Below are 276368 nucleotides of genomic sequence, written 5' to 3' on the forward strand. Positions count from 1 at the left end.
ATCACTTACCCAAAAACCAGCAATGTGTGTGAGCCCTAGAGGGCTCTGTCCAGCTGGGAAAACACTAACTTTTATTGTACATACAATGCAGAATAGAGGACCAAAGGAAAGGTATTGGAGGAAGGTACTTGCAGAAATGATGACAGGCTTTCTAGGCAAGAAAGGAGCATTTGTGAAGGGGGAAAAGGGCATAGGAGAGATTTTCCCAGGCCCTCCCAAGTCGTTCATCGCTCCTGTGATCTGAGTTATATATAAGATATCGTGGAGTAGCACAGAGGCCTCATGGGCAGGTTGCTGGTGGAGGCTGGAGCAAAGTGTTCCTGCAAATCTGGTCTCAGATGTTCAAGCTGGGTCTTGTTAATGAGATCCAAGAATTAACAGCTTGGAAGTGCTTAGGAAGTCAGTGTTTCTTCCAAGAATGTGATCACTGACGCTGAGCACAGAACCTGCAGTTTAGAGCTGGAGTAGACTTCAGTGCAAAATAAATCTCCTGCCAATCAGCTGAATATCATGAGACCTCACTGGGAAGGGGAAACCTTTGCTCATCTGTTGCAGGTAGGGTGATGTGCTTGGGGCTATTCCTTAACCGTCAGGACAAAGCCACACATGGTGAGCTCTCCCTTTTTTCCCATGCAATCCCGTTGTTGGGCAGGTCTTTTTTGAGACAATACCAACCAAGAAGAGTTGTGTGTGCATAGGCAGTCCTGGCTTGGACCTCTTGGACCATGGGGACCGTGCCCCTTCAGAAGTCAGTCATGCAGGGAAATAGGGCATCCACTATCTTTGGCCTGTGGGAGCCAAATCCAGTTAAGAAAAGGAAAGCCTCCTTAGCCTCAAGGAACTTCCTTAAAAGCAAAGGAAGAGAGTGTAGTTCAAAGGCAGAGGGATACCATGGGGTGAGCAGGATTGCAAAAGCCTGGAGGAGCACAGGGAAGGAGACCTGAAGCTCCCAGATCTTGCCCTGCCCTGCAACAGCAGCAGCCAGCAGCTCGCTGCTAGTGGCCACTGACCAAATCAAAGGGAGACAGCTGGTCCCTGCGATAAGTCTGGAGACCGTATTCACAAAGATCCCCTGTTAGTGAGCACCATTTGCTGCCCAGTCATACTCTAAGACAGTAAACTTGATTTCCTGCATGAAAGGCCTTCACACCGTGAGATGAAGGGCAGAGCAGTACAGCAAGGCCAGAAATCCCAGTGAGGAGCTTGCAATGGCTCTAAAGGTCCAAACAATCATTTCCAAGTCGTGGCAGCATCGCAGGCTATGTAAGAACTCTGCTTAAAGCTTTTGTGCTCCACTCTCACTGCTGTTCATTAGCTCATTTCACAACCAGAAGTCATCAGCTTTCCTCCCTCCGTCTCAGGTTTTGATATTAACAGCATTTATGAGGATTGGATTAGAATTATGTGCAATTATTAGTGAGAAAACCAGAGACCCCAAAACAGAAAAAAAGCCCAAAAAGAAAGAAGAAGAAGAAGAAAAGTGGTGTTATGCATAGGAAGGTGAGCTCCTTGTTCCCACTGGAGGGCCCCCAGGATTTGCAGGACTGCTGCTTGGCCTTGGGGTGCTTCCTCCAGGAGCAGGTCACACTTTGCCAAGATTAGTGAGTGGACCTGGGAGAGTTGGTAAGTTTGGTTGTGTTTGGATCCTGCTGCTTTCATCCAGCTGCTGAACCAGCCGGAAAAAAATACAAGATGGTCACATTGCCTTAGGTGCTTTTTCTATCGATGCAGCAGGAGTGACCCTGCATATTAGTGAGGAGAGTGAGAGACAAACACCAGAAGCAAGCTCTGTGTCAGGATGAGACTTGTGCAGCTGAAACGCGTTACGTCCCTCGAGAAAATGATGCCAATCATAAAGGGACCGCAGGACGGCAGCATCTGGAAGCTTAGATGGAGCTGCAGCTCTAAGATACACTAGAAGAAGCGTTATTCTCTCTCTTTTTTTTCAGTTTTCCTCATGCCGGAACAGCACCTGAAACAGCAAAACCACAGCCCTGGGACAGAAGCAGAAAGCTCTCCGATAGTGCTCCGAGGAGGCTTTTTAAACACGGGCGAGCTGTGGCGTCTGTCCGTAAGGAGAAGGGATTCTGCCCCACGGCACAGAGACGCTCCGAGGCGTTTCTGCGGGTCCTTTCCTAGGGCATGTCCCTTCCCGTTGAAGGGACACGCATCAGAACTACAACTCCCGGCGTGCCCCGCGGCCCGCCCCGCTCAGCGTTACAGCTCCCGCCTCGTCCCGCTCAGAACTACAACTCCCGGCGTGCCCCGCTCCCGGAACGCGCGCCCTCCCGCAGGGGCCCACGGGAGCTGCAGTCCGAGCCCAGGGGCTGTTTGCAAACGCGGCGGGTCCCGCTGGCTGCGGGAGGAGGGGAGCGCGGGCGGCGTCTCTGCCGGGGAGCGGAGCCGGCGGCCCGGCCCGGGCCCGGAGCAGGAAGCGGCCCCTCCTCCTGCCACGACGGGCGGAAGCGCCGCTGCCCGCACCGGATGTGGCGGCCGCGACGCCGGAAGCCGCCTCGGAAGCCGCCCCGCCGCTCCCGTGATGCCTCGCGGCGGCGCCCGTTCGAGCCGCGTCGGGCGGGAGGCGGCGGCTCCGCGCTCCGGTCTCGGCGGCTTCTCCCCGGCCCTGGATCGCCGCGAAGGGGCGAAGCGCCGGCGGAGCGAGCCGGGGGCGGCGTGCCCTTCGGTGCGGGTGTCGTTCCCGGGCGCCGTGAGCCGTGAGAGCGGCTGCCGCTTCGCCGTCGAGCTCCTCAAGCACGTCCTGTACCAGCGGCAGCAGCTCCCGCTGCCCTACGAGCGGCTCGGCTGCTTCTGCCGTCGGGTGAGGGGCCGGGAGGGAGCCCCGGGCCGGTTCTGCCCCGGCCGCGCGTGTCTGGGCGCGGCAGCCGCTCCTCGAGCCGAGCGCTCGCTGGGGCCGCGTCCCCCGGTGCCCCCGCAGCGGCGTTTGGGAGCCGAGCTCCGGGTTAAGGGCCGGGAGGCCTCAGCCGCTTCCTGGGGATCTCTCGTCGCCCCCTTCGTGCTCAAAGCCTGTTACTGCTTTGTTTGTTACTCAAGCGGCTCGAAGACGAGAGCACAGTTAACGTTCTGTGGCTTTGGAGTGGCGGCCGATCTTTAAAAGATGGGGCTCGTAATTCCCGTGGGAATTCATTAGTGATGTGGTTCAGATTCACACTGAGTAGTGACAGAGCGGCCTTTTCTGGGTTCCTCTTGGGTCTCCTGATTCTGTATGTGGGTACCGATGTCTCTTACAAAGGAGCCCTCTGAGTGTTCCTTGATTTCCAGGGATGGATGGGCCGTGCTTTCTGCAGAGCGCGTTGGGACTAATGCCTCCTAATGAGGAAATGTGCTACTCCTCGTTTATTTTGCCTTCCAGGATGAAGATGCGAGTAAGAAGCCACCCTTCCTAGACCCGACAAGCAAGAAATGCCAGCAGCTGCTGACGGACCTAGAGGGACTGTTCCAGCACATGGAAGTGATGTTTAGTTTGACACGTGTTCCTCGGGTTCTTTTTCTACTTGGAGGCAATGTTATGAGCCCCAAGGAGCTCTATGAGCTCAACTTGGAGAGTATCTGTGAGGGCAGTGCTGAGGAGAGCCTAGAAACCGCATCCTGCGTTCGCAAGCTTTTTCACTCCCTCTTTGTTGCGGATGTCTTCAGTGAACTCGAGGATCTCCCTGTCGTGGGCACTGTTGTCATGCTCCTGGGGCACCGCGGCTGTGGTGTTGACTGGTTCCGGCCCAAGCTCAACTATAAAGTGCCGACGCGAGGGAGGAAACTGACCGTGAACTTGTCCTGTGATGGAGGCATCGACGTGAGCGCCTTGGCTCATCAGCACATGGCTTCTGCTTGGGAGGATTATGTCTGGTTTCAAGCACCGGTGACCCTCAAAGGCTTTCGAGAATGTCCTGTGCTCTGTGGAACTCTAGTGGGACACTGAATGAACTTTGGTGGTGCTTTAAGGGACAGCGACTTTCTCAAATGTAACCGCATATTCTTGTCCGTTTGGATCTCTTCTCCAGGGCATCTCCTGTCTTCCTACAGCTCGACCCTGTTCCTCTGTCCTCACCTCTGGAATTGTTGATGAAAGCCAATACCCGTTAAGGCACAGCCGCACGCACACGCGCCCCCAGAGTGTATCTATAGGGACCCGAGTTGTGGCACAGGAGATGAATTACTGTGTGGGGAATAAAAGTTTCCTGTTGCATGCTCAGTGAATTGGCAAATACTGGAGACAGTCCTCTCTCTCCCGACTTTTAATGTGTCCGTATGTGAATACATTTGGCTTTTGCCATCAAGGCCATCACCGCTCTTATCTGTTCTGCTTCTGTAAAAGGAGAACTTCCCCTGCAGGCTGATCAGGCCTGAGTACTCAAGAGTTTGCCCATCTCTCTGAGAAAATTAACTTCCCTGTAAATCCTTTCAGTTACTTAATAATCCAAAGAGCGGGATTGCTCAGTGACGAGGAGGTCTCGTACTTAGCACCACCTGGTGCTGGTGAGAAGAGGCTGAGCAGCCCTGTGGGAATCGCATCTTCCTATTTTTTTAACTAAGCTTTAGTCCAAGAGCCCTGACAATCAGTTAGACACACAGTTACAATTAAAAGTAAGCAGTTTCTGCTCTAACCCTCTTCAGAGGAAGCTGGGACACCTGCCGCAATATCCCAGTTTATGTTTGCTTAAAACAACAACAACAAAGTCAGTTTCATGTTTACTTTCACCTCTTAGAAGTGTTAAGCTCTAAATGTTTCTGAAAGGTGAAGAAAAGGGGAGGGGAGTGTGATCAAATTCCACATCAGCTTTCCCTGTCACATTGCCCTTCCAAGTCAGAATGTCCCTGGAAGCAGAACACGAGCCTTTCCTTCTGGCCTGGTGTCTGGTACAAGTGGGAGTTGGAGGGAGCAGAGCACAGTGTGTCAGGACTAGGCAGTTGCTGGAGGTCTCGTCAGTCGTCTGGGTGCGTCTGCAGCTTAATGAGCTTAACGGCTCCAATAACTGTCCTGTTTGAAGAGAAACTCGAGCCTCCTGGTAGCGAGGTCCTGGCTGACTGGGGAAGTTCCACTGGACTGGAGGCTGACTGATGCTGTGCACGTCTACAAGAAGGGTCGGAGGGAGGATCCAGGGAACCACAGGCCTGTCAGTGTGACCTCAGTGCTGGGTAAAGTCATGGAACAGGTGATCTTGAGTGCTCTCATGAAGCACATGTAAAAGAACCGGGTGATCAGGCCCAGTCAACAGAGGTTCACGAAAGGCAGGTCTTGCCAAAGTAACCTGATTGCCTTGTGTGACAAGGTGACCCGCCTACTGGACGAGGGAAAGGCTGTGGGCGTAGTCTTCTTGGACTTCAGTAGAGCCTTTGACACAGTTTCTCACAGCATTCTGCTTTGGAAACTGTCAGCCTCTGGCCTGGACAGGCGCACACTCTCCTGGGTGGAAAAGTGGTTGGATGGCCGGGCCCAGAGTGTGGAGCTAAATGGAGTTAACTCCAGCTGGAGGGCAGTGACAAGTGGTGTCCCCAGGGCTCAGTGCTGGGTCCAGTCCTGTTCAATGTCTTTATCAATGACCTGGATGAAGGCATCGAGTGCACCCTTAGCAAGTTTGCGGATGACACTAAGCTGGGTGGGAGTGTGGATCTGCTGGAGGGTAGGGAGGCTCTGCAAAGGGATCTGAACAGGCTGGACCGCTGGGCTGAGACCACTGCATGAGGTTTAACGAGGCCAAATGCCGGGTCCTGCACTTGGGGCACAACAACCCTGTGCAGTGCTACAGACTAGGAGAAGTCTGTCTAGATAGTTCCCAGGAGGAGAGGGACCTGGGGGTGTTGGTTGACAGGGACTGAACATGAGCCAGCAGTGTGCCCAGGTGGCCAAGAAGGCCAATGGCATCTTGGCTTGTATCAGAAACGGCGTGACCAGCAGGTCCAGGGAGGTTATTCTCCCGCTGTACTCGGCACTGGTGAGACCGCTCCTTGAATCCTGTGTTCAGTTCTGGGCCCCTCACCACAAGAAGGATGTTGAGGCTCTGGAGCGAGTCCAGAGAAGAGCAACAAAGCTGGTGAATGGGCTGGAGAACAAGTCCAGCGGCTGAGAGAGCTGGGGTTGTTTAGCCTGGAGAAGAGGAGGCTGAGGGGAGACCCCATTGCTCTCTATAACTACCTGAAAGGAGGTTGTAGAGAGGAGGGAGCTGGCCTCTTCTCCCAAGTGGCAGGGGACAGGACAAGAGGAAATGGCCTCAAGCTCCGCCAGGGGAGGTTCAGGCTGGACATGAGAAAATTTTTTTTCACAGAAAGGGCCATTGGGCACTGGAACAGGCTGCCCAGGGAGGTGGTTGATTCACCTTCCCTGGAGGTGTTTAAGGGACAGGTGGATGAGGTGCTGAGGGTCATGGATTAGTATTTGATAGGAATGGTTGGACTTGATGATCCTGTGGGTCTTTTCCAACCTAGTGATTCTGTGGGGTTGTTTGCAGCTTCTGGCTATCAAGAACTGCAGGGTGGGGTGGTGGAAATCCTTTGAAAGGAGAGTAAATGTTGAAGTAACCCTCTGTGCTTGGTGCCTATTTTAACTTTGGCATTTTGGAATGAAATGGGACTATAGAACTAGGAGGAAAGGTAGTTGATATTTTTGAGTTTGGAGAACACTAGGGGTGCTGTCTCTGCCCTCTTATCCATTAACAGCTGTTTTGTGCAGTAACTGCTAAAGCTTCTCTGGAGGAGAAACTGCTAGAATGCGGAAGGCTGCTGTGCGTGCAGCTGCCCACTTGAATGTGTAATTGCAGGTCTCATGAATTAAATGTGACCTGAATGTAGCATGAGGGCAGGAGATGAAAACCCTTTCCACTTCCACCCAAGGTGCTTGTAATGCATATTTCAGGATGCTAACACTCATGTATTTAAAGAAGGTTTTGAGCAGAAGCCTTGGTTCTGAGGAACCCAGTTCCTTTCTACTCGCTTCCCCGACTGAATACAACGTGGCTGTGGTGAACTGTTTACATATTCTGTTATAGTTGAACTATGAATGCAGCAATGAGGTAGTGCTGGGAATGAAAGACAAGATGCTTTTTTGTGTTGTTGTTATGAAGAGTTTTTGAGGTTAACAAGTTTAGAACTATAAGTTATCCAAATAAAATATTGGCTTCTGTGTGTGATGACCTTTTTTTTAATTTAATCCCTCAATATAAAGGCTCTGCAGGTGGCAGAGGAACTCACTTCCATTCCATGTGTGTATTTAAACTGCATGTTCACAGCTGACAAACAAAACACTGCATGTTTCTGACAAAGTGCATGATGTCTTGTGTCAGAAGCTCTGGTTCCTCAAAGGTGGCAAAATGCCCTCCATGTGGCATGTAAGAGTAAGTCACGATGTTCTTGAAGGTCTCCTTTGCCCAGGCACGTGGTGGATGCACTGGCTCCTCAGGGAAGCCGCAATCCCTGTGGGAACGTACACTCCAGCCCTAGAAGACTCAACTGCACCTTTGTTATGCAGTTAACTGCATCTTTGGACGTAGTGCTGTGGAGAGTCTATAGGAACCTTCTGACTTTGGTGGCTGCCACAGTCACCTGGAGAAGTTTCACCACAGCATTGGACATGGTTCTTGTCCCCGTCTCTTGCATTCAGTCACCAGAACTCATTGCTTCTCAAACACAGTTGGTACTTGTGCAACTATATTTCTATATAGGATAAGCAGTTAATATAGTCTGTTCATAGTGATCTAGAGAAGGTTCATTACCTGCAGTGTCTGCTTTGGTGGCTTGGGTATGTGAGTAACCAGACTCTTGCAGGTCATATATATTTTGCATGAAAAGGTATGTATGTTGAGCATCTTCATTTGCGAGGCCTCCAGGCCATGGTACATAAGCCCCAAGCATCACAGAAATAATCCTTCTCAAACCTTGTCTACAAACATACAGGTTCTGAAGACCTTGAGCAGATCACCTGTGGCCACAGTGCTCCGAGAAATGAGAAACACAACTGCAACGGGGAGCAGTGAGCCGCTCAGCCTGCACTCTAACTGCCTTAAGAGCTTTCCAATTCTCTGAGCTAAGCAGGGATGTGGTGCCCACCTTTCATTAAATACGAAAGAATGAGCTGTTGTGCCATCTTCTTCACAAGGTAATGTGTTTCTTTTCCAATCAGTCTCATCTCTGCATTTTAGATAGGAAAGTCCTACACTTGATGGTACTGAACGGTACCTTGGGCTGAACCCCTTTTGGGGTCTATGGTTCAATGTGGTTGTGGCAGAGCAGTAATGGTGAGAAGCCTCTGCTGGTCTAGCACTTGTGTTATGGGTGAAGACTGAGACTGGGAGTTGAGATTCAACAAACACTGGGCCTGTTGTGCGTGCTGCAAATGTTTTTGCAGTTCAGCTTTTGGGGTTGCTATATGTAAATATACATTTCAGAATGAGATACTCAATAGCTGGGCAGGTTGCTAGGTGACCCTTCTTGACCAGGGGTGGTTGGACCAGGAGACGTCCAATGAGTTGAGAAGGCCTTCCCTTTCTTTGTGATGCGGTCACCGCGTAACCCGTGGTGAGAGGAGCGAGTGGTGGGTGCGATGCCACACCAGTGCGGTGACTAGAAGAGACTGGTTGGCTGCTGCTTGCTCTGTCGCAAGGCTGTGAGTTGGTTGTGTACGAGGACACTGAGGACCTGTGTCTGCTGCCCAGGTACTCCAAGCAATGTAGAAAAGAGCATCATGTGTAGAAATGAGGAACTTTTTGGAACTTTTGCTAGCTTAGCCCTGTTAGATGGGGAGGGTACTTCTGGAGGGAAAGGGCAGTTGTGTGAGAGGAGACCTGTCGGAGGTGGCTCCGGTGTCAAATTGTGGTCTGTGGTGCTTTTGTTTATTTTTGTCATGTAAAGGGAAGTCAAATCTTTGGTCTGCATGGATGCAGGAGCTTAGATGTTGGGGATTGAGAAGATACGGAGCTGAAATTGTTTCTTCTTCTCCTCTTCTGGTGTCGCCTTGTGCTTCTCAGACAGCTTGTGGAGCATCCACGCAAACCCTGGAAGCCTGATGGCAAAATTCTGAGACAGACCGTCTCTGTTAGGCTAGCAACTTCTTAGACTAGAGCTTAGGGTTTGGATTAAACATTGGGGGTTTGCCTGAGATGTCAGTGGGAGGTTCTTCTGCCCAAGTAGCAAAGAAATGACCCAGTGGCACTCCCTCAGTCACCTGCTCACTTGCTCACTAAATGCTCTTTCATAGAAACATAGAATCATTGGGGTTGGAAGGGAACTTAAAGATCGCCCAGTTCCAAGCTTCTTGCCGTGGGCGGGGACACTTTCCACTCTGCAGAGATGTGATAAGGAGAGAAAGGAAGGAACTCGAATGATGAGGATGAGGATTTAACCATAGAAAACCCCAGCAGTTTCAAGTGCTGTGTTCTTTTTACAGCATAAGGGTGTGGAAAACTGCTTTCTAAGTGATGAGCTATGAAAATCCGTATTGCTTCTCATGTGAAATTATCTGTGGTACATTTTTTCTGGAAGGAGTTGAGGATGAAGGTCGTTAAGAACTTAGCATGCCTTAACAGTCAAAAGAAAGGTGCCAAAAGGGAGCACAACTGAAGTGATGCCTGATAGCTACTCAAAGACAATTGACAGTAAAGAATAAATTATGAAACCAAGGGAAAGGAGAAATAGGAACTCATACCTGGTCCTGTGAAACTTTTCAAAAGATGATTTTTCTCAGATCCCACCTTACTAACCTCGATAAGCAGACTTGAACAGAGCGTCTTGATTTTTCCCTGATCTTTATCTTGTCAATACCTCCGTTTCACTTCTTGTTGTTGTGGGTTTCACAGGCAGCAGCAAAGCAAAGGATTCTCCCTTTGCTCTGCTGTGAGATCCTAAAGTGTCCTGAGAGCCATCTTTGTAAGGAAATGAGCTACACACAAGGTAGAGGAGGTTTTTCACAGCGCACTGATGAAACTTGTGTCAATCTCAAAAATGTTTATGGCTGACATGTGTCTCTTCCTAATTTTTCTTTATTTAGAGTGAAGAATGCGAGACCTAACAGCACAGGTGATGAGCAGCCTGTTGCAGTTCCCAGAGGGGACTCTTCAGGCACTTGGGAAAGATGAGATCGCCCAAGGTTCTGTGCTGTGCGGGAAGTTTTCTGGCGGTGAGCATTTTCCTTTAACTTTGGTCTTGGTATAAAGCAATTATTGCCTGGAGGTTACCTGAAGCACTGGTTCATAGGATCGGGTGTGTCAAGTGGCTGCTGTTAAGATGCATCAGGTTGAGAGAGAAGGAAAAGGATGTTTTAACCATTAAAAATGCTAGTCTTAAAGGTTAGTCAAGTGAAAGCTTGAAATGAGAACAACCTGCACCTATCCCGTGCTAGGAAAAGAATTTACTTAAAGATGCGGAGTCAGTCAGCCCTCCTTCGATTTTAGTTACATCAAAGGCAGTTTTCAAAAGAGTAACAGCGTTGTTTTGGGCCATAGTTACTCAGAGCTCAAGCTCTGTGACCATCATAACATCAGGTGCAGAAATAGTTCTTGTACAATGTTAGAGAGGCAACGCCCAATGCTTTTTCTTGTGAGTCTGAATAAAAACGGAAGGAAGAGGATAACACAGTGAAGCGCTGCAGCCATTTTCCCAGAGTATTGAATAGGATGTAGATGGGTACCCAGTGAGAGTTGCTGAAAGGGGCTGAGCAGATTAGGAGGTGGACTTCCGAGGTGATCTGAAAGTAGAGCTGGGTGCCTATCTGCATGTCTAGGCTTCTGTCAAGAGCTGGTAAAGTCTGTTTACGTGACTGTAAAGGCAGTAATTGAGTCAATATTTGCTTTGAGCTTAAAGTTGTCGAGTGCAATGAAATGTGTCTAAAACCAGGAACGTGCAGGAACGATAAGTACAAATGCAAAACACTAAGTCTGCCCATTTGAAGAGGTATTACTGGAGCATTTTGGTGGGTGATGTGAAATAGCGGACCAGAATTAGGTTAGTCTGTCTTCCTCTCTTAGGACCTTTAATTGAAGGAAAGGAGCAGGGACCGTGTTTTCAGTCTTTACTTGGAAACTTGCTTCAGGCAGCTTTGTTTTCTCTTCCAGGGAGAAATGATCTAGCGTGGCTGGGACGTGGCCCTCACCTGGAGACAGTGAACGTGGTGACAGGACAGCGGTTCTCTGCGTACCGTTTTGGAGGAGTGCACGAACAGCCTCTCACTATTCGAGTGGTGAAGGAGTTTTTGTGGGCGAATAGAACTGGACTGCTGGTTGCATTGGAAGAAGCTGAGAGAAGCGTTCTGTGCCTGTACGACCTCGAAACATCAGGAGTGGTTAAAGCAGTTGTTCTTCCCGGAAAGGTAGGTACATTTTAATGAGAGGAACAAGGCTTTTATTTGTTATGTGCTGCATAACCAAGTTTCAGGAAAAGCTTAGGAGCATCATTTTGCAGGCGTGTTTTTTCTGTATTGCATTCACATATTATCACTTCAGAGTTTCCAGCTGAGTGAGCCTCCATGTAAAATCACGGGCTTAATGATACCATTATCTTTGGAGTTTTCTGGTAGTAAAATGAGTTTTCTGGGATATTTATAGAGCACATAGTTACCTACTGCTCCACTTACACAAAAAGGCATTGAAAAATAACTTTCTTTTGTCCAGAGTGAAAAAGTAAGAAAGCCTACTCTTTGAAGTGTCTGTAGGATACATTTCCTACATGCTTAATTTCTGTCAGAAACACTGTCTTTAAAAGATCTTATAGTCCCCTAGTTCTGCAGAAAATGGCTTAGACACATTCACATTGATCTCAGGCTAGCAAGCAGGTGACTTGAGAGCAGAAGACATTTTGATGTTGACTCTGGATAGGAAGAAAGAGCCTTTAGTGAGTTATCTGAGAGACTGTTGTCCGATTGCCTTTCAGGCTGCAGCTCTTGAATCTCTGCTTGGTGTGTCTTGTGCTTGTGTAGATGGCGTCCATTGGTGTAATGTTCCTATTTTTTTCTGTCTTCTCTAACCCATAACCTCAGAGGATGTGATGTCCCTTTATCTCAATGTAAACAGGAATCAGCGTAAGTGGATAGAACATCAAGATTCACCCGATTTTTATCATCTTGGAACCTGCAAGCGAGAAATGCTTATTTATCCCTCAGTTTTCCATAAGGTGGTAGGGTTGGACTTGCTAGAACACAAGTGGAGTTTTGTTGGTTTGTAATGCTGCAGTGTGATGACGAGTAGTAAGGGTTCGTACCGTGGTAAGTTCTAAAGACAGGAGTTGAGTTGGTGCTCCCCTGTGCTAGTTTCCCTATCACCTTGGTTGTTCTTTGGGTTTTGGAAAGGCAAGCTGCCTGCTGACAGAAGTGTGTAATCCAGAAGTAAATTCTGTTTGATTGAAAAATGCCATAACATTGTTAATATTGATTTTATCATTGCTGTCTCAAGGCTTTAATGAGCCCCTTATCCCGTGTGTGTATAGCCTCTGGGAACAAGTACGATGTGCATTTTGTACAAAGGCTGAGGACAGCCCGTGTTCTTCCATTGTAGAGCTTTAATGCTGGAGTCTGCGTGTGCTTGTATCGCTGCTAGAGCAGTCAGTCTTGTCCTGGGTGCGCTGCAAGACGGGCCAAGGGGTTTGTCTTCACCTTGTCGTAAAGTTGCAGGCAGAGTGCTTGGCATGTTAAAGGGCAGTGTGCCCTTCTTCCTTAGCTGGGGTTAGCTTTTTACCTAACGAGCTGCTACTCTTGTTGCTGTTGTTGTAGCCTGGCTTTTAAAAGCTTTGTTAACTCTCCTAAAAGTGCTAGTGGGCATTTAAAATGTTCCCAAAATGTTGCATTCCCACGGCAATGGTGCATCTGCCAGTACCAGGCAACTTGACCACTGCCTGATTTGACCTACAGCCAGGATCTACCATCACACCTGGCGGGCAAAGAAGGCACAGGCTGCATCACAGTGCTGGTGGGCTGTGAGCAGTGGGAGAATGAAATTTAGTGTTGTCTTTCTTATTCACTAGAATAAAGATTCTTGCACATAACTGATTCTCTCTCTTTTCTTAGAGTTCATTACATAAGTAAGTTAAGTTTGCGGATGACACTAAGCTGGGTGGAAGTGTTGATCTGCGGGAGGGTAGGGAGGCTCTGCAAAGGGATCTGAACAGGCTGGACCACTGGGCTGAGACCAATGACATGAGGTTTAACAGGGCCAAATGCCGGGTCCTGCACTTGGGGCACAACAACCCTGTGCAGTGCTACAGACTAGGAGAAGTCTGTCTAGATAGTTCCCAGGAGGAGAGGGACCTGGGGGTGTTGGTTGACAGGGACTGAACATGAGCCAGCAGTGTGCCCAGGTGGCCAAGAAGGCCAATGGCATCTTGGCTTGTATCAGAAACGGCGTGACCAGCAGGTCCAGGGAAGTTATTCTCCCGCTGTACTCGGCACTGGTGAGACCGCTCCTCGAATCCTGTGTTCAGTTCTGGGCCCCTCACCACAAGAAGGATGTTGAGGCTCTGGAGCGAGTCCAGAGAAGAGCAACAAAGCTGGTGAAGGGGCTGGAGAACAAGTCCAGCAGCTGAGAGAGCTGGGGTTGTTTAGCCTGGAGAAGAGGAGGCTGAGGGGAGACCTTATTGCTCTCTATAACTACCTAAAAGGAGGTTGTGCAGACGAGGGAGCTGGCTTTTTCCCAAGTGACAGGGGACAGGACAAGAGGGAATGGCCTCAAGCTCCACCAGGGGAGGTTCAGGCTGGACATCAGAAAAAAAATGTTTTCACAGAAAGGGTCATTGGGCACTGGAACAGGCTGCCCCGGGAGGTGGTTGATTCACCTTCCCTGGAGGTGTTTAGGGCACGGGTGGACAAGGTGCTGAGGGTCATGGTTTAGTGTTTGATAGGAATGGTTGGACTCGATGATCCGGTGGGTCTCTTCCAACCTGGTTATTCTATGATTCTAAGTAGGAAGGGGAAAGTGGTGAGCTGTGGTAATAGAATGCATGATCTAAGCTGATGTTAACTCAGTTAAAAAACTATAGGAAATCCAGTAAATGAAAGCAATGGCAGATTTTTTTTGGAGAGATTTTTTTTTCTTCATCTTATGGGAAATAATGCTTTGGTTTTAAGTCTCATGATCCTGTATTGACTTTCATGTTTCTGATGTGCTAATTCTGACTTCACTTTTGAATTATTTCTGTTTAGCCAGTCAAACATCTTAAATATTAACTTGTGGTTTTCCTGTAGGTGATTGCTGTGGAGCCCATAAGTAACCATGGGGGACCCCATGTGACTGCTCAACACCTACACCAGAGCCTGCAGTGGCTCTTTGGCATCACAGCGGTTGCTACAGATGTTGGTCATCTCTTTCTGGTTGACCTTTGTTTGGATCGTATATCTTGCAGTCTGAATGAAATACAAGCATTGGGTAAGCTTGCAGTTTTTAAACTTGACTTTGACAGCAGGAAAATGTGTGTCTTTTTGATAAACAATATTTTCCTTCCTCTTTGAAGGCAGCAGTGTGCAGGTATTTGTGACTGCTGATTACAGAGGGCAGTTTGACATCCTACAGTTCTGCGCTGATCTAAAATAGGAATGGCTTAATCCTAAGGGTATAATTGTCCCCCTCCCTCCAAGATTCCAGCGTCACTATGATCCTTACTGTCGAGGTGCAGGAATTTTACCATCCGAGCCAGTGCAGCTGCCTGGTGGGAAGTTGTGTCACAGGTGCCCTGTTCCTCAGGGATGTTCTTCTGCTTCTGTTAATTGACTTGGGGCGAAGTTTAGGCTTGATTTTTAAAATAAATCGGACTTATCCAAAATCATGCATTTAGACGCATGACATCTCTAATTTGTCTATTCAGATTGCAAATGCTCCTGACTGTGAGAGAATTGCCTTCAGGAGTTGAGGTTACTTGAAACAGCTCCGTCATGAGGCCCAAACTGCTGATTTACAGAGTCCAAGGAGAAGTTGTCTGTCTTTAAGGTCTCATCCAACCCAAACCATTCTAGGAAGGTTACACTTTTACCTGATGTTGAAACATAAGTGAGAATACCTGCCCGACCAGGGAGTTCTTTTGTTCTTTGAATGCCTACAAAATGGAAAAGCAAAAACCAAAGGGTTGCTTAAATGATATTTTGCCTGGGACGGTGGAATGAGATTATAGGTGTTGTCACATCAGTGTTTAAAATGCAACCTAAATAGCACAACACGTTCATGTCTGGTTTTGTGTGTGTAGATTTCCACGTTTTCGCTATGTTTCCTGAGGACATTCCGGCAAGAAGACGAATTGCCACCATGGGAGGGAGACATCTTTGCTATCGACTACGAAACCCGTCAGGAACACCGATAACAACACTCTGCTACATAAGCAGAATCAATCAGCTCGTTGTGGGTTTTTCGGATGGATGCCTGTCACTCTGGAATATGAAAACTTTGGAGAGGGAGTAAGTAGAGCTTTAGGCTTGGCCATGCCTGGAGGGGCAGGGCTCTCAATTTTTTGCTGAAGGAAGCATGTTAATGGAAAGAGAACTATTGGAGGGACTGAAATGTTGAGTATAACCTTGGAATGTTTAGAAATCCTCTTCTGAAATAACTGTCAACTCAGAGGTGGATGAGTGGGTCACCTTCTCCCCACTGGACTAAGATTGCTTTCCTTATTGTGCCTGTGGATTAAGCAAATGAAGGAAACATGCTTCTTGGTTTTTTTTCAAGTGATTGGGATATGGCAGAGCTGTTCTTTCTAGGACAGCTTGTTGTATCGGTAGCATTCAGTGGAACCAGGAACTGTGTGTATCTCGATGCAATAGAGTTCAGAAATTAGCTTTCAGAACCAGTCAGTGCAATTTGGCCGTACACCGAAAGGCTGAAATGTGTTAATGATGTGATTTTATTAATAATATTCTTAAAAGTGTCTGGGGTGAAACTAAGGAGACGGGGAAAGTCAATAGCTGATCTGTGCCTGGAAATAACTTGTTTCCTACATTTCAGCCTTGACCAAAAATAGGGGATTGACCCACTCTAAGGCAAAGATACACGTGAATGAAATTTGCCTGGAACACTTGGAGATGAGAATAAGGGATAAGAGAGCTCTAAGCAGTAGGAAAATTAAGAAGTGATTTTAAATCTACCGAAGAGCAACCTCACTTGAAATATTTGACCGGATTCAGATAGGGGTTCACTCCCGCAAATCTGCAGCGACTCCTCGGAAGCTATTGGATGGCTAAATAGAGAGTGAAGGAATAATTAGGTGGCAAGAATAGATTGTGAATGTAGCAGTAAGGTTCAGAAGTCTGGAAGAAATATACATAGTTCAAGTAAAGAAAGAAGAGCCTACTTCTCGTTGGCGCTGGTTTAAGTGTGTTCAGGAGGTATGCTGCCTTCCTCAGGTCAGTGTGGGGGTAGGCTACAACAGTAGGAACATTCTTTTGCCTGGCAGCTGAGGGCAGAGGAGGGCATAAATCCAGGTTATATCATTTGATGGGCAGTAATTTTGTTGCTCCTTGACTGCTGCATAAAGCATAGTGTCTCCCCTGACTCAGTTCTTTGAGATGGAAGAACGACCTTCTTCACTTGGAGGATAAGCGTGTCAGGTGCTCTTTCTCAGAGGATGCTTCTACCCTTCTACAAACAGGGACAAATCACTCACCTTTTTTCTTCTTTTATTCCCACCACCCCTTTTTCTTAAACCTGTAGGCACCACTGTCGGCTTGGAGGAAGAAGGATTCCCGTCTATGCGGTTACTTTACAAGAGCCAGAGAATGATCCTCGCAATTGTTGCTACTTGTGGGCTGTTCAGTCTACACAAGAAAGGTGACTTAAAATGTGTAATAAGCCACTGACATTTTTTTCAATATATTTGTTCACATTCAGTTGATAGATGTATCTTTGTTTTGTTTATTTAGCTCGGCAGGAGATTCTCTCAGCTGCACAAGGTGTTAAGCTTATAATGGGATTTTTACAGGACTTTACAGAAGCAAGGAGGGGCCTACTAGTTCCTACCTTGTGAAAGAAGGCAAAACAACACTGGCTACATTTTTGTGCTTGCATTTGGAAAAGATTTCCTTTGTTTCTTGATGAGTGCTTCATGATTTGCAGTTTTAAAATAGCCTCACTAGTAGTTGAGGCTGCCGATCTAGGACACTGAAGGTGTCAATAGAGCAGCTGCCCCGAAAGGAAAGCGGGGATGGTATTGCTGATTCCCCTGTGCAAGCTTCAGCCGTCTTTGGAGCCTTGATGAGCCTTTTCAGCTCGCCTGGCCGAGAGCCATCACTGTTCACTAGAAAAGTCAACGTTTTCTGCTGGGCTGATGAATCAAATCAGTGTGTGGCAGGATCCAGAGTAAGCAAAAGGGCCTGGAACTTTGGTACAAGGGCAAGGGAGAAAGACCTCTCTCTCTCAGTGTCAGCAAGCTATTTAACCATCTCAACTACCCCTGGAGTGGAATCTTTTGAAGTATGACTTTAAAGCAGTTCTGATTGAGAACTCTTCACTGCGAAGAACTATTCCTAACAATTTTTAGCCCATCCAATATGTGAAAACTTTCTAATGGTGTGGTTGGCATTTGCCCCTGCAGCTGCTAGGGTCAGAGTTTCCTCCTCTACGGTTTAGTGTCTAGAGGTGACCAGTTATCCTCTTTTGGGAAGTGGTGTTTTTCTGTTCAGGAAGAGCATGCTTTTACGAACACTTCAGTCTTGACCTAATACAATTATGATTAGGACTGTAAAGCAGCTTTGTAATCACATTTCATCATTTATACCTCTTTCAGCAAAGGCGATGCTTTGAGTTTACACCTGATGCGGTTAACATTCGGGGATCGAAAACGTTTGGCATGCGGACAAGTCATGTATGAGGTAAGAGGAGCGTGTGTGGGAAAAGCTAAGCGACTCTCAGTGAAGTTGGCAGGGATAATGTTTCCCATCAAAAGTCAGAGCAGACCTGAAAAACCAGAAATCCTTTGCTGAGCCTTCCTGGGCATGGTCTTTGTGCGTACTTTTTCAAAACAAGTTTTAGACTGCAGCACTGTGTGTTCCAACTGGATGCATCTGCAAAGAGCCTGTGAACATTAAATTCCTGAAAAGGAAGCAGCTTTTATGAATACAATGATTCTGGATGTGAACATTGAATTAATGGCATGTAGGAAAAGAAGACAGGGCTTTGAAGGGCTTTGTTTCACCAAACTGCAGACTTGAATGTGCTTCTGTCTCTTTCCTCTTCTTAAAATGGGGTCAGATAAAGGTATCTCTTTATTCTTTTCTGATCTTTGGGTTCATCTTCTTGGTTTTCTCTTGAGCTCTGTCTATTTGCCATCAGAAATAAACTCATGGGAAGTGTATACAATACAATATCCATCTTATATTAGATAGATACGTTCTTTCCTATTGAGGTCAAACCTACGTTTGTATCTCAAAATGACCTTTTCTCTCGTCTTTTCTCCAGGGTTTGGAAGGCTGTAAAGAAAGGTTCAGTTTAGATCTCGCAAGTCAAATTTGTCCCAGGAGAAGGCAAACCAGCAACATTAAATTACTGAGCTGTCAGACCATGGAAGACTTTTATGACTGTGTTGACAAAGAGGGTAACACTAATGAAGGTTTGTTCTGATGTCCGTGTCATCTAAGCAACGAAAGCTGTTCTGTACCCATAGTCGACAGGTCTTAAATATCTGTGTAGGCTGGTTTGTTGTGTTTATTTTAAAAAAAAAAAAAAAGAGTGCTTAAGTTATGTGGGACTACATTCAGGGAAAAAAAGGCACAGAGAAGGCTTATCACTCCACTTCTTGACAGAAATGGAGCGTTGTGTTTCCAATTTATATAACAGAATTAAGCGAGAGTAGAGAGGGATGTTTTAAAAATATCAGGTGTATGGTATTTTCTACTAGTAAGGAACAACGTCTTGTCTTTTACAGTACCATCTCCTTACACCAGCATCTCGATCTTTTGCTGGCAAGTGACTACGTACGGTCAGGAAAAACCATCTACTTACTTGGGGTTGTTTGACATAAATTGCTGGTGTGACGCTGAAATGCCGGATTCCATAAGGTAGAATTTTATTAAGCTGTTTTCACTATCCTCACAAATAATTCATAGAAATGTTGGCTTTTAGCTTATGCACTTGTTTTCTTCAAGGCCAGAAAATTTACCGCTCAACTGCCCTTATTTTGCCCTGTGGACACTGGATAATGCAACCAGCATGGCTTCTCCAGACCTCATTTTGGATGTTCTGGTCCACCAGCCGAGTCTAACGTGGGGAGCGCCGCCTTCTTACCTACCACCTGACCAGATTTTAAATGCAAGCGGCTATAATTTTGGTAGGTATTTCACTGCTTTTAATAGTGATAAGCTTAAATTGAGCTCAGATGCCATTTCTTGGTTCTCTCATTCAATGTTTGTCACTCAAAATGCAAACCAAACCAGAACACCCCGAAGCCCCACAAGCCCAGCCTTGATGATGTTGTACTAACGAGGTATTTAATATTGTGAAAGGTATCTGACTGTCCGCTGGGGTTTGGGGTTTGGTGCTTTTGCACAAACTTGTAAGTGATCTGATGAAGACAATGGGTAGTCAGTTCTGTCTTTCCAGTTACTGCTGTTGGAACAATGTAAACTAATCATGACATAACTCCGAGAGTATGGATTGTTGTCCAACGTTCATTGCTTCTGCAGATGGAGTGTGCTTGCTGAGGTCTGGAGTTGTCCATGTCACTTGCACCGGTTTCCAGAAGGAGGTGAGCTTTTACTCTCTCTTTCTTGAGAATGCCTAAAGAGATGATCCTTGGCTACGTTTTTTCTGATGTGCTGCTTTTGGTGTCCATTTTATGCTCATTTTACGCTCATCCCCCCACATAATTGTGATGCTATCCTGCCAGTGTCCTGCAAATAGTAATGTTTTAGGTCCACTGTTGAGACTGTAAAACTATCATTGTCTCCAGCTGAAGCCCGGCCAGGGACTGACTGTCTAGGGAGAAATAGAGCAGTGCTGGAGGAGCAAGAGCGGAACTCTCGGGAAAGTCCAGGAAAGTCGCTACGTCTTCATCTCCCATCAGTTGGACTACCTGCATAGTCATGAGTTAGGGTTTAGATCCCTGACTAACTTGAAAAAGGGGGGTAGAATGGAGAAAAAGTAAAATTATGTAAATGTTTGAGATGAAATGGATTTCCGATTTGTGGAAGTGTGTTGGGGCAAGTAACAGTTCTGCACGGTGTGGTAGCTAAAACCAAATTTCTTGGCAAGTTGGCCTAGCCCCTACGCTGTTTGTTTTGGAAGCCTGGTGCAGACTCTTCAGATTCCAGTCAGATGTTCTAGTTTCAGCTCCAGCTTGGAAGTAACTTGGGAAATCAAGACTTTTTTTTGTTCCCTTTGCTGAACTGTGTTGATCTCATTCAGAGACTTGTACTGTTGATGGCTCAGATGTTGAAAGTATGGAATGTTCTCATTTAATTTTGTCTGTTCTGCTTAGGAGGAGCAGTTAGAGGCCATGTTGTCTGCGGCTGTCCAGACAGGTTCTCTAGAACTCCTGACTGGATGCATTAAACATTGGACCTCTGAAAGTAAGACTTCTAAGGCTGCTTTTCTGGGTTCTCTTTTTCAGTTTGAACCTGTTGATTCATTTCTGTTTTGTTCTCTTCTTTTAAAGAGCAGCCACGTTCTGCAGCAAATTTAGAGTTTATTCGTGACTGTGCGTGGAAAAAAGTCATCTACACGAAGGATGAATTTGATGGCATATGTGAGTACCAGTGTAGTCATTCCGCAGATGTAAAATCATTCCTTCTGTTTGAGCTTATTCAGTAACCTGCTGGTATGTGATATGGCTCGTGTGTACCTTGAAACGCTGGAATTGCTCTGTAGGCTGATGATTCAATATCTCTTCTCAAAAAGGTGTTCCACTATTTGATGGCTCTTGCAACACCGTTGACCCACAGGTGCTACAATCCCTTCAGCGCTGCCAGTCTGTCCTGAGCAACCTTACCAGGGTGTTAAAGTTTTTCCAAAGAGAACCACAAGAGCTCACTGAGAAAGGTTTGTCTGATAGCATTACTAAATCTTTGGTATTTTTTAGTAAGATTTGGGATGATTGTGGTTGTTGCTTGGGTTCTGATTGTGCAAATGTGAGCTTTGATTGATAATTGTGTTGAAATGGTGTATTGGCAATATTAAACTTTAAGGCAGTGTAAATGAGTGACTTGTAGATTAAGTTACTTAGGTTTCTACATCTCCCTCGGTTATCCATTTTTATTGGTGGATTGAGGGAAAAAATGTCCCTTTGCCACAGAAAAAGTCTCTACTACAAGAAAACCTGATGTCTGAATCATGAATGTATTTAGTAGTTCAGGCTTTGATTTTTTATTTTTACCTTAGCATATCTGATTTTTGAAGGGGTTGGTTTCTGTTTTGCTGGTGATTGTGGTTCTTTTTCTTCACATCGGAGAGTGATACGGAGTGAAAAAATAGCAAAGATGGAGAATTGTGCCATGTTATTTTTATAGTCTCCAGTTAGTATGATGAAGGGACTTTTGTAAAAATGAAAGGAATCGCATACAAAACTAATCTTATGCCTTTTTTTCAGATTTTGCTGACTTGAAAAATAAGGAGGTGTTAGCTAATCAGTTTTCCATGCATGCAGAAAAGGTCATCTGGCTCTGTCAGTCTAGTCTCCTTCCAGAGGGCGTAGGTAAGCATGAACTGTAATGCATTGGTCACAAGGAGGCTACCCAGCAAAAACATCTTTTGGAGAACTGGGTTTTTTTGATAGTGAACTTCAGCTTACGCTGCGTGTTTTGAATGCTACACTGAGTGTAAATTTGAAACAGTACTTGGGACAAGACGGAATTGAGTCTTGTGTCTCACATCTCTGGTAGCAAAGGCAGGAACAGGACTGGCTTCGTTCAGGGTTGGGAGCTTGTCTGTGCTTCTTGGTGCTTAGCTTGTATGATCTTTTATCTTTCTTAGTCAATGTTTTTAGTTTACAAATGTGATATTACTTCTTTAACTTGCTTTTACTTTATTGCCTGTCGATGGGACGATGCATTTGTCTGCCTCTTTCTACAATTCCAACATAGAACACTGTGGGAAAGTCCTCCCTCGCCTTCATAGAAAGCTGGCAGTCAAGAAAGCTAAGCCTTACCACTTACGTTCATCGATCTTTAAAGAAGGTAATATTTGTGGGGTGGAATGTAATGGAAAACTAAGCATCACTTTGATGACACAAGGCTGATCTATTTTCCCCCCTCCTCTTTTACAGTGTCGACACCAAAGCTGTTACCAACAGTAGTAAAAAAGGCCAAAGTCAACATACATTCGAGATCAAGTGTAATCTACAAGATATTATTGAAATTGGAAACACACGTATAGGAAGGAAACAGAAAACCGGTTTGTCACAATTTGCACAAATTTGTCACAAAGCAGCTTTTTAACAAAGATTAGTCTTCAGCTACATGTTTGGAGAAAGAAAAGTCTATTTGAACTGTGTGAAGGTTTTGAGGGAAGGGGCAGCAGAATAAAGATCTGTTTGGGTATTTTTCACGTATAATACGTAACACTTAAGAATCAATACACCATTAGTCATGTTTGGAGAGAGAGTTTTCCTGCTATGATAATCTTATTATTGCAAATAGATGTATTTATATTATGGTAAATATATTTACAGAATATAAGATAGATGAAAGTAAAACTACGATTTCAACCAAGCTGCTGGTGTACAGATTATTTTGACAGACTGGATTGTGTGACCAAATAGGAACCTTTTACACCTTCCAGCCCAGTTTCTGCCTCATTTCTACTTGTTTACTTAAAACCAGGCAGAACTATAAAGAGCCAAAACCTGATAATTTTCCTGCAGGTGGTCTGATCAAGTAAAGTAGAATTCTGATATGGTTGGACTTCAGGGGAATGGAAGCCTGTTAACATTTTCCTTTGAATTCTAGGGCTTCAGAACCACCAGCCATGATACGTCCTCCCCCGGAAATGGAGTTGAGTAACATCTTTGTTAGGGCACAAGCTACAAAATATTTGTTAACATCATAGAATCATCAAATCATAGAATAACCAGGTTGGAAGAGACCCACCAGATCATCGAGTCCAACCATTCCTATCAAACACTAAACCATGCCCCTCAGCACCTTGTTCACTCGTGCCTTAAATACCTCCCGGGAAGGTGACTCAACTACCCTCTTCTTCAGACCTGCTATAATGGTCAGCGACAGAGGCTGGAGAGTTTGTCAGGGTAAGTCTACAGGTCTGGGGCACTTCCACTGCAGATCCAGAAGTGGAAGTGAATGGCTTTTATGTCAACATTTGTATTTGCAGCCGGATGAGTTTCAGTGGAAGCCGCGGTGTATTAGAGAGTGACTTGAAAGTTTGTCTTACTGAGCTTGCTTCTCTAGTAACTCAGATAGAGGCTGGAGGAAATCTGTTGCACTGAGGGGCTGGAATTGTTTTCCCCTGTCCAAATCCCCGCTATCTCTTGTTCCAGAGGAAAGTGGGACTCTGACTGCCTGATGATCGATGGCACAATGCTAGCAAAAACATGTAGTTTAGAATTAAGTCGTAGAGAGAAGCATTGTTTTAATTTTTTGTACTGTGGAACTTTTACGATTTTTTTTTTCTGTGTTCTGTTGCAAGGTCTTTTCTACTATGAGAGAATGGCTTTGCTAAGAAATGTCATAGGTAAAAAGCCCTGTTAGTTTCTTTCTCAAAAATTAAACACAGATTGTAATTTTTAAAGCACTCGTAGCTGTAGCAAATAGCTTCTTACTAGAATGACACACTGAAATCTGCTGCTTAAGAGCAAAGGCATTTCTAACAGTGGCGTAGCAGTAGATGATTTTTGCTGAAATCATCTCTTTTCCGGCACTGCCAACAGGCTTTGCTTTTGTTCTGTTGGTAGTGGAGACACAGAGAATAAGAAGAGAGAAGAGGGAAGTCATTGGGCAGACACTTAATTTTTAAGCTGCTGAAATACTCAGAATTGCTCTTCTGGTTTGTTACCTGACTCAGGAGGGGAGCCTAGAGAGCGAGGGCTTTGAAACCAGTGGTAGCCCAGAGCTGCCTTAGAACATCTATTTAAATATCTGAAGCTAAACTCTTTGGATGCCTTAGAGAAATCAAAGTGTATTTCTATTCTTCTTCAGAATAGAGTTTTGTGGTTAGGACCTGCCTGTCTTCAGGTTTCAACAGCTTAAAACGGCAAGACTAAGACATTAGTATTTTCTGATTCCTACCACTTTTCTATTCTTATTTCATTATTTTTTTCAAAATATAATGGGAAAAACTTGTTGGTCTTCCAGATTTATTAGCCTTAACTGGATATTTGATATCAGACAATTTACTTGCTGCTGGACATCTTTCATTGCTGGCCAAATAAAATAGAAAATGTAGTCAAGTCCTTTGCCACCACCTTTGCTCTCCCTCAGGGCCTTGTAAAGCTTATTCAAGGATTTTGGCTCCTTGATCACCATGACTATGAAGTATGTTACTGTTCAGTTGGAGGTACATTACTATGCAAGGCTGTCCTCTATAAAATGGTTTTCAGAAATTGCTGCTTATCTAATAACAGGTATTAAAACACCATAGGCTTTTTTCATAGTCCTGATGCAGCATCTTCAGCAGTTAGTTATGATTTGAGATTCTGTTTTAATTACTTGGACAGGTAATTGATAAAACTTATTATTTGTAATGTGCTTATAAAAAGTGCTGTTTGTATACAGAGATTTGATTAACCTAGGAAAGAGGGAATTACTCCTTTTAAAACACTCCCTTTGTTCTGTACGGCTAAGTGAATAGGATCTCTGATACATGTCCAGTATCAACTATGTCATTAGTAACTCATGCAAGTTCGTTTAACTGACATTCACCTTTACTTTAATAAACTTTTGAATAGTTGTGTTGCAAGAACGTATGTATTTATCTTAAGTAGCCCGGTCTTCAACCCTTACAGAAATCACTGGCCCACCTCGGTCATCAAGAAACAATGGAAGTAGCACTGTGGCTACAGATGAGAATTATTCAATCACTCGTTTGCCAAGGACAGCATAGGCAAGCCCGCAAATACCTACGGAATGTGAAGCCATCCGTGTCAACGTGTAGCGAAGCGCAGCTTTGCCTCAGTGTGTTGTTGTCTAATAGGTAAAGAAATATCTCCCCCCATTTTGACATTCAAATATTGCATAAAGTGGAGAACGAATACTTTAAATCACAATCCGCTAAACTTCCTTTAAACTTGGAATACAATAATGTTGGGGCGTCATTTTGGTTATGCTATTACTATATGCTTACCTATCAAAAAAAATGAATTACAGGTGCGTGGCGGAGGCTTGGGCTCTTTTGCGGCAACATGCCACCGAGGTAAATAGAGAAGAGCTCTTAAAACACGTTTACGAAAGGTGCCAGGAGATGGGACTCGTGGAAGACTTACTGAAGCTTCCTTTCACCAACACTGAACTAGTGAGTCTAGACAGAAAAAATCTTTATCGTCTCAGTGGAAAGAGAAGAGGCAGATTTGTAACAGGCTTTTGAAATATGTTATTTCTCATAGGAGTGCTTGAAGTCATATTTACGGACCAGGGCTAGAATACCAACCCATGCAATTCTTTCAGTCCGCAACCAGCAGAGTGCCTGCTATTGGCCAGCAGACCAGCGGAATCAATCAATGAAGGTTCATCTTATGGTGAGTGTAAAAGTTCTGTCAAGTGCACAAGGTTCTGCACACTGGTTTGCTCAGTGTAGAGAGGGAGGAGCTCCAAGAAATTCCGTGTTTGAACACTGTGGGAAAGTCCTCCCTTACATTCAAAGAAAGCTGGCGGTGGAGAAGGCCAAGCCATACCACTTGTGTTCATCAGTCTTTAAAGAAGGTAATGTTTGTGGGGTGGAACGTAGTGGAAAACGAACCATCACTTTGATGACACAAGGCTGACATATTTTCTCCCCTCTTCATTTACAGCCCCAACACCAAAGCCATTACCAACTATAGTAAAACAATCCAAAGTAAACGTATGTACCATAGGAAGTGTCATCACTAAGTTATTATCGGCACGAGGAATACATGTATAGGAAGGAAACAGAAAACCGGTTTATCACAATATAGGTAAGCAGCTTTTTAACAAAGATTAGTCTTGAGCTACATGTTTGGAGAAAGAAAAATCCACTGGAACTGTGTGAGTGTTTTGAGGGAAGGGACAGCAGAATAAAGACATGTTTGGCTTTTCTCTTTTATAATACTTAACATTTAAGAATCAATACACCATTAGTCATGTTTGGAGAGAGAGTTTTCCTGCTATGATAATCTTATTATTGCAAATAGATGTATTTACATTATGGTAAGTATATTTACAGAATGTAAGATAGATGAAACGAAAACTATGATTTCCACCAAGCTGTTGGTGGACAGACTATTTTGACAGACTGGATTGTGTGACCAAATAGGAACCTTTTACTATTTCCAGCCCAGTTTCTGCCTCATTTCTCCTTGTTTACTTAAAACTAGGCAGAACTATAAAGAGCCAAAACCTGATAATTTTCCTGGAGATGGTATGGTCAAGTAAAGTAGAATTCTCATGTGGTTGGACTTCAGGGGAATGAAAGCCTGTTAATGTTTTCCTTTGAATTCTAGAGCTCCAGAACCACCAGCCATGAGAAGTCCTACCCCGGATATGGAGTTGTGTAACATCTTTGTTACAACAGATGCTACAAAATATTCATTAAAATCTTCAGTATAGAGTAGAGTTATAGCATTAATAAAAATGTTGTTTCTCCTACGTGTGTGTGTGCCTGTGTCTATGCTTTCTGTGCTTTCCAAGTGTTCCGCAACACTGCCAGTCACGGTCATGCTGACAAACCCTGCTCTTTGTGCTCTCTCTTCTCTCCTTATCGGGAACAGCTCAGGGCAGGCAAGCTAGCAAGGGTGAGGGTCTACACACCTTTCAGACAACAGCACAGAGTCACCAGATCTTCATAATGACCCAGGGCTGGGGGAGTGGTGCTGGCAGCAGAAAGACAGAAGTCTTGCTTAAGCTCTGAGAAACACAAACTCCTCATTTATTTCTCTTAGAGGCATTAAGGCTTTGACAGTAAGATCAGTGCAAAGTACCGGCACCTCTCCCGGACAGGCAGGAGGACTAACTGGTGGTTTCTTCCGCTAAGGCCCCTGTTACCCAAGGCCTGCCTGCCTTTAATACTTGGGGAATGGGGAGAAGTCAGAAGGCTGTGCTTGTGAAGCAGGCGCTTTAGTGGCTAAGCAGTAACTTAGAGGAAAGAGATTAAACAAAATTCTAAAACTAGTACCCAAGAAGTCACTCATTTACCATGACTGTGAATTAAAACTTGGTACTCTGCATGTGTGTGCTCACTATAGGCAAAAGGTATTTTTAAGTCAATTTCTCTTCTGTTTCTCCTGCCAACAATAGCACAGTGAAACTATTTCAGGATTAGGCTTTTACAGCAATTATATCGCAGTCCTCCTGCCTTACAGTAACTTCTAGCTCCTCTTGTTTATTGCCCACATTGCATGCATTGCTGTAGATGAGCTTCACCTGGACTGTTGTTCCTGCTACGCTCCTAAGGGGAACAGTCTTAATTCCTAAGTGACTACTCACTGAATTCTCTAACCCCCCTGCAGTTAGAACAGCACATTTAAGTGCTATTCCTCACTTCCTGTGAGGTGGCAGACCAAGGTCCTTTCCCCCACACCACCCCTCAGAAACAGGAGCGACATTCCCAAGATTTTTTCAGTCTAGCCTGGTCTTGTCCCCCTCCCCTTCACATCTAGTTTAAAGGTCTATTAATGAGCCCTGCTACCTTCCTGGCTAGTATTCTTTTGGCTCTTGGGGACAGGTGGACCCCATCCTTGGATAACAAGCCTGGTGATTTTCCTGTCAACCCACAATCAAAGAACCCAAATGTTTGCTCCTCACACCCGTTTCGGAGCCAGTTATTTCCCAGCACTTCCTATTCGTTCCCTCGTCATGTCCAGTAGCTGGAATGCCAGAGTATTGTCCCAAATTTGTCCCAAAGAAGACAAGATGCTTTTTGGTTGTTATGCAGAGCTTTTGAGTTTAACAAGTTTAGTATTATAACACTTATCCAAATAAAATAATTGCTACTGTATGTGATGACATTGTTTTTATTTAATCCCTCAACCTAAAGGTTCTGCTGGTGGCAGAAGAACTCGCTTCCATTCCATATGTGTATTTAAAGTGCAGGTTCACAGCTGTTCCACCTTTCTGACAAAGTGCATGATGTCTCGTGCCAGAAGCTCTGGTTCCTCAAAGGCAGCAAAATGCCCTCCCCGTGGCATGTAAGAGTAAGTCACAATGTTCTTGAAGGTCTCCTTTGCCCAGGTACGTGGTGTATGTGCTAGCTCCTGAGGAAAAGCTGCAATCCCTGTGGGAACATACACTCCAACCCTAGAAGACACCAGTTAACTACATTTTTTAAAGTGTTGGGGAAAGTCTGTAGAAAGGAGGTTATAGAAAGGAGGTTATAGAGAGGAGGGAGCTGGTCTCTTCTCCCAAGTGACAGGGGATAGGACAAGAGGGAATGGCCTCAAACTCCACCAGGGGAGGTTTTTGGTCATTGGGCACTGGAACAGGCTGCCCAGAGAGGTAGTTGAGTCACCTTCCCTAGAGGTGTTTAAAGGACGGGTGGATGAGGTGCTGAGGGGCATGGTTTAGTGTTTGATAGGAATGGTTGGACTCAATGATCCGGTGGGTCTTTTCCAACCTAGTGATTCTATGATTCTAACGGAGTTTAATGATTCTGCGATTCAATGATTCTATGAAACATTCAGACTTTGGTAATGCCACAATCAGCTGGAGAAGTTTTGCCACAGCAACCCATTTTGTGGTCTGTGCTCTGCTGAAGAGCTGCACTTGTGCAAGGATCTCCTTGGTTCAAGAACGTCACACCCCAAGACCTGTAAAGTAGAGCCAACTTTGCACACAGTTCAGTCTCGAACTGTTGCAGATATTCCAGCTTGCCTTGTTCTCTAGTCTTGTGATAGGTGGCATGGAGGGTTGGCACTGGATGATCTTGAAGGTCCCTTCTCCCCCAAACCCTTCGATGATTCCAGATAAGGTGCCACCCCTCTTGCTGAAAGTCAGAAATGAGCTGCCTCCCGTTCCCTTTAGAATTCATGGTACCAGTGTAAACAAATGACTCTCCCAAGAGGAGAGGTAAACTGGATGAGTCTACAAAGAAAAGGACTCCTATTTGTATGCCTAATCCCTTGGAGAATTCTGCTTAGCAGCATTTTCCTGTGCAGCATCTCTTACAGTCATCTGCCCACCAGCAGCTGTTGGAGGTGCTTGGTTTGGAATACTGCTCTCCCAGCCGCTTCCCTAAGTTCATGCCGAGCACTTGTGGATCTCACTTTATCCCCCAGGAAGCCGTATCCTTCCTAACGGAGTTTAAACTCCTTAGAAATGCTATTGGTTTTCTCTTTTGTTTTCACTGAACGGAGCCACAGGTTACGTTTGCTTTGTGAACAACTACGTAGAGCTGCACTTTGAACACCAACAAGACTGAATAGACTTTGACAAGTCTTCTGCACCTTTTTGGCCACCAGCTACCTTGTGTGAATTACAGCTTCCAGACAAAAGGGACCCTTGAATATATTTCTCTAAAGCAAAGAACTGCTTGGATTTCTTTTTAAACTATTTAAACTATCTTTTGTAATGGGTGTAAATGTTTATAGAGTTCAATGTGGTTCAGTCTCATTTGCAAATCTGCCTTGCACCTACTGCTTCATTACCTGGAATCAGCAGTTAGACCAGGGTCCCTGGAGAAGTTCTCCTTGTAGAAGCGCATTGAGGGCACAATGGAGGATGTCACCCAATAAATCATCACATTGGTCAAAAGCTCATCAAGAGAGTACTTGCTGTTGAGACACAAAGAGAAGGACATTTCCTGGGAAGCTCTTTCTCAATCCACTCCAGGGGGCTCATGGCCTGAAGAACAAATCTTCCTCTTGTTCTCCACGCGTTTTCAAGCAGCAAATGAAATTGGCACCCTCGTGTCCAGAGCAAAACTGCCTGCTGCTTGAAGCAGCCATTTGCATGCGGTCTGCTCTAAGTTTAATTGACTACTTTTCACTGTCATCCTTAAAATTCAGCTTTGACTGCCCTGTCTTTTCCCTGTCTCCTCATTAGTTAGTATTACCCACTATTTTAATGAGTCTTCTTGTGGAAGAGCATCTTTTTTCCTTACCTTTCCAAGCCTCCATCATCTTTCTGCAGAAATGATCTGTCTGTCCACGTAGAGAATTTCTCCAAAACGTATGCAGCAAGCCCCACGGGAGAGTCATTCAGTCCACAGCCTAGCTCAGGAGAGGAAAGGGAGAGCTCTTGCAGTGTCCTAGCACTGCAGTACTTCAGGGGAAGTTCAGCTGTGTGGAATTTCAGGTGGAACTGACAGCACCCCAATCTCAGGTAATTCCTATACAGAAGAAGCTTGGAGGGAAGGAAGTCCTGTTGTCTTCTTGGTCATGCGTGGCAGAAAGAGAAAATTTGGGTGCCAGTGGATTATGCCCTTGGGAAGCACTAACACCATAAACACAGTGGGTACGCCGCATATTGTATCTGTGTTCTTACCTGTGAGACAGGGACAGGAGTGACTTCAGCTTTAGTCCAGCTATGCAGGACTCACAGACGCTCCCATATGGCAGCAGCCCAACTAAAGCCCATTGTGATTTTCTTCCTGTACTGCAATTGCTTTGGACTTTGCTGACATCAGTTTTTATTGGCCAGTTTAATCAAGCGGTTTTGCAGCTCTCTGCAGTGATCGTTAGAGTAAACCAAACCCTGGCTAGCTATCGAGTTTTCACTTAATCATTAACTTCCATCTGCAGAGAAGTTAGGATCATGTTGAAATGTACAGCTGCTAGCACAGATTTTTGTCATACTCTCCCTCCCCTGGAACTTGCTTCCTTATTGCTGTGCTTGGATCCTCACGGTAACTAGTTATTAATCCATTAACTTAATCCTTCTCTTAAGACAGCTTTGTTTCTATGGTCTCCACATCTACACCAGTGCGAGACAGCTCTTCTCTCTTTCCCCAGGATGAATTATTTCAGGAAAGGAATACCCCACAGTCCTCGCTAGCGGGAACTGACGCAAAGAATTCATTCCACTTCTCTGAGATGGCCACAGCTTTCTTCACACTCCTTACTTACTGGCCACACTAACTATGTCAGGCTTCTGGCTTTCAGGTGCTAGGGCTTAGGCCATTTAAAAGGCTTGGGCAAGTGATATTTGTTGTCTCCATCTTTTTCTAAGCTGTTCCTTTTAACTTCCTTCCCCACAGTTCTTGTCTCTTGCGTTTGTTCACCAGAGCCCATTGCTTGTCAAACACCATTGGCCTGTCTTCAACTCTCAGTTTTTACAGACTATAGCAGTTAATATACCATGTTCATAGTGATATAGAGATGGTTCATTACCTGCAGTGTCTGGTTTTGTGGCTTGGATATGTAAGTATCCTGACTCTTGCAGAAGGTTGTAGATACTCTTCTGGATGAAAGGGTACACACGTCGAACATCTTCCCTCGTGAGACCTACAAGCCATGGGATGTAAGCCCCAAGCATCACAGAAATGATTCTTCTCAAACCTAGTCTGCCGATGAAGATGAGGTTCAGATGCAGCCCCTTCACCGATCTAAAGTTAAGTTAATGAAGAGACGGTTACATCAGCAATTTTCTGTCTCCAGGTTTTCTGGAAAATAAGTTTGACCAGAGCTGTGATAGAAATTCACTGAGCAAAATACATAAAGCCCTTCAGGATTGCCATGGTTGACTGAAAGTAATGATGGGAGTTAGAAATGGTAGAGCTGACGCTATCTCCATCCAGCAGTACCACTGGTGCAACGCTATCTTTAGGCACTCAGTTTCTGGATGTGCCGTAGCCCTGATGGGAGTGCTGGCTGTTGCTTTTCAGCCGCTCTGTGCTGTAGGTAACAGGCTGCATCCGGTATTTTCTGAAATGCTTGAGCAGGTCACATGTGACCACAATGCTCTGAGTTCTCTGAAGTACAACTGCGATCAGGAAGATTGAGCTGCTCAGCCTACAATCTACCTGCTTTAAGAGCTTTCCACCTTTATCTGTTCCTTGACCCAAGCTTTGCTGCGGTGCCCACCCTTCATTAAATGCTAAATCATGTGCTGTGATGCCATTTCTAAGGAAGGGGTCGTGCTTCTTTTCCAATCAGTCTCAACTTTGCATTTTGGATAGGTAGGTCCTATATTTCATGGTGCTATTCAGCTGCTGAAAGGTTGAGCTCCTTCATTCTCTCCCTGCTGATGTTAAGTCTCTCTCCTTCCCCATTTAGAATAATGATCTGTCTCAACTGAAAATGCAGCAATGTGTACTTCCACAGCTTGTGAAAGAGAAGCCCAACAGCACTGGAATTCAGGAAGCACGAGAAGTGGGCTGACATCAATGCAAAGCGGATGAATACAAATGCATGCCCAGGGTTGTGGTTGTCCCAGAAGGAAACAAAACGGAACGGGATGAGAGCGAGGGCAAACAGAAGGCCGGCCCAGGACTGCTGGGTCAGAAGGCAAGGTAAGAAGAGGAGGCAGCTTTTCTGCGCTGATGCCTTTTGCTACTCACTGTGGCAGCATCTGGGCCATGTTTGTGGTAATACGTGAGCCCCAGTCTCCTCCCTGTAAGTAGTATTGCTTGAAGCCCAATCTGTTCATCAGCTTATGAAATATCCGCGCAGCGGCTATGCTGTCAAAGCCTGCAGGTAAAGAGAAACACTGGCAGGAGACCTGTTTGTCTTAGCCTTCATAACTTGGCCAAAGACACTGGCCTGGCAGAGGCACATGGCTGTGCCAGTATGTCAAGGCACAGTGGTTTCCTTGACCTAAGCTTGGCTGCAGTGCCCACCTTTCATTAAATGCTAAAACACCACCTAGTTTCTGGATGTTGCATACCCATGCTGGGAGGCCTGGCTCTTGCTTTTATGTCACTCTAGGTAATAGAATGTCTCACTCATGGCAATTGAGCAAACATAAGGTGATGGAATTCAGTGGGAAGTCGAGAGAGCCAAAACCAGACCTGGGCTTCCTGCCGCCGTTGCTTTCAAAATCTCCACAGCCAGCCCCAGAGCCTCAGCCACATGGGTGTTAGTGCAGAGACAAGCATCTGCATTCCAAATCTGCAGTGCCCTGGGGTCCTGGGGGTGACTGAGGTGTTACTACAAAAACCTTGCAATTCCATCAAAGCCTTTTCATCGCTTACCTTTCTGGTGCGGAGCCTCTGAGAAGCCGTAGCCTGGGATGGATGGGCAGATGACCTCAAACACCACATCACCCCCATCCAAGCCATGCCTGGCTGGCTCCGTGAGCAGAGGGATGATCTTGTAGAACTCGTAGAAGGAGCCAGGCCAGCCATGGACCATCAGCAGAGGTTGAACAGCTCGACCGTGAGGGACATAGGAGGGCTTCACGTGGATAAAATGGATATCAATCCCTGCCGCACATCCAAGACAGATAAATTAATGCTCTGGTCCCATCACAGTCTCTGCCCTGGACTCTGAACAGGGAGGGTGGCAAAATTCTAATTAGCATTCATTACAGAAGTTACACAATCAAAACAAGGCAAAGAGATGTCTAGCTGAAAAGGGATGCCTAGTCTATGTCTCATCTTTTTCATACAAACACAGGTATTGATCCTAGCCTCAGACAGTGGGGTCACAGGAGACTGAGCATCCATCTCCTGAGAAACTGGTCTCACAGTATGTAAGTAGGGCTGCACTTAAATGAATAGTGTAATGCAGGTAAGACACAGGTGAAAATACGGCAAAATCACAAACTATGTGCGGGATAAAGAGAGATATGAAAAAGTGCATGCAAGATAGAAGTTTAACCTGCAGACCTTTTATCCAAAGTGTGGCTGATGCCACCTGGTTAAATTGGGTGGTGGTGGTGGAAACTGTAGCCTCAGAGTCTGGGTAAGTTTGCAGTTTTCAAAGGTGGCTTCAAGGCAATAGCAGAAGAAAAATCTCATCATGAGGCAGTACAGATTCAGAGCCAGACGAAGGCCGTCTTGAAGCAGGCCTAACCTTATTGCCACTATCTAACGGCCACCATCCATAGGATGGAGTATATTATTAATATAGCCTCCACTAGCTATATTTCACTCCGAGCTGTTATGTATACAGTTGTCTTAAATATTGTAACCTTTTAAATGCCCCCTTCTCTCCATGCATTTCAGAGCAAGACCTACTCAGGCCACAAATACCCCTCACCTTCAATGGTTGTTTGGAAATGTGGGTATTTGTTCAGGACTTCCACTTGTTTGTGCCAGTCAAACTGGTTCCTCCAGTAGGCCACCACCTTCCGCAGGCAGCTGGAGTTGAAGCCGTAGTGGAAGGCAGCCCCTTCCAGCGGTGGCGTGTAGCGTGCCTGCTCCAGGCGGCGGTGCAGGTCCTGTGGAGGGGAGCCTTTCTTGGGAGGCTGGCCAGCGGCCGACACGTTCCCTACACCAGGGTGGGCAGAGAGGGGCTTTCCTGGCTCTGCCAGCTTTCATACCGCTACCTGGGACACCACGAGCGCTCCTGAAGCAGTGATATACTCTGCATGACCCCCTGAATAGTTTATATGGAGAAGATATTTTTCTGCAGTCTACCAGTTCCTCTAGGGTGCTCAGGAGTACTGGATCCTACTCTTGCCTTGCTGCTAACTCTCTTTAGGGGTTTTGACATTAGGAACTTGCCAGCAATGCTGGCTGGAAGAAGACTAAGATGCTCAGCCTGGGCTGCTGACTGCTGGTTGGCCAGAACATTAAGGCCAGACACATAGAGGTGCTGTGACTCAACCAAGACCCCTTCCCTCTTCACCCCTCCAGCCCTTCCCTCAGTACTGCCCCACTGGTGCCAATGCTGTCATACAACACTCTCACCTGGCTCCACCATCTGCTGTCAAAATCTGCTGCTCAAAGCACCACCTTTTTGCAGGAGCAGCCCCAGGTTGCATGGAAGGTCTCAAGTCTCAGAAAGTCTTTATGGGACATAGCAATGAATCTGAGCTCAAATCCCATTTGGAAAGGGTGGTGAGCCAGAGTATCACTTAATGGTGCTAGGTAGCTGCACTGGCGTATATAAATCCACTGCTACCACCTCCAAGATGTCAACTTAAAGCAGCAAGGTGGGTGATGGACTAGTTCCACCTTGCAGCTTCCTGCTCCTCCCTACATCCCAGCCATCAGTACCTCAATTTCTTTGTCAGATGTTTCAATCTTGAAGGGACGGATACTTTCATCTTCTTTCCCTTTTAAGGGTCTTTCACCTGAGCCCCACCATCCATCACCCATTTCAATAGTCTGGATCTTGTGTCTAGACCTCAGCCAGAAAACCAGTATCCCTCCAAGCCCCAGGGCAGCTGCAGGGACCAGGGCTGCATTCTTCTGAGAACATTCAAAAGACCTAGGGAGGCATAAAATTGTTGACGTTCAACAACAGAAGTGTCAAGGGAAAAGGGACTATGCTGAAATTTGTACTCACATCAGTTGGGCCTGGACAGTAACAAATCCCTACAAATCCCATGGAGTAAGCAAGGGCTGGGGGTTTCTGTTATTTTTTAAGAGTACAGGCAAGATTTGGGCCAGGGTTATACCTACCAATGCTTCTTCAGGACCTCAAGTCTTTGCTGCTCAGGACTTGGCAATCACAAGGCTTCCTTGGCCCTCTCCTTGTGAGCCAGAGTGTTCTGGAGGGCAGGGGTCTATAGGATATGGGCCGAGGTAGGTACTGGAGTGAATTCGATAGTAGCATCCGGACTCCTCCAGCAATAAAAATTGTACAGACAGAACGGGCTGAGGAGTAGGAGCAAAGACAAGGGTCTTCAGCTGCTGGAGTGAACTGGGTGTATTAGACATGCCCTTCTTGACAGTGCTCTATACAAAGCTCTCCTACAGATTCAACCATCTTTTAGGGCACACTGGTCCTCTGCTGTAGCTCTCCGTGACTAAGGGTCTCAGCCTGTCCGCCTGGTGCCCCTGATTCTGTTCTAGACAGCAGAATTTCAGACTTCCTTTTAGTGTGGGAAACAAGACACCAGAGCTGGTTTTAGCAGACAGGCAACAGGATTCAAAACTGTGATATTTAAACAAGTTACCACCAACAAAGCTTTGAACAATTTGGCAGTCAAGCTTAGAAGAGCGTAGAATGTTGCTCTTACCATTTTCTGCAATGATGTTACAGCCAGAGAGGCTCATGGAGGGAGCCCAAGCTGCTGCACTGCAGGAAACCCTTCTGAAGGCAGCCCCAAAGTCCAGCTATCCATCTGACTGTCCAAATAAAACTCAGCAACAATAGAAATGGAATTCATTAAACTAAAATAGACATGATTTTATCCTTGTTGGCCTAACCTTGGTTCCTTGTACATTGAAACCTTCCATTTGTGGGCCTGGACATGAACAGATGAGTTATTAACTAGCCGTGGCTAATCATAGATAGCTGTATAGCAGGACAAGAGGGAATGGCCTCAAGCTCTGCCAGGGGAGGTATAGGCTAGACGTTAGGAAAAAATTCTTTACAGAAAGGGTCATTGGGCACTGGAACAGGCTGCCCAGGGAGGTGGTTGAGTCACCTTCCCTGGACGTGTTTAAGGCACGGGTGGATGAGGTGCTGAGGGATATGGTTTAGTGTTTGATGGGAACGGTTGGACTCGATGATCCGGTGGGTCTCTTCCAACCTGGTTGTTCTGTGATTCTGTGATTCTGTTGAAATGCTTGAGCAATCAGTTCCAAATGGAGTGCACCTTCCTGTACCTCTGACTCATGCCTCAAGCTCTCCAGCTTCCCTTGCGCACTGGTAGAGGTGTCTGCGGCTATTGCAGGGGGCTGCAAAGGGGACTATGAAGATTTGTTGTTATCATCATACAATGTAGGGAAGGGACTATGCTGAGCCCCAGCCAGAATGCTAATAAAAAGTTGAAGGCTCAGCCCAGAGCATATTTCACTCACCTGATGCGGGACAAGATGTTCTCCCTACAAGAGGGAAGAAGAAAAATAGATCCTTATAATCTGGTAGTGTTGTCTGAATGGTACCAGCCCTCAGGGATGCAAACAAGATCACCTGCCGGCACCGTTTACTGCCCAGCCATGGGATCACAAGCCATTTAGCCACCTAGGAACATTCTTTTTCCTACTTTTTGAATGGGACAGAAAGAGAGGGGCTCAGAGCACTGCCTCTGCACAAGGAAACAGTGTTCCTGGAATGTGTTTCAGCTCAATAGCTTGGTGGCATAATATCACTTCCTTTGACACAGTGCAGATAGAAGGCACTAAACAACCGGGTAGGTGTCCTTGTGATGTTCCATCCTTCCAGCGGCTGTGCTACTTCAGCCAAGGAACTAGCTTATTTTGACTGCCGTGTAGCAATAGGTGCACAGACTTGGCAGTGCAATTTAGGTATCAAGAGTTATTCTGCTGCCAGTCACGTGGCACTGGTGGTGCTGCAGGGCTGGCAGGAGGAGAGGCTTGTGGAACCTTGCCCTGTTCAGAGCTCAATGAGCTGCTATACCTTTGCTATGTCTAACTACCCCTGAATGGATACCAAGCTTTTAGGTCTCATCTGGCTGCAAGAAAAAGAAAACACCCTCCTTGGTTCTCTTTCAGATTGGTAGATTCTCTTGCAAGAAAAGCAAGCAGTCTGAAAACTAGCAAAATTAGAAGCAGCAAGAGAAAGTCTTGTTGCTCTGCTTGTGGAAGGCAGCTAGATTAGGGAGCCATTTGGTGTCATAGTCATGATACTTTGAGCCAAAAGAAGAGGAAAAAACACCAACATGAAAAACCAAGCCTGCTGGCTGTTTCTTTTTATTCGGTATAGTTTCCCCTGATACTTGTGATGCAGAAAAAAGTGCCTGTACTGGAGACCCCAGAAGTGTCCAAGGCAATTTGGTAACAATATATAAGGCAGCCCATGTGTGATTTTTAAGGAGGCATCTACTTCAACCACTCCCAGACAAGGAAGAACAGGACTCATAAGAGGAAACAGCGTCAGCCTCCACGTCCCTGGAGACTGAGCAGTTTATGCAACAGGAAACATTATCATCCCCCTGCACTTCTATCCCAGTTTAGTGAGTCAGAGGCATGAAAACGGTTATTCTGACAATAGCACAAACTCAGTACTGCTTACAGAGCAAGCAAGCAAGCATGTCCCAGAAACAGCTCTTTAAATGACACAAAACAAAGCTCAGTCTAACAAAACCTCCTCCCTACTCATGCTCAGGAGAACTCAGCCTCATGCTCCCACCCTCTGATGGCCTGATAATCCCACAAAGACTGTCTCCTGCTCCAGCCCCAGAGAGCCCCATTTGGAGTCCCTGCGCCCCGTTCTGAGGAGATCTCACCAGGTGTTTGGAAGTAACTCCTGCCACATGTCTGCTTCTCCTTGCCTGGCCGCTGCTCTGAACAAAGCAACTCAGGTGTCTCCTCTGCTGGCTTTCTCTTTGGCAGTGACGCTTTCTCTTCGAGGCAAGGCAAGCTGCATCATCCATCAGTGCCACCTATCGCCTAAGGGGGCAGCTGCCAAGGGAGTTCAACAGAGGCAAAAGCAAAGTCCTCCATGGGGAGAGAACAGCCTCGTACAACAGCACAGGCAGGATGCCAAGTGCTAAAAAGCAACTCTGCAGACACTGCCTGGAGGTCCCCCTTTTATGTTTTTGCTTCCCCCGTGTCAGAACAGCACCTGAAAGAGCAAAGTCAAAATTTTAATGCCTCCAAGGATGGAGATGTAACATCCTCTCTGGGCGCCTGTCCCAGTGTCTGAATACCTCTATGGTGAACTAATTGTTCCTCATAGCTAACCAGAGTTTCCCCTGTTGCAATTTGCCTCCGTTGCCTTTTGTCCTTCAACAGTTGCTCCTCCAAGACGAGTCTGGTCCATTTTTTCCTACACTCTCCAGGTAGCTGTAAACAGCAATTACATCCCTCTCTGCCTTCTCTTTCCCAGGCTGAACAAGCTCATGTCTCTCTGTCTCTCCCCCTGTGATGTGCTCCAGTCCCCTGGCAGCTTGGTGACCCTCCACCACCAAGGGTGAGCTGATTCCAATTGTTCGTCTGCCAGCAAGTCTAAAACTGGACGTGGCAACCCAGTGATGGTCTGACAAGTGTTAAAGAGAGTGAAGCATCACTTTGCTCAGCCTGATGGCTAATGTGCTTCCTGTATAGTCCCATATGCAGTTCACCTGGGCTGCAAGGACAACTGATTGACTCAGGCTCAGCTGAGAACCTCAGGTCACTGTATGCAGAGTTGCTTTTCAAGCATTAGGCATACCACCTGTGCTGAAAATATCCCACACATTCTATTACCTAGAGTGACACAAAAGCAAGAGCCAGGGCTCCCAGCATGGGTAGGCAACATCCGGAAACCAGGTGTTTGAGAAGCAATGGTTTATGGTGACTGAATGCAAGAGACAAGCACTGTGCAGAAGGAAGTAAAGAGGAACAGCTTAGAAAAAGATGGAGACAACAAATATCACTTGCCCAAGCCTTTTAAATGGCCTAAGCCCTAGCACCTGAAAAGCCAGAAGCCTGACATAGTTCGTGTGGCCAGTAGGTAAGGAGTGTGAAGAAAGCTGTGGCCATCTCAGAGAAGTGGAATGAATTCTTTGCATCAGTTCCCGCTAGCGAGGATTGTGGGGTATTCCTTTCCTGAAATAATCCATCCTCGGGAAAGAGAGAAGAGCTGTCTCGCACTGGTGTAGATGGGGAGACCATAGAAACAAAGCTGTCTTAAGAGAAGGATTAAGTTAATGGATTAATAACTAGTTACCGTGAGGATCCAAGCACAGCAATAAGGAAGCAAGTTCCAGGGGAGGGAGAGTATGACAAAAATCTGTGCTAGCAGCTGTACATTTCAACATGATCCTAACTTCTCTGCAGATGGAAGTTAATGATTAAGTGAAAACTCGATAGCTAGCCAGGGTTTGGTTTACTCTAACGATCACTGCAGAGAGCTGCAAAACCGCTTGATTAAACTGGCCAATAAAAACTGATGTCAGCAAAGTCCAAAGCAATTGCAGTACAGGAAGAAAATCACAATGGGCTTTAGTTGGGCTGCTGCCATATGAGAGCGTCTGAGAGTCCTGCATAGCTCTGTGAAACCTCAGACGGCTCAGAGTTTAAGAGAATCTCACAAGCTGTTAAAGGAAAGGGATTAAGACAGCATAAAATCCATTATGTTCAGAATCCATTGCCCCCCTGCTCCCCTGTTTCAGGCACATGTTTTAGAATCACAAGAGTACAGGAAGGGGAGACAAGGAAGTCTGAAACGAACGAGCAGCTTCTGTACAAGCTCTGCACGTAATCTAGGAACAAGAGGAGTGGGGATTTTGTAGCACACCAGAACTATGAAATGTAGAAAATGGATTTGGGGGCGTAAGGAAATTGATTCCCTACTCAGCCTAAAGCAATATCAACATGACCAATTTAGTTCCCAAGAGGCAGGTTTAAAGCAAGGGTAAAAGATTTTCACTCACCACCAGATGTGGTACCCAAGGTGTGGTACTGGCTGGATGAGTGAAGAGTTCCAAATGAGACCGGTATTTCTGAGCATTGAATCAGGGATGTTGAACACAGCGGTTCAGAGGGAGCTTTCAGCCCCCAAAATGCTCACCTCCAGCTGGCACGTTTTAGCCTGCCCAACCATTGCTGGTCAAACCACTTACACGTCTCCCATCTGTGCAAGCGTCTCCAGGCCTGCCAGCGCAGGGAAATGGTTGTGCCATTATTGCACATGCAGAAACTTACTTTGCGTTAGCTATGTCCGCTATTGAGCTGAGACCACATTGTGCATCATCTGAGCGGCAGTTCGAGCGGGCAGGGCGAGAAGGCAGGGCGCAGAGAGGACCTAGGGAATAGGCAGAAGACACTGAAGACCATGGTGGCCACCCGGCAGCAGGTTAAAGCTGCTCCGTGTGCTGCAGCAGGCAGGGTGGATGCTGCCACCCAGACGGAGCCACAGTGGGTGCATGCAGCTACCCAGACCCTGGGCTGCAGGCAGTGCCCCCCTCCCACACCGGCTCGTGCCTCTGGTCCTGGCCCCACTTGTGAAAGCTGCACTCGAGTGGGGGAACTCCTTCACATGGTGAAGGAGCTAAGAGAGGAGGTGAAGAGACTGAGGACCATCAGGGAGTGTGAGAGGGAGATTGACCAGTGGAGCAGGGCCCTCTCACAAACTCAGCAGCCTGCTGGGGCTGGAGTGTCCGAACATCATCCACCTGCAAACTGCAGGGTTGGGGGAACAAGAGATGGGGAATGGCAGCAAGTTCCTGCCAGAGGAAGGAAACCTACTCCCCTCACCCAGACAGCAAAGCCCCAGATCCCCCTGGCGAACAAGTACCAGGTGCTGCAGGTGGAATCCAGCCCTGAGGATGAGGATGGTGGCTCCCACAGCCTAGAATCCTTCCCTAGGCTGCACCATTCTCAGAAAAAGATAAAAACATCCTCCATCAAGAAGAAGAGGAGGGTGATTGTTGTAGGGGACTCCCTCCTAAAAGGAACGGAGGGACCCATTTGCAGACCGGACCCGCTCCACAGAGAGGTCTGCTGCTTACCGGGTGCATCAGGGAAGGAGGTAGCTAGAAAACTTCCTTCCCTGGTTCACGAGACAGACTACTATCCTTTGATAGTAGTCCAAACTGGTAATGATGACCTAACAAACAAAAAGGCCAAAGCCATCAAGAATGGCTTCAGGGCAATTGGGAAAGTGATGGAGGGCTCTGGGGCACAAGTAGTATTCTGCTCCATCCCAATGCTAAATAGAGAGGAGGGGGAAGCCAGGATGAAGAATTCGATTAATACCTGGCTCCGAGCCTGGTGCGAGGAGAGGGGCTTTGGCTTTTTTGATCATGGGGGGGCTCACGCACCCCCAGGCTTTCTCGCTAAGGGCGGGACACATGGGTCTCCTAGGGGGGCTAAAGCCCTTGCCAGAAACCTAGCCAAGCTCATAAATCGAGCTTTAAACTAGATGTGAAGGGGGAGGGGGTTGAGCCCAGGCTAGACAGGAATGAGCCTGGATGTGGAGAATTGGTGATTGGGAGAGGGTGCGCGGGTGAGGACCACCAGTACCTCACCGCACAGAAAGTGGGGGAGAACACACCTCGGGGTGTTAAGGGAGATGCAGGCACTATGGTGTCAACTACTCCAGTTACCAGGCAGTTGGGAACGAGCCCTGTTCCCTCTAGGAGGGCTGAAGGCTCGGCAGCTCAGCTGAAGTGCATTTACACCAATGCACGCAGCATGGGAAATAAGAAGGAAGAGCTGGAAGCTGTCGTAGGGCAAGGGGCCTATGATGTCGTTGCCATCACGGAAACGTGGTGGGACGACTCATATAACTGGAGTACGGCTATGGTGGGGTATAAGCTTTTCAGGCGGGACAGGAAGGGTAGGAGAGGAGGTGGGGTAGCCCTCTTTGTAAGGGAGGACTTGGACATCACTGAGATGGATTGTGGAGATGAGGAGGTTGAGTGCCTGTGGGTCAAAATCAGAGGAGCCCACCAGAAGGTAGATTTTGTGATGGGAGTCTGTTACAGACCACCCAACCAAGGAGAAGCAGCTGATGAGCTCTTCTATAAACAGCTGCGGTCAATCTCTAGATCGATGCCTCTCGTTCTGGTGGGAGACTTCAATCTGCCTGATATCTGCTGGGTGTACAACACAGCAGAAAGGAAGCAGTCTAGGAGGTTCCTGGAGTGCGTGGGAGACAACTTCCTTGCACAGTTGGTGAATGAACCAACCAGGGAAGGTGCCCTCCTGGACTTCCTGTTGGTGAACAGAGAAGGCCTTGTAGGGGATGTGGCGGTAGGTGGACGCCTAGGACTAAGCGACCATGAGATTATAAAATTTTCTGTTCTAGGTGAAGTGAAGAGGGTGGTTAGCAAGACGGTAACATTAAATTTCAGAGGGCAGACTTTGATCTCTTCAGCAGGCTGGTTGGTGAAGTCTCATGGGAGACAGTACTCAAGGGCAAGGGAGCCCAGGAGGGCTGGGAGCTCTTCAAAGGGGTGGTCCTAGCAGCTCAGGAGAAAGCCATCCCCGTGGTCCGGAAAAAAAGCCGGCAGGGGAGAAAGCCAGCTTGGTTGAATAGAGAGATCTTGAGGGATATCAAGAAGAAGAGAAATGTTTATGGGCTCTGGAAGAAGGGACAGGCCTCTTGGGTGGACTACAGGAGGGAAGTGAGATTGTGTAGGGAAAAAATCAGAAGGGCTAAGGCTCAGCTAGAAATTGGATTGGCCAAGTCAGTGAAAGATAACAAAAAATCTTTCTACAAATATATAAATAATAAAAGGCGGACTAGGGAGACCATACAGTCCCTATTGGACACAGAAGGAACAACAGTAACAGGGGATGAGGAAAAGGCTGAGGTACTTAATGCCTTCTTTGCCTCAGTCTTTAGTCGTAAGGAGGGTCGTTCCGTCTGTGTACAAACCCAGGAGCTAGAGGAGCATAATGAGGCTCCCATGATCCAAGAGGAGGTGGTCAGAGACTTGCTAGCCCGACTGGACAGCCACAAGTCTATGGGGCCGGACGGGATTCACCCTAGGGTACTGAAGGAGCTGGCGGATGTGCTGGCCAAACCCCTTTCCATCATCTTCCAACAGTCCTGGAAGACTGGGGAAGTCCCACTGGACTGGAGGCTGGCTGATGTTGTGCCCATCTACAAAAAGGGCCGCAGGGAGGACCCAGGAAACTACAGGCCTGTCAGTCTGACCTCAGTGCCAGGGAAAGTCATGGAACAGGTGATCTTGAGTGCTATCATGAAGCACATGCAAGAGAACCGGGTGATCAGGCCCAGTCAACATGGGTTCACAAAAGGCAGGTCTTGCCAGACTAACCTGATCGCCTTCTATGACAAAGTGACCCGGCTACTGGATGAGGGAAAGGCTGTGGATGTGGTCTTCCTGGACTTCAGCAAAGCCTTTGACACAGTTTCTCACAGCGTTCTGCTTCAGAAACTGTCAGCCTCTGGCCTGGACAGGCGCACACTCTCCTGGGTGGAAAACTGGTTGGATGGCCGGGCCCAGAGAGTGGTGGTAAATGGAGTTAACTCCAGCTGGAGGCCAGTGACAAGTGGGGTTCCCCAGGGCTCAGTGCTGGGTCCAGCCCTGTTCAATGTCTTCATCAATGATCTGGATGAAGGCATCGAGTGCACCCTTAGCAAGTTTGCGGACGACACTAAGCTGGGTGGAAGTGTCGATCTGCTGGAGGGTCGGGAGGCTCTGCAAAAGGATCTGAACAGGCTGGACCGCTGGGCAGAGTCCAATGGCATGAGGTTTAACAAGGCCAAATGCCGGGTCCTGCACTTGGGGCACAACAACCCTATGCAGTGCTACAGACTGGGAGAAGTCTGTCTAGAAAGCTGCCTGGAGGAGAGGGACCTGGGTGTGTTGGTTGACAGCCGACTGAATATGAGCCAGCAGTGTGCCCAGGTGGCCAAGAAGGCCAATGGCATCTTGGCTTGTATCAGAAACGGCGTGACCAGCAGGTCCAGGGAGGTTATCCTCCCTCTGTACTCGGCACTGGTGAGACCGCTCCTCGAATCCTGTGTTCAGTTCTGGGCCCCTCACCACAAGAAGGATGTTGAGGCTCTGGAGAGAGTCCAGAGAAGCGCAACAAAGCTGGTGAAAGGGCTGGAGAACAGGCCTTATGAGGAGCGGCTGAGAGAGCTGGGGTTGTTTAGCCTGGAGAAGAGGAGGCTGAGGGGTGACCTCATTGCTCTCTATAACTACCTGAAAGGACGTTGTAGAGAGGAGGGTGCTGGCTTCTTCTCCCAAGTGACAGGGGACAGGACAAGAGGGAATGGCCTCAAGCTCCGCCAGGGGAGGTTTAGGCTAGACGTTAGGAAAAAATTCTTTGCAGAAAGGGTCATTGGGCACTGGAACAGGCTGCCCAGGGAGGTGGTTGAGTCACCTTCCCTGGAGGTGTTTAAGGCACGGGTGGACGAGGTGCTGAGGGATATGGTTTAGTGTTTGGTAGGAACGGTTGGACTCGGTGATCCGGTGGGTCTCTTCCAACCTGGTTGGTTGTTCTGTGATCTTCTACAAAGACCCTCGGTGCTAAAGTCACGCTGAACTACACTTGAGAGGTATCAATATTGAGTATCCTGTAAAACTCCAGCCGGGGGTACGGCACAGGGGTTTTCCCAAGGCAAGCCTCTATCACTGCTGAAGTCACTCCTGTCCCTGTCTCACAGGTAAGAACACAGATACAATATGCGGTGTACCCACTGTGTTTATGGTGTTAGTGCTTCCCAAGGGCGTAATCCACTGGCACCCAAATTTTCTCTTTCTGCCACGCATGACCAAGAAGACAACAGGACTTCCTTCCCTCCAAGCTTCTTCTGTATAGGAATTACCTGAGATTGGAGTGCTGTCAGTTCCACCTGAAATTCCACACAGCTGAACTTCCCCTGAAGTACTGCAGTGCTAGTTCACTGCAAGAGCTCTCCCTTTCCTCTCCTGAACTAGGCTGTGGACTGAATGACTCTCCCGTGGGGCTTGCTGCATACGTTTTGGAGAAATTCTCTACGTGGACAGACAGATTGTTTTTGCAGAAAGATGATGGAGGCTTGGAAAGGTAAGAAAAAAAGATGCTCTTCCACAAGAAGACTCATTAAAATATTGGGTAATACTAACTAATGAGGAGATAGGGAAAAGACAGGGCAGTCAAAGCTGAATTTTAAGGATGACGGTGAAAAGTAGTCAATTAAACTTAGAGCAGACCGCATGCAAATGGCTGCTTCAAGCAGCAGGCAGTTTTGCTCTGGACACAAGGGTGCCGATTTCATTTGCTGCTTGAAAACGCGTGGAGAACAAGAGGAAGATTTGTTCTTCAGGTCATGAGCCCCCTGGAGTGGATTGAGAAAGAGCTTCCCAGGAAATGTCCTTCTCTTTGTGTCTCAACAGCAAGTACTCTCTTGATGAGCTTTTGACCAATGTGATGATTTATTGGGTGACATCCTCCATTGTGCCCTCAATGCGCTTCTACAAGGAGAACTTCTCCAGGGACCCTGGTCTAACTGCTGATTCCAGGTAATGAAGCAGTAGGTGCAAGGCAGATTTGCAAATGAGACTGAACCACATTGAACTCTATAAACATTTACACCCATTACAAAAGATAGTTTAAATAGTTTAAAAAGAAATCCAAGCAGTTCTTTGCTTTAGAGAAATATATTCAAGGGTCCCTTTTGTCTGGAAGCTGTAATTCACACAAGGTAGCTGGTGGCCAAAAAGGTGCAGAAGACTTGTCAAAGTCTATTCAGTCTTGTTGGTGTTCAAAGTACAGCTCTACGTACTTGTTCACAAAGCAAACGTAACCTGTGGCTCCGTTCAGTGAAAACAAAAGAGAAAACCAATAGCATTTCTAAGGAGTTTAAACTCCGTTAGGAAGGATACGGCTTCCTGGGGGATAAAGTGAGATCCACAAGTGCTCAGCATGAACTTAGGGAAGCGGCTGGGAGAGCAGTATTCCAAACCAAGCACCTCCAACAGCTGCTGGTGGGCAGATGACTGTAAGAGAGGCTGCGCAGGAAAACGCTGCTAAGCAGAATTCTCCAAGGGATTAGGCATACAAATAGGAGTCCTTTTCTTTGTAGACTCATCCAGTTTACCTCTCCTCTCGGGAGAGTCATTTGTTACCTATCTCTGAAAATGCAGATCTCCTAACCCCGTGCAGTTCCGTGTTACTTCACCCACATGGCTGTGCAAGGAATGTAGTTCAACACAAACTGATTTAAAGCCGTTTATTCATCATTTTACTTTGAGTTTGAAAGGATGTACTCATAGGATGGATCTCGTAATGCACCTCTGAATACAACCAGACTGACAAGTTCCTCCTGTGCCCTCCTGTGGGACAAAGTGATTTTTCTTTCCTGGGCAGGGAAACTCACCTTTGACTACAAAGCAAGGTGTCTCTCAGCCACACTACTACTACTGTTTTCCTCTTCTGATTTTCATTGACAGAGGTAGCGTGTGTTCTCCAGGAGCTGCCTTCTCTAAAACAAAACTGATTGATCGCCTCAACAAATGTGGTGTTGAGTTCTCCACTATTCAAAGGCCTGAGGATTGAAGTAAAAACATAAGTGTCTGAATGAACACCTCTCCTGGTTCTAACTACAATAAATAAACTCTTTTGGCTGTAAAAGCCTAATCCTGAAATAGTTTCACTGTGCTATTGTTGCCAGGAGAAACAGAAAATGACTTAAAAATACCCTTTGCCTATAGTGAGCACACCCATGAGGAGTACCGAGTTTTAATTCACAATCATGGTAAATGACTGACTTCTTGGGTGCTAGTTCTGGAATTTTGTTTAATCTCTTCCCTCTAAGTTACTGCTTAACCACTAAAGCGCCTGATTCACAACCACAGCCTTCTAATTTCTCCCCATTCCCAAGTTTTAAAGGCAGGCAGGCCTTGGGTAACAGGGGTCTTAGCAGAAGAAACCACTAGTTAGTCCTCCTGCCTGTTTGGGAAAGCTGCCAGTACTTTGTGCTGATCTTACTGTCAAAGCCTTAATGCCCCTAAGTGAAATAAATGAGGAGTTTGTGTTTCTCAGAGCTTGAGCAAGACTTCTGTCTTTCTGCCGCCAGCACCAGTTCCCCAACCCCGGGTCATTATGAAGATCTGGTGACTCTGTGCTGTTGTCTGAAAGGTGTGTAGATCCTCACCCTTGCTAGCTTGCCTGCCCTGAGCTGTTCCCGATAAGGAGAGAAGAGAGAGCACAAAGAGCAAGGTTTGTCAGCATGACTGTGACTGGCAGTGTTGCGGAACACTTGGAAAGCACAGAAAGCATAGACACAGGCACACACACACGTAGGAGAAAAAACATTTTTATTAATGCTATAACTCTACTCTATACTGAAGATTTTAACGAATATCTTGTAGCTTCTGTCGTAACAAAGGTCAGACCACTCCATATCCAGGGGAGGACTTCTCATGGCTGGTGGCTCTGGAGCTCTAGAATTCAAAGGAAAATGTTAACAGGCTTTCATTCCCCTGAAGTCCAACCATATCAGAATTCTACTTGACCATACCACCTGCAGGAAAATTATCAGGTTTTGGCTCTTTATAGTTCTGCCTGGTTTTAAGTAAACCAGTAGAAATGAGGCAGAAACGGGCTGGAAGTCATAAAAGGTTCCTATTTGGTCACATAATCAAGTCTGTCAAAATAATCTGTCCACCAACAGCTTGGTGGAAATCATAGTTTTAGTTTAATCTATCTTAAATTCTGTAAATATACTTACCATAACGTAAATACATCTATTTGCAATAATAAGATTATCATAGCAGGAAAACTCTCTCTCCAAACATGACTTATGGTGCATTGATTCTTAAATGTTAAGTATTATAAATGAGAAAAGCCAAACAGGTCTTTATTCTGCTGCCCCTTCCCTCAAAACACTCACACAGTTCCAGTGGATTTTTCTTTCTCCAAACATGTAGCTCAAGACTAATCTTTGTTAAAAAGCTGCTTACCTATATTGTGATAAACCGGTTTTCTGTTTCCTTCCTATACATGTATTCCTCGTGCCGATAATAACTTAGTGATGACACTTCCTATGGTACATACGTTTACTTTGGATTGTTTTACTATAGTTGGTAATGGCTTTGGTGTTGGGGCTGTAAATGAAGAGGGGGGAAAATATGTCAGCCTTGTGTCATCAAAGTGATGGTTCGTTTTCCACTACGTTCCACCCCACAAACATTACCTTCTTTAAAGACTGATGAACACAAGTGGTATGGCTTGGCCTTCTCCACCGCCAGCTTTCTTTGAATGTGAGGGAGGACTTTCCCACAGTGCTCAAACACAGAATTTCTTGGAGCTCCTCCCTCTCTACACCGAGAAACACCATAATTCTGATGAATGAAAAGCATGAAGAAAAACCTAATTACAATTGGTCTGTAACAAATTATACCTTTACAGAGCAGCTTTGGCTTTGGGAAGGATGCTGTTAAACTTCTAGGTCCAGCTGTAACTGGAAGTGTAGAAACTTATTCCTAATATTTCCAGGAATGGTACAAAACCCAAAGCATGATCTTTACTGAGAACTGTGCAAACCACTGTGCAGAACCTTGCGCACTTGACAGAACTTTTACACTCACCATAAGATGAACCTTCATTGATTGATTCCGCTGGTCTGCTGGCCAATAGCAGGCACTCTGCTGGTTGCGGACTGAAAGAATTGCATGGGTTGGTATTCTAGCCCTGGTCCGTAAATATGACTTCAAGCACTCCTATGAGAAATAACACATTTCAAAAGCCTGTTACGAATCTGCCTCTTCTCTTTCCACTGAGACGATAAAGATTTTTTCTGTCTAGACTCACTAGTTCAGTGTTGGTGAAAGGAAGCTTCAGTAAGTCTTCCACGAGTCCCATCTCCTGGCACCTTTCGTAAACGTGTTTTAAGAGCTCTTCTCTATTTACCTCGGTGGCATGTTGCCGCAAAAGAGCCCAAGCCTCCACCACGCACCTGTAATTCATTTTTTTTGATAGGTAAACATATAGTAATAGTATAACCAAAATGACGCCCCAACATTATTGTATTCCAAGTTTAAAGGAAGTTTAGGGGATTGTGATTTAAATTATTTGTTCTCCACTTTATGCAATATTTGAATGTCAAAATGGGGGGAGATATTTCTTTACCTATTAGACAACAACACACTGAGGCAAAGCTGCGCTTTGCTACACGTTGACATGGATGGCTTCACATTCTGTAGGTATTTGCGGGCTTGCCTATGCTGTCCTTGGCAAACGAGTGATTGAATAATCCTCATCTGTAGCCACGGTGCTACTTTCATTGTTCCTTGATGATGGAGGTGGGCCAGTGTTTTCTGTAAGGGTTGAAGACCGGGCTACTTAAGATAAATACATATGTTCTTGCAAAACAACTATTCAAAAGTTTATTAAAGTAAAGGTGAATGTCAGTTAAACGAACTTGCATGAGTTACTAATGACATAGTTGATACTGGACATGTATCAGAGATCCTATTCAGTTAGCCATACAGAACAAAGGGAGTGTTTTAAAAGGAGTAATTCCCTCTTTCCTAGGTTAATCAAATCTCTGTATACAAACAGCACTTTTTATAAGCACATTACAAATAATAAGTTTTATCAATTACCTGTCCAAGTAATTAAAACAGAATCTCAAATCATAACTAACTGCTGAAGATGCTGCATCAGGACTACGAAAAAAAGCCTATGGTGTGTTAATACCTGTTATTAGATAAGCAGCAATTTCTGAAAACCATTTTATAGAGGACAGCCTTGCATAGTAATGTACCTCCAACTGAACAGTAACATACTTACTTCATAGTCATGGTGATCAAGGAGCCAAAATCCTTGAATAAGCTTTACAAGGCCCTGAGGGAGAGCAAAGGTGGTGGCAAAGGACTTGACTACATTTTCTATTTTATTTGGCCAGCAATGAAAGATGTCCAGCAGCAAGTAAATTGTCTGATATCAAATATCCAGTTAAGGCTAATAAATCTGGAAGACCAACAAGTTTTTCCCATTACATTTTGAAAAAAATAATGAAATAAGAATAGAAAAGTGGTAGGAATCAGAAAATACTAATGTCTTAGTCTTGCCGTTTTAAGCTGTTGAAACCTGAAGACAGGCAGGTCCTAACCACAAAACTCTATTCTGAAGAAGAATAGAAATACACTTTGATTTCTCTAAGGCATCCAAAGAGTTTAGCTTCAGATATTTAAATAGATGTTCTAAGGCAGCTCTGGGCTACCACTGGTTTCAAAGCCCTCGCTCTCTAGGCTCCCCTCCTGGGTCAGGTAACAAACCAGAAGAGCAATTCTGAGTATTTCTGCAGCTTAAAAATTAAGTGTCTGCCCAATGACTTCCCTCTTCTCTCTTCTTATTCTCTGTGTCTCCACTACCAACAGAACAAAAGCAAAGCCTGTTGGCAGTGCCAGAAAAGAGATGATTTCAGCAAAAATCATCTACTGCTATGCCACTGTTAGAAATGCTTTTGCTCTTAAGCAGCAGATTTCAGTGTGTCATTCTAGTAAGAAGCCATTTGCTACAGCTACGCGTGCTTTAAAAAATACAAACTGTGTTTAAATTTTGAGAAAGAAATTAACAGGGCTTTTTACCTATGACATTTCTTAGCAAAGCCATTCTCTCATAGTAGAAAAGACCTTGCAACAGAACACAGAAAAAAAAATCATAAAAATTCTACAATTCAAAAAATTAAAAAAATGCTTCTCTTTAAGTTTATATTAACATATGTCCTTAAGCATGTAGGTGACAAACATTTAAGAACTTTTGTTTGCATATACTGAAGGTGTAATACAGGTAACAAGGAAGAATACAACCGCATGTTTGTAGGTCTCCTCAATGCTTTCTAGTAGGTAGAGATGCAGCAGTGCCTGAGGGGAAAAAGTTAAAGTTTTTTAAAAACTCCCGTTGTTCATAAACCATTGGCTTTTGGCTGAGGTTGGGTGGGGAGGGGGATGGTGGTGATTTCAGTGACCATGGCACTCACATGTAAACTGGGAGGGGGATATTTCCCAGTCCCTCCTTCCTCTCTGTCCCACAGCTTTGCAGCTTGGTCTCCTAAGTGGGAAACTATGCCATCGATCATCAGGCAGTCAGAGTCCCACTTTCCTCTGGAACAAGAGATAGTGAAGATTTGGACAGGGGAAAACAATTCCAGCCCCTCAGTGCAACAGATTTCCTCCAGCCTTTATCTGAGTTACTAGAGAAGCAAGCTCAGTAAGACAAACTTTCAAGTCAATTTCTAATACACCGTGGCTTCCACCAAAACTCATCCGGCTGCAAATACAAATGTCGACAAAAAAAGCCACTCACTTTCACTTCTGGACCTGCAATGGAAGTGCCCCAGAGCTGTAGGCTCACCTTGACAAATTCTCCAGCTTCTGTCGCTGACCATTATATCAGGTCGGAAGAAGAGGCTAATTGTAGGAAGGGGCAGACAAATGCATCGTCCCATCTACAGGCAATAAAGTAAAAGCAAGTTAAGGAAGTAATATCACATTTGCAAACTAAAAACATTGACTAAGAAAGATAAAAGATCATACAAGCTAAGCACCAAGAAGCACAGACAAGCTCCCAACTCTGAAAAGAAGCCAGTCCTGTTCCTGCCTTTGCTACCGGAGATGTGAGACACAAGACTCAATTCCGTCTTGTCCCAAGTACTGTTTCAAGTTTACACTCAGTGTAGCATTCAAAACACGCAGCACAAGGTCAAGTTCACTACCAAAAAAACCCAATTCCTGAAAAGAAACAGGCTGCCCAGGGAGGTGGTTGAGTCTCCATCCCTGGAGGCGGTTAAAAGGCAGGTAGATGAAGTGCTTAGGGACCTGATTTAGTAGTGGGCTGGTACGGTTGGACAAAGAGGGGATCCTTCCTGGGAAATGCTGCACCACCTTCCAGCAGGCAGCTCCGCAGACAAGAGAAGAGGTGATCTTGCATTCTGCCTTTCCAGACCTTTCCCCCTTGCCGCTTTTTCCCCCTTTTCCCTTTCCCACCCTTGCCCTTTCCTAACGTTTGCCCTTGCCACTGTTCCTGACTTTTCCCCTTGACGCTTTTCCAAATTTTCCCCTTTCCCACTTTCCACTTTCCTGTCTTTCCCCCGGCTGCCTTTCCGGCCTTTCCCCCTTGCCACCTTTCCTGAATTTCCCCTGTCGTCATGGCCCCTTTCCTGGTTTTCCCATATCCAGCTTTTCCACTTTTCCCCCTTTCCCACTTTTTCGCCTTTCCTGCCTTTCCACTGTGCTACCTTTGCCAACTTTTCCTCTTGCCGCCTTGCCCCTGCTGCTTTTTTGGCCTTTCCCCCTTGCTGCCTTTCCTCACATATCCCAACATTCCCTTGTGGCACCTTTCCCTTCTTTGCCTTTGCCACCTTTCCTGCTTTTCCCTGCTTCCCCCTTCTGATCTTTCCCCGGCTTCCTCCTTTCTATCTTTCCCCTTTCTCCCCTTTCCCTTTCCTGACTTTCCCCCTTGTTCTTTGACACCTTCCCTGCCTTTTCCGCTGTCCCCTTTCCCTCCTTTCCCCGTTGCCGCCATTCCCCATTCCCACCTTTCCAGCACTGCCCCTTTCCTGCCTTTGAGTTCTCCACTACTCAAAGGCCTGAGGTCTGAAGTCAAAACAGAAGTGTCTGAATGAACACCTTTCCTGGGTCTAACTCCACTGAACTCATGTGGCTGTAAAAGCATAATCCTGAAATAGTTTCACTGTGCCTTTGCTCTCAAAGCAAAGGTTTTTGCTGGGTAGCCTCCTTGTGACCAATGCATTACAGTTCATGCTTACCTAAGCCCTCAGGAAGGAGACCAGACTGACAGAGCCAGATGACCATTTGTGCATACACAGAAAACTGGTTAGCTAACACCTCCTTATTTCTCAAGTTTGCAAAATCTGAAGAAAAGGCATAAGATTAGTTTTGTATGCGATTCCTTTCATTTTTACAAAAGTCCCTTCATCATACTAAATTTAGAGCATAAAAATAACATGGTACAATTCTCCATCTTTGCTTTTTTCACTCTGTATCACTCTCCGATGGGAAGAAAAACCCCACAAAAAGGATAATTGAGGAAGCTACAGAAACCTAAGTAACTTACTCTACAAGTCACTCATTTACACTGCCTTCTTATTTTTAGTATTGCAAATACACTATTTCAACGCAATTATCAACAAAAGCTCATGTTTGCACAATCAGAACCCAAGCATCATCCCAAATCTTACTAAAACATACCAAAGATTTAGTAATGCTGTCAAACCTTTCTCATTGAGCTGTTGTGGTTCTCTTTGGAAACACTTTAAGACCCTGGTAAGGTTCCTCAGGACAGACTGGCAGCGCTGAAGGGACTGTAGCACTTGTGGGTCGACGGTGTTGCACGAGCCATCAAATAGTGGAACACCTTTTTGAGAAGAGATATTGAATCATCAGCCTACAGAGCAATTCCAGTGTTTCAAGGTACACACGCGTCATATCACATACCAGCAGGTTACTGAGTAAGCTCAAATAGAAAGAAAGATTTTATATCTGCAGAATGACTACACTGGTACTCACATATGCCATCAAATTCATCTTTCGTGTAGATGACTTTTTTCCACGCACAGTCACGAATAAACTCTAAATTTGCTACAGAACTTGGCTGCTCTTTAAAAGAAGAGAACAAAACAGAAATGAATCAACAGGTTCAAACTGAAAAAGAGAATCCAGAAAAGCAGCCTTAGAAGACTTACTTTCAGAGGTCCAATGTTTAATGCATCCAGTCAGGAGTTCTAGAGAACCTGTCTGGACAGCCGCAGACAACATGGCCTCTAACTGCTCCTCCTAAGCAGAACAGACAAAATTAAATGAGAACATTCCATACTTTCAACATCTGAGCCATCAACAGTACAAGTCTCTGAACGAGATCAACACAATTCAGCAAAGGGAACAAAAAAAAGTCTTGATTTCCCAAGTTACTTCCAAGCTAGAGCTGATACCAGAACATCTGACTGGAATCTGAAGAGTCTGCACCAGGCTTCCAAAACAAACAGCGTAGGGGCTAGGCCAACTTGCCAAGAAATTTGGGTTTAGCTACCACACCGTGCAGAACTGTTACTTGCCCCAACACACTTCCACAAATCAGAAATCCATTTCGTCTCAAACATTTACATAATTTTACTTTTTCTCCATTCTACCCCCCTTTTTCAAGTTAGTCAGGGATCTAAACCCTAACTCATGACTATGCAGGTAGTCCAACTGATGGGGAATGAAGATGTAGCAACTTCCCTGGACTTCCCCAAGAGTTCTGCTCTTGCTCCTCCAGCACTGCTCTATTTCTCCCTAGACAGTCAGTCCCTGGCTGGGCTTCAACTGGAGACAATGATAGTTTTACAGTCTCAACAATGGACCTAAAACGTTACTATTTGCAGGACACTGGCAGGATAGCATCACAATTATGTGGGGGGATGAGCGTAAAATGAGCATAAAATGGTCTCTGACACCAAAAGCAGCACAACAGAAAAAACGTAGCCAAGGATCATCTCTTTAGGCATTCTCAAGAAAGAGAGAGTAAAAGCTCACCTCCTTCTGGAAACCGGTGCAAGTGACATGGACAACTCCAGACCTCAGCAAGCACACTCCATCTGCAGAAGCAATGAACGTTGGACAACAATCCATACTCTCGGAGTTATGTCATGATTAGTTTAAATTGTTCAACAGCAGTAACTGGAAAGACAGAACTGACTACCCATTGTCTTCATCAGATCACTTACAAGTTTGTGCAAAAGCACCAAACCCCAAACCCCAGCGGACAGTCAGATGCCTTTCACATTTCTGTATAAGAAATTCCTTGTGCCCAGGCCGTTAGGCACTTGGATTTTCTGAGCCAACCCTGGAAGCCTCCACCACAATCACTTACCCAAAAACCAGCAATGTGTGCGAGCCCTAGAGGGCTCTGTCCAGCTGGGAAAACACTAACTTTTATTGTACATACAATGCAGAATAGAGGACCAAAGAAAAGGTATTGGAGGAAGGTACTTGCAGAAATGATGACAGGCTTTCTAGGCAAGAAAGGAGCATTTGTGAAGGGGGAAAAGGGCATAGGAGAGATTTTCCCAGGCCCTCCCAAGTCGTTCATCGCTCCTGTGATCTGAGTTATATATAAGATATCGTGGAGTAGCACAGAGGCCTCATGGGCAGGTTGCTGGTGGAGGCTGGAGCAAAGTGTTCCTGCAAATCTGGTCTCAGATGTTCAAGCTGGGTCTTGTTAATGAGATCCAAGAATTAACAGCTTGGAAGTGCTTAGGAAGTCAGTGTTTCTTCCAAGAATGTGATCACTGACGCTGAGCACAGAACCTGCAGTTTAGAGCTGGAGTAGACTTCAGTGCAAAATAAATCTCCTGCCAATCAGCTGAATATCATGAGACCTCACTGGGAAGGGGAAACCTTTGCTCATCTGTTGCAGGTAGGGTGATGTGCTTGGGGCTATTCCTTAACCGTCAGGACAAAGCCACACATGGTGAGCTCTCCCTTTTTTCCCATGCAATCCCGTTGTTGGGCAGGTCTTTTTTGAGACAATACCAACCAAGAAGAGTTGTGTGTGCATAGGCAGTCCTGGCTTGGACCTCTTGGACCATGGGGACCGTGCCCCTTCAGAAGTCAGTCATGCAGGGAAATAGGGCATCCACTATCTTTGGCCTGTGGGAGCCAAATCCAGTTAAGAAAAGGAAAGCCTCCTTAGCCTCAAGGAACTTCATTAAAAGCAAAGGAAGAGAGTGTAGTTCAAAGGCAGAGGGATACCATGGGGTGAGCAGGATTGCAAAAGCCTGGAGGAGCACAGGGAAGGAGACCTGAAGCTCCCAGATCTTGCCCTGCCCTGCAACAGCAGCAGCCAGCAGCTCGCTGCTAGTGGCCACTGACCAAATCAAAGGGAGACAGCTGGTCCCTGGGATAAGTCTGGAGACCATATTCACAAAGATCCCCTGTTAGTGAGCACCATTTGCTGCCCAGTCATACTCTAAGACAGTAAACTTGATTTCCTGCATGAAAGGCCTTCACACCGTGAGATGAAGGGCAGAGCAGTACAGCAAGGCCAGAAATCCCAGTGAGGAGCTTGCAATGGCTCTAAAGGTCCAAACAATCATTTCCAAGTCGTGGCAGCATCACAGGCCATGTAAGAACTCTGCTTAAAGCTTTTGTGCTCCACTCTCACCGCTGTTCATTAGCTCATTTCACAACCAGAAGTCATCAGCTTTCCTCCCTCCATCTCAGGTTTTGATATTAACAGCATTTATGAGGATTGGATTAGAATTATGTGCAATTATTAGTGAGAAAACCAGAGACCCCAAAACAGAAAAAAGCCCAAAAAGAAAGAAGAAGAAGAAGAAAAGTGGTGTTATGCATAGGAAGGTGAGCTCCTTGTTCCCACTGGAGGGCCCCCAGGATTTGCAGGACTGCTGCTTGGCCTTGGGGTGCTTCCTCGAGGAGCAGGTCACACCTTGCCAAGATTAGTGAGTGGACCTGGGAGAGTTGGTAAGTTTGGTTGTGTTTGGATCCTGCTGCTTTCATCCAGCTGCTGAACCAGCCGGAAAAAAATACAAGATGGTCACATTGCCTTAGGTGCTTTTTCTATCGATGCAGCAGGAGTGACCCTGCATATTAGTGAGGAGAGTGAGAGACAAACACCAGAAGCAAGCTCTGTGTCAGGATGAGACTTGTGCAGCTGAAACGCGTTACGTCCCTCGAGAAAATGATGCCAATCATAAAGGGACCGCAGGACGGCAGCATCTGGAAGCTTAGATGGAGCTGCAGCTCTAAGATACACTAGAAGAAGCGTTATTCTCTCTCTTTTTTTTCAGTTTTCCTCATGCCGGAACAGCACCTGAAACAGCAAAACCACAGCCCTGGGACAGAAGCAGAAAGCTCTCCGATAGTGCTCCGAGGAGGCTTTTTAAACACGGGCGAGCTGTGGCGTCTGTCCGTAAGGAGAAGGGATTCTGCCCCACGGCACAGAGACGCTCCGAGGCGTTTCTGCGGGTCCTTTCCTAGGGCATGTCCCTTCCCGTTGAAGGGACACGCATCAGAACTACAACTCCCGGCGTGCCCCGCGGCCCGCCCCGCTCAGCGTTACAGCTCCCGCCTCGTCCCGCTCAGAACTACAACTCCCGGCGTGCCCCGCTCCCGGAACGCGCGCCCTCCCGCAGGGGCCCACGGGAGCTGCAGTCCGAGCCCAGGGGCTGTTTGCAAACGCGGCGGGTCCCGCTGGCTGCGGGAGGAGGGGAGCGCGGGCGGCGTCTCTGCCGGGGAGCGGAGCCGGCGGCCCGGCCCGGGCCCGGAGCAGGAAGCGGCCCCTCCTCCTGCCACGACGGGCGGAAGCGCCGCTGCCCGCACCGGATGTGGCGGCCGCGACGCCGGAAGCCGCCTCGGAAGCCGCCCCGCCGCTCCCGTGATGCCTCGCGGCGGCGCCCGTTCGAGCCGCGTCGGGCGGGAGGCGGCGGCTCCGCGCTCCGGTCTCGGCGGCTTCTCCCCGGCCCTGGATCGCCGCGAAGGGGCGAAGCGCCGGCGGAGCGAGCCGGGGGCGGCGTGCCCTTCGGTGCGGGTGTCGTTCCCGGGCGCCGTGAGCCGTGAGAGCGGCTGCCGCTTCGCCGTCGAGCTCCTCAAGCACGTCCTGTACCAGCGGCAGCAGCTCCCGCTGCCCTACGAGCGGCTCGGCTGCTTCTGCCGTCGGGTGAGGGGCCGGGAGGGAGCCCCGGGCCGGTTCTGCCCCGGCCGCGCGTGTCTGGGCGCGGCAGCCGCTCCTCGAGCCGAGCGCTCGCTGGGGCCGCGTCCCCCGGTGCCCCCGCAGCGGCGTTTGGGAGCCGAGCTCCGGGTTAAGGGCCGGGAGGCCTCAGCCGCTTCCTGGGGATCTCTCGTCGCCCCCTTCGTGCTCAAAGCCTGTTACCGCTTTGTTTGTTACTCAAGCGGCTCGAAGAAGAGAGCACAGTTAACGTTCTGTGGCTTTGGAGTGGCGGCCGATCTTTAAAAGATGGGGCTCGTAATTCCCGTGGGAATTCATTAGTGATGTGGTTCAGATTCACACTGAGTAGTGACAGAGCGGCCTTTTCTGGGTTCCTCTTGGGTCTCCTGATTCTGTATGTGGGTACCGATGTCTCTTACAAAGGAGCCCTCTGAGTGTTCCTTGATTTCCAGGGATGGATGGGCCGTGCTTTCTGCAGAGCGCGTTGGGACTAATGCCTCCTAATGAGGAAATGTGCTACTCCTCGTTTATTTTGCCTTCCAGGATGAAGATGCGAGTAAGAAGCCACCCTTCCTAGACCCGACAAGCAAGAAATGCCAGCAGCTGCTGACGGACCTAGAGGGCCTGTTCCAGCACATGGAAGTGATGTTTAGTTTGACACGTGTTCCTCGGGTTCTTTTTCTACTTGGAGGCAATGTTATGAGCCCCAAGGAGCTCTATGAGCTCAACTTGGAGAGTATCTGTGAGGGCAGTGCTGAGGAGAGCCTGGAAACCGCATCCTGCGTTCGCAAGCTTTTTCACTCCCTCTTTGTTGCGGATGTGTTCAGTGAACTCGAGGATCTCCCTGTCGTGGGCACTGTTGTCATGCTCCTGGGGCACCGCGGCTGTGGTGTTGACTGGTTCCGGCCCAAGCTCAACTATAAAGTGCCGACGCGAGGGAGGAAACTGACCGTGAACTTGTCCTGTGATGGAGGCATCGACGTAAGCGCCTTGGCTCATCAGCACATGGCTTCTGCTTGGGAGGATTATGTCTGGTTTCAAGCACCGGTGACCCTCAAAGGCTTTCGAGAATGTCCTGTGCTCTGTGGAACTCTAGTGGGATACTGAATGAACTTTGGTGGTGCTTTAACGGACAGTGACTTTCTCAAATGTAACCGCATATTCTTGTCTGTTTGGATCTCTTCTCCAGGGCATCTCCTGTCTTCCTACAGCTTGACCCTGTTCCTCTGTCCTCACCTCTGGAATTGTTGATGAAAGCCAATACCCGTTAAGGCACAGCCGCACGCACACGCCCCCCCAGAGTGTATCTATAGGGACCCGAGTTGTGGCACAGGAGATGAATTACTGTGTGGGGAATAAAAGTTTCCTGTTGCATGCTCAGTGAATTGGCAAATACTGGAGACAGTCTTCTCTCTCCCGACTTTTAATGTGTCCGTATGTGAATACACTTGGCTTTTGCCATCAAGGCCATCACCGCTCTTATCTATTCTGCTTCTGTAAAAGGAGAACTTCCCCTGCAGGCTGATCAGGCCTGAGTACTCAAGAGTTTGCCCATCTCTCTGAGAAAATTAACTTCCCTGTAAATCCTTTCAGTTACTTAATAATCCAAAGAGCGGGATTGCTCAGTGACGAGGAGGTCTCGTACTTAGCACCACCTGGTGCTGGTGAGAAGAGGCTGAGCGGCCCTGTGGGAATCGCATCTTCCTATTTTTTTAACTAAGCTTTAGTCCAAGAGCCCTGACAATCAGTTAGACACACAGTTACAATTAAAAGTAAGCAGTTTCTGCTCTAACCCTCTTCAGAGGAAGCTGGGACACCTGCCGCAATATCCCAGTTTATGTTTGCTTAAAACAACAACAACAAAGTCAGTTTCTTGTTTACTTTCACCTCTTAGAAGTGTTAAGCTCTAAATGTTTCTGAAAGGTGAAGAAAAGGGGAGGGGAGTGTGATCAAATTCCACATCAGCTTTACCTGTCACATTGCCCTTCCAAGTCAGAATGTCCCTGGAAGCAGAACACGAGCCTTTCCTTCTGGCCTGGTGTCTGGTACAAGTGGGAGTTGGAGGGAGCAGAGCACAGTGTGTCAGGACTAGGCAGTTGCTGGAGGTCTCGTCAGTCGTCTGGGTGCGTCTGCAGCTTAATGAGCTTAACGGCTCCAATAACTGTCCTGTTTGAAGAGAAACTCGAGCCTCCTGGTAGCGAGGTCCTGGCTGACTGGGGAAGTTCCACTGGACTGGAGGCTGACTGATGCTGTGCACGTCTACAAGAAGGGTTGGAGGGAGGATCCAGGGAACCACAGGCCTGTCAGTGTGACCTCAGTGCCAGGGAAAGTCATGGAACAGGTGATCTTGAGTGCTCTCATGAAGCACATGTAAAAGAACCAGGTGATCAGGCCCAGTCAACAGAGGTTCACGAAAGGCAGGTCTTGCCAAAGTAACCTGATTGCCTTGTGTGACAAGGTGACCCGCCTACTGGACAAGGGAAAGGCTGTGGGTGTAGTCTTCTTGGGCTTCAGTAGAGCCTTTGACACAGTTTCTCACAGCATTCTGCTTCGGAAACTGTCAGCCTCTGGCCTGGACAGGCGCACACTCTCCTGGGTGGAAAAGTGGTTGGATGGCCGGGCCCAGAGTGTGGAGCTAAATGGAGTTAACTCCAGCTGGAGGGCAGTGACAAGTGGTGTCCCCAGGGCTCAGTGCTGGGTCCAGCCCTGTTCAGTGTCTTTATCAATGACCTGGATGAAGGCATCGAGTGCACCCTTAGTAAGTTTGCGGATGACACTAAGCTGGGTGGGAGTGTGGATCTGCTGGAGGGTCGGGAGGCTCTGCAAAGGGATCTGAACAGGCTGGACCACTGGGCTGAGACCACTGCATGAGGTTTAACGAGGCCAAATGCCGGGTCCTGCACTTGGGGCACAACAACCCTGTGCAGTGCTACAGACTAGGAGAAGTCTGTCTAGATAGTTCCCAGGAGGAGAGGGACCTGGTGGTGTTGGTTGACAGGGACTGAACATGAGCCAGCAGTGTGCCCAGGTGGCCAAGAAGGCCAATGGCATCTTGGCTTGTATCAGAAACGGCGTGACCAGCAGGTCCAGGGAGGTTATCCTCCCTCTGTACTCGGCACTGGTGAGACCGCTCCTCGAATCCTGTGTTCAGTTCTGGGCCCCTCACCACAAGAAGGATGTTGAGGCTCTGGAGCGAGTCCAGAGAAGAGCAACAAAGCTGGTGAATGGGCTGGAGAACAAGTCCAGCGGCTGAGAGAGCTGGGGTTGTTTAGCCTGGAGAAGAGGAGGCTGAGGGGAGACCCCATTGCTCTCTATAACTACCTGAAAGGAGGTTGTAGAGAGGAGGGAGCTGGCCTCTTCTCCCAAGTGACAGGGGACAGGAAAAGAGGAAATGGCCTCAAGCTCTGCCAGGGGAGGTTCAGGCTGGACATGAGAAAATTTTTTTTTCACAGAAAGGGCATTGGGCACTGGAACAGGCTGCCCAGGGAGGTGGTTGATTCACCTTCCCTGGAGATGTTTAAGGGACAGGTGGATGAGGTGCTGAGGGTCATGGATTAGTATTTGATAGGAATGGTTGGACTTGATGATCCTGTGGGTCTTTTCCAACCTAGTGATTCTGTGGGGTTGTTTGCAGCTTCTGGCTATCAAGAACTGCAGGGTGGGGTGGTGGAAATCCTTTGAAAGGAGAGTAAATGTTGAAGTGTTGAAATGTTGAAATGTTGACCTCTGTGCTTGGTGCCTATTTTAACTTTGGCATTTTGGAATGAAATGGGACTATAGAACTAGGAGGAAAGGTAGTTGATATTTTTGAGTTTGGAGAACACTAGGGGTGCTGTCTCTGCCCTCTTATCCATTAACAGCTGTTTTGTGCAGTAACTGCTAAAGCTTCTCTGGAGGAGAAACTGCTAGAATGCGGAAGGCTGCTGTGCGTGCAGCTGCCCACTTGAATGTGTAATTGCAGGTCTCATGAATTAAATGTGACCTGAATGTAGCATGAGGGCAGGAGATGAAAACCCTTTCCACTTCCACCCAAGGTGCTTGTAATGCGTATTTCAGGATGCTAACACTCAGGTATTTAAAGAAGGTTTTGAGCAGAAGACTTGGTTCTGAGGAACCCATTTCCTTTCTACTCGCTTCCCTGACTGAATACAATGTGGCTGTGGTGAACTGTTTACATATTCTGTTATAGTTGAACTATGAATGCAGCAATGAGGTGGTGCTGGGAATGAAAGACAAGATGCTTTTTTGTGTTGTTGTTATGAAGAGTTTTTGAGGTTAACAAGTTTAGAACTATAAGTTATCCAAATAAAATATTGGCTTCTGTGTGTGATGACCTTTTTTTTAATTTAATTCCTCAATATAAAGGCTCTGCAGGTGGCAGAGGAACTCATTTCCATTCCATGTGTGTATTTAAACTGCATGTTCACAGCTGTTTCATGTTTCTGACAAAGTGCATGATGTCTTGTGTCAGAAGCTCTGGTTCCTCAAAGGCGGCAAAATGCCCTCCATGTGGCATGTAAGAGTAAGTCACGATGTTCTTGAAGGTCTCCTTTGCCCAGGCACGTGGTGGATGCACTGGCTCCTCAGGGAAACCGCAATCCCTGTGGGAACGTACACTCCAGCCCTAGAAGACTCAGCTGCACCTTTGTTATGCAGTTAACTGCATCTTTGGATGTAGTGCTGTGGAGAGTCTATAGGAACCTTCTGACTTTGGTGGCTGCCACAGTCACCTGGAGAAGTTTCACCGCAGCATTGGACATGGTTCTTGTCCCCGTCTCTTGCATTCAGTCACCAGAACTCATTGCTTCTCAAACACAGTTGGTACTTGTGCAACTATATTTCTATATAGGATAAGCAGTTAATATAGTCTGTTCATAGTGATCTAGAGAAGTTTCATTACCTGCAGTGTCTGCTTTGGTGGCTTGGGTATGTGAGTAACCAGACTCTTGCAGGTCATATATATTTTGCATGAAAAGGTACGTATGTTGAGCATCTTCCTTTGCGAGGCCTCCAGGCCATGGTACATAAGCCCCAAGCATCACAGAAATAATCCTTCTCAAACCTTGTCTACAAACATACAGGTTCTGAAGACCTTGAGCAGATCACATGCGGCCACAGTGCTCTGAGAAATGAGAAACACAACTGCAACGGGGAGCAGTGAGCCGCTCAGCCTGCACTCTAACTGCCTTAAGAGCTTTCCAATTCTCTGAGCTAAGCAGGGATGTGGTGCCCACCTTTCATTAAATACGAAAGAATGAGCTGTTGTGCCATCTTCTTCACAAGGTAATGTGTTTCTTTTCCAATCAGTCTCAGCTCTGCATTTTAGATAGGAAAGTCCTGCACTTGATGGTACTGAACGGTACCTTGGGCTGAACCCCTTTTGGGGTCTATGGTTCAATGTGGTTGTGGCAGAGCAGTAATGGTGAGAAGCCTCTGCTGGTCTAGCTCTTGTGTTATGGGTGAAGACTGAGACTGGGAGTTGAGATTCAACAAACACTGGGCCTGTTGCGCGTGCTGCAAATGTTTTTGCAGTTCAGCTTTTGGGGTTGCTATATGTAAATGTACATTTCAGAATGTGATGCTCAATAGCTGGGCAGGTTGCTAGGTGACCCTTCTTGACCAGGGGTGTTTGGACCAGGAGACGTCCAATGAGTCAAGAAGGCCTTCCCTTTCTTTGTGATGCGGTCACCGCGTAACCCGTGGTGAGAGGAGCGAGTGGTGGGTGCGATGCCACACCAGTGCGGTGACTAGAAGAGACTGGTTGGCTGCTGCTTGCTCTGTCGCAAGGCTGTGAGTTGGTTGTGTACGAGGACACTGAGGACCTGTGTCTGCTGCCCAGGTACTCCAAGCAATGTAGAAAAGAGCATCATGTGTAGAAATGAGGAACTTTTTGGAACTTTTGCTAGCTTAGCCCTGTTAGATGGGGAGGGTACTTCTGGAGGGAAAGGGCAGTTGTGTGAGAGGAGAACTGTCGGAGGTGGCTCCGGTGTCAAATTGTGGTCTGTGGTGCTTTTGTTTATTTTTGTCATGTAAAGGGAAGTCAAATCTTTGGCCTGCATGGATGCAGGAGCTTAGATGTTGGGGATTGAGAGGATACAGAGCTGAAATTGTTTCTTCTTCTCCTCTTCTGGTGTCGCCTTGTGCTTCTCAGACAGCTTGTGGAGCATCCACGCAAACACTGGAAGCCTGATGGCAAAATTCTGAGACAGACCGTCTCTGTTAGGCTAGCAACTTCTTAGACTAGAGCTTAGGGTTTGGATTAAACATTGGGGGTTTGCCTGAAATGTCAGTGGGAGGTTCTTCTGCCCAAGTAGCAAAGAAATGACCCAGTGGCACTCCCTCAGTCACCTGCTCACTTGCTCACTAAATGCTCTTTCATAGAAACATAGAATCATTGGGGTTGGAAGGGAACTTAAAGATCGCCCAGTTCCAAGCTTCTTGCCGTGGGCGAGGACACTTTCCACTCTGCAGAGATGTGATAAGGAGAGAAAGGAAGGAACTCGAATGATGAGGATGAGGATTTAACCATAGAAAACCCCAGCAGTTTCAAGTGCTTGTTCTGTTTACAGCATAAGGGTTTGGAAAACTGCTTTCTAAGTGATGAGCTATGAAAATCCGTATTGCTTCTTGTGTGAAATTATCTGTGGTACATTTTTTCTGGAAGGAGTTGAGAATGAAGGTAGTTAAGAACTTAGCTTGCCTTAACAGTCAAAAGAAAGGTGCCAAAAGGGAGCACAACTGAAGTGATGCCTGATAGCTACTCAAAGACAATTGACAGTAAAGAATAAATTATGAAACCAAGGGAAAGGAGAAATAGGAACTCATACCTGGTCCTGTGAAACTTTTCAAAAGATTATTTTTCTCAGATCCCACCTTACTAACCTCGATAAGCAGGCTTGAACAGAGCGTCTTGTTTTTTCCCTGATCTTTATCTTGTCAATACCTCCATTTCTCTTCTTGTTGTTGTGGGTTTCATAGGCAGCAGCAAAGCAAAGGATTCTCTTTTTGCTCTGCTGTGAGACCCTAAAGTGTCCTGAGAGCCATCTTTGTAAGGAAATGAGCTACACACAAGGTAGAGGAGGTTTTTCACAGCGCACTGATGAAACTTGTGTCAATCTCAAAAATGTTTATGGCTGACATGAGTCTCTTCCTATTTTTTTCTTTATTTAGAGTGAAGAATGCGAGACCTAACAGCACAGGTGACGAGCAGCCTGTTGCAGTTCCCAGAGGGGACTCTTCAGGCACTTGGGAAAGATGAGATCACCCAAGGTTCTGTGCTGTGCGGGAAGTTTTCTGGCGGTGAGCATTTTCCTTTAACTTTGGTCTTGGTATAAAGCAATTATTGCCTGGAGGTTACCTGAAGCACTGGTTCATAGGATCGGGTGTGTCAGGTGGCTGCTGTTAAGATGCATCAGGTTGAGAAAGAAGGAAAAGGATGTTTTAACCATTAAAAATGCTAGTCTTAAAGGTTAGTCAAGTGAAAGCTTGAAATGAGAACAACCTGCACCTATCCCGTGCTAGGAAAAGAATTTACTTAAAGATGCGGAGTCAGTCAGCCCTCCTTCAATTTTAGTTGCATCAAAGGCAGTTTTCAAAAGAGTAACAGCGTTGTTTTGGGCCATATTTACTCAGCGCTCAAGCTCTGTGACCATCATAACATCAGGTGCAGAAATAGTTCTTGTACAATGTTAGAGAGGCAATGCCCGATGCTTTTTCTTGTGAGTCTGAATAAAAACGGAAGGAAGAGGATAACACAGTGAAGCGCTGCAGCCATTTTCCCAGAGTATTGAATAGGATGTAGATGGGTACCCAGTGAGAGTTGCAGAAAGGGGCTGAGCAGATTAGGAGGTGGACTTCCGAGGTGATCTGAAAGTAGAGCTGGGTGCCTATCTGCATGTCTAGGCTTCTGTCAAGAGCTGGTAAAGTCTGTTTACGTGACTGTAAAGGCAGTAATTGAGTCAATATTTGCTTTGAGCTTAAAGTTGTCGAGTGCAATGAAATGTGTCTAAAACCAGGAATGTGCAGGAACGATAAGTACAAATGCAAAACACTAAGGCTGCCCATTTGAAGAGGTATTACTGGAGCATTTTGGTGGGTGATGTGAAATAGCGGACCAGAATTAGGTTAGTCTGTCTTCCTCTCTTAGGACCTTTAATTGAAGGAAAGGAGCAGGGACTGTGTTTTCAGTCTTTACTTGGAAACTTGCTTCAGGCAGCTTTCTTTTCTCTTCCAGGGAGAAATGATCTAGCGTGGCTGGCACGTGGCCCTCACCTGGAGATAGTGAACGTGGTGACAGGACAGCGGTTCTCTGCGTACCGTTTTGGAGGAGTGCACGAACAGCCTCTGACTATTCGAGTGGTGAAGGAGTTTTTGTGGGCGAATAGAACTGGACTGCTGATTGCATTGGAAGAAGCCAAGAGAAGCGTTCTGTGCCTGTACGACCTCCAAACATCAGGAGTGGTTAAAGCAGTTGTTCTTCCCGGAAAGGTAGGTACATTTTAATGAGAGGAACAAGGCTTTTATTTGTTATGTGCTGCATAACCAAGTTTCAGGAAAAGCTTAGGAGCATCATTTTGCAGGCGTGGTTTTTCTGTATTGCATTAACACATTATCACTTCAGAGTTTCCAGCTGAGTGAGCCTCCATGTAAAATCACGGGCTTAATGATACCATTATCTTTGGAGTTTTCTGGTAGTAAAATGAGTTTTCTGGGATTTTTATAGAGCACATAGTTACCTACTGCTCCACTTACACAAAAAGGCATTGAAAAATAACTTTCTTTTGGCCAGAGTGAAAAAGTAAGAAAGCCTACTCTTTGAAGTGTCTGTAGGATACATTTCCTACATGCTTAATTTCTGTCAGAAACACTGTCTTTAAAAGATCTTAGAGTCCCCTAGTTCTGCAGAAAATGGCTTAGACACATTCACATTGATCTCAGGCCAGCAAGCAGGTGACTTGAGAGCAGAAGACATTTTGATGTTGACTCTGGATAGGAAGAAAGAGCCTTTAGTGAGTTATCTGAGAGACTGTTGTCCGATTGCCTTTCAGGCTGCAGCTCTTGAATCTCTGCTTGGTGTGTCTTGTGCTTGTGTAGATGGCGTCCATTGGTGTAATGTTCCTATTTTTTTCTGTCTTCTCTAACCCATAACCTCAGAGGATGTGATGTCCCTTTATCTCAATGTAAACAGGAATCAGCGTAAGTGGATAGAACATCAAGATTCACCCGATTTTTATCATCTTGGAACCTGCAAGCGAGAAATGCTTATTTATCCCTCAGTTTTCCATAAGGTAGTAGGGTTGGACTTGCTAGAACACAGGTGGAGTTTTGTTGGTTTGTAATGCTGCAGTGTGATGACGAGTAGTAAGGGTTCGTACCGTGGTAAGTTCTAAAGACAGGAGTTGAGTTGGTGCTCCCCTGTGCTAGTTTCCCTATCACCTTGGTGGTTCTTTGGGTTTTGGAAAGGCAAGCTGCCTGCTGACAGAAGTGTGTAATCGAGAAGTAAATTCTGTTTGATTGAAAAATGCCATAACATTGTTAATATTGATTTTATCATTGCTGTCTCAAGGCTTTAATGAGCCCCTTATCCCGTGTGTGTATAGCCTCTGGGAACAAGTACGATGTGCATTTTGTACGAAGGCTGAGGACAGCCCGTGTTCTTCCATTGTAGAGCTTTAATGCTGGAGTCTGCGTGTGCTTGTATCACTGCTAGAGCAGTCAGTCTTGTCCTGGATGCGCTGCAAGACGGGCCAAGGGGTTTGTCTTCACCTTGTCGTAAAGTTGCAGGCAGAGTGCTTGGCATGTTAAAGAGCAGTGTGCCCTTCTTCCTTAGCTGGGGTTAGCTTTTTACCTAACGAGCTGCTACTCTTGTTGCCGTTGTTGTAGCCTGGCTTTTAAAAGCTTTGTTAACTCTCCTAAAAGTGCTGTTGGGCATTTAAAAACTGATTTTCTTAGTTTTCTTAGATTTCATTACCTAAGTAGGAAGGGGAAGCTGGTGAGCTGTGGTAACAGAATGCATGATCTAAGCTGATGTTAACTCAGTTAAAAACTGTAGGAAATCCAGTAAATGAAAGCAATGACAGATTTTTTTGTAGAGAATTTTTTCTTCATCTAATGGGAAATAATGCTTTGGTTTTAAGTCTCATGATCTTGTATTGACTTGCATGTTTCTGATGTGCTAATTCTGACTTCACTTCTGAATTATTTCTGTTTTGCCAGTCAAACATCTTAAATATTAACTTGTGGTTTTCCTGTAGGTGATTGCTGTGGAGCCCATAAGTAACCATGGGGGACCCCATGTGACTGCTCAACACCTACACCAGAGCCTGCAGTGGCTCTTTGGCATCACAGCGGTTGCTACAGATGTTGGTCATCTCTTTCTGGTTGACCTTTGTTTGGATCGTATATCTTGCAGTCTGAATGAAATACAAGCATTGGGTAAGCTTGCAGTTTTTAAACTTGACTTTGACAGCAGGAAAATGTGTGTCTTTTTGATAAACAATATTTTCCTTCCTCTTTGAAGGCAGCAGTGTGCAGGTATTTGTGACTGCTGATTACAGAGGGCAGTTTGACATCCTACAGTTCTGCGCTGATCTAAAATAGGAATGGCTTAATCCTAAGGGTATAATTGCCCCCCTCCCTCCAAGATTCCAGCGTCACGATGATTCTTACTGTCGAGGTGCAGGAATTTTACCACCTGAGCCAGTGCAGCTGCCTGGTGGGAAGTTGTGTCACAGGTGCCCTGTTCCTCAGGGATGTTCTTCTGCTTCTGTTAATTGACTTGGGGCGAAGTTTAGGCTTGATTTTTAAAATAAATCGGACTTATCCAAAATCATGCATTTAGACACATGACATCTCTAATCTGTCTATTCAGATTGCAAATGCTCCTGACTGTGAGAGAATTGCCTTCAGGAGTTGAGGTTACTTGAAACAGCTCCGTCATGAGGCCCAAACTGCTGATTTACAGAGTCCAAGGAGAAGTTGTCTGTCTTTAAGGTCTCATCCAACCCAAACCATTCTAGGAAGGTTACACTTTTACCTGATGTTGAAACATAAGTGAGAATACCTGCCCGACCAGGGAGTTCTTTTGTTCTTTGAATGCCTACAAAATGGAAAAGCAAAAACCAAAGGGTTGCTTAAATGATATTTTGCCTGGGACGGTGGAATGAGATTATAGGTGTTGTCACATCAGTGTTTAAAATGCAACCTAAATAGCACAACACGTTCATGTCTGGTTTTGTGTGTGTAGATTTCCACGTTTTCGCTATGTTTCCTGAGGACATTCCGGCAAGAAGACGAATTGCCACCATGGGAGGGAGACATCTTTGCTATCGACTACGAAACCCGTCAGGAACACCGATAACAACACTCTGCTACATAAGCAGAATCAATCAGCTCGTTGTGGGTTTTTCGGATGGATGCCTGTCACTCTGGAATATGAAAACTTTGGAGAGGGAGTAAGTAGAGCTTTAGGCTTGGCCATGCCTGGAGGGGCAGGGCTCTCAATTTTTTGCTGAAGGAAGCATGTTAATGGAAAGAGAACTATTGGAAGGACTGAAATGTTGAGTATAACCTTGGAATGTTTAGAAATCCTCTTCTGAAATAACTGTCAACTCAGAGGTGGATGAGTGGGTCACCTTCTCCCCACTGGACTAAGATTGCTTTCCTTATTGTGCCTGTGGATTAAGCAAATGAAGGAAACATGCTTCTTGGTTTTTTTTCAAGTGATTGGGATATGGCAGAGCTGTTCTTTCTAGGACAGCTTGTTGTATCGGTAGCATTCAGTGGAACCAGGAACTGTGTGTATCTCGATGCAATAGAGTTCAGAAATTAGCTTTCAGAACCAGTCAGTGCAATTTGGCCGTACACCGAAAGGCTGAAATGTGTTAATGATGTGATTTTATTAATAATATTCTTAAAAGTGTCTGGGGTGAAACTAAGGAGACGGGGAAAGTCAATAGCTGATCTGTGCCTGGAAATAACTTGTTTCCTACATTTCAGCCTTGACCAAAAATAGGGGATTGACCCACTCTAAGGCAAAGATACACGTGAATGAAATTTGCCTGGAACACTTGGAGATGAGAATAAGGGATAAGAGAGCTCTAAGCAGTAGGGAAATTAAGAAGTGATTTTAAATCTACCGAAGAGCAACCTCACTTGAAATATTTGACCGGATTCAGATAGGGGTTCACTCCCGCAAATCTGCAGCGACTCATCGGAAGCTATTGGATGGCTAAATAGAGAGTGAAGGAATAATTAGGTGGCAAGAATAGATTGTGAATGTAGCAGTAAGGTTCAGAAGTCTGGAAGAAATATACATAGTTCAAGTAAAGAAAGAAGAGCCTACTTCTCGTTGGCGCTGGTTTAAGTGTGTTCAGGAGGTATGCTGCCTTCCTCAGGTCAGTGTGGGGGTAGGCTACAACAGTAGGAACATTCTTTTGCCTGGCAGCTGAGGGCAGAGGAGGGCATAAATCCAGGTTATATCATTTGATGGGCAGTAATTTTGTTGCTCCTTGACTGCTGCATAAAGCATAGTGTCTCCCCTGACTCAGTTCTTTGAGATGGAAGAACGACCTTCTTCACTTGGAGGATAAGCGTGTCAGGTGCTCTTTCTCAGAGGATGTTTCTACCCTTCTACAAACAGGGACAAATCACTCACCTTTTTTCTTCTTTTATTCCCACCACCCCTTTTTCTTAAACCTGTAGGCACCACTGTCGGCTTGGAGGAAGAAGGATTCCCGTCTACGCGGTTACTTTACAAGAGCCAGAGAATGATCCTCGCAATTGTTGCTACTTGTGGGCTGTTCAATCTACACAAGAAAGGTGAATTAAAATGTGTAATAAGCCACTGACATTTTTTTCAATATATTTGTTCACATTCTGTTGATAGATGTATCTTTGTTTTGTTTATTTAGCTCGGCAGGAGATTCTCTCAGCTGCACAAGGTGTTAAGCTTATAATGGGATTTTTACAGGACTTTACAGAAGCAAGGAGGGGCCTACTAGTTCCTACCTTGTGAAAGAAGGCAAAACAACACTGGCTACATTTTTGTGCTTGCATTTGGAAAAGATTTCCTTTGTTTCTTGATGAGTGCTTCATGATTTGCAGTTTTAAAATAGCCTCACTAGTAGTTGAGGCTGCCGATCTAGGACACTGAAGGTGTCAATAGAGCAGCTGCCCCGAAAGGAAAGAGGGGATGGTATTGCTGATTCCCCTGTGCAAGCTTCAGCCGTCTTTGGAGCCTTGATGAGCCTTTTCAGCTCGCCTGGCCGAGAGCCATCACTGTTCACTAGAAAAGTCAACGTTTTCTGCTGGGCTGATGAATCAAATCAGTGTGTGGCAGGATCCAGAGGAAGCAAAAGGGCCTGGAACTTTGGTACAAGGGCAAGGGAGAAAGACCTCTCTCTCTCAGTGTCAGCAAGCTATTTAACCAGCTCAGCTACCCCTGGAGTGGAATCTTTTGAAGTACGACTTTAAAGCAGTTCTGATTGAGAACTCTTCACTGCGAAGAACTATTCCTAACAATTTTTAGCCCATCCAATATGTGAAACCTTTCTAATGGTGTGGTTGGCATTTGCCCCTGCAGCTGCTAGGGTCAGAGTTTCCTCCTCTACGGTTTAGTGTCTAGAGGTGACCAGTTATCCTCTTTTGGGAAGTGGTGTTTTTCTGTTCAGGAAGAGCATGCTTTTACGAACACTTCAGTCTTGACCTAATACAATTATGATTAGGACTGTAAAGCAGCTTTGTAATCACATTTCATCATTTCTACCTCTTTCAGCAAAGGCGATGCTTTGAGTTTACACCTGATGCGGTTAACATTCGGGGATCGAAAACGTTTGGCATGCGGACAAGTCATGTATGAGGTAAGAGGAGCGTGTGTGGGAAAAGCTAAGCGACTCTCAGTGAAGTTGGCAGGGATAATGTTTCCCATCAAAAGTCAGAGCAGACCTGAAAAACCAGAAATCCTTTGCTGAGCCTTCCTGGGCATGGTCTTTGTGCATACTTTTTCAAAACAAGTTTTAGACTGCAGCACTGTGTGTTCCAACTGGATGCATCTGCAAAGAGCCTGTGAACATTAAATTCCTGAAAAGGAAGCAGCTTTTATGAATACAATGATTCTGGATGTGAACATTGAATTAATGGCATGTAGGAAAAGAAGACAGGGCTTTGAAGGGCTTTGTTTCACCAAACTGCAGACTTGAATGTGCTTCTGTCTCTTTCCTCTTCTTAAAATGGGGTCAGATAAAGGTATCTCTTTATTCTTTTCTGATCTTTGGGTTCATCTTCTTGGTTTTCTCTTGAGCTCTGTCTATTTGCCATCAGAAATAAACTCATGGGAAGTGTATACAATACAATATCCATCTTATATTAGATAGATACGTTCTTTCCTATTGAGGTCAAACCTACGTTTGTATCTCAAAATGACCTTTTCTCTCGTCTTTTCTCCAGGGTTTGGAAGGCTGTAAAGAAAGGTTCAGTTTAGATCTCGCAAGTCAAATTTGTCCCAGGAGAAGGCAAACCAGCAACATTAAATTACTGAGCTGTCAGACCATGGAAGACTTTTATGACTGTGTTGACAAAGAGGATAAAACTAATGAAGGTTTGTTCTGATATCTGTGTCATCTAAGCAATGAAAGCTGTTCTGTACCCATAGTCTACAGGTCTTAAATATCTGTATAGGCTGGTTTGTTGTGTTTATTTAAAAAAAAAAAAGAGTGCTTAAGTTATGTGGGACTTCATTCAGGGAAAAAAAGGCACAGAGAAGGCTGATCACTCCACTTCTTGACAGAAATGGAGCGTTGTGTTTCCAATTTATATAACAGAATTAAGCGAGAGTAGAGAGGGATGTTTTAAAAATATCAGGTGTATGGTATTTTCTACTAGTAAGGAACAACGTCTTGTCTTTTACAGTACCATCTCCTTACACCAGCATCTCGATCTTTTGCTGGCAAGTGACTACGTACGGTCAGGAAAAACCATCTACTTATTTGGGCGTGTTTGACATAAATTGCTGGTATGATGCTGAAATGCCGGATTCCATAAGGTAGAATTTTATTAAGCTGTTTTCACTATCCTCACAAATAATTCATAGAAATGTTGGCTTTTAGCTTACGCACTTGTTTTCTTCAAGGCCAGAAAATTTACCGCTCAACTGCCCTTATTTTGCCCTGTGGACACTGGATAATGCAACCAGCATGGCTTCTCCAGACCTCGTTTTGGATGTTCTGGTCCACCAGCCAAGTCTAACGTGGGGAGCGCCACCTTCTTACCTACCACCTGACCAGATTTTAAATGCAAGCGGCTATAATTTTGGTAGGTATTTCACTGCTTTTAATAGTGATAAGCTTAAATTGAGCTCAGATGCCATTTCTTGGTTCTCTCATTCAATGTTTGTCACTCAAAATGCAAACCAAACCAGAACACCCCGAAGCCCCACAAGCCCAGCCTTGATGATGTTGTACTAACGAGGTATTTAATATTGTGAAAGGTATCTGACTGTCCGCTGGGGTTTGGGGTTTGGTGCTTTTGCACAAACTTGTAAGTGATCTGATGAAGACAATGGGTAGTCAGTTCTGTCTTTCCAGTTACAGCTGTTGGAACAATGTAAACTAATCATGACATAACTCCGAGAGTATGGATTGTTGTCCAACGTTCATTGCTTCTGCAGATGGAGTGTGCTTGCTGAGGTCTGGAGTTGTCCATGTCACTTGCACCGGTTTCCAGAAGGAGGTGAGCTTTTACTCTCTCTTTCTTGAGAATGCCTAAAGAGATGATCCTTGGCTACGTTTTTTCTGATGTGCTGCTTTTGGTGTCAGAGACCATTTTATGCTCATTTTACGCTCATCCCCCCACATAATTGTGATGCTATCCTGCCAGTGTCCTGCAAATAGTAATGTTTTAGGTCCACTGTTGAGACTGTAAAACTATCATTGTCTCCAGCTGAAGCCCAGCCAGGGACTGACTGTCTAGGGAGAAATAGAGCAGTGCTGGAGGAGCAAGAGCGGAACTCTCGGGAAAGTCCAGGAAAGTCGCTACGTCTTCATCTCCCATCAGTTGGACTACCTGCATAGTCATGAGTTAGGGTTTAGATCCCTGACTAACTTGAAAAAGGGGGGTAGAATGGAGAAAAAGTAAAATTATGTAAATGTTTGAGACGAAATGGATTTCTGATTTGTGGAAGTGTGTTGGGGCAAGTAACAGTTCTGCACGGTGTGGTAGCTAAAACCAAATTTCTTGGCAAGTTGGCCTAGCCCCTACGCTGTTTGTTTTGCAAGCGTGGTGCAGACTCTTCAGATTCCAGTCAGATGTTCTGGTATCAGCTCCAGCTTGGAAGTAACTTGGGAAATCAAGACTTTTCTTTGTACCCTTTGCTGAACTGTGTTGATCTCATTCAGAGACTTGTACTGTTGATGGCTCAGATGTTGAAAGTATGGAATGTTCCCATTTAATTTTGTCTGTTCTGCTTAGGAGGAGCAGTTAGAGGCCATGTTGTCTGCGGCTGTCCAGACAGGTTCTCTAGAACTCCTGACTGGATGCATTAAACATTGGACCTCTGAAAGTAAGACTTCTAAGGCTGCTTTTCTGGGTTCTCTTTTTCAGTTTGAACCTGTTGATTCATTTCTGTTTTGTTCTCTTCTTTTAAAGAGCAGCCACGTTCTGCAGCAAATTTAGAGTTTATTCGTGACTGTGCGTGGAAAAAAGTCATCTACACGAAGGATGAATTTGATGGCATATGTGAGTACCAGTGTAGTCATTCCGCAGATGTAAAATCATTCCTTCTGTTTGAGCTTATTCAGTAACCTGCTGGTATGTGATATGGCTCGTGTGTACCTTGAAACGCTGGAATTGCTCTGTAGGCTGATGATTCAATATCTCTTCTCAAAAAGGTGTTCCACTATTTGATGGCTCTTGCAACATCGTTGACCCACAGGTGCTACAATCCCTTCAGCGCTGCCAGTCTGTCCTGAGCAACCTTACCAGGGTGTTAAAGTTTTTCCAAAGAGAACCACAAGAGCTCACTGAGAAAGGTTTGTCTGATAGCATTACTAAATCTTTGGTATTTTTTAGTAAGATTTGGGATGATTGTGGTTGTTGCTTGGGTTCTGATTGTGCAAATGTGAGCTTTGATTGATAATTGTGTTGAAATGGTGTATTGGCAATATTAAACTTTAAGGCAGTGTAAATGACTTGTAGATTAAGTTACTTAGGTTTCTACATCTCCCTCGGTTATCCATTTTTATTGGTGGATTGAGGGAAAAAATGTCCCTTTGCCACAGAAAAAGTCTCTACTACAAGAAAACGTGATGTCTGAATCATGAATGTATTTAGTAGTTCAGGCTTTGATTTTTTATTTTTACCTTAGCATATCTGATTTTTGAAGGGGTTGGTTTCTGTTTTGCTGGTGATTGTGGTTCTTTTTCTTCACATCGGAGAGTGATACGGAGTGAAAAAATAGCAAAGATGGAGAATTGTGCCATGTTATTTTTATAGTCTCCAGTTAGTATGATGAAGGGACTTTTGTAAAAATGAAAGGAATCGCATACAAAACTAATCTTATGCCTTTTTTTCAGATTTTGCTGACTTGAAAAATAAGGAGGTGTTAGCTAATCAGTTTTCCATGCATGCAGAAAAGGTCATCTGGCTCTGTCAGTCTAGTCTCCTTCCAGAGGGCGTAGGTAAGCATGAACTGTAATGCATTGGTCACAAGGAGGCTACCCAGCAAAAACATCTTTTGGAGAACTGGGTTTTTTTGATAGTGAACTTCAGCTTACGCTGCGTGTTTTGAATGCTACACTGAGTGTAAATTTGAAACAGTACTTGGGACAAGACGGAATTGAGTCTTGTGTCTCACATCTCTGGTAGCAAAGGCAGGAACAGGACTGGCTTCGTTCAGGGTTGGGAGCTTGTCTGTGCTTCTTGGTGCTTAGCTTGTATGATCTTTTATCTTTCTTAGTCAATGTTTTTAGTTTACAAATGTGATATTACTTCTTTAACTTGCTTTTACTTTATTGCCTGTCGATGGGACGATGCATTTGTCTGCCTCTTTCTACAATTCCAACATAGAACACTGTGGGAAAGTCCTCCCTCGCCTTCATAGAAAGCTGGCAGTCAAGAAAGCTAAGCCTTACCACTTACGTTCATCGATCTTTAAAGAAGGTAATATTTGTGGGGTGGAATGTAATGGAAAACTAAGCATCACTTTTGATGACACAAGGCTGATCTATTTTCCCCCCTCCTCTTTTACAGTGTCGACACCAAAGCTGTTACCAACAGTAGTAAAAAAGGCCAAAGTCAACATACATTCGAGATCAAGTGTAATCTACAAGATATTATTGAAATTGGAAACACACGTATAGGAAGGAAACAGAAAACCGGTTTGTCACAATTTGCACAAATTTGTCACAAAGCAGCTTTTTAACAAAGATTAGTCTTCAGCTACATGTTTGGAGAAAGAAAAGTCTATTTGAACTGTGTGAAGGTTTTGAGGGAAGGGGCAGCAGAATAAAGATCTGTTTGGGTATTTTTCACGTATAATACGTAACACTTAAGAATCAATACACCATTAGTCATGTTTGGAGAGAGAGTTTTCCTGCTATGATAATCTTATTATTGCAAATAGATGTATTTATATTATGGTAAATATATTTACAGAATATAAGATAGATGAAAGTAAAACTACGATTTCAACCAAGCTGCTGGTGTACAGATTATTTTGACAGACTGGATTGTGTGACCAAATAGGAACCTTTTACACCTTCCAGCCCAGTTTCTGCCTCATTTCTACTTGTTTACTTAAAACCAGGCAGAACTATAAAGAGCCAAAACCTGATAATTTTCCTGCAGGTGGTATGATCAAGTAAAGTAGAATTCTGATATGGTTGGACTTCAGGGGAATGGAAGCCTGTTAACATTTTCCTTTGAATTCTAGGGCTCCAGAACCACCAGCCATGATACGTCCTCCCCCGGAAATGGAGTTGAGTAACATCTTTGTTAGGGCACAAGCTACAAAATATTTGTTAACATCATAGAATCATCAAATCATAGAATAACCAGGTTGGAAGAGACCCACCAGATCATCGAGTCCAACCATTCCTATCAAACACTAAACCATGCCCCTCAGCACCTTGTTCACTCGTGCCTTAAACACCTCCCGGGAAGGTGACTCAACTACCCTCTTCTTCAGACCTGCTATAATGGTCAGCGACAGAGGCTGGAGAGTTTGTCAGGGTAAGTCTACAGGTCTGGGGCACTTCCACTGCAGATCCAGAAGTGGAAGTGAATGGCTTTTATGTCAACATTTGTATTTGCAGCCGGATGAGTTTCAGTGGAAGCCGCGGTGTATTAGAGAGTGACTTGAAAGTTTGTCTTACTGAGCTTGCTTCTCTAGTAACTCAGATAGAGGCTGGAGGAAATCTGTTGCACTGAGGGGCTGGAATTGTTTTCCCCTGTCCAAATCCCCGCTATCTCTTGTTCCAGAGGAAAGTGGGACTCTGACTGCCTGATGATCGATGGCACAATGCTAGCAAAAACATGTAGTTTAGAATTAAGTCGTAGAGAGAAGCATTGTTTTAATTTTTTGTACTGTGGAACTTTTACGATTTTTTTTTTCTGTGTTCTGTTGCAAGGTCTTTTCTACTATGAGAGAATGGCTTTGCTAAGAAATGTCATAGGTAAAAAGCCCTGTTAGTTTCTTTCTCAAAAATTAAACACAGATTGTAATTTTTAAAGCACTCGTAGCTGTAGCAAATAGCTTCTTACTAGAATGACACACTGAAATCTGCTGCTTAAGAGCAAAGGCATTTCTAACAGTGGCGTAGCAGTAGATGATTTTTGCTGAAATCATCTCTTTTCCGGCACTGCCAACAGGCTTTGCTTTTGTTCTGTTGGTAGTGGAGACACAGAGAATAAGAAGAGAGAAGAGGGAAGTCATTGGGCAGACACTTAATTTTTAAGCTGCTGAAATACTCAGAATTGCTCTTCTGGTTTGTTACCTGACCCAGGAGGGGAGCCTAGAGAGCGAGGGCTTTGAAACCAGTGGTAGCCCAGAGCTGCCTTAGAACATCTATTTAAATATCTGAAGCTAAACTCTTTGGATGCCTTAGAGAAATCAAAGTGTATTTCTATTCTTCTTCAGAATAGAGTTTTGTGGTTAGGACCTGCCTGTCTTCAGGTTTCAACAGCTTAAAACGGCAAGACTAAGACATTAGTATTTTCTGATTCCTACCACTTTTCTATTCTTATTTCATTATTTTTTTCAAAATATAATGGGAAAAACTTGTTGGTCTTCCAGATTTATTAGCCTTAACTGGATATTTGATATCAGACAATTTACTTGCTGCTGGACATCTTTCATTGCTGGCCAAATAAAATAGAAAATGTAGTCAAGTCCTTTGCCACCACCTTTGCTCTCCCTCAGGGCCTTGTAAAGCTTATTCAAGGATTTTGGCTCCTTGATCACCATGACTATGAAGTATGTTACTGTTCAGTTGGAGGTACATTACTATGCAAGGCTGTCCTCTATAAAATGGTTTTCAGAAATTGCTGCTTATCTAATAACAGGTATTAAAACACCATAGGCTTTTTTCATAGTCCTGATGCAGCATCTTCAGCAGTTAGTTATGATTTGAGATTCTGTTTTAATTACTTGGACAGGTAATTGATAAAACTTATTATTTGTAATGTGCTTATAAAAAGTGCTGTTTGTATACAGAGATTTGATTAACCTAGGAAAGAGTGAATTACTCCTTTTAAAACACTCCCTTTGTTCTGTACGGCTAAGTGAATAGGATCTCTAATACATGTCCAGTATCAACTATGTCATTAGTAACTCATGCAAGTTCGTTTAACAGACTCTCGCCTTTACTTTAATAAACTTTTGAATAGTTGTGTTGCAAGAACGTATGTATTTATCTTAAGTAGCCCGGTCTTCAACCCTTACAGAAATCACTGGCCCACCTCGGTCATCAAGAAACAATGGAAGTAGCACTGTGGCTACAGATGAGAATTATTCAATCACTCGTTTGCCAAGGACAGCATAGGCAAGCCCTCACATACCTACGGAATGTGAAGCCATCCGTGTCAACGTGTAGCGAAGCGCAGCTTTGCCTCAGTGTGTTGTTGTCTAATAGGTAAAGAAATATCTCCCCCCATTTTGACATTCAAATATTGCATAAAGTGGAGAACAAATAATTTAAATCACAATCCGCTAAACTTCCTTTAAACTTGGAATACAATAATGTTGGGGTGTCATTTTGGTTATGCTATTACTATATGCTTACCTATCAAAAAAAATGAATTACAGGTGCGTGGTGGAGGCTTGGGCTCTTTTGCGGCAACATGCCACCGAGGTAAATAGAGAAGAGCTCTTAAAACACGTTTACGAAAGGTGCCAGGAGATGGGACTCATGGAAGACTTACTGAAGCTTCCTTTCACCAACACTGAACTAGTGAGTCTAGACAGAAAAAATCTTTATCGTCTCAGTGGAAAGAGAAGAGGCAGATTTGTAACAGGCTTTTGAAATATGTTATTTCTCATAGGAGTGCTTGAAGTCATTTTTACGGACCAGGGCTAGAATACCAACCCATGCAATTCTTTCAGTCCGCAACCAGCAGAGTGCCTGCTATTGGCCAGCAGACCAGCGGAATCAATCAATGAAGGTTCATCTTATGGTGAGTGTAAAAGTTCTGTCAAGTGCACAAGGTTCTGCACACTGGTTTGCTCAGTGTAGAGAGGGAGGAGCTCCAAGAAATTCCGTGTTTGAACACTGTGGGAAAGTCCTCCCTCACATTCAAAGAAAGCTGGTGGTGGAGAAGGCCAAGCCATACCACTTGTGTTCATCAGTCTTTAAAGAAGGTAATGTTTGTGGGGTGGAACGTAGTGGAAAACGAACCATCACTTTGATGACACAAGGCTGACATATTTTCTCCCCTCTTCATTTACAGCCCCAACACCAAAGCCATTACCAACTATAGTAAAACAATCCGAAGTAAACGTATGTACCATAGGAAGTGTCATCACTAAGTTATTATCGGCACGAGGAATACATGTATAGGAAGGAAACAGAAAACCCGTTTATCACAATATAGGTAAGCAGCTTTTTAACAAAGATTAGTCTTCAGCTACATGTTTGGAGAAAGAAAAATCCACTTGAACTGTGTGAGTGTTTTGAGGGAAGGGGCAGCAGAATAAAGACATGTTTGGCTTTTCTCATTTATAATACTTAACATTTAAGAATCAATACACCATTAGTCATGTTTGGAGAGAGAGTTTTCCTGCTATGATAATCTTATTATTGCAAATAGATGTATTTACATTATGGTAAGTATATTTACAGAATGTAAGATAGATGAAACGAAAACTATGATTTCCACCAAGCTGTTGGTGGACAGACTATTTTGACAGACTTGATTATGTGACCAAATAGAAACCTTTTACTATTTCCAGCCCAGTTTCTGCCTCATTTCTCCTTGTTTACTTAAAAGTAGGCAGAACTATAAAGAGCCAAAACCTGATAATTTTCCTGGAGATGGTATGGTCAAGTAAAGTAGAATTCTCATGTGGTTGGACTTCAGGGGAATGAAAGCCTGTTAATGTTTTCCTTTGAATTCTAGAGCTCCAGAACCACCAGCCATGAGACATCCTACCCCGGATATGGAGTTGTGTAACATCTTTGTTACAACAGATGCTACAAAATATTCGTTAAAATCTTCAGTATAGAGTAGAGTTATAGCATTAATAAAAATGTTGTTTCTCCTACGTGTGTGTGTGCCTGTGTCTATGCTTTCTGTGCTTTCCAAGTGTTCCGCAACACTGCCAGTCACGGTCATGCTGACAAACCCTGCTCTTTGTGCTCTCTCTTCTCTCCTTATCGGGAACAGCTCAGGGCAGGCAAGCTAGCAAGGGTGAGGGTCTACACACCTTTCAGACAACAGCACAGAGTCACCAGATCTTCATAATGACCCAGGGCTGGGGGAGTGGTGCTGGCAGCCGAAAGACAGAAGTCTTGCTTAAGCTCTGAGAAACACAAACTCCTCATTTATTTCTCTTAGAGGCATTAAGGCTTTGACAGTAAGATCAGTGCAAAGTACCGGCACCTCTCCCGGACAGGCAGGAGGACTAACTGGTGGTTTCTTCCGCTAAGGCCCCTGTTACCCAAGGCCTGCCTGCCTTTAATACTTGGGGAATGGGGAGAAGTCAGAAGGCTGTGCTTGTGAAGCAGGCGCTTTAGTGGCTAAGCAGTAACTTAGAGGAAAGAGATTAAACAAAATTCTAAAACTAGTACCCAAGAAGTCACTCATTTACCATGACTGTGAATTAAAACTTGGTACTCTGCATGTGTGTGCTCACTATAGGCAAAAGGTATTTTTAAGTCAATTTCTCTTCTGTTTCTCCTGCCAACAATAGCACAGTGAAACTATTTCAGGATTAGGCTTTTACAGCAATTATATCGCAGTCCTCCTGCCTTACAATAACTTATAGCTCCTCTTGTTTATTGCCCACATTGCATGCATTGCTGTAGATGAGCTTCACCTGGACTGTTGTTCCTGCTACGCTCCTAAGGGGAACAGTCTTAATTCCTAAGTGACTACTCACTGAATTCTCTAACCCCCCTGCAGTTAGAACAGCACATTTAAGTGCTATTCCTCACTTCCTGTGAGGTGGCAGACCAAGGTCCTTTCCCCCACACCACCCCTCAGAAACAGGAGCGACATTCCCAAGATTTTTTCAGTCTAGCCTGGTCTTGTCCCCCTCCCCTTCACATCTAGTTTAAAGGTCTATTAATGAGCCCTGCTACCTTCCTGGCTAGTATTCTTTTGGCTCTTGGGGACAGGTGGACCCCATGCTTGGATAACAAGCCTGGTGATTTTCCTGTCAACCCACAATCAAAGAACCCAAATGTTTGCTCCTCACACCCGTTTCGGAGCCAGTTATTTCCCAGCACTTCCTATTCGTTCCCTCGTCATGTCCAGTAGCTGGAATGCCAGAGTATTGTCCCAAATTTGTCCCAAAGAAGACAAGATGCTTTTTGGTTGTTGTTGTTGTTATGCAGAGCTTTTGAGTTTAACAAGTTTAGTATTATAACACTTATCCAAATAAAATAATTGCTACTGTATGTGATGACATTGTTTTTATTTAATCCCTCAACCTAAAGGTTCTGCTGGTGGCAGAAGAACTCGCTTCCATTCCATATGTGTATTTAAAGTGCAGGTTCACAGCTGTTCCACCTTTCTGACAAAGTGCATGATGTCTCGTGCCAGAAGCTCTGGTTCCTCAAAGGCAGCAAAATGCCCTCCCCGTGGCATGTAAGAGTAAGTCACAATGTTCTTGAAGGTCTCCTTTGCCCAGGTACGTGGTGTATGTGCTAGCTCCTGAGGAAAAGCTGCAATCCCTGTGGGAACATACACTCCAACCCTAGAAGACACCAGTTAACTACATTTTTTAAAGTGTTGGGAAAAGTCTGTAGAAAGGAGGTTATAGAAAGGAGGTTATAGAGAGGAGGGAGCTGGTCTCTTCTCCCAAGTGACAGGGGATAGGACAAGAGGGAATGGCCTCAAACTCCACCAGGGGAGGTTTAGGCTGGACATTAGGAAAAAATTTTTCACGGAAAGGGTCATTGGGCACTGGAACAGGCTGCCCAGAGAGGTAGTTGAGTCACCTTCCCTAGAGGTGTTTAAAGGACGGGTGGATGAGGTGCTGAGGGGCATGGTTTAGTGTTTGATAGGAATGGTTGGACTCAATGATCCGGTGGGTCTTTTCCAACCTAGTGATTCTATGATTCTAACGGAGTTTAATGATTCTGCGATTCAATGATTCTATGAAACATTCAGACTTTGGTAATGCCACAATCAGCTGGAGAAGTTTTGCCACAGCAACCCATTTTGTGGTCTGTGCTCTGCTGAAGAGCTGCACTTGTGCAAGGATCTCCTTGGTTCAAGAACGTCACACCCCAAGACCTGTAAAGTAGAGCCAACTTTGCACACAGTTCAGTCTCGAACTGTTGCAGATATTCCAGCTTGCCTTGTTCTCTAGTCTTGTGATAGGTGGCATGGAGGGTTGGCACTGGATGATCTTGAAGGTCCCTTCTCCCCCAAACCCTTCGATGATTCCAGATAAGGTGCCACCCCTCTTGCTGAAAGTCAGAAATGAGCTGCCTCCCGTTCCCTTTAGAATTCATGGTACCAGTGTAAACAAATGACTCTCCCAAGAGGAGAGGTAAACTGGATGAGTCTACAAAGAAAAGGACTCCTATTTGTATGCCTAATCCCTTGGAGAATTCTGCTTAGCAGCATTTTCCTGTGCAGCATCTCTTACAGTCATCTGCCCACCAGCAGCTGTTGGAGGTGCTTGGTTTGGAATACTGCTCTCCCAGCCGCTTCCCTAAGTTCATGCCGAGCACTTGTGGATCTCACTTTATCCCCCAGGAAGCCGTATCCTTCCTAACGGAGTTTAAACTCCTTAGAAATGCTATTGGTTTTCTCTTTTGTTTTCACTGAACGGAGCCACAGGTTACGTTTGCTTTGTGAACAACTACGTAGACCTGCACTTTGAACACCAACAAGACTGAATAGACTTTGACAAGTCTTCTGCACCTTTTTGGCCACCAGCTACCTTGTGTGAATTACAGCTTCAAGACAAAAGGGACCCTTGAATATATTTCTCTAAAGCAAAGAACTGCTTGGATTTCTTTTTAAACTATTTAAACTATCTTTTGTAATGGGTGTAAATGTTTATAGAGTTCAATGTGGTTCAGTCTCATTTGCAAATCTGCCTTGCACCTACTGCTTCATTACCTGGAATCAGCAGTTAGACCAGGGTCCCTGGAGAAGTTCTCCTTGTAGAAGCGCATTGAGGGCACAATGGAGGATGTCACCCAATAAATCATCACATTGGTCAAAAGCTCATCAAGAGAGTACTTGCTGTTGAGACACAAAGAGAAGGACATTTCCTGGGAAGCTCTTTCTCAATCCACTCCAGGGGGCTCATGGCCTGAAGAACAAATCTTCCTCTTGTTCTCCACGCGTTTTCAAGCAGCAAATGAAATCGGCACCCTTGTGTCCAGAGCAAAACTGCCTGCTGCTTGAAGCAGCCATTTGCATGCGGTCTGCTCTAAGTTTAATTGACTACTTTTCACCGTCATCCTTAAAATTCAGCTTTGACTGCCCTGTCTTTTCCCTATCTCCTCATTAGTTAGTATTACCCACTATTTTAATGAGTCTTCTTGTGGAAGAGCATCTTTTTTCCTTACCTTTCCAAGCCTCCATCATCTTTATGCAGAAATGATCTGTCTGTCCACGTAGAGAATTTCTCCAAAACGTATGCAGCAAGCCCCACGGGAGAGTCATTCAGTCCACAGCCTAGCTCAGGAGAGGAAAGGGAGAGCTCTTGCAGTGTCCTAGCACTGCAGTACTTCAGGGGAAGTTCAGCTGTGTGGAATTTCAGGTGGAACTGACAGCACCCCAATCTCAGGTAATTCCTATACAGAAGAAGCTTGGAGGGAAGGAAGTCCTGTTGTCTTCTTGGTCATGCGTGGCAGAGAGAGAAAATTTGGGTGCCAGTGGATTACGCCCTTGGGAAGCACTAACACCATAAACACAGTGGGTACGCCGCATATTGTATCTGTGTTCTTACCTGTGAGACAGGGACAGAAGTGACTTCAGCTTTAGTCCAGCTATGCGGGACTCACAGACGCTCCCATATGGCAGCAGCCCAACTAAAGCCCATTGTGATTTTCTTCCTGTACTGCAATTGCTTTGGACTTTGCTGACATCAGTTTTTATTGGCCAGTTTAATCAAGCGGTTTTGCAGCTCTCTGCAGTGATCGTTAGAGTAAACCAAACCCTGGCTAGCTATCGAGTTTTCACTTAATCATTAACTTCCATCTGCAGAGAAGTTAGGATCATGTTGAAATGTACAGCTGCTAGCACAGATTTTTGTCATACTCTCCCTCCCCTGGAACTTGCTTCCTTATTGCTGTGCTTGGATCCTCACGGTAACTAGTTATTAATCCATTAACTTAATCCTTCTCTTAAGACAGCTTTGTTTCTATGGTCTCCACATCTACACCAGTATGAGACATCTCTTCTCTCTTTCCCCAGGATGGATTATTTCAGGAAAGGAATACCCCACAGTCCTCGCTAGCGGGAACTGACGCAAAGAATTCATTCCACTTCTCTGAGATGGCCACAGCTTTCTTCACACTCCTTACTTACTGGCCACACTAACTATGTCAGGCTTCTGGCTTTCAGGTGCTAGGGCTTAGGCCATTTAAAAGGCTTGGGCAAGTGATATTTGTTGTCTCCATCTTTTTCTAAGCTGTTCCTTTTAACTTCCTTCCCCACAGTTCTTGTCTCTTGCGTTTGTTCACCAGAGCCCATTGCTTGTCAAACACCATTGGCCTGTCTTCAACTCTCAGTTTTTACAGACTATAGCAGTTAATATACCATGTTCATAGTGATATAGAGAAGGTTCATTACCTGCAGTGTCTGGTTTGGTGGCTTGGATATGTAAGTATCCTGACTCTTGCAGAAGGTCGTAGATATTCTTCTGGATGAAAGGGTACACACGTCGAACATCTTCCCTCGTGAGACCTACAAGCCATGGGATGTAAGCCCCAAGCATCACAGAAATGATTCTTCTCAAACCTAGTCTGCCGATGAAGATGAGGTTCAGATGCAGCCCCTTCACCGATCTAAAGTTAAGTTAATGAAGAGACGGTTACATCAGCAATTTTCTGTCTCCAGGTTTTCTGGAAAATAAGTTTGACCAGAGCTGTGATAGAAATTCACTGAGCAAAATACATAAAGCCCTTCAGGATTGCCATGGTTGACTGAAAGTAATGATGGGAGTTAGAAATGGTAGAGCTGACGCTATCTCCATCCAGCAGTACCACTGGTGCAACGCTATCTTTAGGCACTCAGTTTCTGGATGTGCCGTAGCCCTGATGGGAGTGCTGGCTGTTGCTTTTCAGCCGCTCTGTGCTGTAGGTAACAGGCTGCATCCGGTATTTTCTGAAATGCTTGAGCAGGTCACATGTGACCACAATGCTCTGAGTTCTCTGAAGTACAACTGCGATCAGGAAGATTGAGCTGCTCAGCCTACAATCTACCTGCTTTAAGAGCTTTCCACCTTTATCTGTTCCTTGACCCAAGCTTTGCTGCGGTGCCCACCCTTCATTAAATGCTAAATCATGTGCTGTGATGCCATTTCTAAGGAAGGGGTCGTGCTTCTTTTCCAATCAGTCTCAACTTTGCATTTTGGATAGGTAGGTCCTATATTTCATGGTGCTATTCAGCTGCTGAAAGGTTGAGCTCCTTCATTCTCTCCCTGCTGATGTTAAGTCTCTCTCCTTCCCCATTTAGAATAATGATCTGTCTCAACTGAAAATGCAGCAATGTGTACTTCCACAGCTTGTGAAAGAGAAGCCCAACAGCACTGGAATTCAGGAAGCACGAGAAGTGGGCTGACATCAATGCAAAGCGGATGAATACAAATGCATGCCCAGGGTTGTGGTTGTCCCAGAAGGAAACAAAACGGAACGGGATGAGAGCGAGGGCAAACAGAAGGCCGGCCCAGGACTGCTGGGTCAGAAGGCAAGGTAAGAAGAGGAGGCAGCTTTTCTGTGCTGATGCCTTTTGCTACTCACTGTGGCAGCATCTGGGCCATGTTTGTGGTAATACGTGAGCCCCAGTCTCCTCCCTGTAAGTAGTATTGCTTGAAGCCCAATCTGTTCATCAGCTTATGAAATATCCGCGCAGCGGCTATGCTGTCAAAGCCTGCAGGTAAAGAGAAACACTAGCAGGAGACCTGTTTGTCTTAGCCTTCATAACTTGGCCAAAGACACTGGCCTGGCAGAGGCACATGGCTGTGCCAGTATGTCAAGGCACAGTGGTTTCCTTGACCTAAGCTTGGCTGCAGTGCCCACCTTTCATTAAATGCTAAAACACCACCTAGTTTCTGGATGTTGCATACCCATGCTGGGAGGCCTGGCTCTTGCTTTTATGTCACTCTAGGTAATAGAATGTCTCACTCATGGCAATTGAGCAAACATAAGGTGATGGAATTCAGTGGGAAGTCGAGAGAGCCAAAACCAGACCTGGGCTTCCTGCCGCCGTTGCTTTCAAAATCTCCACAGCCAGCCCCAGAGCCTCAGCCACATGGGTGTTAGTGCAGAGACAAGCATCTGCATTCCAAATCTGCAGTGCCCTGGGGTCCTGGGGGTGACTGAGGTGTTACTACAAAAACCTTGCAATTCCATCAAAGCCTTTTCATCGCTTACCTTTCTGGTGCGGAGCCTCTGAGAAGCCGTAGCCTGGGATGGATGGGCAGATGACCTCAAACACCACATCACCCCCATCCAAGCCATGCCTGGCTGGCTCCGTGAGCAGAGGGATGATCTTGTAGAACTCGTAGAAGGAGCCAGGCCAGCCATGGACCATCAGCAGAGGTTGAACAGCTCGACCGTGAGGGACATAGGAGGGCTTCACGTGGATAAAATGGATATCAATCCCTGCCGCACAACCAAGACAGATAAATTAATGCTCTGGTCCCATCACAGTCTCTGCCCTGGACTCTGAACAGGGAGGGTGGCAGAATTCTAATCAGCGTTCATTACAGAAGTTACACAATCAAAACAAGGCAAAGAGATGTCTAGCTGAAAAGGGATGCCTAGTCTATGTCTCATCTTTTTCATACAAACACAGGTATTGATCCTAGCCTCAGACAGTGGGGTCACAGGAGACTGAGCATCCATCTCCTGAGAAACTGGTCTCACAGTATGTAAGTAGGGCTGCACTTAAATGAATAGTGTAATGCAGGTAAGACACAGGTGAAAATACGGCAAAATCACAAACTATGTGCGGGATAAAGAGAGATATGAAAAAGTGCATGCAAGATAGAAGTTTAACCTGCAGACCTTTTATCCAAAGTGTGGCTGATGCCACCTGGTTAAATTGGGTGGTGGTGGTGGAAACTGTAGCCTCAGAGTCTGGGTAAGTTTGCAGTTTTCAAAGGTGGCTTCAAGGCAATAGCAGAAGAAAAATCTCATCATGAGGCAGTACAGATTCAGAGCCAGACGAAGGCCGTCTTGAAGCAGGCCTAACCTTATTGCCACTATCTAACGGCCACCATCCATAGGATGGAGTATATTATTAATATAGCCTCCACTAGCTATATTTCACTCCGAGCTGTTATGTATACAGTTGTCTTAAATATTGTAACCTTTTAAATGCCCCCTTCTCTCCATGCATTTCAGAGCAAGACCTACTCAGGCCACAAATACCCCTCACCTTCAATGGTTGTTTGGAAATGTGGGTATTTGTTCAGGACTTCCACTTGTTTGTGCCAGTCAAACTGGTTCCTCCAGTAGGCCACCACCTTCCGCAGGCAGCTGGAGTTGAAGCCGTAGTGGAAGGCAGCCCCTTCCAGCGGTGGCGTGTAGCGTGCCTGCTCCAGGCGGCGGTGCAGGTCCTGTGGAGGGGAGCCTTTCTTGCGAGGCTGGCCAGCGGCCGACACGTTCCCTACACCAGGGTGGGCAGAGAGGGGCTTTCCTGGCTCTGCCAGCTTTCATACCGCTACCTGGGACACCACGAGCGCTCCTGAAGCAGTGATATACTCTGCATGACCCCCTGAATAGTTTATATGGAGAAGATATTTTTCTGCAGTCTACCAGTTCCTCTAGGGTGCTCAGGAGTACTGGATCCTACTCTTGCCTTGCTGCTAACTCTCTTTAGGGGTTTTGACATTAGGAACTTGCCAGCAATGCTGGCTGGAAGAAGACTAAGATGCTCAGCCTGGGCTGCTGACTGCTGGTTGGCCAGAACATTAAGGCCAGACACATAGAGGTGCTGTGACTCAACCAAGACCCCTTCCCTCTTCACCCCTCCAGCCCTTCCCTCAGTACTGCCCCACTGGTGCCAATGCTGTCATACAACACTCTCACCTGGCTCCACCATCTGCTGTCAAAATCTGCTGCTCAAAGCACCACCTTTTTGCAGGAGCAGCCCCAGGTTGCATGGAAGGTCTCAAGTCTCAGAAAGTCTTTATGGGACATAGCAATGAATCTGAGCTCAAATCCCATTTGGAAAGGGTGGTGAGCCAGAGTATCACTTAATGGTGCTAGGTAGCTGCACTGGCGTATATAAATCCACTGCTACCACCTCCAAGATGTCAACTTAAAGCAGCAAGGTGGGTGATGGACTAGTTCCACCTTGCAGCTTCCTGCTCCTCCCTACATCCCAGCCATCAGTACCTCAATTTCTTTGTCAGATGTTTCAATCTTGAAGGGACGGATACTTTCATCTTCTTTCCCTTTTAAGGGTCTTTCACCTGAGCCCCACCATCCATCACCCATTTCAATAGTCTGGATCTTGTGTCTAGACCTCAGCCAGAAAACCAGTATCCCTCCAAGCCCCAGGGCAGCTGCAGGGACCAGGGCTGCATTCTTCTGAGAACATTCAAAAGACCTAGGGAGGCATAAAATTGTTGACGTTCAACAACAGAAGTGTCAAGGGAAAAGGGACTATGCTGAAATTTGTACTCACATCAGTTGGGCCTGGACAGTAACAAATCCCTACAAATCCCATGGAGTAAGCAAGGGCTGGGGGTTTCTGTTATTTTTTAAGAGTACAGGCAAGATTTGGGCCAGGGTTATACCTACCAATGCTTCTTCAGGACCTCAAGTCTTTGCTGCTCAGGACTTGGCAATCACAAGGCTTCCTTGGCCCTCTCCTTGTGAGCCAGAGTGTTCTGGAGGGCAGGGGTCTATAGGATATGGGCCGAGGTAGGTACTGGAGTGAATTCGATAGTAGCATCCGGACTCCTCCAGCAATAAAAATTGTACAGACAGAACGGGCTGAGGAGTAGGAGCAAAGACAAGGGTCTTCAGCTGCTGGAGTGAACTGGGTGTATTAGACATGCCCTTCTTGACAGTGCTCTATACAAAGCTCTCCTACAGATTCAACCATCTTTTAGGGCACACTGGTCCTCTGCTGTAGCTCTCCGTGACTAAGGGTCTCAGCCTGTCCGCCTGGTGCCCCTGATTCTGTTCTAGAGAGCAGAATTTCAGACTTCCTTTTAGTGTGGGAAACAAGACACCAGAGCTGGTTTTAGCAGACAGGCAACAGGATTCAAAACTGTGATATTTAAACAAGTTACCACCAACAAAGCTTTGAACAATTTGGCAGTCAAGCTTAGAAGAGCGTAGAATGTTGCTCTTACCATTTTCTGCAATGATGTTACAGCCAGAGAGGCTCATGGAGGGAGCCCAAGCTGCTGCACTGCAGGAAACCCTTCTGAAGGCAGCCCCAAAGTCCAGCTATCCATCTGACTGTCCAAATAAAACTCAGCAACAATAGAAATGGAATTCATTAAACTAAAATAGACATGATTTTATCCTTGTTGGCCTAACCTTGGTTCCTTGTACATTGAAACCTTCCATTTGTGGGCCTGGACATGAACAGATGAGTTATTAACTAGCCGTGGCTAATCATAGATAGCTGTATAGCAGGACAAGAGGGAATGGCCTCAAGCTCTGCCAGGGGAGGTATAGGCTAGACGTTAGGAAAAAATTCTTTACAGAAAGGGTCATTGGGCACTGGAACAGGCTGCCCAGGGAGGTGGTTGAGTCACCTTCCCTGGACGTGTTTAAGGCACGGGTGGATGAGGTGCTGAGGGATATGGTTTAGTGTTTGATGGGAACGGTTGGACTCGATGATCCGGTGGGTCTCTTCCAACCTGGTTGTTCTGTGATTCTGTGATTCTGTTGAAATGCTTGAGCAATCAGTTCCGAATGGAGTGTACCTTCCTGTACCTCTGACCCATGCCTCAAGCTCTCCAGCTTCCCTTGCGCACTGGTAGAGGTGTCTGCGGCTATTGCAGGGGGCTGCAAAGGGGACTATGAAGATTTGTTGTTATCATCATACAATGTAGGGAAGGGACTATGCTGAGCCCCAGCCAGAATGCTAATAAAAAGTTGAAGGCTCAGCCCAGAGCATATTTCACTCACCTGATGCGGGACAAGATGTTCTCCCTACAAGAGGGAAGAAGAAAAATAGATCCTTATAATCTGGTAGTGTTGTCTGAATGGTACCAGCCCTCAGGGATGCAAACAAGATCACCTGCCGGCACCGTTTAGTGCCCAGCCATGGGATCACAAGCCATTTAGCCACCCAGGAACATTCTTTTTCCTACTTTTTGAATGGGACAGAAAGAGAGGGGCTCAGAGCACTGCCTCTGCACAAGGAAACAGTGTTCCTGGAATGTGTTTCAGCTCAATAGCTTGGTGGCATAATATCACTTCCTTTGACACAGTGCAGATAGAAGGCACTAAACAACCGGGTAGGTGTCCTTGTGATGTTCCATCCTTCCAGCGGCTGTGCTACTTCAGCCAAGGAACTAGCTTATTTTGACTGCCGTGTAGCAATAGGTGCACAGACTTGGCAGTGCAATTTAGGTATCAAGAGTTATTCTGCTGCCAGTCACGTGGCACTGGTGGTGCTGCAGGGCTGGCAGGAGGAGAGGCTTGTGGAACCTTGCCCTGTTCAGAGCTCAATGAGCTGCTATACCTTTGCTATGTCTAACTACCCCTGAATGGATACCAAGCTTTTAGGTCTCATCTGGCTGCAAGAAAAAGAAAACACCCTCCTTGGTTCTCTTTCAGATTGGTAGATTCTCTTGCAAGAAAAGCAAGCAGTCTGAAAACTAGCAAAATTAGAAGCAGCAAGAGAAAGTCTTGTTGCTCTGCTTGTGGAAGGCAGCTAGATTAGGGAGCCATTTGGTGTCATAGTCATGATACTTTGAGCCAAAAGAAGAGGAAAAAACACCAACATGAAAAACCAAGCCTGCTGGCTGTTTCTTTTTATTCGGTATAGTTTCCCCTGATACTTGTGATGCAGAAAAAAGTGCCTGTACTGGAGACCCCAGAAGTGTCCAAGGCAATTTGGTAACAATATATAAGGCAGCCCATGTGTGATTTTTAAGGAGGCATCTACTTCAACCACTCCCAGACAAGGAAGAACAGGACTCATAAGAGGAAACAGCGTCAGCCTCCACGTCCCTGGAGACTGAGCAGTTTATGCAACAGGAAACATTATCATCCCCCTGCACTTCTATCCCAGTTTAGTGAGTCAGAGGCATGAAAACGGTTATTCTGACAATAGCACAAACTCAGCACTGCTTACAGAGCAAGCAAGCAAGCATGTCCCAGAAACAGCTCTTTAAATGACACAAAACAAAGCTCAGTCTAACAAAACCTCCTCCCTACTCATGCTCAGGAGAACTCAGCCTCATGCTCCCACCCTCTGATGGCCTGATAATCCCACAAAGACTGTCTCCTGCTCCAGCCCCAGAGAGCCCCATTTGGAGTCCCTGCGCCCCGTTCTGAGGAGATCTCACCAGGTGTTTGGAAGTAACTCCTGCCACATGTCTGCTTCTCCTTGCCTGGCCGCTGCTCTGAACAAAGCAACTCAGGTGTCTCCTCTGCTGGCTTTCTCTTTGGCAGTGACGCTTTCTCTTCGAGGCAAGGCAAGCTGCATCATCCATCAGTGCCGCCTATCGCCTAAGGGGGCAGCTGCCAAGGGAGTTCAACAGAGGCAAAAGCAAAGTCCTCCATGGGGAGAGAACAGCCTCGTACAACAGCACAGGCAGGATGCCAAGTGCTAAAAAGCAACTCTGCAGACACTGCCTGGAGGTCCCCCTTTTATGTTTTTGCTTCCCCCGTGTCAGAACAGCACCTGAAAGAGCAAAGTCAAAATTTTAATGCCTCCAAGGATGGAGATGTAACATCCTCTCTGGGCGCCTGTCCCAGTGTCTGAATACCTCTATGGTGAACTAATTGTTCCTCATAGCTAACCAGAGTTTCCCCTGTTGCAATTTGCCTCCGTTGCCTTTTGTCCTTCAACAGTTGCTCCTCCAAGACGAGTCTGGTCCATTTTTTCCTACACTCTCCAGGTAGCTGTAAACAGCAGTTACATCCCTCTCTGCCTTCTCTTTCCCAGGCTGAACAAGCTCATGTCTCTCTGTCTCTCCCCCTGTGATGTGCTCCAGTCCCCTGGCAGCTTGGTGACCCTCCACCACCAAGGGTGAGCTGATTCCAATTGTTCGTCTGCCAGCAAGTCTAAAACTGGACGTGGCAACCCAGTGATGGTCTGACAAGTGTTAAAGAGAGTGAAGCATCACTTTGCTCAGCCTGATGGCTAATGTGCTTCCTGTATAGTCCCATATGCAGCTCACCTGGGCTGCAAGGACAACTGATTGACTCAGGCTCAGCTGAGAACCTCAGGTCACTGTATGCAGAGTTGCTTTTCAAGCATTAGGCATACCACCTGTGCTGAAAATATCCCACACATTCTATTACCTAGAGTGACACAAAAGCAAGAGCCAGGGCTCCCAGCATGGGTAGGCAACATCCGGAAACCAGGTGTTTGAGAAGCAATGGGTTATGGTGACTGAATGCAAGAGACAAGCACTGTGCGGAAGGAAGTAAAGAGGAACAGCTTAGAACAAGATGGAGACAACAAATATCACTTGCCCAAGCCTTTTAAATGGCCTAAGCCCTAGCACCTGAAAAGCCAGAAGCCTGACATAGTTCGTGTGGCCAGTAGGTAAGGAGTGTGAAGAAAGCTGTGGCCATCTCAGAGAAGTGGAATGAATTCTTTGCATCAGTTCCCGCTAGCGAGGATTGTGGGGTATTCCTTTCCTGAAATAATCCATCCTCGGGAAAGAGAGAAGAGCTGTCTCGCACTGGTGTAGATGTGGAGACCATAGAAACAAAGCTGTCTTAAGAGAAGGATTAAGTTAATGGATTAATAACTAGTTACCGTGAGGATCCAAGCACAGCAATAAGGAAGCAAGTTCCAGGGGAGGGAGAGTATGACAAAAATCTGTGCTAGCAGCTATACATTTCAACATGATCCTAACTTCTCTGCAGATGGAAGTTAATGATTAAGTGAAAACTCGATAGCTAGCCAGGGTTTGGTTTACTCTAACGATCACTGCAGAGAGCTGCAAACCCGCTTGATTAAACTGGCCAATAAAAACTGATGTCAGCAAAGTCCAAAGCAATTGCAGTACAGGAAGAAAATCACAATGGGCTTTAGTTGGGCTGCTGCCATATGAGAGCGTCTGAGAGTCCTGCATAGCTCTGTGAAACCTCAGACGGCTCAGAGTTTAAGAGAATCTCACAAGCTGTTAAAGGAAAGGGATTAAGACAGCATAAAATCCATTATGTTCAGAATCCATTGCCCCCCTGCCCCCCTGTTTCAGGCACATGTTTTAGAATCACAAGAGTACAGGAAGGGGAGACAAGGAAGTCTGAAACGAACGAGCAGCTTCTGTACAAGCTCTGCACGTAATCTAGGAACAAGAGGAGTGGGGATTTTGTAGCACACCAGAACTATGAAATGTAGAAAATGGATTTGGGGGCGTAAGGAAATTGATTCCCTACTCAGCCTAAAGCAATATCAACATGACCAATTTAGTTCCCAAGAGGCAGGTTTAAAGCAAGGGTAAAAGATTTTCACTCACCACCAGATGTGGTACCCAAGGTGTGGTACTGGCTGGATGAGTGAAGAGTTCCAGATGAGACCGGTATTTCTGAGCATTGAATCAGGGATGTTGAATACAGCGGTTCAGAGGGAGCTTTCAGCCCCCAAAATGCTCACCTCCAGCTGGCACGTTTTAGCCTGCCCAACCATTGCTGGTCAAACCACTTACACGTCTCCCATCTGTGCAAGCGTCTCCAGGCCTGCCAGCGCAGGGAAATGGTTGTGCCATTATTGCACATGCAGAAACTTACTTTGCGTTAGCTATGTCCGCTATTGAGCTGAGACCACATTGTGCATCATCTGAGCGGCAGTTCGAGCGGGCAGGGCGAGAAGGCAGGGCGCAGAGAGGACCTAGGGAATAGGCAGAAGACACTGAAGACCATGGTGGCCACCCGGCAGCAGGTTAAAGCTGCTCCGTGTGCTGCAGCAGGCAGGGTGGATGCTGCCACCCAGACGGAGCCACAGTGGGTGCATGCAGCTACCCAGACCCTGGGCTGCAGGCAGTGCCCCCCTCCCACACCGGCTCGTGCCTCTGGTCCTGGCCCCACTTGTGAAAGCTGCACTCGAGTGGGGGAACTCCTTCACATGGTGAAGGAGCTAAGAGAGGAGGTGAAGAGACTGAGGACCATCAGGGAGTGTGAGAGGGAGATTGACCAGTGGAGCAGGGCCCTCTCACAAACTCAGCAGCCTGCTGGGGCTGGAGTGTCCGAACATCATCCACCTGCAAACTGCAGGGTTGGGGGAACAAGAGATGGGGAATGGCAGCAAGTTCCTGCCAGAGGAAGGAAACCTACTCCCCTCACCCAGACAGCAAAGCCCCAGATCCCCCTGGCGAACAAGTACCAGGTGCTGCAGGTGGAATCCAGCCCTGAGGATGAGGATGGTGGCTCCCACAGCCTAGAATCCTTCCCTAGGCTGCACCATTCTCAGAAAAAGATAAAAACATCCTCCATCAAGAAGAAGAGGAGGGTGATTGTTGTAGGGGACTCCCTCCTAAAAGGAACGGAGGGACCCATTTGCAGACCGGACCCGCTCCACAGAGAGGTCTGCTGCTTACCGGGTGCATCAGGGAAGGAGGTAGCTAGAAAACTTCCTTCCCTGGTTCACGAGACAGACTACTATCCTTTGATAGTAGTCCAAACTGGTAATGATGACCTAACAAACAAAAAGGCCGAAGCCATCAAGAATGGCTTCAGGGCAATTGGGAAAGTGATGGAGGGCTCTGGGGCACAAGTAGTATTCTGCTCCATCCCAATGCTAAATAGAGAGGAGGGGGAAGCCAGGATGAAGAATTCGATTAATACCTGGCTCCGAGCCTGGTGCGAGGAGAGGGGCTTTGGCTTTTTTGATCATGGGGGGGCTCACGCACCCCCAGGCTTTCTCGCTAAGGGCGGGACACATGGGTCTCCTAGGGGGGCTAAAGCCCTTGCCAGAAACCTAGCCAAGCTCATAAATCGAGCTTTAAACTAGATGTGAAGGGGGAGGGGGTTGAGCCCAGGCTAGACAGGAATGAGCCTGGATGTGGAGAATTGGTGATTGGGAGAGGGTGCGCGGGCGAGGACCACCAGTACCTCACCGCACAGAAAGTGGGGGAGAACACACCTCAGGGTGTTAAGGGAGATGCAGGCACTATGGTGTCAACTACTCCAGTTACCAGGCAGTTGGGAACGAGCCCTGTTCCCTCTAGGAGGGCTGAAGGCTCGGCAGCTCAGCTGAAGTGCATTTACACCAATGCACGCAGCATGGGAAATAAGAAGGAAGAGCTGGAAGCTGTTGTAGGGCAAGGGGCCTATGATGTCGTTGCCATCACGGAAACGTGGTGGGACGACTCATATAACTGGAGTACGGCTATGGTGGGGTATAAGCTTTTCAGGCGGGACAGGAAGGGTAGGAGAGGAGGTGGGGTAGCCCTCTTTGTAAGGGAGGACTTGGACATCACTGAGATGGATTGTGGAGATGAGGAGGTTGAGTGCCTGTGGGTCAAAATCAGAGGAGCCCACCAGAAGGTAGATTTTGTGATGGGAGTCTGTTACAGACCACCCAACCAAGGAGAAGCAGCTGATGAGCTCTTCTATAAACAGCTGCGGTCAATCTCTAGATCGATGCCTCTCGTTCTGGTGGGAGACTTCAATCTGCCTGATATCTGCTGGGTGTACAACACAGCAGAAAGGAAGCAGTCTAGGAGGTTCCTGGAGTGCGTGGGAGACAACTTCCTTGCACAGTTGGTGAATGAACCAACCAGGGAAGGTGCCCTCCTGGACTTCCTGTTGGTGAACAGAGAAGGCCTTGTAGGGGATGTGGCGGTAGGTGGACGCCTAGGACTAAGCGACCATGAGATTATAAAATTTTCTGTTCTAGGTGAAGTGAAGAGGGTGGTTAGCAAGACGGTAACATTAAATTTCCAGAGGGCAGACTTTGATCTCTTCAGCAGGCTGGTTGGTGAAGTCTCATGGGAGACAGTACTCAAGGGCAAGGGAGCCCAGGAGGGCTGGGAGCTCTTCAAAGGGGTGGTCCTAGCAGCTCAGGAGAAAGCCATCCCCGTGGTCCGGAAAAAAAGCCGGCAGGGGGAGAAAGCCAGCTTGGTTGAATAGAGAGATCTTGAGGGATATCAAGAAGAAGAGAAATGTTTATGGGCTCTGGAAGAAGGGACAGGCCTCTTGGGTGGACTACAGGAGGGAAGTGAGATTGTGTAGGGAAAAAATCAGAAGGGCTAAGGCTCAGCTAGAAATTGGATTGGCCAAGTCAGTGAAAGATAACAAAAAATCTTTCTACAAATATATAAATAATAAAAGGCGGACTAGGGAGACCATACAGTCCCTATTGGACACAGAAGGAACAACAGTAACAGGGGATGAGGAAAAGGCTGAGGTACTTAATGCCTTCTTTGCCTCAGTCTTTAGTCGTAAGGAGGGTCGTTCCGTCTGTGTACAAACCCAGGAGCTAGAGGAGCATAATGAGGCTCCCATGATCCAAGAGGAGGTGGTCAGAGACTTGCTAGCCCGACTGGACAGCCACAAGTCTATGGGGCCGGACGGGATTCACCCTAGGGTACTGAAGGAGCTGGCGGATGTGCTGGCCAAACCCCTTTCCATCATCTTCCAACAGTCCTGGAAGACTGGGGAAGTCCCACTGGACTGGAGGCTGGCTGATGTTGTGCCCATCTACAAAAAGGGCCGCAGGGAGGACCCAAGAAACTACAGGCCTGTCAGTCTGACCTCAGTGCCAGGGAAAGTCATGGAACAGGTGATCTTGAGTGCTATCATGAAGCACATGCAAGAGAACTGGGTGATCAGGCCCAGTCAACATGGGTTCACAAAAGGCAGGTCTTGCCAGACTAACCTGATCGCCTTCTATGACAAAGTGACCCGGCTACTGGATGAGGGAAAGGCTGTGGATGTGGTCTTCCTGGACTTCAGCAAAGCCTTTGACACAGTTTCTCACAGCGTTCTGCTTGAGAAACTGTCAGCCTCTGGCCTGGACAGGCGCACACTCTCCTGGGTGGAAAACTGGTTGGATGGCCGGGCCCAGAGAGTGGTGGTAAATGGAGTTAACTCCAGCTGGAGGCCAGTGACAAGTGGGGTTCCCCAGGGCTCAGTGCTGGGTCCAGCCCTGTTCAATGTCTTCATCAATGATCTGGATGAAGGCATCGAGTGCACCCTTAGCAAGTTTGCGGACGACACTAAGCTGGGTGGAAGTGTCGATCTGCTGGAGGGTCGGGAGGCTCTGCAAAAGGATCTGAACAGGCTGGACCGCTGGGCAGAGTCCAATGGCATGAGGTTTAACAAGGCCAAATGCCGGGTCCTGCACTTGGGGCACAACAACCCTATGCAGTGCTACAGACTGGGAGAAGTCTGTCTAGAAAGCTGCCTGGAGGAGAGGGACCTGGGTGTGTTGGTTGACAGCCGACTGAATATGAGCCAGCAGTGTGCCCAGGTGGCCAAGAAGGCCAATGGCATCTTGGCTTGTATCAGAAACGGCGTGACCAGCAGGTCCAGGGAGGTTATCCTCCCTCTGTACTCGGCACTGGTGAGACCGCTCCTCGAATCCTGTGTTCAGTTCTGGGCCCCTCACCACAAGAAGGATGTTGAGGCTCTGGAGAGAGTCCAGAGAAGCGCAACAAAGCTGGTGAAAGGGCTGGAGAACAGGCCTTATGAGGAGCGGCTGAGAGAGCTGGGGTTGTTTAGCCTGGAGAAGAGGAGGCTGAGGGGTGACCTCATTGCTCTCTATAACTACCTGAAAGGACGTTGTAGAGAGGAGGGTGCTGGCTTCTTCTCCCAAGTGACAGGGGACAGGACAAGAGGGAATGGCCTCAAGCTCCGCCAGGGGAGGTTTAGGCTAGACGTTAGGAAAAAATTCTTTGCAGAAAGGGTCATTGGGCACTGGAACAGGCTGCCCAGGGAGGTGGTTGAGTCACCTTCCCTGGAGGTGTTTAAGGCACGGGTGGACGAGGTGCTGAGGGATATGGTTTAGTGTTTGGTAGGAACGGTTGGACTCGGTGATCCGGTGGGTCTCTTCCAACCTGGTTGGTTGTTCTGTGATCTTCTACAAAGACCCTCGGTGCTAAAGTCACGCTGAACTACACTTGAGAGGTATCAATATTGAGTATCCTGTAAAACTCCAGCCGGGGGTACGGCACAGGGGTTTTCCCAAGGCAAGCCTCTATCACTGCTGAAGTCACTCCTGTCCCTGTCTCACAGGTAAGAACACAGATACAATATGCGGTGTACCCACTGTGTTTATGGTGTTAGTGCTTCCCAAGGGCGTAATCCACTGGCACCCAAATTTTCTCTTTCTGCCACGCATGACCAAGAAGACAACAGGACTTCCTTCCCTCCAAGCTTCTTCTGTATAGGAATTACCTGAGATTGGAGTGCTGTCAGTTCCACCTGAAATTCCACACAGCTGAACTTCCCCTGAAGTACTGCAGTGCTAGTTCACTGCAAGAGCTCTCCCTTTCCTCTCCTGAACTAGGCTGTGGACTGAATGACTCTCCCGTGGGGCTTGCTGCATACGTTTTGGAGAAATTCTCTACGTGGACAGACAGATTGTTTTTGCAGAAAGATGATGGAGGCTTGGAAAGGTAAGAAAAAAAGATGCTCTTCCACAAGAAGACTCATTAAAATATTGGGTAATACTAACTAATGAGGAGATAGGGAAAAGACAGGGCAGTCAAAGCTGAATTTTAAGGATGACGGTGAAAAGTAGTCAATTAAACTTAGAGCAGACCGCATGCAAATGGCTGCTTCAAGCAGCAGGCAGTTTTGCTCTGGACACAAGGGTGCCGATTTCATTTGCTGCTTGAAAACGCGTGGAGAACAAGAGGAAGATTTGTTCTTCAGGTCATGAGCCCCCTGGAGTGGATTGAGAAAGAGCTTCCCAGGAAATGTCCTTCTCTTTGTGTCTCAACAGCAAGTACTCTCTTGATGAGCTTTTGACCAATGTGATGATTTATTGGGTGACATCCTCCATTGTGCCCTCAATGCGCTTCTACAAGGAGAACTTCTCCAGGGACCCTGGTCTAACTGCTGATTCCAGGTAATGAAGCAGTAGGTGCAAGGCAGATTTGCAAATGAGACTGAACCACATTGAACTCTATAAACATTTACACCCATTACAAAAGATAGTTTAAATAGTTTAAAAAGAAATCCAAGCAGTTCTTTGCTTTAGAGAAATATATTCAAGGGTCCCTTTTGTCTTGAAGCTGTAATTCACACAAGGTAGCTGGTGGCCAAAAAGGTGCAGAAGACTTGTCAAAGTCTATTCAGTCTTGTTGGTGTTCAAAGTACAGCTCTACGTACTTGTTCACAAAGCAAACGTAACCTGTGGCTCCGTTCAGTGAAAACAAAAGAGAAAACCAATAGCATTTCTAAGGAGTATAAACTCCGTTAGGAAGGATACGGCTTCCTGGGGGATAAAGTGAGATCCACAAGTGCTCAGCATGAACTTAGGGAAGCGGCTGGGAGAGCAGTATTCCAAACCAAGCACCTCCAACAGCTGCTGGTGGGCAGATGACTGTAAGAGAGGCTGCGCAGGAAAACGCTGCTAAGCAGAATTCTCCAAGGGATTAGGCATACAAATAGGAGTCCTTTTCTTTGTAGACTCATCCAGTTTACCTCTCCTCTCGGGAGAGTCATTTGTTACCTATCTCTGAAAATGCAGATCTCCTAACCCCGTGCAGTTCCGTGTTACTTCACCCACATGGCTGTGCAAGGAATGTAGTTCAACACAAACTGATTTAAAGCCGTTTATTCATCATTTTACTTTGAGTTTGAAAGGATGTACTCATAGGATGGATCTCGTAATGCACCTCTGAATACAACCAGACTGACAAGTTCCTCCTGTGCCCTCCTGTGGGACAAAGTGATTTTTCTTTCCTGGGCAGGGAAACCCACCTTTGACTACAAAGCAAGGTGTCTCTCAGCCACACTACTACTACTGTTTTCCTCTTCTGATTTTCATTGACAGAGGTAGCGTGTGTTCTCCAGGAGCTGCCTTCTCTAAAACAAAACTGATTGATCGCCTCAACAAATGTGGTGTTGAGTTCTCCACTATTCAAAGGCCTGAGGATTGAAGTAAAAACATAAGTGTCTGAATGAACACCTCTCCTGGTTCTAACTACAATAAATAAACTCTTTTGGCTGTAAAAGCCTAATCCTGAAATAGTTTCACTGTGCTATTGTTGCCAGGAGAAACAGAAAATGACTTAAAAATACCCTTTGCCTATAGTGAGCACACCCATGAGGAGTACCGAGTTTTAATTCACAATCATGGTAAATGACTGACTTCTTGGGTGCTAGTTCTGGAATTTTGTATAATCTCTTTCCTCTAACTTACTGCTTAACCACTAAAGCGCCTGCTTCACAACCACAGCCTTCTGATTTCTCCCCATTCCCAAGTTTTAAAGGCAGGCAGGCCTTGGGTAACAGGGGTCTTAGCAGAAGAAACCACTAGTTAGTCCTCCTGCCTGTTTGGGAAAGCTGCCAGTACTTTGTGCTGATCTTACTGTCAAAGCCTTAATGCCCCTAAGTGAAATAAATGAGGAGTTTGTGTTTCTCAGAGCTTGAGCAAGACTTCTGTCTTTCTGCCGCCAGCACCAGTTCCCCAACCCCGGGTCATTATGAAGATCTGGTGACTCTGTGCTGTTGTCTGAAAGGTGTGTAGATCCTCACCCTTGCTAGCTTGCCTGCCCTGAGCTGTTCCCGATAAGGAGAGAAGAGAGAGCACAAAGAGCAAGGTTTGTCAGCATGACTGTGACTGGCAGTGTTGCGGAACACTTGGAAAGCACAGAAAGCATAGACACAGGCACACACACACGTAGGAGAAACAACATTTTTATTAATGCTATAACTCTACTCTATACTGAAGATTTTAACGAATATCTTGTAGCTTCTGTCGTAACAAAGGTCAGACCACTCCATATCCAGGGGAGGACTTCTCATGGCTGGTGGCTCTGGAGCTCTAGAATTCAAAGGAAAATGTTAACAGGCTTTCATTCCCCTGAAGTCCAACCATATCAGAATTCTACTTGACCATACCACCTGCAGGAAAATTATCAGGTTTTGGCTCTTTATAGTTCTGCCTGGTTTTAAGTAAACCAGTAGAAATGAGGCAGAAACGGGCTGGAAGTCATAAAAGGTTCCTATTTGGTCACATAATCAAGTCTGTCAAAATAATCTGTCCATTAACAGCCTGGTGGAAATCATAGTTTTAGTTTAATCTATCTTAAATTCTGTAAATATACTTACCATAACGTAAATACATCTATTTGCAATAATAAGATTATCATAGCAGGAAAACTCTCTCTCCAAACATGACTTATGGTGCATTGATTCTTAAATGTTAAGTATTATAAATGAGAAAAGCCAAACAGGTCTTTATTCTGCTGCCCCTTCCCTCAAAACACTCACACAGTTCCAGTGGATTTTTCTTTCTCCAAACATGTAGCTCAAGACTAATCTTTGTTAAAAAGCTGCTTACCTATATTGTGATAAACGGGTTTTCTGTTTCCTTCCTATACATGTATTCCTCGTGCCGATAATAACTTAGTGATGACACTTCCTATGGTACATACGTTTACTTCGGATTGTTTTACTATAGTTGGTAATGGCTTTGGTGTTGGGGCTGTAAATGAAGAGGGGGGAAAATATGTCAGCCTTGTGTCATCAAAGTGATGGTTCGTTTTCCACTACGTTCCACCCCACAAACATTACCTTCTTTAAAGACTGATGAACACAAGTGGTATGGCTTGGCCTTCTCCACCGCCAGCTTTCTTTGAATGTGAGGGAGGACTTTCCCACAGTGCTCAAACACGGAATTTCTTGGAGCTCCTCCCTCTCTACACCGAGAAACACCATAATTCTGATGAATGAAAAGCATGAAGAAAAACCTAATTACAATTGGTCTGTAACAAATTATACCTTTACAGAGCAGCTTTGGCTTTGGGAAGGATGCTGTTAAACTTCTAGGTCCAGCTGTAACTGGAAGTGTAGAAACTTATTCCTAATATTTCCAGGAATGGTACAAAACCCAAAGCATGATCTTTACTGAGAACTGTGCAAACCACTGTGCAGAACCTTGCGCACTTGACAGAACTTTTACACTCACCATAAGATGAACCTTCATTGATTGATTCCGCTGGTCTGCTGGCCAATAGCAGGCACTCTGCTGGTTGCGGACTGAAAGAATTGCATGGGTTGGTATTCTAGCCCTGGTCCGTAAATATGACTTCAAGCACTCCTATGAGAAATAACACATTTCAAAAGCCTGTTACGAATCTGCCTCTTCTCTTTCCACTGAGATGATAAAGATTTTTTCTGTCTAGACTCACTAGTTCAGTGTTGGTGAAAGGAAGCTTCAGTAAGTCTTCCACGAGTCCCATCTCCTGGCACCTTTCGTAAACGTGTTTTAAGAGCTCTTCTCTATTTACCTCGGTGGCATGTTGCCGCAAAAGAGCCCAAGCCTCCACCACGCACCTGTAATTCATTTTTTTTGATAGGTAAACATATAGTAATAGTATAACCAAAATGACGCCCCAACATTATTGTATTCCAAGTTTAAAGGAAGTTTAGGGGATTGTGATTTAAATTATTTGTTCTCCACTTTATGCAATATTTGAATGTCAAAATGGGGGGAGATATTTCTTTACCTATTAGACAACAACACACTGAGGCAAAGCTGCGCTTTGCTACACGTTGACATGGATGGCTTCACATTCTGTAGGTATTTGCGGGCTTGCCTATGCTGTCCTTGGCAAACGAGTGATTGAATAATCCTCATCTGTAGCCACGGTGCTACTTTCATTGTTCCTTGATGATGGAGGTGGGCCAGTGTTTTCTGTAAGGGTTGAAGACCGGGCTACTTAAGATAAATACATATGTTCTTGCAAAACAACTATTCAAAAGTTTATTAAAGTAAAGGTGAATGTCAGTTAAACGAACTTGCATGAGTTACTAATGACATAGTTGATACTGGACATGTATCAGAGATCCTATTCAGTTAGCCGTACAGAACAAAGGGAGTGTTTTAAAAGGAGTAATTCCCTCTTTCCTAGGTTAATCAAATCTCTGTATACAAACAGCACTTTTTATAAGCACATTACAAATAATAAGTTTTATCAATTACCTGTCCAAGTAATTAAAACAGAATCTCAAATCATAACTAACTGCTGAAGATGCTGCATCAGGACTACGAAAAAAAGCCTATGGTGTGTTAATACCTGTTATTAGATAAGCAGCAATTTCTGAAAACCATTTTATAGAGGACAGCCTTGCATAGTAATGTACCTCCAACTGAACAGTAACATACTTACTTCATAGTCATAGCGATCAAGGAGCCAGAATCCTTGAATAAGCTTTACAAGGCCCTGAGGGAGAGCAAAGGTGGTGGCAAAGGACTTGACTACATTTTCTATTTTATTTGGCCAGCAATGAAAGATGTCCAGCAGCAAGTAAATAGTCTGATATCAAATATCCAGTTAAGGCTAATAAATCTGGAAGACCAACAAGTTTTTCCCATTACATTTTGAAAAAAATAATGAAATAAGAATAGAAAAGTGGTAGGAATCAGAAAATACTAATGTCTTAGTCTTGCCGTTTTAAGCTGTTGAAACCTGAAGACAGGCAGGTCCTAACCACAAAACTCTATTCTGAAGAAGAATAGAAATACACTTTGATTTCTCTAAGGCATCCAAAGAGTTTAGCTTCAGATATTTAAATAGATGTTCTAAGGCAGCTCTGGGCTACCACTGGTTTCAAAGCCCTCGCTCTCTAGGCTCCCCTCCTGGGTCAGGTAACAAACCACAAGAGCAATTCTGAGTATTTCTGCAGCTTAAAAATTAAGTGTCTGCCCAATGACTTCCCTCTTCTCTCTTCTTATTCTCTGTGTCTCCACTACCAACAGAACAAAAGCAAAGCCTGTTGGCAGTGCCAGAAAAGAGATGATTTCAGCAAAAATCATCTACTGCTATGCCACTGTTAGAAATGCTTTTGCTCTTAAGCAGCAGATTTCAGTGTGTCATTCTAGTAAGAAGCCATTTGCTACAGCTACGCGTGCTTTAAAAAATACAAACTGTGTTTAAATTTTGAGAAAGAAATTAACAGGGCTTTTTACCTATGACATTTCTTAGCAAAGCCATTCTCTCATAGTAGAAAAGACCTTGCAACAGAACACAGAAAAAAAAATCATAAAAATTCTACAATTCAAAAAATTAAAAAAATGCTTCTCTTTAAGTTTATATTAACATATGTCCTTAAGCATGTAGGTGACAAACATTTAAGAACTTTTGTTTGCATATACTGAAGGTGTAATACAGGTAACAAGGAAGAATACAACCGCATGTTTGTAGGTCTCCTCAATGCTTTCTAGCAGGTAGAGATGCAGCAGTGCCTGAGGGGAAAAAGTTAAAGTTTTTTAAAAACTCCCGTTGTTCATAAACCATTGGCTTTTGGCTGAGGTTGGGTGGGGAGGGGGATGGTGGTGATTTCAGTGACCATGGCACTCACATGTAAACTGGGAGGGGGATATTTCCCAGTCCCTCCTTCCTCTCTGTCCCACAGCTTTGCAGCTTGGTCTCCTAAGTGGGAAACTATGCCATCGATCATCAGGCAGTCAGAGTCCCACTTTCCTCTGGAACAAGAGATAGTGAAGATTTGGACAGGGGAAAACAATTCCAGCCCCTCAGTGCAACAGATTTCCTCCAGCCTTTATCTGAGTTACTAGAGAAGCAAGCTCAGTAAGACAAACTTTCAAGTCAATTTCTAATACACCGTGGCTTCCACCAAAACTCATCCGGCTGCAAATACAAATGTCGACAAAAAAAGCCACTCACTTTCACTTCTGGACCTGCAATGGAAGTGCCCCAGAGCTGTAGGCTCACCTTGACAAATTCTCCAGCTTCTGTCGCTGACCATTATATCAGGTCGGAAGAAGAGGCTAATTGTAGGAAGGGGCAGACAAATGCATCATCCCATCTACAGGCAATAAAGTAAAAGCAAGTTAAGGAAGTAATATCACATTTGCAAACTAAAAACATTGACTAAGAAAGATAAAAGATCATACAAGCTAAGCACCAAGAAGCACAGACAAGCTCCCAACTCTGAAAAGAAGCCAGTCCTGTTCCTGCCTTTGCTACCAGAGATGTGAGACACAAGACTCAATTCCGTCTTGTCCCAAGTACTGTTTCAAGTTTACACTCAGTGTAGCATTCAAAACACGCAGCACAAGGTCAAGTTCACTACCAAAAAAACCCAATTCCTGAAAAGAAACAGGCTGCCCAGGGAGGTGGTTGAGTCTCCATCCCTGGAGGCGGTTAAAAGGCAGGTAGATGAAGTGCTTAGGGACCTGATTTAGTAGTGGGCTGGTACGGTTGGACAAAGAGGGGATCCTTCCTGGGAAATGCTGCACCACCTTCCAGCAGGCAGCTCCGCAGACAAGAGAAGAGGTGATCTTGCATTCTGCCTTTCCAGACCTTTCCCCCTTGCCGCTTTTTCCCCCTTTTCCCTTTCCCACCCTTGCCCTTTCCTAACGTTTGCCCTTGCCACTGTTCCTGACTTTTCCCCTTGACACTTTTCCAAATTTTCCCCTTTCCCACTTTCCACTTTCCTGTCTTTCCCCCGGCTGCCTTTCCGGCCTTTCCCCCTTGCCACCTTTCCTGAATTTCCCCTGTCGTCATGGCCCCTTTCCTGGTTTTCCCATATCCAGCTTTTCCACTTTTCCCCCTTTCCCACTTTTTCGCCTTTCCTGCCTTTCCACTGTGCTACCTTTGCCAACTTTTCCTCTTGCCGCCTTGCCCCTGCTGCTTTTTTGGCCTTTCCCCCTTGCTGCCTTTCCTGACATTTCCCAACATTCCCTTGTGGCACCTTTCCCTTCTTTGCCTTTGCCACCTTTCCTGCTTTTCCCTGCTTCCCCCTTCTGATCTTTCCCCGGCTTCCTCCTTTCTATCTTTCCCCTTTCTCCCCTTTCCCTTTCCTGACTTTCCCCCTTGTTCTTTGACACCTTCCCTGCCTTTTCCGCTGTCCCCTTTCCCTCCTTTCCCCGTTGCCGCCATTCCCCATTCCCACCTTTCCAGCACTGCCCCTTTCCTGCCTTTGAGTTCTCCACTACTCAAAGGCCTGAGGTCTGAAGTCAAAACAGAAGTGTCTGAATGAACACCTTTCCTGGGTCTAACTCCACTGAACTCATGTGGCTGTAAAAGCATAATCCTGAAATAGTTTCACTGTGCCTTTGCTCTCAAAGCAAAGGTTTTTGCTGGGTAGCCTCCTTGTGACCAATGCATTACAGTTCATGCTTACCTAAGCCCTCAGGAAGGAGACCAGACTGACAGAGCCAGATGACCATTTGTACATACACAGAAAACTGGTTAGCTAACACCTCCTTATTTCTCAAGTTTGCAAAATCTGAAGAAAAGGCATAAGATTAGTTTTGTATGCGATTCCTTTCATTTTTACAAAAGTCCCTTCATCATACTAAATCGAGAGTATAAAAATAACATGGTACAATTCTCCATCTTTGCTTTTTTCACTCTGTATCACTCTCCGATGGGAAGAAAAACCCCACAAAAAGGATAATTGAGGAAGCTACAGAAACCTAAGTAACTTACTCTACAAGTCACTCATTTACACTGCCTTCTTATTTTTAGTATTGCAAATACACTATTTCAACGCAATTATCAACAAAAGCTCATGTTTGCACAATCAGAACCCAAGCATCATCCCAAATCTTACTAAAACATACCAAAGATTTAGTAATGCTGTCAAACCTTTCTCATTGAGCTGTTGTGGTTCTCTTTGGAAACACTTTAAGACCCTGGTAAGGTTCCTCAGGACAGACTGGCAGCGCTGAAGGGACTGTAGCACTTGTGGGTCGACGGTGTTGCACGAGCCATCAAATAGTGGAACACCTTTTTGAGAAGAGATATTGAATCATCAGCCTACAGAGCAATTCCAGTGTTTCAAGGTACACACGCGTCATATCACATACCAGCAGGTTACTGAGTAAGCTCAAATAGAAAGAAAGATTTTATATCTGCAGAATGACTACACTGGTACTCACATATGCCATCAAATTCATCTTTCGTGTAGATGACTTTTTTCCATGCACAGTCACGAATAAACTCTAAATTTGCTACAGAACTTGGCTGCTCTTTAAAAGAAGAGAACAAAACAGAAATGAATCAACAGGTTCAAACTGAAAAAGAGAATCCAGAAAAGCAGCCTTAGAAGACTTACTTTCAGAGGTCCAATGTTTAATGCATCCAGTCAGGAGTTCTAGAGAACCTGTCTGGACAGCCGCAGACAACATGGCCTCTAACTGCTCCTCCTAAGCAGAACAGACAAAATTAAATGAGAACATTCCATACTTTCAACATCTGAGCCATCAACAGTACAAGTCTCTGAACGAGATCAACACAATTCAGCAAAGGGAACAAAAAAAAGTCTTGATTTCCCAAGTTACTTCCAAGCTGGAGCTGATACCAGAACATCTGACTGGAATCTGAAGAGTCTGCACCACGCTTCCAAAACAAACAGCGTAGGGGCTAGGCCAACTTGCCAAGAAATTTGGGTTTAGCTACCACACCGTGCAGAACTGTTACTTGCCCCAACACACTTCCACAAATCAGAAATCCATTTCGTCTCAAACATTTACATAATTTTACTTTTTCTCCATTCTACCCCCCTTTTTCAAGTTAGTCAGGGATCTAAACCCTAACTCATGACTATGCAGGTAGTCCAACTGATGGGGAATGAAGATGTAGCAACTTTCCTGGACTTTCCCAAGAGTTCTGCTCTTGCTCCTCCAGCACTGCTCTATTTCTCCCTAGACAGTCAGTCCCTGGCCGGGCTTCAACTGGAGACAATGATAGTATTACAGTCTCAACAATGGACCTAAAACGTTACTATTTGCAGGACACTGGCAGGATAGCATCACAATTATGTGGGGGGATGAGCGTAAAATGAGCATAAAATGGTCTCTGACACCAAAAGCAGCACAACAGAAAAAACGTAGCCAAGGATCATCTCTTTAGGCATTCTCAAGAAAGAGAGAGTAAAAGCTCACCTCCTTCTGGAAACCGGTGCAAGTGACATGGACAACTCCAGACCTCAGCAAGCACACTCCATCTGCAGAAGCAATGAACGTTGGACAACAATCCATACTCTCGGAGTTATGTCATGATTAGTTTACATTGTTCCAACAGCAGTAACTGGAAAGACAGAACTGACTACCCATTGTCTTCATCAGATCACTTACAAGTTTGTGCAAAAGCACCAAACCCCAAACCCCAGCGGACAGTCAGATGCCTTTCACATTTCTGTATAAGAAATTCCTTGTGCCCAGGCCGTTAGGCACTTGGATTATCTGAGCCAACCCTGGAAGCCTCCACCACAATCACTTACCCAAAAACCAGCAATGTGTGCGAGCCCTAGAGGGCTCTGTCCAGCTGGGAAAACACTAACTTTTATTGTACATACAATGCAGAATAGAGGACCAAAGGAAAGGTATTGGAGGAAGGTACTTGCAGAAATGATGACAGGCTTTCTAGGCAAGAAAGGAGCATTTGTGAAGGGGGAAAAGGGCATAGGAGAGATTTTCCCAGGCCCTCCCAAGTCGTTCATCGCTCCTGTGATCTGAGTTATATATAAGATATCGTGGAGTAGCACAGAGGCCTCATGGGCAGGTTGCTGGTGGAGGCTGGAGCAAAGTGTTCCTGCAAATCTGGTCTCAGATGTTCAAGCTGGGTCTTGTTAATGAGATCCAAGAATTAACAGCTTGGAAGTGCTTAGGAAGTCAGTGTTTCTTCCAAGAATGTGATCACTGACGCTGAGCACAGAACCTGCAGTTTAGAGCTGGAGTAGACTTCAGTGCAAAATAAATCTCCTGCCAATCAGCTGAATATCATGAGACCTCACTGGGAAGGGGAAACCTTTGCTCATCTGTTGCAGGTAGGGTGATGTGCTTGGGGCTATTACTTAACCGTCAGGACAAAGCCACACATGGTGAGCTCTCCCTTTTTTCCCATGCAATCCCGTTGTTGGGCAGGTCTTTTTTGAGACAATACCAACCAAGAAGAGTTGTGTGTGCATAGGCAGTCCTGGCTTGGACCTCTTGGACCATGGGGACCGTGCCCCTTCAGAAGTCAGTCATGCAGGGAAATAGGGCATCCACTATCTTTGGCCTGTGGGAGCCAAATCCAGTTAAGAAAAGGAAAGCCTCCTTAGCCTCAAGGAACTTCATTAAAAGCAAAGGAAGAGAGTGTAGTTCAAAGGCAGAGGGATACCATGGGGTGAGCAGGATTGCAAAAGCCTGGAGGAGCACAGGGAAGGAGACCTGAAGCTCCCAGATCTTGCCCTGCCCTGCAACAGCAGCAGCCAGCAGCTCGCTGCTAGTGGCCACTGACCAAATCAAAGGGAGACAGCTGGTCCCTGGGATAAGTCTGGAGACCATATTCACAAAGATCCCCTGTTAGTGAGCACCATTTGCTGCCCAGTCATACTCTAAGACAGTAAACTTGATTTCCTGCATGAAAGGCCTTCACACCGTGAGATGAAGGGCAGAGCAGTACAGCAAGGCCAGAAATCCCAGTGAGGAGCTTGCAATGGCTCTAAAGGTCCAAACAATCATTTCCAAGTCGTGGCAGCATCACAGGCCATGTAAGAACTCTGCTTAAAGCTTTTGTGCTCCACTCTCACCGCTGTTCATTAGCTCATTTCACAACCAGAAGTCATCAGCTTTCCTCCCTCCATCTCAGGTTTTGATATTAACAGCATTTATGAGGATTGGATTAGAATTATGTGCAATTATTAGTGAGAAAACCAGAGACCCCAAAACAGAAAAAAGCCCAAAAAGAAAGAAGAAGAAGAAGAAAAGTGGTGTTATGCATAGGAAGGTGAGCTCCTTGTTCCCACTGGAGGGCCCCCAGGATTTGCAGGACTGCTGCTTGGCCTTGGGGTGCTTCCTCGAGGAGCAGGTCACACCTTGCCAAGATTAGTGAGTGGACCTGGGAGAGTTGGTAAGTTTGGTTGTGTTTGGATCCTGCTGCTTTCATCCAGCTGCTGAACCAGCCGGAAAAAAATACAAGATGGTCACATTGCCTTAGGTGCTTTTTCTATCGATGCAGCAGGAGTGACCCTGCATATTAGTGAGGAGAGTGAGAGACAAACACCAGAAGCAAGCTCTGTGTCAGGATGAGACTTGTGCAGCTGAAACGCGTTACGTCCCTCGAGAAAATGATGCCAATCATAAAGGGACCGCAGGACGGCAGCATCTGGAAGCTTAGATGGAGCTGCAGCTCTAAGATACACTAGAAGAAGCGTTATTCTCTCTCTTTTTTTTCAGTTTTCCTCATGCCGGAACAGCACCTGAAACAGCAAAACCACAGCCCTGGGACAGAGGCAGAAAGCTCTCCGATAGTGCTCCGAGGAGGCTTTTTAAACACGGGCGAGCTGTGGCGTCTGTCCGTAAGGAGAAGGGATTCTGCCCACGACACAGAGACGCTCCGAGGCGTTTCTGCGGGTCCTTTCCTAGGGCATTTCCCTTCCCGTTGAAGGGACATGCATCAGAACTACAACTCCCGGCGTGCCCCGCTCCCGGAACGCGCGCCCTCCCGCAGGGGCCCACGGGAGCTGCAGTCCGAGCCCAGGGGCTGTTTGCAAACGCGGCGGGTCCCGCTGGCTGCGGGAGGAGGGGAGCGCGGGCGGCGTCTCTGCCGGGGAGCGGAGCCGGCGGCCCGGCCCGGGCCCGGAGCAGGAAGCGGCCCCTCCTCCTGCCACGACGGGCGGAAGCGCCGCTGCCCGCACCGGATGTGGCGGCCGCGACGCCGGAAGCCGCCCCGGAAGCCGCCCCGCCGCTCCCGTGATGCCTCGCGGCGGCGCCCGTTCGAGCCGCGTCGGGCGGGAGGCGGCGGCTCCGCGCTCCGGTCTCGGCGGCTTCTCCCCGGCCCTGGATCGCCGCGAAGGGGCGAAGCGCCGGCGGAGCGAGCCGGGGGCGGCGTGCCCTTCGGTGCGGGTGTCGTTCCCGGGCGCCGTGAGCCGTGAGAGCGGCTGCCGCTTCGCCGTCGAGCTCCTCAAGCACGTCCTGTACCAGCGGCAGCAGCTCCCGCTGCCCTACGAGCGGCTCGGCTGCTTCTGCCGTCGGGTGAGGGGCCGGGAGGGAGCCCCGGGCCGGTTCTGCCCCGGCCGCGCGTGTCTGGGCGCGGCAGCCGCTCCTCGAGCCGAGCGCTCGCTGGGGCCGCGTCCCCCGGTGCCCCCGCAGCGGCGTTTGGGAGCCGAGCTCCGGGTTAAGGGCCGGGAGGCCTCAGCCGCTTCCTGGGGATCTCTCGTCGCCCCCTTCGTGCTCAAAGCCTGTTACCGCTTTGTTTGTTACTCAAGCGGCTCGAAGAAGAGAGCACAGTTAACGTTCTGTGGCTTTGGAGTGGCGGCCGATCTTTAAAAGATGGGGCTCGTAATTCCCGTGGGAATTCATTAGTGATGTGGTTCAGATTCACACTGAGTAGTGACAGAGCGGCCTTTTCTGGGTTCCTCTTGGGTCTCCTGATTCTGTATGTGGGTACCGATGTCTCTTACAAAGGAGCCCTCTGAGTGTTCCTTGATTTCCAGGGATGGATGGGCCGTGCTTTCTGCAGAGCGCGTTGGGACTAATGCCTCCTAATGAGGAAATGTGCTACTCCTCGTTTATTTTGCCTTCCAGGATGAAGATGCGAGTAAGAAGCCACCCTTCCTAGACTCGACAAGCAAGAAATGCCAGCAGCTGCTGACGGACCTAGAGGGACTGTTCCAGCACATGGAAGTGATGTTTAGTTTGACACGTGTTCCTCGGGTTCTTTTTCTACTTGGAGGCAATGTTATGAGCCCCAAGGAGCTCTATGAGCTCAACTTGGAGAGTATCTGTGAGGGCAGTGCTGAGGAGAGCCTGGAAACTGCATCCTGCGTTCGCAAGCTTTTTCACTCCCTCTTTGTTGCGGATGTCTTCAGTGAACTCGAGGATCTCCCTGTCGTGGGCACTGTTGTCATGCTCCTGGGGCACCGCGGCTGTGGTGTTGACTGGTTCCGGCCCAAGCTCAACTATAAAGTGCCGACGCGAGGGAGGAAACTGACCGTGAACTTGTCCTGTGATGGAGGCATCGACGTAAGCGCCTTGGCTCATCAGCACATGGCTTCTGCTTGGGAGGATTATGTCTGGTTTCAAGCACCGGTGACCCTCAAAGGCTTTTGAGAATGACCTGTGCTCTGTGGAACTCTAGTGGGTTACTGAATGAACTTTGGTGGTGCTTTAAGGGACAGTGACTTTCTCAAATGTAACCGCATATTCTTGTCCGTTTGGATCTCTTCTCCAGGGCATCTCCTGTCTTCCTACAGCTCGACCCTGTTCCTCTGTCCTCACCTCTGGAATTGTTGATGAAAGCCAATACCCGTTAAGGCACAGCCGCACGCACACGCCCCCCCAGAGTGTATCTATAGGGACCCGAGTTGTGGCACAGGAGATGAATTACTGTGTGGGGAATAAAAGTTTCCTGTTGCATGCTCAGTGAATTGGCAAATACTGGAGACAGTCTTCTCTCTCCCGACTTTTAATGTGTCCGTATGTGAATACACTTGGCTTTTGCCATCAAGGCCATCACCGCTCTTATCTATTCTGCTTCTGTAAAAGGAGAACTTCCCCTGCAGGCTGATCAGGCCTGAGTACTCAAGAGTTTGCCCATCTCTCTGAGAAAATTAACTTCCCTGTAAATCCTTTCAGTTACTTAATAATCCAAAGAGCGGGATTGCTCAGTGACGAGGAGGTCTCGTACTTAGCACCACCTGGTGCTGGTGAGAAGAGGCTGAGCGGCCCTGTGGGAATCGCATCTTCCTATTTTTTTAACTAAGCTTTAGTCCAAGAGCCCTGACAATCAGTTAGACACACAGTTACAATTAAAAGTAAGCAGTTTCTGCTCTAACCCTCTTCAGAGGAAGCTGGGACACCTGCCGCAATATCCCAGTTTATGTTTGCTTAAAACAACAACAACAAAGTCAGTTTCTTGTTTACTTTCACCTCTTAGAAGTGTTAAGCTCTAAATGTTTCTGAAAGGTGAAGAAAAGGGGAGGGGAGTGTGATCAAATTCCACATCAGCTTTACCTGTCACATTGCCCTTCCAAGTCAGAATGTCCCTGGAAGCAGAACACGAGCCTTTCCTTCTGGCCTGGTGTCTGGTACAAGTGGGAGTTGGAGGGAGCAGAGCACAGTGTGTCAGGACTAGGCAGTTGCTGGAGGTCTCTTCAGTCGTCTGGGTGCGTCTGCAGCTTAATGAGCTTAACGGCTCCAATAACTGTCCTGTTTGAAGAGAAACTCGAGCCTCCTGGTAGCGAGGTCCTGGCTGACTGGGGAAGTTCCACTGGACTGGAGGCTGACTGATGCTGTGCACGTCTACAAGAAGGGTCGGAGGGAGGATCCAGGGAACCACAGGCCTGTCAGTCTGACCTCAGTGCCAGGGAAAGTCATGGAACAGGTGATCTTGAGTGCTCTCATGAAGCACATGTAAAAGAACCGGGTGATCAGGCCCAGTCAACAGAGGTTCACGAAAGGCAGGTCTTGCCAAAGTAACCTGATTGCCTTGTGTGACAAGGTGACCCGCCTACTGGACAAGGGAAAGGCTGTGGGCGTAGTCTTCTTGGACTTCAGTAGAGCCTTTGACACAGTTTCTCACAGCATTCTGCTTTGGAAACTGTAAGCCTCTGGCCTGGACAGGCGCACACTCTCCTGGGTGGAAAAGTGGTTGGATGGCCGGGCCCAGAGTGTGGAGCTAAATGGAGTTAACTCCAGCTGGAGGGCAGTGACAAGTGGTGTCCCCAGGGCTCAGTGCTGGGTCCAGCCCTGTTCAGTGTCTTTATCAATGACCTGGATGAAGGCATCGAGTGCACCCTTAGTAAGTTTGCGGATGACACTAAGCTGGGTGGGAGTGTGGATCTGCTGGAGGGTCGGGAGGCTCTGCAAAGGGATCTGAACAGGCTGGACCACTGGGCTGAGACCACTGCATGAGGTTTAACGAGGCCAAATGCCGGGTCCTGCACTTGGGGCACAACAACCCTGTGCAGTGCTACAGACTAGGAGAAGTCTGTCTAGATAGTTCCCAGGAGGAGAGGGACCTGGTGGTGTTGGTTGACAGGGACTGAACATGAGCCAGCAGTGTGCCCAGGTGGCCAAGAAGGCCAATGGCATCTTGGCTTGTATCAGAAACGGCGTGACCAGCAGGTCCAGGGAGGTTATCCTCCCTCTGTACTCGGCACTGGTGAGACCGCTCCTTGAATCCTGTGTTCAGTTCAGGGCCCCTCACCACAAGAAGGATGTTGAGGCTCTGGAGCGAGTCCAGAGAAGAGCAACAAAGCTGGTGAATGGGCTGGAGAACAAGTCCAGCGGCTGAGAGAGCTGGGGTTGTTTAGCCTGGAGAAGAGGAGGCTGAGGGGAGACCCCATTGCTCTCTATAACTACCTGAAAGGAGGTTGTAGAGAGGAGGGAGCTGGCCTCTTCTCCCAAGTGACAGGGGACAGGAAAAAAGGAAATGGCCTCAAGCTCCGCCAGGGGAGGTTCAGGCTGGACATGAGAAAATTTTTTTTCACAGAAAGGGCATTGGGCACTGGAACAGGCTGCCCAGGGAGGTGGTTGATTCACCTTCCCTGGAGATGTTTAAGGGACAGGTGGATGAGGTGCTGAGGGTCATGGATTAGTATTTGATAGGAATGGTTGGACTTGATGATCCTGTGGGTCTTTTCCAACCTAGTGATTCTGTGGGGTTGTTTGCAGCTTCTGGCTATCAAGAACTGCAGGGTGGGGTGGTGGAAATCCTTTGAAAGGAGAGTAAATGTTGAAGTGTTGAAATGTTGACCTCTGTGCTTGGTGCCTATTTTAACTTTGGCATTTTGGAATTAAATGGGACTATAGAACTAGGAGGAAAGGTAGTTGATATTTTTGAGTTTGGAGAACACTAGGGGTGCTGTCTCTGCCCTCTTATCCATTAACAGCTGTTTTGTGCAGTAACTGCTAAAGCTTCTCTGGAGGAGAAACTGCTAGAATGCGGAAGGCTGCTGTGCGTGCAGCTGCCCACTTGAATGTGTAATTGCAGGTCTCATGAATTAAATGTGACCTGAATGTAGCATGAGGGCAGGAGATGAAAACCCTTTCCACTTCCACCCAAGGTGCTTGTAATGCGTATTTCAGGATGCTAACACTCAGGTATTTAAAGAAGGTTTTGAGCAGAAGACTTGGTTCTGAGGAACCCATTTCCTTTCTACTCGCTTCCCTGACTGAATACAATGTGGCTGTGGTGAACTGTTTACATATTCTGTTATAGTTGAACTATGAATGCAGCAATGAGGTGGTGCTGGGAATGAAAGACAAGATGCTTTTTTGTGTTGTTGTTATGAAGAGTTTTTGAGGTTAACAAGTTTAGAACTATAAGTTATCCAAATAAAATATTGGCTTCTGTGTGTGATGACCTTTTTTTTAATTTAATTCCTCAATATAAAGGCTCTGCAGGTGGCAGAGGAACTCATTTCCATTCCATGTGTGTATTTAAACTGCATGTTCACAGCTGTTTCATGTTTCTGACAAAGTGCATGATGTCTTGTGTCAGAAGCTCTGGTTCCTCAAAGGCGGCAAAATGCCCTCCATGTGGCATGTAAGAGTAAGTCACGATGTTCTTGAAGGTCTCCTTTGCCCAGGCACGTGGTGGATGCACTGGCTCCTCAGGGAAGCCGCAATCCCTGTGGGAACGTACACTCCAGCCCTAGAAGACTCAGCTGCACCTTTGTTATGCAGTTAACTGCATCTTTGGACGTAGTGCTGTGGAGAGTCTATAGGAACCTTCTGACTTTGGTGGCTGCCACAGTCACCTGGAGAAGTTTCACCGCAGCATTGGACATGGTTCTTGTCCCCGTCTCTTGCATTCAGTCACCAGAACTCATTGCTTCTCAAACACAGTTGGTACTTGTGCAACTGTATTTCTATATAGGATAAGCAGTTAATATAGTCTGTTCATAGTGATCTAGAGAAGGTTCATTACCTGCAGTGTCTGCTTTGGTGGCTTGGGTATGTGAGTAACCAGACTCTTGCAGGTCATATATATTTTGCATGAAAAGGTATGTATGTTGAGCATCTTCATTTGCGAGGCCTCCAGGCCATGGTACATAAGCCCCAAGCATCACAGAAATAATCCTTCTCAAACCTTGTCTACAAACATACAGGTTCTGAAGACCTTGAGCAGATCACATGCGGCCACAGTGCTCTGAGAAATGAGAAACACAACTGCAACGGGGAGCAGTGAGCCGCTCAGCCTGCACTCTAACTGCCTTAAGAGCTTTCCAATTCTCTGAGCTAAGCAGGGATGTGGTGCCCACCTTTCATTAAATACGAAAGAATGAGCTGTTGTGCCATCTTCTTCACAAGGTAATGTGTTTCTTTTCCAATCAGTCTCAGCTCTGCATTTTAGATAGGAAAGTCCTACACTTGATGGTACTGAACGGTACCTTGGGCTGAACCCCTTTTGGGGTCTATGGTTCAATGTGGTTGTGGCAGAGCAGTAATGGTGAGAAGCCTCTGCTGGTCTAGCACTTGTGTTATGGGTGAAGACTGAGACTGGGAGTTGAGATTCAACAAACACTGGGCCTGTTGTGCGTGCTGCAAATGTTTTTGCAGTTCAGCTTTTGGGGTTGCTATATGTAAATGTACATTTCAGAATGTGATGCTCAATAGCTGGGCAGGTTGCTAGGTGACCCTTCTTGACCAGGGGTGTTTGGACCAGGAGACGTCCAATGAGTCAAGAAGGCCTTCCCTTTCTTTGTGATGCGGTCACCGCGTAACCCGTGGTGAGAGGAGCGAGTGGTGGGTGCGATGCCACACCAGTGCGGTGACTAGAAGAGACTGGTTGGCTGCTGCTTGCTCTGTCGCAAGGCTGTGAGTTGGTTGTGTACGAGGACACTGAGGACCTGTGTCTGCTGCCCAGGTACTCCAAGCAATGTAGAAAAGAGCATCATGTGTAGAAATGAGGAACTTTTTGGAACTTTTGCTAGCTTAGCCCTGTTAGATGGGGAGGGTACTTCTGGAGGGAAAGGGCAGTTGTGTGAGAGGAGAACTGTCGGAGGTGGCTCCGGTGTCAAATTGTGGTCTGTGGTGCTTTTGTTTATTTTTGTCATGTAAAGGGAAGTCAAATCTTTGGCCTGCATGGATGCAGGAGCTTAGATGTTGGGGATTGAGAGGATACAGAGCTGAAATTGTTTCTTCTTCTCCTCTTCTGGTGTCGCCTTGTGCTTCTCAGACAGCTTGTGGAGCATCCACGCAAACCCTGGAAGCCTGATGGCAAAATTCTGAGACAGACCGTCTCTGTTAGGCTAGCAACTTCTTAGACTAGAGCTTAGGGTTTGGATTAAACATTGGGGGTTTGCCTGAGATGTCAGTGGGAGGTTCTTCTGCCCAAGTAGCAAAGAAATGACCCAGTGGCACTCCCTCAGTCACCTGCTCACTTGCTCACTAAATGCTCTTTCATAGAAACATAGAATCATTGGGGTTGGAAGGGAACTTAAAGATCGCCCAGTTCCAAGCTTCTTGCCGTGGGCGAGGACACTTTCCACTCTGCAGAGATGTGATAAGGAGAGAAAGGAAGGAACTCGAATGATGAGGATGAGGATTTAACCATAGAAAACCCCAGCAGTTTCAAGTGCTTGTTCTGTTTACAGCATAAGGGTTTGGAAAACTGCTTTCTAAGTGATGAGCTATGAAAATCCGTATTGCTTCTTGTGTGAAATTATCTGTGGTACATTTTTTCTGGAAGGAGTTGAGAATGAAGGTAGTTAAGAACTTAGCTTGCCTTAACAGTCAAAAGAAAGGTGCCAAAAGGGAGCACAACTGAAGTGATGCCTGATAGCTACTCAAAGACAATTGACAGTAAAGAATAAATTATGAAACCAAGGGAAAGGAGAAATAGGAACTCATACCTGGTCCTGTGAAACTTTTCAAAAGATTATTTTTCTCAGATCCCACCTTACTAACCTCGATAAGCAGGCTTGAACAGAGCGTCTTGTTTTTTCCCTGATCTTTATCTTGTCAATACCTCCATTTCACTTCTTGTTGTTGTGGGTTTCACAGGCAGCAGCAAAGCAAAGGATTCTCTTTTTGCTCTGCTGTGAGACCCTAAAGTGTCCTGAGAGCCATCTTTGTAAGGAAATGAGCTACACACAAGGTAGAGGAGGTTTTTCACAGCGCACTGATGAAACTTGTGTCAATCTCAAAAATGTTTATGGCTGACATGAGTCTCTTCCTATTTTTTTCTTTATTTAGAGTGAAGAATGCGAGACCTAACAGCACAGGTGACGAGCAGCCTGTTGCAGTTCCCAGAGGGGACTCTTCAGGCACTTGGGAAAGATGAGATCACCCAAGGTTCTGTGCTGTGCGGGAAGTTTTCTGGCGGTGAGCATTTTCCTTTAACTTTGGTCTTGGTATAAAGCAATTATTGCCTGGAGGTTACCTGAAGCACTGGTTCATAGGATCGGGTGTGTCAGGTGGCTGCTGTTAAGATGCATCAGGTTGAGAAAGAAGGAAAAGGATGTTTTAACCATTAAAAATGCTAGTTTTAAAGGTTAGTCAAGTGAAAGCTTGAAATGAGAACAACCTGCACCTATCCCGTGCTAGGAAAAGAATTTACTTAAAGATGCGGAGTCAGTCAGCCCTCCTTCAATTTTAGTTGCATCAAAGGCAGTTTTCAAAAGAGTAACAGCGTTGTTTTGGGCCATATTTACTCAGCGCTCAAGCTCTGTGACCATCATAACATCAGGTGCAGAAATAGTTCTTGTACAATGTTAGAGAGGCAATGCCCGATGCTTTTTCTTGTGAGTCTGAATAAAAATGGAAGGAAGAGGATAACACAGTGAAGCGCTGCAGCCATTTTCCCAGAGTATTGAATAGGATGTAGATGGGTACCCAGTGAGAGTTGCAGAAAGGGGCTGAGCAGATTAGGAGGTGGACTTCCGAGGTGATCTGAAAGTAGAGCTGGGTGCCTATCTGCATGTCTAGGCTTCTGTCAAGAGCTGGTAAAGTCTGTTTACGTGACTGTAAAGGCAGTAATTGAGTCAATATTTGCTTTGAGCTTAAAGTTGTCGAGTGCAATGAAATGTGTCTAAAACCAGGAATGTGCAGGAACGATAAGTACAAATGCAAAACACTAAGGCTGCCCATTTGAAGAGGTATTACTGGAGCATTTTGGTGGGTGATGTGAAATAGCGGACCAGAATTAGGTTAGTCTGTCTTCCTCTCTTAGGACCTTTAATTGAAGGAAAGGAGCAGGGACTGTGTTTTCAGTCTTTACTTGGAAACTTGCTTCAGGCAGCTTTCTTTTCTCTTCCAGGGAGAAATGATCTAGCGTGGCTGGCACGTGGCCCTCACCTGGAGATAGTGAACGTGGTGACAGGACAGTGGTTCTCTGCGTACCGTTTTGGAGGAGTGCACGAACAGCCTCTCACTATTCGAGTGGTGAAGGAGTTTTTGTGGGCGAATAGAACTGGACTGCTGGTTGCATTGGAAGAAGCCAAGAGAAGCGTTCTGTGCCTGTACGACCTCCAAACATCAGGAGTGGTTAAAGCAGTTGTTCTTCCCGGAAAGGTAGGTACATTTTAATGAGAGGAACAAGGCTTTTATTTGTTATGTGCTGCATAACCAAGTTTCAGGAAAAGCTTAGGAGCATCATTTTGCAGGCGTGTTTTTTCTGTATTGCATTAACACATTATCACTTCAGAGTTTCCAGCTAAATGAGCCTCCATGTAAAATCACGGGCTTAATGATACCATTATCTTTGGAGTTTTCTGGTAGTAAAATGAGTTTTCTGGGATTTTTATAGAGCACATAGTTACCTACTGCTCCACTTACACAAAAAGGCATTGAAAAATAACTTTCTTTTGGCCAGAGTGAAAAAGTAAGAAAGCCTACTCTTTGAAGTGTCTGTAGGATACATTTCCTACATGCTTAATTTCTGTCAGAAACACTGTCTTTAAAAGATCTTAGAGTCCCCTAGTTCTGCAGAAAATGGCTTAGACACATTCACATTGATCTCAGGCCAGCAAGCAGGTGACTTGAGAGCAGAAGACATTTTGATGTTGACTCTGGATAGGAAGAAAGAGCCTTTAGTGAGTTATCTGAGAGACTGTTGTCCGATTGCCTTTCAGGCTGCAGCTCTTGAATCTCTGCTTGGTGTGTCTTGTGCTTGTGTAGATGGCGTCCATTGGTTTAATGTTCCTATTTTTTTCTGTCTTCTCTAACCCATAACCTCAGAGGATGTGATGTCCCTTTATCTCAATGTAAACAGGAATCAGCGTAAGTGGATAGAACATCAAGATTCACCCGATTTTTATCATCTTGGAACCTGCAAGCGAGAAATGCTTATTTATCCCTCAGTTTTCCATAAGGTGGTAGGGTTGGACTTGCTAGAACACAGGTGGAGTTTTGTTGGTTTGTAATGCTGCAGTGTGATGACGAGTAGTAAGGGTTCGTACCGTGGTAAGTTCTAAAGACAGGAGTTGAGTTGGTGCTCCCCTGTGCTAGTTTCCCTATCACCTTGGTGGTTCTTTGGGTTTTGGAAAGGCAAGCTGCCTGCTGACAGAAGTGTGTAATCCAGAAGTAAATTCTGTTTGATTGAAAAATGCCATAACATTGTTAATATTGATTTTATCATTGCTGTCTCAAGGCTTTAATGAGCCCCTTATCCCGTGTGTGTATAGCCTCTGGGAACAAGTACGATGTGCATTTTGTACGAAGGCTGAGGACAGCCCGTGTTCTTCCATTGTAGAGCTTTAATGCTGGAGTCTGCGTGTGCTTGTATCACTGCTAGAGCAGTCAGTCTTGTCCTGGATGCACTGCAAGACGGGCCAAGGGGTTTGTCTTCACCTTGTCGTAAAGTTGCAGGCAGAGTGCTTGGCATGTTAAAGAGCAGTGTGCCCTTCTTCCTTAGCTGGAGTTAGCTTTTTACCTAAAGAGCTGCTACTCTTGTTGCCGTTGTTGTAGCCTGGCTTTTAAAAGCTTTGTTAACTCTCCTAAAAGTGCTGTTGGGCATTTAAAAACTGATTTTCTTAGTTTTCTTAGATTTCATTACCTAAGTAGGAAGGGGAAGCTGGTGAGCTGTGGTAACAGAATGCATGATCTAAGCTGATGTTAACTCAGTTAAAAACTGTAGGAAATCCAGTAAATGAAAGCAATGACAGATTTTTTTGTAGAGAATTTTTTCTTCATCTAATGGGAAATAATGCTTTGGTTTTAAGTCTCATGATCTTGTATTGACTTGCATGTTTCTGATGTGCTAATTCTGACTTCACTTCTGAATTATTTCTGTTTTGCCAGTCAAACATCTTAAATATTAACTTGTGGTTTTCCTGTAGGTGATTGCTGTGGAGCCCATAAGTAACCATGGGGGACCCCATGTGACTGCTCAACACCTACACCAGAGCCTGCAGTGGCTCTTTGGCATCACAGCGGTTGCTACAGATGTTGGTAATCTCTTTCTGGTTGACCTTTGTTTGGATCATATATCTTGCAGTCTGAATGAAATACAAGCATTGGGTAAGCTTGCAGTTTTTAAACTTGACTTTGACAGCAGGAAAATGTGTGTCTTTTTGATAAACAATATTTTCCTTCCTCTTTGAAGGCAGCAGTGTGCAGGTATTTGTGACTGCTGATTACAGAGGGCAGTTTGACATCCTACAGTTCTGTGCTGATGTAAAATAGGAATGGCTTAATCCTAAGGGTATAATTGCCCCCCTCCCTCCAAGATTCCAGCGTCACGATGATTCTTACTGTCGAGGTGCAGGAATTTTACCACCTGAGCCAGTGCAGCTGCCTGGTGGGAAGTTGTGTCACAGGTGCCCTGTTCCTCAGGGATGTTCTTCTGCTTCTGTTAATTGACTTGGGGTGAAGTTTAGGCTTGATTTTTAAAATAAATCGGACTTATCCAAAATCATGCATTTAGACACATGACATCTCTAATCTGTCTATTCAGATTGCAAATGCTCCTGACTGTGAGAGAATTGCCTTCAGGAGTTGAGGTTACTTGAAACAGCTCCGTCATGAGGCCCAAACTGCTGATTTACAGAGTCCAAGGAGAAGTTGTCTGTCTTTAAGGTCTCATCCAACCCAAACCATTCTAGGAAGGTTACACTTTTACCTGATGTTGAAACATAAGTGAGAATACCTGCCCGACCAGGGAGTTCTTTTGTTCTTTGAATGCCTACAAAATGGAAAAGCAAAAACCAAAGGGTTGCTTAAATGATATTTTGCCTGGGACGGTGGAATGAGATTATAGGTGTTGTCACATCAGTGTTTAAAATGCAACCTAAATAGCACAACACGTTCATGTCTGGTTTTGTGTGTGTAGATTTCCACGTTTTCGCTATGTTTCCTGAGGACATTCCGGCAAGAAGACGAATTGCCACCATGGGAGGGAGACATCTTTGCTATCGACTACGAAACCCATCAGGAACACCGATATCAACACTCTGCTACATAAGCAGAATCAATCAGCTCGTTGTGGGTTTTTCGGATGGATGCCTGTCACTCTGGAATATGAAAACTTTGGAGAGGGAGTAAGTAGAGCTTTAGGCTTGGCCATGCCTGGAGGGGCAGGGCTCTCAATTTTTTGCTGAAGGAAGCATGTTAATGGAAAGAGAACTATTGGAGGGACTGAAATGTTGAGTATAACCTTGGAATGTTTAGAAATCCTCTTCTGAAATAACTGTCAACTCAGAGGTGGATGAGTGGGTCACCTTCTCCCCACTGGACTAAGATTGCTTTCCTTATTGTGCCTGTGGATTAAGCAAATGAAGGAAACATGCTTCTTGGTTTTTTTTCAAGTGATTGGGATATGGCAGAGCTGTTCTTTCTAGGACAGCTTGTTGTATCGGTAGCATTCAGTGGAACCAGGAACTGTGTGTATCTCGATGCAATAGAGTTCAGAAATTAGCTTTCAGAACCAGTCAGTGCAATTTGGCCGTACACCGAAAGGCTGAAATGTGTTAATGATGTGATTTTATTAATAATATTTTTAAAAGTGTCTGGGGTGAAACTAAGGAGACGGGGAAAGTCAATAGCTGATCTGTGCCTGGAAATAACTTGTTTCCTACATTTCAGCCTTGACCAAAAATAGGGGATTGACCCACTCTAAGGCAAAGATACACGTGAATGAAATTTGCCTGGAACACTTGGAGATGAGAATAAGGGATAAGAGAGCTCTAAGCAGTAGGAAAATTAAGAAGTGATTTTAAATCTACCGAAGAGCAACCTCACTTGAAATATTTGACCGGATTCAGATAGGGGTTCACTCCCGCAAATCTGCAGCGACTCCTCGGAAGCTATTGGATGGCTAAATAGAGAGTGAAGGAATAATTAGGTGGCAAGAATAGATTGTGAATGTAGCAGTAAGGTTCAGAAGTCTGGAAGAAATATACATAGTTCAAGTAAAGAAAGAAGAGCCTACTTCTCGTTGGCGCTGGTTTAAGTGTGTTCAGGAGGTATGCTGCCTTCCTCAGGTCAGTGTGGGGGTAGGCTACAACAGTAGGAACATTCTTTTGCCTGGCAGCTGAGGGCAGAGGAGGGCATAAATCCAGGTTATATCATTTGATGGGCAGTAATTTTGTTGCTCCTTGACTGCTGCATAAAGCATAGTGTCTCCCCTGACTCAGTTCTTTGAGATGGAAGAACGACCTTCTTCACTTGGAGGATAAGCGTGTCAGGTGCTCTTTCTCAGAGGATGCTTCTACCTTTCTACAAACAGTTAGGGACAAATCACTCACCTTTTTTCTTCTTTTATTCCCACCACCCCTTTTTCTTAAACCTGTAGACACCACTGTCGGCTTGGAGAAAGAAGGATTCCTGTCTACGCAGTTACTTTTCAAGAGCCAGAGAATGATCCTCGCAATTGTTGCTACTTGTGGGCTGTTCAGTCTACACAAGAAAGGTGAATTAAAATGTGTAATAAGCCACTGACATTTTTTTCAATATATTTGTTCACATTCTGTTGATAGATGTATCTTTGTTTTGTTTATTTAGCTCGGCAGGAGATTCTCTCAGCTGCACAAGGTGTTAAGCTTATAATGGGATTTTTACAGGACTTTACAGAAGCAAGGAGGGGCCTACTAGTTCCTACCTTGTGAAAGAAGGCAAAACAACACTGGCTACATTTTTGTGCTTGCATTTGGAAAAGATTTCCTTTGTTTCTTGATGAGTGCTTCATGATTTACAGTTTTAAAATAGCCTCACTAGTAGTTGAGGCTGCCGATCTAGGACACTGAAGGTGTCAATAGAGCAGCTGCCCCGAAAGGAAAGAGGGGATGGTATTGCTGATTCCCCTGTGCAAGCTTCAGCCATCTTTGGAGCCTTGATGAGCCTTTTCAGCTCGCCTGGCCGAGAGCCATCACTGTTCACTAGAAAAGTCAACGTTTTCTGCTGGGCTGATGAATCAAATCAGTGTGTGGCAGGATCCAGAGTAAGCAAAAGGGCCTGGAACTTTGGTACAAGGGCAAGGGAGAAAGACCTCTCTCTCTCAGTGTCAGCAAGCTATTTAACCAGCTCAACTACCCCTGGAGTGGAATCTTTTGAAGTACGACTTTAAAGCAGTTCTGATTGAGAACTCTTCACTGCGAAGAACTATTCCTAACAATTTTTAGCCCATCCAATATGTGAAAACTTTCTAATGGTGTGGTTGGCATTTGCCCCTGCAGCTGCTAGGGTCAGAGTTTCCTCCTCTACGGTTTAGTGTCTAGAGGTGACCAGTTATCCTCTTTTGGGAAGTGGTGTTTTTCTGTTCAGGAAGAGCATGCTTTTACGAACACTTCAGTCTTGACCTAATACAATTATGATTAGGACTGTAAAGCAGCTTTGTAATCACATTTCATCATTTATACCTCTTTCAGCAAAGGCGATGCTTTGAGTTTACACCTGATGCAGTTAACATTCAGGGATCGAAAACGTTTGGCATGCGGACAAGTCATGTATGAGGTAAGAGGAGCGTGTGTGGGAAAAGCTAAGCGACTCTCAGTGAAGTTGGCAGAGATAATGTTTCCCATCAAAAGTCAGAGCAGACCTGAAAAACCAGAAATCCTTTGCTGAGCCTTCCTGGGCATGGTCTTTGTGCATACTTTTTCAAAACAAGTTTTAGACTGCAGCACTGTGTGTTCCAACTGGATGCATCTGCAAAGAGCCTGTGAACATTAAATTCCTGAAAAGGAAGCAGCTTTTATGAATACAATGATTCTGGATGTGAACATTGAATTAATGGCATGTAGGAAAAGAAGACAGGGCTTTGAAGGGCTTTGTTTCACCAAACTGCAGACTTGAATGTGCTTCTGTCTCTTTCCTCTTCTTAAAATGGGGTCAGATAAAGGTATCTCTTTATTCTTTTCTGATCTTTGGGTTCATCTTCTTGGTTTTCTCTTGAGCTCTGTCTATTTGCCATCAGAAATAAACTCATGGGAAGTGTATACAATACAATATCCATCTTATATTAGATAGATACGTTCTTTCCTATTGAGGTCAAACCTACGTTTGTATCTCAAAATGACCTTTTCTCTCGTCTTTTCTCCAGGGTTTGGAAGGCTGTAAAGAAAGGTTCAGTTTAGATCTCGCAAGTCAAATTTGTCCCAGGAGAAGGCAAACCAGCAACATTAAATTACTGAGCTGTCAGACCATGGAAGACTTTTATGACTGTGTTGACAAAGAGGGTAACACTAATGAAGGTTTGTTCTGATATCTGTGTCATCTAAGCAATGAAAGCTGTTCTGTACCCATAGTCGACAGGTCTTAAATATCTGTGTAGGCTGGTTTGTTGTGTTTATTTTTAAAAAAAAAAAAAAGAGTGCTTAAGTTATGTGGGACTACATTCAGGGAAAAAAAGGCACAGAGAAGGCTGATCACTCCACTTCTTGACAGAAATGGAGCGTTGTGTTTCCAATTTATATAACAGAATTAAGCGAGAGTAGAGAGGGATGTTTTAAAAATATCAGGTGTATGGTATTTTCTACTAGTAAGGAACAACGTCTTGTCTTTTACAGTACCATCTCCTTACACCAGCATCTCGATCTTTTGCTGGCAAGTGACTACGTACGGTCAGGAAAAACCATCTACTTACTTGGGGTTGTTTGACATAAATTGCTGGTGTGACGCTGAAATGCCGGATTCCATAAGGTAGAATTTTATTAAGCTGTTTTCACTATCCTCACAAATAATTCATAGAAATGTTGGCTTTTAGCTTATGCACTTGTTTTCTTCAAGGCCAGAAAATTTACCGCTCAACTGCCCTTATTTTGCCCTGTGGACACTGGATAATGCAACCAGCATGGCTTCTCCAGACCTCATTTTGGATGTTCTGGTCCACCAGCCGAGTCTAACGTGGGGAGCGCCACCTTCTTACCTACCACCTGACCAGATTTTAAATGCAAGCGGCTATAATTTTGGTAGGTATTTCACTGCTTTTAATAGTGATAAGCTTAAACTGAGCTCAGATGCCATTTCTTGGTTCTCTCATTCAATGTTTGTCACTCAAAATGCAAACCAAACCAGAACACCCCGAAGCCCCACAAGCCCAGCCTTGATGATGTTGTACTAACGAGGTATTTAATATTGTGAAAGGTATCTGACTGTCCGCTGGGGTTTGGGGTTTGGTGCTTTTGCACAAACTTGTAAGTGATCTGATGAAGACAATGGGTAGTCAGTTCTGTCTTTCCAGTTACTGCTGTTGGAACAATGTAAACTAATCATGACATAACTCCGAGAGTATGGATTGTTGTCCAACGTTCATTGCTTCTGCAGATGGAGTGTGCTTGCTGAGGTCTGGAGTTGTCCATGTCACTTGCACCGGTTTCCAGAAGGAGGTGAGCTTTTACTCTATCTTTCTTGAGAATGCCTAAAGAGATGATCCTTGGCTACGTTTTTTCTGATGTGCTGCTTTTGGTGTCAGAGACCATTTTATGCTCATTTTACGCTCATCCCCCCACATAATTGTGATGCTATCCTGCCAGTGTCCTGCAAATAGTAATGTTTTAGGTCCACTGTTGAGACTGTAAAACTATCATTGTCTCCAGTTGAAGCCCGGCCAGGGACTGACTGTCTAGGGAGAAATAGAGCAGTGCTGGAGGAGCAAAAGCAGAACTCTTGGGAAAGTCCAGGAAAGTTGCTACATCTTCATTCCCCATCAGTTGGACTACCTGCATAGTCATGAGTTAGGGTTTAGATCCCTGACTAACTTGAAAAAGGGGGGTAGAATGGAGAAAAAGTAAAATTATGTAAATGTTTGAGACGAAATGGATTTCTGATTTGTGGAAGTGTGTTGGGGCAAGTAACAGTTCTGCACGGTGTGGTAGCTAAAACCAAATTTCTTGGCAAGTTGGCCTAGCCCCTACGCTGTTTGTTTTGCAAGCGTGGTGCAGACTCTTCAGATTCCAGTCAGATGTTCTGGTATCAGCTCCAGCTTGGAAGTAACTTTAATCTAGACTTTTTTTTGTTCCTTTGCTGAATTGTGTTGATCTCGTTCAGAGACTTGTACTGTTGATGGCTCAGATGTTGAAAGTATGGAATGTTCTCATTTAATTTTGTCTGTTCTGCTTAGGAGGAGCAGTTAGAGGCCATGTTGTCTGCGGCTGTCCAGACAGGTTCTCTAGAACTCCTGACTGGATGCATTAAACATTGGACCTCTGAAAGTAAGACTTCTAAGGCTGCTTTTCTGGGTTCTCTTTTTCAGTTTGAACCTGTTGATTCATTTCTGTTTTGTTCTCTTCTTTTAAAGAGCAGCCACGTTCTGCAGCAAATTTAGAGTTTATTCGTGACTGTGCGTGGAAAAAAGTCATCTACACGAAAGATGAATTTGATGGCATATGTGAGTACCAGCGTAGTCATTCTGCAGATGTAAAATCATTCTTTATATTTGAGCTTATTCAGTTACCTGCTGGTATGTGATATGGCTCGTGTGTACCTTGAAACGCTGGAATTGCTCTGTAGGCTGATGATTCAATATCTCTTCTCAAAAAGGTGTTCCACTATTTGATGGCTCTTGCAACACCGTCGACCCAGAAGTGCTACAGTCCCTTCAGCACTGCCAGTCTGTCCTGAGGAACCTTACCACGGTCTTAAAGTGTGTCCAAAGAGAACCACAACAGCTCAATGAGAAAGGTTTGTCTGACAGCATTACTAAATCTTTGGTATGTTTTAGTAAGATTTGGGATGATACTTGGGTTCTAATTTTGCAAACGTGAGCTTTGGTTGTTAATTGCATTGAAATAGTGTATTTGCAATACTAAAAATAAGAAGGCAGTGTAAATGAGTGACTTGTAGAGTAAGTTACTTAGGTTTCTGTAGCTTCCTCAATTATCCTTTTTGTGGGGTTTTTCTTCCCATCGGAGAGTGATACAGAGTGAAAAAAGCAAAGATGGAGAATTGTACCATGTTATTTTTATACTCTCGATTTAGTATGATGAAGGGACTTTTGTAAAAATGAAAGGAATCGCATACAAAACTAATCTTATGCCTTTTCTTCAGATTTTGCAAACTTGAGAAATAAGGAGGTGTTAGCTAACCAGTTTTCTGTGTATGCACAAATGGTCATCTGGCTCTGTCAGTCTGGTCTCCTTCCTGAGGGCTTAGGTAAGCATGAACTGTAATGCATTGGTCACAAGGAGGCTACCCAGCAAAAACATCTCTTTGAGAGCAATAGCACAGTGAAACTATTTCAGGACTAGGCTTTTACAGCCAAAAGAGTTTATTTATTGCAGTTAGACCCAGGAAAGGTGTTCATTCAGACACTTCTGTTTTGACTTCAGACCTCAGGCCTTTGAGTAGTGGAGAACTCAAAGGCAGGAAAGGGGCAGTGCTGGAAAGGTGGGAATGGGGAATGGCGGCAACGGGGAAAGGAGGGAAAGGGGACAGTGGAAAAGGCAGGGATGGCGTCAAAGAACAAGGGGGAAAGTCAGGAAAGGGAAAGGGGAGAAAGGGGAAAGATAGGAAGGGGGAAGCAGGGGAAAGATAGGAAGGGGGAAGCAGGGAAAAGCAGGAAAGGTGGCAAGGGCAAAGAAGGGATAGGTGTCACGAGGGAATGTTGGGAAATGTCAGGAAAGGCAGGAAGGGGGAAAGGCTGGAAGAGCAGCAGGGGCAAGGCGGCAAGTGGAAAAGGTGGCAAAGGTAGCACGGTGGAAAGGCAGGAAAGGCAAAAAAGTGGGAAAGGGGGAAAAGTGGAAAAGCTGGAAATGGAAAAAGCAGGAAAGGGGCCATGATGACAAGGGGAAATTCAGGAAAGGTGGCAAGAGGGAAAGGCGGTAAAGGAGAAAGCGGGAAAGATGGCAATGGGGAAAGATGGGAAAGGCAGCCAGGGGGAAAGACAGGAAAGTGGAAAGTGGGAAAAGGGAAAATTTGGGAAAGCATCAAGGGGAAAGGTTGGGAAAGGTGGCAAGGGTGAAGGTTAGGAAAGGGCAAGGGTGGGAAAGGGAAAAGGGGGAAAAAGCGGCAAGGGGGAAAGGTCTGGAAAGGCAGAATGCAAGATCAACTCTTCTCCTCTTGTCTGTGGAGCTGCCTGCTGGAAGGTGGTGCATCATTTTTCCAGGAAGGATCCCCTCTTTGTCAAACCGTGCCAGCCCACTACTAAGTCATGTCCCTAAGCACTTCACCTACCTGCCTTTTAACCGCCTCCAGTGATGGAGACTCAACCACCTCCCTGGGCAGCCTGTTCCAGTGATTGAAGAATTTTAAACAAATGGCTACTAAGCCACAAAGACTCGAGAATTGTTTGTTAGAGTCACAGCATGACCTGCATGTTTTGAACGTTTTATTTCTTGCTTGATGAAAAAGCACACCTTGGAAACACGTGTGTATTTGGATGGATTATAAATCCTATTGTCAGCCTCAATTGTCTTACAAATGTTCACATGACACGGTTAGAAAAACATTCTTTTCAAGAATTGGGATTTTTGATAGTGAACTTGACCTTGTGCTGCGTGTTTTGAATGCTACACTGGGTGTAAATTTGAAACAGTACTTGGGACAAGACGGAATTGAGTCTTGTGTCTCACATCTCTGGTAGCAAAGGCAGGAACAGGACTGGCTTCTTTTCAGAGTTGGAAGCTTGTCTGTGCTTCTTGGTGCTTAGCTTGTATGATCTTTTATCTTTCTTAGTCAATGTTTTTAGTTTACAAATGTGATATTACTTCTTTAACTTGCTTTTACTTTATTGCCTGTAGATGGGACGATGCATTTGTCTGCCCCTTCCTACAATTACCCTCTTCTTCAGACCTGCTATAATGGTCAGCGACAGAAGCTGGAGAATTTGTCAGGGTAAGTCTACAGGTCTGGGGCACTTCCACTGCAGATCCAGAAGTGGAAGTGAATGGCTTTTATGTCGACATTTGTATTTGCAGCCGGATGAGTTTCAGTGGAAGCCGCAGTGTATTAGAGATTGACTTCTCTTGCTTCTCTAGTAACTCAGATAGAGGCTGGAGGAAATCTGTTGCACTGAGGGGCTGGAATTGGTGTTTTCCCCTGTCCAAATCCCCGCTATCTCTTGTTCCAGAGGAAAGTGGGACTCTGACTGCCTGATGATCGATGGCATAGTTTCCCACTTAGGAGACGAAGTTGCAAAGCTGTGGGACAGAGAGGAAGGAGGAACTGGGAAATATCCCCCTCCCAGTTTACATGTGAGTGCCATGGTCACTGAAAACACCACCATCCCCCTCCCCACCCAACTGCAGCCAAATGTCAATGGTTTATGAATGATGGGAGTGTTTAAAAAACATTTTCCCCTCAGGCACTGCTGGATCTCTACCTGCTAGAAAGCATTAAGGAGACCTACAAACATGCGATTGTATCCTTCCTCGTTACCTCTATGACGCCCTCAGTATATGCACACAAAAGTTCTTAAATGTTTGTCACCTACATGCTTAAGGACATATGTTAATTTAAACTTCAAACACAATGCTAGCCAAAACATGTAGTTTAGAATTAAGTCGTAGAGAGAAGCATTGTTTTAATATTTTCTTCTGTGGTATTTTTATGATTTTTTTTTCTGTGTTCTGTTGCAAGGTCTTTTCTACTATGAGAGAATGGCTTTACTAAGAAACGTAATAGGTAAAAAGCCCTGTTAGTTTCTTTCTCAAAATTTAAACACATATTGTAATTTTTAAAGCACTCGTAGCTGTAGCAAATGGCTTCTTACTAGAATGACACACTGAAATCTGCTGCTTAAGAGCAAAAGCATTTCTAACAGTGACGTAGCAGTAGATGATTTTTGCTGAAATCATCTCTTTTCTGGCACTGCCAACAGCGTTTTCTCTTGTTCTGTTGGTAGTGGAGACACAGGGAATAAGAGAGAAGAGGGAAGTCATTGGGCAGACACTTAATTTTTAAGCTGCTGAAATACTCAGAATTGCTCTTCTGGTTTGTTACCTGACCCAGGAGGGGAGCCTAGAGAGCGAGGGCTTTGAAACCAGTGGTAGCCCAGAGCTGCCTTAGAACATCTATTTCAATATCTGAAGCTAAACTCTTTGGATGCCTTAGAGAAATCAAAGTGTACTTCTATTCTTCTTCAGAATAGAGTTTTGTGGTTAGGACCTGCCTGTCTTCAGGTTTCAACAGCTTAAAACGGCAAGACTAAGACATTAGTATTTTCTGATTCCTACCACTTTTCTATTCTTATTTCATTATTTTTTTCAAAATATAATAGGAAAAACTTGTTGGTCTTCCAGATTTATTAGCCTTAACTGGATATTTGATATCAGACAATTTACTTGCTGCTGGACATCTTTCATTGCTGGCCAAATAAAATCGAAAATGTAGTCAAGTCCTTTGCCACCACCTTTGCTCTCCCTCAGGGCCTTGTAAAGCTTATTCAAGGATTCTGGCTCCTTGATCGCTATGACTATGAAGTAAGTATGTTACTGTTCAGTTGGAGGTACATTACTATGCAAGGCTGTCCTCTATAAAACGAGTTTCAGAAATTACTGTTTAGCTAATAACAGGTATTGAAACACCGTAGGCTTTTTTCATAGTCCTGATGCAGCATCTTCAGCAGTTAGATATGACTTGAGATTCCATTTTAATTACTTGGACAGTAATTGATAAAACTTATTATTTGTAATGTGCTTATAAAAAGTGCTGTTTGTATACAGAGATTTGATTAACCTAGGAAAGAGTGAATTACTCCTTTTAAAACACTCCCTTTGTTCTGTACGGCTAAGTGAATAGGATCTCTGATACATGTCCAGTATCAACTATGTCATTAGTAACTCATGCAAGTTCGTTTAACTGACATTCACCTTTACTTTAATGAACTTTTGAATAGTTGTGTTGCAAGAACGTATGTATGTATCTTAAGAAGCCCGGTCTTCAACCCTTACAGAGATCACTGGACCACCTCCGTCATCAAGAAACAATGGAAGTAGCACCGTGGCTACAGATGCGAATTATTCAATCACTGGCTTGCCAAGGACAGCATAGGCAAGCCCTCACACACCTACGGAATGTGAAGCCATCCGTGTCAATGTGTAGTGAAGTGCGGCTTTGCCTCAGTGTGTTGTTGTCTAATAGGTAAAGAAATATCTCCCCCCATTTTGACATTCAAATATTGCATAAAGTGGAGAACGAATAATTTAAATCACAATCCCCTAAACTTCCTTTAAACTTGGAATACAATAATGTTGGGGCGTCTTTTTGGTTATACTATTACTATATGTTTACCTATCAAAAAAAATGAATTACAGGTGCGTGGAGGAGGCTTGGGATCTTTTGCGGCAACATGCCACTGAAGTAAATAGAGAAGAGCTCTTAAAACACATTTACGAAAGGTGCCAGGAGATGGGACTCGTGGAAGACTTACTGAAGCTTCCTTTCACCAACACTGAACTAGTAAGTGTGGATAGAAAAAATCTTTATCGTCTCAGTGGAAAGAGAAGAGGCAGATTCGTAACAGGCTTTTGAAATGTGTTATTTCTCATAGGAGTGCTTGAAGTCAATTTTACGGACCAGGGCTAGAATACCAACCCATGCAATTCTTTCAGTCCGCAACCAGCAGAGTGCCTGCTATCGGCCAACAGACCAGCAGAATCAATCAATGAAGGTTAATCTTACGGTGAGTGTAAAAGTTCTGTCAAGTGCACAAGGTTCTGCACACTGGTTTGCACAGTTCTCAGTAAAGATCATGCTTTGGGTTTTGTACCATTCCTGGAAATATTAGGAATAAGTTTCTACACTTCCAGTTACAGCTGGACCTAAAAGGTTAACAACATCCTTCCCAAAGCCAAAGCTGCTCTGTAAAGTTATAATTTGTTACAGACCAACGTTGACTCCACTTGAAGTAATTTGTTGGCATCTGAGGAATAAATAGATACTTTTTCTATTAGCCAATCTTACCATTCAGTTATTCAGATACATAGGTTAGGCAGGATTTAGATTATTCTGTCTGTGGAAGGAAGAGTATGTTGTACGTCATCGCTAGGACCTTGCATGCAACTCTCTTTTCTAGCTGAGAGCACTTGGGATCCCAGTACAGGGGTAAAATTTGCAGGGTGGGTGGTTTGGTTTGTTTTATTTCCTCAAGTTATAGGGTGCTCTGCAATTCCACAACTTTCATTTTACTTTTATGAAGGAAGTCCATATCTAACTTCCAAAAAAGCCAGATTAAATTTGGTGTTACATGAACTTCAGTTACACATCTGAGAAGCATTTGCTGTTTTCCAGAACCACAGTTTTCCAGTGAATCAAACTTATAAGGTGATTTTGGAAGTTTTAGGTCCTGCATTTGAAAGCTTTCATCCAGCCAGGTGTATGTAGGCAGCTTTTTCTTGCTTGTTTTAATAATGACATCATTTTGTCTAACGCCATTTGCAGTTCTCTGTATATTCAGTCATCTCAGGCCATGGTGTTCCAGGAAAAAACAAGGGAAATCCTGCTATTTTGTAAGGCATTTGAAATCTGCAGGTGATAACAGGTGTTTCAGAACAAGGTCCCGCCGAGCGCCAGACTCATTTTAACTTACAGTTGTAGGTTCTGTTAATATTCCACTCTTGCTTAGATTTTGCTAAAATTATTAGGTGAAAATGGGGTGAGCTGATGGGCAGATCTGCAGAGGAAGCTTATTCGCTAATTAGAAACAGCACGGATAGTTCGGTGCAACGAACTTCTTGTAATTAGGTTTTTCTTCATGCTTTCATTCATCAGAATTATGGTGTTTCTCAGTGTAGAGAGGGAGGAGCTCCAAGAAATTCCGTGTTAGAACACTGTGGGAAAGTCCTCCCTCGCATTCAAAGAAAGCTGGCGGTGGAGAAGGCCAAGCCATACCACTTGTGTTCATCAGTCTTTAAAGAAGGTAATGTTTGTGGGGTGGAACGTAGTGGAAAATGAACCATCACTTTGATGACACAAGGCTGACATATTTTCTCCCCTCTTCATTTACAGCCTCAACACCAAAGCCATTACCAACTATAGTAAAACAATCCAAAGTAAACGTACATACCAGAGCAAGTATCATCACTAAGATATTATCGGCACTAGGAATACATGTATAGGAAGGAAACAGAAAACCCGTTTATCACAATATAGGTAAGCAGCTTTTTAACAAAGATTAGTCTTGAGCTACATGTTTGGAGAAAGAAAAATCCACTTGAACTGTGTGAGTGTTTTGAGGGAAGGGGCAGCAGAATAAAGACATGTTTGGCTTTTCTCATTTATAATACTTAACATTTAAGAATCAATACACCATTAGTCATGTTTGGAGAGAGAGTTTTCCTGCTATGATAATCTTATTATTGCAAATAGATGTATTTACATTATGGTAAGTGTATTTACAGAATGTAAGATAGATGAAACGAAAACTATGATTTCCACCAAGCTGTTGGTGGACAGACTATTTTGACAGACTGGATTATGTGACCAAATAGGAACCTTTTACTCTTTCCAGCCCAGTTTCTGCCTCATTTCTCCTTGTTTACTTAAAACCAGGCAGAACTATAAAGAGCCAAAACCTGATAATTTTCCTGGAGATGGTATGGTCAAGTAAAGTAGAATTCTCATGTGGTTGGACTTCAGGGGAATGAAAGCCTGTTAATGTTTTCCTTTGAATTCTAGAGCTCCAGAACCACCAGCCATGAGAAGTCCTCCCCTGAATATGGAGTTGTCTGACCTTTGTTACGACAGATGCTACAAGATATGCGTTAAAATCTTCAATATAGAGTAGAGTTATAGCATTAATAAAAATGTTGTTTCTCCTACGTGTGTGTGTGCCTGTGTCTATGCTTTCTGTGCTTTCCAAGTGTTCCGCAACACTGCCAGTCACGGTCATGCTGACAAACCTTGCACTTTGTGCTCTCTCTTCTCTCCTTATCGGGAACAGCTCAGGGCAGGCAAGCTAGCAAGGGTGAGGATCTACACACCTTTCAGACAACAGCACAGAGTCACCAGATCTTCATAATGACCCAGGGCTGGGGGAGTGGTGCTGGCAGCAGAAAGACAGAAGTCTTGCTCAAGCTCTGAGAAACACAAACTCCTCATTTATTTCTCTTAGGGGCATTAAGGCTTTGACAGTAAGATCAGCGCAAAGTACCGGCACCTCTCCCAGACAGGCAGGAGGACTAACTGGTGGTTTCTTCTGCTAAGGCCCCTGTTATCCAAGGCCTGCCTGCCTTTAATACTTGGGGAATGGGGAGAAGTCAGAAGGCTGTGCTTGTGAAGCAGGCGCTTTAGTGGTTAAGCAGTAACTTAGAGGGAAGAGATTAAACAAAATTCCAGAACTAGTACCCAAGAAGTCACTCATTTACCACGATTGTGAATTAAAACTCGGTACTCCTCATGGGTGTGCTCACTATAGGCAAAGGGTATTTTTAAGTCATTTTCTCTTCTGCTTCTCCTGCCAACAATAGCACAGTGAAACTATTTCAGGATTAGGCTTTTACAGCCAAATGAGTTTAGTGGAGTTAGACACTTATGTTTTGACTTCAATCCTCAGGCCTTTGAATAGTGGAGAACTCAACACCACATTTGTTGAGGCGATCAATCAGTTTTGTTTTAGAGAAGGCAGCTCCTGGAGAACACAAGCCACCTCTGTCAATGAAAATCAGAAGAGGAAAACAGTAATAGTAGTGTGGCTGAGAGACACCTTGCTTTGTAGTCAAAGGTGGGTTTCCCTGCCCAGGAAAGAAAAATCACTTTGTCCCACAGGAGGGCACAGGAGGAACTTGTCAGTCTGGTTGTATTCAGAGGTGCATTACGAGATCCATGCTATGAGTACATCCTTTCAAACTCAAAGTAAAATGATGAATAAACGGCTTTAAATCAGTTTGTGTTGAACTACCTTCCTTGCACAGCCTTGTGGGTGAAGTAACACGGAACTGCACGGGGTTAGGAGATCTGCATTTTCAGAGAGAAACACATGCACACAGTAGCTTTAAGGGAGATCAAGCTGCTGTTCTTGGGCAATTAGATACTTTTTAGGCAGACAAGCTGCATCTTCCAGAAGAGATACAGCTGCTTGGACCACTGTACTTGGTGCAGCAACACAGCCAGGCTCTGACACACAAAAAAAGCCAAACCAAAAAAACCAATGCAAACACACCCATCAACCCATGTACAGTGTGCTGAAATGTAGAATGTGGTCTTGCTCTTACCCAGAGCATGCTGAGGAATAATCTCTTAGTGAAGGAAACAGCCAACAGCCTTCCCCGCCTAAGAACAGCTTTTTTACCTGTTAATTATCTCAGAGATGTGAGACGGTTGCATCCAGCTACACCTCTAGTTATTTAAAGAAGTTGTGCTTCGTTAACTGCTTTCTGAACATACATTCTCAAAGTGTCCAAACTTTACTCCAGGTCTCCCCTCCTCTCAAAGGAATCTATGTTATAGCTAGAAAAGACACCAGGCCAGATCTGTTTAAGTTTACTCGCAGGGGATGAGAGATGAACCCCAGGCTGCAATAACTCAAAACCGTCTTTAAAGCGCTATCCCGTTGACTGCTCTACTCTGCAAAAATGAAAATTGGAATGGGGAAAGTCAGAAGGAAATAGAACGACCAGAACCCAAATGAATTGGCTATTACAAAAAACAATTCCCAATGTAAAGGCTGTTGGCTTTGTCCACATTGCAAGGGCTCCTCAAGGGCAAAAGAAGTAGCAGTGGAGCCATAATCCTATGATGAAAACCCTTTAACCTCCACCCAGCCTGCTTGTAATGCATATTTCAGGATGCTAGCACTCAAGTATTTAAAGAAACTTTTGAGCAGAAGCTTTGGTTCTGGGGAACAAGCAGCCAGTTCCTTTCTACTCTTCTTCTAAACTGAGTGCACCGTTAATGCGGTGAACTTATGCGTGAACTATGAATGCAGCAATGGTGTGGTGCTGGGAATGAAAGAATCATAGAATCATTAGTTTGGAAACGACGTCCAAGATCATCAGTTCCAACCGTACCTTTCGCTTCCATTCCATGTGTGTATTTAAAGTGCAGGTTCACCTTTCTGACAAAGTGCATGATGCCTCGTGTCAGAAGCTCTGGTTCCTCAAAGGCAGCAAAATGCCCTCCCCGTGGCATGTGAGAGTAAGTCACGATGTTCTTGAAGTTCTCCTTTGCCCAGGTACGTGGTGTATGTGCTAGCTCCTGAGGAAAAGCTGCAATCCCTGTGGGAACGTACAATCCAACCCTAGAAGACACAATTTAATGGCATTTTTTAAAGACGTGCTGGGGAAAATCTGTAGAAACCTTCAGACTTTGGTAATGCCACAATCAGCTGGAGAAGTTTTGCCACAGCAACCCATTTTGTGGTCTGTGCTCTGCTGAAGAGCTGCACTTGTGCAAGGATCTCCTTGGTTCAAGAATGTCACACCCCAAGACCTCTAAAGTAGACCCAACTTTGCACACAGTTCAGTCTCGAACTGTTGCAGATATTTCAGCTTGCCTTGTTCTCTAGTCTTGTGATAGGTGGCAAGGAGGGTTGGCACTGGATGATCTTGAAGGTCCCTTCTCCCCCAAACCCTTCGATGATTCCAGATAAGGTGCCACCCCTCTTGCTGAAAGTCAGAAATGTGCTGCCTCCCGTTCCCTTTAGAATTCATGGTACCAGTGTAACAAATGACTCTCCCGAGAGGAGAGGTAAACTGGATGAGTCTACAAAGAAAAGGACTCCTGACTCTCTTACAGTCATCTGCCCACCAGCAGCTGTTGGAGGTGCTTGGTTTGGAATACTGCTCTCCCAGCCGCTTCCCTAAGTTCATGCTGAGCACTTGTGGATCTCACTTTATCCCCCAGGAAGCCGTATCCTTCCTAACGGAGTTTAAACTCCTTAGAAATGCTATTGGTTTTCTCTTTTTTTTTCACTGAACGGAGCCACAGGTTAAGTCTGCATTGTGAACAAGTACGTAGAGCTGTACTTTGAACACCAACAAGACTGAATAGACTTTGACAAGTCTTCTGCACCTTTTTGGCCACCAGCTACCTTGTGTGAATTACAGCTTCAAGACAAAAGGGACCCTTGAATATATTTCTCTAAAGCAAAGAACTGCTTGGATTTCTTTTTAAACTATTTAAACTATCTTTTGTAATGGGTGTAAATGTTTATAGAGTTCAATGTGGTTCAGTCTCATTTGCAAACCTGCCTTGCACCTACTGCTTCATTACCTGGAATCAGCAGTTAGACCAGGGTCCCTGGAGAAGTTCTCCTTGTAGAAGCGCATTGAGGGCACAGTGGAGGATGTCACCCAATAAAACATCACATTGGTCAAAAGCTCATCAAGGGAGTACTTGCTGTTGAGACACAAAGAGAAGGACATTTCCTGGGAAGTTCTTTCTCAATCCACTCCGGGGGCTCATGGCCTGAAGAACAAATCTTCCTCTTGTTCTCCACGCGTTTTCAAGCAGCAAATGAAATCGGCACCCTTGTGTCCAGAGCAAAACTGCCTGCTGCTTGAAGCAGCCATTTGCACGCGGTCTGCTCTAAGTTTAATTGACTACTTTTCACCGTCATCCTTAAAATTCAGCTTTGACTGCCCTGTCTTTTCCCTATCTCCTCATTCCTTAGTATTACCCACTATTTTAATGAGTCTTCTTGTGGAAGAGCATCTTTTTTTCTTACCTTTCCACGCCTCCATCATCTTTATGCAGAAATGATCTGTCTGTCCACGTAGAGAATTTCTCATAAATGTATGCAGCAAGCCCCACGGGAGAGTCATTCAGTCCACAGCCTAGTTCAGGAAAGGAAAAAGAGAGCTCTGGCAGTGTCCTAGCACTGCAGTACTTCAGGGGAAGTTCAGCTGTGTTTAATTTCAGGTGGAACTGACAGCACTCCAATCTCAGGTAATTCCTATACAGAAGAAGCTTGGAGGGAAGGAAGTCCTATTGTCTTCTTGGTCATGCGTGGCAGAAAGAGAAAATTTGGGTGCCAGTGGATTACGCCCTTGGGAAGCACTAACACCATAAACACAGTGGGTACGCAGCATATTGTATCTGTGTTCGTACCCTATGAGACAGGGACAGGAGTGACTTCAGCAGTGATAGAGGCTTGCCTTGGGAAAATCCCTGTGCCGTATCCCCGGCTGGAGTTTTACAGGATACTCAATATTGATGCCTCTCAGGTGTAGTTCAGCATGACTTTAGCACCCAGGGTCTTTGTAGAAGATGATGCACAATGTGGTCTCAGCTCAATAGCGGACATAGCTAACGCAAAGGAATTTTCTGCATGTGCAATAATGGCACAACCATTTCCCTGCGTTGGCAGGCCTGGAGACGCTTGCTACAGATGGGAGACGTGTAAGTGGTTTGACCAGCAATGGTTGGGCAGGCTAAAACGTGCCAGCTGGAGGTGAGCATTTTGGGGGCTGAAAGCTCCCTCTGAACCGCTGTATTCAACATCCCTGATTCAATGCTCAGAAATACCGGTCTCACTTGGAACTCTGCACTCATCCAGCCAGTACCACACCTTGGGTACCACATCTGGTGGTGAGTGAAAATCTTTTACCCTTGCTTTAAACCTGCCTCTTGGGAACTAAATTGGTCATGTTGATATTGCTTTAGGCTGAGTAGGGAATCAATTTCCTTACGCCCCCAAATCCATTTTCTACATTTCATAGTTCTGGTGTGCTACAAAATCCCCACTCCTCTTGTTCCTAGATTACGTGCAGAGCTTGTACAGAAGCTGCTCGTTCGTTTCAGACTTCCTTGTCTCCCCTTCCTGTACTCTTGTGATTCTAAAACATGTGCCTGAAACAGGGGAGCAGGGGGGCAACGGATTCTGAACATAATGGATTTTATGCTGTCTTAATCCCTTTCCTTTAACAGCTTGTGAGTTTCTCTTAAACTCTGAGCCGTCTGAGGTTTCACAGAGCTATGCAGGACTCTCAGACGCTCCCATATGGCAGCAGCCCAACTAAAGCCCATTGTGATTTTCTTCCTGTACTGCAATTGCTTTGGACTTTGTTGACATCAGTTTTTATTGGCCAGTTTAATCAAGCGGGTTTGCAGCTCTCTGCAGTGATCGTTAGAGTAAACCAAACCCTGGCTAGCTATCGAGTTTTCACTTAATCATTAACTCATTAACTTCCATCTGCAGAGAAGTTAGGATCATGTTGAAATGTACAGCTGCTAGCACAGATTTTTGTCATACTCTCCCTCCCCTGGAACTTGCTTCCTTATTGCTGTGCTTGGATCCTCATGGTAACTAGTTATTAATCCATTAACTTAATCCTTCTCTTAAGACAGCTTTGTTTCTATGGTCTCCACATCTACACCAGTGTGAGACAGCTCTTCTCTCTTTCCCGAGGATGGATTATTTCAGGAAAGGAATACCCCACAGTCCTCGCTAGCGGGAACTGACGCAAAGAATTCATTCCACTTCTCTGAGATGGCCACAGCTTTCTTCACACTCCTTACCTACTGGCCACACGAACCATGTCAGGCTTCTGGCTTTTCAGGTGCTAGGGCTTAGGCCATTTAAAAGGCTTGGGCAAGTGATATTTGTTGTCTCCATCTTGTTCTAAGCTGTTCCTCTTTACTTCCTTCCCCACAGTGCTTGTCTCTTGCATTCAGTCACCATAACCCATTGCTTCTCAAACACCTGGTTTCCGGATGTTGCCTACCCATGCTGGGAGCCCTGGCTCTTGCTTTTGTGTCACTCTAGGTAATAGAATGTGTGGGATATTTTCAGCACGGGTGGTATGCCTAATGCTTGAAAAGCAACTCTGCATACAGTGACCTGAGGTTCTCAGCTGAGCCTGAGTCAATCAGTTGTCCTTGCAGCCCAGGTGAGCTGCATATGGGACTATACAGGAAGCACATTAGCCATCAGGCTGAGCAAAGTGATGCTTCACTCTCTTTAACACTTGTCAGACCATCACTGGGTTGCCACGTCCAGTTTTAGACTTGCTGGCAGACGAACAATTGGAATCAGCTCACCTTTGGTGGTGGAGGGTCACCAAGCTGCCAGGGGACAGGAGCACATCACAGGGGGAGAGACAGAGAGACATGAGCTTGTTCAGCCTGGGAAAGAGAAGGCAGAGAGGGATGTAATTGCTGTTTACAGCTACCTGGAGAGTGTAGGAAAAAATGGACCAGACTCGTCTTGGAGGAGCAACCGTTGAAGGACAAAAGGCAATGGAGGCAAATTGCAACAGGGGAAACTCTGGTTAGCTATGAGGAACAATTAGTTCACCATAGAGGTATTCAGACACTGGGACAGGCGCCCAGAGAGGATGTGACATCTCCATCCTTGGAGGCATTAAAATTTTGACTTTGCTCTTTCAGGTGCTATTCTGACACGGGGGAAGCAAAAACATAAAAGGGGGACCTCCAGGCAGTGTCTGCAGAGTTGCTTTTTAGCACTTGGCATCCTGCCTGTGCTGTTGTACGAGGCTGTTCTCTCCCCATGGAGGACTTTGCTTTTGCCTCTGTTGAAATCCCTTGGCAGCTGCCCCCTTAGGCGATAGGTGGCACTGATGGATGATGCAGCTTGCCTTGTCTTGAAGAGAAAGCGTCACTGCCAAAGAGAAAGCCAGCAGAGGAGACACCTGAGTTCCTTTGTTCAGAGCAGCGGCCAGGCAAGGAGAAGCAGACATGTGGCAGGAGTTACTTCCAAACACCTGGTGAGATCTCCTCAGAACGGGGCGCAGGGACTCCAAATGGGGCTCTCTGGGGCTGGAGCAGGAGACAGTCTTTGTGGGATTATCAGGCCATCAGAGGGTGGGAGCATGAGGCTGAGTTCTCCTGAGCATGAGTAGGGAGGAGGTTTTGTTAGACTGAGCTTTGTTTTGTGTCATTTAAAGAGCTGTTTCTGGGACATGCTTGCTTGCTTGCTCTGTAAGCAGTGCTGAGTTTGTGCTATTGTCAGAATAACCGTTTTCATGCCTCTGACTCACTAAACTCTGGGATAGAAGTGCAGGGGGATGATAATGTTTCCTGTTGCATAAACTGCTCAGTCTCCAGGGACGTGGAGGCTGACGCTGTTTCCTCTTATGAGTCCTGTTCTTCCTTGTCTGGGAGTGGTTGAAGTAGATGCCTCCTTAAAAATCACACATGGGCTGCCTTATATATTGTTACCAAATTGCCTTGGACACTTCTGGGGTCTCCAGTACAGGCACTTTTTTCTGCATCACAAGTATCAGGGGAAACTATACCGAATAAAAAGAAACAGCCAGCAGGCTTGGTTTTTCATGTTGGTGTTTTTTCCTCTTCTTTTGGCTCAAAGTATCATGACTATGACACCAAATGGCTCCCTAATCTAGCTGCCTTCCACAAGCAGAGCAACAAGACTTTCTCTTGCTGCTTCTAATTTTGCTAGATTTCAGACTGCTTGCTTTTCTTGCAAGAGAATCTACCAATCTGAAAGAGAACCAAGGAGGGTGTTTTCTTTTTCTTGCAGCCAGATGAGACCTAAAAGCTTGGTATCCATTCAGGGGTAGTTAGACATAGCAAAGGTATAGCAGCTCATTGAGCTCTGAACAGGGCAAGGTTCCACAAGCCTCTCCTCCTGCCAGCCCTGCAGCACCACCAGTGCCACGTGACTGGCAGCAGAATAACTCTTGATACCTAAATTCCACTGCCAAGTCTGTGCACCTATTGCTACACGGCAGTCAAAATAAGCTAGTTCCTTGGCTGAAGTAGCACAGCCGCTGGAAGGATGGAACATCACAAGGACACCTACCCGGTTGTTTAGTGCCTTCTATCTGCACTGTGTCAAAGGAAGTGATATTATGCCACCAAGCTATTGAGCTGAAACACATTCCAGGAACACTGTTTCCTTGTGCAGAGACAGTGCTCTGAGCCCCTCTCTTTCTGTCCCATTCAAAAAGTAGGAAAAAGAATGTTCCTGGGTGGCTAAATGGCTTGTGATCCCATGGCTGGGCACTAAACGGTGCCGGCAGGTGATCTTGTTTGCATCCCTGAGGGCTGGTACCATTCAGACAACACTATCAGATTATAAGGATCTATTTTTCTTCTTCCCTCTTGTAGGGAGAACATCTTGTCCCGCATCAGGTGAGTGAAATATGCTCTGGGCTGAGCCTTCACCTTTTTATTAGCATCCTGGCTGGGGCTCAGCATAGTCCCTTCCCTACATTGTATGATGATAACAACAAATCTTCATAGTCCCCTTTGCAGCCCCCTGCAATAGCCGCAGACAGCTCTACCAGTGCGCAAGGGAAGCTGGAGAGCTTGAGGCATGGGTCAGAGGTACAGGAAGGTACACTCCATTCGGAACTTATTGCTCAAGCATTTCAACAGTTTTGAATCCTGTTGCCTGTCTGCTAAAACCAGCTCTGGTGTCTTGTCTCTCACACTAAAAGGAAGTCTGAAATTCTGCTGTCTAGAACAGAATCAGGGGCACCAGGTGGACAGGCTGAGACCCTTAGTCACGGAGAGCTACAGCAGAGGACCAGTGTGCCCTAAAAGATGGTTGAATCTGTAGGAGAGCTTTGTATAGAGAGCACTGTCAAGAAGGGCATGTCTAACACATCCAGTTCACTCCAGCAGCTGAAGACCCTTGTCTTTGCTCCTACTCCTCAGCCCGTTCTGTCTGTACAATTTTTATTGCTGGAGGAGTCCGGATGCTACTATCCCATTCACTCCAGTACCTACCTCGGCCCATATCCTATAGACCCCTGCCCTCCAGAACACTCTGGCTCACAAGGAGAGGGCCAAGGAAGCCTTGTGATTGCCAAGTCCTGAGCAGCAAAGACTTGAGGTCCTGAAGAAGCATTGGTAGGTATAACCCTGGCCCAAATCTTGCCTGTACTCTTAAAAAATAACAGAAACCCCCAGCCCTTGCTTACTCCATGGGATTTGTAGGGATTTGTTACTGTCCAGGCCCAACTGATGTGAGTACAAATTTCAGCATAGTCCCTTTTCCCTTGACACTTCTGTTGTTGAACGTCAACAATTTTATGCCTCCCTAGGTCTTTTGAATGTTCTCAGAAGAATGCAGCCCTGGTCCCTGCAGCTGCCCTGGGGCTTGGAGGGATACTGGTTTTCTGGCTGAGGTCTAGACACAAGATCCAGACTATTGAAATGGGTGATGGATGGTGGGGCTCAGGTGAAAGACCCTTAAAAGGGAAAGAAGATGAAAGTATCCGTCCCTTCAAGATTGAAACATCTGACAAAGAAATTGAGGTACTGATGGCTGGGATGTAGGGAGGAGCAGGAAGCTGCAAGGTGGAACTAGTCCATCACCCACCTTGCTGCTTTAAGTTGACATCTTGGAGGTGGTAGCAGTGGATTTATATACGCCAGTGCAGCTACCTAGCACCATTAAGTGATACTCTGGCTCACCACCCTTTCCAAATGGGATTTGAGCTCAGATTCATTGCTATGTCCCATAAAGACTTTCTGAGACTTGAGACCTTCCATGCAACCTGGGGCTGCTCCTGCAAAAAGGTGGTGCTTTGAGCAGCAGATTTTGACAGCAGATGGTGGAGCCAGGTGAGAGTGTTGTATGACAGCATTGGCACCAGTGGGGCAGTACTGAGGGAAGGGCTGGAGGGGTGAAGAGGGAAGGGGTCTTGGTTGAGTCACAGCACCTCTATGTGTCTGGCCTTAATGTTCTGGCCAACCAGCAGTCAGCAGCCCAGGCTGAGCATCTTAGTCTTCTTCCAGCCAGCATTGCTGGCAAGTTCCTAATGTCAAAACCCCTAAAGAGAGTTAGCAGCAAGGCAAGAGTAGGATCCAGTACTCCTGAGCACCCTAGAGGAACTGGTAGACTGCAGAAAAATATCTTCTCCATATAAACTATTCAGGGGGTCATGCAGAGTATATCACTGCTTCAGGAGCGCTCGTGGTGTCCCAGGTAGCGGTATGAAAGCTGGCAGAGCCAGGAAAGCCCCTCTCTGCCCACCCTGGTGTAGGGAACGTGTCGGCCGCTGGCCAGCCTCGCAAGAAAGGCTCCCCTCCACAGGACCTGCACCGCCGCCTGGAGCAGGCACGCTACACGCCACCGCTGGAAGGGGCTGCCTTCCACTACGGCTTCAACTCCAGCTGCCTGCGGAAGGTGGTGGCCTACTGGAGGAACCAGTTTGACTGGCACAAACAAGTGGAAGTCCTGAACAAATACCCACATTTCCAAACAACCATTGAAGGTGAGGGGTATTTGTGGCCTGAGTAGGTCTTGCTCTGAAATGCATGGAGAGAAGGGGGCATGTAAAAGGTTACAATATTTAAGACAACTGTATACATAACAGCTCGGAGTGAAATATAGCTAGTGGAGGCTATATTAATAATATACTCCATCCTATGGATGGTGGCCGTTAGATAGTGGCAATAAGGTTAGGCCTGCTTCAAGACGGCCTTCGTCTGGCTCTGAATCTGTACTGCCTCATGATGAGATTTTTCTTCTGCTATTGCCTTGAAGCCACCTTTGAAAACTGCAAACTTACCCAGACTCTGAGGCTACAGTTTCCACTACCACCACCCAATTTAACCAGGTGGCATCAGCCACACTTTGGATAAAAGGTCTGCAGGTTAAACTTCTATCTTGCATGCACTTTTTCATATCTCTCTTTATCCCGCACATAGTTTGTGATTTTGCCGTATTTTCACCTGTGTCTTACCTGCATTACACTATTCATTTAAGTGCAGCCCTACTTACATACTGTGAGACCAATTTCTCAGGAGATGGATGCTCAGTCTCCTGTGACCCCGCTGTCTGAGGCTAGGATCAATACCTGTGTTTGTATGAAAAAGATGAGACATAGACTAGGCATCCCTTTTCAGCTAGACATCTCTTTGCCTTGTTTTGATTGTGTAACTTCTGTAATGAATGCTAATTAGAATTTTGCCACCCTCCCTGTTCAGAGTCCAGGGCAGAGACTGTGATGGGACCAGAGCATTAATTTATCTGTCTTGGATGTGCGGCAGGGATTGATATCCATTTTATCCACGTGAAGCCCTCCTATGTCCCTCACGGTCGAGCTGTTCAACCTCTGCTGATGGTCCATGGCTGGCCTGGCTCCTTCTACGAGTTCTACAAGATCATCCCTCTGCTCACGGAGCCAGCCAGGCATGGCTTGGATGGGGGTGATGTGGTGTTTGAGGTCATCTGCCCATCCATCCCAGGCTACGGCTTCTCAGAGGCTCCGCACCAGAAAGGTAAGCGATGAAAAGGCTTTGATGGAATTGCAAGGTTTTTGTAGTAACACCTCAGTCACCCCCAGGACCCCAGGGCACTGCAGATTTGGAATGCAGATGCTTGTCTCTGCACTAACACCCATGTGGCTGAGGCTCTGGGGCTGGCTGTGGAGATTTTGAAAGCAACGGCGGCAGGAAGCCCAGGTCTGGTTTTGGCTCTCTCGACTTCCCACTGAATTCCATCACCTTATGTTTGCTCAATTGCCACGAGTGAGACATTCTATTACCTAGAGTGACATAAAAGCAAGAGCCAGGCCTCCCAGCATGGGTATGCAACATCCAGAAACTAGGTGGTGTTTTAGCATTTAATGAAAGGTGGGCACTGCAGCCAAGCTTAGGTCAAGGAAACCACTGTGCCTTGACATACTGGCACAGCCATGTGCCTCTGCCAGGCCAGTGTCTTTGGCCAAGTTATGAAGGCTAAGACAAACAGGTCTCCTGCCAGTGTTTCTCTTTACCTGCAGGCTTTGACAGCATAGCCGCTGCGCGGATATTTCATAAGCTGATGAACAGATTGGGCTTCAAGCAATACTACTTACAGGGAGGAGACTGGGGCTCACGTATTACCACAAACATGGCCCAGATGCTGCCACAGTGAGTAGCAAAAGGCATCAGCACAGAAAAGCTGCCTCCTCTTCTTACCTTGCCTTCTGACCCAGCAGTCCTGGGCCGGCCTTCTGTTTGCCCTCGCTCTCATCCCGTTCCGTTTTGTTTCCTTCTGGGACAACCACAACCCTGGGCATGCATTTGTATTCATCCGCTTTGCATTGATGTCAGCCCACTTCTCATGCTTCCTGAATTCCAGTGCTGTTGGGCTTCTCTTTCACAAGCTGTGGAAGTACACATTGCTGCATTTTCAGTTGAGACAGATCATTATTCTAAATGGGGAAGGAGAGAGACTTAACATCAGCAGGGAGAGAATGAAGGAGCTCAACCTTTCAGCAGCTGAATAGCACCATGAAATATAGGACCTACCTATCCAAAATGCAAAGTTGAGACTGATTGGAAAAGAAGCACGACCCCTTCCTTAGAAATGGCATCACAGCACATGATTTAGCATTTAATAAAAGGTGGGCACCGCAGCAAAGCTTGGGTCAAGGAACAGATAAAGGTGGAAAGCTCTTAAAGCAGGTAGATTGTAGGCTGAGCAGCTCAATCTTCCTGATCGCAGTTGTGCTTCAGAGAACTCAGAGCATTGTGGTCACATGTGACCTGCTCAAGCATTTCAGAAAATACCAGATGCAGCCTGTTACCTACAGCACAGAGCGGCTGAAAAGCAACAGCCAGCACTCCCATCAGGGCTACGGCACATCCAGAAACTGAGTGCCTAAAGATAGCGTTGCACCAGTGGTACTGCTGGATGGAGATAGCGTCAGCTCTACCATTTCTAACTCCCATCATTACTTTCAGTCAACCATGGCAATCCTGAAGGGCTTTATGTATTTTGCTCAGTGAATTTCTATCACAGCTCTGGTCAAACTTATTTTCCAGAAAACCTGGAGACAGAAAATTGCTGATGTAACCATCTCTTCATTAACTTAACTTTAGATCGGTGAAGGGGCTGCATCTGAACCTCATCTTCATCGGCAGACTAGGTTTGAGAAGAATCATTTCTGTGATGCTTGGGGCTTACATCCCATGGCTTGTAGGTCTCACGAGGGAAGATGTTCGACGTGTGTACCCTTTCATCCAGAAGAATATCTACGACCTTCTGCAAGAGTCAGGATACTTACATATCCAAGCCACCAAACCAGACACTGCAGGTAATGAACCTTCTCTATATCACTATGAACAGGGTATATTAACTGCTACGGTCTGTAAAAACTTAGACTTGAAGACAGGCCAATGGTGTTTGAGAAGCAATGGGCTCTGGTGACCGAACGCAGGAGACAAGAACTGTGGGGAAGGAAGTTAAAAGGAACAGCTTAGAAAAAGATGGAGACAACAAACATCACTTGCCCAAGCCTTTTAAATGGCCTAAGCCCTAGCACCTGAAAAGCCAGAAGCCTGACATAGTTTGTGTGGCCAGTAAGTAAGGAGTGTGAAGAAAGCTGTGGCCATCTCAGAGAAGTGGAATGAATTCTTTGCGTCAGTTCCCGCTAGCGAGGACTGTGGGGTATTCCTTTCCTGAAATAATCCATCCTTGGGAAAGAGAGAAGAGCTGTCTCGCACTGGTGTAGATGGGGAGACCATAGAAACAAAGCTGTCTTAAGAGAAGGATTAAGTTAATGGATTAATAACTAGTTACCGTGAGGATCCAAGCACAGCAATAAGGAAGCAAGTTCCAGGGGAGGGAGAGTATGACAAAAATCTGTGCTAGCAGCTGTACATTTCAACATGATCCTAACTTCTCTGCAGATGGAAGTTAATGATTAAGTGAAAACTCGATAGCTAGCCAGGGTTTGGTTTACTCTAACGATCACTACAGAGAGCTGCAAAAGTGCTGAAGTGCCTGCTTGATTAAACTGGCCAATAAAAACTGATGTCAACAAAGTCCAAAGCAATTGCAGTACAGGAAGAAAATCACAACGGGCTTTAGTTGGGCTGCTGCCATATGAGAGCGTCTGTGAGTCCTGCATAGCTCTGTGAAACCTCAGACAGCTCAGAGTTTAAGAGAATCTCACAAGCTGTTAAAGAAGCTGAAGTCACTCCTGTCCCTGTCTCACAGGTAAGAACACAGATACAATATGCGGCGTACCCACTGTGTTTATGGTGTTAGTGCTTCCCAAGGGCGTAATCCACTGGCACCCAAATTTGCTCTTTCTGCCACACATGACCAAGAAGACAACAGGACTTCCTTCCCTCCAAGCTTCTTCTGTATAGGAATTACCTGAGATTGGAGTGCTGTCAGTTCCACCTGAAATTCCACACAGCTGAACTTCCCCTGAAGTACTGCAGTGCTAGGACACTGCAAGAGCTCTCTTTTTCCTTTCCTGAACTAGGCTGTGGACTGAATGACTCTCCCGTGGGGCTTGCTGCATACATTTTGGAGAAATTCTCTACCTGGACAGACAGATCGTTTCTGCATAAAGATGATGGAGGCTTGGAAAGGTAAGAAAAAAAATGCTCTTCCACAAGAAGACTCATTAAAATATTGGGTAATACTAAGGAATGAGGAGATAGGGAAAAGACAGGGCAGTCAAAGCTGAATTTTAAGGATGACGGTGAAAAGTAGTCAATTAAACTTAGAGCAGACTGCATGCAAATGGCTGCTTCAAGCAGCAGGCAGTTTTGCTCTGGACATGAGGGTGCCAATTTCATTTGCTGCTTGAAAACGCGTGGAGAACAAGAGGAAGATTTGTTCTTCAGGCCATGAGCCCCCGGAGTGGATTGAGAAAGAGCTTCCCAGGAAATGTCCTTCTCTTTGTGTCTCAACAGCAAGTACTCTCTTGATGAGCTTTTGACCAATGTGATGATTTATTGGGTGACATCCTCCACTGTGCCCTCAATGCGCTTCTACAAGGAGAACTTCTCCAGGGACCCTGGTCTAACTGCTGATTCCAGGTAATGAAGCAGTAGGTGCAAGGCAGGTTTGCAAATGAGACTGAACCACATTGAACTCTATAAACATTTACACCCATTACAAAAGATAGTTTAAATAGTTTAAAAAGAAATCCAAGCAGTTCTTTGCTTTAGAGAAATATATTCAAGGGTCCCTTTTGTCTTGAAGCTGTAATTCACACAAGGTAGCTGGTGGCCAAAAAGGTGCAGAAGACTTGTCAAAGTCTATTCAGTCTTGTTGGTGTTCAAAGTACAGCTCTACGTACTTGTTCACAATGCAGACTTAACCTGTGGCTCCGTTCAGTGAAAAAAAAAGAGAAAACCAATAGCATTTCTAAGGAGTTTAAACTCCGTTAGGAAGGATACGGCTTCCTGGGGGATAAAGTGAGATCCACAAGTGCTCAGCATGAACTTAGGGAAGCGGCTGGGAGAGCAGTATTCCAAACCAAGCACCTCCAACAGCTGCTGGTGGGCAGATGACTCTAAGAGATGCTGCACAGGAAAATGCTGCTAAGCAGAATTCTCCAAGGGATTAGGCATACAAATAGGAGTCCTTTTCTTTGTAGACTCATCCAGTTTACCTCTCCTCTCGGGAGAGTCATTTGTTACACTGGTACCATGAATTCTAAAGGGAACGGGAGGCAGCTCATTTCTGACTTTCAGCAAGAGGGGTGGCACCTTATCTGGAATCATCGAAGGGTTTGGGGGAGAAGGGACCTTCAAGATCATCCAGTGCCAACCCTCCTTGCCACCTATCACAAGACTAGAGAACAAGGCAAGCTGGAATATCTGCAACAGTTCGAGACTGAACTGTGTGCAAAGTTGGGTCTACTTTAGAGGTCTTGGGGTGTGACGTTCTTGAACGAAGGAGATCCTTGCACAAGTGCAGCTCTTCAGCAGAGCACAGACCACAAAATGGGTTGCTGTGGCAAAACTTCTCCAGCTGATTGTGGCATTACCAAAGTCTGAATGTTTCATAGAATCATTGAATCGCAGAATCATTAAACTCCGTTAGAATCATAGAATCACTAGGTTGGAAAAGACCCACCGGATCATTGAGTCCAACCATCCCTATCAAACACTAAACCATGCCCCTCAGCACCTCATCCACCCGTCCTTTAAACACCTCTAGGGGAGGTGACTCAACTACCTCCCTGGACAGTCTGTTCCAGTGCCCAATGACCCTTTCCGTGAAAAATTTTTTCCTAATGTCCAGCCTAAACCTCCCCTGGTGGAGTTTGAGGCCATTCCCTCTTGTCCTATCCCCTGTCACTTGGGAGAAGAGACCAGCTCCCTCCTCTCTATAACCTCCTTTCTATAACCTCCTTTCTACAGACTTTCCCCAACACTTTAAAAAATGCAGTTAACTTGTGTCTTCTAGGGTTGGAGTGTATGTTCCCACAGGGATTGCAGCTTTTCCTCAGGAGCTAGCACATACACCACGTACCTGGGCAAAGGAGACCTTCAAGAACATTGTGACTTACTCTTACATGCCACGGGGAGGGCATTTTGCTGCCTTTGAGGAACCAGAGCTTCTGGCACGAGACATCATGCGCTTTGTCAGAAAGGTGGAACAGCTGTGAACCTGCACTTTAAATACACATATGGAATGGAAGCGAGTTCTTCTGCCACCAGCAGAACCTTTAGGTTGAGGGATTAAATAAAAACAATGTCATCACATACAGTAGCAATTATTTTATTTGGATAAGTGTTATAATACTAAACTTGTTAAACTCAAAAGCTCTGCATAACAACAACAACAACCAAAAAGCATCTTGTCTTCTTTGGACAAGTTCTTCTCTACTCTGGCATTCCAGCTACTGGACATGATGAGGGAACGAATAGGAAGTGCTGGGAAATAACTGGCTCCGAACCGGGTGTGAGGAGCAAACATTTGGGTTCTTTGATTGTGGGTTGACTGGAAAATCACCAGGCTTGTTATCCAAGCATGGGGTCCACCTGTCCCCAAGAGCCAAAAGAATACTAGCCAGGAAGGTAGCAGGGCTCATTAATAGACCTTTAAACTAGATGTGAAGGGGAGGGGGACAAGACCAGGCTAGACTGAAAAAATCTTGGGAATGTCGCTCCTGTTTCTGAGGGGTGGTGTGGGGGAAAGGACCTTGGTCTGCCACCTCACAGGAAGTGAGGAATAGCACTTAAATGTGCTGTTCTAACTGCAGAGGGGTTAGAGAATTCAGTGAGTAGTCACTTAGGAATTAAGACTGTTCCCCTTAGGGGCGTAGCAGGAACAACAGTCCAGGTGAAGCGCATCTACAGCAATGCATGCAATGTGGGCAATAAACAAGAGGAGCTAGAAGTTATTGTAAGGCAGGAGGACTGCGATATAATTGCTGTAAAAGCCTAATCCTGAAATAGTTTCACTGTGCTATTGTAGGCAGGAGAAACAGAAGAGAAATTGACTTAAAAATACCTTTTGCCTATAGTGAGCACACACATGCAGAGTACCGAGTTTTAATTCACAGTCATGGTAAGTGAGTGACTTCTTGGGTACTAGTTTTAGAATTTTGTTTAATCTCTTTCCTCTAAGTTACTGCTTCACCACTAAAGCGCCTGCTTCACAAGCACAGCCTTCTGACTTCTCCCCATTCCCCAAGTATTAAAGGCAGGCAGGCCTTGGGTAACAGGGGCCTTAGCAGAAGAAACCACCAGTTAGTCCTCCTGCCTGTCTGGGAGAGGTGCCGGTACTTTGCACTGATCTTACTGTCAAAGCCTTAATGCCCCTAAGAGAAATAAATGAGGAGTTTGTGTTTCTCAAAGCTTGAGCAAGACTTCTGTCTTTCTGCTGCCGGCACCACTCCCCCAGCCCTGGGTCATTATGAAGATCTGGTGACTCTGTGCTGTTGTCTGAAAGGTGTGTAGACCCTCACCCTTGCTAGCTTGCCTGCCCTGAGCTGTTCCCGATAAGGAGAGAAGAGAGAGCACAAAGAGCAGGGTTTGTCAGCATGACTACGACTGGCAGTGTTGCGGAACACTTGGAAAGCACAGAAAGCATAGACACAGGCACACACACACGTAGTAGAAACAACATTTTTATTAATGCTATAACTCTACTCTATACTGAAGATTTTAACGAATATTTTGTAGCATCTGTTGTAACAAAGATGTTACACAACTCCATATCCGGGGTAGGATGTCTCATGGCTGGTGGTTCTGGAGCTCTAGAATTCAAAGGAAAACATTAACAGGCTTTCATTCCCCTGAAGTCCAACCACATGAGAATTCTACTTTACTTGACCATACCATCTCCAGGAAAATTATCAGGTTTTGGCTCTTTATAGTTCTGCCTACTTTTAAGTAAACAAGGAGAAATGAGGCAGAAACTGGGCTGGAAATAGTAAAAGGTTCCTATTTGGTCACACAATCCAGTCTGTCAAAATAGTCTGTCCACCAACAGCTTGGTGGAAATCATAGTTTTCGTTTCATCTATCTTACATTCTGTAAATATACTTACCATAATGTAAATACATCTATTTGCAATAATAAGATTATCATAGCAGGAAAACTCTCTCTCCAAACATGACTAATGGTGTATTGATTCTTAAATGTTAAGTATTATAAATGAGAAAAGCCAAACATGTCTTTATTCTGCTGTCCCTTCCCTCAAAACACTCACACAGTTCCAGTGGATTTTTCTTTCTCCAAACATGTAGCTGAAGACTAATCTTTGTTAAAAAGCTGCTTACCTATATTGTGATAAACGGGTTTTCTGTTTCCTTCCTATACATGTATTCCTCGTGCCGATAATAACTTAGTGATGACACTTCCTATGGTACATACGTTTACTTCGGATTGTTTTACTATAGTTGGTAATGGCTTTGGTGTTGGGGCTGTAAATGAAGAGGGGAGAAAATATGTCAGCCTTGTGTCATCAAAGTGATGGTTCGTTTTCCACTACGTTCCACCCCACAAACATTACCTTCTTTAAAGACTGATGAACACAAGTGGTATGGCTTGGCCTTCTCCACCACCAGCTTTCTTTGAATGTGAGGGAGGACTTTCCCACAGTGTTCAAACACGGAATTTCTTGGAGCTCCTCCCTCTCTACACTGAGCAAACCAGTGTGCAGAACCTTGTGCACTTGACAGAACTTTTACACTCACCATAAGATGAACCTTCATTGATTGATTCCGCTGGTCTGCTGGCCAATAGCAGGCACTCTGCTGGTTGCGGACTGAAAGAATTGCATGGGTTGGTATTCTAGCCCTGGTCCGTAAATATGACTTCAAGCACTCCTATGAGAAATAACATATTTCAAAAGCCTGTTACAAATCTGCCTCTTCTCTTTCCACTGAGACGATAAAGATTTTTTCTGTCTAGACTCACTAGTTCAGTGTTGGTGAAAGGAAGCTTCAGTAAGTCTTCCACGAGTCCCATCTCCTGGCACCTTTCGTAAACGTGTTTTAAGAGCTCTTCTCTATTTACCTCAGTGGCATGTTGCCGCAAAAGATCCCAAGCCTCCTCCACGCACCTGTAATTCATTTTTTTTGATAGGTAAGCATATAGTAATAGCATAACCAAAAAGACGCCCCAACATTATTGTATTCCAAGTTTAAAGGAAGTCTAGGGGATTGTGATTTAAATTATTTGTTCTCCACTTTATGCAATATTTGAATGTCAAAATGGGGGGAGATATTTCTTTACCTATTAGACAACAACACACTGAGGCAAAGCTGCGCTTCGCTACACGTTGACACGGATGGCTTCACATTCCGTAGGTATTTGCGGGCTTGCCTATGCTGTCCTTGGCAAACGAGTGATTGAATAATTCTCATCTGTAGCCACAGTGCTACTTCCATTGTTTCTTGATGACCGAGGTGGACCAGTGATTTCTGTAAGGGTTGAAGACCGGGCTACTTAAGATAAATACATACGTTCTTGCAACACAACTATTCAAAAGTTTATTAAAGTAAAGGCGAGAGTCTGTTAAACGAACTTGCATGAGTTACTAATGACATAGTTGATACTGGACATGTATCAGAGATCCTATTCACTTAGCCGTACAGAACAAAGGGAGTGTTTTAAAAGGAGTAATTCACTCTTTCCTAGGTTAATCAAATCTCTGTATACAAACAGCACTTTTTATAAGCACATTACAAATAATAAGTTTTATCAATTACCTGTCCAAGTAATTAAAACAGAATCTCAAATCATAACTAACTGCTGAAGATGCTGCATCAAGACTATGAAAAAAAACCTATGGTGTTTTAATACCTGTTATTAGATAAGCAGCAATTTCTGAAAACCATTTTATAGAGGACAGCCTTGCATAGTAATGTACCTCCAACTGAACAGTAACATACTTCATAGTCATGGTGATCAAGGAGCCAAAATCCTTAAATAAGCTTTACAAGGCCCTGAGGGAGAGCAAAGGTGGTGGCAAAGGTGGTGGCAAAGGACTTGACTACATTTTCTATTTTATTTGGCCAGCAATGAAAGATGTCCAGCAGCAAGTAAATAGTCTGATATCAAATATCCAGTTAAGGCTAATAAATCTGGAAGACCAACAAGTTTTTCCCATTATATTTTGAAAAAAATAATGAAATAAGAATAGAAAAGTGGTAGGAATCAGAAAATACTAATGTCTTAGTCTTGCCGTTTTAAGCTGTTGAAACCTGAAGACAGGCAGGTCCTAACCACAAAACTCTATTCTGAAGAAGAATAGAAATACACTTTGATTTCTCTAAGGCATCCAAAGAGTTTAGCTTCAGATATTTAAATAGATGTTCTAAGGCAGCTCTGGGCTACCACTGGTTTCAAAGCCCTCGCTCTCTAGGCTCCCCTCCTGGGTCAGGTAACAAACCAGAAGAGCAATTCTGAGTATTTCAGCAGCTTAAAAATTAAGTGTCTGCCCAATGACTTCCCTCTTCTCTCTTCTTATTCTCTGTGCCTCCACTACCAACAGAACCAAAGCAAAGCCTGTTGGCAGTGCCGGAAAAGAGATGATTTCAGCAAAAATCGTCTACTGCTACGCCACTGTTAGAAATGCCTTTGCTCTTAAGCAGCAGATTTCAGTGTGTCATTCTAGTAAGAAGCCATTTGCTACAGCTACGAGTGCTTTAAAAATTACAATCTGTGTTTAATTTTTGAGAAAGAAACTAACAGGGCTTTTTACCTATGACATTTCTTAGCAAAGCCATTCTCTCATAGTAGAAAAGACCTTGCAACAGAACACAGAAAAAAAAAATCGTAAAAGTTCCACAGTACAAAAAATTAAAACAATGCTTCTCTCTACGACTTAATTCTAAACTACATGTTTTTGCTAGCATTGTGCCATCGATCATCAGGCAGTCAGAGTCCCACTTTCCTCTGGAACAAGAGATAGCGGGGATTTGGACAGGGGAAAACAATTCCAGCCCCTCAGTGCAACAGATTTCCTCCAGCCTCTATCTGAGTTACTAGAGAAGCAAGCTCAGTAAGACAAACTTTCAAGTCACTCTCTAATACACCGCGGCTTCCACTGAAACTCATCCGGCTGCAAATACAAATGTTGACATAAAAGCCATTCACTTCCACTTCTGGATCTGCAGTGGAAGTGCCCCAGACCTGTAGACTTACCCTGACAAACTCTCCAGCCTCTGTCGCTGACCATTATAGCAGGTCTGAAGAAGAGGGTAGTTGAGTCACCTTCCCGGGAGGTATTTAAGGCACGAGTGAACAAGGTGCTGAGGGGCATGGTTTAGTGTTTGATAGGAATGGTTGGACTCGATGATCTGGTGGGTCTCTTCCAACCTGGTTATTCTATGATTTGATGATTCTGTGATGTTAACAAATATTTTGTAGCTTGTGCCCTAACAAAGATGTTACTCAACTCCATTTCCGGGGGAGGACGTATCATGGCTGGTGGTTCTGAAGCCCTAGAATTCAAAGGAAAATGTTAACAGGCTTCCATTCCCCTGAAGTCCAACCATATCAGAATTCTACTTTACTTGATCATACCACCTGCAGGAAAATTATCAGGTTTTGGCTCTTTATAGTTCTGCCTGGTTTTAAGTAAACAAGTAGAAATGAGGCAGAAACTGGGCTGGAAGGTGTAAAAGGTTCCTATTTGGTCACACAATCCAGTCTGTCAAAATAATCTGTACACCAGCAGCTTGGTTGAAATCGTAGTTTTACTTTCATCTATCTTATATTCTGTAAATATATTTACCATAATATAAATACATCTATTTGCAATAATAAGATTATCATAGCAGGAAAACTCTCTCTCCAAACATGACTTAGGCTGTACTAATTCTTAAGTGTTATGTATTATACGTGAAAAATACCCAAACAGATCTTTATTCTGCTGCCCCTTCCCTCAAAACCTTCACACAGTTCAAATAGACTTTTCTTTCTCCAAACATGTAGCTGAAGACTAATCTTTGTTAAAAAGCTGCTTTGTGACAAATTTGTGCAAATTGTGACAAACCGGTTTTCTGTTTCCTTCCTATACATGTGTTTCCAATTTCAATAATATCTTGTAGATTACACTTGATCTCGAATGTATGTTGACTTTGGCTTTTTTTACTACTGTTGGTAACAGCTTTGGTGTCGACACTGTAAAAGAGGAGGGGGGAAAATAGATCAGCCTTGTGTCATCAAAGTGATGCTTAGTTTTCCATTACATTCCACCCCACAAATATTACCTTCTTTAAAGATCGATGAACGTAAGTGGTAAGGCTTAGCTTTCTTGACTGCCAGCTTTCTATGAAGGCGAGGGAGGACTTTCCCACAGTGTTCTATGTTGGAATTGTAGAAAGAGGCAGACAAATGCATCGTCCCATCGACAGGCAATAAAGTAAAAGCAAGTTAAAGAAGTAATATCACATTTGTAAACTAAAAACATTGACTAAGAAAGATAAAAGATCATACAAGCTAAGCACCAAGAAGCACAGACAAGCTCCCAACTCTGAACGAAGCCAGTCCTGTTCCTGCCTTTGCTACCAGAGATGTGAGACACAAGACTCAATTCCGTCTTGTCCCAAGTACTGTTTCAAATTTACACTCAGTGTAGCATTCAAAACACGCAGCGTAAGCTGAAGTTCACTATCAAAAAAACCCAGTTCTCCAAAAGATGTTTTTGCTGGGTAGCCTCCTTGTGACCAATGCATTACAGTTCATGCTTACCTACGCCCTCTGGAAGGAGACTAGACTGACAGAGCCAGATGACCTTTTCTGCATGCATGGAAAACTGATTAGCTAACACCTCCTTATTTTTCAAGTCAGCAAAATCTGAAAAAAAGGCATAAGATTAGTTTTGTATGCAATTCCTTTCATTTTTACAAAAGTCCCTTCATCATACTAACTAGAGAGTATAAAAATAACATGGTACAATTCTCCATCTTTGCTATTTTTTCACTCCGTATCACTCTCCGATGTGAAGAAAAAGAACCACAATCACCAGCAAAACAGAAACCAACCCCTTCAAAAATCAGATATGCTAAGGTAAAAATAAAAAATCAAAGCCTGAACTACTAAATACATTCATGATTCAGACATCACGTTTTCTTGTAGTAGAGACTTTTTCTGTGGCAAAGGGACATTTTTTCCCTCAATCCACCAATAAAAATGGATAACCAAGGGAGATGTAGAAACCTAAGTAACTTAATCTACAAGTCACTCATTTACACTGCCTTAAAGTTTAATATTGCCAATACACCATTTCAACACAATTATCAATCAAAGCTCACATTTGCACAATCAGAACCCAAGCAACAACCACAATCATCCCACATCTTACTAAAAAATACCAAAGATTTAGTAATGCTATCAGACAAACCTTTCTCAGTGAGCTCTTGTGGTTCTCTTTGGAAAAACTTTAACACCCTGGTAAGGTTGCTCAGGACAGACTGGCAGCGCTGAAGGGATTGTAGCACTTGTGGGTCAACGGTGTTGCAAGAGCCATCAAATAGTGGAACACCTTTTTGAGAAGAGATATTGAATCATTGGCCTACAGAGCAATTCCAGCGTTTCAAGGTACACACGCACCATATCACATACCAGCAGGTAACTGAATAAGCTCAAACAGAAAGAATGATTTTACATCTGCAGAATGACTACACTGGTACTCACATATGCCATCAAATTCATCTTTCGTGTAGATGACTTTTCCACGCACAGTCACGAATGAACTCTAAATTTGCTGCAGAACGTGGCTGCTCTTTAAAAGAAAAGAACAAAACAGAAATGAATCAACAGGTTCAAACTGAAAAAGAGAACCCAGTATTGCAGCCTTAGAAGTCTTACTTTCAGAGGTCCAATGTTTAATGCATCCAGTCAGGAGTTCTAGAGAACCTGTCTGGACAGCCGCAGACAACATGGCCTCTAACTGCTCCTCCTAAGCAGAACAGACAAAATTAAATGAGAACATTCCATACTTTCAACATCTGAGCCATCAACAGTACAAGTCTCTGAATGAGATCAACACAATTCAGCAAAAAAAAAAAAAAGTCTTGATTTCCCAAGTTACTTCCAAGCTGGAGCTGATACCAGAACATCTGACTGGAATCTGAAGAGTCTGCACCACGCTTGCAAAACAAACAGCGTAGGGGCTAGGCCAACTTGCCAAGAAATTTGGTTTTAGCTACCACACCGTGCAGAACTGTTACTTGCCCCAACACACTTCCACAAATCAGAAATCCATTTCTTCTCAAACATTTACATGATTTTTCTTTTTCTCCATTCTACCCCCCCTTTTTCAAGTTAGTCAGGGATCTAAACCCTAACTCATGACTATGCAGGTAGTCCAACTGATGGGAGATGAAGACGTAGCGACTTTCCTGGACTTTCCCAAGAGTTCTGCTCTTGCTCCTCCAGCACTGCTCTATTTCTCCCTAGACAGTCAGTCCCTGGCTGGGCTTCAGCTGGAGACAATGATAGTTTTACAGTCTCAACAGTGGACCTAAAACATTACTATTTGCAGGACACTCGCAGGATAGCATCACAATTATGCGGGGGGATGAGCGCAAAATGAGCATAAAATGGTCTCTGACACCAAAAGCAGCACATCAGAAAAAACTTAGCCAAGGTTCATCTCTTTAGGCATTCTCAAGAAAGAGAGAGTAAAAGCTCACCTCCTTCTGGAAACCGGTGCAAGTGACATGGACAACTCCAGACCTCAGCAAGCACACTCCATCTGCAGAAGCAATGAACGTTGGACAACAATCCATACTCTCGGGGTTATGTCATGATTAGTTTACATTGTTCCAACAGCAGTAACTGGAAAGACAGAACTGACTACCCATTGTCTTCATCAGATCACTTACAAGTTTGTGCAAAAGCACCAAACCCCAAACCCCAGCGGACAGTCAGATACCTTTCACAATATTAAATACCTCATTAGTACAACATCATCAAGGCTGGGCTTGTGGGGCTTCGGGGTGTTCTGGTTTGGTTTGCATTTTGAGTGACAAACATTGAATGAGAGAACCAAGAAATGGCATATGAGCTCAATTTAAGCTTATCACTATTAAAAGCAGTGAAATACCTACCAAAATTATAGCCGCTTGCATTTAAAATCTGGTCAGGTGGTAGGTAAGAAGGTGGCGCTCCCCACGTTAGACTCGGCTGGTGGACCAGAACATCCAAAACGAGGTCTGGCGAAGCCATGCTGGTTGCATTATCCAGTGTCCACAGGGCAAAATAAGGGCAGTTGAGTGGTAAATTTTCTGGCCTTGAAGAAAACAAGTGCATAAGCTAAAAGCCAACATTTCTATGAATTATTTGTGAGGATAGTGAAAACAGCTTAATAAAATTCTACCTTATGGAATCCGGCATTTCAGCATCATACCAGCAATTTATGTCAAACACGCCCAAATAAGTAGATGGTGTTTCCTGACTGTACGTAGTCACTTGCCAGCAAAAGATCGAGATGCTGGTGTAAGGAGATGGTACTGTAAAAGACAAGACATTGTTCCTTACTAGTAGAAAATACCATACACGTGATATTTTTTAAAACATCCCTCTCTACTCTCGCTTAATTCTGTTATATAAATTGGAAACACAATGCTCCATTTTTCTCAAGAAGTGGAGTGATCAGCCTTCTTCGTGTCTTTTTTTTTCCCTGAATGAAGTCCCACATAACTTAAGCACTCTGTTTTGCTTTTTTTAAATAAACACAACAAACCAGCCTACACAGATATTTAAGACCTGTAGACTATGGGTACAGGACAGCTTTCATTGCTTAGATGACACGGATATCAGAACAAACCTTCATTAGTATTACCCTCTTTGTCAACACAGTCATAAAAGTCTTCCATGGTCTGACAGCTCAGTAATTTGATGTTGCTGGTTTGCCTTCTCCTGGGACAAATTTGACTTGCGAGATCTAAACTGAACCTTTCTTTACATCCTTCCAAACCCTGGAGAAAAGACGAGAGAAAAGGTCATTTTGAGATAAAAATGTAGGTTTGACCTCAATAGGAAAGAACGTATCTATCTAATATAAGATGGATATTGTATTGTATACACTTCCCATGAGCTTATTTCTGATGGCAAATAGACAGAGCTCAAGAGAAAACCAAGAAGATGAACCCAAAGATCAGAAAAGAATAAAGAGATACCTTTATCTGACCCCATTTTAAGAAGAGGAAAGAGACAGAAGCACATTCAAGTCTGCAGTTTGGCGAAACAAAGCCCTTCAAAGCCCTGTCTTCTTTTCCTACATGCCATTAATTCAATGTTCACATCCAGAATCATTGTATTCATAAAAGCTGCTTCCTTTTCAGGAATTTAATGCTCACAGGCTCTTTGCAGATGCATCCAGTTGGAACACACAGTGCTGCAGTCCAAAACTTGTTTTGAAAAAGTATGCACAAAGACCATGCCCAGGAAGGCTCAGCAAAGGATTTCTGGTTTTTCAGGTCTGCTCTGACTTTTGATGGGAAACATTATCCCTGCCAACCTCACGGAGAATCGCTTAGCTTTTCCCACACATGCTCCTCTTACCTCATACATGACTTGTCCGCATGCCAAACGTTTTCGATCCCCGAATGTTAACCACATCAGGTGTAAACTCAAAGCATCGCCTTTGCTGAAAGAGGTAGAAATGATGAAATGTGATTACAAAGCTGCTTTACAGTCCTAATCATAATTGTATTAGGTCAAGACTGAAGTGTTCGTAAAAGCATGCTCTTCCTGAACAGAAAAACACCACTTCCCAAAAGAGGATAACTGGTCACCTCTAGACACTAAACCGTAGAGGAGGAAACTCTGACCCTAGCAGCTGCAGGGGCAAATGCCAACCACACCATTAGAAAGTTTTCACATGTTGGATGGGCTAAAAATTGTTAGGAATAGTTCTTCGCAGTGAAGAGTTCTCAATCAGAACTGCTTTAAAGTCGTACTTCAAAAGATTCCACTCCAGGGGTAGCTGAGCTGGTTAAATAGCTTGCTGACACTGAGAGAGAGAGGTCTTTCTCCCTTGCCCTTGTACCAAAGTTCCAGGCCCTTTTGCTTACTCTGGATCCTGCCACACACTGATTTGATTCATCAGCCCAGCAGAAAACGTTGACTTTTCAAGTGAACAGTGATGGCTCTCGGCCAGGCGAGCTGAAAAGGCTCATCAAGGCTCCAAAGACGGCTGAAGCTTGCACAGGGGAATCAGCAATACCATCCCCTCTTTCCTTTCGGGGCAGCTGCTCTATTGACACCTTTAGTGTCCTAGATCGGCAGCCTCAACTACTAGTGAGGCTATTTTAAAACTGTAAATCATGAAGCACTCATCAAGAAACAAAGGAAATCTTTTCCAAATGCAAGCACAAAAATGTAGCCAGTGTTGTTTTGCCTTCTTTCACAAGGTAGGAACTAGTAGGCCCCTCCTCGCTTCTGTAAAATCCTGTAAAAATCTCATTATAAGCTTAACACCTTGTGCAGCTGAGAGAATCTCCTGCCGAGCTAAATAAACAAAACAAAGATACATCTATCAACTGAATGTGAACAAATATATTGAAAAAAATGTCAGTGTCTTATGGCACATTTTAAGTCACCTTGCTTGTGTAGACTGAACAGCCCACAAGTAGCAACAATTGCGAGGATCATTCTCTGGCTCTTGTAAAGTAACCGCGTAGACGGGAATCCTTCTTCCTCCAAGCCGGCAGTGGTGCCTACAGGTTTAAGAAAAAGGTGCGGTGGGAATAAAAGAAGAAAAAAGGTGAGTGATTTGTCCCTAACTGTTTGTAGAAGGGTAGAAGCATCCTCTGAGAAAGAGCACCTGACACGCTTATCCTCCAAGTGAAGAAGGTCGTTCTTCCATCTCAAAGAACTGAGTCAGGGGAGACACTATGCTTTATGCAGCAGTCAAGGAGCAACAGAATTACTGCCCATCAAATGATATAACCTGGATTTATGCCCTCCTCTGCCCTCAGCTGCCAGGCAAAAGAATGTTCCTACTGTTGTAGCCTACCCCCACACTGACCTGAGGAAGGCAGCATACCTCCTGAACACACTTAAACCAGCGCCAACGAGAAGTAGGCTCTTCTTTCTTTACTTGAACTATGTATATTTCTTCCAGACTTCTGAACCTTATAGCTATATTCACAATCTATTCTTGCCACCTAATTATTCCTTCACTTTCTATTTAGCCATCCAATAGCTTCCGATGAGTCGCTGTAGATTTGCGGGAGTGAACCCCTATCTGAATCCGGTCAAATATTTCAAGTGAGGTTGCTCTTCGGTAGATTTAAAATCACTTCTTAATTTTCCTACTGCTTAGAGCTCTACGTATCCCTTATTCTCATCTCCAAGTGTTCCAGGCAAATTTCATTCACGTGTATCTTTGCCTTAGAGTGGGTCAATCCCCTATTTTTGGTCAAGGCTGAAATGTAGGAAACAAGTTATTTCCAGGCACAGATCAGCTATTGGCTTTCCCCGTCTCCTTAGTTTCACCCCAGACACTTTTAAGAATATTATTAATAAAATCACATCATTAACACATTTCAGCCTTTCAGTGTACGGCCAAATTGCACTGACGGGTTCTGAAAGCTAATTTCTGAACTCTATTGCATCGAGATACACACAGTTCCTGGTTCCACTGAATGCTACCGATACAACAAGCTGTCCTAGAAAGATCAGCTCTGCCATATCCCAATCACTTGAAAAAAAACCAAGAAGCATGTTTCCTTCATTTGCTTAATCCACAGGCACAATAAGGAAAGCAATCTTAGTCCAGTGGGGAGAAGGTGACCCACTCATCCACCTATGAGTTGACAGTTATTTCAGAAGAGGATTTCTAAACATTCCAAGGTTATACTCAACATTTCAGTCCCTCCAATAGTTCTCTTTCCATTAACATGCTTCCTTCAGCAAAAAATTGAGAGCCCTGCCCCTCCAGGCATGGCCAAGCCTAAAGCTCTACTTACTCCCTCTCCAAAGTTTTCATATTCCAGAGTGACAGGCATCCATCCGAAAAACCCACAACGAGCTGATTGATTCTGCTTATGTAGCAGAGTGTTGATATCGGTGTTCCTGATGGGTTTCATAGTCGATAGCAAAGATGTCTCCCTCCCATGGTGGCAATTCGTCTTCTTGCCGGAATGTCCTCAGGAAACATAGCGAAAACGTGGAAATCTACACACACAAAACCAGACATGAACGTGTTATGCTATTTAGGTTGCATTTTAAACACTGATGTGACAACACCTATAATCTCATTCCACCGTCCCAGGCAAAATATCATTTAAGCAACCCTTTGGTTTTTGCTATTTCCATTTTGTAGGCATTCAAAGAACAAAAGAACTCCCTGGTCGGGCAGGTATTCTCACTTATGTTTTAACATTAGGTAAAAGTGTAACCTTCCTAGAATGGTTTGGGTTGGATGAGACCTTAAAGACAGACAACTTCTCCTTGGACTCTGTAAATCAGCAGTTTGGGCCTCATGACGGAGCTGTTTCAAGTAACCTCAACTCCTGAAGGCAATTCTCTCACAGTCAGGAGCATTTGCAATCTGAATAGACAAATTAGAGATGTCATGCATCTAAATGCATGATTTTGGATAAGTCCGATTTATTTTAAAAAACAAGCCTAAACTTCGCCCCAAGTCAATTAACAGAAGCAGAAGAACATCCCTGAGGAACAGGGCACCTGTGACACAACTTCCCACCAGGCAGCTGCACTGGCTCGGATGGTAAAATTCCTGCACCTCGACAGTAAGGATCATCGTGACGCTGGAATCTTGGAGGGAGGGGGACAATTATACCCTTAGGATTAAGCCATTCCTATTTTAGATCAGCGCAGAACTGTAGGATGTCAAACTGCTCTCTGTAATCAGCAGTCACAAATACCTGCACACTGCTGCCTTCAAAGAGGAAGGAAAATATTGTTTATCAAAAAGACACACATTTTCCTGCTGTCAAAGTCAAGTTTAAAAACTGCAAGCTTACCCAATGCTTGTATTTCATTCAGACTGCAAGATATACGATCCAAACAAAGGTCAACCAGAAAGAGATGACCAACATCTGTAGCAACCGCTGTGATGCCAAAGAGCCACTGCAGGCTCTGGTGTAGGTGTTGAGCAGTCACATGGGGTCCCCCATGGTTACTTATGGGCTCCACAGCAATCACCTACAGGAAAACCACAAGTTAATATTTAAGATGTTTGACCGGCTAAACAGAAATAATTCAGAAGTGAAGTCAGAATTAGCACATCAGAAACATGAAAGTCAATACAAGATCATGAGACTTAAAACCAAAGCATTATTTCCCATAAGATGAAGAAAAAAAAATCTCTCCAAAAAAAATCTGCCATTGCTTTCATTTACTGGATTTCCTATAGTTTTTAACTGAGTTGACATCAGCTTAGATCATGCATTCTATTACCACAGCTCACCACTTTCCCCTTCCTACTTAGAATCATAGAATCATAGAATAACCAGGTTGGAAGAGACCCACCGGATCATCGAGTCCAACCATTCCTATCAAACACTAATCCATGACCCTCAGCACCTTGTCCACCCGTGCCTTCAACACCTCCAGGGAAGGTGAATCAACCACCTCCCGGGGCAGCCTGTTCCAGTGCCCAATGACCCTTTCCATGAAAAATTTTTTTTCTGATGTCCAGCCTGAACCTCCCCTGGTGGAGCTTGAGGCCATTCCCTCTTGTCCTGTCCCCTGTCACTTGGGAGAAGAGGCCAGCTCCCTCGTCTCCACAACCTCCTTTTAGGTAGTTTTACAGAGCAATAAGGTCTCCCCTCAGCCTCCTCTTCTCCAGGCTAAACAACCCCAGCTCTCTCAGCTGCTGGACTTGTTCTCCAGCCCCTTCACCAGCTTTGTTGCTCTTCTCTGGACTCGCTCCAGAGCCTCAACATCCTTCTTGTGGTGAGGGGCCCAGAACTGAACACAGGATTCAAGGAGCGGTCTCATCAGTGCCGAGTACAGGGGGAGAATTACCTGCCTGGACCTGCTGGTCACGCCGTTTCTGATACAAGCCAAGATGCCATTGGCCTTCTTGGCCACCTGGGCACACTGCTGGCTCATGTTCAGTCCCTGTCAACCAACACCCCCAGGTCCCTCTCCTCCTGGGAACTATCTAGACAGACTTCTCCTAGGCTGTAGCACTGCACAGGGTTGTTGTGCCCCAAGTGCAGGACCCGGCATTTGGCCCTGTTAAACCTCATGTCATTGGTCTCAGCCCAGTGGTCCAGCCTGTTCAGATCCCTTTGCAGAGCCTCCCTACCCTCCCGCAGATCGACACTTCCACCCAGCTTAGTGTCATCCGCAAACTTAACTTACTTATGTAATGAACTCTAAGAAAACAGAGAGAATCAGTAACGTGCAAGAATCTTTATTCTAGTGAATAAGAAAGACAACACTAAATTTCATTCTCCCACTGCTCACAGCCCACCAGCACTGTGATGCAGCCTGTGCCTTCTTTGCCCGCCAGGTGTGATGGTAGATCCTGGCTGTAGGTCAAATCAGGCAGTGGTCAAGTTGCCTGGTACTGGCAGATGCACCATTGCCGTGGGAATGCAACATTTTGGGAACATTTTAAATGCCCACTAGCACTTTTAGGAGAGTTAACAAAGCTTTTAAAAGCCAGGCTACAACAACAGCAACAAGAGTAGCAGCTCGTTAGGTAAAAAGCTAACCCCAGCTAAGGAAGAAGGGCACACTGCCCTTTAACATGCCAAGCACTCTGCCTGCAACTTTACGACAAGGTGAAGACAAACCCCTTGGCCCGTCTTGCAGCGCACCCAGGACAAGACTGACTGCTCTAGCAGCGATACAAGCACACGCAGACTCCAGCATTAAAGCTCTACAATGGAAGAACACGGGCTGTCCTCAGCCTTCGTACAAAATGCACATCGTACTTGTTCCCAGAGGCTATACACACACGGGATAAGGGGCTCATTAAAGCCTTGAGACAGCAATGATAAAATCAATATTAACAATGTTATGGCATTTTTCAATCAAACAGAATTTACTTCTGGATTACACACTTCTGTCAGCAGGCAGCTTGCCTTTCCAAAACCCAAAGAACCACCAAGGTGATAGGGAAACTAGCACAGGGGAGCACCAACTCAACTCCTGTCTTTAGAACTTACCACGGTACGAACCCTTACTACTCGTCATCACACTGCAGCATTACAAACCAACAAAACTCCACTTGTGTTCTAGCAAGTCCAACCCTATCACCTTATGGAAAACTGAGGGATAAATAAGCATTTCTCGCTTGCAGGTTCCAAGATGATAAAAATCGGGTGAATCTTGATGTTCTATCCACTTACGCTGATTCCTGTTTACATTGAGATAAAGGGACATCACATCCTCTGAGGTTATGGGTTAGAGAAGACAGAAAAAAATAGGAACGTTACACCAATGGACGCCATCTACACAAGCACAAGGCACACCAAGCAGATATTCAAGAGCTGCAGCCTGACAGGCAATCGGACAACAGTCTCTCAGATAACTCACTAAAGGCTCTTTCTTCCTATCCAGAGTCAACATCAAAATGTCTTCTGCTCTCAAGTCACCTGCTTGCTAGCCTGAGATCAATGTGAATGTGTCTAAGCCATTTTCTGCAGAACTAGGGGACTTTAAGATCTTTTAAAGACCGCGTTTCTGACAGAAATTAAGCATGTAGGAAATGTATCCTACAGACACTTCAAAGAGTAGGCTTTCTTACTTTTTCACTCTGGACAAAAGAAAGTTATTTTTCAATGCCTTTTTGTGTAAGTGGAGCAGTAGGTAACTATGTGCTCTATAAAAATCCCAGAAAACTCATTTTACTCCCAGAAAACTCCAAAGATAATGGTATCATTAAGCCCATGATTTTACACGGAGGCTCACTCAGCTGGAAACTCTGAAGTGATAATGTGTTAATGCAATACAGAAAAACCACGCCTGCAAAATGATGCTCCTAAGCTTTTCCTGAAACTTGGTTATGCAGCACACAACAAATAAAAGCCTTGTTCCTCTCATTAAAATGTACCTACCTTTCCAGGAAGAACAACTGCTTTAACCACTCCTGATGTTTCAAGGTCGTACAGGCACAGAACGCTTCTCTCAGCTTCTTCCAATGCAACCAGCAGTCCAGTTCTATTCCCCCACAAAAACTCCTTCACCACTCGAATAGTCAGAGGCTGTTCGTGCACTCCTCCAAAACGGTACGCAGAGAACCGCTGTCCTGTCACCACGTTCACTATCTCCAGGTGAGGGCCACGTGCCAGCCACGCTAGATCATTTCTCCCTGGAAGAGAAAACAAAGCTGCCTGAAGCAAGTTTCCAAGTTAAAGACTGAAAACACGGTCCCTGCTCCTTTCCTTCAATTGAAGGTCCTAAGAGAGGAAGACAGACTAACCTAATTCTGGTCCGCTATTTCACATCACCCACCAAAATGCTCCAGTAATACCTCTTCAAATGGGCAGCCTTAGTGTTTTGCATTTGTACTTGTTGTTCCTGCACGTTCCTGGTTTTAGACACATTTCATTGCACTGGAAGACTTTAAGCTCAAAGCAAATATTGACTCAATTACTGCCTTTACAGTCACATAAACAGACTTTACCAGCTCTTGACAGAAGCCTAGACATGCAGATAGGCACCCAGCTCTACTTTCAGATCACCTCGGAACCCCACCTCCTAATCTGCTCAGCCCCTTTCTGCAACTCTCACTGGGTACCCATCTACATCCTATTCAATACTCTGGGAAAATGGCTGCAGCGCTTCACTGTGTTATCCTCTTCCTTCTGGTTTTATTCAGACTCACAAGAAAAAGCATCGGGCATTGCCTCTCTAACATTGTACAAGAACTATTTCTGCACCTGATGTTATGATGGTCACAGAGCTTGAGCTCTGAGTAACTATGGCCCAAAACAACGCTGTTACTCTTTTGAAAACTGCCTTTGATGTAACTAAAATCGAAGGAGGGCTCACTGACTCCGCATCTTTAAGTAAATTCTTTTCCTAGCACGGGATAGGTGCAGGTTGTTCTCATTTCAAGCTTTCACTTGACTAACCTTTAAAACTAGCATTTTTAATGGTTAAAACATCCTTTTCCTTCTCTCTCAACCTGATGCATCTTAACAGCAGCCACCTGACACACCCGATCCTACGAACCAGTGCTTCAGGTAACCTCCAGGCAATAATTGCTTTATACCAAGACCAAAGTTAAAGGAAAATGCTCACCGCCAGAAAACTTCCCGCACAGCACAGAACCTTGGGCGATCTCATCTTTCCCAAGTGCCTGAAGAGTCCCCTCTGGGAACTGCAACAGGCTGCTCGTCACCTGTGCTGTTAGGTCTCGCATTCTTCACTCTAAATAAAGAAAAATTAGGAAGAGACACATGTCAGCCATAAACATTTTTGAGATTGACACAAGTTTCATCAGTGCGCTGTGAAAAACCTCCTCTACCTTGTGTGTAGCTCATTTCCTTACAAAGATGGCTCTCAGGACACTTTAGGATCTCACAGCAGAGCAAAGGGAGAATCCTTTGCTTTGCTGCTGCCTGTGAAACCCAAAACAACAAGAAGTGAAATGGAGGTATTGACAAGATAAAGATCAGGGAAAAAACAAGACGCTCTGTTCAAGTCTGCTTATCGAGGTTAGTAAGGTGGGATCTGACAAAAATCATCTTTTGAAAAGTTTCACAGGACCAGGTATGAGTTCCCATTTCTCCTTTCCCTTGGTTTCATAATTTATTCGTTACTGTCAATTGTCTTTGAGTAGCTATCAGGCATCACTTCAGTTGTGCTACCTTTTTGGCACCTTTCTTTTGACTGTTAAGGCATGCTAAGTTCTTAACTACCTTCATTCTCAACTCCTTCCAAAAAAAATGTACCACAGATAATTTTACATGAGAAGCAATACGGATTTTCATAGCTCATCACTTAGAAAGCAGTTTTCCACACCCTTATGCTGTAAACAGAACACAGCACTTGAAACTGCTGGGGTTTTCTATGGTTAAATCCTCATCTTCATCATTCGAGATCCTTCCTTTCTCTCCTTATCACATCTCTGCAGAGTGGAAAGTGTCCCCGCCCACGGCAAGAAGCTTGGAACTGGGCGATCTTTAAGTTCCCTTCCAACCCCAATGATTCTATGTTTCTGTGAAAGAGCATTTAGTGAGCAAGTGAGCAGGTGACTGAGGGAGTGCCACTGGGTCATTTCTTTGCTACTTGGGCAGAAGAACCTCCCACTGACATTTCAGGCAAACCCCCAATGTTTAATCCAAACCCTAAGCTCTAGTCTAAGAAGTTGCTAGCCTAACAGAGACGGTCTGTCTCAGAATTTTGCCATCAGGCTTCCAGGGTTTGCGTGGATGCTCCACAAGCTGTCTGAGAAGCACAAGGCGACACCAGAAGAGGAGAAGAAGAAACAATTTCAGCTCCGTATCCTCTCAATCCCCAACATCTAAGCTCCTGCATCCATGCAGACCAAAGATTTGATTTCCCTTTACATGACAAAAATAAACAAAAGCACCACAGACCACAATTTGACACCGGAGCCACCTCCGACAGTTCTCCTCTCACACAACTGCCCTTTCCCTCCACAGGTACACTCCCCATCTAATGGCGCTAAGCTAGCAAAAGTTCCAAAAAGTTCCTCATTTCTACACATGATGCTCTTTTCTACATTGCTTGGAGTACCTGGGCAGCAGACACAGGTCCTAAGTGTCCTCGTACACAACCAACTCTCAGCCTTGCGACAGAGCAAGCAGCAGCCAACCAGTCTCTTCTAGTCACCGCACTGGTGTGGCAACGCACCCACCACTCGCTCCTCTCACCACGGGTTACGCAGTGACCACATCACAGGGAAGGGGAAGGCCTTCTCAACTCACTGGACGTCTCCTGGTCCAAACACCCCTGGTCAAGAAGGGTCACCTAGCAACCTGCCCAGCTATTGAGTATCTCATTCTGAAATGTACATTTACATATAGCAACCCCAAAAGCTGAACTGCAAAAACATTTGCAGCACGCGCAACAGGCCCAGTGTTTGTGGAATCTCTCCTCCCAGTCTCAGTCTTCACCCATAACACAAGTGCTAGACCAGCAGAGGCTTCTCACCATTACTGCTCTGCCACAACCACATTGAACCATAGACCCCAAAAGGGGTTCAGCCCAAGGTACCGTTCAGTACCATCAAGTGTAGGACTTTCCTATCTAAAATGCAGAGCTGAGACTGACTGGAAAAGAAACACATTACCTTGCGAAGAAGATGGCACAACAGCTCATTCTTTCGTATTTAATGAAAGGTGGGCACCACATCCCTGCTTAGCTCAGAGAATTGGAAAGCTCTTAAGGCAGTTAGAGTGCAGGCTGAGCGGCTCACTGCTCCCCGTTGCGGTTGTGTTTCTCATTTCTCGGAGCACTGTGGCCGCATGTGATCTGCTCAAGGTCTTCAGAACCTGTATGTTTGTAGACAAGGTTTGAGAAGGATTATTTCTGTGATGCTTGGGGCTTATGTACCATGGCCTGGAGGCCTCGCAAATGAAGATGCTCAACATACATACCTTTTCATGCAAAATATATATGACCTGCAAGAGTCTGGTTACTCGCATACCCAAGCCACCAAAGCAGACACTGCAGGTAATGAACCTTCTCTAGATCACTATGAACAGACTATATTAACTGCTTATCCTATATAGAAATATAGTTGCACAAGTACCAACTGTGTTTGAGAAGCAATGAGTTCTGGTGACTGAATGCAAGAGACGGGGACAAGAACCATGTCCAATGCTGCAGTGAAACTTCTCCAGGTGACTGTGGCAGCCACCAAAGTCAGAAGGTTCCTATAGACTCTCCACAGCACTACGTCCAAAGATGCAGTTAACTGCATAACAAAGGTGCAGCTGAGTCTTCTAGGGCTGGAGTGTACGTTCCCACAGGGATTGCGGCTTTCCCTGAGGAGCCAGTGCATCCACCACGTGCCTGGGCAAAGGAGACCTTCAAGAACATCGTGACTTACTCTTACATGCCACATGGAGGGCATTTTGCCGCCTTTGAGGAACCAGAGCTTCTGACACAAGAAATCATGCACTTTGTCAGAAACATGAAACAGCTGTGAACATGCAGTTTAAATACACACATGGAATGGAAGTGAGTTCCTCTGCCACCTGCAGAGCCTTTATATTGAGGAATTAAATTAAAAAAAAAGGTCATCACACACAGAAGCCAATATTTTATTTGGATAACTTATAGTTCTAAACTTGTTAACCTCAAAAACTCTTCATAACAACAACACAAAAAAGCATCTTGTCTTTCATTCCCAGCACCACCTCATTGCTGCATTCATAGTTCAACTATAACAGAATATGTAAACAGTTCACCACAGCTACGTTGTATTCAGTCGAGGAAGTGAGTAGAAAGGAACTGGGTTCCTCAGAACCAAGGCTTCTGCTCAAAACCTTCTTTAAATACCTGAGTGTTAGCATCCTGAAATACGCATTACAAGCACCTTGGGTGGAGGTGGAAAGGGTTTTCATCTCCTGCCCTCATGCTACATTCAGGTCACATTTAATTCATGAGACCTGCAATTACACATTCAAGTGGGCAGCTGCACGCACAGCAGCCTTCCGCATTCTAGCAGTTTCTCCTCCAGAGAAGCTTTAGCAGTTACTGCACAAAACAGCTGTTAATGGATAAGAAGGCAGAGACAGCACCCCTAGTGTTCTCCAAACTCAAAAATATCAACTACCTTTCCTCCTAGTTCTATAGTCCCATTTCATTCCAAAATGCCAAAGTTAAAATAGGCACCAAGCACAGAGGGTTACTTCAACATTTACTCTCCTTTCAAAGGATTTCCACCACCCCACCCTGCAGTTCTTGATAGCCAGAAGCTGCAAACAACCCCACAGAATCACTAGGTTGGAAAAGACCCACAGGATCATCAAGTCCAACCATTCCTATCAAATACTAATCCATGACTCTCAGCACCGCATCCACCTGCGGAAGGTGAATCAACCACCTCCCTGGGCAGCCTGTTCCAGTGCCCAATGACCCTTTCCGTGAAAAATTTTTTTTCTGATGTCCAGCGTGAACCTCCCCTGCCAGAGCTTGAGGCCGTTTCCTCTTTTCCTGTCCCCCGTCACTTGGGAGAAAAGGCCAGCACCCTCCTCTTCACAACCTCCTTTTAAGAAGTTGTAGAGAGCAACGGGGTCTCCACTCAGCCTCCTCTTCTCCAGGCTAAACAACCCCAGCTCTCTCAGCCGCTGGACTTGTTCTCCAGCCCATTCACCAGCTTTGTTGCTCTTCTCTGGACTCGCTCCAGAGCCTCTACATCCTTCTTGTGGTGAGGGCCTCCCTACCCTCCAGCAGATCGACACTCCCACCCAGCATAGCGTCGTCCGCAAACTTGCTAAGGGTGCACTCGATGCCTTCATCCAGGTCATTTATAAAGACATTGAACAGGGCTGGACCCAGCACTGAGCCCTGGGGAACCCCACTTGTCACTGGCCTCCAGCTGGATTTTTGGTTATACTATTACTATATGTCTACCTATCAAAAAAAAAAAGAATTACAGGTGCGTGGTGGAGGCTTGGGATCTTTTCCAGCAACATGCCACCGAGGTAAATAGAGAAGAGCTCTTAAAATATGTTTATGAAAGGTGCCAGGAGATGGGACTTGAGGAAGACTTACTGAAGCTTCCTTTCACCAACACTGAACTAGTAAGTCGGGATAGAAAAAATCTTCATCATCTCAGTGGAAAGAGAAGAGGCAGATTCGTAACAGGCTTTTGAAATATGTTATTTCTCATAGGAGTGTTTGAAGTCATTTTTACGGACCAGGGCTAGAATACCAACCCATGCAATTCATTCAGTCCGCAACCAGCAGAGTTTTTATGATGGAAATCCATATCTAACTTTCAAAAACAGCCAGATTAAATCTGGTCTTCTGTGAATTTTTGTTATGGATCTGAGAAGCATTTGCTGTTTTCCAGAACCACAGTTTTTCAGTGAATCAAACTTATAAGGTGGTTTTGGAAGTTTTAGGTCCTGCATTTGAAAGCCTTCATCCAGTCAGGGGTATGTAGGCAGCTTTTTCTTGCTTGTTTTAATAATCACATCATATTGTCTAACACCATTTGCAGTTCTCTGTATATTCAGTCGTCTCTGGCCTGGGTGTTTCAGGAAAAAACAAGGGAAACCTCTTATTTTGTAAGGCATTTGAAATCTGCAGGTGATAACAGGTGTTTGAGAACAAGGTCCCGCAGAGTGACAGTCTTAATTTAACTTCCTGCTGTAGGTTCTGATATTATCCGCTCTTGCTTTGATTTTGCTAAAAGCACTAGCTGAAAGTGGGGTGAGCTGATGGGCAGATCTGTAGAGGAAGTTTATTCGCTAATTAGAAATAGCACGGATAGTTCATTGCAAGGAACTTCTTGTAATTAGTATTTTCTCCATGCTTTCATTCATCAGAATTATGGTGTTTCTCAGTGTAGAGAGGGAGGAGCTCCAAGAAATTCTGTGTTAGAACACTGTGGGAAAGTCCTCCCTCGCCTTAACAAAAAGCTGGCAGTGGAGAAAGCCAAGCCCTACCACTTATGTTCATCGGTCTTTAAAGAAGGTAATGTTTGTGGGGTGGAATGTAATGGAAAACGAACCATCACTTTGATGACACAAGGCTGATATTTTTTCTCCCTTCTTCATTTACAGCCTCAACACCAAAGCCATTACCAACTATAGTAAAACAAGGCAAAGTCAACATACATTCCAGATCAAGTGTCATCAGCAAGATATTATTGAAATTGGAAACACATGTAGAGGAAGGAAACAGAAAACCAGTTTATCACAATTTGATAGGTAAGCAGCTTTTTAACAAAGATTAGTCTTGAGCTACGTGTTTGGAGAAAGAAAAATCTATTTGAACTTTGTAAGTGGTTTGAGAGAAGGGGCAGCAGAATAAAGATCTGTTTGGGTATTTTTCATGTATAATACGTAACACTTAAGAATTAATACACCATAAGTCACGTTTAGAGAGAGAGTTTTCCTGATATGATAATCTTATTCATGCATATAGATGCATTTATATTATGGTAAATATATTTACAGAACTTAAGATAGATGAAAGTCAAACTATCATTTCCACCAAGCTGTTGGTGGACAGATTATTTTGACAGACTTGATCATGTGACCAAATAGGAACCTTTTACACCTTCCAGTCCAGTTCCTGCCTCATTTCTACTTGTTTACTTAAAACCAGGCAGAACTATAAAGAGCCAAAACCTGATAACAGGTGGTATGGTCAAATAAAGTAGAATTCTGATATGGTTGGACTTCAGCCGAATGAAAGCCTGTTAATGTTTTCTTTGAATTCTAGAGCTCCAGAACCACCAGCCATGAGACATCCTACTCCAGATATGGAGTTGTGTAACATCTTTGTTACAACACATGCTACAAAATATTCATTAAAATGTTCACTAGAGAGTAGAGTTATAGGATTAATAAAAATGTTGTTTCTCCTACGTGTGTGTGTGCCTGTGTCTATGCTTTCTGTGCTTTCCAAGTGTTCCGCAACACTGCCAGTCACGGTCATGGTGACAAACCCTGCTCTTTGTGCTCTCTCTTCTCTCCTTTTCTGGAACACCTCGGGGCAGGCAAGCTAGCAAGGGTGAGGGTCTACACACCAGTAAGCCAACAGCACAGAGTCACCAGATCTTCATAATAACCTGGGGCTGGGGGAGTGGTGCTTAAGTACCCCTTAAGCTCTGAGAAGCAACAACTACTCATTTAGCTGGAATGACAGAGGAGAAAACAACTTGTCCCAGACAAGACCCACCTTTCCCTCTTGCAGCTTTTCCCCCTTGCCACCTTTCCTGCTTTCCCAATTTCCCACCTTTCCCCCTTGCCAGCTTTCCCACTTCTGCCTTTCCCACCTTTCACCGTTGCCATATTTCCAGCTTCTCCCATTTCGGTCTTAATAACCTTCCTGACTTTCCCCTTTCCCAATTTCCCCCTTGCCAAATTTGCTGCCTTTACCGGTTTTACCCTTCCCGCCTTTCTCCTTTCCCACCTTTTGCTGTTGCTGCATTTCTTGCTTTTCCCCTTCCCAACCATTTCCTCTTTCCCACCTTTCCTGCCTTTCCCCCTTGGCGCCTTTCCTGCCTTTCTGCCCAAGCACCTTTCCCACCTTTCCCCTTTGCCACATTTTCGGCTTTTCCCCTTTCCCACCTTATCCCTTGTGACCTTCCCTGCTTTTCCCACCTTTTCCCCTTGTGACCTTCCCTGCTTTTCCCACCTTTTCCCTCTTTCTGTCTTTCCCACCTTTCCTCCTTTTGCCTTTCCTGCCTTTCCCCCTCTCTGCCTTTTCCCCTTCACGACTTTCCTCACACTTCCCCTTTCTCTCCTTTACCCTGTGCCACCTTTCCCCTTTCCCACCTTTCCCCCTTGCTGCCTTTCCTGCCTTTCCCTGCTGCCGCCTTTCCCACTTGCTGATTTTTCTGCCTTTTCCCTTTCCTACCTTTTCCCCTTGTGACCTTCCCTGCTTTTCCACTCCCCGGCAAGGGGGAAAGGCGGGACAGGGGCAATGCTGGAAAGGCAGTAATGGGGAATGGCGGCAATGGGGAAAGGAGGGAAAGGGGACAGCGGAAAAGGCAGGAAAGGCAAGAAAGGGAAAAGGAGAGCAAGGGGGAAAGGCAGCAAAGGGAGAAAGGAGAGAAAGACGGCAAGGGAGAAAGTCAGGAAACGGGAAAAATGGCAAGGAGGAAACCGGGAAAGGTAGCAAGGGTGGCAAGGGGAAAGATGGGAAAGGGAAAAGGCAGGAAAGCTTGGATGGGGGAAAGGCGGGAATGGGGAAAGTTTACTAGAGGGAAAGACAGGAAAGGCAGAAAGTAGAAAATGTGTGAAAGTTGGCAAAACTGGCAAGGGAGAAATGTGGGAAAGGGAAAAGCTGGAATGGCAGCAAGGTGGCAAGGCAGCGAGAGGGAAAGGTGGGAAAGGGAAAAGGGGGAAAAAGTGGCAAGGGGGAAAGTCTGGAAAGGCAGAATGCAAGATCAGCTCTTCTTCTCTGTCTGCAGAGCTGCCTCCTAGAAAGTGGAGCAGCATTTTTCCAGGAATGATCCCCTTTAATGTCCAACCATACCTGCCCACTACTAAATCGTGTCCCTAAGCACTTCATCTACCCGCCTTTGAAACGCCTCCAGGGATGGAGACTCACCCACCTCCCTGGGCAGCCTGTTCCAATGCTTGAAAAAGTTTCTTCCTGCAAAGAAATTTTTCCCTAATGTCCTGTCTGAATGTGCCCTGGCGCAGCTTGAGGCCATTCCCTCTCGTCCTGTCTCCTTTCACTTGGGAGAAGAGTCCAACACCCATATCTCTACAACCTCCTTTCAGGCAGTTGTAGACAGCCATAAGGTCTCCCTTCAGTCTCCTCTTCTTCAGCCTAAACAACCCCAGTTCCCTCAGCTGCTCCTCATAAGACTTGTTCTCCAGCCCCTTCACCAGCTTTGTTGCCTTCTCTGGACTCGCTCCAGGACCTCAATGTCCTTGTAATGAGGGGCCCAGAATTGAACACAGGATTCGAGGTGCGGCCTCAACAGTGCTGAGTACAGGAGCAGAATCACTTCCCTGGTCCTGCTGGCCACACCGTTTCTGATACAAGCTAAGATGCTATTGGATTTCCTGGCAACCTGGGCACACTGCTGGCTCACGTTCAGTCGACTGTCAACCAACACTCCCAGGTCTTTCTCGGCCAGGCAGCTTTCCAGACACTCTTCCTCAAGCCTGTAGAGCTGCACAGGGTTGTTGTGGCCCAAGTGCAGGACTCTGCACTTGGCATTGCTGAACCTCATCCCACTGGCCTCATCCCACTGAACCAGCCTGTCCAGACCCCTCTGCAGAGCCTCCCTGCCCAACAGCACATCAACACCTCTTCCCAGCTTAGCGTCATCTGCAAACTTACTAAGGGTACGTTCATTCCCCTCACCCAGGTCATTAATATAGAACAGGACTGGACCCAGCACCAAGCCCCGGGGACACCACTCGTGACTGATCTCCAGCTGCATTTAACTCCATTTACCAGCACTCTACGGGCCTGGCCATCTAACCAGTTTCTCACCCAGCAGAGGGTTTGCCAGTCCAGGCCTCTGGAAGCCAGTTTCTCAAGCAGAATAATGTGAGGAACGGTGTCAAAGTCCAGGTACACTGCATCCACAGCCTTTAGCTCATCCATCAAGCTGGTCACCCTGTCACAGAAGGCGATCAGGTTACTTTGGCCGGACCTGCCTTTCATAAGCCCATCCTGACTGGGCCTGATCACCCACTTGTCCTGCGTGTGCTGTGTGATGGCGCTCAAGATGACCTGCTCCATGATTTTCCCCAGCACCGAGGTCAGACTGACAGGCCTGGACTTTCCCAGATCCTCCCTCCGGCCCTTCTTGTAGACGGGTGTAACATCCACCAGGCTCCCCTCAAGAGGAACCTCCCCCGGCAGCCAGGACTGCTGGTGGATGATGGAAGAGGTTTGGTGAGCTCCTCCGCCAGCTCCCTCAATACCCTCGGGTGGATCCATCCGGCCCATAGACTTGTGAGTCTCTGACTGGCCAAGCAGGTCTTTAACCATTTCCTCAGGGAAAGACCCACCTCACTCTCAAGGGAGCACAAGCAACTCCGTAAATCACCATTTCAAGGCATCCAACAGCGCTTGCTGAGGCTTTATACGTATTTCAAAGGGCTCCGTGGAATCCGTCAGAAAAAGAGCAAGACGATGGATTTGCTTCTGGTAACAGAGAAAGAGGGAAACATGGCAACGGTCAAGAGTCTCGTCTCCCGTTCAGTTACAGTCCTTTTTGCAGGCATTGGAGGAGCTTCGAGTGCAGAGGTTAGAGTTAGGAAACTCCAAATACAACGATGTGCAATTAATTCATTGATTCTCATCAATGCGAAATACAAATCTCTGTTGCTTTGCAACGGAAAAGAAACACCCCGGCTGCAGAGCACAAGGCTGCTGGATACAACCCCCACAATGTAAATACATTTTATACACGCGTGCACGTATCTGCCTGCGCCCCGTGCGAGCCGATTCATGGATACGGGGAGTTTGGCAGCGATTATGGGGGGAAAGCGAGTCAGGGCTCGGACAAGCCTTCTCAGCAAACCGAAACAGAAGAAACCAGATGCTACGAAAGGATGAGGAGGACTATTAAGTAGCCGAAAGGAACCACTGAAGCTTTTTCCTCGTTTCAGACAAAGCCCAATGCCTGACACGGGCAGGCGCCGCCGGGAACGCCTCCCGCCCGCCTACAGCTCCCGGCGTGCCCCGCGGCGCGGACCGCCCGCTCCCCTACGGCGCGCCTCCCGCAGGGCCCGACGGGAGCCGCAGTCCGAGCCCAGCGCGCCCCCTGCCGGCCGCGGGCCCCGCGCTCGGTTCCCCCGGGGCGCTGCGGGTGGCGGCGGGCGGGGCTCCGGCCCCTCCTTTTAAATCGCTCTCTGGGTTCGCTGGGCCGACTGAGCAGTTTCTCTGCGGGTACTGAAGGAATATTGTTCACATCTCCTGTGTCAAGTACGTCGTCAGTAAGGCATGGAAGGCTGTTTAACAGACGTGCGCCTGTACTTTAAGAAACTGTTGAGTATTTGTGTTGCAAGAATGTACGTATATATCTTAGTGAGCCCCGTCTTCAACTTTTACAGAAATCACCGGCCCTGCTTTGTGCCCCAGCAACGATGAAAATAGCAGCCTGGGTTCAAACAAGAATAACGAAGTCGTGCCTGTGCAGAGGAGAGCATAAGAGAGCCCTGACATGCATCCGCGTAATGAAGCCACCAAAGTCTTGCACACAGCTTCGTCTTCCAGCTGAGAGCACTCGGGATGCCCGTCCACGGGTAAAACAGTATGTGGTTTGGGTTATTTTATTTCCTCTAGTTAGAGCATGCTCTGCGATTCCACAACTTTCATTTTACTATATTTATATATAACCAGAAATCCATATCTAACCTCCTGAAAAGAACCAGATTAAACTTGGTGTTCTGTGAACTTTAGTTACGGATCTGTGAAGTGTTTGCTGGAGGAACAGCTTAGAACAAGATGGAGACAACAAATATCACTTGCCCAAGCCTTTTAAATGGCCTAAGCCCTAGCACCTGAAAAGCCAGAAGCCTGACATAGTTAGTGTGGCCAGTAGGTAAGGAGTGTGAAGAAAGCTGTGGCCATCTCAGAGAAGTGGAATGAATTCTTTGCGTCAGTTCCCGCTAGCGAGGACTGTGGGGTATTCCTTTCCTGAAATAATCCATCCTCGGAAAAGAGAGAAGAGCTGTCTCGCACTGGTGTAGATGGGGAGACCATAGAAACAAAGCTGTCTTAAGAGAAGGATTAAGTTAATGGATTAATAACTAGTTACCGTGAGGATCCAAGCACAGCAATAAGGAAGCAAGTTCCAGGGGAGGGAGAGTATGACAAAAATCTGTGCTAGCAGCTGTACATTTCAACATGATCCTAACTTCTCTGCAGATGGAAGTTAATGATTAAGTGAAAACTCGACAGGTAGCCAGGGTTTGGTTTACTCTAACGATCACTGCAGAGAGCTGCAAACCCGCTTGATTAAACTGGCCAATAAAAACTGATGTCAGCAAAGTCCAAAGCAATTGCAGTACAGGAAGAAAATCACAATGGGCTTTAGTTGGGCTGCTGCCATATGAGAGCATCTGTGAGTCCTGCATAGCTCTGTGAAACCTCAGACGGCTCAGAGTTTAAGAGAAACTCACAAGCTGTTAAAGGAAAGGGATTAAGACAGCATAAAATCCATTATGTTCAGAATCCGTTGCCCCCCTGCCCCCCTGTTTCAGGCACATGTTTTAGAATCACAAGAGTACAGGAAGGGGAGACAAGGAAGTCTGAAACGAACGAGCAGCTTCTGTACAAGCTCTGCACGTAATCTAGGAAAAAGAGGAGTGGGGATTTTGTAGCACATCAGAACTATGAAATGTAGAAAATGGATTTGGGGGCATAAGGAAATTGATTCCCTACTCAGCCTAAAGCAATATCAACATGACCAATTTAGTTCCCAAGAGGCAGGTTTAAAGCAAGGGTGAAAGATTTTCACTCACCACCAGATGTGGTACCCAAGGTGTGGTACTGGCTGGATGAGTGAAGAGTTCCAAGTGAGACCGGTATTTCTGAGCATTGAATCAGGGATGTTGAATACAGCGGTTCAGAGGGAGCTTTCAGCCCCCAAAATGCTCACCTCCAGCTGGCACGTTTTAGCCTGCCCAACCATTGCGAGTCAAACCACTTACACGTCTCCCATCTGGGAGGGAAATGCAGGGAAATGGTTGTGCCATTATTGCACATGCAGAAAATTCCTTTGCGTTAGCTATGTCCGCTATTGAGCTGAGACCACATTGTGCATCATCTTCTACAAAGACCCTGGGTGCTAAAGTCATGCTGAACTACACCTGAGAGGCATCAATATTGAGTATCCTGTAAAACTCCAGCCGGGGGTACGGCACAGGGATTTTCCCAAGGCAAGCCTCTATCACTGCTGAAGTCACTCCTGTCCCTGTCTCATAGGGTACGAACACAGATACAATATGCTGCGTACCCACTGTGTTTATGGTGTTAGTGCTTCCCAAGGGCGTAATCCACTGGCACTCAAATTTGCTCTTTCTGCCACGCATGACCAAGAAGACAACAGGACTTCTTTCCCTCCAAGCTTCTTCTGCATAGGAATTACCTGAGATTGGAGTGCTGTCAGTTCCACCTGAAATTCCACACAGCTGAACTTCCCCTGAAGTACTGCAGTGCTAGGACACTGCAAGAGCTCTCCCTTTCCTCTCCTGAGCTAGGCTGTGGACTGAATGACTCTCCCATGGGGCTTGCTGCATACTTTTTGGAGAAATTCTCTACGTGGACAGACAGATCATTTCTGCATAAAGATGATGGAGGCTTGGAAAGGTAAGAAAAAAAGATGCTCTTCCACAAGAAGACTCATTAAAATATTGGGTAATACTAAGGAATGAGGAGATAGGGAAAAGACAGGGCAGTCAAAGCTGAATTTTAAGGATGACGGTGAAAAGTAGTCAATTAAACTTAGAGCAGACCGCATGCAAATGGCTGCTTCAAGCAGCAGGCAGTTTTGCTCTGGACACGAGGGTGCCAATTTCATTTGCTGCTTGAAAACGCGTGGAGAACAAGAGGAAGATTTGTTCTTCAGGCCATGAGCCCCCGGAGTGGATTGAGAAAGAGCTTCCCAGGAAATGTCCTTCTCTTTGTGTCTCAACAGCAAGTACTCTCTTGATGAGCTTTTGACCAATGTGATGATTTATTGGGTGACATCCTCCACTGTGCCCTCAATGCGCTTCTACAAGGAGAACTTCTCCAGGGACCCTGGTCTAACTGCTGATTCCAGGTAATGAAGCAGTAGGTGCAAGGCAGATTTGCAAATGAGACTGAACCACATTGAACTCTATAAACATTTACACCCATTACAAAAGATAGTTTAAATAGTTTAAAAAGAAATCCAAGCAGTTCTTTGCTTTAGAGAAATATATTCAAGGGTCCCTTTTGTCTTGAAGCTGTAATTCATACAAGGTAGCTGGTGGCCAAAAAGGTGCAGAAGACTTGTCAAAGTCTATTCAGTCTTGTTGGTGTTCAAAGTACAGCTCTACGTACTTGTTCACAATGCAGACTTAACCTGTGGCTCCGTTCAGTGAAAACAAAAGAGAAAACCAATAGCATTTCTAAGGAGTTTAAACTCCGTTAGGAAGGATACGGCTTCCTGGGGGATAAAGTGAGATCCACAAGTGCTCAGCATGAACTTAGGGAAGAGGCTGGGAGAGCAGTATTCCAAACCAAGCACCTCCAACAGCTGCTGGTGGGCAGATGACTGTAAGAGAGTCAGGAGTCCTTTTCTTTGTAGAGTCATCCAGTTTACCTCTCCTCTCGGGAGAGTCATTTGTTACACTGGTACCATGAATTCTAAAGGGAACGGGAGGCAGCTCATTTCTGACTTTCAGCAAGAGGGGTGGCACCTTATCTGGAATCATCGAAGGGTTTGGGGGAGAAGGGACCTTCAAGATCATCCGGTGCCAACCCTCCATGCCACCTATCACAAGACTAGAGAACAAGGCAAGCTGAAATACCTGCAACAGTTCGAGACTGAACTGTGTGCAAAGTTGGGTCTACTTTAGAGGTCTTGGGGTGTGACGTTCTTGAACGAAGGAGATCCTTGCACAAGTGCAGCTCTTCAGCAGAGCACAGACCACAAAATGGGTTGCTGTGGCAAAACTTCTCCAGCTGATTGTGGCATTACCAAAGTCTGAAGGTTTCTACAGACTTTCCCCAGCACGTCTTTAAAAAATGCCAGTAAATTGTGTCTTCTAGGGTTGGATTGTACGTTCCCACAGGGATTGCAGCTTTTCCTCAGGAGCTAGCACATACACCACGTACCTGGGCAAAGGAGAACTTCAAGAACATCGTGACTTACTCTCACATGCCACGGGGAGGGCATTTTGCTGCCTTTGAGGAACCAGAGCTTCTGACACGAGGCATCATGCACTTTGTCAGAAAGGTGAACCTGCACTTTAAATACACACATGGAATGGAAGCGAAAGGTACGGTTGGAACTGATGATCTTGGACGTCGTTTCCAAACTAATGATTCTATGATTCTTTCATTCCCAGCACCACACCATTGCTGCATTCATAGTTCACGCATAAGTTCACCGCATTAACGGTGCACTCAGTTTAGAAGAAGAGTAGAAAGGAACTGGCTGCTTGTTCCCCAGAACCAAAGCTTCTGCTCAAAAGTTTCTTTAAATACTTGAGTGCTAGCATCCTGAAATATGCATTACAAGCAGGCTGGGTGGAGGTTAAAGGGTTTTCATCATAGGATTATGGCTCCACTGCTACTTCTTTTGCCCTTGAGGAGCCCTTGCAATGTGGACAAAGCCAACAGCCTTTACATTGGGAATTGTTTTTTGTAATAGCCAATTCATTTGGGTTCTGGTCGTTCTATTTCCTTCTGACTTTCCCCATTCCAATTTTCATTTTTGCAGAGTAGAGCAGTCAAAGGGATAGTGCTTTAAAGACGGTTTTGAGTTATTGCAGCCTGGGGTTCATCTCTCATCCCCTGTGAGTAAACTTAAACAGATCTGGCCTGGTGTCTTTTCTAGCTATAACATAGATTCCTTTGAGAGGAGGGGAGACCTGCAGTAAAGTTTGGACACTTTGAGAATGTATGTTCAGAAAGCAGTTAACGAAGCACAACTTCTTTAAATAACTAGAGGTGTAGCTGGATGCAACCGTCTCACATCTCTTTGAGATAATTAACAGGTAAAAAAGCTGTTCTTAGGCGGGGAAGGCTGTTGGCTGTTTCCTTCACTAAGAGATTATTCCTCAGCACGCTCTGGGTAAGAGCAAGACCACATTCTACATTTCAGCACACTGTACATGGGTTGATGGGTGTGTTTGCATTGGTTTTTTTGGTTTGGCTTTTTTTGTGTGTCAGAGCCTGGCTGTGTTGCTGCACCAAGTACAGTGGTCCAAGCAGCTGTATCTCTTCTGGAAGATGCAGCTTGTCTGCCTAAAAAGTATCTAATTGCCCAAGAACAGCAGCTTGGTCTCCCTTAAAGCTACTGTGTGCATGTGTTTCTCTCTGAAAATGCAGATCTCCTAACCCCGTGCAGTTCCGTGTTACTTCACCCACAAGGCTGTGCAAGGAAGGTAGTTCAACACAAACTGATTTAAAGCCGTTTATTCATCATTTTACTTTGAGTTTGAAAGGATGTACTCATAGGATGGATCTCGTAATGCACCTCTGAATACAACCAGACTGACAAGTTCCTCCTGTGCCCTCCTGTGGGACAAAGTGATTTTTCTTTCCTGGGCAGGGAAACCCACCTTTGACTACAAAGCAAGGTGTCTCTCAGCCACACTACTATTACTGTTTTCCTCTTCTGATTTTCATTGACAGAGGTGGCTTGTGTTCTCCAGGAGCTGCCTTCTCTAAAACAAAACTGATTGATCGCCTCAACAAATGTGGTGTTGAGTTCTCCACTATTCAAAGGCCTGAGGATTGAAGTCAAAACATAAGTGTCTAACTCCACTAAACTCATTTGGCTGTAAAAGCCTAATCCTGAAATAGTTTCACTGTGCTATTGTTGGCAGGAGAAGCAGAAGAGAAAATGACTTAAAAATACCCTTTGCCTATAGTGAGCACACCCATGAGGAGTACCGAGTTTTAATTCACAATCATGGTAAATGAGTGACTTCTTGGGTACTAGTTCTGGAATTTTGTATAATCTCCTTCCTCTAAGTTACTGCTTAACCACTAAAGCGCCTGATTCACAAGCACAGCCTTCTGATTTCTCCCCATTCCCCAAGTATTAAAGGCAGGCAGGCCTTGGATAACAGGGGCCTTAGCAGAAGAAACCACCAGTTAGTCCTCCTGCCTGTCTGGGAGAGGTGCCGGTACTTTGCGCTGATCTTGCTGTCAAAGCCTTAATGCCCCTAAGAGAAATAAATGAGGAGTTTGTGTTTCTCAGAGCTTGAGCAAGACTTCTGTCTTTCTGCTGCCAGCACCACTCCCCCAGCCCCGGGTCATTATGAAGATCTGGTGACTCTGTGCTGTTGTCTGAAAGGTGTGTAGATCCTCACCCTTGCTAGCTTGCCTGCCCTGAGCTGTTCCCGATAAGGAGAGAAGAGAGAGCACAAAGTGCAAGGTTTGTCAGCATGACCGTGACTGGCAGTGTTGCGGAACACTTGGAAAGCACAGAAAGCATAGACACAGGCACACACACACGTAGGAGAAACAACATTTTTATTAATGCTATAACTCTACTCTATATTGAAGATTTTAACGCATATCTTGTAGCATCTGTTGTAACAAAGATGTTACACAACTCCATATCCGGGGTAGGATGTCTCATGGCTGGTGGTTCTGGAGCTCTAGAATTCAAAGGAAAACATTAACAGGCTTTCATTCCCCTGAAGTCCAACCACATGAGAATTCTACTTTACTTGACCATACCATCTCCAGGAAAATTATCAGGTTTTGGCTCTTTATAGTTCTGCCTACTTTTAAGTAAACAAGGAGAAATGAGGCAGAAACTGGGCTGGAAAGAGTAAAAGGTTCCCATTTGGTCACATAATCAAGTCTGTCAAAATAGTCTGTCCACAACAGCTTGGTGGAAATCATAGTTTTCGTTTCATCTATCTTACATTCTGTAAATATACTTACCATAATGTAAATACATCTATTTGCAATAATAAGATTATCATAGCAGGAAAACTCTCTCTCCAAACATGACTAATGGTGTATTGATTCTTAAATGTTAAGTATTATAAATGAGAAAAGCCAAACAGGTCTTTATTCTGCTGCCCCTTCCCTCAAAACACTCACACAGTTCAAGTGGATTTTTCTTTCTCCAAACATGTAGCTCAAGACTAATCTTTGTTAAAAAGCTGCTTACCTATATTGTGATAAACGGGTTTTCTGTTTCCTTCCTATACATGTATTCCTAGTGCCGATAATATCTTAGTGATGATACTTGCTCTGGTATGTACGTTTACTTTGGATTGTTTTACTACAGTTGGTAATGGCTTTGGTGTTGAGGCTGTAAATGAAGAGGGGAGAAAATATGTCAGCCTTGTGTCATCAAAGTGATGGTTCGTTTTCCACTACGTTCCACCCCACAAACATTACCTTCTTTAAAGACTGATGAACACAAGTGGTATGGCTTGGCCTTCTCCACCGCCAGCTTTCTTTGAATGCGAGGGAGGACTTCCCCACAGTGTTCTAACACAGAATTTCTTGGAGCTCCTCCCTCTCTACACTGAGAAACACCATAATTCTGATGAATGAAAGCATGAAGAAAAACCTAATTACAAGAAGTTCGTTGCACCGAACTATCTGTGCTGTTTCTAATTAGCGAATAAGCTTCCTCGGCAGATCTGCCCATCAGCTCACCCCATTTTCACCTAATAATTTTAGCAAAATCTAAGCAAGAGTGGAATATTAACAGAACCTACAACTGTAAGTTAAAATGAGTCTGTCACTCTGCGGGACCTTGTTCTGAAACACCTGTTATCACCTGCAGATTTCAAATGCCTTACAAAATAGCAGGATTTCCCTTGTTTTTTCCTGGAACACCACGGCCTGAGATGACTGAATATACAGAGAACTGCAAATGGCGTTAGACAAAATGATGTCATTATTAAAACAAGCAAGAAAAAGCTGCCTACATACACCTGGCTGGATGAAAGCTTTCAAATGCAGGACCTAAAACTTCCAAAACCACCTTATAAGTTTGATTCACTGGAAAATTGTGGTTCTGGAAAACAGCAAATGCTTCTCAGATGTGTAACTGAAGTTCATGTAACACCAAATTTAATCTGGCTTTTTTGGAAGTTAGATATGGACTTCCTTCATAAAAGTAAAATGAAAGTTGTGGAATTGCAGAGCACCCTATAACTTGAGGAAATAAAACAAACCAAACCACCCACCCTGCAAATTTTACCCCTGTACTGGGATCCCAAGTGCTCTCAGCTAGAAAAGAGAGTTGCATGCAAGGTCCTAGCGATGACGTACAACATACTCTTCCTTCCACAGACAGAATAATCTAAATCCTGCCTAACCTATGTATCTGAATAACTGAATGGTAAGATTGGCTAATAGAAAAAGTATCTATTTATTCCTCAGATGCCAACAAATTACTTCAAGTGGAGTCAACGTTGGTCTGTAACAAATTATAACTTTACAGAGCAGCTTTGGCTTTGGGAAGGATGTTGTTAACCTTTTAGGTCCAGCTGTAACTGGAAGTGTAGAAACTTATTCCTAATATTTCCAGGAATGGTACAAAACCCAAAGCATGATCTTTACTGAGACCTGTGCAAACCAGTGTGCAGAACCTTGTGCACTTGACAGAACTTTTACACTCACCGTAACATTAACCTTCATTGATTGATTCTGCTGGTCTGTTGGCCGATAGCAGGCACTCTGCTGGTTGCGGACTGAAAGAATTGCATGGGTTGGTATTCTAGCCCTGGTCCGTAAAATTGACTTCAAGCACTCCTATGAGAAATAACACATTTCAAAAGCCTGTTACAAATCTGCCTCTTCTCTTTCCACTGAGACGATAAAGATTTTTTCTGTCTAGACTCACTAGTTCAGTGTTGGTGAAAGGAAGCTTCAGTAAGTCTTCCACGAGTCCCATCTCCTGGCACCTTTCGTAAACGTGTTTTAAGAGCTCTTCTCTATTTACTTCAGTGGCATGTTGCCGCAAAAGATCCCATGCCTCCACCACGCACCTGTAATTCATTTTTTTTGATAGGTAAACATATAGTAATAGTATAACCAAAAAGACGCCCCAACATTATTGTATTCCAAGTTTAAAAGAAGTTTAGGGGATTGTGATTTAAATTATTCGTTCTCCACTTTATGCAATATTTGAATGTCAAAATGGGGGGAGATATTTCTTTACCTATTAGACAACAACACACTGAGGCAAAGCCGCACTTCACTACACATTGACACGGATGGCTTCACATTCCGTAGGTATGTGAGGGCTTGCCTATGCTGTCCTTGGCAAACGAGTGATTGAATAATTCTCATCTGTAGCCACGGTGCTACTTCCATTGTTTCTTGATGACAGAGGTGGTCCAGTGATCTCTGTAAGGGTTGAAGACCGGGCTTCTTAAGATACATACATACGTTCTTGCAACACAACTATTCAAAAGTTCATTAAAGTAAAGGTGAATGTCAGTTAAACGAACTTGCATGAGTTACTAATGACACAGTTGATACAGGACATGTATCAGAGATCCTATTCAGTTAGCCGTACAGAACAAAGGGAGTGTTTTAAAAGGAGTAATTCACTCTTTCCTAGGTTAATCAAATCTCTGTATACAAACAGCACTTTTTATAAGCACATTACAAATAATAAGTTTTATCAATTACTGTCCAAGTAATTAAAATGGAATCTCAAGTCATATCTAACTGTGAAGATGCTGCATCAGGACTATGAAAAAAGCCTACGGTGTTTCAATACCTGTTATTAGCTAAACAGTAATTTCTGAAACTCGTTTTATAGAGGACAGCCTTGCATAGTAATGTACCTCCAACTGAACAGTAACATACTTACTTCATAGTCATAGCGATCAAGGAGCCAGAATCCTTGAATAAGCTTTACAAGGCCTTGAGGGAGAGCAAAGGTGGTGGCAAAGGACTTGACTACATTTTCGATTTTATTTGGCCAGCAATGAAAGATGTCCAGCAGCAAGTAAATTGTCTGATATCAAATATCCAGTTAAGGCTAATAAATCTGGAAGACCAACAAGTTTTTCCCATTATATTTTGAAAAAAATAATGAAATAAGAATAGAAAAGTGGTAGGAATCAGAAAATACTAATGTCTTAGTCTTGCCGTTTTAAGCTGTTGAAACCTGAAGACAGGCAGGTCCTAACCACAAAACTCTATTCTGAAGAAGAATAGAAATACACTTTGATTTCTCTAAGGCATCCAAAGAGTTTAGCTTCAGATATTTAAATAGATGTTCTAAGGCAGCTCTGGGCTACCACTGGTTTCAAAGCCCTCGCTCTCTAGGCTCCCCTCCTGGGTCAGGTAACAAACCAGAAGAGCAATTCCGAGTATTTCAGCAGCTTAAAAATTAAGTGTCTGCCCAATGACTTCCCTCTTCTCTCTTATTCCCTGTGTCTCCACTACCAACAGAATAAGAGAAAACGCTGTTGGCAGTGCCAGAAAAGAGATGATTTCAGCAAAAATCATCTGCTGCTACGTCACTGTTAGAAATGCCTTTGCTCTTAAGCAGCAGATTTCAGTGTGTCATTCTAGTAAGAAGCCATTTGCTACAGCTACGAGTGCTTTAAAAATTACAAACTGTGTTTAAATTTTGAGAAAGAAACTAACAGGGCTTTTTACCTATTACGTTTCTTAGTAAAGCCATTCTCTCATAGTAGAAAAGACCTTGCAACAGAACACAGAAAAAAAAATCATAAAAATACCACAGAACAAAATATTAAAACAATGCTTCTCTCTACGACTTAATTCTAAACTACATGTTTTGGCTAGCATTGTGTTTGAAGTTTAAATTAACATATGTCCTTAAGCATGTAGGTGACAAACATTTAAGAACTTTTGTGTGCATATACTGAGGGCGTCATAGAGGTAACGAGGAAGGATACAATCGCATGTTTGTAGGTCTCCTCAATGCTTTCTAGCAGGTAGAGATCCAGCAGTGCCTGAGGGGAAAATGTTTTTTAAACACTCCCATCATTCATAAACCATTGACATTTGGCTGCAGTTGGGTGGGGAGGGGGATGGTGGTGTTTTCAGTGACCATGGCACTCACATGTAAACTGGGAGGGGGATATTTCCCAGTCCCTCCTTCCTCTCTCTCCCACAGCTTTGCAACTTCGTCTCCTAAGTGGGAAACTATGCCATCGATCATCAGGCAGTCAGAGTCCCACTTTCCTCTGGAACAAGAGATAGCGAGGATTTGGACAGGGGAAAACACCAATTCCAGCCCCTCAGTGCAACAGATTTCCTCCAGCCTCTATCTGAGTTACTAGAGAAGCAAGAGAAGTCAATCTCTAATACACTGCGGCTTCCACTGAAACTCATCCGGCTGCAAATACAAATGTCGACATAAAAGCCATTCACTTCCACTTCTGGATCTGCAGTGGAAGTGCCCCAGACCTGTAGACTTACCCTGACAAATTCTCCAGCTTCTGTCGCTGACCATTATAGCAGGTCTGAAGAAGAGGGTAATTGTAGGAAGGGGCAGACAAATGCATCGTCCCATCTACAGGCAATAAAGTAAAAGCAAGTTAAAGAAGTAATATCACATTTGTAAACTAAAAACATTGACTAAGAAAGATAAAAGATCATACAAGCTAAGCACCAAGAAGCACAGACAAGCTTCCAACTCTGAAAAGAAGCCAGTCCTGTTCCTGCCTTTGCTACCAGAGATGTGAGACACAAGACTCAATTCCGTCTTGTCCCAAGTACTGTTTCAAATTTACACCCAGTGTAGCATTCAAAACACGCAGCACAAGGTCAAGTTCACTATCAAAAATCCCAATTCTTGAAAAGAATGTTTTTCTAACCGTGTCATGTGAACATTTGTAAGACAATTGAGGCTGACAATAGGATTTATAATCCATCCAAATACACACGTGTTTCCAAGGTGTGCTTTTTCATCAAGCAAGAAATAAAACGTTCAAAACATGCAGGTCATGCTGTGACTCTAACAAACAATTCTCGAGTCTTTGTGGCTTAGTAGCCATTTGTTTAAAATTCTTCAATCACTGGAACAGGCTGCCCAGGGAGGTGGTTGAGTCTCCATCACTGGAGGTGTTTAAAAGGCAGGTAGGTGAAGTGCTTAGGGTCATGACTTAGTAGTGGGCAGGTACGGTTTGACAAAGAGGGGATCCTTCCTGGAAAAATGATGCACCACCTTCTAGCAAGCAGCTCCACAGACAAGAGGAGAAGAGTTGATCTTGCATTCTGCCTTTCCAGACCTTTCCCCCTTGCCGCTTTTTCCCCCTTTTCCCTTTCCCACCCTTGCCCTTTCCTAACCTTCACCCTTGCCACCTTTCCCAACCTTTCCCCTTGATGCTTTCCCAAATTTTCCCTTTTCCCACTTTCCACTTTCCTGTCTTTCCCCCTGGCTGCCTTTCCCATCTTTCCCCATTGCCATCTTTCCCGCTTTCTCCTTTACCGCCTTTCCCCCTTGCCACCTTTCCTGAATTTCCCCTTGTCATCATGGCCCCTTTCCTGCTTTTTCCATTTCCAGCTTTTCCACTTTTCCCCCTTTCCCACTTTTTTGCCTTTCCTGCCTTTCCACCGTGCTACCTTTGCCACCTTTTCCACTTGCCGCCTTGCCCCTGCTGCTCTTCCAGCCTTTCCCCCTTCCTGCCTTTCCTGACATTTCCCAACATTCCCTCGTGACACCTATCCCTTCTTTGCCCTTGCCACCTTTCCTGCTTTTCCCTGCTTCCCCCTTCCTATCTTTCCCCTGCTTCCCCCTTCCTATCTTTCCCCTTTCTCCCCTTTCCCTTTCCTGACTTTCCCCCTTGTTCTTTGACGCCATCCCTGCCTTTTCCGCTGTCCCCTTTCCCTCCATTCCCCGTTGCCGCCATTCCCCATTCCCACCTTTCCAGCACTGCCCCTTTCCTGCCTTTGAGTTCTCCACTACTCAAAGGCCTGAGGTCTGAAGTCAAAACAGAAGTGTCTGAATGAACACCTTTCCTGGGTCTAACTCCACTGAACTCATGTGGCTGTAAAAGCATAATCCTGAAATAGTTTCACTGTGCCTTTGCTCTCAAAGCAAAGGTTTTTGCTGGGTAGCCTCCTTGTGACCAATGCATTACAGTTCATGCTTACCTAAGCCCTCAGGAAGGAGACCAGACTGACAGAGCCAGATGACCATTTGTGCATACACAGAAAACTGGTTAGCTAACACCTCCTTATTTCTCAAGTTTGCAAAATCTGAAGAAAAGGCATAAGATTAGTTTTGTATGCGATTCCTTTCATTTTTACAAAAGTCCCTTCATCATACTAAATCGAGAGTATAAAAATAACATGGTACAATTCTCCATCTTTGCTTTTTTCACTCTGTATCACTCTCCGATGGGAAGAAAAACCCCACAAAAAGGATAATTGAGGAAGCTACAGAAACCTAAGTAACTTACTCTACAAGTCACTCATTTACACTGCCTTCTTATTTTTAGTATTGCAAATACACTATTTCAATGCAATTAACAACCAAAGCTCACGTTTGCAAAATTAGAACCCAAGTATCATCCCAAATCTTACTAAAACATACCAAAGATTTAGTAATGCTGTCAGACAAACCTTTCTCATTGAGCTGTTGTGGTTCTCTTTGGAAACACTTTAAGACCCTGGTAAGGTTCCTCAGGACAGACTGGCAGTGCTGAAGGGACTGTAGCACTTCTGGGTCGACGGTGTTGCAAGAGCCATCAAATAGTGGAACACCTTTTTGAGAAGAGATATTGAATCATCAGCCTACAGAGCAATTCCAGCGTTTCAAGGTACACACGAGCCATATCACATACCAGCAGGTAACTGAATAAGCTCAAATATAAAGAATGATTTTACATCTGCAGAATGACTACGCTGGTACTCACATATGCCATCAAATTCATCTTTCGTGTAGATGACTTTTTTCCACGCACAGTCACGAATAAACTCTAAATTTGCTGCAGAACGTGGCTGCTCTTTAAAAGAAGAGAACAAAACAGAAATGAATCAACAGGTTCAAACTGAAAAAGAGAACCCAGAAAAGCAGCCTTAGAAGTCTTACTTTCAGAGGTCCAATGTTTAATGCATCCAGTCAGGAGTTCTAGAGAACCTGTCTGGACAGCCGCAGACAACATGGCCTCTAACTGCTCCTCCTAAGCAGAACAGACAAAATTAAATGAGAACATTCCATACTTTCAACATCTGAGCCATCAACAGTACAAGTCTCTGAACGAGATCAACACAATTCAGCAAAGGAACAAAAAAAAGTCTAGATTAAAGTTACTTCCAAGCTGGAGCTGATACCAGAACATCTGACTGGAATCTGAAGAGTCTGCACCACGCTTGCAAAACAAACAGCGTAGGGGCTAGGCCAACTTGCCAAGAAATTTGGGTTTAGCTACCGCACCGTGCAGAACTGTTACTTGCCCCAACACACTTCCACAAATCGGAAATCCATTTCGTCTCAAACATTTACATGATTTCTCTTTTTCTCCATTCTACCCCCCTTTTTCAAGTTAGTCAGGGATCTAAACCCTAACTCATGACTATGCAGGTAGTCCAACTGATGGGGAATGAAGATGTAGCAACTTTCCTGGACTTTCCCAAGAGTTCTGCTCTTGCTCCTCCAGCACTGCTCTATTTCTCCCTAGACAGTCAGTCCCTGGCCGGGCTTCAACTGGAGACAATGATAGTATTACAGTCTCAACAATGGACCTAAAACGTTACTATTTGCAGGACACTGGCAGGATAGCATCACAATTATGTGGGGGGATGAGCGTAAAATGAGCATAAAATGGTCTCTGACACCAAAAGCAGCACAACAGAAAAAACGTAGCCAAGGTTCATCTCCTTAGGCATTCTCAAGAAAGAGAGAGTAAAAGCTCACCTCCTTCTGGAAACCGGTGCAAGTGACATGGACAACTCCAGACCTCAGCAAGCACACTCCATCTGCAGAAGCAATGAACGTTGGACAACAATCCATACTCTCAGAGTTATGTCATGATTAGTTTACATTGTTCCAACAGCAGTAACTGGAAAGACAGAACTGACTACCCATTGTCTTCATCAGATCACTTACAAGTTTGTGCAAAAGCACCAAACCCCAAACCCCAGCGGACAGTCAGATACCTTTCACAATATTAAATACCTCGTTAGTACAACATCATCAAGGCTGGGCTTGTGGGGCTTCGGGGTGTTCTGGTTTGGTTTGCATTTTGAGTGACAAACATTGAATGAGAGAACCAAGAAATGGCATCTGAGCTCAGTTTAAGCTTATCACTATTAAAAGCAGTGAAATACCTACCAAAATTATAGCCGCTTGCATTTAAAATCTGGTCAGGTGGTAGGTAAGAAGGTGGCGCTCCCCACGTTAGACTCGGCTGGTGGACCAGAACATCCAAAATGAGGTCTGGAGAAGCCATGCTGGTTGCATTATCCAGTGTCCACAGGGCAAAATAAGGGCAGTTGAGCGGTAAATTTTCTGGCCTTGAAGAAAACAAGTGCATAAGCTAAAAGCCAACATTTCTATGAATTATTTGTAAGGATAGTGAAAACAGCTTAATAAAATTCTACCTTATGGAATCCGGCATTTCAGCATCATACCAGCAATTTATGTCAAACAACCCCAAATAAGTAGATGGTTTTTCCTGACCGTACGTAGTCACTTGCCAGCAAAAGATCGAGATGCTGGTGTAAGGAGATGGTACTGTAAAAGACAAGACATTGTTCCTTACTAGTAGAAAATACCATACACCTGATATTTTTAAAACATCCCTCTCTACTCTCGCTTAATTCTGTTATATAAATTGGAAACACAACGCTCCATTTCTGTCAAGAAGTGGAGTGATCAGCTTTCTCTGTGCCTTTTTTTCCCTGAATGAAGTCCCACATAACTTAATCACTCTTTTTTTTTTTTTTTAAAATAAACACAACAAACCAGCCTATACAGATATTTAAGACCTGTAGACTATGGGTACAGAACAGCTTTCGTTGCTTAGATGACACGGATATCAGAACAAACCTTCATTAGTATTACCCTCTTTGTCAACACAGTCATAAAAGTCTTCCATGGTCTGACAGCTCAGTAATTTAATGTTGCTGGTTTGCCTTCTCCTGGGACAAATTTGACTTGCGAGATCTAAACTGAACCTTTCTTTACAGCCTTCCAAACCCTGGAGAAAAGACGAGAGAAAAGGTCATTTTGAGATACAAACGTAGGTTTGACCTCAATAGGAAAGAACGTATCTATCTAATATAAGATGGATATTGTATTGTATACACTGCCCATGAGCTTATTTCTGATGGCAAATAGACAGAGCTCAAGAGAAAACCAAGAAGATGAACCCAAAGATCAGAAAAGAATAAAGAGATACCTTTATCTGACCCCATTTTAAGAAGAGGAAAGAGACAGAAGCACATTCAAGTCTGCAGTTTGGTGAAACAAAGCCCTTCAAAGCCCTGTCTTCTTTTCCTACATGCCATTAATTCAATGTTCACATCCAGAATCATTGTATTCATAAAAGCTGCTTCCTGTTCAGGAATTTAATGTTCACAGGCTCTTTGCAGATGCATCCAGTTGGAACACACAGTGCTGCAGTCCAAAACTTGTTTTGAAAAAGTATGCACAAAGACCATGCCCAGGAAGGCTCAGCAAAGGATTTCTGGTTTTTCAGGTCTGCTCTGACTTTTGACAGTAAATACTATCCCTGCCAACTTCACTGAGAGTCGCTTAGCTTTTCCCACACACACTCCTCTTACCTCATACATGACTTGTCCGCATGCCAAACGTTTTCGATCCCCGAATGTTAACCGCATCAGGTGTAAACTCAAAGCATCGCCTTTGCTGAAAGAGGTAGAAATGATGAAATGTGATTACAAAGCTGCTTTACAGTCCTAATCATAATTGTATTAGGTCAAGACTGAAGTGTTCGTAAAAGCATGCTCTTCCTGAACAGAAAAACACCACTTCCCAAAAGAGGATAACTGGTCACCTCTAGACACTAAACCGTAGAGGAGGAAACTCTGACCCTAGCAGCTGCAGGGGCAAATGCCAACCACACCATTAGAAAGTTTTCACATGTTGGATGGGCTAAAAATTGTTAGGAATAGTTCTTCACAGTGAAGAGTTCTCAATCAGAACTGCTTTAAAGTCATACTTCAAAAGATTCCACTCCAGGGGTAGCTGAGCTGGTTAAATAGCTTGCTGACACTGAGAGAGAGAAGTCTTTCTCCCTTGCCCTTGTACCAAAGTTCCAGGCCCTTTTGCTTACTCTGGATCCTGCCACACACTGATTTGATTCATCAGCCCAGCAGAAAACGTTGACTTTTCTAGTGAACAGTGATGGCTCTCGGCCAGGCGAGCTGAAAAGGCTCATCAAGGCTCCAAAGACGGCTGAAGCTTGCACAGGGGAATCAGCAATACCATCCCCTCTTTCCTTTCGGGGCAGCTGCTCTATTGACACCTTTAGTGTCCTAGATCGGCAGCCTCAACTACTAGTGAGGCTATTTTAAAACTGTAAATCATGAAGCACTCATCAAGAAACAAAGGAAATCTTTTCCAAATGCAAGCACAAAAATGTAGCCAGTGTTGTTTTGCCTTCTTTCACAAGGTAGGAACTAGTAGGCCCCTCCTCACTTCTGTAAAATCCTGTAAAAATCCCATTATAAGCTTAACACCTTGTGCAGCTGAGAGAATCTCCTGCCGAGCTAAATAAACAAAACAAAGATACATCTATCAACTGAATGTGAACAAATATATTGAAAAAAATGTCAGTGTCTTATGGCACATTTTAAGTCACCTTTCTTGTGTAGACTGAACAGCCCACAAGTAGCAACAATTGTGAGGATCATTCTCTGGCTCTTGTAAAGTAACCACATAGACGGGAATCCTTCTTCCTCCAAGCCGACAGTGGTGCCTACAGGTTTAAGAAAAAGGGGTGGTGGGAATAAAAGAAGAAAAAAGGTGAGTGATTTGTCCCTAACTGTTTGTAGAAGGGTAGAAGCATCCTCTGAGAAAGAGCACCTGACGCGCTTATCCTCCAAGTGAAGAAGGTCGTTCTTCCATCTCAAAGAACTGAGTCAGGGGAGACACTATGCTTTATGCAGCAGTCAAGGAGCAACAAAATTACTGCCCATCAAATGATATAACCTGGATTTATGCCCTCCTCTGCCCTCAGCTGCCAGGCAAAAGAATGTTCCTACTGTTGTAGCCTACCCCCACACTGACCTGAGGAAGGCAGCATACCTCCTGAACACACTTAAACCAGCGCCAACGAGAAGTAGGCTCTTCTTTCTTTACTTGAACTATGTATATTTCTTCCAGACTTCTGAACCTTACTGCTACATTCACAATCTATTCTTGCCACCTAATTATTCCTTCACTCTCTATTTAGCCATCCAATAGCTTCCGAGGAGTCGCTGCAGATTTGCGGGAGTGAACCCCTATCTGAATCCGGTCAAATATTTCAAGTGAGGTTGCTCTTCGGTAGATTTAAAATCACTTCTTAATTTTCCTACTGCTTAGAGCTCTACGTATCCCTTATTCTCATCTCCAAGTGTTCCAGGCAAATTTCATTCACGTGTATCTTTGCCTTAGAGTGGGTCAATCCCCTATTTTAGTCAAGGCTGAAATGTAGGAAACAAGTTATTTCCAGGCACAGATCAGCTATTGACTTTCCCCGTCTCCTTAGTTTCACCCCAGACACTTTTAAGAATATTATTAATAAAATCACATCATTAACACATTTCAGCCTTTCGGTGTACGGCCAAATTGCACTGACTGGTTCTGAAAGCTAATTTCTGAACTCTATTGCATCAAGATACACACAGTTCCTGGTTCCACTGAATGCTACCGATACAACAAGCTGTCCTAGAAAGAACAGCTCTGCCATATCCCAATCACTTGAAAAAAAACCAAGAAGCATGTTTCCTTCATTTGCTTAATCCACAGGCACAATAAGGAAAGCAATCTTAGTCCAGTGGGGAGAAGGTGACCCACTCATCCACCTCTGAGTTGACAGTTATTTCAGAAGAGGATTTCTAAACATTCCAAGGTTATACTCAACATTTCAGTCCCTCCAATAGTTCTCTTTCCATTAACATGCTTCCTTCAGCAAAAAATTGAGAGCCCTGCCCCTCCAGGCATGGCCAAGCCTAAAGCTCTACTTACTCCCTCTCCAAAGTTTTCATATTCCAGAGTGACAGGCATCCATCCGAAAAACCCACAACGAGCTGATTGATTCTGCTTATGTAGCAGAGTGTTGATATCGGTGTTCCTGACGGGTTTTGTAGTCGATAGCAAAGATGTCTCCCTCCCATGGTGGCAATTCGTCTTCTTGACGGAATGTCCTCAGGAAATGTAGGGAAAATGTGGAAATCTACACACACAAAACCAGACATGAACATGTTGTGCTATTTAGGTTGCATTTCAAACACTGATGTGACAACACCTATAATCACATTCCACCGTCCCAGGCAAAATATCATTTAAGCAACCCTTTGGTTTTTGCTATTTCCATTTTGTAGGCATTCAAAGAACAAAAGAACTCCCTGGTCGGGCAGGTATTCTCACTTATGTTTTAACATCAGGTAAAAGTGTAACCTTCCTAGAATGGTTTGGGTTGGATGAGACCTTAAAGACAGACAACTTCTCCTTGGACTCTGTAAATCAGCAGTTTGGGCCTCATGACGGAGCTGTTTCAAGTAACCTCAACTCCTGAAGGCAATTCTCTCACAGTCAGGAGCATTTGCAATCTGAATAGACAAATCAGAGATGTCATGCGTCTAAACGCATGATTTTGGATAAGTCCGATTTATTTTAAAAATCAAGCCTAAACTTCGCCCCAAGTCAATTAACAGAAGCAGAAGAACATCCCTGAGGAACAGGGCACCTGTGACACAACTTCCCACCAGGCAGCTGCACTGGCTCAGATGGTAAAATTCCTGCACCTCGACAGTAAGAATCATAGTGACGCTGGAATCTTGGAGGGAGGGGGACAATTATACCCTTGGGATTAAGCCATTCCTATTTTACATCAGCGCAGAACTGTAGGATGTCAAACTGCCCTCTGTAATCAGCAGTCACAAATACCTGCACACTGCTGCCTTCAAAGAGGAAGGAAAATATTGTTTATCAAAAAGACACACATTTTCCTGCTGTCAAAGTCAAGTTTAAAAACTGCAAGCTTACCCAATGCTTGTATTTCATTCAGACTGCAAGATATACAATCCAAACAAAGGTCAACCAGAAAGAGATGACCAACATCTGTAGCAACCGCTGTGATGCCAAAGAGCCACTGCAGGCTCTGGTGTAGGTGTTGAGCAGTCACATGGGGTCCCCCATGGTTACTTATGGGCTCCACAGCAATCACCTACAGGAAAACCACAAGTTAATATTTAAGATGTTTGACTGGCTAAACAGAAATAATTCAGAAGTGAAGTCAGAATTAGCACATCAGAAACATGCAAGTCAATACAGGATCATGAGACTTAAAACCAAAGCATTATTTCCCATAAGATGAAGAAAAAATTCTCTACAAAAAAATCTGTCATTGCTTTCATTTACTGGACTTCCTATAGTTTTTAACTGAGTTAACATCAGCTTAGATCATGCATTCTGTTACCACAGCTCACCAGCTTCCCCTTCCTACTTAGGTAATGAAATCTAAGAAAACTAAGAAAATCAGTTTTTAAATGCCCAACAGCACTTTTAGGAGAGTTAAAAAAACTTTTAAAAGCCAGGCTACAACAACGGCAACAAGAGTAGCAGCTCTTTAGGTAAAAAGCTAACTCCAGCTAAGGAAGAAGGGCACACTGCTCTTTAACATGCCAAGCACCCTGCCTGCAACTTTACGACAAGGTGAAGACAAACCCCTTGGCCCATCTTGCAGTGCATCCAGGACAAGACTGACTGCTCTAGCAGCGATACAAGCACACGCAGACTCCAGCATTAAAGCTCTACAATGGAAGAACACGGGCTGTCCTCAGCCTTCGTACAAAATGCACATCGTACTTGTTCCCAGAGGCTATACACACACGGGATAAGGGGCTCATTAAAGCCTTGAGACAGCAATGATAAAATCAATATTAACAATGTTATGGCATTTTTCAATCAAACAGAATTTACTTCTCGATTACACACTTCTGTCAGCAGGCAGCTTGCCTTTCCAAAACCCAAAGAACCACCAAGGTGATAGGGAAACTAGCACAGGGGAGCACCAACTCAACTCCTGTCTTTAGAACTTACCACGGTACGAACCCTTACTACTCGTCATCACACTGCAGCATTACAAACCAACAAAACTCCACCTGTGTTCTAGCAAGTCCAACCCTATCACCTTATGGAAAACTGAGGGATAAATAAGCATTTCTCGCTTGCAGGTTCCAAGATGATAAAAATCGGGTGAATCTTGATGTTCTATCCACTTACGCTGATTCCTGTTTACACTGAGATAAAGGGACATCACATCCTCTGAGGTTATGGGTTAGAGAAGACAGAAAAAAATAGGAACATTACACCAATGGACGCCATCTACACAAGCACAAGGCACACCAAGCAGATATTCAAGAGCTGCAGCCTGACAGGCAATCGGACAACAGTCTCTCAGATAACTCACTAAAGGCTCTTTCTTCCTATCCAGAGTCAACATCAAAATGTCTTCTGCTCTCAAGTCACCTGCTTGCTAGCCTGAGATCAATGTGAATGTGTCTAAGCCATTTTCTGCAGAACTAGGGGACTTTAAGATCTTTTAAAGACCGCGTTTCTGACAGAAATTAAGCATGTAGGAAATGTATCCTACAGACACTTCAAAGAGTAGGCTTTCTTACTTTTTCACTCTGGCCAAAAGAAAGTTATTTTTCAATGCCTTTTTGTGTAAGTGGAGCAGTAGGTAACTATGTCCTCTATAAAAATCCAAGAAAACTCATTTTACTCCCAGAAAACTCCAAAGATAATGGTATCATTAAGCCCATGATTTTACACGGAGGCTCACTCAGCTGGAAACTCTGAAGTGATAATATGTGAATGCAATACAGAAAAAACACGCCTGCAAAATGATGCTCCTAAGCTTTTCCTGAAACTTGGTTATGCAGCACATAACAAATAAAAGCCTTGTTCCTCTCATTAAAATGTACCTACCTTTCCGGGAAGAACAACTGCTTTAACCACTCCTGATGTTTCAAGGTCGTACAGGCACAGAATGCTTCTCTTGGCTTCTTCCAATGCAATCAGCAGTCCAGTTCTATTCCCCCACAAAAACTCCTTCACCACTCGAATAGTCAGAGGCTGTTCGTGCACTCCTCCAAAACGGTACGCAGAGAACCGCTGTCCTGTCACCACGTTCACTATCTCCAGGTGAGGGCCACATGCCAGCCACGCTAGATCATTTCTCCCTGGAAGAGAAAAGAAAGCTGCCTGAAGCAAGTTTCCAAGTAAAGACTGAAAACACAGTCCCTGCTCCTTTCCTTCAATTAAAGGTCCTAAGAGAGGAAGACAGACTAACCTAATTCTGGTCCGCTATTTCACATCACCCACCAAAATGCTCCAGTAATACCTCTTCAAATGGGCAGCCTTAGTGTTTTGCATTTGTACTTATCGTTCCTGCACGTTCCTGGTTTTAGACACATTTCATTGCACTCGACAACTTTAAGCTCAAAGGAAATATTGACTCAATTACTGCCTTTACAGTCACATAAACAGACTTTACCAGCTCTTGACAGAAGCCTAGACATGCAGATAGGCACCCAGCTCTACTTTCAGATCACCTCGGAAGCCCACCTCCTAATCTGCTCAGCCCCTTTCAGCAACTCTCACTGGGTACCCATCTACATCCTATTCAATACTCTGGGAAAATGGCTGCAGCGCTTCACTGTGTTATCCTCTTCCCTCTGGTTTTATTCAGACTCACAAGAAAAAGCATCAGGCATTGCCTCTCTAACATTGTACAAGAACTATTTCTGCACCTGATGTTATGATGGTCACAGAGCTTGAGCTCTGAGTAACTATGGCCCAAAACAACGCTGTTACTCTTTTGAAAACTGCCTTTGATGTAACTAAAATCGAAGGAGGGCTCACTGACTCTGCATCTTTAAGTAAATTCTTTTCCTAGCACGGGATAGGTGCAGGTTGTTCTCATTTCAAGCTTTCACTTGACTAACCTTTAAAACTAGCATTTTTAATGGTTAAAACATCCTTTTCCTTCTCTCTCAACCTGATGCATCTTAACAGCAGCCACCTGACACACCCGATCCTATGAACCAGTGCTTCAGGTAACCTCCAGGCAATAATTGCTTTATACCAAGACCAAAGTTAAAGGAAAATGCTCACCGCCAGAAAACTTCCCGCACAGCACAGAACCTTGGGCGATCTCATCTTTGCCAAGTGCCTGAAGAGTCCCCTCTGGGAACTGCAACAGGCTGCTCGTCACCTGTGCTGTTAGGTCTCGCATTCTTCACTCTAAATAAAGAAAAAAATAGGAAGAGACTCATGTCAGCCATAAACATTTTTGAGATTGACACAAGTTTCATCAGTGCGCTGTGAAAAACCTCCTCTACCTTGTGTGTAGCTCATTTCCTTACAAAGATGGCCCTCAGGACACTTTAGGATCTCACAGCAGAGCAAAGGGAGAATCCTTTGCTTTGCTGCTGCCTATGAAACCCACAACAACAAGAAGTGAAATGGACGTATTGACAAGATAAAGATCAGGGAAAAAACAAGACGCTCTGTTCAAGTCTGCTTATCGAGGTTAGTAAGGTGGGATCTGAGAAAAATCATCTTTTGAAAAGTTTCACAGGACCAGGTATGAGTTCCTATTTCTTCTTTCCCTTGGTTTCATAATTTATTCGTTACTGTCAATTGTCTTTGAGTAGCTATCAGGCATCACTTCAGTTGTGCTCCCTTTTGGCACCTTTCTTTTGACTGTTAAGGCAAGCTAAGTTCTTAACTACCTTCATCCTCAACTCCTTCCAGAAAAAATGTACCACAGATAATTTCACATGAGAAGCAATACGGATTTTCATAGCTCATCACTTAGAAAGCAGTTTTCCAAACCCTTATGCTGTAAACAGAACAAGCACTTGAAACTGCTGGGGTTTTCTATGGTTAAATCCTCATCCTCATCATTCGAGTTCCTTCCTTTCTCTCCTTATCACATCTCTGCAGAGTGGAAAGTGTCCTCGCCCACGGCAAGAAGCTTGGAACTGGGCGATCTTTAAGTTCCCTTCCAACCCCAATGATTCTATGTTTCTGTGAAAGAGCATTTAGTGAGCAAGTGAGCAGGTGACTGAGGGAGTGCCACTGGGTCATTTCTTTGCTACTTGGGCAGAAGAACCTCCCACTGACATTTCAGGCAAACCCCCAATGTTTAATCCAAACCCTAAGCTCTAGTCTAAGAAGTTGCTAGCCTAACAGAGACTGTCTGTCTCAGAATTTTGCCATCAGGCTTCCAGTGTTTGTGTGGATGCTCCACAAGCTGCCTGAGAAGCACAAGGCGACACCAGAAGAGGAGAAGAAGAAACAATTTCAGCTCCGTATCCTCTCAATCCCCAACATCTAAGCTCCTGCATCCATGCAGACCAAAGATTTGACTTCCCTTTACATGACAAAAATAAACAAAAGCACCACAGACCACAATTTGACACCGGAGCGACCTCCGACAGGTCTCCTCTCACACAACTGCCCTTTCCCTCCAGAAGTACCCTCCCCATCTAACAGGGCTAAGCTAGCAAAAGTTCCAAAAAGTTCCTCATTTCTACACATGATGCTCTTTTCTACATTGCTTGGAGTACCTGGGCAGCAGACACAGGTCCTAAGTGTCCTCGTACACAACCAACTCTCAGCCTTGCGACAGAGCACGCAGCAGCCAACCAGTCTCTTCTAGTCACCGCACTGGTGTGGCAACGCACCCACCACTCGCTCCTCTCACCACGGGTTACGCGGTGACCGCATCACAAAGAAAGGGAAGGCCTTCTTGACTCATTGGACGTCTCCTGGTCCAAACACCCCTGGTCAAGAAGGGTCACCTAGCAACCTGCCCAGCTTTTGAGTATCTCATTCTGAAATGTACATTTACATATAGCAACCCCAAAAGCTGAACTGCAAAAACATTTGCAGCACGCGCAACAGGCCCAGTGTTTGTTGAATCTCAACTCCCAGTCTCAGTCTTCACCCATAACACAAGTGCTAGACCAGCAGAGGCTTCTCACCATTACTGCTCTGCCACAACCACATTGAACCATAGACCCCAAAAGGGGTTCAGCCCAAGGTACCGTTCAGTACCATCAAGTGTAGGACTTTCCTATCTAAAATGCAGAGCTGAGACTGATTGGAAAAGAAACACATTACCTTGCGAAGAAGGTGGCACAACAGCTCATTCTTTCGTATTTAATGAAAGGTGGGCACCACATCCCTGCTTAGCTCAGAGAATTGGAAAGCTCTTAAGGCAGTTAGAGTGCAGGCTGAGCGGCTCACTGCTCCCCGTTGCAGTTGTGTTTCTCATTTCTCGGAGCACTGTGGCCGCATGTGATCTGCTCAAGGTCTTCAGAACCTGTATGTTTGTAGACAAGGTTTGAGAAGGATTATTTCTGTGATGCTTGGGGCTTATGTACCATGGCCTGGAGGCCTCGCAAATGAAGATGCTCAACATACATACCTTTTCATGCAAAATATATATGACCTGCAAGAGTCTGGTTACTCACATACCCAAGCCACCAAAGCAGACACTGCAGGTAATGAACCTTCTCTAGATCACTATGAACAGACTATATTAACTGCTTATCCTATATAGAAATATAGTTGCACAAGTACCAACTGTGTTTGAGAAGCAATGAGTTCTGGTGACTGAATGCAAGAGACGGGGACAAGAACCATGTCCAATGCTGCGGTGAAACTTCTCCAGGTGACTGTGGCAGCCACCAAAGTCAGAAGGTTCCTATAGACTCTCCACAGCACTACGTCCAAAGATGCAGTTAACTGCATAACAAAGGTGCAGCTGAGTCTTCTAGGGCTGGAGTGTACGTTCCCACAGGGATTGCGGCTTCCCTGAGGAGCCAGTGCATCCACCACGTGCCTGGGCAAAGGAGACCTTCAAGAACATCGTGACTTACTCTTACATGCCACATGGAGGGCATTTTGCCGCCTTTGAGGAACCAGAGCTTCTGACACAAGACATCATGCACTTTGTCAGAAACATGAAACAGCTGTGAACATGCAGTTTAAATACACACATGGAATGGAAATGAGTTCCTCTGCCACCTGCAGAGCCTTTATATTGAGGAATTAAATTAAAAAAAAGGTCATCACACACAGAAGCCAATATTTTATTTGGATAACTTATAGTTCTAAACTTGTTAACCTCAAAAACTCTTCATAACAACAACACAAAAAAGCATCTTGTCTTTCATTCCCAGCACCACCTCATTGCTGCATTCATAGTTCAACTATAACAGAATATGTAAACAGTTCACCACAGCCACATTGTATTCAGTCGGGGAAGCGAGTAGAAAGGAACTGGGTTCCTCAGAACCAAGGCTTCTGCTCAAAACCTTCTTTAAATACCTGAGTGTTAGCATCCTGAAATACGCATTACAAGCACCTTGGGTGGAGGTGGAAAGGGTTTTCATCTCCTGCCCTCATGCTACATTCAGGTCACATTTAATTCATGAGACCTGCAATTACACATTCAAGTGGGCAGCTGCACGCACAGCAGCCTTCCGCATTCTAGCAGTTTCTCCTCCAGAGAAGCTTTAGCAGTTACTGCACAAAACAGCTGTTAATGGATAAGAGGGCAGAGACAGCACCCCTAGTGTTCTCCAAACTCAAAAATATCAACTACCTTTCCTCCTAGTTCTATAGTCCCATTTCATTCCAAAATGCCAAAGTTAAAATAGGCACCAAGCACAGAGGGTTACTTCAACATTTACTCTCCTTTCAAAGGATTTCCACCACCCCACCCTGCAGTTCTTGATAGCCAGAAGCTGCAAACAACCCCACAGAATCACTAGGTGGGAAAAGACCCACAGGATCATCAAGTCCAACCATTCCTATCAAATACTAATCCATGACCCTCAGCACCTCATCCACCTGTCCCTTAAACACCTCCAGGGAAGGTGAATCAACCACCTCCCTGGGCAGCCTGTTCCAGTGCCCAATGGCCCTTTCTGTGAAAAAAAATTTTCTCATGTCCAGCCTGAACCTCCCCTGGCGGAGCTTGAGGCCATTTCCTCTTGTCCTGTCCCCTGTCACTTGGGAGAAGAGGCCAGCTCCCTCCTCTCTACAACCTCCTTTCAGGTAGTTATAGAGAGCAATGGGGTCTCCCCTCAGCCTCCTCTTCTCCAGGCTAAACAACCCCAGCTCTCTCAGCCGCTGGACTTGTTCTCCAGCCCATTCACCAGCTTTGTTGCTCTTCTCTGGACTCGCTCCAGAGCCTCAACATCCTTCTTGTGGTGAGGGGCCCAGAACTGAACACAGGATTCAAGGAGCGGTCTCACCAGTGCCGAGTACAGCGGGAGAATAACCTCCCTGGACCTGCTGGTCACGCCGTTTCTGATACAAGCCAAGACGCCATTGGCCTTCTTGGCCACCTGGGCACACTGCTGGCTCATGTTCAGTCCCTGTCAACCAACACCCCCAGGTCCCTCTCCTCCTGGGAACTATCTAGACAGACTTCTCCTAGGCTGTAGCACTGCACAGGGTTGTTGTGCCCCAAGTGCAGGACCCGGCATTTGGCCTCGTTAAACCTCATGCAGTGGTCTCAGCCCAGCGGTCCAGCCTGTTCAGATCCCTTTGCAGAGCCTCCCTACCCTCCAGCAGATCCACACTCCCACCCAGCTTAGTGTCATCCGCAAACTTGCTAAGGGTGCACTCGATGCCTTCATCCAGGTCATTGATAAAGACATTGAACAGGGCTGGACCCAGCACTGAGCCCTGGGGACACCACTTGTCACTGCCCTCCAGCTGGAGTTAACTCCATTTAGCTCCACACTCTGGGCCTGGCCATCCAACCACTTTTCCACCCAGGAGAGTGTGCGCCTGTCCAGGCCAGAGGCTGACAGTTTCCGAAGCAGAATGCTGTGAGAAACTGTGTCAAAGGCTCTACTGAAGTCCAAGAAGACTACGCCCACAGCCTTTCCCTTGTCCAGTAGGCGGGTCACCTTGTCACACAAGGCAATCAGGTTACTTTGGCAAGACCTGCCTTTCGTGAACCTCTGTTGACTGGGCCTGATCACCCGGTTCTTTTACATGTGCTTCATGAGAGCACTCAAGATCACCTGTTCCATGACTTTCCCTGGCACTGAGGTCAGACTGACAGGCCTGTGGTTCCCTGGATCCTCCCTCCGACCCTTCTTGTAGACGTGCACAGCATCAGTCAGCCTCCAGTCCAGTGGAACTTCCCCAGTCAGCCAGGACCTCGCTACCAGGAGGCTCGAGTTTCTCTTCAAACAGGACAGTTATTGGAGCCGTTAAGCTCATTAGGCTGCAGACGCACCCAGACGACTGACGAGACCTCCAGCAACTGCCTAGTCCTGACACACTGTGCTCTGCTCCCTCCTACTCCCACTTGTACCAGACACCAGGCCAGAAGGAAAGGCTCGTGTTCTGCTTCCAGGGACATTCTGACTTGGAAGGGCAATGTGACAGGTAAAGCTGATGTGGAATTTGATCACACTCCCCTCCCCTTTTCTTCACCTTTCAGAAACATTTAGAGCTTAACACTTCTAAGAGGTGAAAGTAAACAAGAAACTGACTTTGTTGTTGTTTTAAGCAAACATAAACTGGGATATTGCGGCAGGTGTCCCAGCTTCCTCTGAAGAGGGTTAGAGCAGAAACTGCTTACTTTTAATTGTAACTGTGTGTCTAACTGATTGTCAGGGCTCTTGGACTAAAGCTTAGTTAAAAAAATAGGAAGATGCGATTCCCACAGGGCCGCTCAGCCTCTTCTCACCAGCACCAGGTGGTGCTAAGTACGAGACCTCCTCGTCACTGAGCAATCCCGCTCTTTGGATTATTAAGTAACTGAAAGGATTTACAGGGAAGTTAATTTTCTCAGAGAGATGGGCAAACTCTTGAGTACTCAGGCCTGATCAGCCTGCAGGGGAAGTTCTCCTTTTACAGAAGCAGAATAGATAAGAGCGGACACATTAAAAGTCGGGAGAGAGAAGACTGTCTCCAGTATTTGCCAATTCACTGAGCATGCAACAGGAAACTTTTATTCCCCACACAGTAATTCATCTCCTGTGCCACAACTCGGGTCCCTATAGATACACTCTGGGGGCGCGTGTGCGTGCGGCTGTGCCTTAACGGGTATTGGCTTTCATCAACAATTCCAGAGGTGAGGACAGAGGAACAGGGTCGAGCTGTAGGAAGACAGGAGATGCCCTGGAGAAGAGATCCAAACGGACAAGAATATGCGGTTACATTTGAGAAAGTCACTGTCCCTTAAAGCACCACCAAAGTTCATTCAGTAACCCACTAGAGTTCCGCAGAGCACAGGACATTCTCGAAAGCCTTTGAGGGTCACCGGTGCTTGAAACCAGACATAATCCTCCCAAGCAGAAGCCATGTGCTGATGAGCCAAGGCGCTTACGTCGATGCCTCCATCACAGGACAAGTTCACGGTCAGTTTCCTCCCTCGCGTCGGCACTTTATAGTTGAGCTTGGGCCGGAACCAGTCAACACCACAGCCGCGGTGCCCCAGGAGCATGACAACAGTGCCCACGACAGGGAGATCCTCGAGTTCACTGAAGACATCCGCAACAAAGAGGGAGTGAAAAAGCTTGCGAACGCAGGATGCGGTTTCCAGGCTCTCCTCAGCACTGCCCTCACAGATACTCTCCAAGTTGAGCTCATAGAGCTCCTTGGGGCTCATAACATTGCCTCCAAGTAGAAAAAGAACCCGAGGAACACGTGTCAAACTAAACATCACTTCCATGTGCTGGAACAGGCCCTCTAGGTCCGTCAGCAGCTGCTGGCATTTCTTGCTTGTCGGGTCTAGGAAGGGTGGCTTCTTACTCGCATCTTCATCCTGGAAGGCAAAATAAACGAGGAGTAGCACATTTCCTCATTAGGAGGCATTAGTCCCAACGCACTCTGCAGAAAGCACGGCCCATCCATCCCTGGAAATCAAGGAACACTCAGAGGGCTCCTTTGTAAGAGACATCGGTACCCACATACAGAATCAGGAGACCCAAGAGGAACCCAGAAAAGGCCGCTCTGTCACTACTCAGTGTGAATCTGAACCACATCACTAATGAATTCCCACGGGAATTACAAGCCCCATCTTTTAAAGATCGGCCGCCACTCCAAAGCCACAGAACGTTAACTGTGCTCTCTTCTTCGAGCCGCTTGAGTAACAAACAAAGCGGTAACAGGCTTTGAGCAGGAAGGGGGCGACGAGAGATCCCCAGGAAGCGGCTGAGGCCTCCCGGCCCTTAACCCGGAGCTCGGCTCCCAAACGCCGCTGCGGGGGCACCGGGGGACGCGGCCCCAGCGAGCGCTCGGCTCGAGGAGCGGCTGCCGCGCCCAGACACGCGCGGCCGGGGCAGAACCGGCCCGGGGCTCCCTCCCGGCCCCTCACCCGACGGCAGAAGCAGCCGAGCCGCTCGTAGGGCAGCGGGAGCTGCTGCCGCTGGTACAGGACGTGCTTGAGGAGCTCGCGGGCGAAGCGGCAGCCGCTCTCACGGCTCACGGCGCCCGGGAACGACACCCGCACCGAAGGGCACGCCGCCCCCGGCTCGCTCCGCCGGCGCTTCGCCCCTTCGCGGCGATCCAGGGCCGGGGAGAAGCCGCCGAGACCGGAGCGCGGAGCCGCCGCCTCCCGCCCGACGCGGCTCGAACGGGCGCCGCCGCGAGGCATCACGGGAGCGGCGGGGCGGCTTCCGGGGCGGCTTCCGGCGTCGCGGCCGCCACATCCGGTGCGGGCAGCGGCGCTTCCGCCCGTCGTGGCAGGAGGAGGGGCCGCTTCCTGCTCCGGGCCCGGGCCGGGCCGCCGGCTCCGCTCCCCGGCAGAGACGCCGCCCGCGCTCCCCTCCTCCCGCAGCCAGCGGGACCCGCCGCGTTTGCAAACAGCCCCTGGGCTCGGACTGCAGCTCCCGTGGGCCCCTGCGGGAGGGCGCGCGTTCCGGGAGCGGGGCACGCCGGGAGTTGTAGTTCTGATGCATGTCCCTTCAACGGGAAGGGAAATGCCCTAGGAAAGGACCCGCAGAAACGCCTCGGAGCGTCTCTGTGTCGTGGGCAGAATCCCTTCTCCTTACGGACAGACGCCACAGCTCGCCCGTGTTTAAAAAGCCTCCTCGGAGCACTATCGGAGAGCTTTCTGCTTCTGTCCCAGGGCTGTGGTTTTGCTGTTTCAGGTGCTGTTCCGGCATGAGGAAAACTGAAAAAAAAGAGAGAGAATAACGCTTCTTCTAGTGTATCTTAGAGCTGCAGCTCCATCTAAGCTTCCAGATGCTGCCGTCCTGCGGTCCCTTTATGATTGGCATCATTTTCTCGAGGGGCGTAACACGTTTCAGCCGCACAAGTCTCATCCTGACACAGAGCTTGCTTCTGGTGTTTATCTCTCCTCACTAATATGCAGGGTCACTCCTGCAGCATCGATAGAAAAAGCACCTAAGGCAATGTGACCATCTTGTATTTCTTTCTGACTGGTTCAGCAGCTGGATGAAAGCAGCAGGATCCAAACACAACCAAACTTACCAACTCTCCCAGGTCCACTCACTAATCTTGGCAAAGTGTGACCTGCTCCTGGAGGAAGCACCCCAAGGCCAAGCAGCAGTCCTGCAAATCCTGGGGGCCCTCCAGTGGGAACAAGGAGCTCACCTTCCTATGCATAACACCACTTTTCTTCTTCTTCTTCTTTCTTTTTGGGCTTTTTTCTGTTTTGGGGTCTCTGGTTTTCTCACTAATAATTGCACATAATCCTAATCCAATCCTCATAAATGCTATTAATATCAAAACCTGAGACGGAGGGAGGAAAGCTGATGACTTCTGGTTGTGAAATGAGCTAATGAACAGCGGTGAGAGTGGAGCACAACAGCTTTAAGCAGAGTTCTTACATGGCCTGTGATGCTGCCACGACTTGGAAATGATTGTTTAGACCTTTAGAGCCATTGCAAGCTCCTCACTGGGATTTCTGGCCTTGCTGTACTGCTCTGCCCTTCATCTCACGGTGTGAAGGCCTTTCATGCAGGAAATCAAGTTTACTGTCTTAGAGTATGACTGGGCAGCAAATGGTGCTCACTAACAGGGGATCTTTGTGAATATGGTCTCCAGACTTATCCCAGGGACCAGCTGTCTCCCTTTGATTTGGTCAGTGGCCACTAGCAGCGAGCTGCTGGCTGCTGCTGTTGCAGGGCAGGGCAAGATCTGGGAGCTTCAGGTCTCCTTCCCTGTGCTCCTCCAGGCTTTTGCAATCCTGCTCACCCCATGGTATCCCTCTGCCTTTGAACTACACTCTCTTCCTTTGCTTTTAAGGAAGTTCCTTGAGGCTAAGGAGGCTTTCCTTTTCTTAACTGGATTTGGCTCCCACAGGCCAAAGATAGTGGATGCCCTATTTCCCTGCATGACTGACTTCTGAAGGGGCACGGTCCCCATGGTCCAAGAGGTCCAAGCCAGGACTGCCTATGCACACACAACTCTTCTTGGTTGGTATTGTCTCAAAAAAGACCTGCCCAACAACAGGATTGCATGGGAAAAAAGGGAGAGCTCACCATGTGTGGCTTTGTCCTGACGCTTAAGGAATAGCCCCAAGCACATCACCCTACCTGCAACAGATGAGCAAAGGTTTCCCCTTCCCAGTGAGGTCTCATGATATTCAGCTGATTGGCAGGAGATTTATTTTGCACTGAAGTCCACTCCAGCTCTAAACTGCAGGTTCTGTGCTCAGCGTCAGTGATCACATTCTTGGAAGAAACACTGACTTCCTAAGCACTTCCAAGCTGTTAATTCTTGGATCTCATTAACAAGACCCAGCTTGAACATCTGAGACCAGATTTGCAGGAACACTTTGCTCCAGCCTCCACCAGCAACCAGCCCATGAGGCCTCTGTGCTACTCCACGATATCTTATATATAACTCAGATCACAGGAGCGATGAACGACTTGGGAGGGCCTGGGAAAATCTCTCCTATGCCCTTTTCCCCCTTCACAAATGCTCTTTTCTTGCCTAGAAAGCCTGTCATCATTTCTGCAAGTACCTTCCTCCAATACCTTTCCTTTGGTCCTCTATTCTGCATTGTATGTACAATAAAAGTTAGTGTTTTCCCAGCTGGAAATGCCACCTCTTCTGCCTTCCTTATTCTCAGGAGACGTCACAAATGTGACTGACTGCTACCTCCAGCAAGGACTGGCCCCTTCTGTTCCTAATTAGGGAGCTAAGAGGTTCCCCCAGGCACTTCCCAGTGAAACCGAGCCCATTAAATGAATGGCAGACAACATCTATGGGGGTGGGAGCAAAGTTACACAACAGCTGCTTGGGAACAGGCTGTTTGTAACGTGTGCTGGTTTTAGAGACTCAGCAGCATTAATAACAAAAGCAACTTTCAAGGCCAAAACGGTGTATTTAGGTCACTGATACCCTGGGGATAACCTGAGCTTGTGCTCAGAGCCTAAACGTGATGGTCCTTGCATGTGCACCAGGTCATGCACTGAGAACTGAGTGTGTGGGTCCTTTCTGTGCTCTGGGATGCAGATCCTGCTATGCCGTGCACTAGGAGTGTTCATCCTGGAGGATAATGCGAGACAGAGCTCCCTAGGGCTTGCACACATTGCTGATTTTTGGGAAAGTGATTGTGGTGGAGGCTTCCAGGCTTGGCTCAGCTAATCCAAGTGCCTAACGGCCTGGGAACAAGGAATTTCTTATACAGAAGGAAACTCCATACAATCAGTACAGATGCAATTTAAAACCCTGGCCAGCTATGCCATTTTTATTGTCTTAAATTAGGAGCGTGTTGTGTATCTCCTCCAACTGTTGCTCCAAGGCACTTGAGGGAAGGGCTAGTCTAAGATCTGTAGGACAATATGGATATAAATATCATTCGGAAAAGAATATCCTGTGTGATTTCTCATTATTGTAGTGACAGAAGCACTGGTGGCGGAAACAAAGGCCTTATCTTCAATGAATGGTCAAAGATAAATCAGTTTGCGTGGGGTCTATACTAAAGGAAAAAAGAGAAACACTCAAATTAAATTCACTTGAGTGAAGCACAGTTAGACGTCATCTTCAATTACATGACAACTTGCTATTTTTTCATGCTTCTTCCTACCTTCTCTAGAGATATGGGATAAATATGAAACAAACAAACAAATTTATTTAGTTTAACAAAGAAATATCTAAAAAGGAATTATCATGTTTGCCTGAGGCAAAAAGAGATGTCGGAAAATTATCTCCATCCTTCTCACTAACAATGACCTCTGCTGAGGATCCTGTAATGCTAACAAGTATCATGGGCCAGATCCCACTTTCCTTTTCTCCATCCTTTCCCTGGCAAACTCTCAGACTTCTTGTGGTGGACACCACTGTTCAGCAGCTGTGAGGGGAAGGTGTGTTGCAGGAGAGGGGCAGGTTGTCTCTGTCCCAGTGCTCTGCCCTAACTTTGCATAGCCAGCTTCCCAAAACTAGGCTAACATCTTTTTTAAAAGGGCTTCAGAGTGAAAAAGAGAAACCCAAATCTAAGCCCTTGTTTTTCAGAAACATTAGCCACCTGCAGAGCTCCCGTGACTGGAGGCAGCTGGGGGTTGTTGCAGCTTGTGAGCCCCTCATTGCAGGCCTGAAGAAATGTGCAAGAGGAGATGTGCCTTTGTGAGAAGCTTGTTTCGTGATTTGTTTAGTTCACTGGAAATTTTGCAACATTTTCTGCTCTGATCCTGTGCATTATTTCCTCCCTCTCTGGGAACTGTGCTAGCTATTTGGAAATATCTCTGTGGCCTCTGTTCTGAATAATTCTCTATACTCTTCATGTTTTTTTCCTACGGTCCATTATTAGCTGTTATGCCTGCACTGTATAACAAGAACAACAGTAACACGAAGAAACTCTTCAGGTCCAGAGACATTAAGAAAATGAAGGCTGAATCAGCTGAACTTCTAACATAAGGACATGATTTTTGTTTTTCATTAAGAACAGCTAGTCTGGAAAACCAGGGATATCTGTGTATAATGTAATAATGGCACTGCAGATATCCCTTCTAGAGAAAATAGCACTATGGACTTTGAGCCTTATAAAAGAACCCACAAATACAGCTGGGAAAAAATAATTAAGTATTGTGCTTTAAGATACTGGTCTGAATGCAGTAAACAAGACTCTCAACAAATCTGTAAGTATAATTTTTTTTCTTCTCCAGCTTTTCAGCATTCTTGGAAAGACTTATCTAAGCAAAATCCCAGCATATGTAACTGACTGGCCCTTCCCAAAGGTACAAGGATAAAGCCCTTTGCAAGTGGCTATTAAGAAAACTTGGCAACAACTGCTTGCAGGATATATCCTTGCCAAAGATTAATAAGCAGTTCCACAAGCAGTGGAACTAATGAAGCCTCATTTCCTACATGCATTTGCAAAACACAGCTACTATTTGCAAATACGATGAATTTATATTTTGCAAGTACAAACAAAAACTTTCTCACTGAATTGTTCTAAGACTTTGTTTTCTCAAGGTATGTTTATAAAATTCCCCCTGCCTTTTCCAAAGCAATCTGTTTTCATAAAATGTGTAGGAAAACCTTCCAGAACTATTTTTTAAATCTCTGCATGTGGAAGTTGTTGAAATCAGCACAGATAGAAAAGTTACTGGAAGTACACACTTGCACACACGCCAAGTGATTGTACAAGCACTGGTTCTGCAAGAACTGTAGTTGTGAAAGAATACATAAGAGAAAGCATCCATTTCTTGGCACTGTTGCATTGACAGCAGTTGCAAGGCATCCCCCATTATCAGCAATGAGATGTACAGCAGCCAAGGATGATCCAGCCCTGCTCTTTTTGTTTCAATGGCAAAATCTTTAATGCCAATAGTGAGACCACAGCTTACTGTTACACCACATCCAGAGCATGAAATACTCAGCATGGTGCCCAATTCTGTGTAAGATACAGAATGACTGGGGAAAACTTTGAAAGGCCCTAGTAAAGGCTGCTTCTTTTAAACCCACTGCATGTTTTAGTATTTGCCTTCAGTGGGAGCAGGAGTGAACAAAAAGTTAGGTAAGTGGGACAAAGTTATGGCAGATGGAGATTTCTGTATGCCACTATAAGTTAAAGGAAGCTGGGAAAAAATATCTCACTTAGCTAATATTTAAATGAAAAATTCTGAATTAGAGCTATCTCAGGGAAAAGCTCTGGGCATCTCTATGGGTAGCCCAGTGTTGAGAGAGGGAGCTCAATGCAAAGCAAAACCAAAATGTATTAATAGAATCATAGAGTAGTTTGGGTTGGAAGAGACCTTAAAGATCATCCAGTTCCAACCCCCCTGATGTGGGTAGGGACACCTCCCACTAGGTCAGGCTGCCCAAGGCCCCATCCAACCTGGACTTGAACACTTCCAGGGAGGAGGCATCCACAGCTTCCCTGGGAAATTCCTCCTTATGTCTAGTCTAAATCTGTGTCTCTCCAATTTATAGACATTGCCCCTAGCTCCTATTAAATAGGTCAGGAACTTATGTATTATGATAATTATTGCAAAAAACCCCAACCCAGCTGTGTATCTCACCTTGAAATCAGTGTTAGATGCAGTCAAGAAGAATAGATAAGGCAGAAAATAAACCAGCACCATAATCAATGGGGCAGTGGAGGTTGTGATGGGAGAGTGGAATATGGGAGCAGGATGAACTAGCTTTGTGAAGAGTTGTGTTAGAGGAGAGATAAGCACAATGAATTTCTAATTTGACCAAAAATAAAGACTCCTGTCACTTTCTGAGCACAGTCCATGATTTATATGAATTAAACTTAGGAGTTACAGAACACATGGTGTAATAAAGTATGTCTAATTTTGAGACAAAAAGATTTGCTGAAAAATGTGACCAAGACAAGTAGCTGTAGTGATAAAATAGGTATTAATAAAATTAGCAATGTTGACAGTTTGTCAGTTCTTCTACCTCATCTTAGGATTCTCATTCACCTCTGTGTAGCTCTTTAAAGCTGAGCTTCTTCCAGCAGCTCTTTAAGCACAGCAGCATCCACATAGGGAAATACACATCAAATGCAGAGAGCTAGAGCTGAGGATGGACAGCCAGAAAAAGCCAGTGTAATCCTGGTTTCTGCCACAAAGACATCCCTTAAGATAACTCAGAGTTATCCATTCCTCAACTTCCATGCAGTTATGAATCTCTGTCCTGAAGATACTGGAGGGTTTTTTTTTTTTAAAACTGCATCTTCTCTCTGGAGTAACCACCTGAGGGCAACATCACACACACAATGGGACATGCAAGGCTCATTGGAATATTGCCCTTTCTTCCAGGAACTGCATTACCAGAAAAATCGTGACAAACGAAAAGCAGCTCAAAGAACAGCAACAAAGATGATTAGGAGGCTGGAGCTGCTATGTAGAAAAACATTACAAAAGCAAAATCTAGTTTGCCTAAGGGATGATTGATTAGAAGCAGGATCCTGGCTTCCAAATATTTGAAGAGTAAAGAGAAAATATTCAGCATAATAAAGGAAGATCGAACTATGAATAATTGGTGGAAATGAGGCAAGGAAAATGTGCATGATTTCATGTTGTGTTTTTCCTGCCTGTGAGATACTGGGGCTGTGAATTGGAGGCATTGATATTCTGATTCTCTGAAGAAGGATCAAGGCTCTGTCAGGGTAAACATGGCATAGGCCAGGATCCTAGATCAAGGAGAGCAGCTCATAGTCTGTGTGACAGTCAGGAGATGACTTGTGGCTAAAGCACATGAATGAGGGGCAGGAAGATAGGGATACCACAAAGTAAGAAATTATTTGAAAAAGAGAAGTCATTCCTTCAAGAGAAGTGACAGAAGTCCTTGGAAATCCAGGCTGCTCTTCCCCATCCATGGTTTTCAAAATACTTATGTTCCCAAGAAGGATCCTTCTTCATTGCTGGCCTATGACACAATTTTTGGGGTGCTCTAAAACAATACTGATTTCAAGTCAGGTTTACATTTCCACCTCCCCAGGATTTTCCAAGGAAGGAGGTGTTTGAAGCTTTGGTCAGGCATGACAGTGGCTGGAGGCAGCACATGGGACACATCACTATTTGCCCTGTTTCGAGAGAATTATTTTTCCAGTGGGAAGGGGAGGGCAAGCATCCTGATGCCTAGGACAAAGTGTGGAAGGGAGCACTGAATTTATAGTATTGACGTGAAGTGCCACCTACATGTGCGGACAGGTCTGGAGAGAGGACACAGAAGTCCTGTCTGTACTGCAGTCCAGATTTGGCTTCCTCACTGCATGGATTTGTCTGCTGTAGCCCAGCTTTGGCAAAGACATTCTGCGATGAGCTGTTCAACATGCTGATGAACCAGTAGTGAGCCATGGGCTGGGAGGTCTATGCCAAGGGACCCAGTGGGACTGAGGACTGGGTACCATATGGTGTGGACACAACTGAGCATCTCTAACAGCCCACAGCTTGGCCATGACAAAAAAGGGGCAGACAGCCCTCCCCAGCTGCCTGACAAGGTGGGAGAGAGGTGCAAGGAGTCTTCCAGTAAGGGGCAAAGGAGGACAGGACAGGGTGAGCTGGATGCCTGCACAAGCTAGCAGAGCTGTGGTGCCACAAACCCTGATGCTGTCCGAGGCTCTGCAGGACAAAGAGTCGATTTACCAGCCTGGGCACGTACATAGTTGGCAGGATCATGGTGCTGAAGTCAGAGCTAAGCTGCAGAGCTAAAGCTCTGGCACTCAGGGGTAGGTTAGCATCTGTTCTCTGCTCAGGAAGGCAAAAGCTTACACAGTGCTCATGGGGTGGGGTGGGGGGGGAGGAGGAGAGACTCTGAGTGCCTCTGTAAACAAAACACAAGAAAATGGAGCTAAGGTGGAGGTATAGCCTGTCATTTGGTAGGAGCTGCCAGCCTGCCCAGGTTACCTGTGCTTAATAAAGCAAGTGTTACAAATCAGGACTGTACAGGGGGGCATCTCCTGTCCACTTGTTTAAGCACAGTCTGCACTTCTGCCATATCCTGCTCCCCTTGTGCCACTGAGTGAGTGTTTTTTACAGGTCTTGGAGTTACTAAAACTTGACAATCCAGCCATCCTTTTCCCTTCCCTTCTCAGTATCTTTTGCTGGTGATGTCTGAGGGACACAGGTATAGCTGAGAGACATCTCTTTCCGTACTTTTCCCTCTGCCAGCTGTCAATCATCCATCTGGCACCCAAATTCAAACCTCCCCATACCAAGCTCTCCTTCTTCCCTTTCTGTCCTTCCCTCTGCCTCCTTTAGCCACTGATGGAGTCAACAACCCTTAATACATGCCATCATGAAAATAGGCTCTTTGCAAAGAGCTCTCTGCAACCCTGGAAAGCTGTCCAGCACTTTCATAAGTGCCTGGCTCCTAGGAGGAAGTGGAGCAGGCTCAGCTAATCCTGAAGGGAAATGATTAGCAGCTGTAGACTTGCATCTCAGTGGCATCGGATTTGGGATTAATTTTCTTTAAAAAAAAAAAGAGCCGAAAACTTCAGGGTGATCTGGGGCCACTGGAGAGACCTGGAAAAGGAGCACTTCTGGACCTGTCTGAAGTCCAGAATGCCCAGTTACATCAGGACTTTGCAGAAGAATCTGCAAGTTGTTCCTTGTTTAAAATGCTATCCAAGAAGGAAATGCTGTGCAGGCAGACTCATCTAGCTTCAAGCAGTAGGGATGTCTTCAGCAGTGAAGCCACATCAGCATGGTCTAACAGCTTACTCAAGCCCCTGACTAAACTTGACTGGCCCTCCTGGAAGTCTGTCTTGCTGTTACTTCATCCTTATTACAGTCGATATACAGTTGCTATGCTGCAATTAAATACGGATGCTGTGGTAGATGTGACCTATGTGTGATGGAGCCTGCAAATTTGGGAAGCAGACGAAGCTCTAATAACTAAACTGCCTCCAAACAGAAAGCAATAAAAACCAACAACCCCTCCTTCCATTCTGAGATTACCTGTTTAAGGCAGAAAATCTCAATTCTTCTAACAGTCCCATTATAGGACTGAACTGTACCAATGGTGACAGGTCTTAAAAAAAAAAAAAAAAAAAAAAGACAGACAAATCTACTATCTCCTCCCTGAGGGCTTCTTTGAAAATATGGCTGATCAGATCCCTTTTGTACAGCCTGCAGCAATACTTTTTTCCCCCTGAGGTTGAGGAGTCAACACGCAAATACATCAGCCTATCTCAGATTCTGCAGGCACACTAATGGACCCTCTTCACTAAAGCATTATTCCCACAGCCTGCTGTTTTCATGTTCCTGTTAAAGATTAATAATCAAAGAGCAAACAGCTTTTGTTTTCACTCTAATACTGATTCAAGCCTCAATCTCTAAGCAAAAGCAAGTCAAATGAGTGTTCATTTGTTTTGGGAACCACTGGTTTCCCAGGAAAGAGGGCAGTTTTCCCTTTCTGTCTTCTAGATAGTTGGTGCGGCAGCTCTGTGCCCAAAAGGCTTTCATGCCTCCATGGCACAGCAGCTGGGATCTGGAGCACATATAAGCCCATAAAACAGGCCTCTATACTTAGAAGAAATAGCGAGGAAAGGCAAACCTATTGCAAGGGAAAAAAAAAGAAAAAATGATCCAATGTCCAATAGAGGACATTAACCCATGGGTTTTCTGGCAACATAAAGCCCTATCTGTTCTTTCCCAGTATCCTCTACAGGTTTCCAGACTGGGTATCTCTGAGCCAATGACAAGAAGGGGTAAAGACTCCAATACCGAAGTGCTTATGGCTCCACGTTGGTTTCTAGTGTCTCGTCCCCTAAGGTTCCACAGTTACAAGCGACATACAAAGGGTATCTGGCAATGCATTCAAGTACCTGACCTGTGCAGTGACATTAAAAGGGAGATACTAACTGTTCTGTTATGGAAGGCATGGCAGACGTCCCCATAACTGGAGGCGAAGTCACCCCTAGGATACTGCTTTGTTTTTCCTGGCAGTTCGTTCCCGGCTTTGTAGGGTACTTGCCCATAGGCTGTTTTCCTGGGAGAAGCAGTCAGAGAGGTTAATTTGATTTCATCATATCCTGTTTTTACTGGCTTCTGGAAAATAGAGCTGTTGTGAACGTGAAAGGGAGAAAAGGGATGAGCCCTCGAACAGTGACCTGTGGAACAGCAACCACTTCCATAGCTATATGTGCTCCTCAGCCATGACAGCCCTTGCCTGCTTCACAGACCCCAAGGGAGGAGGTGTGATAAAGTCTATCATTCTTCCCCTAGCAGACAGACAGGGATGGGAAAAGGTGTCCAAATATCTGTTGGTGCGTCACAGCCATCCACTGGCTATGGAAATTCTGTCTGTGTGCTGGCTCCTGCCTCTCAGACACATGAGCAGGGCAGTAGCTCAGCTTTCCAGGTGCTTTCTCACTCTTCTACTTTAGCTGCAGGGTGCTGTTATCCCACCCTTTCTCCTTTTGACTTAAAGAGGAAGGGAATGCATCCATGAAACATGCCAGCCGGTGTGAAATGGTGTTGGTCTGGGGAATCTGGAAGCCAGCAGCTCACTCTGCTTAGGGCCTCACACTTTATTAATCCTCCCTTGCTCTGAGTTTTGGGAATATAGATCCAGCCAGCTTTGTCTTACAGCTGGACATGGAGAAGGCTAATTTCACAATCCTCCGGAGCTGCTCTGGGTTTGCTGGCCTCCAATATCTGTCCCATTGCATATTCCTGATATCTCTTTTCCATCTGAACTGCTCTACCACATGCAATACTGCCAGGGTTACTGCTCCTGACTGCAGCGTGCTATCATGCAGAAGCTTGTGCCTCACTACTTCAGCTGAGTTCAATTCCGTGTACGTGGCCTGACACAAAAAAATATGAGACTAACCCTATAGCTCAGGAACAAAGAGTGGGAGGGAAGAGACAAAGAGACAGTTATAGAACATGTTCTAATCTGTTACAGTGAGACAAGGTTCAACTCAATCACTTCACTTGGTATAAGTGGACACTTGTTCAAACATAGACTTTTTCTTACTCTTGGTTGGAAAATGTCAGTGTGCAAGGGCAAACAGTGAGTTATCACCAAGTTTCTTGTGAAACTGAAGAAATCTGCAATGGAAACTTTTCAATTACTGGCTGAGGCCTGTGCTGAAGAAATCCCAAATATCAAGCTAGTACTCAAAGGAACCCATTTTTTTGGCTGTTAGAAGATGTGAAAGCAAAATTGATGGAGATCCTCAATAGCCTTTCAGAAAATAATCTGCAGAATTGCTTTGAATGCTGGCAGCATAGTCTGCAATTGTTTGTCAACTCAGAAGGGAACTATTTTGAGGGTGATTGTAGTTGATTTTCTTAATTTGTTAAGTAAAAAGTTACAGGCACAGTCTTTTTCTTTTTTTTTCTTTTTCACTGTGTCAAACCTTGTATGTTCCTCTTGATGGTGATCTCCTGGATGGCAAATGTTTGCATGGATGCTGGCCCTCCTGTTTCAAAAGACTCAGAGGAGGAAGCAATTAATATTATCCTCCTGTGCTTCCTGACATGGAGAAGTGGCAGGGACACTGTCAAACATCAAGGCGGAAAGAAGTTATCTGGAGTTTCATACATTGTTTGGAAAGAAAAGCACCTTGTCTCTTGAATTCTGTCTCAACCTTTTGTATCATGCAAAGCCTTCACCATGCAGGCTGCTGCACTGGATGCTATTTTGTGAGTTCTTTCAGCAGGAGGTTAAATAAAGAAAAATTCCACGGAGTATCTGTGACTGCTTTTCTCAGCAGGAGACCATTTTGGATTCCTTCCCATGGTCACAGTGAACTTAGGGAGGCAGTGTTAGAAGCTGAGAAAGCACAAGGCCTTTGTGGAAGACTGTTAGTGCATTATTCCTCTCTTTCCATTTCTCCTGATACAACTGAGTATGTTCAATGGAACATGCATGAAGTTAAAGGCGTAGGTGACTCCAGGTGAGCAGACCCTGCAGGTGCAGATAGTGACTGTGTAATGGGGTATGAGTGAAAGGCAGCCCTGGAGGTTGTCCTGACACAAACCCCTTGTCATCAAAACAACTGGGAGCAGTGACGTGAAGGGGAACCAACTTGTGTGGTTCAGCCTCTTCCTGACAGAGCCTGGTGAGCCCTGGGAATCCTGCTGAGACTTGTGGGGCAGCAGGAGCTAGGCCATCAGAAGCAGATCTTGAGTCTGTAGCCTGCACTGTTTCCTGACACATCCCAGCTTCGGAGAGCTCTTCAGTCCCAGCAGCATTGCCTGCCTGAGGAACCACCATCCAGGAGAGCGGCTGGGGATGCGCCAGAGCACGCAACTCATTACGCACAAAAGCGCAACACCAAAACATAACAGAACAAGAGATTAAAGGGGAACAGATGTTGGCTGATCTTGTCCACCCTGCTCCTGGGAGGCAGCCCAGTGCAGCTGCTGTCTGCCCCAGGCTCTGCTAGTTCAGGGTAGCAGGGCTGGGATCCACCTCTTCAGAGGACAGCACTGAGTATGGCTCTTTTCTGCTGTAGCAGCTTGTTTCATGGGGAAACCTTTCTGTAAAAATTCATGTAATGGAACCCTGGTGATCTTAAGACATGAGCATTTAACTGCAAGATGCTGGCCCCACTGAGGTGAACTGTCCAATCCATAAGAGTTTGGAGATTTGAGCCTCTGGATCATTAGTCCCAAGCCATGCTAGACCATCTGTGATGCAAAGCTTGTTATCAGAAAATCCAGAACAGGCTACTGACACTGCCTTACTCTCTCCATACACAGTTCAGTTGCCAAAACTTGTTTTAAGTCACATTATTCTCTATATTTTTGTATGATTTTCCTATCTTCCTTTCATTATCCATACCCTTACTTTAAACACTGGCTATCCCTGCCTCCCTTATTCTGCATTCTGCTGTATCAAGACACCACTTACGCAGTGGCTGGATTCAGTCTCCTCATATCCTCCTTGCTCACCCTCTCTTCTTCCCTAAATCCTAAGGGAAATGCTACTACTCACATTAACATCTCTGATGGATATTGAAAGATGTCTCAGCCAGTATATGGAGAACTTATGCTCCAGTGTCACTTAGTGCAAAAAGGCCCAGTCCTCAGTCATTTAAATATTTCTTTCCCTAGAGGGTCCTGAGGGAGAGGAATGAAAAAAAAATCTAACCAAGAAGAAACAGCCCAAACTGAATAGCTTATCCTTTTCAGAATATTCTCCCTCAGTATCTCTAAGCCTTTTCTGCTGTTTACTGATTCCTCCCTTTTGCCAGTCCCCACCACTGGGAGCTATTGTCTGCCTAATGCAAAACAGAACATGCCAGTTAGCTTTGGCCAAGTCCAAACCATTAGTTTTAATGTGCCTACCACCACAGTATCCACAAATAACTGTGAAATCCCAGAGAATTAAGCTTGATAAGCTAACGGCAGAAACTGGCCTCTTGATTTTTATTTGCATGTAATGGCTCACTCATCTGCGTTTGATAACTGAGGACTTTCAGTGGTAACCATGCAGTGGAGCCCTCCAGCCTATGACGGCACTTTCCTCACGTGTGTATCCCAGGTCCCGCTTTCCCCATCTCCTATATACTTAGACGCAGGAGAGGAGTCATCCTTACTGGCGCATCTCTTGGACTGTCTTTCCCCACCCCTTTCCACATGCTCCATGCTGTTGTGCTCGCAGGGCTCTGCTGAAAACCCAACAACGTGGCTACAGTTCTGCAATTGCGTTGTGCCTTTCTTGCAGGGACACCTTAAAAACTCAGTGTGTCCCCCTGCTCTCAGCTCGGCCTGTCTCAGCACCCAGCACCACCAACCACACATTTCCTGTGTCTCTCCTGATGCAGCATCATATGCTACCTGATCCTTGTGAAAAAGAACATCTTTCTCAGCAGGTGTCCTGAGCCCCCCAGGAAGTGTTTGCTGCTCTCTGTTTGCAGATGTCTTCTCATTTATCAGGCCAGCCTGGTCACTCATCACCTCCTGATGTTAATGCTGGAAGATAGGGCCACTGAGTGCAAGAGTGGCAAAGCTGTCATGCTGCAGCTGAGCAAAAGTGGAGCCTCACTCAGTAAATATTGACATGTCTGCAAGCAAACAGAAGGCAGCTTTCAGCGAGCAGCCCTCTGGCTCCCTGAGTTGATGCTGGACCAGAGACGCTTGCTGCTTTGTGGTTATGAGCTGCTGTTTACAGAAGGCAGGATGCAGGAATGGATCTCCAGCAGCTGTGATGACAGTGGCAAATTGATGGGCTCACAGGAGCCATCAGCTGCGTGCCCACTGCCCACCTGCAGTACAACAAGCGGCTGCAACCACTTCAGCCTCTGGAAAAATGAGCTGCCTTTTCCATCCCTCCATTAAAAACAGACAGCACAAAACAGAGTTTTGTTCCAAGTCTTTAGTTCACCTGATTTCCTGTCCTAAAATATTGCCCTTAATATTTAAGTGGTTATTGCATGTCCTCTAAGTTGTCAGAGTTAGGCAAGTCACAGGTGCGAGTGAGTATAAACACAAAAATAATCTGATTGACTCCTTCTCATGGGTCTGTGGAATTGAGTAGCCAGTCATTAGCAGCATCAGTTCTTACAGAAATCCACAAGTTTTATTTACTTAATTTACACCCTAAACGGGGAGTTTTATGCTCCCTTTCAGGATACCGCCTGATAGCTAAATGGCCACATCACCTGCACGACAAGAGATGGGATTGCAAGCAAAGGGGTCACGTTAGATTGGGTTCACCTCCCTCACTATGGCTTTGGGCAAGTTATTTGATCTCTTAAGGCTCTAGTTCCCATCCATGAAAAGCAAGTGACAATGCTTTCTCTCTCCAGCTCTTTCTTGTCCCTACTTAGACTGAAAGCCCTTTGCTTTTTCTCTGCTTCTGTGTTTTCTGTTTGTTTGTATTCCCAGAACAATTAGATTCTGATCCACAGCAGTTCCCCAGTACTGCAGTAAACACTACTAATTATCCTTCTCATTTAGAGCCTAGGGGCACCATCAACAGGCGGTAAACAAGAGGATGACTCAGGTCCTTAACTGACACGGTATGGATCTTAGAGAGCTAAGGAGTGGGACAGTAAGTTCAGAAGTAGGTCCTGGGACTCACCATGCCATCAGTCTCTTTCACCTCCTTTTCTCAACGTCCAAGTACTTCCTTTACATTTGTCTTCCAGTCTCTGGTTTGTTTTTAATACCTGCCTCTTACTTGCAGAGTACAGACGACAGTTAATCCCCAGTTCTTTTTCTGTGCGTGAAATAAACACACTAAGTAATGTGTGTGATTTGGAAAGACGGCAGATCCCTGTCATGGAACATACATTTTTCTCTTCTTCCTTGCTGTTTCTTGTCATCTTTCATTTCTAAATCAGACTGACAGTTTCTTAGCGCAGGGATCTTGTCTGTGTCAAGGAGTGCAGTGTGCCTATAGCACTGCAGTACACTTGACAGACTGCTGGTATAGACTGTACTAGGAAGAGTTACTTATTTCTTCATTTCCCAGAGTAAATCAGTAACTGGAAGTTTTCTGTCTTCTTTGCTGAACCAAGTGCTGGGTGATGACAAGGTACCAAAAGCGTGGAAGAGGAAGGTGGAAACTGCAGCCTAGGGACAGTGTAAGAGAGACCAGTGATTTGGTTGATACAAGACCAAACATCTCACTTCTACAACAGCTAAACCCCGAGCGCTGAGCAAGACTGAAAGGCACCAAAGTGCTGCTTTGACAGCACTGGTCTTCAGATGCAAAACCTCAGCTTCTAAGAAGCAACTGTCTGATAGCAAATAATTTCAGCTGTTCCTCTCCTTCAGCCATTCCTGATCTGTGAGGCTTCTGCAGAACCCTGTAAGGAAATCCACTGCTCCAGGCTGGGGTCAGTCCTTTTGCCAAGATCACTGCTGATCATGTCAAAGCCTGTGCCAAAACTGCTGTGGGCTTCTAGCACTGGTGAGCCTACCAGTACAACTGAAGTGCAGGGAATGAACCTAACCAGGCACACTGCTGGAGATCCAGGGGAGGGACAGAGAAAGAAGAGGGAAACAGGATGAAAAGAAAAAGAAAGTGACACAGCAGACACAAAATGGACCTGAGTGTAAATTAGAAGGGCAAACTGGTGACACCTTTTGTTGAATATACTTTGAATGATGGTTTGCAAAATTACAGCCAGCAGCAACATTAACACCAGGCACTGAAACGTCACTGTGCTGGCAAGCTGCATTCCTTTTCCAAAAGTCACCCATTCCAACCACTGTAGTGCTATCAGTATATATGATGACAAAAAGTATGTCAGACAAGTGTTTCCTACAAACTGCTTCCACTGCTTCCACATACAGGTAGAGAAACTGCACAGTATGTCACCTACGCATGGAAGACAAAATGAAGAATCCTGTTGTTTGGTGGTTGGTCTCTCCACTCGACACTGGGAAAAGTGAGACTGGACTGCACCTCTGCCTTCTGTGCCTAGAAGAGGATTAGCAGTAAATAATTTATTTGGAGCATTTTCCTGGCACAGACAGATGTGTATAGACACAGAAAGGAAACACTGCTTGTTGAAAGGTCAGCATATATTGGTTATGAGCAAGGGAATGTTCTCACAGGAAACACTGAAGGCTGTGCAGAAGTAAACATACCTCCAGTGTGGAGTGGCGTGGTGATCCAGCTGAGTCCCTCTCCAGGGATGAGCTTCCCAAGGATGATGCACAAGGCCCTTGGGATATTTACACAGCCTGTTCTCTAAAGAACAGCTGCCACTCAGCACAGTTTATCTTCTTTTCCTGATTATTCAGTTTGTGTTTTCTTTGCTCCTCCTGGCTGCCTTTTCCTCCAGTTCCTGGAACTGTGAGGAGCTGAGGCCTCTAAAGCACCTGTGTGCATGCACCAGGCACAGCAGCTGCTGCATCCCTCAATGCCGAATGCAGCCTGTCCATCACATGCATTTTCGCAGTACTGGGCAATAAACTATTTCCAGATCATTGCCGTGTGGGTTTGTTTCTAGGCTCAGAAACTTTGTATTTTCCTGGAGCATGAAAACTCTGTTCTTAGCCCCTGGCACCTCTGTGTTTTGTGTTTCTTCTGATTAGGAGGCCTCCCTCAAAAGACTCATCTTCTTATTGCTGCCAAAGGTAGAAGAGGAAAGAGAGTTCCAGTTTGTGACAAGCCTCGCTGAGCCCTGCTAGATGCACAGGGAATATAACGAGTGAGGATCTCACTGGGTCCCTGCATTTGGGTCCTGTAAAGGCTCCAAACTCCAGAAGCCTTTCAACAGAAACAGCATTTGAAGCGGATACAGTTCTGGTGCTCCTACAGAGGGTCAAAGCCCCTCTCTATTTCTGCTGGCAGAGGCTTACATGTCCATGTCTGCCAGATCTCCCTGCAGGGACACAAAAGTCTATACTCAAATATTTGTTGCAGTCTCCACTTCGGGCTGGAGGAGCCCTGACTTGCACAGGATTTCCAAACACACAAAGATTAAGCAGGCCAGGCTGAATGGCTGGCATGTCTTCAACGTACTTCGTAGCCAAAATTTTGCTTGCTTCTTGCAACAGCAAGGTTCAGAGGGATGCATTCTTCTTTGTGGAACAGAGAGGGCACTGTCTACCAAGCTTTCGCTGTACAAAATCAGTTCAGTGAAATAATTGCTGTTTGCCTGCTCCCTATTTTCACAGGCCTGCTCTCTCCACTTCCATCACTAGACCCGTTCTTGTTTGACCCAACTGCTGTAACAATAAAAAAATCAACATGAGTTACCCATAGAACACAATTCACATTTGTTTCTGAAATGCAGTACCTATGAGAGGTAGATTTCTTCAGCCACCCGAGGTCTTTTCTACAGTCATAACCATGCAAAGAAAAAATCTTTATAAAATATGATTTAAAAAGAGTACTTCATAACTGCACAAATAAAAGCTTTCCTTGCTATCTTCATATTCTATTAGGATTAAATCTTTCAGTTTAAAAACAGTGGGCAAGAGGAAAAATGATAATGTTACTATTCATGAGTCGTTCGTAGCACTCAAAAGACGTGCTGTTTAAACCAAACAAAGAAGAGATTTCTTGCATGCTGCCTCCTCCCAAGCCAGTTCTTATAGGGTAGGAATGAGTGCCTTGATGTTGTTACTGCTGAGGGAGCCGGGGGGCTGCTCTGGTGGGTACGAAGTCTATGCATGTTTACAAGGTAGGATTTCTACAGCATACAAGGGAGCTAGTCATCAGCCAAGGTTACTTCTGGCTTAAGCAATCAGTTCCATGGACTTTAGCATTGTTATATAATTGTAACCAGAAGTCCTCTGGGAGTTTGAACCATGCTGTTGTGCTCTCACAGCAAGTAATTTGCAAGGCATCTCTCCCCTTAAGAGTCTACATTAGTTAGTAATGTGGAGCAGCTGTGAGCATTCTTTGAGAGAGAGGTACTCCCAATGACCAGAGCCCAGGTCACGGTGTAATCATCTCCCGTGACGTTATCTTACAGCTTTTCCTCAGAGCATGTAGCCATCTCACAACCACTTTAACATTCTCATTAACTCCATATTGTAGGTTTACAATTTTGTTTCTCCATGCAAAACAGCAAGCGTCATGCCCCACCTTAGCACAACTGTGCCACTGCTGCTACTGCTGTTCCATTGGCTTCCAATTTGCATTCCATAGATGGGAACCTGATCCAGAAAAATCAATTAAAACTTTGCCACTGACTTCTGCCAGACCTAAGTTTCGACTAGTAGCCCCTGGCTGTCACTAAACCTGTATTTTAACCTAGATACAGTTTCTGATTTCAGTTCTTTTCACAGCACAGTCCTTCCAACCACTTCAGCAATACACACACCTAACAGCCTACCTGAGCTCCTATTTCTGCTTCCATCAAGTGGATAGTGATTTGAAGTAGGCTGCATCTTTCACCTACCCCCAGCCCAGGTCATACACTTGTGGCTCATCATTTCAAAGACAAATGATCTTAAGCTGCCAAGATGTGATTTTGGGTTAATAGGGGCAAAAATAAAGAAGTGGTCAAATGAAAAGGATATATCAAGTGGTTTTGTATTTTGAAACTAGTTAAGCATTTACACACAGAAACCCACTTAAGTCCTAAAACTAGGCATACAGATCAGTCTGTACTGACCTGAGCAGCTCTCTTCCAAAACAATTACTCCTTAACTCATCCTTTCTGGTAGTGGTAGCTGCAAAACAAACAGAGCTTGAAGTTGCCTCACGGTGGTTCTTTGGGAAAGGAAATTTGGTTCAAAAGCACCACTATAGTAAACTCTGTATGTCTCAGGTGCTCAGAAGTTGGCAACAGCCCATCCCACAGTGATTCTACTGTGCCAGGTTGAGCTTTGTTAGTCTGAGGTGAACCCTAAGAGACACTATGGCTGTCTAAAACAGGGGTCCACCAGAACACCCATTCCCCTGCCCTCAATCCCAGTTTTCTTTCCAATGGAAACCAGGAAGCATGGCAGGCAGGAAAGGGCAGGGAGGGCAGACAGGCACACACCCAGTCTGCATCCTGACAAGCAAGCAGGATGTGACTGCAGTGCACACCTGGGCCTCCAAGCTGGAAAACTTGCGGTTCAGATGTACCTCTGTATCTCAAAGGTAGTTGTGAGAGTGAAATTGCCCTGTGGCTGCCTATAAAGCCCAAACAACTGACTACGTGAAATCCACCTCATTTTCCATTGGCACAGTGCTGTGCTGCTGCGTTGACAAACAGCAGGGGCTTGGGTGTGTGGCTTCTCTTTTTGAGGAAACTTGCCTGGCTCAGATCTGCAATGACGTTCAGACCTTCCCAGAAAAGGACAAGGTCATTGTGCTGTGGGAAATTCTGAGGTAGAGGCTGGTAGAAGTAAAGGCAAATATAATAGTTACTGCAGGAAAACAAGCCAATAACAATTATTATCATTATTATATATGACACTACTTGTATTGCCATACAGACTAAAGACCACAAATGAGACTGGGGGAGGATTAACTCTACTAGGTGCTAAATAAACCTAGAGTGATACTCCACCCTTGCAGTTTACAGGTGTAAGCTGGGCTCATGCAAAAGAAAGTCTCTAAAATTGCAGAATTTACTTGTTTGCTTTTTTTGCTATAAATTCTTCCACTTATTCATAGATCAGAGAACTGGAAAAGAGATCAAACCAATAAAAGCTGGAGTCTACAAAGAACTGTGTGGCTCAAGCCTACAAATTATGATTTTATAGAGTTAATCAGGTTTTGAGAGTGATGCAGACAATGATAAACAAATCAAGGCAAGAAGCAGGGAGGTAGGAAATGAATTTCAAAGGATTATATCTCTGGATCAGGTTGTTAAGAAGAGTCTTCATGCATGCCCATGAAACCACAGACTGCATTCTCTCTTTAGATCATGTGAGAGTCTCTAAGCAGACAAGAAGTAAAAATTTATCCTACTGGAGCTTTGTCAATAAAGAAATGTCAATAAAGGTTCAGTTGATTGAAACAATTTCCCAACACATGTGATAAAATACATTTTACAGGGTGGTCTATTACTTCTTTCAGTGACAACCCTTCTCCTCTCAGTTACAAATGATTACTTAGGTTTTTCAATAGCTATGTTGGAGGCAGGAATCTATTCAATATTTGAATTTTTTCACGTATAATTCCCTTCTGAATGGGCAGTGTGTGTTTAAGATTTTACTAAATGAATAGGGACAAATTATGCTCTTTGAAAAGTTGACATAAATCTGAAGAATTTGCTCTGTTATAGACTTAGACTTGTTAAATCAATGTAAATGAGACCACACTTTGGCCTCACAAAATCCAGCACAGGGGCAGGAATACAATACAAGAAAGGGTTACTTTCTAACTGCTCATAAGATTTAAGGCAGATAAATAAATAATAATAATAAGTCTTTGTTTCTGAAAGGAGATATTCAGTCTACCGAAAGCACCATTCAGGAAGGATTCCCAGGTGCCAGTATTTGGAAAGGGTATTAACTATTCAAACCGTTTAGGCAGAGGTCTTTGCTGTTCACTCTCCTGGCTCATCTCAGATTTCTTCAGTCTCTGGCCAGAACTGAACATAGGTGGGAAAGAAAGGGTGGAAATTTCAGAGGAGTAACATTTTCTCCAGAACTAGAAAGAACATATTTTTCAGCCCTGCAATAAAAATGAGAAAAACTCTCTTTTGTTAATGTGACAGCAAGGCTGGCTGGGCAAGGGCCACATGCTGCACGTGGAGGGACAGACTCTGCAGCAGATGCTGTGCAGGGAGCCCTCTTTTCCTCCCCTTTTCAGACATAATTTACTTGGCTCCACTGTATTAGTGGGAGAAGAAGCCACACAAAAGTGTCAGCACGACGCAGCTGGGTTGTTCAAACAAAGTAATTCAGCAGCAGGTGGGAAGAGTGAATTCCACACAAAGGCAAAAGACTTGCTGAGGGGATGGCTGAGCTCTGCAGACAAGAGTCAGTGCCTCAGAGACAGGGATGCAAACACCTCTCTGTGTGTTTGATGCTTGGAGGGCACCCAAGACAGTCTCTGGCTCCTGCACATTTTTAAAGGTTAATAGTTCTAAGCATGTGCCTGAGACTGAGCAGAAATTTCAGATGGGAATTATTTCCCTGAAAAAAAAAAAAAGCTGTTGGAAATAGCAATCATTATAGAAAGCAACAGGAGAAAAGGCCAGTAGTCTCTAACTGTCTGGCAAAGAGAGAAACGCAGATGTTTCCAACAGGAATAAGTTTTGCCTGGCTAAAAGGAAAGCTTACTAGAAGAAAGATATTTTCAGAAAACATCATCTTTAGTCAATGAGATCTGTCTTGTCAATTGTTCTGAGCCCAGGGCTCTCCTGGATGTATTTCCTCACTTTATCTCTGGGCACTCAGTAGGCAGTAGGCCAGAAATGCTCATCCTATTGTCAGGTTGCCACATACTTTTCCCAGGTCTTTGTTGCCCCTGTGCTCAAACAGTTTAGAGAGGTTCTGCCTGGAGCCACCTGCAAGCTGCAGACTTGTCGAGCTTTCTTCCAAGGACAAGTTGATTAAATCCTGTTAGACCAAGACTGTGCTTACTGATGGCTGCTGATTCATCCCTGTTTGTGGTGTGTAGTCTTGGTCATGGCTCTGAAAAACGTAAATCATTTGGGTCCCTGCCACTATAAGACATACTCTTCCACCATTTTGCTGTAGCAACTGCAACCTGTAGAGACAAGATGAGTGTCAGTCCTAGAACTGGAACTTATAAAGACCAGGGATCACCAGCAGCAAGCTGCTTCCAGGGAACCACCATCACAATTTGGCAATCTTTCATGCAGTCCCTATACTTGCTTAGGATGTCTAAAAACACCTCTATTAATTATATGTGAATATTAGGATGATGGGTAGCCTGAAATATGGATATTACCTATACCAACGCATTAAATCCTCATGAATCCTAACCACAGTCAGGACTACACTTACACAGCAGTTTCTCACTATGCAGTTTTGTCTTCCCTAGGTTTCTTCAACAGCATCATCCTACTCATACTGCCAGCAAGTTTGACTGGTGGATGCATGGTCAGAAGGCTGCATATCACCCCCCTGGGCACCTGAATAGCACAAAGAAAGATGTGTGTGTTCAATTGCCAGCTGGAAGCATCACATCTACTCATGTGATGCCCAGGCAAGATGATATAATCAGCACATTTGTACTTCTTACTCCCGTAAATTCTCTACCTGTCCCCAGTGCCAAGAGCAGTCAGGAAGATAGATGCTATTAGGGAAGTGATGAAAAGCATGAAACAAACCTTAAAGACATTTAAAGCTTCTTGTCACAAAGCCAACAAAGCTCTTTGGCTCTTGTGCCTGTCTTTTCCTGAGTAGGTCATAATAACCACTTTTTTGGGCATATGGCCTGTGCAGGATTATGCCAAAGAGAATCTCCAGGAAATGACTTGTCCCAGTCATTCCACAGATTTCGTCTTTATCTCAGTGCAACTGTCCCATCCTGACCTACTAGCCTAATTTTTTGATGATTTGTTATTGAGAATGCTACTGCAGGAATTCCAGATGTGGAGGACCCAGCCTGCAGCATACATTGCAACTTGGCCCGTTCCTCTATGAGACTCCCACAGACTGCACACAGCTAGCTTGTGTCTCAGTAACAGAGCAAACTGCATTGGTCCTGGACAAGCCAGAAAACCCACATCCATTTTCTTCGAACAGTTAGCAGTCAAAGTATTTCCAGAGTTTTGCCACATTTAGTACAAGCTCCAAGACAGAGGCAAGTGCCTGTATTATACGAGGCAGGGACACCTCTGGTCCCTTCTGTTGCTGTTAAACTGTTACTTGGCTTCAGTTCTTTACTTTATGCTCAGCATAGCTCAAGGCTTCACTTTACAATTCTTGAAACTTGTTCAACTGTTTGTCATCCACAATCTCCTCCCCTTTGGCCAAGCAGCCATCTATCATGCCTTCCTTATTGAAAAAAAAAAAAAGTCTCTACTTCCCCTTCTTGTTTACTATTTTTTACTATCCTGTTTACTTTATACAGTAATGACTTACATGCAAGAAAATGATTCAAAGACACACTGTTTCTGAAGCCAGAGACAGTGTGAATTTTTGAGATAATTGGGAGGAAAATCAGACTTTATAGTCAACACACTTGAGTGGAATAACCCGTCTATTTCTTGCTGCATCAGAACCAATTGCAGACTATCCCCACCATGTGTAGAAGTGACCTGGATGATGGGTAGCAGTATAACTTGTAAGCAGTGTCAGACTAATGGATGCACAGGACAGTGCAACAGCTGCCCTGTAAGAGTATTTTGAAGGCAGCCTTCTTAATCTGTACCAGCAGAAATAGTGACATGGCTTAATAACTATTTTATTTTGTCTTGAGATGAGATACACTATAGAACACAAGGAGAGAGATGAGCTCACTTCCTACTACATCACTAAAAGTATTTTCAGATGTTTTATTTGAGTACACAGGAGCCGCTGTGTACTCAGCAGTATTTACTTACATGTATTTCAAGATGTTTAACTCTGATCTTGCAAATACTTCTGTGAGCTACTTGCCTGAGACAAGTGGAAGGTAACCTGGGTTTGATTTCTCACCCAAATGGATGCCAGCTCTCACAGGGTGAAGCTGGGAGGAGCTGAAGCTGTTTGGCACATAGGTATGTGCATGTTCCTGGCAAATGCAGGAGGGCTCAGTGATCCAATAGGAGCTGCTGGAGCATGGCATCTTATCTCCCTGAAGGAGGTCTCAGAAAAAAGCCACCTATCCAGCTGCCAGCTGAATGATGCCTGGTGCCTTCCTTATTCCCTCCTGGCTGCCTGACCGTAGAGCTGCTCCGTTGAGTTTGAGTCTCGGATGGCAAGGGATGGGAGAAACTGCTTTCAAACTGTTTAATAACAGTGATGGTAACCTTTGACCTCGATGAATAGCAGCGCTTTTGACCTTTCATTTGTTAAATAGCACAACCACTTACTTCCCGATCCTTATCAGTGTTTAGTAATTGGGGTCAAGACAAAGCAGGCACAGTACAGTTACCCACCAGACTTTACTGAACCAGGAAGAATTTCCTTAAGGTATAGATTTCCTTTTTGATAATCTTCAGTCAGGACAAAGACTGGAGAATGGGTGGTTTAGGAGATCCATAACAGACTAAAGAGCCTCTCAGCTGTTAGCATCTGGTTAGAATCCAGCTGTGGCTGACAGTGGCAGAAATTCATTATGGTCTCAGGTTGCCTCTCTGACTAATATGAAATGAGATTGGCTTGCAGTTCTGCTGTTTAGTGGCCAGATAAGATCTGTAATATAAAATACTAACCCACATTTCCAGAGACATTGGTAATTAGGTGGGTTTACAAAGCCTGAAAATTCCTATTCCCATAGAGAAAATCGAACTATGGTACAGTGGTAGGTGACAGCGTGGACAAAAAGTCTGTGGTCACTCCTGTGTGTTCTGCCTGATCCATGTCAAAGAGAGGCCGTTAACCCTCAGGAATTTGAGTTGCTTTTTGTGCAGTGTAAGTAAAACTAATGGGTCAGATTGTGTGCGGTACAGCTCATTAAACATCTCACTTGACAGGCAAGCAGGTGATGGCTGTTACAGCCAGCGGTTCCAGGATCAGTGTTTTCCTTAGAAGTGAACAGGAAACGGATGAAAAAGAAATCCAAGAATTTATGATGTGACAATGGATTTAAAATATGTGCATACACATATATTCATTTATATAATGCACACGTATAAAAGCTTAAACTTCCTGAAGACGTCAAACAGAAATTTTGTTTGTCTAAGCAGCTACGCAATCTCATTACTTATTAATTGCTTTTTGTACTAAGCCAGACTGCAAGATTTTTAGGGCAGGAGCTGTTTTGTGGATGTCTGTTGGTATGTGATTCAGCAAAATGAGCCCCTAAAGAGCAATCCAGATGCTGCCATTTATAGATAAGCCATGTGTTTATAAATGTATGTGAGCTAGGTAAGATCAGTAAAAACAGCACTGTAACTAGTGAGATCCAGAGGGTGGGTTTTCATTTTCTGCTGCTGTTCATGAGTATCCCAGCTCAGATGCCACACAATTGTGCATCCTTCTGCTTTTATTTGCCGATTTTATTTATTTTTTACATTTGAATTCTAGTACTTAAAGGGGGCCTACAAGAAAGCTGAAGAGGGGCTCTTTATCAGGGAGTGCAATGATAAGAAAAGGGGTAATGGTTTTAAGCTGAAAGGAGATTCAGGTTAAATATGAGCAAGAAATAATTTACTGCGAGGGTGGTGAGGCACTGCCACAGGTTCCCCAAGGAAGCTGTGGATGCCCCATATCTGGAAGTGTTCAAATCCAGGTTGGAGGAGGCTTTGAGCAGCCTAGTCTGCTTGGAGGGCTGGAACTAGATGATCTTTTAAACCCCTTCCAACCAAACCATGCTATGATTCTGTGATTCAGGCCTCTGGAAAACGAAGAACACCCCTGCAAGTGGACTGCCCCTCAACACATTTGTGAAGGGCTGCTGTTTGTCAGTGTCTCTGGGTCTCGGCCAGGCCCTACAGCCGCCTGCAGGCTCACGGGTCCCTGCTTTCTCCTTTGCTCCTCCAGAGGCGGCCGCCGGCTGCCCCACAGCCTCGTCGCCGTAACTGCGCTGCTCCCCTCCGCACCCCGCAGGGGAAAGGCGGGTGCCGCTGACGGCGCCGAAGCCACACGGGAGCCGCTCAGCCGCTAAGCTACCGGCAACCCCATTGTGCTTCAGCACCTGCGGGAAGCAGCAGCGACCTCCACCACCCACCCCACCGCCCCGGCGCCACTGCCCACAGGCTTCCCTCCCGCCGCTGACTTTGATTGGCGTTTGCGGCATTTACTTCCGGCGGAAGCGCACGCCCCCCCCGAGCGGTTGCCCGGCAACGGGGACGCGGGGCTGGCATGGAGGCCGCGTCGTTGCCCGCCGCGCTGGAGCTGGCGGCCGGCGGCGGCGTGGGACTTAGCCCGGAGAAGCGGGCGGTGCTGGGCGCCTCGCTGCCGCTCCTGCAGCGCGACTACCGCTTCCACCGGGTCCGGTTTTGGGGGTGCATCCAGGGTGTGCGCGGCGCCTACTACCTGGCTGAGGGGTTGGGCCCCGACCGCGCCGCGCCCCGAAGCCGCCTCTACAGGTGCGGGGCTGCCTCCCCTCCGCTCCCGGGGCCGGGGACTGAGCGGCCTCAGAGGCTGGTGGGGGGAAGGGGAGACCGGACTGAGAGGGAGGGTGTCTGTGTGAGAGTATCCATCCGTGTGCAAGAGGCTGTCCATCCATATATGAGAGAGTGTCCCTCTGTCTGTGTGAGAGCACGTCTGTCCTAACGTCTGAGAGAGGGCCTCCATACATCCGTGTGTGCATGTGTCTCCGTGTGTGCATGTGTCTCTGTGTGTGAGTGCACGTGTAACTGCATGTGTCTGTGTGCACATGTGCATCTGTGCATGTGTCTGTGTGTGTGTGTGCTCCCAGCTCGTCTGGAGGGAGCATCTCTGTGCCCCGAGAGGCCTAGCAAGGCTTGTATTGAGCCCTGTTATTCAATGGGCTTGGGCTGTGTTGTGCTTGTCGCTTGCAGCTTGAACTGCGTGGAATGGAGCCTCCTGCCACCAGCAACCAAGGAGATGGTTGCGCTGGCTGGGCAGCTGAAGGGCCGCTTTCAGGGGGATCCTTCTTTTGAGTATGACTACACTGAGATAAATGCAGAAGAGGCTGAAAGTTTGTTTGAAGATGGTAAGGAGGTAAATAGGAAAAAACCACTTTCAACTCCATTCTCTACAGTCCTATCTCTCAACACTGGACAGGTGCTGGCTCCTCATCCTTGTTTGTAATGAGCAGACTGGGCCTGTGCCCAGACAGAATATGTACAATTTCCTCTTCTCTGTCATTGTGTAGGAGCACTTTCTTGATTGATCTCTCACTTCCGTTACTCCTGGATGTAGACATGGCTCAGGAATGTTATACCTTCTGTGTGTTTCATTATGCACAATTCTTGTAGATCCTTACTGCAGTTTCTGAAGCTTTAATAGGAGCTGCAGGCACCATTCTTCATAAAGCAATAGACAAGTCATACGTAGCTTAATTGAGTGGGAGGGAGGGAGGGAGGGATGAAGAGAAGGATGGTTAGCTCTCTGGTGAGTCTGGACTGTCTGTTCCTAGCCACATTTTCTGTCATATCTTTTTAGAAGAACATCCTATTTGTGGTCTTCTTAGTGTCATTGGGCTCCAAGCTTATGAGTACATTGTGGTTTCTACTGTCACCTTGAATTTATCTTCAGAAATGACAACAAGAAAAGCCCTACCTTTAAAATTTGCCTATTTTTCTTTAAAGCCCATCATCAAGGAGGAGACCCGCCTCGTAGCTACAATAGAACAGATAGACACAGCAGTTGGTATTGTACCCCGGGGAGCATTTGTGAAGACTCCCCTTGGGTCTGTGCAGGAAAACAGAAACTTTGAAGGTAAATTCTCATTGCCTTTATCAATCAGGATCAACTGTACTTTGATCATAAAAGCTGTAAATTAAGATTAATTTCTCTAGTTGATGTTTTGATGCGAGGTTTATTTTTCCCTTGGGTAAAGTGAACAGGGAGGGGAGAATCCAATGACACTAATGTTCAGGTGTATGATTCAGCTCTAGAGGATGGGAGGTGAGTCATTAACGGCTCTGAGTCATTCAACCTGTAGTTTCATTTGTCTCTGTATAGTTTATATTAATGTTTAGCAATTATAGCTGCAGGGAATTCTTCATCTAGATACAGGAAGTAACCAAATGGGCACAGAGAGTTGGTCTCAACTCAGAGCCCATTGCTTGTCTTGGACTACATGTTTAGCATGATCTGCAGTGCACAACATTAGGGAGTGCTGCCATGCATCTGTAGCAAGACTTTGGTTTTCTGTGGAGTCTGCTGGAGAAAGATTGTGTTTCTGTCCTGTGCTGTGGGCTTAGAGAAACAATATGGTATTCAATGGTATAAGAATGTTAGCTGAGCCCACTGTATTGATGGTCACTGATGGCTGTTTGCAGGTCTTTCTTTGACGGAGGCGAAAAAGTTAAGTTCCTATTTCCATTTTACTGAGCCTGTTAACCTGAAGAATAAAACCCTGCTGGAAAAGGCTGACCTGGACCCATCCATTGACTTTCTAGACTCTCTGGAACATGATATTCCACAAGGTAAGGGTAGCAGAATCAACAGATGCAATAAAAGGGAAGGCAGTCCTAGTAGCCTGGGAAACACCAAAGCGACAGGGTGTGGGTTACCGTGGAGCGGGTATGACTAGCGCAGAAGTTCCCGCAAATCTATAAAGGAACTTTATCCTTTAGTAAGTATTGTACTTTATTCCCTTTTTAAGCAATTCTAAATGCTTGTGACGGTAAGATGCAAGTGTACCAGAGCTGTCACATCCTCACAACAATGACCACACCAGCAGTTATCCTCTCTGGCCAAGTGTCACATTCCCTCCTGATTTTTGTAAGCCTATGACAACTGGTATGCCTATGGGGGAGATAACTCCGCCAGCGATAGAGAGAATTTATGTGGTTTGAAGTATTTCACACCTCTGGTCCCGCCCAGCATTGCTGCTCTTTATCTAAATGGGCTCTCATTAACACTAAGCTGATATCTCTGAGAGGCTGAATTCAAACGTTCCTTTGATAAACTGTTAGAAATGCTTTAGTGTGGAATTATCTGTACTCTAGCAGGATTACACACCGTGGAAGGAGAAAGGAAGACCTGCATATTGGGATATAATCTTCAGTTCACATCTTTACTGTTGTGCTGGACAACTGTTAAATATATTTAAAGACTCTTCTAAGGACTCCTCTGGCAGAATATTTCTCTCTAGATATGGGAATGACTTGTTATTTGTTTCTAACTGCTTTTTTCTCATTTGCTGCACTTTTTGGATTGGGCCAAGTGTTTTCACATTCTGCTGTCTAGATATATTCCTGGGACAGAATCAGAACTCAGGTTTGCTATTTTATTCCCATCCTGGAGCAGCAGGATAAAGGGTAGTAGGGAAGCTGTGCCAAATGGAATGAGGTAGAAGGACTGCAAATTGCCAGTGCTCTAAATAGCTTTTCAGACTTCGTCTTATTCATGTATCTATATATAAAAAGATGTATAGAGATATCACCCAGTCGTTTCTTTGGCAAAAAAGAACTGAGAATGAATCTAATGAGCTCCTGCCTCAATTCTGAACATTCTTGATCGTTCAGAGCATAAACAGTGCTAGAATCTGAACCGTTGTTCAACTTATTGAGAGCGTCCTTGCTGTAGTCATTCTCCAGAGTTGTAGTCTGGAGAGGCTGCACATTTTTATGTACACTGGCCCCTTGATTTGGCCCTTTTGAGTCAAAAAGGAGTATTGCAAAGGGGGTTAGGACCTAGATACCTCCTAAGAAAATTTTGGCTGGTGTTTCTTACAGTAGGTCAAGTATTTCTACTAGTTGAATTTCCCCACCTTCTCAATTCCCCCCCCCCCTTTTATTTCCTAGGGTTTTTGGTAGGGAGACTTATTCATTTTACGAGGCCTGAAGCCACAGAGCCACTGGAGCAGAAGGTGAATCTGCAGTGTCTTTCTATTCTTCAACTAGAAAGCAGGCTGCAAGGGCTAAGAGCCTGAAGGCTAATTTGCAACACAGAGCTGGCTTTAGCCACCTTCAGCTGTGATGGAGAAGGGCATCTTTGAAAGAATTGCATCTAGTTCAAGATGCCAGGCAGGTCGTGCTGTGTTTTAGACACTTTTTCCCCTCTGTTCAGCTCTCTTGAGACTCCACCTGGAGTATTGTATAGTTCTGGAATCTCCAACATACGGAACTGTTGGAACGTGTCCAGAGGAGGGCTATGAAGATGATCAGAGGGCTGGAGCACCTCTGCTATGAGGACAGGCTAAGAGAGTTGGGGTTGTTCAGCCTGCAGAAGGAAAGGCTGCAGGGAGACCTTATAGTGGCCTTCTAGTACCTTAAGGGGCTGCAGGAAAGCTGGAGAGGGACTTTTTACAAGGGCGTGTAGTGATAGGACGAGGGGAATATGAAGGGAGAAGATTTAGATTGGACACTAGGAAGAAATTCTTCATGATGAGGGTGGTGAGGCTCTGGCAGAGGTTGCCCAGGGAATTTGTGGCTGCCCCGTTCCTGGAGGTGTTCAAGGCCAGGTTGGATGGGGCCTGGAGCAGCTTGGTCTGGTGGGAGGTGTCCCAGCCCACGGCAGGGCAGTTGGAACTGATCTTTAAGGTTCTTTCCAACTCAAACCATTCTGTGATTCTGTGGCAGTTTTGCTGAAGTCTTTAAGATCAAATTTGACTTGTAGATGTATTTTACCCAGTGGCAGATAGAAAGTGGGTCTCTGCCGTGCCACTGTCAGGTTTGTCTTCCTTTGGCAACCTGAGGTCTGTGTAAGCGTGAACCTTTGCCCCCTTCCTGGGAGGTTGTTGCTGTTAGTGCAGATCTCAGCCTCATTAAAAAAGGTTACCTCTCAAAGACTACCTGAGCTCAAGTGCAGCTGAGCGCTTCTTAATCGAAGAGGAGAAGATTCATCATGGTGCCTGTGCAGCTCTGGATGTATTGTCCTGCTCTTTTTTGGACTCCGTCTGAAGATTGATGGAATTAGCTTGTCTGGCAAAGGAAGTAAGACAGGAACTAGTTACAGGATCAGCAAGGCATATAGCCTCTCTAATTGCACTCTATCACATGTAGATAGGAGCTCTGATGTTGAAGAAAGATCAACTCACCCCCCTTTAACAAGCATTCAAGTTGCTTAAAGTCCTGGTTGCTTGTGAAGTTGTGTGTGGAAAGAACAGAGGAGGGCAGACACAGGATTTCTTCTGCTTTTATCAGCATGGTTCAGCCAAAGTCACTCTTTTCTGGTTGCAAGGCCCTAAAACTCTGATTCTTGGATTACCTTCCTTCAACTCTTCCAGTGCATGCGGGTCCTGACCCGGATCACACAGTGCTTTTTCTTTTTCCTGACATGTTGTTCTTGGCTCTGGTAAATCTCCTAATTTTCACCTGAAGCTTTTCTTGCATTTTCTGGCTAGATCCCCTCTTCAACAGTTACTGTCAGGGAAGGAGTAGGAATTCTCAAATTTATTGCATCTAGAATTGTGACAGAAGCCAGAATTGTCTCTGTCCTCAACAAATACATAAACAGTGGACAAAGGGTGAGCGACATCTGACTGATGCTCCTAGCCTATGTTGGCTAGAATTCTCAAAGCATTTAAAAAGACCTAAAGAACAGGACTGAGAGATTAAGGGATGATTTTAACATGTCTAAAAGTAATAACTCAGTTACTTTTTCTTTATTAATTGGAGACTGAACGTCTGTGATGGCTGTCAGCTGTCATGAAACGTATGGTGTGTCATTATAGGAGAGCAGAGGTGTCTTACAGAATGGAAAGTTGGAGGCAGAGAGAAGATTTTATATGACAGCTGAGAGGTGGGAAGAAAGGAAGTTAAAACTGGGTTGAATAAAGGTAACAACAGTAAAAACAGAAAATTCGGTGCAAGATTGGAAAACCTGGAGTTTTGTAACAAAACTGTCTGCCACCCCAATCTTTACCAGTGATATCTGTGGCGATTGTGTGTTCCAGATTCTGTCTCTGCATATCAGATTAACTGTGTAATTTAAGAGTTCAGAATGTGTTGCTGTTCTTCCCTAATCATACTGTGAGTCTGTCTGTTTTCACTTGGTGTCTTAGTTCCCAGAGGCAAGTGACTGTGTAACTTAGCTTTTATTAAAAAAACCTGCTTTTAAAAATTATTGTAGAGAAGAGTGGGAAAACATGAACCCTGTCTAATAAGCAAATTCAGTTAGTTTATCCCCTTTCAAAATCTCCAGCTCTCTGAGCTGAACTGATGAATTTGAGTGGCCTGACTTATTTTTTGAACGTGGAGAGGTAGCAATACTGATCTTCTGTCATTACAGTATCAGACTATGTAATGCTTCATTCAGATCCAAATGGCCAGCTGGCCAGAATGTTGCATGCTGGGATCTGTAGGTTTTGCTGGCCATATGTCTGCATTAAAGATAAGCTTGTTTGCTCTAGTCTAAGCAGACAATCTGCTCAACTTTATGCACAATTAGAGGTAGCCTTGCAGCTGCTGGCAGATTGCTGGCATGGTCCTTTCTGCTGCATGGACTCTGGCACCCTAGGCAATAGCATTTCAGGAACTAGAGTTGTGGCAGTTTTATGTGTGCTTGTAGGTAATGGAATGGCAAAACAAATAGCAGTGATTCCTAGCATGCCTACAGCATTTTCACTTGATGACCTAATGATGTGTAGGTATGCAGTAATAGCCACTTGTCAGGCATAGACATGATGGGGAAAGTGAAATGGGGAAGGATGATTTTACTGTGACTGTGTTACCAGATCAGGCTATGCTACATTCTGCAAGAATAAATGACGAGGATGGGACAAAACCTAAGGCACTAGTGTGGAATGGAAAGCTTGGGAAGGAGCAAAGCTCGGGATGGAGAATTTGGTTCATCAATGCTTTCAGACTACAGTTTAGAAAAGGAATAACTTGACTCTGAAAGTTTGTTATGGATTATTGGCTCAGGTAGATCACTTTGATATGGAGATGAGGGACACCAACAGGCCACTGTTAGAAACTGATGCAAGAGGGGAGATATGTCAGAGACTAAGGAAAAGAAAAACATAGATAGGAAAAGATGAGTGGAAGTAGGATTTATATCAGAAGACTTTATTCAAAAGTCATGACTCCCACTCAATAAACAGCTACTGTTGACTGAAAGCCTACCCCACAGTTCACTGGTGGAATAAGTAGGAATTAGAATTAAAAAAGCAATATGAAAAGGAAATATGTCAAGTAGGGAACAATTAATGATTGATATATTTTTTTAATTCATATGAGTAAAAAATGTCAAAGGAAGGCAGAATGACCTGGACTAGTCCATGACAACTGTAATGAGGATTTTTTCCAGTATATTGAGAGGAAAACAAGGCATAGTAATGGTACTGGAAACTATCACTAAATGGTGATGGTTAAAAGGCCAATAAGAATGTGGAAGGGTAGAAATGCTCAAGAATTTTTTTTCTGTTTTGTTTTTGGAAGGAATATGGTCTTGCACTAAATGAAAACAATAGAATTCTGTTTCAGACAGTTTTCGGATTGTTTGCTAGGGGAGGATAGAGTTAGACAACCTTCATTTTGAGTCAAAAAAGTGAAAATGAAAGAGCCACGTAAGTTACTCCTGAAATCATTATTCTGGGAGGCTTGTGGCATACTTATGATGCTAACCTTTAATAAATCCCAGTATTGCAGAATTTATCTCTTGATTAGTAGTTGCGATTCAGAAATTCCTAAATGGATGTATTTCTGGAAGAGATCAGAAGGGGCTTCAGATGGAACCAGTGCCAGTACTGATATTCAACTTACTTACAAATGATCTAGAAGTAAAGGACTGGTGGAGAGACAAATAATGACAAGGGTGGGATGGCTACAGAGATCTGGTAAACTGAGTTTATGTACATAAAGTACATTTTGGTGTAGCTACTTGCAAAGTCAAATATGTAAGATCAGGGACTGGAAGCCAGACTTCAAAAACTGTATTCTGGAAGATGTAGCTCTGAAAAGAAATCCAGGCACAATCCACTGAGCATCAGATCCCAGTCTGGTCTTGAGACTTAAAAGGCTACTATGATCTGTAGATGTATAAACAAGGGCGTAGCAAACAGGAACAGGGAGGTGACTTTACTTTTGCATGCACTGTTAGTGGAATCAGAACTGGATTACTGCACATTGCAAAACTGGAGAGTTGCAGAAAAGAGCCACAAAATGATTCAAGGGCTGGTGAGAGACATAAACAGTTCAATCTATTTATCTTGCAGAAAAGAACATGAGAATGACTGTATTACACTGTGTAAATACTCCATGGAGTTAAAGTATCGGATACTGAAGATGTATTTAGTATAGCAGAAACAGGCACAACAGGAATCGGCAGCTAAAAATTATATCCAGAAAAAATAAAACAAAAAATTTGGTACAAATTTTAATAGTGAAATGATTACCAGCTAGCAAGGGCAATGGATGAGTCTGTGTTTCTTGGTATCTTAGCATCATGCTGGATGACTTTCTGGGAATTGTATTTTAGCCAAATGTAGATATAAGTTGCTAGTCCCAGACATGAGTAACCGAGCTCGGTTTAAAGGGCAGTATTATGTAGGAATCCAGAACAGATGATTTTCTGGTATGCTTGGCTGTAAACTTGACAGCAGCTGTGGAGGGTGATGTTTAGCTTGGGCTTCTTCATGGTCAGTGACAATAACACAAAAGTGACAATGGGTTCCTGAGACAGTGAGTCTGAAGGGCAGGACTTCTGCTAAAGCTGGGTTTGCTTTCTGAACTATGACGCGTGAAGGCTCAAAAGAGGGCTAAGGAGATTCCTGAGTTATTCCTGTCCATTATGGAGGGCAAATTGGGGAGCCAAGACCTCTTGGATGCGATTGCTGATTCTGTAGTGCTGGGAGAGATTTTCTAGCATCATTCTAAAAGGGTATACAGCAGCAGTGTGGATCATAGTGAGTCTTCTCTACTTGCTGTTTCAAGATTCATCTAGAGGAGTAGAAGTGCCTAGATAAAAGATCGTTTCAGCTTCTTTACCATCTTTTTGTGGAGGCGGTGACAGCCACTCAGTCTGTAGCTCTATTTTTTCACCTGAAAGTGCAGGGCTTTTGCAGCATTCCTTATACAGCATTATAGACAAAGGGATTTGTGGCTTTTCCCTTCGTTGAATGCTTTGGGCACTAGCCTTTCTGTAAGCTTGCTGAACAGTAGCCTGGGTTAGAACGCTAACCTTCTGTCCTCTGAGCTTCATTAGCACAGTCTTTATTGGTTTAGCAAAAGCCAGTGCTTAATGGGCCCTTGAAGGTGGAGAGGTTGCATTTCTAAGTTGGAGATTTCCTTTGACCACTCTCAAGGGCCATTTTGGTAGCCCCATCTTGGCTGCCCCAAAAGCTCAGGTGCTGGAAGGATGAAGGACAGGAGATACAAACCTGCTTTATCTCCATGCATTAACAGGGCTAATTATCTCCCTTTCGACCTGCCCCCCACTCCAGGCAATTAATCCCCTATCAGCCTGGTCTCCAGCCATTTGAAGAGTCTCTGTCTGCAGAGGTATTTACAACCCCAGCTAGCCAGCAGAGAGCAAGTCGTCTTGTTATCAGGGCTTTAAGACAAATGGCTGCCTATCTCCCCAGTGGCCCTGGAAAATCCAGCAAAGTGCTATGCTGTGCTGGCCACCTACTTTCACCCAGCCTCCCTTCTCTGCTAACATTTCACAGATGTGACCTGAGCCCTCCCCTTTCATTGCTTAACAATAAGCAGCACCTCCTCAGCTCTATGAAAGCTGAGAGCAAGAACACTTTACTTCTTAGCCTGCCAAGAGCCACACGGGGACAAGGCTTTTCAAGCTGTCTCACTGAAATCCAAACTAAAAGACCCATAATGAATGAGCAGACAGTGCTTCGTGTTAGCAAGGACGAAAATAGCTGGCCAAAATGTAGACTGAAATACCTAGTGTGGTTCACAGCTATCCTCATTCCTGGTTAGGAGAGGTGATCCTTAGGCTTGGGGAATGTGTGAAACTGAGCTATGGTATGCCATGGAGTTTCTTGTAATTTATACAAATGTTTTTGACAAACAAGGTTTTTAACACAGTAGTACAGAACAAATGAAGTGCATTAGTGTGCACTAGAACAGTCAGCTTTCAGGTGTGAGAATTGAATCCAATAGCTGGCTCTGTTAAAACTGAAGTCAGCCATCCCTAGAAATAATTCTAGGATGGCCATAGCTGCCATAGCTGCTACCTTCCAGCAGGGTGCACTATGGTGCCAGCATTGTCAGTGCCGAGCTCAGAAAAGGAAATCGCAGAAAACTAAAATAAGAAAGAAAAGCACCAAGACCAGCATCAAATTGAGGAGAAGGTACGGCCTGAGTTTCCAGACTGTGTGTGGCACCTACAGTTCAGGAAGTCAGTATATAAAGGAGATACTCTGTCCCTTCCAAGCTTAGGCAATTTCTGGAATGGTCACTGGTCTTTTCAATTGCTTTCTTAGCACCCTAGCCATGATAGGCATGCAATGGACGTACACAAATACACAAGCATGTCTGCTACATCCTTCAAAAGCAGAGACACCCTTCAGTTTTGTTAGTGATGTGTAGACTGGGGAGCTGCTCCTGCAGTGACCCACGAGATTTCCCTGGGAGCAATACAAGATGTTGTCCCTCCTACAAACTGGGGCGCTGCCAGCTCAGGAGTTCAAGATCAGACTGGAACCTCTCACGTGGCAGCGCAGCAGGAGGACTCCAGAGTCAGCTAGTATTATAGCTTTTGACTGGCTATCCATGGTCTGCCTTGATTTCTGGAAAGGAGTCTGTTTTCCTTGGGCTTTGTGTCTATGGGTAATAAAGCAGCACATTCACTGCTTTTAGGTCCTAGGTCTGTATCACCTCAGGGGTCTTGTTTAGTCAGAGGCCATGGATAGGTTTATACTGGAGCAGGGCTGCCCATCAACTCAGAGCTGTGGTAGTGTCTTTTGCCCTCCTGACTGCTGCAGTGAAAGAATGAGGACAGAAGCAGAGTCTTTGCAAAAACTTTGCAGGGATTGCATTTAAACTTTTTTTTCTCCTTGGTAAAACAAATCACACCCCCTACCCCCACCCACCCCCCAATCTCCATTTCAACTCCTGGTTCGTTGGCCATGAAAAGGAGGTGAACTTCTTGCTGAACTGATAGGAAATGCTGGTAAAGCCTCTTAGAATCAGAAGCTGTAGTAGTTTTATCACCAAATTGGTCAGCCTTGGCCTAACCCTTTCCCTAGGGAATGATAAGAAAAATCATTTGCAGAGGGAAGCCTAGGGTAGTCTCTGTGTTGCTGAAGTCAGAATGAGGTCAACTTTTGCTAGGAGTGATCTATTTCTGAAGGGGCTCCACATAAGAAATGGCAATTCCTGTCTGTGCAGCCGTTGGCATTGGTGCCAGCCTTGCATATAGCTTTCCTTTGCTGTTTGCTGCCCCTTTGGCCATAGAACTTTTGCAGGGAAGGAGTCAACACGTGTTGTCTTATTTTACTATATACAAATATCCTATGGATTCAAATAAATAGGGAAAGGAAAAAGGAACAGTTGATCTACAGGTGCTGTACAGAGATAGCTAGGCTGCCTAGGCACTAGAAGATGCTTAGCCATCTTTAGTATTCAAAGTGAGCTTCAACACAAATGCACTGTGCTGTGTGGGTATGCTCAGGGTGACAGTCTTCTCAGAAAGTGGTAAGCTCTTAGGTAATTTGGGCCAGAATTCATATCTAGCTTAGTATAAAAACATCAACAGTTTATGAACTGTGCCATCTGTTCCTCATCCTAAGCCCTTTAGTTTAACTAGTCCTGTTAACTTGATGAGGTAAGAAGTGCAACTGGCTTGTAGCCTTGTCCCTCCTGCAGGAGGGTGAATTGGATGTGCTCTAAGTATTCGGTGGATTTTGAATCCCAGCGTCGACTTCTTTGTGTTCTCTCAGAATTCAGAGATCAATGTGAGGTTCTTTGCCCCTAATCCAGCCCCTGTTCATCATTATCACCTCCTCAAAGTGGCCAATGCTTTGTTATCAGGAGAGGCAAAATCTTACAAGGTGGCCATAATCTTCTCTGAGAGCTACAGATATTCTCCCGTGGGTAAGAAAGTGACAGTGACCGAAAGCTCTAGGGGGACACAGGCTAGAACAAAGCTGTCCATAGCATCCTTTCATTGAACTGTTAATCTTTCTTTCAAAGACATCACATTTGTTTGGTGACAAAAGCCCCAAAGAAGCTGAATTGAGCCTGAAATCCTGTAGCAAGATTTAGAGGAAGCGTCTTTCATTTAGAGCAGGGAGGAGCGAGAGACTCCTTCTTTTTCTTCCTACCAACCAATGGGCTCACAGAAGCCCACGAAGGTGACGGATTAATGCAGGGGCTCCCCAGGTAGATGCTACGTGACTCCTGGCACGCTCCAAAAACGTTTCCACAGCGACCAGCTGAACAAGAAATATGGAGTGTGACAAGATTCAGTGTGAACTTGTGCTTTGGAAGGGGGGTGCTTTGCCACTGAGAGATTTCTGAATTTACTACAGAAGACCCAAGATACAATGATCTGTATTGTAGTTGCTAGAATCCAAATAGCAGGGGTTTTAATCAGTTTTTTCTCTCCTTATAAGTTTTGATTGCATATTGTCTTGCTGTTTCCTCTAGTGCACAGCCCCGTTCCAAATCTTTGTTCTGGATGCTTTCTTTACAAAGTCTGCATCTTTTTCTTAACAACAATAACAGCAACAAAGTAAAAAGGATTCCAGCTCTATTCTAATTATCAGGTGAATTTAGGACTAAAGGGCAAATTAACTGGACTATAAGGAAGGCTGTAATTTGATGTGTATTACTTACTATGGTAGCTTTTTCAGCCCTTCCCATCCTCTGTTGCTCGTTTATATCTGTGTATTGTCCCTTCTTTTGTGTTGGCATTGCTGGCTATGCAGCCAAATTCCAGCAGGAAAAATAACTTTATTTTTGTCTAGACTATTTTTCAGCCAGTTTGTTTTCCTGACCTGGTTCACTGAGCAGTAAATAAACACTTTTGTGGTTTCTGTGATGGAAGAATGATGAGAGAGGGAATAAGGGTTTGAGGGCAGAGGCTGATTCAACTGGATTAAGCTGCATTGTCTTCAGGTGTCTAACTATGGCCTGAATTTCACCCTGTACTCGGAGGCACCTGAATACTGTGCATCTGGGACACCATTGCAATCCCTGAGCCTTCCTTGTCAGCAGGAAACAGGTACCTGGTGTGTAAATGGAAGTCCAGGCCTGTCTTAATCATTTGTGCTGTAGAGGTGTCCCCAGAGGGAGAGGATAATGGAGAGAGAAAGCCTCTGAAGTAAGATCATTTTACTTTGAGGTTTGGGCATGGTTGTATTTGTGTGTCAAAGACAAGTTAAGCAGTAGGACCATGCAAGAGCTGTTTGGCAGCATTTGACTGTTTGTAAGCTGTGCTTTCCTGGCTCTGGAGGCTTTTAAAAATAGTACTGAACCTGCAGCCAGTCTGTGTTTTTATTTAATTATTATTAAATAGTTATATGGGGAATTGGAAATATTGACAGCAGTGTTAACATATGGGGTGCAGGTGGCGTGTCAAGCAAATGAAAGAGATTTAATTTGCAGCCAGTAAGTGGCATGAAGGAGTTTGAGCCCTACATAAGAGCATTTGGATGTGTCCTTATAGCTGGTAGGCTGTGTGTGAAATGTCCGTGTGGCAAAATTTGTTGAGAGCCAGACTACAGTGACCTTTCCTCACAGGTGCTCTGCTTTGCAATTTATCTTTGCTCCCTACAGATAGCAAATGAGAAGTAGGAAGCCCTTTCCAGTGTAGGTTTTTCTATGGAGGGAAATGGAATCTGGATCCCATGGGTGTAGTGTACCTTTGTCAGAGCTAAGTGCCTGGGGTCACTGACAAGCAGCGGCTGCTTTTGCAAAGGGAAATGGTTCTATTGCCCCTCTTCTGGGTGTTAATATTTGTCCTGTAAGTCGGTACTTCACTCTCACTCGGGACTGACTGGAGCAAGATGTGTTATAACCTGCTCTTATGGCAGCAGCATATTATGTTAATGGTCAGCGCAACCATGCTGTAGCTGCTTGTCCCTTGAGACATTTCCTCCTTTGAAGAGGAATTGATAATGTCACTTTTATGGCCCTCGGTGAGCATTTGTGACATGGAGTCTCTCTATCAGGCTGTTTAGCTCTTAAAGCTGTTTCTTCTCAAGCTTGCACTGAAAGGAGGCATTGCTGAATCGCCTCCGAAGTAGCAATGTTATGAGAGGTCATACTGAAAGTGGACCAGTTACTGCAGGAAAGTTCTTCTGCAAACAGCCTTCTTAAAAGGCTTTTGTCTGAAAGCTAATGTGCAATTACAGGATTCGGCCTGTAGCTAAGGCAGACATGGGGGATGAGACAGGGATTTCTACTGGCAACTGGAAAGGAAGAAGAAGCTGAGGAGGTCGACTTTTGAAATTCAGTCCTGGTGTCCTGGCAGCTGTTGAAGGGCCATAAAAAAGGCAGTGGTTTAACACTGGGTGAGCATCAGGATCTTCAAAGCACTTTCTTGTTTGGGAAAGATGTAAGGAAACTCCTCAGAATTCCTGCCTGTGCTTGGAGGGGTGGAGGCTGCAGCCTGATCCAAAGAGGGAATAGGAAGCTCCAGATATTCATCCAGCGGATATTTTTCCCATGCTCTTTCCTCCCACACAGCAGCTCCCTCCCTTCCCTTCTGGAGCAGCAACAGGCAATAGTTTCAGCACAGACAGTGTTTGGCTTCCTTAGGTTTGCTGGGTGCAGCTTAAGAATCAACTTTTTTAAAAAATGTATTTTGAAGACTGGAAGCCTCACCACAGCAGTGTTTCTTTCTGTGAGAAATCTCTAGCGTGAGAGCAATGACCTCCAATTCCCTGCACCTCAGTGAGCTTTGCGTGATGAGTGAAGTTAACTCTGCTTCCTGATTTAGGGACAACACAGGCTACATCTTGCACGTAGATGGAAGTTAAAATCAGTATTTAACTCTAGAAAAGCCAGCTCTTACTTGCTGTCTCCTAGTTCTGGTTGTATTCCCTCCAATGCAAGTAATAACAATTTAATTTTTTTTTCCTGAAGACTTTTATCTAGGAGTCTTGGTGTGCTTGACAGACTTCTGCTGTGAGCTTCCCAGCCTCCCAGTAAGAGACATGTTGTCTAACACAGGTGTAATGATGAACACAAGGACTGCAGTGGGATATCCTAAGCCAGTGTTAGAAAGGATTTAAACCCAGCATCTTCCTTTGCATTTTTACAGTAATACAGATATACACCTACCTATGCAATGCTTTTACTCCAAGGACCATTTGTAATGACATGGAAGTTTAAAAGAAGAAAAAGAGAAGAGAAAAATAAAGGGATAAAAGCAGCATTTAATCTTCGTAATTCTCCTCATCCCTTTTATGTTGTATTATTAAATGCATTGTCTTAAAGAAGGAATGAAGGCCTATTCATTTTAAGCTATTATTTCGTACTATTTTTTAGCTACTGATTCAAGTACTTTTAGACTGACTTATGACATCAATATTTCAAACCCCTACAAGAAAATTGAGCCTGATAAAGCACCTTGTTTTAAGACTGTGATTTCGAGCTGTGACCGAAGAGAATACACTTGTCTTGGATCTCTCAGGGAGAACAACTTTCTCCATGGCTCATGGGTTCAAATATCAGTTTTGTTTTCTGGACCATTTCCTCAAATGCAAAAAAAATACTGAGGTAATGGGCTCTAATTTCTTCATTTAAAAAGGACCAAAATAAGCAGATAGGTTCCGTAACTTTAATGGGATGTCTTCTTAGAAAGCAGACACTAGCATTGTGTATCAAATGCAGTTTGTGAATGTTTTTTGTGTGTTCGCAAGTCCAGTCTGGGTAAGTGTACTGGATAAATCACCTTTGATGTGATAACTGAAATAGGAAAATAGAACAATGTCCCCTGTGATCTGATTAGTAAAAAGTGGAAGGTGCTGCTGTTTGGCTCTGCAGGGATAAGAGCAGCTCTATGAACAATAATCATTCTGGCTGAAAACAGGATCTGAGTGAAATAGGCATTACAGTTTTTAGCAGTTTCTCATAGCTTTTTCCTGTCCTCAACCTATGTTGTGTCAGTCCAGTTAGGATTGCCCTTAAGTAACCTGCCTGTTTGTTCAGGACCTCATTTCAGAGGAAGCCTCATGCAGCATCAGCAAAACTTTATTGTCCATATTTGCATAGAACTAGATGCAGAATGAAGGATCAGAGAAGACCTGGGAAGTTTAACAGCTAAATAGTCCCCACAGGCTTCACGTTTATGAAATGACCAAATTGGGGCCTTTAAGAGTTCGCAGCTTGGACAAACGGTAGGAAAATGAAGCAGCTGCACATCACAGCATTCAGAGATCTAGGAAAAAAGCGAATGGAGCTGTCTTGAATTACACCTGTCCATTTCTGCCAGGTGTGAGGGTACTTGGGAAGTTGCTTTATCTGCAGAGTTAGCTGCTGCTGAATGCTCTGCAGGGATTGATAAGCCTGTGTAACACTAGGTACATGTTCTGAGATCGTGGATCCATGTACTGTGTTACCCTAGACTGCAGATAATGGGGATTTAATCAAGCTAAACTTGATTTACTCTACCTTCTCTGTGAATTTGTCCAACAAAAAGAAGTCTGAATCCAGATATAGTTCCTGAGAGCATTAATATCCCTGTTTTCTCTCTTACCTTTCCCACTTGTTATGTTCTAGGCATTTCTTTTTGTTATTTGTAAATAGTTTGGGGCATAATATTCATCTGTATACGTGAACATATTGCATGTACACAGGTTGCTGGATGCTTCCAGTATGTTGGGAGGCATTAGCAAACCAGATGACCCCTAAAGGCTTTCACCACCCAGGAGGGCAAGGCACAGTACTATTCTTGAAAGACTTGCTTCTGAGAGGACGGGTTTTAAATCAAAGACAATGGGAGTTCCTGATTCCATTATGTTTTTGTTAGAGGAACTCTTCCAAAAGTTTACAGTCTCCCTTGCAAATCCCCCTTGTAAAGCTGCAGCAAGAATTGCCAGTATTTGGATGAAGGGCTTGCAGATCATTTCTCTAAGTTCAAGCTGCAAGAACCCAGCACTAAAAGTCAGATCAGTGATCAAAGGGGAAATGGCAGAAGTTATTTGTCACAATTACATTCAGACCTATTTGCTTGCCATTTCTTGCTCAACACCCCTATACACAGCCCAGCCACTGCTAGTAGGAAATGCTGAAAACTTGTAGGGGCAAAGTTCAGTAAACTCTTCGAAAGCTTGTCCTTTGACAGCAAGTAGCTATAGCGCTTCAGCCACAGGATGATCTGTCTCACAGTGAAGCGTTCTTCACCTGGGTTTCTATTTTATCCAAGTAGTGAAGCTTCTTAAGAATATGCTGATTTTGTTAGAGATCCAGTCAGTCAGTCAGAATTTGTAATCCCAGTGGCTGAACTATAATATGTGTTTTTACTCCAGGTACAACAAAGATCCATTCCAGTTTGCATCCATAAGAGTGGCACTGGAGAGACTCCAGGGGAGATTAGAGTTGCCTTGTGTGTGAAACCACTGCTCATGAAGACAGTAGCTCATGTTTTAACTAGGACCTGCACAAAGAATGTGACAGAGCAAGGAAGGTGAAAAGATGGGACACACCTGTACTGATCCTGCCCTATATTAATTAGTGTTTTTCTTTACTGCAGTTCCAGCTGTTTCTGTAGCGGAAACATGAAGCAGAGTGAGTCAGAAGTAAGCTCTCCAGTGGAGAAATCTCCTGAGTCTTTAAAGAAAGGCTGTGAACGTGTCTCATGTATTTCTGTCCTGCAGTCAAAGTCAGTTTGTTCAGAAGTTCAGTGATTGTCACAGAGGGCAGGTGTTCTTGCAGTTCATTTAATTCCATGTGTGCACATAACTGACAAGGATACTTTGAAAGGTAACAAATCAAAGACAACATAGGACTTACATTGTGCATGTTATGGTGTAACAAAGCTGTGGAACTTGCTACCAAAGGAGGCAGGGGAAACAATGGTGTCCAAAAATGTCCTGCCCTATCAAGGCAGGCTGAGAGAGTTGGAGATTTTCAGCCTGGAGAAGGCAAGGCTGCAGGGAGCACTGAAAGAATCCTTCCAGTACTTAAAGGGGGCCTACAGAAAAGCCAGGGAAGGACTCTTTTATCAGGGAGTGCAGTGATAGGATGAGTGGTAATGGTTTAAAGCTGAAAGAGGGCAGATTTAGATGAGATATTATGAAGATTTTTTTGTTTTTTTCCTGTGAGGGTGGTGAGGCACTGGAACAGGTTTCCCAGAGAAGTCGTGGATGCCCCATCCCTGAAGGTGTTCATAACCAGGTTGGATGAGGCTTTGTGCAACCTATCTAGTGGGAGTTCTCTGGCCATGGCAGGGGGGTTGGAACTGGATGATCTTTAAGGTCCTTACCATGTCAAACCATTCTATGAAAAACGCTTTTGAAAAGTGCAAATACAGAAAGAAGAGATAGGTTACAGGCGAACAGCACAACTTGTGACACCTGCTGTTATAGAGCTTTGAATTGTGTTGTTCCTTTCTGATTCTGCATCCACCATATACACGTTTCCCCTCAACGTCCCTCTTCCCTCAAACCCTTAACTAATGTAGTTTGCCCTGAACTACATAAGAGACTAGCCTCTAAGTCATGTTCTGTGGTGCCCTGTTGTAGGAATGGTGGTGTTAAAGCTCTTCAGCCTGTTGTTGGATGTGACTAAAATTGACCAAGAGGCAGAAGTCAGTGGGAGGGGGAGGACTGGCAGCTGGCAGCAATCACAGAAGCCCTTCCCCAGGCTAACCACGACATGAGTAAGCATGAGTCATAGCATAAACTGATGAGCCTAAAATTATCTACAAGGATGAATACCATCTAACTGACCCAACATACAATGGGCTCTCTGCTTACTCTGGGACTGGCAGATTTTGGCTTTGGGTGCAGATAGGCTGACCATTTGACTCAAGGCTAGTAGTAGCCTGACAGACCCAACTGTATTGGGTTTGGTTTTTTGTTTGTTTTTAATCTGGGCCTGCAGCTTTTGCTTTTAGATGGTGATTCAGCAGGAACCTTTTCCCCTACATTCTGGCCTCTAGGCATTACTGATTTGGTGCTGAAGCTGGTATTTTTGTCTGGCAGCTCCTAGCCCTCTGGCATTGAATCCAAGCTGATGCTCCAGCCCCCTCCCCTCCAGCATTGTTCCCAGGCTGTTGTGTCAGATGCAAGACAAATACACAGTGACTCAGAGCTCCTTGCATCCAGGAGAAATTGCATTTTCATACTGGCTCTGAACCTCCTCTGCAGAGCCAAACCAAAACTAATGCAGAAACTAATCCCTTTGCCCCTACCACGCACATCCTCTTCAAGGGTGGAGCCAAGAAGGGCTGAAGAGAATTAACTTTTTCTGTCAATTTCTCTGAGATAGGAAATAATTACCCTGCTTTTCACTTTCTTCTTCTTTCCCAGCTGCTGCATCAGGGAAACCAGTCTTCCCTGGAGCAGGAAAGTGCTGCCTTCCTCTTCCCACTAATTTATTTTAAGAAGAAATTTCATACCTATCCAGGATTGCTGTAGCTAGTCTTGGCTCTCTATAGCTATTAGCTAGACCGAGTAAGTGGCAGAGCTTGTTAAAGTAACTGCTGCCCACTCAGAAGCGCTCGAGAATAGCTGTAGCCTTTCTTAGGGATCAAGTATACAAGTCTGGAGCTCCAAGGGCCCCTTCCTGTGACGCATATGACATTACCATCATAGCCATGGGAATATGCTACTGTGTGAACTGGAGACAAACCTAGTGAAACAAGGGTAGCCTGTAAGGCTGTATTGACAAAAGAAAAATGGGGCATCAAGGTTTCTGGTCTCCCTGACTTCCCTCTTTTCAGGTGTCACAACTCCAGTGCAGACTGTGCACTGTTAACTGGTCAGGCAGAACCCACCACAATTGTTCTCCCAGATTAAGGACAGCTTGCTCCAGGAATGCTGCCTCTGTTCTTTCCAGTAACTCACTAGTATGTGTTCTTGCACAGGCTCCTGGACTGTCCAGCTAGAGAAGGGAGGCACTGTGGTGGTGCTGCGGAGTCTGCTGTGGCTGGGACTGACATTCTACCACGTCCCAGCGACCAAGCAATATGGCTATGTCTACTTTGGCACTGGCGAGAAGAACTTAGATCTGCCCTTCATGCTGTGACTCTCCTGGCTGGGATGAGGACTTGAGAACATTTAGGCTTAAACTTAAGAGATTTTATTTACTGCTTGTTCTAATAAATGTGTGAAACCTCTGCACTTTGAGCACGACTCTTTTGTGCCTGGACTCCAAGTCTTTTCCTAGGACTTGCTGTGTGCAATCTTCCTGCCGCTCCAGACTGAATTCCCTATGCCACTGCAGACCCTTAAGCTAGTAACAAATGACACTTTCTTCCATGATGGGCGAAGGCGTAGGTCTGAAACAAGACGTAGGCCATCTGTCTGATTACAACGACACCATGCATATACAAAACTAATTTTGAGACAGCATGAATGAATGCCTGCTGTCCCCCATTAATGACAACCAAAAATGGAGCTGGATTCAGAGTAGAAAGCTGTAAGGCATCTGCACTAAACTGTGAACTCTGGAAAGGCATACAGGAGGAGAGTATTTCATTTTACAGATTTTAGGTTTCACTGAAATTAGAGGGGTCTTACAAGCTCGTGGCACTAAACTGTAGAAAAAAATTAACAGCAGGAATCATCTGGTCTTGTGCGAAACATGCTCATTCAAGTTCATCTCAAGGCAATGGTTTAATCCAGTGACTTTTCCACTGGTAAATCTCACTAAGCAGAGCTCTCTGGGCTAGAAGATATAGGAGATGAAAGAAAAATCCCTTCCTTTCTGAAGTGCTGTAGGTTTCAAATCTTCAAAAAACAGAGACGGTCAGCCAGAGATTTTATCTCAGTTATAGTTAAAAAAGTCTTGGCTCTGTCTCGCAAAGCAAAAAGATCTTGGCCAGCTCTAGAGGCTGAATGTAGGGCTTCCATTTCACAAGCGAGGCAAATAAGAACGATTATAGTCTAATTTGATTTCCCGGATAATACAGGTTTATCTTTACCCTTTGCTCCTGTCCATGCCAATAGGTATTAGCAAATGATTCTGATGAAAGCAGTACAAGGTTAAGTGGCATAACCATACATAAGAAGTCTGTGTTGATTTGTAGCCCCCAGATAAATATCAAAGAAATGAGGTCAAAGCAGTAACGAACCTGATAAATTTAATAAGCCTTTCATACCAGGTCTGTAAGTAGCGCTTCCCAAGCAGTGGTGGTCAGTAGGTAGGAGATGCACACATCTACTGTGCAGGGAGAGAAATGGTGCCACCTTTTAGTTACAGGATGTAAAATTATGCACACCTGTCAGTCCCAAGCTGTCCCAGGAAGCAGCCACATCACTGACAAGGAAGACTTGTAGCAAATATATTTCAAGGGGAAAAAACAAGCCAAGTCATCAAGGATGTCAACATTCTGTATTTGCTAGATCCAGGAGTGAAGCACAAGCCAGGAACCCTTAAGGGGCCATGTAGAACACATACATGCCTGTCTGCTACTGCCACACGTGTTTTGCTGCAAATATAGACAGTATAGATTAATAAAAAATAATTTCAGCAGTCATTAACAATTTCTGTTACTGCCAAGGAAACACAGTGCTGCAGGAGACTTGTTTCTCCATCACTGTCACGGGTACAAAAGCCCAAATGAGGCAAATCTGAGTCGAAACACATTAACGGGGAATCACCATTCATTGCTGGAAAAAGAAAGGAACAACTTTTTCAAAATCCAATTGCAGACCACAATGAGAAAAAACCCTTCAGATGTTTTCTGGCTTTGAGGTAAAAAAACCAGAACAGTGGAAAACAGCTGTGCTTCCTGACTATGCCAGTTCTGGCCACTAGTGGTTTAAATAGAGAGGCTTGTGTGTATATTTGATGTTATCCTTCAACAAAGGGTGTCCAACTGGCATGGTTTTTTTGCACCACTTAGGGCCCCTCTTCCAGATGGGCTTTGCAGATTTGACGGACCAGCGAGTCAGATACCTGTCAAAACAACACAAATGTATTTAAATTTGAGGGTGATTACTGTGAAAAAGTTTCGACTGAAGCAGGAGTCTTTGCCTCCCCTCATGTGTCTTTATAAAAAAAAGAACTGTGAGTACAGCTTGCTAAATTCAGAAGGGATAATTAGAAAGGAATTTTTGTTTGTTCTGGAACTTCCAAGCTGCACCTCTGTACTGAAACCACTGACACCTGCTGGAGTTCCAGTCTCACAAAACAAATCAGGTGTAGTCCCCACCTGGCAAGTTGTCCAGCCGTAGCTAAACTGACATACCAAATCCCTTCATTGCAACTAAGTGCAAGAAGAATGCATCCAGCACCTATGGGAGGTGCTATTTCAACAGCTGGCCTCAATAAGGTGAACTAATTACAAAGACTAAATTCTGTGAGAAAAAAAGTCTCTAAAAAGGGATTCATTTACTTTTAGAGGATAATACATTATTTCTTCTGCATGGGATAGGTTTCTGGCCTAGTCTTGCATTTTCATATGTCTAAATTTGCTTTAGTATTCTCTGTGCAATACTCTTGCAGCTGGTTGGTGCAGGAAGTCAGAACCTACAATGTAAGAGGCACTAGAATGGAATTACCATCACAACTACAACTCTGTGAAGAGCAACGTCTGGCAAATATCCTCTGCTTTTTACCATTTGAAGTTTTAGACTTGGCTTTGCAAACAGGCAGGGGATTTCAGATCCAGAATCAGTTACTGGAAATCTTACCCTGTGGCTGGGTGGCCTGGAGTTTTGTTAGGCTTTAAATCTTTTGCTACCAGTACAGAGGGGAATAGAGGTCCTTAGAGAAAGAGGAATCTTTTCAGACAATAAAGATCCAAAGTAAAACCCTAACATAATCTGCACAAACAATGCTCCAACAAATTAGAATTTGGAACAGACTGATAAACTTTGTCCAGCGATGTTTGCATGCCTCCGTTGAGTAATCCCATCGTCTTAATGTAACCTCAATCAGTCATCCTGTCCCCAAACAGCTTTGTTACCTTTTATTTGCACTGTGCAAATTTGAGATATTAAGAACTTTGGACAGAGACCATGTAACGCATTTGTTTGAAGGCATTTGGCACATTCATGAGAACTACAAAGCAAGCTTGCTATGCCAGGCAGCTACAGGCTGTATAACGGCAGCCCATTTTCCTAGCACTTTTCCTGCTCAGCAATCCTGAACAGCACAAATTGAAAAAGGAATCACATTTGGAGGTTCCTGCTGCTGAAATGAAGCCACTTCCAAAATGCTTTGCTTTGCTTTGAGGAGTTCACGGAAGTTAAAACACCTAGAAGAAACAGCAGGAGGGATTTGGGAGATGACATAAAGCAAGATCCAGCCACTTGTTCACCACTGCATACATTAAATTCATCCCTTTTGCCATTTAATATTATGCTAGTGCATTAGTGGAATACCTTACATAACAACATTGGGACAGGCTCTCCTGTCTCTAATTTCACATGCAAGGGGAGTTCAGAGAGTCCAAATGCAGGTACCTAGTAAAGAACAGTGGTCAGGCAGCTCCTTTGGGAGAAGCTGTAGGGATATCTGATGGGCACATGGTCCTAAGTCCTTTTCACATTCCCCTTCCTGGAGGGGGAAGGTCTGTAATGCAAGTTTTTATATCACAAGACTGCACTTAGAGTGAAGGAGGAAAAGAACCCCAAATTGTTTAATGCGTCAGTGTGCCAAGTGCAGTTCTGGCCACACGTCCACATGCTTACGGGAAAGCGCACCCACGATAATAAATGATCTCACTGGGACAGAAGCAAATGTGTGAATGAGATACACATCAATGCTGTGTGCAGGTTTAGACAGACAGTGGCTTTTTAAGAATTGCCTCTGTTTCTGTGTGGGGGCTGGAAGTGCACACCCCAATTCTGCATAGGAAGGAGGATTTAGTAATGGCCTGATTTTAAAGCTTTTGTTATTTCTCTTTTGAGCAGGTCTAATCCAGCCCTCTGGTCCAGGCTTTTGGCTTCCTTTGGGGACTGCAGGCTGGGGCTTTTCATTGTTAGCTGAAACAGACATTTGGACGCTTTCCCTTCCTGGAGCACATTTGCTTTTAGTGCTTTTAATACTTGCTTTGTCCCAAACTCAAACTTGTCCTATTTTGTTTGCTGCCTCTTTTTATTTTTTTTTTTAACCTTGATTCAGCAGTGGCAAAAGCTTGATGCCTGGGAGCAGTCAGTCTACAAAGTTCCTTTTCCTCTTTGACTAACCACATTTCCTACTGTTTCACAGACAGATTTATTTTCCTAAAAGCAAAAACAATCTAAAAAACCCATATGAAAGCTTCAAAGCCCACCACACACGACTTTTCTGCAAACTCTTCTGTCTTTGTAAGGTTGTGTACCCCCTTTTCTTGCCAAGTCACCCAACTTTCTCCTGCATTCAATCACACAGTTTGTCTTGGGGAGTTTTTACAATAACCTGCAAGCACACTCTGGCAGATGGTCTGAATTTTCTTAACCAGCTGAAGGTTAACAGGACAGAGCATCCATGTGGCTGCCAAATGCAGCTGGTTCACAGTCTCCTAACCTGTTACGTCAGTGTACAGAGCTCTCACTCTGGACAAAGGTGAACAGAACTGCCAATCTCAGGGACTGGCAACCCGCCTCGGGGCTCAGCTTGCCCCTTTGAGTACAGTAGGATCCCGGGCAACAACTGGAATCTCTAAACTTCAGCTGCACAAATGAGTTGTTTGGATAAAGTGTGATGACAGTCCTGGTGGGAATTCCCTGACAGGAAAAAGCAAGACATAAACAGGATGGAAACAAGTGTGGTTAGTCACCTGCAGTCACTTCAATTGCCTAAAATGTGGCACATGGAAGTCTGTTTCCATGGATTTTATTCATGCGCAGGAGTGTCCCACAGCCTTCCCACTCAGGAACTTAACACCTAAGAATAGGGACAGGGTTCCCATGGGCTGGATATGGGAAACGACCTACCCATGGGGCAACTGCAGTCCTGCATGCAGCCCAAGCAAAGGCCATGTTGGTGCAATTCAAGTCTGAACTTCTGAACCCTCAGTGAACTTTTTCAATCTGGCTTTTGTTTGCATTAAGAGCAGAAGGCAGAGGGCTACAGACTGCAGGAAGCACTCGATCAAAGTACTGGCAAAACTGCCTCCTCCCTGCCACATCCCTTCCCATGACACCTCTTGGCTTTGCTCACCTGCAGCTGCTCTGTCTCTTTGCTTTTGAATTCACATGCTATGCACAGCACAGTTTCCATGCAGACTGAGAGAAACTACGTGCTGCTGGAATGAAATGCTGATAACAGTGAAACCAGATTCTACTCCCAGTGATGGCAAGGTGTCCACAGAGCCTGAAAGCTTTATTACGCAAGGAGAGTTCACATGGAACCTACCTCTTGCCTAACACATTACTTCTTCAGGTCAGGTGATGGAGCAGGGATTGATGTGGATGTTATCTGTGCCAAGTTCTCTTCTTCCAGTAGAAATTTGAAAATGGAATGGCAGCTGAGCACTCAAAATCATGTACCTCATAATCTACAGCACCTCTTGCTGACACTGCTCAGGCTCAGGGAACCTGTGACCTTTTGGAAAGGGAATAACTTCACAGTGTTTTGCTTTAACTAGTATTTTGGACCTGCCAAAATAAAATGTATGCTACAAGCATTATGGAAGCATCTAGATGCTGAACTGAACTCAGTGACTGTTCTGAATAGAGAGTAAGTCCACATCATCCATGCAACAGCCTCCATGCTGGAAAGAAAACTGCTAAGATATTCAGGTTTCCATTCCTGACAGCAAGGATAAAAGTTTGACCTGCAGCTGCGCTTGACCATTTCCCAAATGGTTCTGGTGTGTGGTGGCCTTACACCCATGACTCTGGAATATGAGAACAGTCTGTCAGTCTGCACAGTGCTAGTGAAGTCCCTGAGAACTTCCTCAGCTGCATGGGCGAGTGAAAATATTTCATTCTTGCAGCACTTAACTGGAACATGCCAGGCTGGAGCACAAATGGATGCAGAAATAACAGCAGGAAAGCTATGACAGGGAGAATTCAGGCTGAGGATGAGGAAACAATCCTTGGCTGCAAGACAAATTTGCTTGTGGAATCATCCTTTGGAAACAGTGAAAGCTCCAGACTCGGCCAAACCTAAGAAAATGAACTGTGGGGAATAATTCTGCATTGATGGGAGCAAACTTCATTGGTTTTCCATGTCCAAGTATAAGCAGACAAATTATATGGAAAAGAGGGAGAGGATGGTAGACTTAAAAGTTTATGGATGATGTGGGTACTCCAACAGCCATATTTCTGCAAAAGTGCCCACAGCTAGTACAGCAGTTTAGTGATAAAATTCATGAGCTATCACTGTCAAAACCAAATCAGGCAAAACAGCAAAAGGAACAACAGAAGTCCAAGACAAGAGAAATACCAATGAAAGTCTCACCTGGACAGTGTCCCAGCTGCAAGGGTAAAAGAGAGAGCTGTGGAGTGCTCCCCAGTTGAATTCTGACCACAAGGTGTTCTCATACATCTCCCACCACCCCCAGGATCACACAAAACTTGGCTCAAACTTGTATTTCACTTTCATGTTATACCTTCTGCTGCAGTTCCAATCTCCTCCTCTATATTACATTATATCCTGGATAGGTGATCCCATGTGCTAGACAGTTGGATGAATAAGTTGGGATCTCCAGGCTGCTACTTCCCAAAGCATTCTGCTCTTCCTCTTGCATTCCAGTAGTAGAACAGGATGAGGAGATGGGGAGGAGATGGGGTGGGGAGGAGAAGGCCAGCTGCCAAGTGCAAAGCAGGGGAATTCTTACCTCTCTACAGAGTAATCTGGGGCACATAGGAGGGAATGTCCAAAATTCATACAGTGGAGACACAATAAACCCACTTCAGGAAAAAGAGTAGGAATTGTGCTTTTTGGGAAAATCATTGAGTAAGCACCAGAAAAAAATCCTGCTCTGGAGGGTCAGAGCAGGCAAGGGGATTCTGGGTGATAAATCCACACTTCACATCACTAGATCAATGACAGGGCAGCACCCCGACCCCTGTTAAAACAAAACAGTTTCCTGATAGATCCATACAGTGGCATGTTACATTTTACTCTCAGCTAGGTGATAGCCAGTGCATGCCAGACACTGTATTTGAAGCAGGCTCACTTTAAACAGGGTGATATGACATTAGCCAAGGAAAAGCTGGGAAGCAGCTTTTCTGGTGCTCTCAAAAGTATAAATTAACACAGCTCCTCAGCCCTTCTTTATGGACTTCCTTAGCACCTTTGCCCAGGAACCACAGAGCTCCTCCTACACATCTGGCCTGTCCATTGTCTCAGGGCCAAAGAGCAGAGACAAAGCAGGTTTTTATCAGGCTGTTTTGTCCCTCCTTTTGGCAGCAGATGAGCCACTCTCAAAAATACTGACACAACTTGGAAGAAGACTGGCCAAATTGAGCATCAACTAGAACTTTGCAAGTATGGAAATGAAAGGGATTGCTCATCCAAATGAAATGATCTGCCAGACTTCAGCTAAGCAGGCGTTGCTGCTCTGAGTCTACAGAACATTCATAGAGTCTACATGCAGTAAGTGAATGCTCAGGTCTGTGTTATGGTAGAGGTGACTCTCACTTCAAGTTACACTCCCCACAAGGAATCTCCTTCAATCACAGGTGCTGTGAGTGGAATCAGTCCCCAAGGTTATCTTGGTCCTTTAGTAGCTGATGGTACTCTAGTGTCAAGGGTTCTACCATCAAAAAAATATTCTTCAGTCCAGTGTAAGATTTTTTGTTTGTAGGTGGTAGTTCTCAAAGAGGTATGTGGGGTGACATCTGGAGTAGACAGAGGCTTTTCAGAAGTCCATTTTTTAAAAAGTTGAAAGATTTCTCAATTCAGAGTGAAGAGTTAGACAAGAGATTGCTTACAGGAGAGCAATCAGAGGAATTTTAGGGCAGAAGGGCTGAGCACATGCAAGACTCTGAAAGAAATGCTATCCTTCAGCAGGGCAAAACCTATTGTCACAGTCTTGAGGAAGACTATTTGCCTTTATGATGCCTCTATTCTTCTCACCTAGCACCTTCCTATTTTACAACAGTACAGCAGTAACTTTGTCTTCTGTATGCAAAGCCTTCTTCCATATGCAATGCCAACGCCTGATGGCAAGAGTACGTGCAGATGACCAAGTGGGAGAGACAGAAAGAACCAACGATATGTGACTGCGAATGGACTAACTTCTCAGTATACTGGATACTTAATAGCCTGCCTGTAAGAACTACCCCTCTCAGTTTGCAGCCTCATACAAGTTTGTACCCACCTGTGTTTGCTAGCTTGTTACTGCATGATGACTATTTTGACCAAAGAGGACCAGTGTCTTCTGCAGAGTCAAGCGACACCTCTTTCACCTTTCCAAGCATCAGGTACAGCAACGGATAAGATGCTGTACCAGTATCCCCGGTTTCTTCACAGATCAGGTTAAGGGTCTCTGAAGCAGCTGGTGGCAATTCAATAGCCAACATGGGTACTTCAGTCTGCTTCTGGTGAGGGTTATTTTGGAGGAGATGGGGAGCAGAAGAATGTATTTCAACACTGCACTCAGAGCTGATCCACTGGTGAAGCACAGAAAAAGCCATCGCTGCAGGCAGAGTGGGAGAGCACAAAGGCTGGTTAAACTGATTTTAAGAAATGTACACTGCCAGTCTTTCTGTCTTAGGAGAGCTTTAACAAGGAGCCCAAGCATATTAAGAGGCACCTTGGTTTCTCCTCATTGGCATTCCTGGGGATACAGCAGCAGTGCAAAAAGGCAGCATTACCTCTCATTTAAGCAGAGCTGAAGGTGACTAGAGCAGCCAGTACAGAGATCTCAAAAGGAGTCCAAGCTGGAGGATTTGGAAGATACATCACTTAACTGTGCCATCTACTGTCTGCTATGATAGATTCTCTGTAAAACCTGTGCATCCCTTCATGGACTGATACCTAAAATCCCAGCATACAATAAACGCACTGAAGGGACAAGCTGTTTGGTGTGCTGCCCTGATATTGCACCAGACAGGATTAGAGGATGACCTGGTCATGTTCTCACGGCACTGAACAAGGCAGCTTGTTTCATTGAAGTGTCCCAGCCCAATTCTGCCCCATCCTTCCCTGCCAGCTCACTTGCATAGGGCAGCACGACTCACTGAGTGCTTTCCAAATTACTGTGGATTTAAAGAAAGCTTTAAAAGCAACTTTAAAAAAAGTACAGAGACAAAGACAAGGTATGCTTGGAAAAGCCATTTATGTGGGAAACTTCTAATCAGAGCTCTGGCTTCATTCCCAAAATAAGGACTAGTTGAATGTCTTCAGAGTGTGGGTATCCTTCAGGCTAGAGGAAGGAATGAATTTATATCTCTTGCTTTTTGTGGTGGCAGCTACTGTTCCAGAGAGCAATGTGGTCAGTCAAAACTTTCACAGAACTGCAATGGCCAAGATTTCGCAAGGCTCCAATACGCAGAGCTTTCCCCTTATAGCAGGCTGAGAAAACAATCCTGAAGTACCCATGCACTCTATCTTGGCTCTGGGACTCATTTGTTTAGTTCAGGCTCCACATGAACTCCTCCCAAAACTTTCAATCCGATTTCTTGATCCAATTTTCTTGTCTCCACAGTCTCCAAAGCCTGTCTATTTCAGTGCTGTTCCATCTCTTCAGCAGTATCTCTGCTCTCTTTTTCTAATCTCGGCTTCCACTCTACTTGCTACATTCCCTTGCTGGGAAGAGAAAAGCAAGAGTGGTGTAGGGATGGACCAGCAATGCAATAGGGAGGGCTTGGATGATAATCTCCAATTTAAATCTCTTAATTCTTGCATGTAGAACGTATCTGGAGGTATCTGTTTTTACTAGAAGTCTGTGGAACATTTTATAAGTTACAGCATTAGATCTGGAGTTCTAGTGTGATTCCAGCAAGATACAGGCTTTACCATTTCCTGTCTCAACCTGCTACACAGGGCTGCTATGTGAATGCTAATTCGATAATGTGCTCCACCCCACAGCTGCCAGATAGACACAACTACTAAAGAATCCCAAAGACTTGTAAGACACAAGAAAGAATTTGTTTTCAGAGTTGAAATATCTGATGGCTACTGGGCTGCATGAAATGTAGAGTCATCTAATTTGATCCTCACTGATGTCCACTGTGCAGCCTGCCAGCATCCAATGGACATTTTCATGATCTTGCCTCAACTCTCTACTGCAGAGAGTTAGAACTGAAATGCAGGAGTCTCCAGCCACCCCCAACCCTGTAGCCTAAGCTCTCCCAGCAACAGCCCCATGGCCTCTGGTAACCCCACAGCTTGCTAATGCGAGGTTCATAAACCGCTCTGACATCCCCATGGAAACAGAGTGCGAGGTCATAAACAGAGGATTAGCACCTCTGAGTGCCCAGCACAGTGCAGGAGGCAGCAGCAGGCTTTCCTTTTGCCCACCAAAGGCCAGAGGCCATTCAGCCTGGGGAGGGGGATGACAGCCTGTTGCACGAGAAGGGCAGAAGGAGGGGCAAATTGCTAACTGGGGGAAACAGGAATTGGGCAGAGTGGTATAGCCTTGTGATGAACCCTTGCTTGTTGCTCAGGCCCCTACTCACTGCTGCTACCCCTTCCAGGGCACCCTCTTGCTGTTGGGGGCCAGGCATAAAAAGGCTAAGACAGAAGGGACGGCTCAGCCTGGAGAAAAAGGTTTCTAAATACCTGAAGGGTGGGTACAAAGAAGATGAAGCCAAGTTCTTCCCAGTGATGCCCCGTGACAGGATAAGAGGTAATGGGCACAAAATGAAAGACAAGAAATCCTGTCTGAATGTAATAAAACACTGCCTCAGAATTAAGGTGTTCTCTAGAACCAGCTTCCCATAGAAACTGTGGAAATTCCCTACCTGGAGATATTAAAAACCCAACAATGCAGTCCCATGTAACCTACTCTAGGGGACTCTGAGCAGGGGGCTTGGACTGGATGATCTCCAGAGGTCCCTTTCAACCTCAAGTCTGTGATGACTTTATCTCTGTGGCATCCTCCCCTGACTGCCCTACTAAGTGTTAGTGATAAGAAGGCAAGTGAAGCTGAGGAAAGGAGGGCAGACTAACATGCGTGGCATTTGCCCTTTGTGAATGAATGAAAATATGGTTTGTCCTTAAAAGACTGATAAGGGAATATTGTGACACAGCTTTCTTCTCTGAAATGCTGCGAACACTTTTTATGAGCCCTGTTGCCCAAGGCATGTTTTACCCAGTTATAAGGAACTGCATTTCCTCTTCCAATCTATTCCTGAAAAAAAAGAGATGTGGAAAGACAAGGCTATTTACCTGTTGAGCTTGGGTTTCTTGGGAATATGCCCTTCAGGAAGTGGAGGCCTATGGTCTGGCAACAAACCTGAAACAGAAGAAGAAAGGCGTGAGAACATTTTGCAATGCCTCCTCGCCTCTATAGCATCCAGAGGTTACATTACACCTTGTAAGCCAGGCAACTCAGGTCCTTGCTGGGACAGTACCACACAAACTCAAGTACAATAGAAAGTGTTTATTATCTTTAGTCATTCCTGAACCTGCACTCCAGCCAAAAAGTAGGTAGGAGATTCTGCTGGATATAGAGAGGAAATATGCACCAAAGACAACCACACAACCACTTGAGGTCATCAGAGGCTTTTTGAGAGGAAATAGGGCACTGGTGTCCAATCAGATTCCATCTCCAGGATGAAAATCTGACTATTAAAATTCTCAGTCCATTTAACTTGGGTACAACTTGAGTACCCGGCATAGAGATCAGCACAGTAGTCTGACTGTCAACCTGTGTTCCACTTTCAGGGTAAAGGAAGAAAGTCTTTACATGGCAGATGGTAGACAGGAGCATGTTATTAATGGGGAAGGTCAAGCTTACGTTAAATCAAGTAATTTTGGAACCTGGTATTTAATCATTAGTTACTAGAGATTGAGCCACTTCCCAGATCTTTCTGCAATGGTAGGCAGTCTACTGACAAGACAGGAACCAAGATATAGAAAACAGAACAAGTTTCTGTTCCATTATTCTGTCCCAGCACTTGGACCATAACAAGTTTGTTGGGTGACTGGACAAAGACACCTCACTGAGTTATGCTAACTGGATAGGAGACTCTTCTCAAAGGGTTCTATGGGTACGTCATATCAAGCAGTTGTCTCAAGAGGAGGCTAGGTACCTGCACGGTGAGCCATCTGCACACACACAGCAATCTTCTTGTGCTCCTCCAAACAGAGGCCTGTGATCCTTCGTGGCAGCATCCCTCCATCAGAACGGATAAACTGACTCAGCAGCAAGACATCCTGAGAGAGCGAGAGAAGAGCAAAACCATCAGTGCTATAGCTACTTTAACTGCTGTGATTCTTAGGTGTTGTGCTGACCCTTGCACTGTGTACAGAACTCAAAACAAAGCAAAACAAAACAATGATTCTTTCCTACTCATTCTGGATGCATCTTGACAATAAGTCGCTTTTGCTTGCTGTCACTCTGCCTGCCAGCTTAGCTCAGTAAGGTCACTCAGATGGTCTGAGTCTTCTCTTGACTTCACTAGTGTAAACACATGATGTCAGCTGCAATCCCTGCTACTTCACCATCACTTGCTCCAAGATTCTAGCTAAGATAATGTGTGCTAGGTACTCAGGCACTGTTACACAAGACCTACAGATGGATAGTGTTTACACAACTTGAAATGCCATCACAGCTGCTATCCTAAAGGTCACAGCTATGTTAGATCACCTCTGGCCCCCTCCTTGTCCCCTCAGAACAGAATCATTCTCTGCTATCTACTCCACAAACTTTCATCCAGTTTCCCATGGTGGAACTTCCCTTATGTCTCTCTGGAGGGGTGGAGAGCAGGGAAATGGTCCAAGATCTTGCATGAAACTTTGTGTATGAAAGGAACACACGCTGGTGAGAAAGACCCAGTAGGAAAAATTGCTGCCTTCAGTTCTTCAACTGTGTGTGTATGAAGTGGGGCTGTTACAGCCATACCGGATGGAAGGAGCACCCTGAGCATGCCAAGGGTTCACATCTGTGATTCAAGTATCATTTAGATTACACTGCTGTTGACCTTTCCAATTAAGAGCTCTAGAAATGTAAAGCCATCTTAAAAAAACAAAATTAAAGGGATCTCTAGGATCAGATACTATCACAAGGGTGGGATGACAAATTTTTAAACAGCATCAACAGCTGTTGCATAAGTGTCCCATTAACTGTACACAGTACAATGGCCTAGTACTTAGTTAGTTATGTGCTCTCTCCACTTCCACACGCAGCACCACTACAGGCAGGTCCCCTTGACATGCTGACGCCAGCACAAGTTGGCCCAAAGCGCCTCTGGAGAATCTGTGCTTGTTTTTTCCCCCCATCTGTTGACAGACTTCTTGCTGGTTGAGAGTTTACTTTCCCCCCTGCTGTGGTAAACACCTTCATAGTTGAGGTTGCTGGACCATGTGGAGGCTGCTGCAGGCTGGAAGGGACCTGCCAGGTACATCAGCAATTTGCACCCACTGTGTCTAGGGCAACAGGCAAAACCAAAGAGTACTTGTTGCTTTTCATTTTGGGTGACCCTTACTCTGCCTGTTGTTCACAGATTCACAAGCCTGCTCCTACCTCCCTCTCTTTGCTCTGTTACAAAGAGCTCCCTGGAGCATTCCTAGCTTCATTTATTGCTCTTGCAAAAGCAAACAACCACAAGTGGATATAAAATTCTGAAAACCTAGCTATCTAGGAATTATACATCCACCCCCGCTGTACAAGACCAGCTCAACTCTGAAGTGGGCTGCTGGAATTCAGTATGGCCTTCTAGTAATGACTGATTCTTTCATACAAGCATTGCAGTGAAAATTTTGACTTATTTGTTTGGGGGTTTTGTGGTTTGTTTTTGTCCTTTCCCCTGCCCCTCCTTCAATCCCACCCTCGCTAATATCATCATGACACACAATTTCCCTCTTCCCTTATCTGGCTTCCTCTTCTACCTCCACTTGACTGCAACTAATGCGTTCAGCCTAATTTTCAAATCCAGCTCCTTTGAAAACATGGCAGGTTATACAACTTCTCACTAGTACAAAGTTACTTATCTCCCACCATACAGAGAGATGCTGTACCCAAACAACAAGGAAAGCACAGCTGAGCAACTAGCAGCAAGCTCCTGAGAGGCCATCTATGGTTAAAACAGGAGTGAAGTGTCCCCAGCCCAGCTAACACATGGCCTTGCCAATGAGAACAGTAACCAGGGGACCAGTTGGTGCCAGCTGCGTTGGTGGAAATTGGATGGAGGCCAGCCAAACAGTCCAAGGGCACTGACTTTCAGCCACTCCTGAAATGCACTGGATTGGATTCAGGAAACCAGAGCAAGACTTCATCCTGTTTTTTCATCTTCTTTAGCCATCCAGTTCTCCAAATCACCAACAGTTCAATTTGCCATTTAGCACAAACATATCATTTCCCTAAGAGAAAGTGCCTAGAAAGAAAAAAACATTCTAGATTTTTCTACTAGCCTGCTGCGCTGCTCTGTGGGGAAGAGCAAAAAGGGAGCGGATAGCAAGTTTCAGGCTGTTCCAGTCTTTGCAGCCGTGAAAGCCTAAGTAGGCCACAGGCTCTTGTGAAGGGTGTGTGTGGTCCAAGTGATTTCTCGTATTACCACCACGCCTCATGGAGTCACAGGGTTGTTATCAATGTTTCCATGCAAAGGAGGGGAGAAGCAAAGGGAGATAGTCTTTATTTTTCTCCCTGTGGAAAAAAAGAAATCAGAAAAATCCTTTCTCTGTTATCTCTGACCAACAGTGTCACCAACTGACTAACACCCTTGTGTGGCAGCCACTTCTTAACTGAAATCACCTACATCCCAGCCACTGCAGCTGCAAATTACAATCACACCATTTGGCTTAAAACGCTGCACACTTGACAGAAGGTTTTTACATTTCTGAAGATCCCCGCAGTTAATAGGCCAGGTGCCTTTCCCAGAGTACTTGCACAGATGCATCTTACCACAGGGAGAAAGCAGACAGGTACAGCCAACTTTATGGGGCAGCTGTGGAAGGAAGCGAACAAGTATGTGGTGCGGTCAAAAAAAAAAATACGTCTGGCAAGTTCTCATGGTGCCGTCATGTTCCATGCAATTCACATTTTGTGCTAGTGGACAGCCAAGCCTGTAACCACGGATTTGCTTTAATCACTGGACAGCTCCCACGAGGCTGGACCCAGATTCCCACCCCTCTAATCTGAAGCATTTGATGAAAACAACTTGGATTGAATTAATCTAGGGCTAATAGGCAAAGCTAGCAGTTTGGTTTCCCCTAATTGCTGCCAAAGCAAGATGACATATTTACTGCCTACTCAGACTAATGATGTTTGAAGTGGATAAGGGGGAAAATGAAAAACAAGTTTAGCCTTCACCTCTAAAAGGGCTGGATAAACTGGCTAAACAAAACACTGTGTACAGCACGTTCTTGTGAATGGATGGCAACCAAAATGCAGAGGCTTCTCTGCATTTTAATATCTGCAGACACTGAACAGTAGGATCCTTGACAGGTTGCATGCAATTCACTGAAACCTTCATTTACCGCAAGAAGAGTTTTGTCTGTGTAGCCAAATCACTACTGGGCTGTATCAGACAAGTTTGCCAGTCATTCTTTCCAGTTATACAAGAGTCTTGTTTTTCCTTTCTCCCTTACTCCTGGGAGCTGTACACCATTCTCTAGGCGTTTCATAGTAAATTTGCAGGTTTAGTTCAGTACATCAGACAATGACCAAAATAATTGTTTACCTCCAATTGATATGAAAAAGAAAAATCAATTGGGGTCTCAGTTTCAGTGGACATACACAGACCACAAATTGTGGGAATTTATACCTTAGGCTCTGTTATCCTGAGCCTCAGCAGAGACTAAGGACTGAACTGGCAAAGACAACTGCAGCCCTCCACACCACAGCTGAGGCAGGTTGGAATCATGACCTGCTGCTGCTCACAATGCCCGTTCAGTTGATTAATAACTTTGGAGACACTGGTCCCCCAGTTCTCTGACAGCCAAATAACTCATTATGCCGCTACTTTAGACTGTGCTAGTCGCACATGACAAAAGGGAATTCCTATGAGGTCATATTACTCAGCTCCCTCAGGGGCTAATTCAACACTTCCCTTTTCATAGTGCCTCATTCAGTCCAATTACAAGCATCCCAAGCAAAAAAGCTCGCACTTTCCCTTCTGTGCAACTGACTGATTGCAGATTATCAATCTCAAAGGAACCACTGTGATCCATCTATTCCGATCTCTTACCAAGCACAGATTATAGGTTACGCTGTATGAACTAGGCTATATCTTTAACAAAAATAGCTGTTCTCAATTTACAGACTTTTAGGACAATTAACCACCAGTGAGTAAACTGTGCCACTGTTTAATTACCCACATAGTTAAATGCCTGCACTTTATTATTTAAGCATACCAAGGTTCTGCTGCTCATCACTGCTGCAGTAAAAAAAAATAAATAGCAAAGAGCGCTTTTGTGTGGAAAAGGGTGATTTTATTCATCTTAACATTTAAAAGCCTGAAAATCCATGACTGGTACAAAGCATTCAAACATATACGAGACTTATTCAAGCAGAAGAGGTGGTCTACTCCAGAACAGAAATTTCTCATAGTTCTCATCAGCCCCACAGAGAAGTGTTTCTGAATACTGAGGTGAGACACTTCTACAGTTCTGGAATACCAATTCATACTGCTTTCTTCAGCTTTTGGCCAGGTTCTCCTCAGCTCTACAGCAGGAGTCCTAGATACATACGTACCGGATGCACATGCATGCAAAAACTACATGACAGCCAGGATGCACATGTTCCTAGTTTGTCTCTCAGGATCACAATTATTTTAGGAAAGATCTCGGCAATGATTCTCAAGACACAGTCTCTCCTTGCATTTGGATTTTGCTTGCCTCCATACTACATACAGTAGAAACCAGATCCAAGGATAAAATTGAACTGAAGTGCGGAAGAAAGCCCATGACCTTAGTTCACCCTACAAACACATCTAAGACTCAGGCTTTACATTGTCTGTTGGGACCAACAACCTACCTCTATTCCTGGAACTCAGGCTCTACAGCATCACATTGTCTGAAATTGCTTCTTCTGTTCTCGATGGCATCGTTATCTCTATGTGCAACAGTCTTCTACCACAACAGCAGTACTGAGTGGGTCTACATATTAATTTCCAGAATTTAATTGGGCCCCTTGGCTCATTCAATCCCTGAGCATCCATTCAGAGTTTCTCTGAAGCTGTTAATGTGTGACTCATGGAACATATTCTGGAAATCTGCAGAACTATTCAGTTTAATGATGCTGTTGACTCTTCACATTTAAGTCATATAAAACTACATTAACCTTAATAAAGTATTTTCCACTATAAGTGATCGGTCTGTTTTGATCACAACACAATTTGGCAACCATGAAGAAGAAAAGAATTGGAAGAAAGCGCTGCATTAAAACACAGGCAACATAAACAAAGAGTAATCTGTTTTTTTAATACTTTCCATACCTTAACAGTATTTACCACTTCTCCCAGTTTATTATCAGGAATGTTACCAGCATCACTCTCCTTCCTCTCTCAGCTACTTAGTATTTCACTTGCTTTTTTCAAATAATTTGGTGATTCCTTAGGATTTTTTTCATGCTTTAAAAAAATCCCACAAGTGAAGTAACATATTTGTTAGCCGATTCCCTCAAGATCTTGGAGCTACATGCAATTCAGGACTGCTGGTCTGAACCCGATTCAATATTGAAGTTACTTCTTTATCTGTTTTTTCCTGTTGTTTTACAGTAGTCATTTGCAAGATCACTGTTACTACCTAAATATTAAAACATATTTTTTCTTTTGACTGTATGTGCAAGGACTGCATGTGAGCAGCTTAATCATTTTGCAGTTAATGTGGCTTTCAGTTCTCCTCTCATTAACGGACTTTCTCACAAAGATTTCTTTTCCTCCAGATACATTTGTATCTCTCTTGCCCTAATCCAACTGACATTAACTTATTGTGAATTTTCTGTTGCCTTATCTTAGTAACAGCATGTTCCTGTCTGGTTTTCTTCTTTTCTAATTCCAGTATTGGGTTTTCAGCTTCCTAGGGGGCACTTAGTCCTTTTGTAAACCGTGTTTGAATAACCTCTTGCAAAGTTACATTGTGCATCTTCTATCTCATGCTTCTTATTCTTGTTCTTGGCTATTGTGCTTTTGATTCAAAGCATTCTCCCTCTCACCTTCTACATCTACTGTTAGTAACCCTTCCATTAGTTAATAAACTCCTCATTACC

General features: G+C 45.1%; 21 protein-coding genes and 7 long non-coding RNA genes across 37 annotated transcripts in view; 15 read left to right on the plus strand and 13 right to left on the minus strand.

Annotated features, from left to right (window-relative positions):
- The first annotated feature begins 1957 nt into the window (after positions 1-1957).
- On the plus strand, positions 1958-4227 carry LOC138717670 (MAD2L1-binding protein-like). The gene is made up of 3 exons (XM_069851309.1): positions 1958-2071; positions 2162-2818; positions 3371-4227. Exons 1-3 carry the CDS (start codon positions 1958-1960, stop codon positions 3932-3934), a joined length of 1335 nt encoding a protein of 444 aa, XP_069707410.1. The 3' UTR covers positions 3935-4227.
- An 11108-nt stretch (positions 4228-15335) lies between these two features.
- Positions 15336-24378, plus strand: LOC138718239 (protein ELYS-like). 2 transcript variants are annotated; one of them, XR_011337026.1, is made up of 7 exons: positions 15336-15370; positions 16620-16736; positions 17692-17776; positions 18363-18513; positions 19586-19647; positions 20380-20646; positions 24332-24378. XR_011337026.1 is itself a non-coding variant. In XM_069852592.1 (6 exons), exons 1-6 carry the CDS (start codon positions 15351-15353, stop codon positions 20581-20583), a joined length of 639 nt encoding a protein of 212 aa, XP_069708693.1. In that variant the 5' UTR covers positions 15336-15350; the 3' UTR covers positions 20584-20776. The 2 variants fall into 2 exon arrangements, 1 of the variants encoding a protein (XP_069708693.1); XM_069852592.1 differs by lacking the exon at positions 24332-24378 and having other exon boundaries at positions 20380-20776.
- Positions 24379-24706: 328 nt separating this feature from the next.
- LOC138718245 (uncharacterized) lies at positions 24707-25615 on the plus strand. The gene is made up of 3 exons (XR_011337028.1): positions 24707-25043; positions 25217-25361; positions 25453-25615. It is a non-coding gene; the product is annotated as an uncharacterized lncRNA (long non-coding RNA).
- Positions 25616-27967: 2352 nt separating this feature from the next.
- Positions 27968-38417, minus strand: LOC138718222 (epoxide hydrolase 1-like). 2 transcript variants are annotated; one of them, XM_069852563.1, is made up of 10 exons: positions 38264-38415; positions 36876-36899; positions 35121-35334; positions 34159-34339; positions 33150-33380; positions 32517-32646; positions 31348-31562; positions 30120-30228; positions 29665-29790; positions 27968-28318 (listed from the first exon to the last, which is right to left on the minus strand). In XM_069852563.1, the coding sequence occupies exons 1-10, from the start codon at positions 38290-38292 to the stop codon at positions 28117-28119; spliced, it is 1461 nt and encodes a 486-aa protein (XP_069708664.1). In that variant the 5' UTR covers positions 38293-38415; the 3' UTR covers positions 27968-28116. The 2 variants fall into 2 exon arrangements, with proteins under 2 accessions (XP_069708664.1, XP_069708665.1); XM_069852564.1 differs by lacking the exon at positions 27968-28318 and adding an exon at positions 28662-28827 and having other exon boundaries at positions 38264-38417.
- A 9359-nt stretch (positions 38418-47776) lies between these two features.
- Positions 47777-48801, minus strand: LOC138717497 (uncharacterized). Its single transcript, XR_011336876.1, has 3 exons — positions 48622-48801; positions 48389-48532; positions 47777-47869 (listed from the first exon to the last, which is right to left on the minus strand). It is a non-coding gene; the product is annotated as an uncharacterized lncRNA (long non-coding RNA).
- A 3040-nt stretch (positions 48802-51841) lies between these two features.
- On the minus strand, positions 51842-55067 carry LOC138717369 (protein ELYS-like). Its single transcript, XM_069850885.1, has 5 exons — positions 54965-55067; positions 54136-54226; positions 53960-54049; positions 53667-53807; positions 51842-51879 (listed from the first exon to the last, which is right to left on the minus strand). Exons 1-5 carry the CDS (start codon positions 55058-55060, stop codon positions 51842-51844), a joined length of 456 nt encoding a protein of 151 aa, XP_069706986.1. The 5' UTR covers positions 55061-55067.
- A 2181-nt stretch (positions 55068-57248) lies between these two features.
- On the plus strand, positions 57249-59665 carry LOC138717370 (MAD2L1-binding protein-like). The gene is made up of 3 exons (XM_069850886.1): positions 57249-57362; positions 57453-58109; positions 58662-59665. Exons 1-3 carry the CDS (start codon positions 57249-57251, stop codon positions 59223-59225), a joined length of 1335 nt encoding a protein of 444 aa, XP_069706987.1. The 3' UTR covers positions 59226-59665.
- A 2655-nt stretch (positions 59666-62320) lies between these two features.
- LOC138718219 (epoxide hydrolase 1-like) lies at positions 62321-92612 on the minus strand. Of its 3 annotated transcripts, XR_011337024.1 has the most exons (11): positions 92506-92612; positions 91118-91141; positions 89363-89576; positions 88401-88581; positions 87392-87622; positions 86759-86888; positions 85590-85804; positions 84362-84470; positions 83907-84032; positions 82238-82527; positions 62321-62452 (listed from the first exon to the last, which is right to left on the minus strand). XR_011337024.1 is itself a non-coding variant. In XM_069852557.1 (10 exons), exons 1-10 carry the CDS (start codon positions 92532-92534, stop codon positions 82326-82328), a joined length of 1461 nt encoding a protein of 486 aa, XP_069708658.1. In that variant the 5' UTR covers positions 92535-92612; the 3' UTR covers positions 82211-82325. The 3 variants fall into 3 exon arrangements, 2 of the variants coding, with proteins under 2 accessions (XP_069708658.1, XP_069708660.1); XM_069852557.1 differs by lacking the exon at positions 62321-62452 and having other exon boundaries at positions 82211-82527; XM_069852559.1 differs by lacking the exon at positions 62321-62452 and having other exon boundaries at positions 82352-82484.
- On the plus strand, positions 64192-69477 carry LOC138717371 (protein ELYS-like). The gene is made up of 6 exons (XM_069850887.1): positions 64192-64428; positions 65289-65417; positions 66352-66605; positions 68372-68552; positions 68762-68832; positions 69364-69477. Exons 2-6 carry the CDS (start codon positions 65297-65299, stop codon positions 69475-69477), a joined length of 741 nt encoding a protein of 246 aa, XP_069706988.1. The 5' UTR covers positions 64192-64428; positions 65289-65296.
- On the plus strand, positions 70828-129134 carry LOC138718230 (protein ELYS-like). Its single transcript, XM_069852573.1, has 8 exons — positions 70828-70937; positions 71893-71977; positions 72564-72714; positions 73026-73158; positions 127419-127600; positions 127956-128017; positions 128752-128842; positions 128929-129134. Exons 2-8 carry the CDS (start codon positions 71921-71923, stop codon positions 129096-129098), a joined length of 846 nt encoding a protein of 281 aa, XP_069708674.1. The 5' UTR covers positions 70828-70937; positions 71893-71920; the 3' UTR covers positions 129099-129134.
- LOC138717498 (uncharacterized) lies at positions 79021-79815 on the plus strand. Its single transcript, XR_011336877.1, has 3 exons — positions 79021-79243; positions 79417-79561; positions 79653-79815. It is a non-coding gene; the product is annotated as an uncharacterized lncRNA (long non-coding RNA).
- LOC138718248 (uncharacterized) lies at positions 102009-103045 on the minus strand. The gene is made up of 3 exons (XR_011337031.1): positions 102866-103045; positions 102633-102776; positions 102009-102113 (listed from the first exon to the last, which is right to left on the minus strand). It is a non-coding gene; the product is annotated as an uncharacterized lncRNA (long non-coding RNA).
- LOC138717682 (protein ELYS-like) lies at positions 103155-104551 on the minus strand. Its single transcript, XM_069851327.1, has 4 exons — positions 104464-104551; positions 103801-103988; positions 103483-103627; positions 103155-103391 (listed from the first exon to the last, which is right to left on the minus strand). The coding sequence occupies exons 2-4, from the start codon at positions 103953-103955 to the stop codon at positions 103155-103157; spliced, it is 537 nt and encodes a 178-aa protein (XP_069707428.1). The 5' UTR covers positions 103956-103988; positions 104464-104551.
- On the minus strand, positions 107427-109402 carry LOC138717694 (protein ELYS-like). Its single transcript, XM_069851357.1, has 5 exons — positions 109209-109402; positions 108380-108470; positions 108204-108293; positions 107911-108051; positions 107427-107548 (listed from the first exon to the last, which is right to left on the minus strand). The coding sequence occupies exons 1-5, from the start codon at positions 109302-109304 to the stop codon at positions 107427-107429; spliced, it is 540 nt and encodes a 179-aa protein (XP_069707458.1). The 5' UTR covers positions 109305-109402.
- Positions 110746-113839, plus strand: LOC138717696 (MAD2L1-binding protein-like). The gene is made up of 3 exons (XM_069851360.1): positions 110746-110800; positions 111760-112283; positions 112836-113839. The coding sequence occupies exons 1-3, from the start codon at positions 110746-110748 to the stop codon at positions 113358-113360; spliced, it is 1104 nt and encodes a 367-aa protein (XP_069707461.1). The 3' UTR covers positions 113361-113839.
- On the plus strand, positions 113963-121860 carry LOC138718247 (uncharacterized). Its single transcript, XR_011337030.1, has 3 exons — positions 113963-114415; positions 119454-119582; positions 120517-121860. It is a non-coding gene; the product is annotated as an uncharacterized lncRNA (long non-coding RNA).
- Positions 122941-127335, plus strand: LOC138717697 (protein ELYS-like). Its single transcript, XM_069851361.1, has 6 exons — positions 122941-123016; positions 123529-123736; positions 124990-125106; positions 126062-126146; positions 126733-126883; positions 127199-127335. The coding sequence occupies exons 1-6, from the start codon at positions 122941-122943 to the stop codon at positions 127333-127335; spliced, it is 774 nt and encodes a 257-aa protein (XP_069707462.1).
- Positions 129135-129686: 552 nt separating the features above from the next.
- On the plus strand, positions 129687-131948 carry LOC138718246 (uncharacterized). Its single transcript, XR_011337029.1, has 3 exons — positions 129687-129782; positions 131369-131462; positions 131932-131948. It is a non-coding gene; the product is annotated as an uncharacterized lncRNA (long non-coding RNA).
- Positions 131949-133450: 1502 nt separating this feature from the next.
- On the plus strand, positions 133451-136298 carry LOC138717372 (protein ELYS-like). Its single transcript, XM_069850888.1, has 4 exons — positions 133451-133709; positions 133883-134027; positions 134119-134250; positions 136245-136298. Exons 1-4 carry the CDS (start codon positions 133486-133488, stop codon positions 136296-136298), a joined length of 555 nt encoding a protein of 184 aa, XP_069706989.1. The 5' UTR covers positions 133451-133485.
- Positions 136299-138620: 2322 nt separating this feature from the next.
- LOC138717499 (uncharacterized) lies at positions 138621-140344 on the minus strand. The gene is made up of 3 exons (XR_011336878.1): positions 140233-140344; positions 139779-139904; positions 138621-138804 (listed from the first exon to the last, which is right to left on the minus strand). It is a non-coding gene; the product is annotated as an uncharacterized lncRNA (long non-coding RNA).
- Positions 140345-143133: 2789 nt separating this feature from the next.
- On the plus strand, positions 143134-173975 carry LOC138718217 (epoxide hydrolase 1-like). Of its 4 annotated transcripts, XR_011337023.1 has the most exons (11): positions 143134-143233; positions 144600-144623; positions 145541-145754; positions 146536-146716; positions 147495-147725; positions 148229-148358; positions 149313-149527; positions 150707-150815; positions 151143-151268; positions 152647-152936; positions 173851-173975. XR_011337023.1 is itself a non-coding variant. In XM_069852555.1 (10 exons), the coding sequence occupies exons 1-10, from the start codon at positions 143205-143207 to the stop codon at positions 173758-173760; spliced, it is 1461 nt and encodes a 486-aa protein (XP_069708656.1). In that variant the 5' UTR covers positions 143134-143204; the 3' UTR covers positions 173761-173803. The 4 variants fall into 4 exon arrangements, 3 of the variants coding, with proteins under 3 accessions (XP_069708656.1, XP_069708655.1, XP_069708657.1); XM_069852555.1 differs by lacking the exons at positions 152647-152936; positions 173851-173975 and adding an exon at positions 173559-173803; XM_069852554.1 differs by lacking the exon at positions 173851-173975 and having other exon boundaries at positions 152647-152947.
- Positions 158087-165653, minus strand: LOC138717714 (protein ELYS-like). Its single transcript, XM_069851446.1, has 9 exons — positions 165623-165653; positions 164252-164368; positions 163212-163296; positions 162475-162625; positions 161339-161400; positions 160485-160602; positions 159393-159497; positions 158755-158822; positions 158087-158140 (listed from the first exon to the last, which is right to left on the minus strand). The coding sequence occupies exons 1-9, from the start codon at positions 165640-165642 to the stop codon at positions 158087-158089; spliced, it is 780 nt and encodes a 259-aa protein (XP_069707547.1). The 5' UTR covers positions 165643-165653.
- On the plus strand, positions 173277-185372 carry LOC138717373 (epoxide hydrolase 1-like). The gene is made up of 5 exons (XM_069850889.1): positions 173277-173282; positions 183470-183578; positions 183907-184032; positions 185007-185236; positions 185368-185372. The coding sequence occupies exons 2-5, from the start codon at positions 183493-183495 to the stop codon at positions 185370-185372; spliced, it is 447 nt and encodes a 148-aa protein (XP_069706990.1). The 5' UTR covers positions 173277-173282; positions 183470-183492.
- Positions 185373-190703: 5331 nt separating this feature from the next.
- Positions 190704-194123, minus strand: LOC138718242 (protein ELYS-like). Of its 3 annotated transcripts, XM_069852595.1 has the most exons (5): positions 194028-194117; positions 192351-192444; positions 191992-192115; positions 191825-191881; positions 190704-190911 (listed from the first exon to the last, which is right to left on the minus strand). In XM_069852595.1, the coding sequence occupies exons 1-5, from the start codon at positions 194071-194073 to the stop codon at positions 190708-190710; spliced, it is 525 nt and encodes a 174-aa protein (XP_069708696.1). In that variant the 5' UTR covers positions 194074-194117; the 3' UTR covers positions 190704-190707. The 3 variants fall into 3 exon arrangements, 2 of the variants coding, with proteins under 2 accessions (XP_069708696.1, XP_069708697.1); XM_069852596.1 differs by lacking the exon at positions 190704-190911 and having other exon boundaries at positions 191757-191881; XR_011337027.1 differs by lacking the exons at positions 190704-190911; positions 191992-192115 and having other exon boundaries at positions 191865-191881; positions 194028-194123.
- Positions 194124-194675: 552 nt separating this feature from the next.
- Positions 194676-200108, minus strand: LOC138718238 (protein ELYS-like). The gene is made up of 6 exons (XM_069852590.1): positions 200074-200108; positions 198704-198820; positions 197664-197748; positions 196927-197077; positions 195793-195854; positions 194676-195058 (listed from the first exon to the last, which is right to left on the minus strand). Exons 1-6 carry the CDS (start codon positions 200091-200093, stop codon positions 194855-194857), a joined length of 639 nt encoding a protein of 212 aa, XP_069708691.1. The 5' UTR covers positions 200094-200108; the 3' UTR covers positions 194676-194854.
- Positions 200109-210065: 9957 nt separating this feature from the next.
- LOC138717374 (MAD2L1-binding protein-like) lies at positions 210066-212264 on the minus strand. The gene is made up of 3 exons (XM_069850891.1): positions 212151-212264; positions 211475-212083; positions 210066-210922 (listed from the first exon to the last, which is right to left on the minus strand). Exons 1-3 carry the CDS (start codon positions 212262-212264, stop codon positions 210359-210361), a joined length of 1287 nt encoding a protein of 428 aa, XP_069706992.1. The 3' UTR covers positions 210066-210358.
- A 26014-nt stretch (positions 212265-238278) lies between these two features.
- RSPH9 (radial spoke head component 9) lies at positions 238279-258284 on the plus strand. Its single transcript, XM_069852576.1, has 5 exons — positions 238279-238540; positions 238976-239138; positions 239729-239858; positions 240425-240571; positions 258033-258284. The coding sequence occupies exons 1-5, from the start codon at positions 238314-238316 to the stop codon at positions 258191-258193; spliced, it is 828 nt and encodes a 275-aa protein (XP_069708677.1). The 5' UTR covers positions 238279-238313; the 3' UTR covers positions 258194-258284.
- Positions 258285-259482: 1198 nt separating this feature from the next.
- The window catches only part of MRPS18A (mitochondrial ribosomal protein S18A), a 22246-nt gene continuing 5360 nt past the window's right edge, over positions 259483-276368 (minus strand). The window contains exons 4-6 of the mRNA XM_069852593.1: positions 270253-270376; positions 269387-269453; positions 259483-260068 (exon numbers count right to left, since the gene is read on the minus strand). Coding sequence (XP_069708694.1) covers positions 259924-260068; positions 269387-269453; positions 270253-270376 — 336 coding nt within the window. The 3' untranslated portion in view covers positions 259483-259923. The remainder of the gene's footprint in view (positions 260069-269386; positions 269454-270252; positions 270377-276368) is intronic.

The sequence above is a fragment of the Phaenicophaeus curvirostris genome, chromosome 2, assembly GCF_032191515.1.
Source record: "Phaenicophaeus curvirostris isolate KB17595 chromosome 2, BPBGC_Pcur_1.0, whole genome shotgun sequence".
NCBI classification, from domain to species: Eukaryota; Metazoa; Chordata; class Aves; order Cuculiformes; family Cuculidae; genus Phaenicophaeus; species Phaenicophaeus curvirostris.

Bases quoted from the DNA above. Each gene is read 5' to 3' on its own strand.
- LOC138717670 (XM_069851309.1), top strand. From the start codon at position 1,958: ATGCCGGAACAGCACCTGAAACAGCAAAACCACAGCCCTGGGACAGAA. The intron at 2,072-2,161 runs GTAAGGAGAAGG...TTCCCGTTGAAG, and splicing joins GCGAGCTGTGGCGTCTGTCC to GGACACGCATCAGAACTACA. The intron at 2,819-3,370 runs GTGAGGGGCCGG...TTTGCCTTCCAG, and splicing joins TCGGCTGCTTCTGCCGTCGG to GATGAAGATGCGAGTAAGAA.
- LOC138718239 (XM_069852592.1), top strand. From the start codon at position 15,351: ATGAAAACTTTGGAGAGGGA. The intron at 17,777-18,362 runs GTAAGAGGAGCG...TCTTTTCTCCAG, and splicing joins GCGGACAAGTCATGTATGAG to GGTTTGGAAGGCTGTAAAGA. The intron at 18,514-19,585 runs GTTTGTTCTGAT...TTGCTTCTGCAG, and splicing joins AGAGGGTAACACTAATGAAG to ATGGAGTGTGCTTGCTGAGG.
- LOC138718222 (XM_069852563.1), bottom strand. From the start codon at position 38,292: ATGTGGCAGGAGTTACTTCCAAACACCTG. The intron at 31,563-32,516 runs GTGAGTAGCAAA...ACTTAACTTTAG, and splicing joins ATGGCCCAGATGCTGCCACA to ATCGGTGAAGGGGCTGCATC. The intron at 30,229-31,347 runs GTAATGAACCAT...CTCCTGAGCTAG, and splicing joins CACAAAACCAGACACTGCAG to GCTGTGGACTGAATGACTCT.
- LOC138717369 (XM_069850885.1), bottom strand. From the start codon at position 55,060: ATGGATTGTTGTCCAACGTTCATTGCTTCTGCAGATGGAGTGTGCTTG. The intron at 54,227-54,964 runs GTGAGCTTTTAC...TGTTCTGCTTAG, and splicing joins GCACCGGTTTCCAGAAGGAG to GAGGAGCAGTTAGAGGCCAT. The intron at 53,808-53,959 runs GTGAGTACCAGT...CTTCTCAAAAAG, and splicing joins AGATGAATTTGATGGCATAT to GTGTTCCACTATTTGATGGC.
- LOC138717370 (XM_069850886.1), top strand. From the start codon at position 57,249: ATGCCGGAACAGCACCTGAAACAGCAAAACCACAGCCCTGGGACAGAA. The intron at 57,363-57,452 runs GTAAGGAGAAGG...TTCCCGTTGAAG, and splicing joins GCGAGCTGTGGCGTCTGTCC to GGACACGCATCAGAACTACA. The intron at 58,110-58,661 runs GTGAGGGGCCGG...TTTGCCTTCCAG, and splicing joins TCGGCTGCTTCTGCCGTCGG to GATGAAGATGCGAGTAAGAA.
- LOC138717371 (XM_069850887.1), top strand. From the start codon at position 65,297: ATGCGAGACCTAACAGCACAGGTGACGAGCAGCCTGTTGCAGTTCCCA. The intron at 68,553-68,761 runs GTAAGCTTGCAG...CCTCCCTCCAAG, and splicing joins GAATGAAATACAAGCATTGG to ATTCCAGCGTCACGATGATT. The intron at 68,833-69,363 runs GTGGGAAGTTGT...TTGTGTGTGTAG, and splicing joins TGAGCCAGTGCAGCTGCCTG to ATTTCCACGTTTTCGCTATG.
- LOC138718230 (XM_069852573.1), top strand. From the start codon at position 71,921: ATGCGGTTAACATTCGGGGATCGAAAACGTTTGGCATGCGGACAAGTC. The intron at 71,978-72,563 runs GTAAGAGGAGCG...TCTTTTCTCCAG, and splicing joins GCGGACAAGTCATGTATGAG to GGTTTGGAAGGCTGTAAAGA. The intron at 127,601-127,955 runs GTAGGTATTTCA...TTGCTTCTGCAG, and splicing joins TGCAAGCGGCTATAATTTTG to ATGGAGTGTGCTTGCTGAGG.
- LOC138718219 (XM_069852557.1), bottom strand. From the start codon at position 92,534: ATGTGGCAGGAGTTACTTCCAAACACCTG. The intron at 84,033-84,361 runs GTAAGGAAAAAA...GTGTCTCAACAG, and splicing joins GATGATGGAGGCTTGGAAAG to CAAGTACTCTCTTGATGAGC. The intron at 82,528-83,906 runs GTAATGAAGCAG...GGTGTCTTCTAG, and splicing joins GGTCTAACTGCTGATTCCAG to GGTTGGAGTGTATGTTCCCA.
- LOC138717682 (XM_069851327.1), bottom strand. From the start codon at position 103,955: ATGAAAGTAGCACCGTGGCTACAGATGAGGATTATTCAATCACTCGTT. The intron at 103,628-103,800 runs GTAAAGAAATAT...AATGAATTACAG, and splicing joins AGTGTGTTGTTGTCTAATAG to GTGCGTGGTGGAGGCTTGGG. The intron at 103,392-103,482 runs GTGAGTCTAGAC...TATTTCTCATAG, and splicing joins CTTTCACCAACACTGAACTA to GAGTGCTTGAAGTCATATTT.
- LOC138717694 (XM_069851357.1), bottom strand. From the start codon at position 109,304: ATGGATTGTTGTCCAACGTTCATTGCTTCTGCAGATGGAGTGTGCTTG. The intron at 108,294-108,379 runs GTAAGTCTTCTA...CTTCTTTTAAAG, and splicing joins TAAACATTGGACCTCTGAAA to AGCAGCCAAGTTCTGTAGCA. The intron at 108,052-108,203 runs GTGAGTACCAGT...CTTCTCAAAAAG, and splicing joins AGATGAATTTGATGGCATAT to GTGTTCCACTATTTGATGGC.
- LOC138717696 (XM_069851360.1), top strand. From the start codon at position 110,746: ATGGCTCTAAAGGTCCAAACAATCATTTCCAAGTCGTGGCAGCATCAC. The intron at 110,801-111,759 runs GTAAGAACTCTG...GCCCTCCCGCAG, and splicing joins GTGGCAGCATCACAGGCCAT to GGGCCCACGGGAGCTGCAGT. The intron at 112,284-112,835 runs GTGAGGGGCCGG...TTTGCCTTCCAG, and splicing joins TCGGCTGCTTCTGCCGTCGG to GATGAAGATGCGAGTAAGAA.
- LOC138717697 (XM_069851361.1), top strand. From the start codon at position 122,941: ATGATTCTTACTGTCGAGGTGCAGGAATTTTACCACCTGAGCCAGTGC. The intron at 123,017-123,528 runs GTGCCCTGTTCC...TTGTGTGTGTAG, and splicing joins GGTGGGAAGTTGTGTCACAG to ATTTCCACGTTTTCGCTATG. The intron at 126,147-126,732 runs GTAAGAGGAGCG...TCTTTTCTCCAG, and splicing joins GCGGACAAGTCATGTATGAG to GGTTTGGAAGGCTGTAAAGA.
- LOC138717372 (XM_069850888.1), top strand. From the start codon at position 133,486: ATGTATCTTAAGAAGCCCGGTCTTCAACCCTTACAGAGATCACTGGAC. The intron at 134,028-134,118 runs GTAAGTGTGGAT...TATTTCTCATAG, and splicing joins CTTTCACCAACACTGAACTA to GAGTGCTTGAAGTCAATTTT. The intron at 134,251-136,244 runs GTGAGTGTAAAA...TTTGAATTCTAG, and splicing joins CAATGAAGGTTAATCTTACG to AGCTCCAGAACCACCAGCCA.
- LOC138718217 (XM_069852555.1), top strand. From the start codon at position 143,205: ATGTGGCAGGAGTTACTTCCAAACACCTG. The intron at 144,624-145,540 runs GTGAGTGAAATA...ATGCCTCCCTAG, and splicing joins AACATCTTGTCCCGCATCAG to GTCTTTTGAATGTTCTCAGA. The intron at 146,717-147,494 runs GTGAGGGGTATT...GATGTGCGGCAG, and splicing joins TTTCCAAACAACCATTGAAG to GGATTGATATCCATTTTATC.
- LOC138717714 (XM_069851446.1), bottom strand. From the start codon at position 165,642: ATGAAAACTTTGGAGAGGGA. The intron at 163,297-164,251 runs GTGACTTAAAAT...TACCTCTTTCAG, and splicing joins GTTCAGTCTACACAAGCAAG to CAAAGGCGATGCTTTGAGTT. The intron at 158,823-159,392 runs GTAAGCATGAAC...CCTCTTTTACAG, and splicing joins TCTCCTTCCAGAGGGCGTAG to TGTCGACACCAAAGCTGTTA.
- LOC138717373 (XM_069850889.1), top strand. From the start codon at position 183,493: ATGGGGCTTGCTGCATACTTTTTGGAGAAATTCTCTACGTGGACAGAC. The intron at 183,579-183,906 runs GTAAGAAAAAAA...GTGTCTCAACAG, and splicing joins GATGATGGAGGCTTGGAAAG to CAAGTACTCTCTTGATGAGC. The intron at 184,033-185,006 runs GTAATGAAGCAG...TGTGTCTTCTAG, and splicing joins GGTCTAACTGCTGATTCCAG to GGTTGGATTGTACGTTCCCA.
- LOC138718242 (XM_069852595.1), bottom strand. From the start codon at position 194,073: ATGGTCATCTGGCTCTGTCAGTCTGGTCTCCTTCCTGAGGGCTTAG. The intron at 192,445-194,027 runs GTAAGCATGAAC...TATTGCCTGTAG, and splicing joins TCTCCTTCCTGAGGGCTTAG to ATGGGACGATGCATTTGTCT. The intron at 190,912-191,824 runs GTATCCTTCCTC...ATTTGATATCAG, and splicing joins AGACCTACAAACATGCGATT to ACAATTTACTTGCTGCTGGA.
- LOC138718238 (XM_069852590.1), bottom strand. From the start codon at position 200,093: ATGAAAACTTTGGAGAGGGA. The intron at 198,821-200,073 runs GTAAGTAGAGCT...TTAAACCTGTAG, and splicing joins ATGAAAACTTTGGAGAGGGA to GCACCACTGTCGGCTTGGAG. The intron at 197,078-197,663 runs GTAAGAGGAGTG...TCTTTTCTCCAG, and splicing joins GCGGACAAGTCATGTATGAG to GGTTTGGAAGGCTGTAAAGA.
- LOC138717374 (XM_069850891.1), bottom strand. From the start codon at position 212,264: ATGCCGGAACAGCACCTGAAACAGCAAAACCACAGCCCTGGGACAGAA. The intron at 212,084-212,150 runs GTAAGGAGAAGG...GTCCTTTCCTAG, and splicing joins GCGAGCTGTGGCGTCTGTCC to GGCATTTCCCTTCCCGTTGA. The intron at 210,923-211,474 runs GTGAGGGGCCGG...TTTGCCTTCCAG, and splicing joins TCGGCTGCTTCTGCCGTCGG to GATGAAGATGCGAGTAAGAA.
- RSPH9 (XM_069852576.1), top strand. From the start codon at position 238,314: ATGGAGGCCGCGTCGTTGCCCGCCGCGCTGGAGCTGGCGGCCGGCGGC. The intron at 238,541-238,975 runs GTGCGGGGCTGC...TGTCGCTTGCAG, and splicing joins CCCCGAAGCCGCCTCTACAG to CTTGAACTGCGTGGAATGGA. The intron at 239,139-239,728 runs GTAAATAGGAAA...TTTTCTTTAAAG, and splicing joins TGTTTGAAGATGGTAAGGAG to CCCATCATCAAGGAGGAGAC.